This window comes from Lissotriton helveticus, chromosome 3_1, assembly GCF_964261635.1.
Source record: "Lissotriton helveticus chromosome 3_1, aLisHel1.1, whole genome shotgun sequence".
In the NCBI taxonomy this organism is placed as follows: Eukaryota; Metazoa; Chordata; class Amphibia; order Caudata; family Salamandridae; genus Lissotriton; species Lissotriton helveticus.
In genome coordinates, this window is record NC_136061.1 from 1,951,687,260 (window position 1) to 1,951,975,617 (window position 288,358).

Sequence of the window (288,358 nt, forward strand, 5' to 3'; positions counted from 1 at the left end):
AACGAGGTTCTTGACTTCGGCAAGCCGCAAAATATGCGAAGCTTTGCTTCATCAACAGGACAGGAGAGTGTGGTGTTCACCCAGGCAAGCAGCTCACCTGATGAGCGCCCAAATGGAGACCTAGTAGCAGGGACGCAGAAACTCTTAAAACCACTTCTGAATACATGCCCAATTACCCATGTTTCGTACTCACACCAAGCCTCGCTTCGGAGGGGGTCAGGGGCCAAGGGACATGTGAGGGTCGATGGAAGGCGTTGGCCGTTTTGGGCGAGTGCTGTGTGCAGCAGTGGGGCCGGGTGGGAGGGGTTGCAACAACCGACGACAGGAAAATTAAATAAATAATTAATTTTCCCTCGTCTGCCGAAATCCCACCCCACTCTGCCCCACCGCTCTTACCTGCACGGGCTGTGGCTGGCTGTGTCCTAGTGGTGCTACGGAATTTTTCATGGGGACAACAGTTCCAGTTGTTTTAGAGCTTGGAATTATCGGGTCCAGTTTCTGACTCGGGATTTCCGAATAGGGAATTTGCAGATCCGTTCATTCATTACTCAGAGATGCCAGGCTACTCCTTATGGCGAATGTTGGGATTCCACCCAGATTTACCAGTCTGGGTGCAATTCTGATAATTATGACCCAAGGAGTCTATTTCCTGAAAGATATGCTCCAATAGTTTATAATATTGGTGACATTTCGCCATAAAGTAAAAATGAACATTGTAGTTCAGAGCAGCAAAATGTAACCTTTCAGGAGTTGTACTAAATGCTGGCATGTTTTATGTGCAACCATATTTTAGCAGCTAACAGAGGAAGTTTTACAGGAATAGTGGAGCTGTATAAAACGTGGGTCTCCTGGGTCCCCACTTGACAATTTACCCCTCCACTATACCTCTTGTCCTCATCCTGGACTTCGGCTCACTTTACAAGCACAGTTTTCTCAAGATCGACCACGGTACCGCAGTGGTGTACACTGACCAACAAAGCAGGTCCGCACGTCATTCCCCTAACAGAACAATGGCATATTGGGCTTCTGTGATACTGTGATCATTCAAAACAAAGTCTTAATCAATAAACTGAACAAGAAAATGACTCTCTCTCTCTCTACCTTTGTATTGTCATTGCATAAAGGTCATAGAGACCCAGCGAATTCAGCTAAACAAATGGGAGTTGTTTCACTGTAAGGAAGCTCATTAATGATTTGTGCTCCAGCTTCTGGCATCTACAAATGCCTTCCAGACTTCGGCTTTGTGTAGACCTAGACGGGTGTCCCAGCAGTCTGCCACGTCCAAGAGCAGCCACCATATCAGGACTATTGAGCTATCACTAGCCACAGTACATCCTCTGGTGCGTTGGATTGATTGTAGGCTGAACAGTAGGCGCCATTTATTTTTACTCTACGTGGTGCACATTTCTATTTTACTCAAACTCCTATAGCGAGAGTTGGTTTCAGTAAGTCAAAAAAGCAGTGGCCCTGATATGCTGGAACATTTGCCCTTATTCAGCAGGTTCTCTTGATCCTTCAATGGTCGCCTGCCCTAAATATAGCTCGGCACCTGTCAATGTAACATGGTGACCCAGTGTGAACAAGCCTTCGGTCAAGGGTTTCTAATTGCAGAGCCGCTTGAGGTTCTAAATGGGGCGAGGGAACCGCATAGCAAGTTTGTGCTCTAAGTGGGGTGGGAGAACCACGCAAATGCCCCTTGTTGGGCAACCAGTAACTAAATCTCTTAGGGACAGATGTAGGACGGCAAATACCGGTCGGTAACGGCCGATTTCGGCCTTTACCGACCGGTATTTGGATTTTCAGATGTAGGGGGCTTAAAGATTACAGATTCGGTAAATTTACAGAATCGGTATTTACCGATTCTGTAAATTTACCGAATCGGTAATTCGAAATGTAGGTGGCACTGAAAACAGTGCCACAGGGCCTTAGAAATTCGTTATTTACCATCAAATACTATTTGATGGTAAATAACGAATTCCTGTATACATGCACATCTGTGCATGTACACCTGTGCCATGTGACACACATACAGGGCATGTATGTGTGTCACATGGCACAGGTGTACATGCCCTCAGGGCATGTATGTGTGTCATATGGCACACAAGCCTGAATCAGGGGTGCAACAGGGTGTCAAAGTGACACCCTGTCCCCCTTGTAAATTCGGTAAATTTCCCGAATCGGTATTTACCTATTCGGTAATTGACATTGGTTCCTATGAGCCTCAAGGCCCATAAGAATCAATGGCAATTACCGAATGTTACAGATTCGGTAATAAAATCGGAAAAAATACCTACATAGCATTTACCGATTTTTAAATACCGAATCGGTAAAATTCGGTATTTACGAATCGGTAAATGCCTTTTACCTACATCGGGCCCTTAGAGCCTTATTTATAGTGTGGTGGTTGCGTACCATGCCACTAATGTTACAGCATCTCATTGGCCTTATTACAAATGTATTAGGATTTAATACACATGCAGTAAGGTGGAAGGGATATCCTTCACGTTAACAATGGAGTACATATCTGGCAGGCTCTTAATCAGACACCTAGTGTGGCCTGCCAATCTATTTATTTTCCACAGATTAAATTCAATATTCAATCTACCTTTGGGCCATCTATTGTGAATTGTAAAACACCTCAATCTTACCTTCATATTACTCTATCACAAAGATTCAAAGATTCTTTGAATCTTTGAATCTTTGAATCTTGAATTGAATCTTTGAATCTACTCTATCACTTTTTCACTGGAATTATTCAATCTATCAATCAATCAGGGAGTTTAGAGTGCACTACTCACGCCTGAGGGTCTCCTTAATACCCCTGGAGAGTACTTCTTACAGAATAATTCAGACTATCTCCAGAATACTCCGGGGTTCTTAGAAATAGAATAAATATTATGCAACAAGTAAATTTACAGAAAACGTGAAAAAACTCTTTAGTGTACATACTCAATAACTCAAGTAGGTATGAAGGATACTTGAAACACACATAAATATTTAAAAAAAATACAGATACAATTATGTTGCTGCTCTACTAATGTATACTGTTACCAATAACAGCTATATATATAAACACACAGTTACATTTAGGTTTTGTACACAGTACTTACAGAGCAATTTTGATGCAGTAAAACAAGCCTTCCTCCTATGTATAAGAAATTTATAGAAAAAATTCAAGCACCACCACAAGAACAGCCCCAACCTACTCTGCAGAGCTTTGCCGGGACTACTAACATTATTTTTTATTTATTTATCTAAACTTGTATTGCGCACAGCTACCCTCAATGGGTTTCCCGGCGCCAGGGACAGACAAGAGAAGAAACTACGCAAAAAGCCCAAACAGAACAAACAGTGCAGAAGGATCAATTAAACAAAAGAGTCTTTAATTTTTTCCAAAATGAGAGGAGATCAGTCTCGGCTTTCAGAGCCGGCGGAAGAGCATTCCACATCCTTGGACCAAGATAGGAAAACGAGCGGCCGCCCATTTTTGCCAATTTAATTCTAGGGACCAAGAGATTGCCACTGGTGGAGGATCTTAAGTACGACCAGGCTCATAGACTTGAACCAGGTTCTGCAGATATTTAGGAGCAGAACCCTGCCGAATTTTGAAAAGAAGACATAAGGTTTTAAATTGTACGCGGTTCGGGACCTTAAGCCAATGAAGGTCACACAAAGCCTTGGCTGCAGAAGATCTCCGGGGTACATTACACAACAAACGAGCTGATGAGCTTTGCACCACCTGGAGTTTGTTTATTGTGGCCTTATCGGCCCCAAGATAAAGGACATTCCCATAGTCGATGCGGGAGATCACAAGAGCCTGGACGACAGTTCTCTGAGTAGAGCAAGGTAACATCCATAAGATCTTCTGCAACCATCTTAAGATGGAGAAACAGATTGCAGCGACCTTTGTTACCTGCTGTCTCATTGAGAGCTTATCGTCAATAAGAAAGCCGAGGTTGCGGGCTACGGGGGTTGGATTCGGCAGAGGACCCATGTCGCAGGGCCAATGTCGAGGGCCCCACAGATCTTTATTTTTGCCCAAAATAACAACCTCGGTCTTAACACCGTTGAGCTTGAGCAGATTGTAGTGTAGTTCCTATTATCCCAATAGGCTCTGCGCATTGGAATAATATCTTCAATAATATAGACGTAGGACTGTGGTTAACTAGGTCTTCTACTGACGATATTAGACTTATTTTATGTGTGCCAGCTAGCTCAGAGTTCACTAGAAACTTTCTTGAATAGGCAAGGAGGAGTTTAACCTCCCTGGATAGACAAGAAGGGATTTAGTTTCTGACAACCATAGAACATGACAACTTTGCTCTCCCCTAATCAAGAGTATATCTCTAGAGTCATGTGAAAACAAAAGACAACTATTTTACTCAGTCAATACGTGCATTCTTAGTTTCACCAGGTTGTAGAGAAATAAGAGATGGGCGTGTTTCAATAAAAAGATGTTATTTATTGATCAGTCTCTTTTCTCATACAAGAGAAATGAATCGCTATTATTGCAATACTTATAGTTAAGTAAAGTGCATACAGTAAAAACAGAATTATAAAATAATACTGTCAAAGCATTTATATGGTTTCTTAGCCATATGATACTTAAAATGGATAAAAGATATACATACATATATACATTGACTAATCGTACTCAACTGGTGCTTCTAACTACGCCTACCCCGGTGTACCTGACCTAAGCCTAATACTTGGGAGGGAGTAAGTAAGTAGCAGTTTAAGTTAAGTTTGTTTTGCCAAGAATCTGACTCAAGAATTCTCTGTAAGGGGTTAGTCAGTTCAGTACCTGGGATTAAGAAGGCTGGAGGGTTGGTATCTATGTCTCAGGACTCGATATCCCAGTTACCCGCGAGGGCGGCTGGAAACGCCGGAGGCTGGATTTCTCGGCAGGAGAAAAGGCAGCGTCTCTCTCAGCGCGTCAAAAGGGAGGGGCAGCGTCCGTGGGCATTCTGCATCAGCTGGTCTCTCCGGCAAGTAGCGCTGCTCCAAGCTCGTCACCACCGTGTCTTAGCTTAGGGCAGCGTCGGTATATTTATACCTGAAAGGTGCCGTGTTTGACGTAAGGATGGACATAAGACGTCAGCAAGAATGTCATAAGGACTGGTCGTTCTTACATTCTTTGCAGGAGTTCTCGAGCGAAATCAAAACAATAGCTGCGGGGGATTTCCCAGGTCTGTTGGAGGTTTGATTTGTTTTGAGAACTCGGTGTGCTTCTCTAGGGGGCTGAAGGGATAGTGCTTGCTTAATGTGACAGCATGCGCTATTACCTAATCTGAAAACGGGTTTCTGTGCCGGTGTATGGACACTAATGAATTAATAACCGGACAAGGGTCAGAAATAGGAGTATCAATATAGGTACCTAGATAAACACACTACACCCACTCCACGAATTTATGTACATATTTACTAACCTAAGCAATAGTAAACATAACTAACAGTGCATGTGTATACCGAACCACCCCAAAAACATTTTTGTATTTGAAAAATGGTGGATGCGAAATGCACGAGATGAGTATAGGTACTGTATGCATTCAAGCAGTATAATCATTCAAAAAGGAGATGCACATTTTATATCAGCATGAATGATTTGCGAAATTACACATGAAATGGCTCTTGATACAGAAGAAAAATTGCGAGACCATCTCATCACATATAAACACAATTAATTGCATATAAACTGCATATAACTGCATGTAACTGCATATAACTGCATATAACTGCATATAAACTAGAGGTTGAGGTAATGTAATGTCTCTAGTATTCCTAAGAATAGAAGTTCTGTTCTCTAAGAATAGTTTTACTTTAAGCAGAAGATAAGTGCCAAAAAAGGTAAATATTTTGGAATTGGAAAAAAGTTTTCGCTATTCAGGGGAGAAGAGAAAAAATAGTTCACAGTCACTTTGTTTTCAAAAGACTGAAGGCCAAATTCAGAGTTCAGGGAACGCCGTGTGCAAGTTTGTTTTAAAATCATTCTCTCTGTTCCGGTGAAAACATCATTTCAGACAGATTCTCGAAAAAACAGTCTACAGCTTCTGGTGAAAGTTCGACTAGGTTCGAAAATGTCGCTACCATGCAGTCATGCGCATGATTGCTTTCACTGATGGTTTGATCAGAACTGTTTACAGAAGGTCGTACCTGGTCGATGCTGCCTTCATCTTGTACTTCACTACCCTTCAATCGTAGTGGTGAAGTCTCCACGAATGCCGTCATCAGGATAGGTAGCCGCTGGGGACAGCACAATGCATGAGTCTTTACTGGACCCAACAAAGTATCTGCATCCAATGGTACATCTGATTGTAGTGTAAGACAGGTGTCCAACACGCATTCTTCGCCGCATAGCATGCATCTTAATACAGGCATAACACAATTCTGCCAGATGGGTCTGAATGAAAGAAACCAGGTCATATTTAGATCTCGTAGCCGGGCTAAGCCAAGGACTTTAGTTATGCGGTCCCGGTAGCGGATAGCTAGGATCGTTTCTTCCATTGTTGCTGGAGTCTTGTCTGTGACATGGTTTGCCATAACGAAGCAATAGTAGCAAGAATAAAATGGCTGCTACGAGTCCCAACAGGAGTGGAAGTCCGCCAAAGATGGAATGGACAAAATTTGGAAAAATACCCAGGATCGCTTTGAATGGGGTTAAAGCGCCTGAAAAAACTCGCGATACCACTTGTATCAGAAATATTTAAGATTTCGTTCAGCATTTCTGCGAAGTGTAGGGGGCAATTTGTTGATAATGAATCTCTGCCGTTGTCCTTGCACCTTGGAGATCATACGTTTCTTTTGATGACGTCAACTGGGTTGGCGTCTGTAGGAGCACAGTCTTCATTCTGCTTAAAGTATCAATTCGAATAGAAGAGATTTTTAAACTGGGCCATAACCTTCCCTCCCTGTCTGGAGCATCATTCAGGAACAATACTCTTTCACAGCACATGACCCTGGAAGTCACGCTTACGAGATAAGGTTTTCCTGGCAGCAAGCCACAACATCTGTGATCTACAATTAGAATGTAACTCCCGTTCGAAAGTCTTCTAAAGAATGGTTCTATTTGTGTTGCAGGTGTGCCTAACTGGTGACATGAAAGGTTATTTGAAGTCCCTTCACAGGCCCCATGCAAACTAATACCCTGACACAGAAGTATGCCACTCAGTGATTTTTCACAATTATTATCACTAAGAAATACACTCTGTCCGTTATTACTGACACATGTGTGTGTATAGGGCAAGTTCCATGTGGACTTAATGTATCCTTTACCCAACCTTTCATACTGGCCTGCCTGTATATATTTTTGGCAGTATTGAAACTGGAAAGTTGTTATCGGAATATTTATTATCCCATGTATTATCCATTCAATGACAGGTCGTTCTGACATTGTCAATGGTAATCTCTCAAGTTTTTCAATGCTCAGAATTGTATAGTCAGCACCCTTTTGTGCCAAACTGATTTGTTTATCAGTAAGGTTAAAGATATTAAATAGTGACGTTGTGTTGATTAAACGCCAAGGCACATAGCCTGAACGCAGATTTTGTAACGTCCAGCCAAGCTGTACAATAGAACGTAATTGAGACTGACCGTGTTGCAACACCAGTAAGTCTTGTTCTATTATATCGATTGCAGAAGATACAATACTGTCCAGTGAATATATTCTGGAAGACAGAGTCATTAACCCATTGTCCACAACAGAAAGTGATTTTTCCAAATTAACACGGTCAATTTCCCGTATTTTTTCTGCTGTCTCAATTTGAGTTACTTTCCAAGCTTCGTTGTAAGCTGCATATATAGAGGCCGCTATGAAACGTTTTAGACGCTGTTTGCGTGGTCCCATGATGAAATCACGCAAGTCAGCACCTTCTTTAAGTAAAGTTAAGTGTTGCTTAATTTCTGACAGTGTGGATGTTTATAGCCATTGAAGGCAGAGTTTCCCTACACTGTAAGTAGTTACAATCCCTGGATGTTGTCTCTGGGAGTATCTTGGGTCTGGCCTGGTCAATGTGAACCCCTGTATTTTGTTCAGGAATCTGTCTTGACAGTTATTTGTGTCTGTTGGCCAGATCAACCATTGTTTCCAATCAGCATGTGTTCTGTTTTGGTTTAAAATATGGGATACGTCTATCTCAACATCTGTAGTGCTATTACTGTCAGGTGTTGGTTTTGGAATAGATGGTTTGTTTAAGTCTTTAATCTTGGCTAGGCCAAGACAGGATGTCTGTTGAATTGTATCATTCAAAAATATAATTTGTTCTGGGATCATGCAGGCTCTAAATAATGATTCTATACCTTGCACTTGCCAATCTTTTGTGCCCCAGATCGTTTTCGTTTCAATGTTATTGTTCCAGAAATCAAAACCGAATGTATTCATTTTTTCAAAAAATGAGTCTCAATATATCAATTTTGTGTTCGTAAGCATGGTTTTCACTCCAGTCTTATTTAACAATTTGAAATAAAATGATTCTGCATTACTTGTGTTGAACCCTGAAAAGTATGAATATATCTTTGAACTGCCTTTTGGTGGAGTTGCACAATGTTCCCATTGGTTAAATTTTAAAACATTTCTAGGTTGAGTAGATTTATGCAGGTAATGGTTACCATAATGGTTGTAACAAAACATTTGATCGTAATTAGATGAACCTTGCAAATAATCATGTTCTGTAAATTTAGCTGACATTACTAAATCAGACATCATATCATTAATACTTTCAAAGTCCCAATCATCAGCAAATGTGCTTGGTTTTACAAAGTCACTTAATGAAATCTTGAATTGATGAGGATACTTCAGGAGCTCAACCGGACCATATATTTCGTAATCAGTTTTGTCCCATGCTACCCCACCGGGTATAGGATTGGCTGTGAAGTTTACTGGAGAAAGATCTCTTTTCTCGATGTGTGAAGACTTGTGTGGTTTCAGGACCAAGTTGATGTTCTGACTTGCTGTGTCCATTATAACATATTTTCCCTCAATGAAATGTCCCAAGCATAGTACCATGATGAGCCAAAGTATGAGGATGAATACTCCTAGTGCCACCCAAAGTTCAATCCATGGAGAAATCAGATAGGTTTCTTTTAGTTGATGAAAGAGTTCCTTTGCTTTATCTTTTAAAGTTTTTGTTGTCCGCTGTTCCTCTGGTTCACTCAGATCTTCAGCAAAATCATTGAAGTTGATGAAGTAGCCTGATGCTGTTCTGTCAATTGTTTCAATTGCTTCTGGATTCCTTTTCGTTCTTGGAATTTTCTTTGTTTCATTAGCATAGTCTGTGGTTACATCATTATAGACTGGTGTTTCTTGATTTAATATTTTAATTTGGGTTTCAAGAGGTTTAAGTTCCATGGCTTTGTTGCATAGTCCTTGTTGTTTTACTGTAGGTTTATCAATTGTGATTAGTCTTTCAGTTTGAACCTCTGTGTTTGTAGCAAACTTTGGTGTTCTGCTACTTCTTGGGAGTCCACTTGGCCTACTACTTGTTATCGGCCACATGATTGTGGTTTAACCAGGTCGATGGATACAACTCGGTTCTCCTTTTTACCAGCAAGGGGCGGTAGTACTACTGATCTTGTCCCGTTGACAGACAAGACAGGAACTGCTTTTCTGTAAGAAGGCCCAAATTCCTTCTTCACCGCGATCTTTTCTCTGACCAGATCCCCGATTTTTGGAATCCAGACAGGCCTTGCTGGGACAGGTGGTTTCTCTTCAGTGGTTATTGGCTGCTGTTTCAACTTTATGTTGCTCAGGTCTTTTCTTGTTTCGTTTAAGTCCTATAAAATAGCCAAACGATCTTTGATATCAAAGCATTTTTCTTTAACCACTGAAGTTTGACTATCAAGGTCCTGGATTAACATTCTAGTCCCAAACAATAGTTCGTACGGACTGAGACCTCTCAGAGAATTTCTTGGCAGATTATTAAGACTACGTTGGACACTTATTAAATGTTTGACCCACCCAGCTCCTGAACCTAATACATTTGCTGTTATAGATTGCTTAATGTCACGGTTTTTTCTTTCCACAATTCCGTTTCCCTCAGGATGAAAGGGACAAGAGTACCGCAATGCAATGCCCATGCTGGTCATGGCCTCCTTGTAAGCCCGAGAGCTGAACGCAGGACCCTGGTCAGAATGTAGCATGCCAATTGCGTATGTGCCGATAAAGACTCGTAAATCTTTTATAACAGTTCTGGCGTCAGCCGATCGCTGGGGCCACATCCATATAAATCTCGTGCATGAATCCACTGCGACCATGATATATTTATAGTTACCATCCCTTTGTAAGGGACCGCAGTGGTCCAGGTAAACACAGGCTAATGGTTTATCTGAGATTAGAAGGGGCGTCTGGGCTGGTCGTTTCACTGTTGATACCTTCATTCTTTGACATATTTCACATTCTAGAACATAGTTCCTAGTTTGTCTCCTCATTCGTGGCCACCAGTATCTCTGTTTTAATAACGATACTGTGGCTGAAACGCCAGCATGTACAGAAGCAAGCCCTTCGTGTGCCGCTATAATGAGTCCTAACCTATGTTCCATGTTCGGATTTGCCCTATCCCCCACTCCAGGGATTCGAGCAAATGGAACGTTATTAGCATCAGTTATGTATGAGTACTTTACTGGAAAGCCTTTCGGGAGTGTTTCTATCGCATCTTTTACCGTAGCGCAGACAGCCTGTAATATTTCGCTGTCTATTTTTGTTTTTGACCGGGTGATGGCAGCTACGGAAGCCGTTTGCACAGCTGCCTTCGCGGCCTCGTCAGCCAATGAATTCCCTGCAACGTGAACGCCATCACGTTGATGACTCAGTGTATGTATCACGTGAGTCTTTTGTAGTTCTTTTTGTAAAAGGACTATTTGTTCCCAAAGCATTTTATGCTTGATTGTGCCACCTTTTGCATCTTTAAAACCGTTCTGAACCCAGATCTGTAAGTATTCATTGTAAGACTGAACGCAATAATATGAATCGCACACTATGAGTGTGGGGAATTCTCGATTGGTATTTTCAAGCGCCATCTTAAATGCTAGTAATTCAGCTCTCTGAGCTGTACAATCTCCTAGAGATTGCGTTTTTGTGACCAGTGGTCTAAATTTTCCTTCGTGCCAGCGACCTTTAACAATCGCGCACGCAGCACTGTAAGCATGTTTACCCCCAACTGCGGGTTGTGCTGATCCGTCTGTATATATTATACAGGCGTAATGTTCTAGAGGCAGAATTTCAGTAGGCAGAGGACATTCGAATTCATATTGGAGAAATTCTTGTGTTTTTAAATTAGGGTCAAATTCGTATACCACGTCTGTTGCAGCAAGGGAATTAGCCCACTGTATCCATCTAGGATGTAGTGCTTTAGCATTCGGAATGCTTGCCTTTGTTACCGCCTCCAGGGCTGGTATTGGTGTCACGATGATTATTCGTTTACCTTGTGCCAGGGCTCTTTCTTTCGCTACAGCAGTCTGTACCGCGGTTAGAATTTTTTCCGTTGGGCTGAATTTCATTTCAGCTTTTGTGTACAAATGCGATTTGTATGCTATTGGTACTGTTTCTCCCTCATTTGAGGTTAGGTATGTGAATCCGCAACTTCCTGGGATGACTCGAATCACAAGGTTGCGTGTGTTATCGCGTGTTTGCAGTTTTGTTTTAACTAACATGTCTGTTTGTAAAGATCTCAAAATTTCTGTGTGTTTTTGAGTCCAGTTGATTCTTTTAAAATCTGGTTTATTAGATCATAGAGAGGTTTAACCCTCTCTGCATAATTTATAATGTAAGTTCTTCCGAAATTTAGGAAACCTAGAATTGATTGTAAGTTTTTCAGCGTTCTAGGTGCTTGGATTACAGCACATTTCTCTAGGAAATCTTTAGCCAGGCTTTTGCCTTCACTTGATAATTCATATCCTAAAAATAGGACAGTCAGATGGGCAATTCTTGACTTTTTGAAGTTGAATTTATAATCCTCTGCTGCGAACCCAAGTATTATGGTGTTCACTCTTTTCAAGTGAGTATCCAAGTCATCGTCTGTTAGATAGATGTCGTCGACATAAGATAATGCCTCATCATCATATATTTGTAGTAACTCTGTTACCCTTGCTGAGAATAATCCTGGGCTGTTCTTGAACCCTTGGGGCAAACGACAGAAATTTTCTGCGAGCCATTTATTGAGAAAGCGGTCAAATATCTGCTTTCTGGTGCTATATTTTGACAAAAGAATCCATTAGAGATGTCTAATGTTGTTTTGTATTTTTTGCACACTATGCTATTCATTAGTGCTGCACTGTGTGAGTTTTGTACTGCAAATGTTTTGCAGCATGAGTTAAGGTGTCTGTAGTCCAAAACTAGACGATATGAATCATCTGTTTGGAGACAGGAAACAAAGGATTGTTCATTTGTGAGGTGCATGTTTCAATCACCCCCTGGTATTCAAGTTGATCTAAGATCTTCCTGACCTGTTTTTTAGCTTCTTGCTTAATTGGGTACTGCCTTTGTGCAGTCGGTTGAGATTTTAACTGGATTTTGTGAGGAGGAGAGTCCTCATCCCATCCCACATGATTTTTACATAGTGCAGGAGCCCGGGCTACTGCCCACTTTCTTGCAAGTGTATATTTTTTATGAATTGGAATGTGATTTGAGAAGGCAGGCATAATCATTTCTTCGCCATGAGGGCACTCCCTGACAAACTCTGGTGGCCAGTCTTTTTCAGCTAGAAGGATGTCATAGCCCTTGGAGAGATTATCCCAAAATAGACCCCTTATTTTCCTAGTCTTATCTCCCTCTATACATAAAGTTATTTCATATATTTTATGAGGTTTGCTAACTCTGGTATCTGCAGTTTCCACCTGAATGTACTCATTCGTGTCCACTGTCTCCAGATGATTCATCAGGATCTTGCGAGCTATGCTCACTTCTGCTGCGCTGTCTAGCATTGTCTGAGCCCACTCTCCATTTTTCAGCTGAGTCCTCAGGATCCTCGGCATGTTTGATTATTTTAATGCTGGCTACCTTCTTCTTTGGAAATTGTAACTTTTTACTTTGATGAGCAGGTTCTTTGTCTTTGGACTTGACGTGCTCTTCCCTGTGTTCTGACCGTCCTCTTCTTTCCGATTTCTGCGAGGAAGTCTGAAAGGATCGAGAGGGACGTGTATCAATATCTTGATATCTATCAGGTTTCTTCAAATTATCCCTATTTCTAAGGTTGTATTTTTTCTCAGAGGGCTCCCTCTGGGGAGACTTGTGTCCTTGGTCCGGAGATCTTTCTCTCCGCCGAGGAGACCTTCCTCTGGACTGGAATCTTTTTTCTTTGGGAGTGGATTGTTTATTTCCATCCCAGTTCTTTTTTGAAGTGTTTAGATTATTTTTAATAAATACCTTTTCAGGATTTTCTATTAGTTGGGGTTTCACTGGTTTCCCACCCAAACTATCTCTTCCTAGTTCTTCATAGGATTTTTCTATGATTCTGGCAAGTTCAAATGGTTGGTCTGCTATATCTGTTTCCTTCATTCTTTGGCGGATCGCCACATTTGCTGCTTCCCCTTTTATGTTTGCTAGTAATATTGCCGAGACCTGCTTGAAGTCTTTCAGTAATTTCATACCCAGAGTTAAAGCAGGTTCTGGACCGTATTCATTTTGAATCTGTTTTAGCACCTCTGGTATTACCGCCATGGACGGAACACCATGTGTTTTTGTGTAAATGGAAGCAAAGACTGTACCCCAAGTGTCACAGTCCTCCACATGTGGTGCGATCCCCATTGGGAGACAGATAGTCAGAATTCTGTGGTGGTATCTGGAAATACCGCCTCTATTTGAGTGATTTTTTGTGCTAACCAGAATGGAATTTGTTCCCGTTTAATGGGTACTTTACCTAGACAGGACTGTATGTTCTGTGGTGTGATTTTATTTGTGTTCCCCTGATGAGGGGTCATCTGTGGAATTTTAATAGCTGGTTGGACTGTTGAAGTCCGCATTACATATTGGACTAGTTGTCTGTGTATTTTAATCAGTTGTTTTAACTGTGTTAAAAGTTCTGATATTGACATTTTTTCAATGTCTGGATGTGGTGTGTATCCGGCTAGAACCGGCCACGTTGCTCCTGGTCTACCTAGTGGACCGAGCCTGGTGATGTGATTATTATGTTTTAGGGCGCCTTTAAACCAGAGCAGGTGCTCTTGGTATTTGAGTGTTATTTCCACCTCCTCGAAAGGGGTGTACTCATCCGGAGGTTCCTCTATCTTGTAATAATGGAACTCCTTTGTTACAGCGTTTGCTGCTGGAAAATTTATCCATGAATAGAATACCTCTGTCTGCCGATATTCGTGTGCCTCAATTACGAATATGACTGTACCACCTCTCGGTGTTAGTCCATTTTCTATAAGTTTTAAAGTTATAGTTTTCTTATGCTGACCGGGATGAGTATTGCACCCGGGTCTTGCTGTAGGAGACTTGTGTCTTCCTCCAGGAGTTGAGCTGCTATTCTAGCTGCCTCCCTATCTTCTTCAGTTTCTGACATTTTACTGTCAAGAGCAGATCAGGTTTCCACGGAAACAAAGATTAGATGCACAATATTTTGGAACACTGTATCCTTCAACGTTGAATAAACCAAAAACCATACATAGGAGTCTCCTCCTACTAAGTTTGGCGGATTTAACCTTTCACCCACTCCAGACGTCTTTGGAGTTTTATGGAAAAAAGGGCCTGTGTGAAAAAGCACGACTGAGTTACTCTAATGTCTTGCGTTAGATTTATCGCCTATCCAAACCGTTGGGCGCCATGTAGTGTAGTTTCTATTATCCCAATAGGCTCTGCGCATTGGAATAATATCTTCAATAGTATAGACGTAGGACTGTGGTTAACTAGGTCTTCTACTGACGATATTAGACTTATTTTATGTGTGCCAGCTAGCTCAGAGTTCACTAGAAACGTTCTTGAATAGGCAAGGAGGAGTTTAACCTCCCTGGATAGACAAGAAGGGATTTAGTTTCTGACAACCATAGAACATGACAACTTTGCTCTCCCCTAATCAAGAGTATATCTCTAGAGTCATGTGAAAACAAAAGATAACTATTTTACTCAGTCAATACGTGCATTCTTAGTTTCACCAGGTTGTAGAGAAATAAGAGATGGGCGTGTTTCAATAAAAAGATGTTATTTATTGGTCAGTCTCTTTTCTCATACAAGAGAAATGAATCGCTATTATTGCAATACTTATAGTTAAGTAAAGTGCATACAGTAAAAACAGAATTATAAAATAATACTGTCAAAGCATTTATATGGTTTCTTAGCCATATGATACTTAAAATGGATAAAAGATATACATACATATATACATTGACTAATCGTACTCAACTGGTGCTTCTAACTACGCCTACCCCGGTGTACCTGACCTAAGCCTAATACTTGGGAGGGAGTAAGTAAGTAGCAGTTTAAGTTAAGTTTGTTTTGCCAAGAATCTGACTCAAGAATTCTCTGTAAGGGGTTAGTCAGTTCAGTACCTGGGATTTAGAAGGCTGGAGGGTTGGTATCTCTGTCTCAGGACTCGATATCCCAGTTACCCGCGAGGGCGGCTGGAAACGCCGGAGGCTGGATTTCTCGGCAGGAGAAAAGGCAGCGTCTCTCTCAGCGTGTCAAAAGGGAGGGGCAGCGTCCGTGGGCTTTCTGCATCAGCTGGGCTCTCCGGCAAGTAGCGCTGCTCCAAGCTCGTCACCACCGTGTCTTAGCTTAGGGCAGCGTCGGTATATTTATACCTGAAAGGTGCCGTGTTTGACGTAAGGATGGACATAAGACGTCAGCAAGAATGTCATAAGGACTGGTCGTTCTTACATTCTTTGCAGGAGTTCTCGAGCGAAATCAAAACAATAGCTGCGGGGGATTTCCCAGGTCTGTTGGAGGTTTGATTTGTTTTGAGAACTCGGTGTGCTTCTCTAGGGGGCTGAAGGGATAGTGCTTGCTTAATGTGACAGCATGCGCTATTACCTAATCTGAAAACGGGTTTCTGTGCCGGTGTATGGACACTAATGAATTAATAACCGGACAAGGGTCAGAAATAGGAGTATCAATATAGGTACCTAGATAAACACACTACAAGATGGTCGTGCATCCAGGCAGCAACGTGTGATAGACCAGACTTCAGGGCAAAGACCTCGTGGCCCTCACTGCTAGAGAGAGAGAACACTATCTGCGTGTCGTCAGCATACGAATAGATTGTTAGGCTGGCGTCCTCCACGATGGTGGCAAGGGGTTTGATGTAGATATTAAACAGCAGAGGGCTGAGAATCGACCCCTGGGGGACGCCGTATGCTGATGAGTAGACAGCAGATTCAGCTTCTGTCGAAAATACCTGAAAGGTGCGTCCGCTTAAAAAGGAGGCAATCCAGGCCAGCGCAGATCCAGCAACACCAAGGGAGCGGAGAGAATCAAGAAGGATGGAATGAGACACGGCATCGAACGCTGCACTCAAATCCAAAAGGATGAGTGCAAAGGTCTCCCCGCGATCGATACAGTGCCGAAGCCTCTCCGTCACCCCAAGGAGTGCGGATTCAGTGGAATAATGTGCGCGAAACCCAGATTGGGACGGATGGAGATATCCCACATTTTCGACAAACGAATTAAGCTGGGTGTTCACATGTCGTTCTAAAATTTTAGAACATGCAGGCAGCAGGGATATGGGCCTAAAATTTGCTAGGTTCGTGATGTCAGCGCCGGTCTTCTTCAACAAGGGAACGACCATGGCATGTTTCCACTCCTGTGCCATCGTAGACTTTATAAGAGAGGTATTCAAAAGTCTCATTAGGACCCTCCGTGGCTCGAGGTCCAACAGTTTTAAAATTTTCATGGGGACAGGGTCCCGAGGGGAGCCTGACCTGATACTATTTAGGCACGATAAAAAGGTATTGTCATCAAACAAAGACCAGTCGTTGATGATCGTTGAAGGGAGGGAAGGACTCCCAGAAGTAACCACCAGTGAGGACTCAGCAGATGGGGGGGAGGTAGACAAAAATTCATGAATACACTCCACCTTAGAAATAAAGAAATCAGCAATGGCATCACACTGTGGTTTGTCCAAAGCCGGAGGAGAAGGTACCGTGTCTGCTCCTGTTAGCTTCTTTATCATTGTAAAAAGAGTCCGCAGACAATTCTGGGCTTGAGTGATCGTAGATGCCGTAAAAGTGGCCTTGGCCAGTTTACAGTTAACATGATATCTCTTTAGTGCCTCTTTAGAAGCTGCCTTACTGGGGATTGAATAGAAACGCCTCCATTTTCTTTCTAATGCCTTGCACTTGGCTCGTTGTGATTTTAGCTCCTCTGAGAACCAAGGTGCGGGAGGATAAAGAGATCTGTGATTCTTAGATATGGGAGGGAGAAGTGCAGTTACAGCATCCCTTAGCCACTGGGACACTGCAGCATTAGATTCTAATCCAGATTTTTCCAAAGTCGGGATAGATTCAGAAAGGTGTTGATTGAATGCCACCATATTAAGCTTGTCCCACCGATAAGAAAGCTTGCTCTTACCAGCACAAGGCTTAGCATTAGATGAACAAAGAGGTAACACAAAATGTACCGCAAAATGGTCAGTCCATTCTAGTGGGCGGGCCCTTTGGGAGCAGTCATTGGGTAAGTTAAAAATGATTGGGTCTAACAGGTGACCTGCTGAATGGGTAGCCCCAGAGTTTCGAAGTGAAAGATTGAAAACTTCGAGATCTGACAGTAACGACTAACTGAGGGTTCCTTCAGCGTCCTCAAGATGGATGCTGAGGTCACCAAGAATGGTGAAATTAGCCGATTTAACTAATATAGGGGATATAATATCGGCCAAAGACGATATCCAAGGGCCAGCATTGCCCGGAGGGCGATATATTATAAGACCAGTAAGCGTTAGTTGAGGGCCAATCGTTAATTTGAATAGAGCGGCCTCACATCCAGGGAGGGAAAACGACTCCAACTTACATTGGTAGATGGATTTAAAAATAATAGCGATCCCCCCACCCTTCCCGGAAGCCCTGTCCTGACGTACCATCACATAGCCGTTAGGAACGGCTAAAGCAATGTCAGGTCCAGAGCTTTCGTGAAGCCAGGTCCCAGTTAAAAACAAAGCGTCTGGTGACTCTTCGTTTATGAAATCAAACAAATTTAATTTGTTTTTGGGGAGCGATCTGCAGTTAATACTCCAAAATTGGAGAGGAAGGAAAGGCTGAAGAATCTTAGTGGCCTTCCATTTACCCCGGTGATGTGCCTTAGCAGTTTGCGTCTTAGAAAGCGACATTTTACCGGTAGAGAAGCCACAACCTGCACAAGTAAAATAATGGATAGGTAGAGTACAAATAGTACAAGAGACGGGAGTACGGGGTCGCAAGGATATTAAAATAAATGCGGAGTATGTCAGACGATTGGGAACAAGATCATGATTTAACCGACCTGAGTTGGAAAGCAAAATGTCGATGGGCAGCCCGTCCTCAGCGCGGACGGGCGCAGACGGGCTGGACTCTGGCGTGACTCCGGCAGTGATCCGGCATTCCTGCTGCGCGTGACCGCTGCGCGTCAGCATGATCTCCTTTATGAGGGGGTCGAGCTACCCTCACCAAAGATGGCCGCCAAACAATTCAACTGCCGAGGGGCAGAAAGAAAGGGATCAGGGACCCGCAAAGCGCGGTGCAAAACCAATTATTATGCAAGTATAGGGGAGCAGCCCTTAAAAATAGGGGAAAAATAAATTAAAAAGCGAAATTAAATAAAAAACGAGGAATTATTAAAAACGCTTGTAATTCAAGCACAATACTTCTCTTTTAGCGCGCAGGGCGGTATGACCGCTCTGCACAGGTTAGAATCTTCGTTTGAGGTATTTCCAGCAAGGCAGAGCTCTGAGTTTACTCTCCTTATGAGGGGGTCGAGCTACCCTCTCCAAAGATGGCCGCCAAACAATTCAACTGCCGAGGGGCAGAAAGAAAGGGATCAGGGACTCGCAAAGCGCGGTGCAAAACCAATTATTATGCAAGTATAGGGGAGCAGCCCTTAAAAACAGGGGAAAAATAAATTAAAAAGCGAAATTAAATAAAAAACGAAGAATTATTAAAAATGCTTGTATGCAGCTCGGCTATCTAAATTATGCTACAAAAAATGCAATATATGTGGCACACTCTCTGAGAGTAATGTTTCCATATATTTTAGGTCGATACAACATTTTTTGTAAAATCTGCAAATGATGTGGCAAATGTAGCATGTCTAGGAGTCTAAAAGAAGTGAAATCTAATCACAAACCAACATTGACATGAAAAAATAAGAGACAGGTGGAAACTAAATTCATCAATTGCATCACGTGACAAGATGACAACACATTCACGTGAGGCACATATTCTAGGTGGAAATTTTCCCATCAGTTGTCTAACTGTGCCGCCACTATCACATCATTTGGGTTCTCCTTACCCAGGAGTGTGTACCTTCACAATCACACCAAACACAATGGAGGATTATGAAAATAAAGAGACCCTCCAGACATTATCTGTTAGGCGAACACAGTAGCAAAAAGCAGTGCAAAATAAGTGACTAGTGATAATATAAAATTAGGTAAAACTGAGTAGAAAATTATTTTTAATAGTTTCTCTCAGCTTCCTAACTCTAAAAAAGGGTGTACAAGGCAGATTTAACAGAATGTCAATGTTGGTTTGTGATTAGATTTCACTTCTTTTAGACTCCTAGATACCCTTTGTTGTACACTTATGATCCTGATAGGGGCATGTATCTAGTCTGAGTCGGTAAACCAGCCCTTTGACCCCCCCTAAGTAGTTTGTTGTATAAATGTAGCATGTCAACAATGTCCTCCTTAGAGCTGGCACGAACATCTGGGTCCACCTACCAGCACCACCAAATCTGTTTGCTATTACAGTACAGACGATTGAAGTTGGCGAGGGTCAGTCCCTCTGCAGCAATCTAAGGAGGCTGGTCAGATTGGACTCCTCTTGAGCGCATACTAATAAAAAACTTTGTTTTGATTTCTCTACTGTCTGACAGACTCTTCATTTGTATGGAAGGCTGAGAGGTGGTTGTGAGTGACCCAGGTGGCCCTAATCAGTTCACTTCCTTCAGCTGGCGCCCAAGCAGGGGCCGCATCGGGTGTGGCCCTTCTTCGCCCGCGGACAGGTGAGGAGGTCGGGCAAAGTCGGGTCGGATTGGCGGACCAGGGATCTCTGCATTAGAGAGTCTGGTACCCGCAGCTGCCCTGTCTGTCTGACGGGGCAGTGCCTCGGCCAATGGTCATCCTGGCAGGGGTCCTGAACAGTGAAACCCTTGGATCTGACCGTTTGGTCCGAAGAGTCGGCAGTGGAGAATAAATTGGTGCGACCTGTGTGCACCAGGTGAGTTTGCTTTGGTTTGTGGAAGCGAAAGACCTGATTGAAAGAGCTGAAACCTGTCTGGAGATTAGACAGAATATGATTTTCATTGGTCCAATACAAAAGTCTCTCTAGGACATGTTTGCAAAAGACCTTTTGCAAGTTGTTCAAGAGGGTAATTGGGTAGTAGCTGGATGGGACTCTTGGGCTTCCCTTTTTATAGATTGGGACAATCTCTGCCTCTTTCCAAGTAATGGGCATCGCTGCCCCTGCAGCTATTGCATTGGAGACAGTATTAATATAAGGAACCCATGTATTGGGGTCAGATCTAAAAAGGTCAGTTGGGATTTGATCTAAACTAGGAGCCTTCAGTTTCTTTAATGACACTATCACTGAAGCAGTCTCTGCTATAGTAAAAACTACAGGAGAGGAGGTGAGTGATGTAAATACAATGCATCCCACTGTGCTGGTAATGGCCAAATCAATTTCACGTGACCAGGAGTGAAGATTCCCAAAATTGGTCACCCAGTCACAGGGCAGAATAGATGTCTCTGCTGCTTTCCTTAGATTCTCGCCGCTTTGGCTTACTGGACACCAGCATTGCTTCAGATCGTTGTTGAAAGAGGCATGTAGGTCAGCCCATTTTCTACTCTCTCAGGTAACTTTAGCTTGTCTTACTTCAAGCCAATGCTGGGCCCTGCATGCCTTATTTCCTGACGTTCTCCTTTTTGGATTGCTCTAAGAAAATTCCTCTTTGCCACTCTGCTGTGTAAACCATAGATTCGTAGTGGCATTTGCCTGGACGCTTATAAACCCTTTCTGAAAGAAACTTTTCTCATAGCAAATAATTGAATATGCTCAGCTAAAATCATTTCATTGTTCCCTGAGTTGTCGAAAATGACCGCCATATGGGAGGCGACAACTGAGTACATATCGGAAAGTACCTTGGATGAAGAATACATCGCTTTTCCACTTCACATTCCTGTGATTATTTGTAACCTCCAGTTGTTGGGCACCCATATGAGTGGGAGGGAGAGCAATATGAGAGACCAAGTCGTTCATGATTAAAATTACAGGTTTGTGGTCCCTCTCATCCCTCACTAATACCTTCATATCTTCCATCAATCTCCACAGTGTAACATCCAAAAGGATGTAGTCAATAAAACGTACATACGACCCTCCAACTAAAGGTGGGTAAAGAAATAACATCGATATTGAATGACCATTAAACGCTTGCAACACATGGGCTAAGGTGAGATCTACCACTTGAAGAGCAGCCTTGCAAGGTTTCTCTTCACTGGCGAGGTTAATTCAGGGATTGCCCCACACTAGGTCTTCCTCATGGAACAAATCCTGTGATATGCCATTAGGTTTGTAAATTAGGTTCAATTCACCTACAACAATGACAAGATGAGTCATAGATTGCTGAGACAAAATCTCAGCCAACAGTTAGGGAGAAGGAAATTCTTGTTGATCACCAAAACTCTGATTTTATATGTTGGCCAGTTAGAGTGAAATAGCTTTTGAAAGGGAAAAAACTAACCCTTTGGAGTTCAATTACAGGACAGGAGAGTGTGGTATTCACCCAGGCAAGCAGCTCACCTGATGAGCGCCCAAATAGAGACCTAGTAGCAGGGACGCAGAAACTCTTGAAACCACTTCTGAATACATGCCCAATTACCCATGTTTCGTACTCACACCCAGCCTCGCTTGGGAGGGGGTCAGGGGCCAAGGGACATATGAGGGTCCATGGAAGGCGTTGGCCGTTTTGGGCGAGTGCTGTGTGCAGCAGTGAGGCCTGGTGGGGGGGATTGCAACAACCGACGACAGGAAAATTAAATAAATATTTAATTTTCCCTCGTCTGTCGAAATCCCACTCCACTCTGCCCCACCGCTCTTACCTGCACGGGCTGTGGCTGGCTGTGTCCTAGTGGTGCTACAGAATTTTTCATGGGGACAACAGTTCCAGTTGTTTTAGAGCTTGGAATTATCGGGTCCAGTTTCTGACTCGGGATTTCCGAAAAGGGAATTTGCAGATCCGGTAATTCATTACTCAGAAATTCCAGGCTACTCCTTATGGCGAGTGTTGGGATTCCATCCAGATTTACCAGTCTGGGTGCAATTCTGATAATTATGACCCAAGGAGCCTATTTCCTGAAAGATATGCTGCAATAGTTTATAATATTGGTGACATTTCGCCATAAAGTAAAAATGAACATTGTAGTTCAGAGCAGCAAAATGTAACCTTTCAGGAGTTGTACTAAATGCTGGCATGTTTTATGTGCAACCATATTTTAGCAGCTAACGGAGCAAGTTTTACAGGAATAGTGGAGCTGTATAAAACGTGGGTTTCCTGGGTCCCCACTTGAAAATTGACCCCTCCCCCTCTATACCTCTTGTCCTCATCCTGGACTTCGGCTCACTTTGCAAGCGCTGTTTTCTCAAGATCGACCACGGTCCCGCAGTGGTGTACACTGACCAACAAAGCAGGTCCGCACGTCATTCCCCTAACAGAACAATGGCATATTGGGCTTCTGTGATACTGTGATCATTCAAAACAAAGTCTTAATCAATAAACTGAACAAGAAAATGACTCTCTCTCTCTACCTCTGTATTGTCATTGCATAAAGGTCATAGAGACCCAGCGAATTCAGCTGAACAAATGGGAGTTGTTTCACTGTAAGGAAGCTCATTAATGATTTGTGCTCTAGCTTCTGGCATCTACAAATGCCTTCCAGACTTGGGCTTTGTGTAGACCTAGACGGGTGTCAAAGCATTCTGCCACGTCCAAGAGAAGCCACCATATCAGGACTAGTGAGCTATCACTAGCCACAGTACATCCTCTGGTGCGTTGGATGCATTGTAGGCTGAACAGTAGGCGCCATTTATTTTTACCCTACGTGGTGCACATTTCTATTTTACTCAAACTCATATAGCGAGAGTTGGTTTCAGTAAGTCAAAAAGCAGTGGCCCTGATATGCTGGAACATTTGCCCTTATTCGGCAGGTTCTCTTGATCCTTCAATGGTCACCTGCCCTAAATATAGCTCGGCAACTGTCAATGTAACATGGTGGCGCAGTGTGAACAGCCCCTCAGTCAAGAGTTTCTAATTGCAGAGCCGCTTGAGGCTCCAAATGGGGCGAGGGAACCACAGAGCAAGTCCGTACCCTAAGTGGGGTGGGAGAACCACACAAATGCCCCATGTTGGGCAACCACTAAATAAGGCTCCTAGAGCCTTATTTATAGTGTGGTGTATTCGTACCATGCCACAAATGTTACAGACATCCCATCGGTCTTATTACAAATGTATTAGGATTTAATGCACATGCAGTAAGGTGGAAGGTGGATAGCCATCACAATAACAATGGAGTACCCATCCGCCAGACCCTAGTGTGGACTGACAATCTATTTATTTTCCACAGAATAAATCCAATCTGGGCCATCTATAGTGAATTGTAAAACACCTCAATCTTACCTTCATATTACTGAATCACTCTTGCACTGGAATGATTCAATCAATCAGGGATTTTAGAGTGCACTACTCATGCGCGAGGGTCTCCTAATACCCCTGGAGAGTACTTCTTACAGAATAATTCAGACTATCTCCAGAATACTCCAGGGTTCTTAGAAATAGAATAAAATATTATGCGAGAAGTGAATTTACAGAAAACATGAAAAAACTCTTTAGTGTACATACTCAATAACTTAAGTAGGTCTGAAGGATACTTGAAACACACATAAATATTTCAATAATACCGATATAATTATGTTGCTGCTCTTCTAATGTATACTGTTACCAATAACAGCTATATAAATAAACACACAGTTACATTTAGATTTTGTACACAGTACTTACAGAGCAATTTTGATGCAGCAAAACAAGCCTTCCTCCTATGTAGAAGAAACTTACAGAAAAAAATCAATTACCACCACAAGAACAGCCCCAACCTACTCTGCAGAGCTTTGCCGGGACTATTAGCATTATGCAGCATGAAGGGCCAAATGATGCAGCTTGGCTATCTAAATTATACTACAAAAAATGCAATATTTGTGGCACACTCTCTGAGAGTAATTTTTCCTTATATTTTAGGTCGAAACAACTTTTTTTGTAAAATCAGAAAATGATGGGGCAAATGTAGCATGTCAACAATGTACTCCTTAGAGCTGGTACAAACATCTTCTGGGTCCACCTACCAGCACCACCAAATCTGTTTACTTTTACAGTACAGATTATTGAAGTGGCCAGACGAGGGAAAGGGAACTGAAGGGAGGTAGATTTAAAAAAGAAAACAAGAGTCCTTAGGCCACCCTTCTTAAGAAATCCCTAATCTCCCTTTCCACCAAAATGATTATATTAACCTGGAAGAAGGGTCGGTGCGACACTCCTTACTTGAAAAGGGTTCTTTCAGGATTGATGCTATAACAATGTTAAGATAAACATTATTTAAAACTGTTTGTTCTGACTATATCATGAAAGCTTAGTACATACATTTACAATTGAATTTCCAGCTTTGAGAACTCTTAGACATACCACAGTAATTGTTTGAGTTCCTCTTGTCTTTCTCTTCACAGGGGCAGTGGTTCACCTAACCAACCTTGCCCACAAGAGACAATATCCTACGGCACAGCAAGGTATCACCTCTCACAGACTGTTTTCTGTCTTTACAACATGGCTATGACCCTTCATATATGTGTCCCGCAGTGAAGTATGAGTCGCTACTTTACTTGTGATTTCCTTTATTTATCTTTTAAACACACCCCTGCTTCTCCTGCATGGTCTCTCAGCTGTCTTTGGCACAGTGAGCTATTACATTCTCACATGCACCCTCAAGTCATGAATGGAATGTACTTCACTGGTTCTCCTCCTACCTTTCCAACCAAAGCAAGTTTGCTTTCATGGGCACCTCCAGGTCACAAACATATCTATCACGTATGGACTACCGCAGGGTTTCATACTGTCTCATTTCATCTTCAACCTTTAAATGCAGCCACTCTGTGCTCTATTCACATAACAGCATCAAGATTCACCAATGTGCAGATGATACACAACTCTGCATGAAAGTCTCCTCCCCTTCAGAATTTCAAGGCCTCAAACACTACTCACCACATCATTCTGACCTGGATATCCAGCTCCTACCTGAAGCACAACCCAACCACCGCAGAATTCCAGCTATTTGCCAAGGACAACAGATGAGATTTAGTACACACCTAGCTCTTGGACATGAATCTTGATGGCTTCGAACGCCACCTCTCATCGAATGACAATTCACTTGGATTAACCCTACACACCAACCTTTCCCTCAAAGAATACATTGCTAAAAAGATGGCCTTCTAAAGAAAGTCAAAACTTGCCTTCCAGAAAGTGACTTTACAACTGCTGTTTGTGACCTTATATTGTCGCATTTGGACGGTGGTACACCATGGTCTCCCAGACCATACACTGCAACCCTTCAGGCTCATCCTACTGTTGGAAAGGAAAATGTTTATGGTCGACTTTACTTTGCATTGTACGATGTAAGTTAGCATTCGTGGCACCATTTTGCATTCAGCCACCATTTTGTACCATGATCAAAACTAAGCTTCTGTCTCATACTGCCTGCCTCAGCAGAAAACAGACTTGATTGTTTTTTCATTTCTTCAAGGCTGAGCTTCGCTGCACTAATGAATAGACTGTTATATTAACACATTCCTTTCCCAGTAGATAGGCCAGATCCCACTCTCAGAGAGACAGCACGGGCAGAGTAACCTTGAAACTAAGATAGCATGTTCCCGGTCTCAGGATGGTAGCTCATCCCTCTATGTATCCTCTGTCCATTAGCTACAAACTAGAAAATTCCAGTCTGGGTGTGCTTTGGGGGTATTGGAAATGTCTGTTGGTGAGGGTCAGTCCCTCTGCAGCAATCTAAGAAAGCTGGTCAGATCAGACTCAGCTCGAGCGCATACTAATAAATAACTTTGTTTTGTATTCTCTACTGTCTGACAGACTCTTCATTTGTATGGAAGGCGGAGAGGTGGTTGTGAGTGACCCGGGTGGCCCTAATCGGTTCACTTCCTTCAGTTGGCGCCCAAACAGGGACCGCATCGGGTGGGGCCCTTCTTCACCCGCGGACAGGTGAGGAGGTCGGGCCAGGTCGGATAAGACAGGTGGACAGGGGATCCCTGCATGAGAGAGTCTGGTACTTGCAGCTGCCCTGTCTGTCTGACCGGGGCGGTGCCTCGGCCAGTGGTCATCCTGGCTGGGGTCCTGAACAGCGAAACCCTTGGATCTCACCATTTGGTCCGAAGAGTCGGCAGTGGAGAATAAATTGGTTCAACCTGTGTGCACCTGGTGAGTTTGCTTTTTTTAATGGTGGCTACGGCGCGATTTTGGTTTATGTTTCTTGCTGTCTGAGGACCGCCTTTGGACAAGCGCTAGAATTTGTTTGAGTTTTTTGTGAACATGCTACCACTTTGGGTTGTATTTGGTGAGGTCTGAGGACCAACTTCGGTAAGATATTTGCAAATACCTGCTCGAAATAACTAGTGAACTGACAAATTGGTTTTTTGGGGCTGTCGTTGTTCTACTGATGTTCGTTTGGAAGAAAGTCAGCCTGCACCTCCGGAAGGCACTGCCAACTTCGACATGGAAGTGAAAGACGGCCTTGGTGCTATTATGTTTAGTACATTATGGCACAAATATATGAGGGACAATGGCGAGTTGCAGTGGCCGTTGACGGGCACTTTCGATGAACAAAAACATAACTTTCTGCTGGATAAATAGTTTGCAAAAATAAGTAGGCAGTCGATGTTTGATTCCCTTAGAACATGGCAAAAGGAAGCTAAACAGAGACAAATGAAAGCAGAGAAGGAGCACGGAAGGGAAAGATGCAGGCAGGGACTCAGACAGCTGTAGTGTATTATAGAGAGAAAACAGAGAAGGGGATAGAGTGTGCCGATATGAAGTTTCAATTGCAATGTGAAAAGTCCTATGTTGCTCGAGATGAAAATTATACATTTGTGGAGTAATTGTTAGATACTGGACCTCCACCCCCATACACTCCACAGGAAATATATCCTGCCATTCCCCAGCCTCAACAGCCCATTTCCTCTGCTTCTGTTGTTTCTGAAGTTATTGATCCAGCTGTTTTGGCCACCGTGCCTTCTGTCGTGGCTTTACCTTCTGCCCCGCCGATGACTGCTAGACTCCCTGCTATGCCTATTGTGTCTACGTTTCTCTCTCCAGCCCTTACACCCACAACACAGTCACTGCTTATTCTGCTATTACTCCTTCCCTGTTCCTCCATTCCCTGACAGTACTGAGTACCGGAATGCCTGTACGTGGATCAGGGGACAGGGACTGGGCAACTGCTAGCCAGCGAATGGGATGGATAATGATACTATCTGATGTGGGAGATGAAGAGAAAAAAGTGGTAGCTAATCAGGCCGCTCAGTGGGCTCGTCACCCCATTTACAGTATGGAGAATGTGTGGAGTGTGACTAAAGATTATGAGATGTTTGTGCAGCAGTAAGCAGTAAGCAGTAAGCATATGTTGGCTACACTGATCGAAATGTGGGAACAGTGTTTCATTGATGTAGTCCCTCAGATTATTTATGATATTAAGGACAATGTAGATGCTGCTGGTATGGCTACTTGTGAGGTTTTTGGTAATGTTGCAACGCTGGTAGCTTACCGAAGGAGGCTGCTTGAGAAGAGCCCGAAGACAGTATCCCAGTTTATGATGAGGGAAGTCCACCCTATATATCATCCTGAGATACCGGAGCTCCGAGATCAGCATAATGCTGTTGTTAGACCGAGGGTAGAGGCCCGTTTGCAAGAACAGTGGGTTTATACCCCATGGAAGAGGAGTGAGGTATTGTCCCTTAAGACTCAGTTACCCAACCCTAGGAAAAATCCTACTGCATATTAAGGGTGGGCGTAGTTCGCAAAGTAGCGCTACGCGAAGCTACGTGAAGTGCACTTCGCACTACGCAAACTTCACGTAGCACTACGCGAGCTGCGTACTAGCATGTTTGCACTGTGCAAGATGCATTTTCAATGATTGCACAGTGCGAACAAGCATCCGGCACTGTGCAATCATTGAAAACGGCATCTTGCACAGTGCGAGCTGTAGTTTTCTGCAGCTCGAGTAGATTTTTACTCGAGCAGCAGCTTTCTCAACGCGAACTGGTAGTTTCTCATCGCGAGCAGTCGCGAGCATGCACGACCACTCGCAATGAGAAACCTGACCTCCCCGCGTTGAGAGTCTCGCCGGGATGTCATTTTGCTTACTTGCGGTCGCGAACATGACGTTCAGGACCGCGAATAAGCAAAAAATGACCGCTGCACTACGCTACCCTGCGCTACGCGTGTTTGCACTGTGCTACGTGCAGCTCGCGTAGTGCGAAGTTGCGCAAACTTCGCAAACTACACGAGCGTAGCGTAGTGCTTTGCCCAGGAAAGGAATTGACAGAGGCCGCTTCATCGACAGTGATGACGATCACAGATATTGAAATGTTCTTTGGTTTACTGGTACCCGTTGATATTTGGAGGCAGGTACACACACAGGACCACGGTGTCGAATTGGGTGCTACCTGGGACCAGATTAAAGCATGGGATCAGGAGAGGGAGCCTGGTGAGAAACCTAGGGCGAGATACTACCCTTGCCTGGCCGAATTATCTCTTATATGCATTCTCTTATTCCACCAAGAAGAGTACATTGGGACAAGTTAACGGTATGTCGTCAGAAGAAAGATAAAAGTGTATCTAATTTTTTCACTCGGTTCTAGGGTGTGTTTCTGGAATTTAGCGGACAGTATTTGTCGGTGGGAGGAAGTGTCCAATTGTTCATTAACAGATTTGTTACAAACCTGCTCCCAAAGATCGCGACTCGGTTGCAGGCTTCAGAGAACACTTGGACGACCTCTTCCCCTTGTGTAATATTGAGTATGGCACCGTATTATGAACACAGGGAAAATGATGAAAAGGAGAAGGTGGAGAAAAAGCATAAGGAATTGAAGACAAAGGTATTGTTACAGCAGACTTCTCTGGGGAATGGTAGAGGATGTGGTGGTACCACCTGCCAGCTGCCTCGGACCAGCTGGAAAACAATGCATGTAGGGCCAAATCAGTGTGCATATTGTAAGGAGGAGGGACACTGGCGTGGCGTGTGTCCCGTGTTGTTGTAGAAAGTCGCTGCCCCTAGAGGACGAGGTTCTAGTAGATTGGGTCGAGGAACTGGTGGACAGGACAGAGCCCATCATTCTGCCACAACGCAGGATTGTTCAGATAGTAATTACTTTCATGGCAATAGGGGTGGCCAGTAATAGCACAATGACTATGTTCTGGACGTGGTGACAGGGGTGTTTTACAGCTAGGATAGCCAGGGACAGAGTGAGGGACCAGTCGATCAGTGCGGTCCATATGTTACTGCAGATGTGCATGGCTCAGTTAAAGAATTCTTGGTGGATACAGGTGCAATGAATAGCTCTGTTTCTCGTTCACTGGTCCCTAGGGCAGCTCTGTCTGTCCATAATAACGTTTCGGTAGGATTTTCTGGTGTACCAGTTGTAAGCCCCATTTCCAAACCTCTTACATTGATTATAGGTCCTTTTACTGTGGATTCACCGTTCCTGTTAATATAAAACTGTGGCGAAAATGTAATGGGCCTAGATTTATTAAAGAAGTTGCATGCAAACATTTATTGCTCCCATGAAGGTCTTTACAAGACAATGGGTCCGAATGTGGTCAGCTCTAAGCAGTGTCTGTCCAAAGAAACGCCCCTTCCTGCTGAGTTTAAGGATGTGCCGCCCAAGTTGTGAGCAACAGGTGACACATATGTAGGACCATTGCAAATTCCCTGGTTTCCATTAAAGTTAAAGACAATGCCATTTTGCCTTGTATTCCCCAGTAAACAATACCACAAGCAGGGGAGCGATATTTTCTGCCGATTATACAGGACCTGAATGAGACGAGAGTGGTTGAAGAGACCACAATAGTCCTATTCTTCCCATTCTTAAAAAGGCATCTTCAGACTACCCTGATGTTCACCCAGATGTTTATCTTTTTGTGATTTATTTGCACACAGTTAATAAAATAGTGGTTCCTCATTTCCCATTGGTCCCTGATATTACTGCTCTTTTGGTGATGATTCCTTCCTCTGCTGAATTCTTTTCTGTCATTGACTTGAAAAATGCGTTCTTTAGCATGTACATCCATCTCGACAGTAAACACTTGTTTGGCTTTACTCTAGCTGGCAGAAGCTTTTGATTCTGTCGAGCTCCTCAGGGCTATACTGAGAGCCCTAGTATATATAGCCAAGCCTTGAAAACCCAATTGCACTCCCTCACGCTTCCCTCATGTAATGTATTGCTTCAATATGTTGATGATATACTAATAGCTTATGACACTGAGCAGGAATGCAAGGACAGTACGGTTAAGTTGTTGCTTCATTTGGCTCACCATGGACATAAAGTATCCCTTTCTAAATTTCAATACTGTCGACGAGAGGTCACCTATTTAGGTCACCTACTATCGAAGGAGGCTAGAAGATTGAACCCTGAGCACATCAGCACCACTGCGAAAATGCCTATCCCTAAAACGCAGAGGGAGGTGCGCACTTTTATTGGCATTACTTCCTACTGTTGACAGTTGATCCCTAACTATTCATTACTAACAAAACCCAAGCTTGAGCTCACCACTAAAGATGTGCATGAACCCCTGCCTTGGACGCCTGACTGTCAGCAATCTTTTGAGAATTTAAAGTTGCGCTTTTCTCTGCACCTGTGCTTGGTACACCAGGTTATGTGAAGACATTCGTGCTGTACATACACGAGTCAGCCGGTTGTGTGCTTTCTGTCTTAAAACAGGCCTTTGAAGGTAAGCAACAGCTGTATGGTTATTGTTCTGCTCTTCTTGACCCTGTCGCAAGAGCCCTCCCGAGCTGTCTAAGAGTGGTCGCTGCAGTGGCCATTTCTATGAGGCAATCGGCTGGGCTCGTACTTGATACACTCACAGTCATGGTACCTCATGCTGTGGACACACATTTGAATAAAACAAAGACACAGCACATCACCAGTGCATGTCTGACCGGTTATGAATTGACCCTCTTTGCACCACATGTCACGATTAAAAGATGTGCCACGTTGCTACCCCTCCCTTCCGAGAGTGAGAAAATTGATATACATGATTGTATTTTTCGGGCGGAGGAGGAGACAAAGGGATGGGTAGACCAGACTGATGTTCTCTGAGGCGAACTTTATGTCGATGGCTCTTGTTTTAAGCTACCAGATGGCATTACAACAGCTGCATGCACTATCACAACACTGCACATGGTAGTTGAGACATCACTAGTTCCCTATCAGTCGGCCCAAGCTGCAGACCTCGTTGCCCTTTTACGAGCTTGTGAGTTGAATGAGGGACTTGCAGTCAATATCTATAATGACAGCCAGTATTCTTTTGGAGTCGCCCATAATTTTGGACGGATCTGGGCAGAGAGAGGGTTTCTCACTTCCCCTGGGATGAAGATCAAGCATGGCCCTTTGATACATAGGCTTTTGTCAGCTTTGACACTCCCCAAGAAAGTAGCAATAGTGAAGTTCAGTGCCCACAAGGCAATTACTGACAACTTGGGTAAGGTGAATGCATTTGTAGATCAGACAGCTAAGGAGACAGCTCGAACGAAGATGAAAAAGATGTTTGTAGCAGGTCCCGCTAGGTGGGTGCCTGAGGTTACTATGTTTGATGATAAGCTGGACAATGTGAAGGAGATTCAAAGTGAAGCAATGATTGAAGAGTTATCAGTATGGCAGGAAAGCACAGCATGTTTGGATGAGGACGCGTGTTCGACGGATAAGTCAGGGAAAAAGAGATGGGTGTTACCAGATGCATATCTCCTCCCTGTAGTCACTATGGTGCACGGGCCATCCCATATCAGTGCAAAAGGCATTTGTAAATTGTTAGACCCTGTATGGCAGAATGACAATATCACAAAGACGACTGCCCAGATTGGTCAAATATTGTATGGTATGCATGATGCATAATCCTGAGAAAGGTACCTGTAAAGATCCTCCAGACACCAAAGGTTTTGTAGAACAGGTTCTTTATTTAAGAAGGAATTCTCCACCCCAGCCTGCTAGTCTCAGCTACAGCGCTGGCTCCAGAGTAACTGTTCTCTCAATCAAAAGAATACATTCCACAGTGATGCTTGATGAATTCAAGATTCCATAACTCTGTCACAGCTGCAAAGTTGGACTCGCAGGAAATAAATTACAATGGCTAAAGTAAGGTGTTAAACATAGGATACAGAATACCACACACCCCCTACACCACCTGGTAATTTCGCACCTTCCACTTTTCCTTTTGAGGTCCTCAAGATGAGCTTCATTGAAATGGAACAAGTCAACAATTTGAAATATATGTTACTGGCTGTTTGTGCATTCAGTAAATGGGTTGAGGCTTACCCCACTAAAGAAAACACAGCCGTGGAGACTGCGAAAACACTCCTAAAGGAGTTCTTCTCTAGTTTCTATTTTCCTCATTTGATTTGGAGTGATAACGGCAGCCATTTTAATTAGAAGGTCATCCAGTTAGTGTGTGAAGGTCTACATATCAAACAGAAATGTCATGCCACACATCACCCCCAGTCAGCCGGCTTAGTTGAGAAGTACAATTTTTTTTTTTTTTTGTAAATAATTTTTATTGTAGTCATGCATGTGCAGGTCATTACATATAAAAGTAGCACCATAAAATTTAGCAGATACACAATATGCTTCGGCAATCAGTACACAGCCGTCATGCCCACAACCCGGGGGTTGGGCGGCGTTGTTATCTCTGCTCATCCTTGCCTGACGTTCAATATTGAGGAGCGGATAGTGTCCGGATTATGTGCATGACTACTTTTATATCCCTACCAACCTACGCGCTAATCCCCAACTCCCATTCCCTGCGCAAAACTAAAAACTCCCCCCCTATCCCGTCCCTCACACCACCCCCCGTCTAAGGCCACGTTGCGATTATGTCTGGATTGCTGGCATCAACCCCCCTGCATACCTGCTGCTCCTAGGGCCTCAGCTTGCCTCAGCTTGCCTCCTCCGCCCCTTCCGCCCCGGGGGCCCCCTCCTCGTCTTCAGCCTCGCTGTCCCTAAGTGCCTGCACCATTACTTCCCATGAGGTCGCAGTGTCAGCTGCTGTTTGGCTGGGGGACCTGCGCGCAAGCTGGTACCTATGCGTGCTGTCAGCCGTAGCCCATTTTAGAAATTCCTGCCGCCACCTCCGCGGAGTTGGCCCCACTCTCGCCTTCCAGTTTCTAGTGATCTCCCTCTTAGCCACCATCAGTCCCATGTCGATAAACTTACTCGTGAGTTTATTTTTGGGGGTATGGGGAAACCAGTGCAAAAGACATACCCCTGGCCCATATTCTATTGATCTTTCAGTCACCTCATTCAGCACCTCCCCAACGTCCTGCCAATAGTCCCGCAGGGCCGGGCATGCCCACAACATGTGCACTAGCTCGGCCCCCTCTTCCGGACATCGGGGACAGGTCACTGTCCCATCTCCAAAATACCGCCTGATTCTACCCGGGGTCATGTACGCCCTATGCAACACATAGTAGTGGATCAGTTGAAACCTAGCGTTTCTCGTGCTGTTGCGAGCCCTACGGACCAGCTGTGCCCACGTCGTGTCAGGTACGTCCCTACCCAGGTCCGCCTCCCACTTGGCTTTCAGGGCCGTGAGAGGAGGGATATTCTCCCTAATCATTCGATTATAGAGGCACGTCACCGCCTTGATCGTGCCCGCCGCCATCATGGTGTACTGGCACGCCGCTGCCGTCCCAGGTTCCTCAAGTCCCGTACCCCAGTGGGCTTGCATTGCCCTGGTTACCGCTGCATGAAGTAGAAATCCCCCTCTCGGTATGCCAAAGCGTTCTATTAACTCCTGGAATGGGAGCAGTGCGCCGTTCTCAAAGAGGTCTCCAACCACCTGTATTCCTGCTTCCTCCCACTCCTGTAAGCGCGACCAGTCGCCGCCATGTGGCAAGGCCGTTAGCATGCCCAGGGGAATCTCAGGCGCATATGGGCGCTGGATACCCGCCCTCTTCTGGGCCCGATTCCAACATTGACGATACGTGCCCTGCTCCAACGACAGATCCCGACTGTCCAGCCGTTGCCGGAGGACTATATATGCCAGGACGTGTCTGGGCGTCCCTCGCAAGCTGTCGTTCTCAGGGCCCCGAAACACCCTCGCTACCTCCTGCGTGAAGACTTGCAGTTGGGCCGCAAGGTAATAAAGCTCAAAGTCCGGCACCGCCAGACCCCCCTCATCTTTCGGGCGAGAAAGCGTGGCTAGCGCTACTCTGCATCGTCCCGTTCCCCAAATGAACGTCGTAATTTGAGATTTAAAGAGTCTGAAGAAGGAGCTAGGTAGCCAGATTGGGAGCGTCCGGAAATAATACAATAATCTCGGTAGGGCGACCATCTTCAGCAGGGAAATCCGGCCCGCTACCGATAGTGGCAGCGTGGCCCAGAAGGCCATGCAGCCCATCAGTCCGCGTATGCATCGCCCCAGGTTGCCCTCAAGCAGGTCCTCCGGCTTATGGTAAATATGGACCCCCAGGTATTTAATACAGGTAGGGTTCCAGGCCACCTCCGACCGGTGGTGCGGCTGGGCAGCGCCCTCCAACAGTGGGAACAAACTCGTCTTGGGCCAGTTAACCCTTAGGCCCGACATCTCTCCGAAGCTCTCCAGTAGGGCCTCCGCTCCCCGTAAGTCCTCACCCCCGTCGCAGAGGAACAGTAGTAGGTCATCGGCATATAGCGAGATGAAATGTTGCCCGTCTCGGGCCCGCACTCCGCGGACGTGCCGCCCCGTTCTGGCCGCAGCCGCCAGCGGCTCAATAGCCAGCGCAAATAGAAGCGGCGATAGGGGACAGCCCTGTCGAGTGCCCCGCTCCACTGGGTAGCGGTGGGACACCGCCGGTCCCACCCTCACCCTCGCTAACGCCCCCGCATAAAGGACCTTCGTCCAACTAATATAACCAGCTCCCAGCCCAAAGCGCTCCATGACAACGTATAGATAGTCCCACTCGAGACTGTCGAAGGCCTTTTCAATATCGACCGAGAGAACCAGTTCCGTCCCTGCCCCGCCGTCCAGCCCGTTCATGAGACGGACAAGCCTTCTGATATTTATTGTGGTGTTGCGCTGTGGTATAAAACCGTTCTGGTCGTCGTGCACAAGCCCCGTCATGTGAGGCAGAAGCCTCGCCGCTAGTATGGAGCTCAGGATCTTATAGTCCGCGGTGAGCATAGATAGTGGTCGATAGGACGCTGGGTCATTACCCTCTCTGCCCGGCTTCAGTAGCGGGACCACCAATGCTTCCCGCATCGACTGCGGTAGTCGGCCCGTCGCCTTGGCCTCCTTATATACGGTCAGGAGTCGTGGTGCCAGTACGTCTAAATATTTGCTATAGAATTCTATGGGGAGCCCATCTATTCCCGGCGCTTTGTTCCTTGCCATGCGCCGCACCGCCGATCGTATCTCTCCCGCGCCAATGTCCGACCCTAAGTCTTTCGCCTGCTCTGCTTCCAGCCGGTGCAGGGGTAGATCAGCCAGGAAGGGTTCTACTAGCCCCCTCCTATCTCCCGGGGTACTCTTGTACAGACCCTCGTAATATTCCTGGAAGCCGGCGACTATGCCCAGCTGAGTGTGGTGTACCACGCCCGCCTTATCCTTCAGTTGAAGTATGGGAGCGCATCGTCTTGTGGGGTTCGAGAGCCATGCCAGGAGGGTGCCCGCCTTGTCGCCCTCAACATGGGAGCGCAGCACATATCGCTTGTAGTCAAAGGCTCGTAGCCTCTCCACTTCAACGGCTACCGCCTCCCTGGCCGAACAAAGTGTCTCCTGGAGTTCTGGGTGTCCAGGCCGCCCCCTCTCCGCCTCCCTCAGCTTAGCATCCGCCTTAGCCAAGTCGCCCAGCAACACTTTCCGCACGCCTACATAATCCTTGATACAGATACCCCTCACCACTACCTTAAAGGCGTCCCATTCCGTCGCTCTAGAGTCCACCGTCCCTTCATTTTCCGTGAAATATAAGGCCACTCCTTCCGCAAGGGCCTCCCCGAAGAGGGGGTCCTCCAGGGTCTCAGGCCGCAGTCGCCAGAGCGGAACCCTGGGCTTCTCTGCTATCCACGCTAGCCGAACCAGGAGTGGGTTATGGTCCGAGATTGTCCTTGACAGGTACTCCGATCCAGTGACGCATGGTAGCACCCCCCGGGAGCAGAGTATCGTGTCCAACCGGACATGCAGATCATGCAGTCCAGAGAAAAATGAGTAATCCCTGTCAGTCGGATGCTGCCCTCTCCAGACATCTACTAGTTCCCAGCGCTCCTGCCATTCCCTCCTACCCCTGGATAGCCTGTGAACTGGGGAGTCACGCAGAGGGGGGTGGGACCTATCCAGCAAGGGGTCGGCAATGGAATTAAAGTCGCCCCCCAGCAGGACCGGGCCCGCCAGGGAGTGGGCCAGCGTCCCTGAAAGCGTCGCGAGGAAAGCCAACTGGTCTGTGTTTGGGGCATATATACTAGCTAACACTATATCTCTACCTTCTAGCTTCCCCTCTGCCACCACATACCTCCCATCCTGGTCTACCCATTGGCGCGTGAGTTGGAAAGGCGTGCCTGCTCTAACCCATATAAGTACTCCCCGCGCATAGGCCGAGTAGCTGGTGTGAAAAACCTGTCCCCGCCATCGCCTCTGTAGCGCTGCCCCCTCTTGTCGTGTAAGATGCGTCTCCTGTAGCATCGCGATGTGTACTCCCCTGCGCACCAAATAGGCATGTACTTTGTGTCTGCGCTGCATAGTGTGTAGGCCCCGGACATTCCAAGTAATACAGGTCAATCCATTCACATTAGCCATTGTCCCAGTAATCCGGACGAAACACTCCCTCTAGCTCCAGCCCTTCGACGGTGGTGGTGCCCCCCCAGAACAAAACAAAACTTCTCAACAGCCCATCCCTTGGTACACCCAGGGTCAACAACTTCAAAACAGGTAAACAATCCCCAACCGTGGAGCCCCCCCCCTCCCCCAGAACAGGCCCCAATATCGAGATATCAGTCCCCATCCAAACTCCCACACCTGATGACCCAGGTCTCAACTACACAGCCGTAGCTGTGGGTGCCTTAAGGGCCTACGGAGCGCGGCTTCGTCCAGTGGGGGGCTGCGCCGCCCAGCTCCTCGCCTCCTCCCCAAATCCCCACAACCACCTCGCCCCGAACCCCTTGGTGTGCCCCGACCCCCGCTATGTGCATAGGCAATGGTTCCCCACCCAGCCCCTCAAACATTACCCACTGAGCAAGGCCAGCAGTTCAAACATTCAGGATCTCGTCCGCCGTCTGCGGTGTCACTAGCGGTCCCTCAGTGCGGTGGATCTCCGACAGATCCGACTCCGAGCCAGAGGCCGATACATGAGTGTCCGAGTCCATGGCCCCTGTAGATCCGGTGCCTTCCGCCCGTCCGAGCCTCTCTACTTCTAGCAGCGCGGCCTGCCGTTCCGCTTCAGTCTGGGAGGCCGTCGGTCCCAGTTTCCCCCGCCCTCGTTTCCATAGTCTCCTCGATTTCCGCAGCCGTTTGGGCGAGCGTTCCCGCACCTTCTCCCGCTCTTCTCTTGCCTTGGCGCCGTCAGTCCCGGCCTTATATGTCTCCCACCAGTCCCAGGCTTCCGCTGACGTTGCAAAAAAGATCGCCTTGTCGTCCACTACTACTCTCAGCCGGGCTGGGAAAAGCAAGGAGTAGGCAATTCCTTCATTTCGGAGCTCCTTCTTGATTGTGAGGAAGGAGGCCCGTTGCTTCTGCGTCTCGAAAGTAAAGTCTGGGAAAAGTGTGACTCTGCTGTTCGCTATTTGGTAAGGGCCATCCTCTCGAGCTTTCTGCAGGAGTAGATCTCTGTCCTTGTGGTGGAGTAACTTGGCTATGATCGGTCTGGGTGGGAGCCCGGGTTTGGGAGGTCCCGAGGGGACTCTATGAGCGCGCTCCAGGGTGAAGAATGGCGAAAGCCCTTCCGGCGCCACCACGGTCTTCAGCCATTCCTCCATGTAGGCAATCATGTCCCCCGTCCCCTCCGTCTCTGGCACGCCTACGACCCGCACATTACTGCGTCGGCTCCTATTTTCTGCATCCTCCGCTCGCCGTTCCAGGGTGCGGATGCGGTCCAGGGCCTCCGTTAGCTTACCCTCCATCACCTTGTGAGCCGGCGCCAGGTCATTGAGCACCGCTTCAGCATCCTTGACCCTGTCCTTTAGTTTGTCGTGGTCCGCCCGGAGCAAGCCCAGCCCCGACGCCACCTGCGCTATATCGTTATGTAGCGTGTCTCTAGTGGCCGTTATGGCGTCCAATATTCGATCCTGCAATCGCTGTAGGTCCGTCGGTTCAGCAGGGCCCCCCTCTGCCACATCCGACGTCGCCGCCTCCTCCGCCTTAGCTCTTGGCTTCCCCATAGTAGCTGGCCTCGCCGTCCTCGCCTTATTCGGCTGTCTGATGTCTCCGGGCCTCCGCTACGTGGCCAGCTCCTGCGCGCTATGGGGCCTCGCTGTTCGAACACTGCGCATCAGAGGTGGCGTCCGCCGTGTCGTACAATCCCCGGGTGCTGTGGAGGATTGTTCTCACTCCCCCTGAGCGGCGCGGTAGGTTGGACGCTCTACCGGAAGCCTGATGCCGCCAAAGACCCGCCACTGGCCCCTGGGCGCCTTCGTTTTGCCCCCTTGTGCTTCTTAGGTCTTAGGGGGGGGGGGGGGGGGGGCAAGCCCCCCAGCGCCGCGCACCGTCCCCCGTGAACCCCCTCTCCAGGCGGCCCCCGTCCACCAGTTGGCTCGTGTGGCGCACCGGCCAGGGTCGAAGCTCCGGACCCAACCCTCGCGGCAATGGAGTCCGGCCGTGAGGCTCTCCCGCAGCGGCGCACCCGGGTGGCCTTTACCTCACGCCTCCGAGGCCGCTGCTCACCGCCGCCGGGTCCAAGGATCGTCCTCCGCTGTGCGGGGTTCGACGCTGGCGGAGACCGCGCCTCCTCTGTGCCCGCCGGCAGTGTGTCCGGCGGCACAGCCCTCCGTCCTTCAGTGCTCCGCCGCGGCAGCCATCTTGCGCGGCGCCGTCCTCCCCTCCTCTCCAGCGGCCACAACGATCGGCTGCCGTTCTCGGCGATGCGGTGCCGCCGGCCGCCCAAACCTCGTCCAGGTGGTCTCCGCCGGTCAAGCTATCGGCGCCGGGGCACACACGGGCTCTCCGGCCCTTAATTCAGGATTCTGGTGGGGAAGAGGCACGGAGCTCCGAGCTCACGCCGCCATCTCCCTCGGCGCTCAAGCCACGCCCTTAGTTGAGAAGTACAATGGTACTCTCAAACTGAAATTGGCAAAGATTCAGGAGAGCACAGGGTTGCAGTGGCCAGATGCTTTACCATTAGCCCTTTTGTCTACGAGAGTCACAGCACACTCTAGGACAGGACTGTCACCTTATGAGGTCGTGTTTGGATGCCTAGAAATGTTTGGGGCATCCTGTGGCCTCGTAAATTCGCAGAAATTGAATATCCTCTGCTAGTAGGCTACCTATATGAGTTAACTAGAAGTCTGCATTCTATTCACCAACAGATTCAAGACACACTTCCGCCAGCACCTGAGGAGCCAGGACACGATATTCAGCCCTGTGATTTTGTTTTGGTCTGCCATTCCCAGAGGAAAGGAAGTTCAGAGCTGAGGTGGAAGGGGCCGGTGCAGGTGCTCCTTGTCACCCGCACCGCCGTGAAGGTCAGCGGCCGAAAGAACTGGATTCACACCCAATACTGCCACAGAGTGTCTCAGCCCCTGCCCTATGATCAATGGGTCCTTGATGACAATTTGCGTCCCAGACAGAGGAACCAAAGAAGTCAGATTAGCAGGGATGGACTCGATAAGTCAGGCAACAGTAGAATAGGTGCATTGTTCAGACATTGGACAGGATAACTCGAACATGCTCCCCTGGAGGGGGGGTACCTTATCCTGAGTGACATGGGATTCCTTCAAAGAGCTGCGATCGCTTAACACCACTGCCGGTGCTCAACAGCGCCAACGTTGCTGAACAATAGGAGTCTACCAGTGAGGCTCAGAAGGACACTGGGAACATTTGCCACCTTCTTGTTTTCTTGTAATAAGATCCATTGCATTTCCTTTCCTCTGATTACAATGTATCTACTTGGTCGCCCAATTATTGAGGAGGAACTGCCATTTGCAGCACAGTGTTTAGGGCGGGATGAGTCTGGTTGGTCCACAAACAGTAAAATAGTGTTCATGGTGATTGTTCTGATTTTCCTGATAGCGGCACTTGGAATAGTATGGTTCCTTGAGGAGAAATATCCTGTGCACTCTCTCATTGGTACAACGTCTGTACCCCCTGAACACATTTTTGTTACTTTGACCCCTCATAAAAGTGAACACAGAAATACATATGTAGATCATGTATTTTTACAAATGCTCCACCAAACCCATGATCGTTTAATGTTACTATTTGTTGGATATGCGGGTTGCTCCCTTCAGTTACACATAAGAGTGATAGTCTGTTATCGTTGCCATTGTCCTATCTGGGAAGCTGCCAGGGGTGGTTTGAATTGTTCACTGTGGTATACATTCATTATCATTATTATACTATGAATATGACATCTGCTGATCATCACACAGTGTTAGAATGTATACGTATCCACCAAGGGTTTACCCCAGGAGAACAAGGGACCCCGGATACATTTTCCCCGATAGCTTGTATGAACTTATATGAGAGAGAAAAATGTAACATGGCTTCAAAATGAAATGTTAGATTTCCAGGGGTTCAATGTAGCTGAATATTTTCACTCCTTTCAAATCCGCAATATTACTCAGGATGAGGCAATGCCGGTGTCAGTAGTCAACACAACAGCTGGTTTCTGTGTTCGAGGACTTGGGAAGGTAAAAGTGGGAGAGAGTAATTGCAAATGTACATATACGTACATATACATAATGATCTCAAGTTTTTGTTTGGCTCCCTAGGGAATGGTCAGGCATATGTTACCTCTTTTTCCTCCTTCCCCCAATGGTCGTAGCACAGCCCAATTACCAAAAGGACCATCAATTGCAGCATAGGAGTGCCCATCTGTCCCGAATTAAAAGGGTTATTAATACAGAAGACATAGATAAGACAGGCACCACTCTGCAGCAGTTCACAGATGCTATGAAGATTACTTTACCCTTTTGAGGCCCTATGTCCAATAGCCTTAACATTCGTCAGCTCACCAGAGTTGTAGAAGGGGTCATTAATACCACAGCAGGGATTTTGACCAATATTACAGCTGAGCTCCAGGCTTCGAGGCTTGTTGCTTTACAGAACTGGATGGTGTTAGACGTCCTCCTTGCTGACCGGGGAGGGGCCTGTCACGTCATTGGCAGCAGCTAATGATTGTACATCCCAGATCACGTCCCTAATGTATATGCTGCTGTACAGAAGTTGCATAGACTTGCATCTGAATTCCACCAAGAGAATGGTACCTGGACACTTTCTGGTTGGTTCTGGGGTCTACTCGCATCCTGGGGTTGGGAGATCCTTATCTTCCTAGTAGCAATTGCTGGTATAATTTTCACCTGTTGCCTGTACATACATTGCCTTCCCACTTAATGTGCTTATCGTGTAAAAATATTGACACTCACACCGAAGATCCCAGCACATGTCACTAAGCCAACGGCTATCCGAGACTTAATGTCAATAGATGAAGGTATTTTTGAATATTGATAATGTGTGTATTAGCATGTAACAGTAGTTTTTATGATGTGCAGGAGTTATTTGTTTTTTAGACAGTATCAAAAGTTGTTAGCGAATGCTAAAAGGAGGGTCTGTTAGAATAGGAAATGTTTATGGTCGACTTCCCGTTGCATTGTACGATTTAAGTTAGCATTTAAGGCACCATTTTGCATTCAGCTGCCATTTTCTACCATGAACGAAACTAAGCTTCTGTCTCATACTGCCTGCTTCAGCAGAAAACAGCCTCAATTGTTTTTTTCATTTCTCCAAAGCTAAGCTTCGCTGCACTAATGAATAGACTGTTATATTAACGCATTCCTGTCCCAGTAGATAGGCCTGATCCCACTCTTAGAGAGACGGACACGGGCAGAGTAACCTTGAAACTGAGATAGCATGTACCCGGTGTCAGGATGGTAGCTAATCCCTCTATGTCTCCTTTATTCATTAGCTACTAACTGGAAAATTCCAGTCTGGGCGTGCCCATGTGGGTATTGGAAATGTATATCTGGTATTATCATGTTGGCGAGGGTCAGTCCATATCAAAAGGTAATTTGTTCAGCAACTAAAATCGACAAAAGCAAACATGTTAAAAAAGAGATACAATTCATCAACATAGATTCAATTTATAACACCTTTGTCACATAAAGAGATAAAATAGGAGCATCCTTTATATCAATAAAAAGTACAGGATTCAGGTTTTGAAGATACACAGGATACATTATGTAAAGTGCAAAGTGCTAAAAATCAAATACAATGGACAGTATATAAAAGAAGCACATGCTGACATAAAATGGGCCCTGGGCCCAAGGCAAGAAAAAACAGGCTGGCTACTGTAGAAACAACTTTTTCCTATGCCTGGAAGCCTCTGTTAAAAAAAACTTGCAACCTCTAAACAAACCATAGAGGATAACATTTGAAGATACAGTGAAGCGGCCTAACTTGGGTAAAATGGTGGCTATTTCTGAGTAGTGGAAATATAAACCTCAGAAAAAGATCAAATGTAAGGTATCTTGCTCTGAGAAGTTGTCACAGAGATAAGGTTTTAGAGTACCTGGTTTCGTGAATCCTTGGGGAACAGCCAGAAGCCAAGGGAACAAATGCAGTTGGAATCTAGTCAGCACGAAGCAATGAAAGGCATTGCTAACAACAAGTAAATACGGTTGAATTGGTTGCTCAAGGACAATGTGACATACCTTCTCACAGTGGGCTTTGCTAACTCCTTCTCCTCCCTGAACACCTGGCATTTATCCAGGAACTGTTATTTGATAATTCTGACTGCTGGTTTACCAAAAGGTTTAGGGCTCAGGTACAGGTCGGGGCAGCTGAGAGGCCAGGGGATGTGCAAAGCCCCCTTCAGCACTGCACAGTCAGTGATTATGAGTTGATGTAAATTAGTGGTGGGACAGGCCCAAACTCTCAGCCAACACTACAGGGGGGCTACCGCTATCAGATCCGAGATATACCTCACCCCTAGTTCTTCATGTAATATAAATGCTGGGGTAGAGGTCGGGACTACCAGAAGCATGAACTTATTCTCAGCCCCCTATATATCCTTAACATCCTTGTAACCCCAGACATCACATCCATAAGTTGCCATGGGGATGCACTTTTCTTTGTGGATCTTCGGCAGGGAAGGGTTTTGTCCCTAATCTTTTGGTAAAATTAAGAGTGGCCCCCGCCGCTCTAGTTAGGGTGTTCTTTTTTTGTGTGATTTGTGCGCACCAAGACCCATGCTCATCAAAGAGTACCCCTAAATAGGGGAAGGTTGGGACTTTGGTTAGTTCAGCTCCCCTACAGTGAAATTTGGCCTTTGTGGCCTTTCTGGGGGCCTATTGACATGGTGTGTGATTTTGTGAAGTTTGTAGTCAGGTCTAAAGAATCCATAAAAGCTATAAAACAATCTAAAAGTGATTGGAGGCCCATGGCGGTTCTAGCAAGCGGGACCACATCGTCTGCATATAGGAGTTCAGGGATCACCTTGGCACCAGCCCTGAGGATGTCTTTGCAGCTTGAAATTAAAAAATCCTCAAACTTATTAATGTAAAGCGTAAACAGCAGGGGGCCAAGATGCAACCCTGTCCAACCCCTCTCTTTCCAGCCCCGGTATCCGTCAGACCGCCATACCTATTTATATCTGGCTGCCCATGAAAACTGGTGTTTTCGTCTGCAGTATGTGAAAAAGCCACCAGCTCTACACTAAGGCCCATATTACTTAAAATACACCATCATTTAGACCTGTTTACACAATCAAAAGCTTGAGTCAAATCCATAAAAGTCAGATGTAAAATTCCCCTCTTGGCAACGGTATACTTCCCGATCACTAAGTGTAAGTTAAGACATTGATCCAACATCCCTTTGGTCTGCCTAAAACCGTACTGTAAATCAGAAATAACATTAAAATGATCAAGCCATGGGGTTAGACGATCCAGTATCACCATATCCATATTTTTAGCAGTGGAATCTAAAAGCGAAATCGGTCTGTAACATGGGGGTCATCCCTTGCACCCTTTTTAACAATGGGGATAGTAACTTCCACTGCCCATGACAACCACATGAACACGCTGTGTTAAAAACGTGAGCTAAAATCTTGGCACAAGCCCTTGGGGTAAGCTAAAATCTTGTCCCAAACCTTGGGGTCTGTCGGTACCCCATCTGGGCCGGGAGCCTTACCTGCAGATGTAGAGATGATTGCATTATGGACCTCATGTATGCTAAAGTAGAGGAGTACACTGAATGACCTACCGCCCATATGGGCCTCAGATTCACCTAGGTTAGTCCTACTAAAAATATGGCCAAAGTGCTGTACCCATTGGTCAGCCAGAATTTTTCAATCTTCATTGGAGTTTGGCATATCAGAAAAAAAGGGACTATTAACCACCGACCAAAATTTTGATCTATCTGCCAAGACACTTGCTTGTCCTAGGGCCTCTCAGGCCTGCTCTCTTATCAGCTTCTTCCTCTCATGCACTGCAAATTTGTATGCCTCTCTTCTGCTTCTGACCACCGCCTCATCCCTGGGGTTATACTTAAGAGCCTGCAATATCTCCCTGTGAGTCACGGAGTGGGTGTCGTCAAACCGCATCTTGGCCTTGGGGTATCTTACTCTGCTCACAGTGGTTAGGTTGGATGATATCTGCTTAGTAATTTTGTCAAATGCCTCTAAGGTGACTCTGCCATGCGTAGTGGGGTCCAAGCATACTTGGACCTCTGTGGCACAGACGGCATACAGATTGTCTTGGAAACTTTCTTTGACAATCCTTTCCCACTTCAGTCTGCTAGCTTGATCTTTGGTGCTGATATTTTTATTTGTGATGCAGGTGATCACCTCCCCTATTAGAATGGCAGAAAGGGTTAGCACGAGTGTGATGGGATTATGATCACTGAGACCAGACAAGGAGACACTCATTTGCTCTACAACCAAGACTATTGGCACAGACAGCAATATATAATCGATAGTACCGGGCCTTCTGTTTCCTGCATAAGTAGGAAACAAAGCCAACATGTCTGTTTGCTGTAGGCAGTGTAGATTGTGGCTGAAAAAGGACCTTCTAAGAATGTAACTGGTGGTGTGAGCTCAAAGTGATTAGCTGGTGGAAAAAAATGCCCCTGCTGCGACGTTAAAATACAATTGGAGTAGCACTGGTGAATGTTAAAAACCCCTAAGATTATCAGATCATAGTGAACAAGGTTAACATTCTTATAATGTTCAAAGAGTTCCTCTAGAACTAAGAGGCATTCTAACTCATGGCTTCTGGAAAAGGAGTTGTACTAATGGACCACTAGCAAGGTGGGATGATTCTTAAAAGACAACTCTACTGCTAGAACATGGGGTGATCGGCATTCAATCATTCTGACCTTACAGGAAAGTTAGAGTGAAAACATTAAAAGCAAACTTCCTCTAGCACTTCCCATATTCAAAGGAGTAGCTGTCTAAGTAAAAAGAGTTGTTAGCCTCCCACGTTTCTTGTAGGGCCATAATGTGGTGCCTTGAAAGTAAACAAGATATATTGTCCCTTTTTGTCCTAAGACCTGCTATGTTCCACGAAAAAACCTTCGCATATAGGGCAACAGAAAAGGTTGATGTGGGTATGGTGCTGGGAGATTTATCACGCATTAAGTCAGGCATAGAGGCTGGTGAAATTAAGGTGTTGGGGACCATATGGGGTGATTTGTTACCCTCGGTCTCTTCTTCCTACACCTTTAGTCAGTCGTTTTCATCCTGGCCCTAAAGACTGGCTCCAGGTTGAAAGCGGTTACTCATGGATAGGATTGTATCGATATTACTTATATGGCCAGACCTTGCTGGATTTGGGGTTAACTGCCATTGAGGAATGACCAGCGGCTGCTTGGGGGTCTTAAAGTATTGTAGAAGGACAGTTCAGATTGTGGAAGAAGAGCTGTTTTTATAAATACAACCCACTAGCAACTTAGCCTGCACAGAGTGCTTAAAGTTGACAACTATGCAGTCCCCCAATATATATTTTTTGTCCGATGGCCAATCCATCCCACTCTTCTGGCCATAATGATATCAGAAGATATGTTCTGGTCATTCACCACATTCTTACTACACCAGTTAATAACCTTGTGCATAAGGTCCAGGAAGGTTTCCTTAGATCCTTGAGATGGTGAAGGAACCCCTAGTAGTACAGCAACTAGCGGAGCGGATGCTATGGGCAGGTCGAGAATGCGTTGGTTTTCATCCTTAAACATTACAAGTTGGAGTAGGGTACATATAGGTAATGGGCCTTCCTTGGAAGTTAGGGACCTGCCCTTCTGAGCTACCTGTGCAGCCTGGACTCCTGGAATCAGCTCTCCGGGCATGCTGTTGTGTCTGGGGCTACAACACGCTTCCTTTTCTCTAAAACATAATGCGTGAAGAATTTGATTTCTGTTGTCAGACACAGAACAGGAAATCCCCCCCACCCACTGGATTTGACCTTATGAGACATGTCTTGCACGTAGGGATAGAAGCATTAACTCTCCTCTCAATCCCTTCCAACTTTAACATTATCGGTGCTAAGAGGGCTTTGGTCATTGTCTCCAGTCTTACAAAAAGAGTGTCCTACAGGTGTTCAAGATTGGGGCCGGCTGGTGATGGAGATTTGGACCGTGGAGACTTCCTTGTGGCCTTGTTATTACCTGTCCTCTTGGTTGGAGGGAAGTCCAAAACTAAATCATCGCCCACTGTTGGTTTGGCTGTCAAAGTGTTTGAGGGTGTTGCTACCTCCTCAGGGGGGCCACAAAAGGTATTGGAACAGATGCGATAAAGCTGAAAAGTCCCTCTGACATCCCCACGATATCCCCTATCATTGCCAGCGCCTCACCATTCAAGTCTACAGCAGACTCCTGGACAAGTTTCTCTGCCTCCAGCGAAAGCCTTCTCTCCGTCAGGGCTATCTCCTGCGTTATCACATGTGCTGCCCTGGTTAAAAATTAGTCAATGGTGGCTACTGTGCTGCCTCCCAAGGACCCCCCTTGCGCAGCAGTCATTTTCCTTTTGCCCATCTTGCAAGTACTGAATTAACCAGCCTTGTGTGAAGCAAAGTGTAATCTGATTGGGCAACCAGGGGGAATGTCTAACACACTCTTTAATAGGAATTGCTTTAAAAAAATTACCTTATTGATGAATAGGGAACCACATCCTGGGCCCCGGAAGTCAGCAAGCCAGCAAGTTCCAGAAGAGACGACCAAGGGACCTGGCCCAGCCCTGCCTCTTCCGGCTGCTGACGGGCGCAGACGGGCCGGCCCGTGGCCTGGGCTTCACCCAGGCATGGCCCAAGCACGCCTGCGCGCCTCCCGCAACACAGGAGCCCTGGACTGGTTTCGGGGTAACACCCCTCATCACCCAGGCTAGCTTGAATACAGTGGCAAATTGAGCAAGGGGCCCTCATCTGGGCATACCCTGTCAACTTAGTGCGAACAAAGCAAACACATTTCTGGTCCACGAAAGACCTGGCATGCGAGATTTCACCCTCTCAGTTTTTGAAAGTCCTGAAATGTTTTTTTATTTGTACAAAATATTATGTTTTCTATCACTTAGTACTCTTTCCAATCCACCCTCCTCTCCCTTTCTACTGGCCCGAAGGACCCTCTCATGCTCCCTGCTTGTTAAGTTGATTTTAACATTATATGCCAGCATGTTTGTTGATAGAGTCCCCTGGTGTGCACCCTCGAAGCCTGGACCGTACCAGTTGTGTTGGCGAGGGTCAGTCCCTCTGCAGCAATCTAAGGAGGCTGGTCAGACCGGACTCCGCTAGAACGCATACTAATAAATAACTTTGGTTTGTATTCTCCACTGTCTGACCTAATCTTCATTTGTATGGAAGGCTGAGAGGTGGTCGTGAGTGACCCGGGTGGCCCTAATCGGGTCACTTCCTTCACTGAACACTGCAGCACGTCTCATCCAGGGCCTGAAGAGATATGATCACATCACCCCTGTCCCGATAGAAAAACATTGGCTCCCCTTGCGGGCCCACACCATCTTCACAACAAGCTGCATCAGTTGTAAAGCAATTACAACCAGCACTCCTGCTTATCATGCAGACAAGCTCCCCATCTCTGGTGGTTCTCGGCCGCACCACAGCCAGGACAACATCAGACTTTAGACTAAGAAGTTTAAAAAAAAAATAAAACACAACAGGTTATTTCCATCTATGCAGCTAGGATCTGGGAAAACATTCTGGTATCCATCAGGATTGCCCCAATGCACCTCCACTTTAGGAAAGAGTTGAAGACTCACCTCTTTACAGAGTGCATCACAATGCATTAATGTCCACAACTCAGCTTCCTTTTATATTATTATTAATCGACCATGCACTCCGCTCCGCTGGCTGTTGGCTAGGTTCATGTTAAAGAAATCAAACACAAGGAGAAGACGGGTGGAACGCTGAAACTTTTCAGACACTCACCCCCAGTCACTATTGGATCTGGATTGAATCCATCATTGTTCTTTAGCTCACTTTGCCACACCAGTTTAGACCCAGCCATATGTAAATAAGTCTTGACCCTCTTCCTCATGGGAACAGTCCAGGCCGAACAGCCAAGCCAGGTCTTCCCTGGACTGGAAACAAGCAAGACCCCTCATCACCCAGGCTAGCTTGAATCCAGTGGCAAAGTGAGCAAGGGACCCACGTCTGGGCATACCCTGCCAAGGAAACACATTTCTGGTCCAGGGAAGACCTGGCTTGCCAGATTTCACCAGGATGTTTTGCATGTGCACCTACAGAAACCCACACACCCTCTCTCAGTTTTTGAAAGTCCTAAAATGTTTTTTTATTTTTTACAAAATATTATGTTTTCTATCACTTAGTACTCCTTCCAATCCACCCTCCTCTCCCTTTCTACTGCCTCGAAGGACCCTCTCATGCACCCTGCTTGTTGTATAATGGATTTTAACATTATATTCCAGCGTATTTGTTGGAATAGCTGAAGCTCACACCCCCAATTTTACTGACCAAACTTCACCCCTGCTAATCTGATCTGTGTAGACGAGGGTAAGGAGTAATCTTGAATGAGTGTCCCCCTGTGGATATGTAGCTTCAGAATGGTGAGCTGCTATTGCAGAGAGTAGTAACTTCCTCCCTTTGTTTTCCCACTCAATGTATTTACAATGCTTATCTTTGCAATGCTTATTCGTAACCTTCATCAATGCATAGGCCATTCAATCTAAATCGAATGTGGATCCCCTATGGTTCGAAAAATTGTACAGTGAAAAGTGAGAATTAGCCCACCGGTTGACACAATATGGAAGATGTCAACAAAAGACTGAAAAAAACAAGACTACAAAAAAGCCATATACTCTCACCTGTGTCAACAGGATGTGGCCCATGCTTTTGTTCCACATGCTGTATTCCAGTCTGGCAATGTGCTGCTCGCACACCTGGGCTGTTTTTCTGCTCCGTGACATCATGCCACGAAAGGTGGGACAGCCTGCCATTGAGAAGAAGCTCCAAGTGCAATGGCAGGTAGAGACCGTTAAATGAGTCTTGGAGGCATTTGGAGTCCTAATGCTGTTTCACTTGTGGATGCAGACATTGGGAATGGGTGGGACTTGCCAGGGAGGAATTCGTGGCTGATCTGACAGTGAGAAAAGGGGACAGGAAGTGAACATGCCGAGAGTCGGGGGGCTCTCATGTTACATGGCCAGTCCACCCAGGGCCCCCTGTGGGTCACTGCAGCAGCATAAATGGTTTACAGCTGCCCTAACAGCAGATGAGGTTGCCCGCTTTTATTATTTTTTTTTAACAACTTTGTGACCTTTACCCAATGAGCAGCTTGCTGAGTTTCGTAAACATGAACCAAGTTTTGACCACTCAGCTTCGCAACTTAGCACATCCCTATCAAGAACTGGGGGCCCTCAGCTATTTCAAGAACTATCAGGATGTCCTGAGAAGAGGCGCTGGCCAAGGCTGGAGTGATGTCATGACCCTGGGCTTACACAGACATGAGCTGAAACTCTGCTCCTGGGGCTCATGATGGCTAAACAGCATGTTGCACGAGAATAGGGAAACCAAGTCTGGTAAATATGGAATACTTATTAGGGGATTGAGGATGAGATTTGGACCATTTCATCGATCTAGTACCAGAGATGATGGACCGAGAAGACACTAGGTAAATATCTGGAGATTGTGGTGCGTGGACCTTATTAAGAATGGTTCGTACGTTCGCAGGTTGATATGAAAGATGCATCTTCAAGGTCGTCACGCATGCCTACAAAGCCCTCCACAAATCCGGACCCACCTACATCAACAACCGCCTGACATTCCACCAACTGACCTGAGAGCTCCAATCCTTCACTCTCGCCCTGGCCCACATTACCTGCATCCGTTGTAGCAGCTGCGGAGGACGCTCCTTCTCCTGCCTCGCCGCCAAGTCCTGGAACAACCTCCCCCTCCACCTGTGCACCTCCCCATCTTCAGGAAGCAGCTCAAGACATGGTTGTTTGACCACCATTCACCCTCTGACTGAGGCTCGCATATCCCTCCAGTGCCTGGAGATCCCCCAGGGTGACATCCCGTGTTTTAGAAGTCCCCAAAAAAAGAAATGGGAACCAACCTAGAGCTCTAGTACTAGTGCCGTAGGAGTTTTACAGAAACATGAATTAGACAAGCATTCAGGGTTGGCTCCTCTGCTAAGGCGCAGGAGCGTCGCCCCACTGCTCTTTGAGCAGGAAAAATAAAATGATAATAACACAGTTATTAGCATTTTATTTTTTGCAGGTCCTGGGCTGGGTTAGGGCGGGGCTGAATGCACAGGGAGAGGAGTGGTTTGCACACTCCAAGCGGGCATGACTGCTTGGACGGCCGTCTTGATATTTTGCATGTTCCCCACCAGGCCGCATTATACAGCCTGGTGGGGAACATGGCCATGCCCCAAGTCCCCATCTGAGCTTAAATCCATGGCGCTCTGACCAATCACAATACTGCATTGCAGCATTGTGATTGGCTTAGGGGAGCCAATCATAATGGTGCATTGTAGCGTTGTGATTGGCTATGGGGAACCTTGGTGCTTCCTGGTTCCGGGACTCGGACAAGATACGTGGATGGCGGAAAAGGTAAGTAGTATTTTTTTATATTGTCCCCCACCCCCAACTCCCCCTGCTGCTCCACCCTCATTCCCTGCCAGCCGCTAATGCAATCATTAAATATTTAACGTAGGAATATATTGCTCTTGTAAGACTGGTTTGTCCCTGTTAATATAGTGCCACTGCAATTTAGTGATTCTGCTGCTTTACCGCACTTGCCACATAATCCACTAACTGCTGTATAGTCTGAGGATTTCAACAAAACATATTTCTATCCCAAATAGATTCAAAGTTATTTAAGAAAGCGCTTTTTGAGGTGCCACAAAGTGGTAGATCCTTTTCAAAAGTTAAATTGTTACTGTTCAGATAATTATTACTGTATTCAGGTATTAAACCCCTACCAACGAAGTTAACCATGTGCTTAGTCATTAAAAAGTGGTGTTAATATTGAAAACAGTGAAATAGCACTTCCATCAAATATGCTGCAGAATTCCACGCAATGTTCTTCTTTTTGCCATATAATTTACTTAGCCCTGCCACATTAACTGTCTTATTACTCACATGTTTGGCTTTGTAGCCACCTATTTGTACTATTTTGTACACATGTTTGGCTTTGTAGCCACCTATTTGTACTATTTGACCTATTGATTTATCTGTTTGACTATGCTCCCTCATGTACTTCTCTTTGTAAAGCGCTCTGATATCTGCAAGGATCTTGTCCGCGCTATATAAAACTTTCAAAATAAATAAATAAATAATGTTATCCTCCATTGCTGCATATTTCCCGTGGCCCTGGTTTAATTACAGGTTTTTGTGATGGCCGTCCTTCTTTGAAAGAGACCCTGCTCTGGCTTTGATTGACATTGATGAAATGCGTTCTTTAATAATTTGTTGAGTATGAACTAGTTTGGTTCCTTTTTTGATACCTGCCGGGGAAGGTGAAGAGCCTGAAATACTCAGGCTCCTGATTGGGCCAGGGCTACAGGAAACTCATGCAACTGTAGTTAGTGCTCTAGGTAGGATGAAAGGAACCTTTATAAGAGAAGTGATCTTGTAACTAAGACGGAAGGCAGGCACAAGCAGACTTCTGTCTTGTGCTTGATAAATTCCTAAATAGAACCTTCTTTTACAGAGAGGAGAGGCGAGAGTGGCAGGACACATCCTATTTAACAGTTTATATACCAGGAATGCCCAACATACCGTCCAATATCGAGTTAGCTGATTATCCACTCCCCTAGTTTTAGAATTGAAAAACATAATATTGTGGATAATAAAGTAGGCCAGTTTCAGCCACCCGATGTTATTCCATTGGAACGCACTTGAGTGAATTTATTTAGTGGAGTGTTTAGGTGTGTGCAGAATAAAACATGCTGTGCATGAAAAGAGAGGATGGCCATGGTGCTTTCTGCATAATTATGGATTTGCCGCTTTTGCCACATAAGCTATCATCTGCAGCATACTTTGCATATTTTACCCAACAAATTCATACATTTGTTTCTTGCTCAAACGGTTCAAAAGTACCTAAAATTGCCACAACAGGTGTTGCTGTGCAGTGGAAGCCCCTTCACAAAAGTCGACCTTTCAATTGCCTATTGCTGTATTTAAGTATTAACATGTTGCTAATGAGGGGAACCTATTCCCAGACAGTGTTAACATGTATTAAAAAGACAACATAATGATATAATAGTGCCACAAAATGTGCTGCATTACGCCTCATAATTTGCCCTTTCTTGCTGCATAATTTAGCCAAACCTGCTGCATAATTTGTCCTTCCCCTGCTGCATAAACCAAGTGGCCTTGGCTATAATCAGGCATTTCAGATCACCTGGTTAATGGAATACGTTGTACTGCATATATGATTGCTGCAATTATTGTAGTGTATGTGTATATGAAATTGTAATGATACTACGGGGTCTGTTACCCGTCCCTTGTTTTACAGTCTTCAATGCAGTGTTATATAGGGGCTATTCCTGACCTAATGGGAGCCAGGTTCATCAAATCATTGTGGTGCCATGGCTCGCATGGCCCAATTTTTAAATATAGATTGGAAAGAATTTCAAATATGCTGATTGTGTGGACTTATCCACTTGTGAAAACTAAACAACTGTATTAATTTTGAGAACGGCCAATATTGTTAATTTCATTGGTGCATCTCTGCTCCAGCCCCCTCTTCACAGGCACTGTCCCCTGTGCTCATACTTTTGACTTTCTGCTCCCCACCACCAGTGGTGGTTAGTGACCTTTGAAAGTGTAGGGACATCAGACTATCCTGAATTCCACCGTGCAAAAGAGATAAGATTTCGTTTTTGAGAATTTGGGTTCTCCCCAAGGACATTTTGGGGAAAAACAGGGGGTCATCCTGTGCATTTTAAAGCGCAACATCGACTTAAAGTTTCTTAAAAGCCATAGGCTCAGAAAAGGTACTCATGTGATATTCCAGTACTTTCAAAGTTTTAAAGTGCACCAAGAAGCCTGACCCCCAGAGAAACTGACCCTTTTTTAGGTCTGGCGTAAAGCAGCCTCACCTGCCTCATGTTTTGTTAACACCTCTTGCACTGCTGCTGCCCCTGATATACCTCTCTTGCCTCCTAGTGAAGCTTGGTAAAAACATTGTGTAGGCGCACTGTTCAAAAGTCTTTAAGAATCCGCATATCCACTGGCAGTAAGCTACAATGTGGTAATACTGGCTGGAACAGTTCAACAGCCAAGTATTCCAGTCTCACATTCAGTGTGAATAAGTATTAGAATAAGTTAATGGCATATGGTGTAAAATACTTAAGTTTAACTCAGCCATCTCAAAGAAATTGCTGTCTCCCCAAATAAGCTAGGCTTAAATCATTCAAATTATTTACTTGAATTGATACGTGTAAAAATGTCAACATATGTACAATATCTTATTTTAGTTAATTATTTCACTAATGACCCTAACACGATTTAGACTCAGCATTGAGACTCACACGTGAGGCCACTGTTTGTTAATAATTAACGTATAAGATGGGTAATGTTTTCCATCACAACGTCTCTTTGAAATGACAGTAAAATTGTTTACAACAAACAAGAGCACACTACAATTATGCTGTGATTTGAAACCATACACAAAATACTATAGATTATAAGGTTTATATGGTAACCTCATAAATCATAATAGCTGTAAGTAGCCAGACCTACCGTAAGTGAGCAATTACTAGTGTACTTTGTAACAGTATTTAGTTCGGCTTAGAACTTTAATTCAACAGTTTTCTCAATACCTACAACTTCTTTGACCCATCCAGGCTACAATTTCTGCTCAAGGGACATTTGATCCGTAGCAGAAATGGTAATAACCAATCCAAAAATCTAAGATTTGTTTTTTGAATTTTCTTTCTGTGAAGAGGAAACTCAGAAGTTAAATCGCTAGCTTTGTTTAATAAAAGAACAAGGCCCATCCTACAACACACCTACTCTATGGATACACTGGGAAATGGCGGGTGGACTAAGCTAGGTCACTTTCTAATAGCATTCTTTCTCTCTTTCAGACTTCCCTCCCTGCTGGCATAGCTGTCAAGGCCTATGTTGAAAAGTGATTAAACTATCCAGTAGTGTAGCTTAAAACAAGGTTCTCGTTGGCTAACCCCAATCCCATGATTATGGAGCCACCTCTCACCTTACAGTCCACCATTGTTGTAAGGACTGGTGGACTAGATCTCGAGCCAGCATTCCAGACACTTTGGGGCCTAATTATGAGCCCTTTGCACATTCATTGTGTCACTTTTTGTGATGCACCGGTGGCGTAAACAATGCACCATGTTGCGCCCAATTTACAAAGTGACGCATCTAAGTAGATGTGTACTTTGTAAAGCCTCAGCTACATTATAGCTGCGTCAGGTATGATGTATTCAGGGTGGGCGTTCCCCCGCAAAAAGCCTTGTAGAAGTGGCGCAGTGAAATTTATCAGATTTCACTGCGCCACTTCCAGGATGCCACTGCGTCAAAATCTTACACCTGCCTCACAGCAGGCTTAAGACCGACGCAGGTGCATTTAACATGGGACTTGCCCATGTGTAATAACCCATTGCTGGAGTCAAGTCACTTTTGCGACAGATTCCAGCTATGCGTCATTACTGCGCCTACAGATACGTCAGAAATAATGACGTATCTGTAACTCCTTGTGACATGGAGTGCCATACAGTACATACGGCACATCCATGGTGTCGCAAGGAGCGTGCACTGAAAAGTGTTGCATCTCTGTTTTAACGCAGCGAGGTGACACTTTTCATAAATGAGGCCCCTTGGATCTACTGGAGGGGAAGATGGTGGACAAGGTTAGTTCAATAAAGCGCTACCCTCTACCCTGTAAAAGTTCATTTAGGGAAAAACTAGTCACCGCAGCTTTCAGCCTCAGGCCCAGTTCCCCTGCTCACTCATAGCTCATTCACTAGCAGAGACGAGCTTCAAATCTCTAATTGACTAGTCCTTTCAGTTAACTTAAACATCCTCCAACTTTCTATCTCTGACATCAGTACACACATTGAACCTAAACTGATTCCTGAACTTGTGTTCACATAGAGCTGTACCCATCCACAATCACCTGGATGAGACATACAGCACAGTGCACAGAATGAGTGTTAATACAGGTAAATACTTAGGCTAAGAAAACAGTAAATTATAGACCAGCTGCATCTAATTCCTCCCCTGCCAAGAACAGCTCCGTACACGAACAAACAAATTCTAGTGCTTTATAGGTGTTACACTCTTTGCAGCACAACTCTCCTTGCCTATTCTCCTGACCTGTGAATGCTTCCCTCTTGAGGGCTCCTGTAAGCTCCAGTCCTGAGAACTCCAATATTGTCAAACCCAGGTCTGAAACCACCAGAATTGTTGTTAGGTATCTGCAGGTCCCAGTTTTGTTTGCTGCATCCTGCGGGCTGTATACCTGTATTGTCCAATACAGGGACTCAAATTTCAGATCTCCAGTCCGACAGACAAGGGCATAGCTTCAGGGGGTGGATGGGGGTGTTACACCCCCTAATAAATGTATTTTGTGATAAATAGTTGGGTACAGGTGCTTTCAGTCGGGTATGGTGATACCCGACAAAATACCTGACCTCAAGCCCCATCAGAACAAAAGCACCTATGTCAGACAACGAAGCAGCCTTACTAGCCTCCGCATACGACACTCCCTCCTCAGACTTTCCTAAATCCAAAATCCAAGTGATCACAGGCCACCGGAAAGACCTTCCCTGCACTAAACTCCTGAGACGCCCTGTCCTCACCGCCATACCTAGGGCGACCAAAGTAAGAACTGCCAGCAATCAGGAGCTTTCCACCAACTGCTTACTAATCAACTGCAGATCAGCCTCACTTCACGCAACGGAACTAGCTGAGGCTATCCTCACACATGACATTGCGTTCCTCACGGAGACCTGGCAGAATAAGATATCTCCTCCTTGCCTAGACATGCTGGTACCACCTGATTTCTCCTTTATCACCAAAGACAGGATAGATCAGCGAGGAGGAGGGGTTGCTATCATCCACAAGGATAGTTTGGTCATCTCGGAAACCACCTCTTTTGACTACGACTCATTTGAATGTCTATCCTACATCATCAAGACCAAAGACAGCGGTTCTTTACTGTGTCACCTGCTCAATCACCCCCCAGGTAGAAACGCCGCATTTGGAGAACAACTATCCGACCTGATAGCGCAAGGTGCACTCGGTGATACCAATAATTTAACTCTTGGTGATCTGAATCTACGTGGAACGAGACAAACGATCCTCTAATCCAATCGTTATCCAGTCTCCTCTGCGATAACAACCTTATACAATACTGTACAGAGGAGACACAATACAAAGGAGCCACATTGGATGCCATCATTGCGCAAAAGAACTCAATCACGGTCAACCACATGCTTTCCGTCGACTGGTCAGACCATCACATGATCCTATTTCATATCAATCACCCCACTATCTCCCAGCAACCTCCACAAGACCCCCCCCAAATGGATGAGAAACCTCTCCCAAGTACCCTGGATATCCTGGAAGATCAGATAAGCTCACTTCTCCCGGACAACAAAGCCCACCTTTCCACCAATGACCTCACTGACCGGTACAATTCCGAGCTAGTGTCCTTACTCGATAAACTAGCTCCACTAAAGCTCAAAAGGAGCAGAGCCATTCCATCCAGAACATGGTTCAACTCTGACCTCAACTCAGAAAGTAGAAACTTAAGAGCCAAAGAAAGAAAGTGGAGAAACAACCCCACCGCCATCCTTGGCGATCAACTGAAATGAGTCCGTAGGAAGTACAACAACCACATCAAAAACAAGAAATCCTGCTTCTTTCGCGAGGCACTGGACAGTGCCAAAAACAGACCGAAGGAGCTCTATAGCATCATTAGACAACAAACCTCCAAGCCAGTGTCCTCATCTGTACAGGCGTCCAAAGAATTATATGCCAACTTCGCCCACTTCTTCAACGACAAGATTGCAAGAATCGAACTATCATTAGACATCAACAAATCACACCCCAAGAAGAGCACCACGGCTGTACCTCATGCTCTTTCTCCTGGCTCTTCTCTCACCCCCTGGCTTAGCTTTCGCCACGTTCAAGAAATAGAGATAATCTCGTTGATCTCCACCTCCAAACCATCAGTACATATATCAGACCCCATTCCTTCCCTACTAATCAAGAAAATGAAACATGCTTTTGCACTGCTATGGGGCAAAATCATAAATAGCTCCTTAAAAAATGGAGTGGTTCCTGATTGCCTTAAAATGGGGCAAGTCACCCCCCTGCTGAAAAAACCCGGTCTAGATTCGACAGATCTGAACAATTTCAGACCTATATCAAACCTCCCCTTGCTCTCAAAAACACTTGAACGATGCGTACTTCATCAACTAACACAGCATCTGGACAACATCAACCTATTAGACCCCCACCAGTCTGGCTTCAGAAAAGGCTGCAGCACAGAAACAGCAATTCTGAACGTCATAGATGATATCCATGGATCACTAGACTCTGACAAATGCTGCCTCCTCATTCTCCTTGACCTCTCGGTAGCATTTGATACGGTGGACCACAAACTCCTCATCAGGGCTCTTCAAGAAAGAGCTGGTCTCGGTGAGGTAGTTCTCAAGTGGTTTACCTCCTTTATACACAATCGCACGAAAAAAATAAAAATCAAGAACTTCACCTCCGAAACCCAGCAAGTCAACAAGGGTGTCCCCCAAGGATCGGTGCTCTCTCCAAAACTCTTTAACATCTATATGGAACCGCTCTCCAAACTACTCAGAAAAGCCAACATCCGCTTCCACCTCTACGCGGATGATACACAGATCTATCTGGAAACTTCCTCTCTCAATGACATCCAAAGACTAAATGTTGTCCTGAAAGATGTTCAAGAATGGCTGACAAACAACCACCTGAAACTAAATCCAGACAAGACTGAGACACTCCTCATCTCGAACAAGGAGGATAACCCACAAATCACCGAATGGCTAAAGGCTATCGATGCGCTCAAAGGGAATCTTACTCTAGCAGACTCTGTTAAATCTCTAGGCATCACCTTGGACCCAAAACTAAACATGATGAAACACATTAAGAACTCGGCCAAAAGTGCATTCCTTAACCTTAGACTTCTGAACAAAATCAAACCCTACATTCCAAACAAGGATCTCAAACTGGCCACACAATCTCTGGTACTGTCAAGACTGGACTATGGTAACGCAGTCCTAACAGGAATTCCTAAATCGCACCTGGCATCGATCAAAACAACATTATATGCGGCAGCCAGAATGATCACCGGCATCAAAAAATCTGATCATATCTCCCCTGCACTCAAAGAACTCAAATGGCTCCCAGTAGAAACGCGAAGTAACTTCAGAATGGCCTGCCTAACCCACAAAGCCCTCCGTACAGGCAAACTCGAATACCTGGCAAAAAACCTCAAAAAAGCAGGCCAATCCAGGAATCTGAGAAGCTCTAACTCCCTCCTACTCATCCCACCTAAAACTAGAAAGAAAAGAACAGCGGATTGTTTTTTCACGGGAAACGCACCCAAAATTTGGAATTCCATCCCCCCGCACATCAGAACCATACCGTCCTTTGTGGAATTCAAAAGTCAACTCAAATCCCTATTCCTCAACCGTTCCCTTGGTTGTGGATAACACGGAACAGACAGCAACCACAGAGCTATGCGACCCCAAAGATTCTTGAAGCCAAAGAAGTTCTGCATTACAATTACGCAGCTCTTACTCTGTCACTCGTTGATTGTTATACCGCTCATATGTCATGTTTCTGTTGATTATATGCTATTCTCCTACTGTAAAGCGCTCTGATACCTTTGGGTCTTGACAGCGCTATAGAAAACTTCTTAAATAAAAAAAAAAATGTCACCAGGAATTTTTACACACACAGACAAAAACACACACACACACACACACACACACACCCTCTTTTTGCCTGGAGAGGCCTAAAACATTTTGGTTATTTCACAAAATAATGTGTTTCTCTCACTTAGTACCTCTACCAATCCGAATTTCTTTCCCTTTCCACTGCCCCTTAAGACCCTCTTGTGCGCCCGGCTGGTCGTATAATGCATTTTAAAATGATGTTCCTTCGTGATTGCTGGAAAATTTGTAGGTCACATCACCCCCAATCTTATTGACCAAGCTACGCTCCTGCCTGCAGACCCAGCTGCAGGTACTGTGCCTGCAGGCAGGATTTAGCATCTGGAATGATTTCATGCCTTGATCATTTCCCTTTGTATGTTACTGATATTATTATTCCAGAAGGCATTTTTGTGTTCATATTGTGAGATGAAGTGTGGAAGTTGCCACCCTTACCTCAAAACGTCTTGGAAAGAGATTGGAAATCCAAGTTTAAGTCTGGCTTCTGACACTTCAAAGCCACATGGTAGTGGTTTTATCATGCACCATTTATTTGAGTGATGCTTGTGCAAGTGACAGTGTTCAACCATACACGGGGTAGTTGGATCACCCAGCTTTACTATGTTTACCTCTATGCTGCTGCCCTAGTAATAGGTGCCACCTGCTCTTGTTTGCAAACGACAATGGACTACCCCAGTTTGACTTCTGTTGACCCCTACTTAATTATTACTGGAACGCTGGGACCTCACTGAATCATTTTTGGAATCTGGAGACACCCACTGAGTCATTACTGGATGCCTGGGACCCCTGCCATGATGCCTGGGACCCCGCCATAGACATCTTCAATGTTTTGAGCCGCAAACAATACACAAAAATACAGAAAAGAGCATTCAATGCTGTTGTCAAAGAGTCAGGAATATATTTTCTGTGATAATATCTGGTTGTATGAAACTTTGATTTTATTTTTTCCATATTGCTATCATCCTGTACTATTTTTGAAGCTATCAGTCATCCAATTAAGGACACAGTGAGAGAGAAACTTGATGGTTTTACCAGCCCCACTAACAGGGTCTAAGAGATACATATTTAACATGTTTAATGTACTGCTCCAGCTTTGGGCTTGGATTATATATCAGCGGGTCATGTTCTTCTGTAGGCACCATAACTAGGGGTGGGCAATAAATTCTGCTCTGTTGGCGGAGTTCATGGAGTTTTGCCTGCTCTGCATTACGCTTGTAACGTGAAGTTTCAGCAAAACTCCACCAACCGCTGTGTGGTGGAGTTTTTTCTCACCCGCGGCTTGCCAACAGTAACTCCGTGAAATCTCACAGAGTTTTTAAGTAACAACGCATAATTCCACAGAGTGAAACTCTGCAAGCTCCGCCTATCACTAACCAGAACTGAGCATCTTTTACATATTCAGTGTGTGAAATACACTGAAAAACTGTAGGTCAGGGTCTACGCTTTTTTTGTTTATATAAATCAAAAATATTCTGTAGATCGAGTTCTCCTGCAAGGATGAGACCTTGCCCTCTATTTCTGAGATTGAGACGACCAAGCATAACCTGCTTGCCTCGGCCTGAAGAGAATTCAGCTGTTTAACTTAACAGTTTGGATCTTCTATGGGAAAAATGCGAACATTTTCTGCCGCACTACAAATTCAGGTCTGTTTCTATCCCCAGTCAAAATCTACAGTATTCGCCGGAATGTCTGACGTCAGTTGTGGGATACGAGCCTTTTAATGAAAGCAACGTTTTCCCTTTGGGAATAAAACAGAAAAAAAACCTGAGCATTTCATACAATAATACACAGCAATCTGGCAAATACCGCTACTGCATGGGCTGCAGAATCGTCCTTTGTGTGGAATCTGCTGCAGCTTGCCACGGTGATTTGACAGGGATTTCAGGGTCGGACTGGGACAGAAAATACCACCCCCTCCCCGGCACCAAAATAAAAGTGGTCTTCATTAATGATAGCGAATCACACAGCTCAAAAAGCGGCTCACATTCTGAAAATCCGGGTGGTTTTGAACTTGTAAAGTCATGCTATATTGGTGTTCTGAAGAGTATGCGTAACTGCGCGAATTTGTGCTTCCTGATGGCATTGTTTGTGGTAATCTCAGGGAAATCCACAGGAAACAAGCATTGGCAAAGTCAATAGGTCTCTCTCGCTCATGGGTATTTACTTTGCCAATTGGTTGTGGGTGGGGGGGGAGAATGGGAGGGGACAACAGGAGGGTGGGTGGTGGTGAAGAACAGGAGGGCGGGTGCTAGTCAACGGATTGGGTATTAGTAAATGGCACCAAAAAAAGTGAAATAACCTTTTCCATGTTTTTTCTACAGTCTTGGCTCTAAATTCTCAGACTCAATACAGCCAGATCATGGCCCCTGCCAACCCTACATCTGCTCTCTTAAACCTCATGCAAATACGAACCACTGTGGGTTCACATTTGCTGTCGCTACTGCCTCTGGTGCGGAAAGATGATGAGAGAAGGGAAAGTGAGTTGGTCAATGGCAAATTAATCCTATTGTACTCACAGCTGCAACCCTAAAATATTCGCATTCAGTCATAGAGATTGCAGCGTGATGGCTGGGGGCAATGCAGATTCTAACTCGCACAAACGTATGGCCGCATTAGGGTGAACTCTGACATTAACAGCAAAAAAAAGTAGCAATAGCGTGTAGAATATGAAAGTATCTGAAATGGGGGGGGGGGGCAGTATGTGCCCTCAGATATCAGACATACACAACACCATACTCCTGATGGAGCTGTGACTTCCCATACAATCTCGGATACCTCACTGCAGCCTTTTGCAGTATAGAACACCCAGAGACCACCTTCACAAGTGAATACAACTACACATCAGTGATCACATTTACCCTCAAGCCTCAAGGAGGCACGTGTTAGGCCCCTGTTAAAAAAGCCTGGAGTCGACCCGGCCATTTAAAAAAACTATAGGCCGATATCCCAACTGCCCTTCCTGTCCAAGATCCTAGAGCAACATGTGCTGAGGTCCCTTTCCTCATTCCTGGAATTACACCATCTTCTCCAGGAGCGTCAGGCGGGATTTCGCGCACACCACAGCACCGAGTTGGTGATGCTCTCGGTGCTGGACGAGCTGAGAGGTATGGCTGACAGTAAGAAACCGAGCGCCCTGATACTTTTAGATCTATCGGCGGCGTTCGATACTGTCAGTCATTCCATGTTACTGGACAGATTGGCTGCATTTGGGATAAGGGGTCAGGTCCATCAATGGCTCCATTCTTTCTTGACGGGTAGGACCCAGAGGATCCAACTGGGGGATGCCATTTCTAAAGTGGGTATTCTGGAGTGCGGAGTCCCTCAGGGTTCCGCACTATCCCCTCTGCTTTTCAACCTGTACCTCCAGCCGCTGATAGACTCTCTAGCTAACATGGGTTGTCGTGTATTCAATTACGCTGACGACACCCAGTTGTTGCTGAGTATTGATAATACGACCTCGGCACAAACTAGCGCCCAGAACATTCTCAGACACACGGTTAGCTGGATGACGGCCAATTTGTTAAAAATAAATCCGGAAAAAACGGAGGTATTGGTGGTCTCCACCTCAGCCTCGCCCTGGAGTGATCTCTATTTGCCCCAGGAACTAGGGCCCTCACCGATACCGAGTGACAAAGTAAAAAGTCTCGGAATCAAGATTGACAATGAGCTGTCAATGGCCAGTCAGATCTCCTCAGTAGCAGGGATGTGTACTGGCTTGATCAGACAGTTACGAAAGCTGGCCCCCCTCCTTTCCTTTTCCGCACTCCGTATGGTAGTCTCTGCCACCATCGTCTCGAGGCTAGATTATGGAAACGCCCTTTATCTAGGCCTACCTAAAATCTTGATCAACAGATTGCAGGTGGTCCTGAATGACGCGGCGCTTCTGATCTTCAAGTTACCTAGAAGATCCCATGCCTCTCCTTTACTACTCAAGCTACATTGGCTTCCCATTAAACAGAGGGTGGAGTTTAAGAGCCTCTGTACAGCCCACAAGGCCATCTATGGGCAAGCACATGCGTACATCAAAGAGCGCTTGGAGTTGTACATCCCCAAGCGAGTCCTGCGGTCTGCCGAATCCCAGCTTTTGGTCTGCCCTCGGTATAAGTTAAAAACCAAAGGGGGTAGGTCTTTCTCGGTTCTGGTTCCGCAGATCTGGAACAATCTACCAGAATCACTTCGGAAAGAAGCGAATCTCTTGCGTTTTAGGAAGTTGTTAAAAACCTTTTTATTTAGGGAGGTACTTGATCCAGCTAAATAACTCTTATTATATGCTCCTGCCTCTCTTCTGTCTTCATGCACGGTTGTTTGCTGTCTGGTTTGAGTGCCTAGAGACCTGTAGGTGAGTTGGCGCTATAAAAGACTAAGTTAACAATAACAATAACACAAGTGCCTAGAAGCAATTCAGCTCTCAAGGTTGGGCTCTAAAAAACTTCAAACGATTAGCAAAACAGAGATCTTGGCTGGGGCTGGAACACAGAGTCTTTCCTGAAAGCCCACAGCACTGACCGTGTTTGTAGGACACTTCTGAGGAATATTAGCCTTTTGGCTCACAAGTCTTGCTTTTAAAGGGTCTCTGAATTACGGTATTAATCTGAGTTTTCACTCTGAGTCATTTAAGCTAAAGACATGGATGTTCCACAATAAAGGCTTGCACACTAAAAACTTCCAGCCGTAGGTTTTTTTGTGGTGATATCCCTCTGTATAGTGATTGACAGAGTGTTACATGGTTTACAAAAGATCACGAGGAATAAGCATGCATATAATGCTGGGTACATTTTTAGATTAGATTTCCACTCTATATTCAATATATGGTGCAAATATTACCAACGTCGTATGTATATATTTTTACCTTTAATTTGAATCATGCATATTTAAAGTATGTTTAGTTTGACCGTGGGTGTGCCTTGAAACTAGGCTTGCTCTGGGTTTGTTGCACGTTTATAAATACACTTTAAATTTTAATTTGGACAGCTAAGCGCCTATTGGCACTTAGATGTAGGGTGGTAGAATTTTCACACAGTGAACCAGACACCTCTTATTGAAGCCTTTTATAAATGCCAAATAGATTAACAAATAACGCTTCTTCCATCGACCTTTGATGAATAAAAGGCGGAGTCGGAAACATTAGGGTTTAGTGTGATCTGAAAGTTACTCAATATGCTGCAGGCTCTGAGGTCACAAAGCTATTTTAGCCACTGAAGGAATGAAAACTAAGGGACAATTGGAGGGGTCTGGTTTTGGATTGAGGTCGTTTGCCCACTGAAAGACACCAGAAGGCTGTGACAAATGTATCTGATGTCTTTTGGGTGGGAAGAGAGGGAGAAAGAAAGACGTGATTTTATAACCTCTCTTTCTCTGGGCTGCTTTGGTGTTATTTCAATTGCAATAAAATAATTAATGACCGTGCTATCTTCCCACCGGCCAGCGCATCCCCTGGCAAGACACAAACACAAAGATGGCTGCCGCTTCTCTCTCACACAGACCTTTGGAAAATATGGCTGTGTGTTAGGGTAAACTCTGCTATAACACGGGGGAAAAACGGTACCTTAATCACATTGGGAGCAGCGGATGGGTAATGATTATGTTAAATCATTCTTTGCTTGGTCCATGCTCCATGGCAAGCATCAGAAGTGACTTTCGGCTGAACTAGCCAATTAGGGACACTGCAAAGAAGAGTGACACTGCAGCGCACAAACTGTAAGCAATGGGCGGGCTCCAAGCCGCTTTTTGTAAACAATAGTGCATTGCAAGCGAGATGCATGTGCTAGCGCATGCTCTTGCACACTTGACCCTAAAAATGACCTTCAAGACCATAAAACAGGCCCACACAAGCTAAAAAGATGGCCCAAATCCTAGCCTGTCACCCCAGTCCTTCAGTCACTGCCAGTTTGCCCTTTAACCAGGGCCAGTGGAACTATGTGGTAGGGGAGCACCAAATTTACCCCTGGGTTGATTAAATCATATGCTAAGAAAAGGAAAATGATGGTACTTAATGAGGCATATTTTTTATACTATAACTACTTACTTCTTTATTTTGTATTTTTTACACATGGTAATACTGTCTGGCAAAGATTTCACCCCATCAGTCACAGTTTAACATGCAAATCCAGAAATAAACAACTGAAATATGATAAATTGACCTTTTGCGATAGACATTCCAGTGTGCGCAAACACGCCACAACTTTTTTAATAAGAAATAAAGTTTTTGTTACTATCTGCAGATTATTCAGCGTATAATGGATTATGAGTCAAAAGTGGAAAATCCATAATTATGCGAAAAAAGCCACGGTGGCAGAATCAGATAATCCCAGGGCCCTGCCTAGAGGCAAGTCCAGCACTGGGGATTACTCACACAGCTTTCAGAAGGTGCCAGGAATGCTCTGCTTTTAGAACAGTTCAGATATATTTCAGTGAGCAGTGGAGGAACCCCCAAAACGTTCTGCATTCACAACAACATATTTTGTAAAGTTTAGTTTCTCAAAGTTTAATTTACAGCTTCCCTTTCTTTACTTGCAGCAAGGGAGTGGATGTCATGTGACTGCTGTTTGTTTCTTTTGTGTTTACTTTTCATTTCTTTGTACGATTCTGCGACGTTGTGCCAGCAAGGTAAATAACCAGAGTGGTATATTTAGTGCATTACTGTTGGCAGGACGTCTCTTTTCGCTTGCAATCCTCTACACGGTCAGTGAAGCAGCCATTTGGCGTGATATGGTGGCATTTGATTTCCTTCTTGCAACTAATGCGGTGCCATTTGGGCGGCTTGGGCGGCAGCCGAACGTAGTGAGGTCTGACCCCCGGGCAGTCTGGGCTGGCCGGATCGGCCATTTTGTGGTTTTGAGCTTTTTCGGGGTGTAGCCCAATTATAGCCCAATTGTAGCCCAATTACAGCCCAAGTAGCCCTATGATTATATAATTCTATGTCAGGATCGGAGGCTCCGATTATGCTTCTCATTTTATTTGCTTTATTACAGCAGCCAATAAAAAACAATCTTTTTAATTCAACATATAACATGTGGTATATAAATAAATAATACCGGATCTAGGTTTGACTAGGCATAGCAATAACAGATAGCTCAATAAATAAGAGTCAAGATTCGAGGTAGTAGGAGTTTTTGCAGGTTTATTACAGCATAAAGGACAGGAACAGGACAACCTGCATAGGAATAGGATGGCAGAGCCCGGCAGCTGCCGGGGCTGGATCTGGGATGAGCGCGCGCTAACATTTAATAACAATACACGATCATATATACTAAAACAGTTGCATTACAATACATACGATAGGCGGAGCAGTGGGTGTGGTCAATAGCAGTCGCGAAAGATAAGGGTGAAAGTAGGTGTAACAGAGGCGTATACATAGACATGTGATGCAAACGTAACAGAATATGTCATGAATGGGGCGGAAACATGGAGGGGGCTACCTAAGGAGCCGGGACCTCTGACCTAATGGTGCGCGCAAACTGGCAATGACGTGTTACTAGAAGAAGCTGGGGGCTACGAACTCTGTGCTAGGAGCAGAGACTGAAGTCTGGAGAGTCAGGGCGACATGTACCTAAGCAGTATCTAGTATCTGATGTTTAGAGAACATGTTGATAGAATCCAAAAGTTATCGGGGTAAAGGCGAACAGACTCTAAGACTGGAGCATGCATTATTCTACATGTAGTGCGTGATGAAGAATATTAAATGATCATTAATACAGTATTTCTCTAACATGGAGACGTAAAGGCTAGACTATGATGGTAACTATTGATGCAGTTCAGTAGCTTTAGGAATGCAGAGAAGGAGGACTGAACTGATAACTGGAATCATAACATACTCTTGGCAGACTCAGAGGCAGAGCCAGGCTGAACCGGGCACTGCAAGGCAGGAAGTAAGTGAAGGGTCAGGAACACAGGTGGGGGCTGTATCGCTCCTCAGCGAGGCTCAGGAGACAGAAGCTGAATCTGGTGTCCAGGCCCTTTTGAGGCCTAGAAACGGGGACTTTACAATGAAATAACGTGCTCACTGAGAAACGTGGCAACGTAGCTTTACATAGGCCTGATATTCGTAGTATTCACGAGAACTGGAAACTGACATACTAGAGGTGGGCACAAATATAATTGCGTCTTTAATCGAACATGGGGAATACATATGCATATTAATCATGCACACATAACATATGATGGAGGACGCGTAGGGACACAGAACATAGCAAAATTTACTTTTCCACATTCCCTCCTTGTCACTACGTTTCCATCAGGAAACATCAATATTCATGATACCATCTATCATTTCATACAGTATCATTTGCTCGTCTCGAATTTTCTTGGAACGGGATTTAGAACGGGACTTGGGACTAGGAATACAAGAGGTAGCACAAATGCCGCAAATCGCAGGGCCACATTGTATACAGAGGCAGCAGCTGAATATGATCGCTACTGCAATACCTAGAAAGGACAAGACTTTCCATCCCCAAGCGGAAATTATATTCCAGAACCAACCGGACCATGTCCAGGTGCCTGGATCTTGGTGTAACAGATGGGCAATTTTATGGAGTCTGGTTATAGCTGAATAAACAGACGGTGCATTATTTGGAATGAAAATGCAGCAACTAGATCCGATGACTCTACAGGCCCCGCCCCTATCGGCCAATATGACGTCAAGGACGAGACGATTCTGTAAAACGACAAATCTCATAGCAGATTGCTCTTCAGTTAAGTTACCTAGGGCAGAGGCAGTCTCATTAACTACTGCTTCAAGGGTTCTGGTTAACCTACGAATTAGCTTACTATTCTGGATAGGTCCTATAAAGAAGAAGAAACCTCTATTGAAATCTGTATACTGTTCTAGAGCAGTTTCAGTATAATCGACAATGGGGGACTCCCTTCTATGTCTAATGTGTACTAGATGTGTGTTTCTATGATAATCAGATGGAGCTAGGAAAACAGGTGGCAGTAGGAAGGCAATGTAACAGGTTCCCTCCCAATCGAGGGGCAGACGAACATATGCGGTCTGACCACAAATAAAATAAGAATGACGTGAAGCTTTGAAAATAGATTTCCCACTGTCACTATATTTGACAATAGTAGTACAATCGCTATGTCCTACATGTACGGAACCATTATTTCTAACACATAATTCGCCTTTGACTGGTAGTACTGAAATAGCAGGTAAGTCTGGAGTGGAATCAGACTGAACATTCAGGACCATGAAATTCGAAGAATAATTACCTAAATTGTAAACTTCGTTTTCTAGATCTAACCCTGTTCTGTGGGGAAGACCTTGCTTGTCTGGGAAACATGTACTGTTAAGAAAAGACATATCTGTTGAGGATGACGTTAACGTGGACCATGCTCCACACGAACCATTATGTGAAAATGGATAAGGAAAGAGTGGCAGAACTCCCTTCGGGGTCTGGAAAGGGGGGAGTCGACCACACACCCAACAATTAGTGGCATTGCTGGTCTGGTGTGAATAATGTAACATGCGGATAAAAGAATTGTTACGCATAGCGAGGCGGTAAGAGAGTTCATGAGGAGGCAGATCACTAAACGTGTGCTCTACTGTAACATTAGAAGACTTATTTACATGAGGAACTGAAAAATACAGATAAAACGCATAACTGGTGCAGGAAATCATAATACTGAGAAATAATATGAAACATAGAAAAACGATACATCGGATTGAGTTTTGACTAACTCTCTCACTATGGGGGTCTATTTTATACATGTCAGAAACCGGTCTAACCGTTTCACCTAGGGGAGGACTTAGACAATCAAACTGGCTGACTTATTTTACTAGACCTTAACTTTTTCTTATACTCCTGTTGCGGAGTTGTCTCTAACAGGGAGGGTGCAGTATCATTGTCTTTTGCGGGACAGTCCTTAAGAATAGTACTTTGGCAGTCCTTTAAATCCTCGGAAATGTTCTTTGAGACTGGTTTCAATCCATAAAACCTTTTGATATGCGAAAGATGCACCCAGCCTTTGCGTCCCTCCAACTTCACGGCTGTGCGGGTGGCCAGGAGGACCTGTCGGGGCTCCTTCCAGCGAGGCTCCAGCGGACTTGAACGATCGAAATTTCGCACTAGGACCATGGATCCGGGAACGATTTCATGCGGTGCCACCTCGGTATTGTCTGGAAATGCGGCGGCAACCTGTGAACGACAAGAGTTGAGGGCAGACATCAAGGAAGCTAGGTAATCTGTCAGCATATTACTTGAAACATCGGTAATACTTCGGGGTCTAGGAGTACCCCACATGTTAGGGGGGCGGCCGAAAACGACCTCATACGGGGACAGACCTGATCTGGAATGTGCGACCATGCGCATATAGAACAGGGCGACCGGCAGAGCTATTAGCCAGTCCACACCTTTCTCTTTACAGACTTTGGCAATGCGGATTTTCAGGGTCTGGTTATGTCTCTCTACGAGACCGGCTGCTTCAGGATGGCGTACACAATGGAACTTCCACTGGTACCCTAACAAAAGGGAAACGTGTTTCATGAGTTCAGATGAGAATGGCTGGCCGTTGTCAGAATATACGACCCTAGGGAGTCCGTAACGGGGGAAGAACTCACGAACCAACTGCTTGGCAGTGGTCGCGGCTGTGTAGTCTGGAACTGGATATGCCTCCGTCCACCTGGACAAAGCGCATACAACTACAAGGACATACTTGAAACCTCGACATCGCTCCATCTGAATGTAATCCATCTGGAGGACTTCAAAAGGGTGGTCAGGGGGCTGGAATCCACCTTGTTCCACCGGGACACTTTTACCTGGATTAAACTGACAACATATCATACAGGTACGGACTTTCTGCTTGGCTGCAGCTCGTAAATGCTTGTTGAACCAAATATTCTGGATACTGTCTAACATAGCTTTTTCTCCTAAATGTGCTGGACTATGTGCGGTATTGATAATGACTTGAACCATGGAGTCGGGGAGAAACCATGTGGCTTTACCCTTTGTTACCCATCCCTGATCTGTCTGGACCCCTCCTTGTTCGGACCATTTCTTGATTTCATCGGGAGTAGCATGTAACTGGATATCTATGACATCTTGTGTAGGGTCTTTAACTGTCATACATGTAGTCGGATCTGGAGTGTGTGTCGGTGTCTTATTAACTGGAATGTCTGGTGTCTGAGCTGTAAGCTTGGCTGTGCGATCTGCTAGATCATTACCTTGAGAAATAGTGTCAGTAACTTTCGTATGTGCTTTGCACTTCATGATAGCAATGGATGTCGGTAAATGTATTGCATCTAACAGAGCTTGAATAAGGAGACCATGCTGAATCTTGGTTCCATGAGAAGTCATGAAACCTCTCTCCTGCCAGAGCACTCCGAAGTCGTGTACAACTCCAAATGCGTAACGTGAATCTGTATAAACATTAACTTTCAGGTTCTTGGCGTGTATGCAGGCTTGTGTCAGAGCAACTAGCTCTGCTGCTTGAGCAGACAGGGTGTCAATACGGTGTGTTTCAATAACTTCAGTGTCAGTAGTCACTGCATACGCGGCTACTAGTTCTCCTGTACTTGTTCTCATACATGAACCATCCACATAAAGTGTCAGGTCGGGATCTGGTAATGGAATATCTGTCAGATCTTGTCTTGGCTTTGTCATGATGTTAACTACTTCCACACAGTCGTGTGTGGCAGAATTCGAAGTAACTGATGGTAACAATGTAGCAGGATTTAAAACGTTGCAGCGTCTGATTTCTATGTGTGGCTGGAACAGTGTCAGTTCATAACCTGTCAATCGTGCAATAGTCAAGTGCTGAGTCTGTGTTCGGTTTAAAAGAACTTCCACGGAGTGTGGAACTTGTACTGTCAGGGAGTGTCCTAATACTATGGAATCACTTTGTCTGATAGCAAGTGCTGTGGCTGCAACTGACTTAAGGCACGCAGGCAGAGCCTGGGCTACAGGATCTAATGTGCTCGAAAAATAAGCACAAGGCTTGTATTGTCCTGCTTGATCTTGTGTGAGGACAGATAATGCTGTACCTTCGCGTTCTGTGACGAAAAGTGTAAAAGACTTACTGTAGTTCGGTGTTGCTAGAACTGGAGCTTGACATAGGGCTTTCTTTAACTCATTGAAACTAAGTGCATGTTCAGATGTCCAAGGGAGGACAGTCGATACGGCTGCCTCCTGTGTCGTTAACTGTATCAGTGGTTTAGCTAGGAATGCATACTGAGGAATCCATTGTCTGCAATAAGAAGTAAGGCCAATAAAAGCACGTACCTCCTTCTGGGTCTTGGGCTGAGGAAGACTCGCTATTAACTGGATACGGTCTGGTGTCAACTGCCTACCCCTCTTGGACAGTAAGTGTCCTAAGTAGACCACTTGCTGGACACAGAATTGAAGCTTCGAAGGGGACACTTTGTGTCCCATCTCGGCTAGGAAATACAAGACTGTAAGTGAGGCTCGCTCGCAAGCACGTTCAGAACGGGCTGTGATCAGTAGATCATCGACATACTGGAGCAGGGCAGTGTCAGTTGGCATGTGAATGTTGTCTAGTTGTCTCTTGAGTGCTTGACTGTAAATACTAGGACTTTCTGTGAAACCTTGAGGAGCTCGTGTGAACATATAGCTCCTTCCATTTAAACAAAATCCGAAAAGAAACTGGCTGTCCGGATGAATGGGGACACTGAAAAACGCATTCTTGAGGTCTATGACAGTGAAAAATGAAGCTTCGGAATCAATGACTGTCAATAGGGAAGAGATATCTGGGACAACTGGGTACTGGGGAATAATACATTTATTAAGTTCTCGAAGGTCAATCACTAAACGATATACTGGAGGTGCATTTGGATCAGTACGTTTCATAACAGGAATGATCGGAGAATTGCATACATTGGAGTCAGTTTCTACAACTACTCCTTGAGCCATGAGCTCGTCAATAATTTTGGATAAGGCTGCTACAGCCTCAGATGGCAATCTGTACTGTCTTATTCGTGGCAGGACTACACCTGGCTTGAGAGTCACACGATGGGGTGTGATTTGCATAAAGCCAACATCAGTTGGACCTTGCGCCCATAGATGCTGCGGAACATTAGACAATCTGGGATCAAAATCTCGTAATACATAGTGACCCTTGAAGTCACGTAGGAACAATCGTATTCCCTCTGGGGAACAGCATATAACTGCACCTAACTCTTTCAGTGTCTTAATGCCTAATAGATTTTCTGGACATGACTTAGTAAGTAACAGGTCAGTAGTGCGGGACAATGGACCTACTTCTAGAGGAACTGGCTTTGATACTTCATTTACAATAGGTTTTCCTGAAAATCCAAGGGAAACATTTCTAGAGCCTGAGAGCGGAGCCCCTGGAACTTCGGCGTGACTTATAGTGGTCCTACTTGCCCCTGTATCAATCAGAAACTTTCTGTCTTTCCCTAATACTTGACTGTGAACATAGGGACCTTCTTGATCTACAGGTATCTCGATGAGAGGCAAGCCTACCTCCCTCTCTAGGCTGTTTCATGAATATGGCTGATACTCTGGATACTCAGACTGTGCATACTGACACATCTGCTGTGTAACATGTTGTGTTGCAGCGATAGGCTGCGGTGCTGTAACTGTCTGTGGTGCATTCTGTGACTGAGGAGTCTGGGTAACTTGTTCTTGTCTAGGCGGACGTGGTCTTTCTTTAGTCTTACCGGTAGCTATGTTGTGTTTCAGAACTGCACACTCGTTTATAAAATGACCTGGCTGTTTACAATAATTGCAGTTCCCTTTAACGGGAGCTGCAGGATGACTGGCTTGATTCAGACCCCTTTTCTGACTGTCTTGAGGAACGGATTGTGCAACTAGTACTTTCATTTTCGTGTCTTTCATACGTTTCCTTTCATGTTCTTGTTCTTCTCTGATTCTATTCTGGTGATATTGAAGCATCTGTAACATTTGGGACGGGGTATTAGCTTGCCAGGTACTTTCGACTTTCAAAACTCGGTTTTTAATTTGTGGACTTGAATTCTCGACTAATTTAGTAACAAAAAGATGAGGGTATGATTCGCTACTTGTCTTGAGGCCACTGTTTATGGTAAAACATTTCTCAAACTGGAATAATAATCACTAATATCTTCATCTTGTTTCTGTTTACAGGCTGAGATTGCATCCCAGTCTTCTTTTCTAGTTGTCAATAACCTAGGCAAAACTTGTATTAATAATTCTGGCAATTCTTTACATTTATCTCCAAGACCGGTACCTGGTACTCGTGCCTTGTCTTCAGCTTCTAGGACTGTCCAATCGATCTTTTTCTCTCCCACCTCCCATTCTTTTTCTTTGAGTTTCTCATATACCCCTGCGGGCAACAAGACTTTTAACATTTTAATGATATCTGGATACGTGTATTCTCCCATACGGAGCATGTCTTTTAATTCTCGGTGGAACCCTGCTGGATCTTTATCATGACAGGGAATTAACTTTTTCATCTCTAAGAGTTCCATCTTTGTGATCGGGGTGTAAACAAACACTCGTTGCATTTCACCACCGTCTGTCTTAATTGGATGTACTTCTCGTAACGGATTCTGTCTGTCTATGTAAAAGGGTTTACTTTCTGGGGGTGAGACATGAACAAAATGTGGGTTCAGAAACGTTCTGTATTTGTGGCGCTGTTCTAGAATGACACTAATTAAATCAGTACCTAAACCTTTCCATTTATACTGGAGTAACTCGTTCAGGACATCATGTAACGGACCTGGATCAGAATGTTGACCCTCATACAATGTAATGAGGTGCTGGATCATATACATACCCACCAGTCGTTGCTCGGCTGGGGGCAATTTCAGAAACATTTGTGCCACTATTTCGTCTGGAAAAGTGGTAGAATCAGTAATCCATCGGACTGCTGATCGGACTAGTTCTTGTTCATGCATGGTACTTAACTCGCTATAACCGATTCGTGATTTCAGAATGTGATCGGTAGCTTGAAATACTTGTTCTAGAGAACCTTGTTCTGATGCTGGATGGTGAAAAACTGGCTTGTATTCTAGACGTAAATGGCGATCTGGAAATCTAGATTTTCCTACATACGCTATTCTGTCGGGATTCTCGTCCTCTACCTCTTCAGTATCAGAGTTACTTTCTTTCTCGCTTACTCGTGTTTCTTTGCGTTGTTCGTGTATCCTTATTATTTCTTTACGAATCTTCTTGTACATACTCTCTATACTACTGATGGTCTTATGCTTACCCTCGGCTATATTATCACTCCACCTTGTCAGGACTTTCATTTCGGCTCGATCTTTGGTCGGATAATCTTGTTCTCGTATTAAACAATTAATCAGAAACTTTAATAGCATGAGCTGGACTTCAACTTTTCTTTGGCACATGACGTCACTAATACTTTCTGGATCATTCCCTGTACGGATGAAACGATATATTCTGTCTAGATCTTCTTTCATATCTGGTAGGGTGACTAGATACTCGGTCACCTTTCTCACGCGTAATGAATATAAAACCATATTATCCTCGCCTGGGACTGGATCATAGCCACATTCGGTAAGGGCTTTTCTTATTTCTGCAACAGACTGATATCTGGGCGTACGCTGTGACGCTTGTGCATGTAATTCGGCTAACGTTAAACGCTTGTGTGGCGGCGGGGTTCCTGGAGGACCTCCCCCTGCGGCCCCTAAACTAGAGTCGTCTACTGATGCTCTTCGTCCTGGCAGAGTGGGAAATGGAAATGCAGGCTGGACTTGTATGGCGGGCTGGACCGGGGGTACCGTAACAGGTACTCCGGTGTCTGGAGGAGCGGGAAGTGCCTGATTTACAGGGACTGGCGGAGCAGGAACAGGATTTGCATATTCTGGGACTGTGTCGTCCAAATAGGACGAAATGAAAATATCAGCTGCGGTCGGTTTGTGACGTAGCTTGGTCGGAACTAGTGGTGGCGGGAAATTACTGGATGCCTCTGGGGTCGCTTTTGGCAAGCCCTCGGCAAGAAGAGGATACATACCCTTAATAAGAGCATGCCTCTGTCTGTCTGACTGTTCGGTTTTAACTCGTTCACCAATCTCGATTAATTCCCTTTCTTGGGCTCGTTCCAAGGATTCTCTACTTAGTTCTGACTTTCTGATTTCTTTTTCGGTTCTTTTATGAGATTCTTTGCGCCATAACTCGATGGCATCTTTCTGTGACTGTCTGGCTTTCTTTTTCCATAATGCTTCTTCTACTCTCATGATGCACTCGGCATCCCACGTACCTGATACGGGCCATCTATACTTTTCTTCCAAACCTTTGGTATACTCTACCCATAAATCTAGATACAATATGGCGCTTATGCCATGCTTCTGATACATAAAATGACCTGGACTGTCCCTAGGCGGAACAGGAACTGCTGCTTCTAGCAGACCTTTTCTGGTTTTTAACTGACGCAGTTTTGAAAAGAGCGGCATGACTGAACTATAATCTGGACACAACACAATACACAATAAACACGATAATTACTTCACACTCATACCACGACATTAAAATACATGAATAACATTCAGAATAACAGTTCGAACAGAATACTACCTGGAATACGGAAAACAGAATACATGAATTTTCTCGAGAACAGAACTGACTAGAACAGAAACTAGATGCACTGCTGAAACAGTACGAAACTTACCGGTCTCATACAGAGACACGTCAGGACCCGCATCCACCGAAGTGGACACTTCGTTTTGTGGGTCTGTGTACCACCAACCCACGGACCAGAGTCAATTAGATTGACCCTGTCTAGATACTACCCCAGCAACGGTACTCACCGGGCAGCAAGAACGGAAGGCCTCGGACTGGACTGGACTGCTTCGACGCCGGACGGACGAACTTCGAACTTCTGTTACGGGTGGGCCTCCGGATACCTCGGACCTTGGACTCTCGGCTTGGGCTCTGGTCGGGACTCGCCGCGTTCCTCCACCGTCTCGTCTGGATGCTGGACCGCCTCCTCCGTCTCCTCCGTGGGCCTGAGGGATACTTGAAGCAGAAATATCTGCCGGTGCGCAGAAGAGTTCCGTCACGACTGCAGAGGGTCAGGGGGTCGGCGTGGCTTCACCGACGCGTGGGGAAAGGGCAAGTCCCTATTCGGGCGCCATTATGTGGTATATAAATAAATAATACCGGATCTAGGTTTGACTAGGCATAGCAATAACAGATAGCTCAATAAATAAGAGTCAAGATTCGAGGTAGTAGGAGTTTGCAGGTTTATTACAGCATAAAGGACAGGAACAGGACAACCTGCATAGGAATAGGATGGCAGAGCCCGGCAGCTGCCGGGGCTGGATCTGGGATGAGCGCGCGCTAACATTTAATAACAATACACGATCATATATACTAAAACAGTTGCATTACAATACATACGATAGGCGGAGCAGTGGGTGTGGTCAATAGCAGTCGCGAAAGATAAGGGTGAAAGTAGGTGTAACAGAGGCGTATACATAGACATGTGATGCAAACGTAACAGAATATGTCATGAATGGGGCGGAAACATGGAGGGGGCTACCTAAGGAGCCGGGACCTCTGACCTAATGGTGCGCGCAAACTGGCAATGACGTGTTACTAGAAGAAGCTGGGGGCTACGAACTCTGTGCTAGGAGCAGAGACTGAAGTCTGGAGAGTCAGGGCGACATGTACCTAAGCAGTATCTAGTATCTGATGTTTAGAGAACATGTTGATAGAATCCAAAAGTTATCGGGGTAAAGGCGAACAGACTCTAAGACTGGAGCATGCATTATTCTACATGTAGTGCGTGATGAAGAATATTAAATGATCATTAATACAGTATTTCTCTAACATGGAGACGTAAAGGCTAGACTATGATGGTAACTATTGATGCAGTTCAGTAGCTTTAGGAATGCAGAGAAGGAGGACTGAACTGATAACTGGAATCATAACATACTCTTGGCAGACTCAGAGGCAGAGCCAGGCTGAACCGGGCACTGCAAGGCAGGAAGTAAGTGAAGGGTCAGGAACACAGGTGGGGGCTGTATCGCTCCTCAGCGAGGCTCAGGAGACAGAAGCTGAATCTGGTGTCCAGGCCCTTTTGAGGCCTAGAAACGGGGACTTTACAATGAAATAACGTGCGCACTGAGAAACGTGGCAACGTAGCTTTACATAGGCCTGATATTCGTAGTATTCACGAGAACTGGAAACTGACATACTAGAGGTGGGCACAAATATAATTGCATCTTTAATCGAACATGGGGAATACATATGCATATTAATCATGCACACATAACATATGATGGAGGACGCGTAGGGACACAGAACATAGCAAAATTTACTTTTCCACAAACAAACCACAAATCCTATGAGCCTCTGTACTCCATAACCATAGAGACTGTGCCTATATAATGTCCAACAGAGGCACACACGTCCTCTTTCTTTGCTGCTCAGCAGCCAGTGCCTCTCTGTGGTGTGCTGGTCCCACATATTGAGCTGATATAAACAGACGCTGTAGACCAGACCAGGTACAAGTAGATGATGTTTATTTGTTCTTCAGATGTAGGTATCAATAGCCCCATCAGGAGCAGCCTCCTAGCTGCTCAGCCCATCCTTAACTGACTACTCTCATGCATCCAACATTCCACTCACAGACCAACACTCTAACCGGAACACTCACACTGGCTGAGCAGCTAGGTGCAAATGAGTAAAGGGACATAAATACAACATGAGGATAGTACATTATCCTCTTCTCTCAAAAATGGAAAACAAAAGATAAAGAGTAAGATGAGAAAAACTATGCACAGTAAAAATATACAAACGTTGCAAGAAATCTGTAAACCCAGGGATGAATATGAAATAGCATCGCAAGAGGGAAAACAGACATCCACTTAAAGAAAGAAGGAAGAAAGCGAATAGATAGAAATATACTATCCTCCTCCTTTAATAATAAACAAAAAAAATGAGTAAGTAGTAAATGTAGAGCTCACATATACAAGTAAGCTAGACAAACATGACCGAAGTGAGGGGAAAACCAAAACCCCAGACAAGACTACAATGGGTGGAAACAACTCCCAAGGAAGTACTTCTCACGAGAAGACTGTGGCAAAACCAAATACATCACCCCTCTTGCAAGGGACACAATGGGGCTAAAACCCACGTGCAAAACTGTTTGGGACTAAAACCCCAAATCCTCTAACAAAGGTGGGACTGAAACCCCCTTAAAACAAAGGTGGGACTAAAACCCCCTTACTAAAATGAGAAATGGGGCTAAAAAAAACATCTCAAGGCAGAAAAAAAAACTAGCGTAAGCTGGGGTCATGGGACTTAAACCCCACTCTCTTAAGTAGCATGAACAGGGGGTCATGGGACTTAGAACCCACTCCCATCCCAAGGCAGGGATAAAATACTGTATGATGAGGTCATGGGACTGAAAACCCACTCCAAAATGTAGCGTGTGAACAAAGGATCATGGGACTTAGAACCCACTCCTATCCCAAGGCAGGGATAAAGTAACAGTAAAAATGGGGTAACGGGACTTAAAAGCCCACTCCCATGCCAACAATCATCTATAGAGAACACATTATGCCAACTGGCATACTGGGGTGATGGGACTTAAAACCCACCCCAACACTAAGAAAAGGAAAACATGTTAAAGGAAATGGGACTAAAAACCCACCCCTATTCTAACCACACCTAAAAAGTACACATTTTAAGGAAATTTTGCATATTGTAAAAATACACAAAAAGCATATAATTCTCATATACCTGTTAAATAAAACATTTTACTATGAAAAATTTCATATGACCGTGAAGCAAAAACATTCTCTTTACCCCCTTTTCTTTGTTAAAGCTTGTAATAACACAATGTCGATGGTGTGCCTGTCACCGGAATGAGGTAGACAAGCAAATTTTATTAACCACAAAACACTTTTTTTTTTTATGTCATTGTTGTGCCTGTCACCGTGTAATAGTGGAGGCAATCCACGATGTGTGAGCAGGACATAACAGCGCTTCATAAGCTTGGCCAGAAAAGTAAATTTAAACACTTGAAATTCCCCACAACTCAAGTGTCATCAGAAATCCACAACCGAGATATGAGAACAAGTCACCAATGTACTCACTCGAAGAATTACGAATCGCAGATGAAGGCACAGACAGTCATGCTTGAGATATTCCAAAATGCCGAGGAAAACTTTTTTTTTTATGTTGACGGCCACCATATACACTAAACACAGAGGCTGAGGCTTCAGAGCAGAAAATGGCGGCACGTTTTTTTTTACGCCGAGCCGGAAGGCTCTCGGCGCGTCGCTGCATGCGGGCGTGACTAAGCAGCAGAACTGAACGATTGAGAACGACGTCATCCAGCAACACAGTGGAAAAAGCGTCATCAGGGAACAGTTTGTCACCGCGCGACCAAAAGAAACGGTGAGCAGCGCATGCATGTTTCTTTTGAATTAACATGAAGTAATGGCAATGTTGTTAACATTTTGATCAAATAAAAGTAAATTGCCCCCACTCACCAAAAACACAAGACAGCAGACTTAAAACGTCGTCGTGACCTTACTGTCAGTCAACTCGGACTCGAAAAAAATCTTTTGAAAAACGGTTCTTTTGAAAAATGGTTCTGTAACCGTTAGAGATCAAATAAAAATTCTTCTCACTCGCCTTAAGTCGGCTCCTCATGAACTGGCAATGTCAGACCACGTGAATTTGGAGAAAAATTTCATTAATCTCGCCACAGTGAACACTGGGTCTTTAGAAAATAACAGTTGATAACTGATCCAGTTGCCGCTAATTGTAGACTCTGCCTCGTCGAGCATGCCCTCCTCTTTTAAACAGTTGAATTTTGGTTATGTTTTCTTAAAATCACTAGCCTTTCGCTAATAAGTGCACTTTAGCCACTCTCTGTTGGGTAATCTTGAAATACAGTCACAGAAAGTTAAACCTACGTTTCTTCCAACTTGCCATTTAAATCTCGTTAGATCAAGCAAATAGCCTCTCACCAAGCAAGTAGCTTCACGCTTTAAGTCACTTACGGTGGGCAATGTCTCATAAAACCACAGATTACTTCTCATCTTATGGAGGGTAAACATTTCTTCTTTAAAAATAGGCTTAGTTGAATGAAATGCCAGAGACCGCTCACCTGAACTTGGGCTGTCCGATGTGGGGGATACTGATGGGGCAAGCATGTAGTTTTTGGTCTGGTTACTCTGGTTACTTGACAAGAATCTTTTACTTTAAGTTGTATGCTTCTTAATGAGCTTCATCATCATTTCTTTTCCTTTAGTTACTTTTCTTCATGTTACTTTTCCTCAAAAAGGTAGGTTCTTCGTCCTCGTCGCCATAAATGTGGTGTGCTGGTCCCACATATTGAGCTGATATAAACAGACGCTGTAGACCAGACCAGGTACAAGTAGATGATGTTTATTTGTTCTTCAGATATAGGTATCAATAGCCCCATCAGGAGCAGCCTTCTAGCTGCTCAGCCCATCCTTAACTGACTACTCTCATGCATCCACTGACTACTCTCATGCATCCAACATTCCACTCACAGACCAACACTCTAACCGGAACACTCACACTGGCTGAGCAGCTAGATGCAAATGAGTAAAGGGACATAAATACAACATGAGGATACTACACTCTCCCTTACTACTTTTCTTGCATTAGTCGTGTATGGGTTTGGGGGCACACATTGTATTCTGCGCATTTATGCTCAGGTGTATTTTCTTATTGTATTTATTAGCGTTATCTCGCTGTGTTTGACATTACTAGCGCGCGCTCGCGCTCTGGCGTGCTCGCTGCTGGCGCGTACCTGAATCGGTGGTACCTGCATTGCTGAGCCCGCTCGCCCGCTTTAGCCCCTTATTCCGCCTCCGTTTGTGTGTGCGGCGAAAGGGAGAGCGTCAGCCTCCCCAGCCGGGTGCGAGTCGCCCGAGTCCGTCTACAGTGGAGCGGGAGTTTGGGGGGGTTGAGGATCGCTCGTCAAGCTCGCCCTAGGTCCTCTTTCTGTCTCGACGGGCGGCCGATACTGCACCTGCGTGGCGGCCATTTTGTTATGTCAGATTTCACCGCTACCGCTACGGAGCAGATCGGAGCGGGAAAGCTGCAATTTTTGAAAGTTGAAGCCCGTTGTAAGTTTATGCTCCCGCTGATGCCCAAAGCTTAATTGTGCTGCGGGCTGCATAATTCAGCATAGGCACTATCTAGAGAGGTTTTTGTTGTAGGCAGGCCCTTCCTCCACTCCTGAAGTTTGTTTGGCTGTCTGGCCTGGCTTGCCTTGGGTTGTGCCTCTCCCCCTTACTCCTCTGTTCTGTCACACCAGTATAGTTGATAGCGTCCCCCCTACCATGGCTGATTGCAGTTATGAGGATGACAACAATGGTGCAGAGCTGTCAGGCTCCCTAGAGCAGGACCTCATGGAGGCCCTGGATGCTGGTGTGCAGCATTCTGTGAACTCTGCCCTGGTGCGGGCTATTGCACCTCTTAAGCGCCATTTGAATAAATATGCCATACAGCAGGGATGGATCCCGGCTGCGGCCGGTCGTCAAAAGGCTAAAGACCCCAAAGCTACCAACCCTCATGCTGAGGACTTTGCACGACTCTCCAAAGCTTTGGCCAATGACCACGAGTATGTCGCCAGAGCAGATCAGAAGGAGTCTACCCAAGGCAATCAGGGAGACACCTTCTCCTCCCCCAACACCGATACGGATTCGGATGAGGAAGAGAGTCTTCAACCGGCAAAAAAGCTCAGGAAAGAACATCACACCGAGCCTCCGCAACCCAAGGTGTTAACCTTTGACCCAGCGGACATTGTCCACCCTAACTCTACGGCATGGCTCCCGCCGCAAGAGGTGGCGGATTACGTTCAACCCCACCTCTGCCGACCCTTTGATAAGGACGTCAGAGCCCGGCTTCAGTCGGAATGTCCCAGACCTGATCTGGTGGCTCGGGTCACGGAAACACCTGAGGTGGACTCGACAATGCTCATTTACTTTAAAAAGTATGCCAAGGATCCAAAAAAAAGCATAGAACGCACCTGGTGGTCATGCCAGGATAAACTGCTGGATCTTTCAGGCCTCCTAACAAAAATCCTGGAGATGGGATTCCATGCTAAGGAATCTGGATCACCGATAAATCCTGACGCCCTGATTGGATGGGCGCAATGGGCGGTGTGCCAATTAGGCAACGCCAATTGCACCATGTCAAGCGAGAGGAGGAGGTCTATACTCCTCAAGCTAGACCCGAAATTGGCTGAATTATCGCCGTCAGAGGCAGGTCCTGTTGTCCAAGGTCTCCTCTTCGGCCAACCATTCTTAAAAGAGTTGACCAAATTCGTGGCCACTTTTCAGTGGCCTGGACAAGGCGCAGGAATCACTTCACCGCGCCTTCAAACCGGTTTTCACTAGGGCCGGACGAAGTCAAGGGCGGTCGTTCGGCTGAGGAAACAACCAAGGCACCTCACGTGGCCAACAACATCACAGAGGTGGTTATCAAGACAACTCCTCAGGCAACCCAAACTTCTATCCTTCCCGAAGAGGAACCGGTTCCGCTGGGGAAGGTTCAGTGGCAACCACGGAAACCACCAAGACGCCGGATCTACAGGTGAGACTAATCCCATGTTCAAAGGTGATCCTGGGGGGACGTATTCAGTTATTTCAACAACACTGGCGCACCATCTCGCAAGATCCTTGGATTATGGAGACGGTGCAAGGGTATAAGCTGGAGATGTACGCGACACCCTCCAAAACTCTCCGCTCCATTCTGCTAATTTTTTCCCAACAAGATCAGATTATTATCTCAGAAGAGATAAATTCCCTCCTGACGAAAGGGGCGATTGTGATCACTCAATGTCACCCTCAGGGTTTTCTCAGCAATGTACTCCTTGTCAAGAAGAAAGGGGGCGGGTCCAGGCTGGTCCTGACGCTCAAGGAGTTCAATGGGTGGATCATCTACCGCCACTTCGAAATGGAAGGCATCCATCTGCTACGCGACCTTCTACAAGAAGGAGATTGGATGGTTCGGTTGGACCTGAAGGACGCGTATTTGTCCGTCCCCATATACGCGCCGCATCGGCGTTTCCTTCAGTTTTTCTGGCAAGGCGTTTATTACGGATACACGGTCCTTTCCTTCGGACTTTTGTCGGCACCCTGGTGCTTCACGAAACTCCCAATCCTGACCCCTATGCAATCCATAGAGTTTCTGGGGTTTCAAGTGGATTCCCGCAGCTGCCAGCTTCTCCTTCCCTCATACAAGATCAGAACGATCAAGAAAGAATTGAAATTGATTGTGAGCACGCAGATTGTGTCCTTGAGGTCTATTGCCCGAGTGGTGGGGTTACTGGCCTCGTCGATCCAGGCAATCTTCCCGGGCCCCCTTCACTACCCCACACTCCAACGCTTGAAGATCCAGCATCTCCGCAAATGCCTCAGTTATGCCGAACAGATTCCTCTTTCAGAGGACGCGAGATTGGAGATGTTGTGGTGGTTAGATCACATGGAGTCGTGGAATGGCAGAGCCATTTTTGGCTCGAAGCCCGAAGTGGTGATCGAATCGGACGCCAGCCGTGTCGAGATCCTCCATCCAATTCCTTGGGGTCGTGCTGATGCTCAAAGGGGACCCACCTCTGAACTACCTCAGGTCTGGAATAGAGATATGTACACAGACTGTTGAGGTAATTGAACGGGGGAAGGAAAGGGTAGGAACTGCAGGGAGGGAGATCTGTGAAGGACACAAGACAAGAAAGTAAGACTTCCTTCATTATTTCTTTCCTACAATCATTAATATACAGCCTGTTCCTCTACACAACAGCCCCTACCTGAAATAAAGAGAAAAGGAGTCATAACATCAGAAGAGAGCAGAGGGTGATGGCATATTCAGAACACCTTCTAGGGTAGGAAAAAGACGACAGAGATACAATGTGAGGGAAGGTTTTTTTTGTTTCACTCCCCCTCTCCTCCTTGTGCCTTCACCCTTATATCTTTGTATTAAGTACCAGGAAAAACACCTACAGAGGCTGTCTGTCCTAGGTGCTATATAGCCAGGTTCTACCCTCTCCAAACGATCTCTCTCCTGACACGACACTAAAGAAAGAACAACCACAAGAAACTAAATCAGAGGGTTCTCTGGACCCTATATTTAAAGTATGTGAATCCTTAACCTATTGTGCAAAGCGCTCAGGAATGGTAGTTAAGGAAGTCCAAGCAGCAAGCTTTCACAACATGAATTAATCCCGTACAAAGTCTTGAAAGTGTGATATAAAAGACTATACAAATCAAAGTGTCACTACTCCCAAGCTCTTAGGTCATAGTGGGGATATCGTGGGTGCATAAATTTCCCTGCAGGAAACCGGAGGAACTTCACGGTTTCTCCAACAGGGACAAAGCAACCCAAGTGCCGGTCTAGGCACCTAAACTCCCCTGCACGAGACTTCTATGCACGCGAGTATCATCCAACAGGGGAGTCTAAGAAAAGCACGGTGTACTCACCACCGTGAAACTGCTGTGATGGGCCGCAATACTGGAGTGAGTGAGAGGACTCACTTAAGCTCCCCTGCAAGAGACTGCAAGTCCTGCGCGTCTCAACCAACAGGGGAGTCAATAGAGGAAAGCACGGTGTACTCACCTCCATGCTAAAGCATTAACAGGCAGCCGACGAGAAGTGTGCGAGCACTTTTAGTGCCCAGTAATCCGAGGAGTATCCAGAGGAGTCCGATTCTGTGAATACCAGAAGAATAATCAGCAGCGTTTCCAGGTAGCTGCCATCCTTATTCTTTCCCGGCGCGATGTCCGAGTCCCGAGATACGTGACTCGCGTTGCATGCCGGTAAATGTAGTTTTGTTTCTGTATGCGGGTTTCTGTACATGAAGGGCAAATAGTGTATACCCGCAATGATTCTGACAAGCCGCTGGGGCTTGGGTGCCCGCTGCGGTCCGGTCTACACGGGGGGCCGTTGGCCTCCGGAGGAGCTCTCTCTCCATATCAACTGCCTGGAGTTGCTAGCAGGTTTGCTCGCCATCCTCAGCCTTTCCCCACAGAAGACAGACTGTTGCATCCTATTGCGGATGGACAACGTATCGGCGGTTCGATACGTGAACAAGCTGGGAGGTACGAGGTCCCGGATGCGGAACATTTTATGGGGTCCTTGTCAGTTGGATCTATTTGTGTCACGTCTGAATCAATCAATCAATCAACAAGATTAGTAAAGTGCGCTACTCACCCGCAAGGGTCTCAAGGCGCTGAGGTGGGGGGTCATTACTGCTTGAACAGCCAAGTCCTGAGTTGTTTCCTGAAGAAGAGATGGTCCTGGGTCAGCCAAAGGTGAGTGGGGAGGGAGTTCCATGTCTTGGCCGCCAGGTAGGAAAAGGATCTTCCTCCGACGGTGGATTTGCGAGTACGTGGGACGGAGGCGAGTGCGAGGCTGGCGGATCGGAGCTGGCGGGTGGGTGTGTAGAATGTGAGGCGCCTGTTGAGGTACTTCGGGCCCGTGTCGTGGAGAGCCTTGTGTGCGTGGGTGAGGAGTCTGAACGTGATCCTCTTGCTGACGGGGAGCCAGTGCAGGTCTTTGAGGTGGGCAGAGATGTGGCTGCGGTGAGGGATGTCCAGGATGAGTCGTGCTGAGGCGTTCTGTATGCGGTGGACTCTTTTCTGGATTTTGGCAGTGGTGCCAGCGTAGAGGGTGTTCCCATAGTCCACATGGCTGGTGACGAGGGCCTGGGTGACCGTCTTCCTGGTTTCGGTGGAGATCCATCGGAAGATCTTCCGGAGCATGTGCAGGGTGTTGAAGCAGGAGGACGAGACGGCGTTGACTTGCTTGGTTATCGTGAGGGAGGAGTCCAGGATGAAGCCCAGGTTGCGTGCGTGGTCCGTTGGCTTGGGTGCGGTGCCCAGGGCAGGGGGCCACCAGGAGTCGTCCCAGGCAGAAGGGGATGGTCCGAGGATGAGGACTTCCGTCTTGTCTGAGTTCAGTTTCAGACGGCTGATCTTCATCCATTCCGAGACATCTTTCATTCCTTCCTGGAGGCTGGCTTTGGCGGTGGCGGGGTCGTTGGTGAGGGAGAGGATCAACTGGGTGTCGTCGGCGTAGGAGATGATGTTGAGGTTGTGTTGGTGAGCGATGGCTGCGAGAGGGCTCATGTAGACGTTGAAGAGGGTGGTGCTGAGTGAGGATCCTTGCGGAACGCCGCAGATGACTTCGGTGGCCGTGGATCGGAACGGGGGGAGGCGGACTCTCTGGGTTCTTCCGGCGAGGAACGAAATGATCCACTCCAGTGCTGCTCCTTGGATTCCGGTGTTGCTGAGGCGCTGTATCAGGGTGCGGTGGCATACGGTGTCGAAGGCTGCTGAGAGGTCCAGGAGGATGAGGGCAGCAGTTTCCCCATTGTCGAGCAGGGACTTGATGTCATCGGTGGCTGCGATGAGGGCAGTCTCGGTGCTGTGGTTTGCTCGGAAGCCAGACTGTGAGGGGTCAAGGGATCCGTTGGTCTCGAGGAAGGCGGAGAGTTGTCTGTTGACGGTCTTCTCGATGACTTTGGCTGGAAAGGGGAGGAGCGAGATGGGGCGGAAGTTCTTGAGGTCCGTGGGGTCCGCGGTGGGTTTCTTCAGGAGGGCGCTCAGCTCGGCATGATTCCAGCTCTCCGGGAAGGTGCCGGATGTGAAGGAGCTGTTGATGATGTTCCGAGGGTGGGGTGCAATGATGGAGTCGGCTTTGTTGAAGATGTGGTGTGGGCAGGGGTCGGTAGGGGAGCCGGAGTGGATGGTGTTCATCAGGCGGGTTGTGTCTTCGGTGCTGACAGGGGTCCAGGTGCAGAGGGTGGTGGTGGGGGGCGCTGGTTCAGTGGTTGGGTGTGTGGTCGGCGCACCAAAGCTGTTTTGTATGTCGGCGATCTTGCGGTGAAAGAACGAGGCGAGTGAGTCGCAGAGGTCTTGCGAGGGTGTGATATCATTGTTGCAGGCGCTGGGGTTGGAGAGCTCTTTGACGATGCTGAAGAGTTCCTTGCTGTTGTGGGTGTTGTTGTCCAGTCGTTCTTGGAATGTTGTTTTCTTGGTGGTGCGGATCAGCTGATGGTGTTTGCAGGTGGCGTTCTTGAAGGCTGTCATGTTTTCTGCTGTCTGGTCATGGCGCCAGGCTTTCTCGAGGATGCGGCAGGTTTTCTTGGAGTTTTTGAGGTCGTTGGTAAACCACAAGGCTTCCCTGCTGCCGGGTCTCCTGGGAGGATTCTTCAGTGGTGCGAGTTCGTCTGTGCAGTAGGTGAGCCACTGTGTGAGGTTGCGGGCTGCTTCGTTGGGGTCTGTCGTGTTGGTGGGCGGGTTCTGGCTGAGGGTGGTGGTGAGCTGGTCGGCGGTGATCTTGCTCCAGCTTCTGTGGGGAACCTGTTGCGGGTGGTGGTGGGTCATGGTTCTCCTGAAGTTGAAGTGGACGCAGCTGTGTTCTGTCCAGTGTAGTCCGGTAGAGTAGCTGAAGGAGATGTGCTTGCTGGAGGAGAAGACGGGGTCAAGTGTGTGGCCGGCGTAGGGGGTGGGGGTGTTCACCAGTTGCTTGAGTTCGAGGTTGGAGAGGTTGTCCAGCAGGGCGGTGGTGTTGCAGTCCTTGTTGTTCTCTAGGTGGAAGTTGAGATCTCCTAGGAGGATGTAGTCTGAGGAGGTGAGGGCATGTGGACTGACGAAGTCTGCGATGGCTTCGCTGAATTGTGTGCTTGGTCCCAGGGGTCTGTAGATGAGGGTGCCTCTGAGGGTGGTCTTGGGGTCGGTGTGAATCTGGAAGTGAAGGTGCTCGGCGGCGGTGAGGGTGTCGTCGGAGTTGGTCGTGATTCGGATGGTGTTTCTGTGGACGATGGCGATGCCTCCTCCGGTTTGATTGACGCGGTCCCTCCGGGTGATCTTGTAGCCCTCCGGGATGGCTATGGCAATGTCGGGGGCTGAGGAGGCGTTCATCAATGTTTCTGTGAGGAAGGCGACGTCTGGTGATGTTGTGTTCTGAACAAACAACTTCCGGAGTTCTACAGCTTGCGCCCAGATCCGGAGGCTCTGGCCTCAGATGCGTTTCTTCAGATGTGGCCCCAAGCCCTTTGTTATGCCTTCCTGCCCTTTGTCATGATCACCAGGGTCCTGGCCTAAGCCAGGCGTCAACGGGCGGAACTGGTGTTATTAACCCCTTTGTGGAGAGCACAGGCATGGTTCCCGATGGTGTAAGAAATGTCTTGTGCTTTACCAGTCCTCCTCCCTCAGAGATGGAATCTGTTGCTGGACCCTCACAAGACCCCTTATCCACTAATAGACGCGGGTCAAATGCCCCTAGTGGCGTGGCGAGTTTCCGGGACAGATGGCACGTCCCAGGCCTTTCGGCGGATGCTTCTGAATTCATCAAACAGGCATGGTCAGCTAATACCCACAAGCGGTATTCATCAGCATAGTGGCTTAGCTGGTGTGTTCGACGGGACATTGATCCCACTACAGCTAATGTCTCCATGGTCATGAATTTCCTAGCTTCTTTGGCTTCCTCTGGCTCTGCGTATAGGACAGTCAATAACTTTCGGTCGGCGAATGCGGCAGGGCACACTCAACTTGAGGGCAAACCGGTGGGAGAACATCCCTTGGTTTGTAAACTACTTAGAGGCATTAGGAAGGTCAAACCGCTGTGCCCAAAATATTAATTCCGGTGGGACGTGTCAGTAGTCCTCCGATTCCTAGAGGCTTGGCCGGCGAACAAGTATCAATCACGAAAGCAACTTTCAGCCAAATTGGCTATGCTCCTATGTCTAGTCCCTTGTAAAAGAGTTTCCGACATCAGGGCTTTAGACCTGGCTGGTCGTCCATTCTCCCCGGACGGGGTCACTTTTACTATTTCTAGATGCACCAAATGTAATTCTACCTCAGTGTCTTATCCAATGTTTCCAGACAACTCCAAATGATCTGTGGTGCAATGCCTAAAAGCGTACGAGGTAAGTACCTCTGGATTTCGTTCTGATATGCAAGGTCAACCGTTTATTGCATTGCAAAAGTCTTTCAAGCCAGTGGCTCCAGGTACCTTAGCAAGATGGGTACGTTGGCTCATGAATGAAGCAGCCCACTCTGTTTGAGGACAATGGCGTCTAAATCTTTTTCATTGCAGTAAGCCTCACTGACAACATGAATACAGCTGATTGGTCAACAGAATCTACTTTTAAATCTTTCTATTACAAACCTATTGTGGATGTTGCATCAGTGGTGGTGGCTCAGCTTTGAACAAGCATAATTGGAGCCTCCGGTCCTGACATAGAATTAACAATTTGCGAACATTCGTGACAAGAATTTTCAATTCTATTAAGGACAACGGAGGTGAGGATTATCCCATCCGGCAGTTATGTCTTTATCTATGTGATTCATAAAATGTGAAAGTTTGATTGCTGTCTGTATAGCGCTCTAATGACATTATGTTGGATATTCTTTTTCCCCCCACTGTTATAAGATTTGCTGTTGGCACATAACTCGGGATGATTGTTATTACGTAATTTCTTCTTTATTTCAGATTCGAATGGCAAGTGAGAATCGCACGTGTTGGCTTCAGGTTACCATGAAGAGCAATCTCCTTCTACGAAGTTGGTATTTCTTCATCAGGATTATTAAGCAGGAGCTGGTCCGTCAAACCCGAAGTTTCCATGTTGGTCTTCGGGACACCTGGTTCTTCGAAAGTTTCTCCTCACGGACTGAGTGCAAGAAAGTGCTAAGTTGACAATGTTGGACTTACCTGTTGCAGTTTTTCTCAAATAAAGAGGACATGTGTGCCTCGGTTGGACATTATAAAGGCACAGTCTCTATGGTTATGAAGTACAGAGGCTCATGGGATTTGTGTTTTGTTATGATATGTGAATAAAAAAATATAGTTTTTTATTGGCTGCTGTAATAAAGCAAAGAAAATGAGAAGCATAATCCTCACCTCTGTTGTCCTTAATAAAATTGAAAATTCTTGTCACAAATGTTCGCAAATTTTTAATCCTATGAGGGGATTTGCCAGCCACCATTTTAGGTTTTGGTGACCTGGTGGCTAGCAGAAGTGTAGCTATTAATAGTTTTCTTGGCCCCACTCTCCCATCCCACTTTTTAAGAATTTTAGCTGGGAGGAGTCTTTGGGGTTTATTCTTTGGTTTAGGCCAGGTTTGTAGAGACAGGTGCATAAGGGACCTTATGGAGGTTGTCGCTTGGAACAGGTGCTTGCAGGGTTTTGAAAAGTTGGGCAGGGTTGGCACAGGTTTTTCGTTAAGTATTGGAAGTTTGTGAGCAGGGGCAGGAAAAGGGTAGCCAGGTAGTCTAAGTTTCAGGATAGAGGTTTGTTAGTTACAATTACAGGAAGGCAGGTAGGAAACAGGGTGTCATTGGGGGAAAAAGTTTCAACTGCAATACTGTGTAATGTTTTTCTTATGTTAATGCCAGGGTGGAGGAAATTTTGTGGGGATCGTATGGGCGGGGGGGGGATCGTGGGTCAGCTATTTGATGTATCGCGAGGCTTTAGTTTTGTAAGGCAGTTGCTAGATTGTTATTTTGTAATATGCACCTGTTTCAATAAAGCGGCCTTTTTCACATACAAAATGGGTCTCGGTTTGGATTGCCCCCCTCCCTTCCATTGGAAGGGTGGAGATTAATTGCCAAATGCAACCAGCGCAACAGCTGTGGCAATTATACTTCCGTATTGAGGACTGTAGCCGGAAGTAAGCCGGGAGAAGCCTGAACATTGAGCAGATGGGTGATAGGTCTTCCCTCACCTGCCCCAGTGCTCCAAGTGGTGCCAGGCCTACCATGATTGAGCCCTGCGCTGCAAACAAGAGACATTAAACCAGGGCACTTTCAAGCCCTCTATTCTGAGCTTAACGAGCTGAAGAAAAAAAATACCAGTCCGTGCATGTCACGCGCCGAGCTGACTAGAAGTCCCTTTTGTGACAGGACGACGCGACAGGATGGATGCTGTGTTTTAACATTACTTCCCCCGGGCCTAACATACTATTTCACTCCAACAGAATAACCAAGTTATTCCCTGTGTACACCAGACTCTCCAAGAGTCACAATACCAAGCAGTCAAGATGATGTATACTTTAACTTTACCTTTGGCAGTGTTTTATTGTTTATGGTAAAGGATGAAGGTGTTTTATAAAATTAAGAAGCAGTAGAGGCCTCAGCTAAGCTGCAGGTGGTCTAAATTATGGGGTAATAAGTTGCTAATTCATTATGCGGCATAAAGCTGCACAGTCTGTGGCAGTATTATTTTGCTATGTTATCATTTGAACACACATTATTACAGTTTGTGCACTGAGCAGTTAGAGTAGAAGGAACTAGACCCTTGGAGAAACGTCCTGAAGAAAGTTTAGATTTAGAAAAAGATCACAAGATCTGGGTTTCAGAGACCCTCTTTCTTTACACCAGACCTCAAAGTGATTCCATTGCTGGACATAACAGGCAATAGTTAACAGAACGTCTAGATTCCAGAATATCGAAGGCACCCCTATTAAACACAAACCTAACATCTCATCCTCCATGCCGAAAGATGAGGGTGGGCCAGAGACTGGAGGGATAGTGTCAGAAACTGACGTTATGGTGGTTTGACAGGATGATGAAAAGGAGGTGCACATTTGCTTTGCATTCAAAAACAGAGGTCAAACGGCAGGCTCTGTCTTCCTGTACTTTTCTTTCTCTAACTTCGAAGTGAGAGGATTTATGTGATAACCACGCTGGCTACTGGAAGTGTTCTGCACAATGTTATTATTTTTTCTAGCACAAAACAAAATTAAAATGTCTGTAAATGAAAATGTGCAGATTTTTCCGAATATGAAAAGTACAAATGAAGCACATTTTTTGGTAATTATGAAGGATGGCAGAAACAAATATTTCAATACGATCAAAACAAATCAATATACTAGGTGATGACATTACCACACATTATCGTTTGTGTGCTGTATACTTTTGTCAGTAAAACTGTATGTCTGCACAAAATGTAATGGTTGTTTCAATTGAAGATGTGTAGTCTGTAATGGCAGTACACTACCACACCATGCCTACTCCACTTTACCTCAATCCACTCTACTCTGCATCACTCCATACCACTATGCCACTACGTACTGCGTCACTACACTCTACTCTGCGCCACTCCGCTCTACGCCACTTCACTCGATGCCTCTCTACTCAACACCACTCTACGTCAATGCACTCTACCGAACACTACTCTACTATGCACCACTGCACTCCACTCCAATCCAATCTAAGCCATTCTAATCTATTCTGCACCACTGCACTCTACGACACTGCACTCTACGTCACTCTACACTATACCACTGCACTCTACACCACTTCACTCTACTCTGAAACAATCTACTTTACGCCACCGCACTCTATTCAACTCTGCACCATTCCATTCTACTCTACAACACTGCAATCTACTCTGCGCCATGCCACTCCACTCTACTCCTCTGCACTCAGCACCACTTTACTCAAAACCAATACACTCTACGCCACTCACTCTACACCAATCTACTCTGCACCACTGCACTGTATGCTACTATACTCCATTCTACAACCCTCTACTCTATGCCACGACACCCTATGCAACTCTACTCTGCACCATTGCTTTCTACATCACTTTACTCTGCACCACTGTAAGCCACGTGCTCTACCAATGCACTCTACGCCACTCTACTCTACATCACTGTACTCTACTACACTCTATTCTGCAACCCTGCACCCACTGCCACTGAACTCTATATCACTCTACTCTGTCCCACAACAATCTAGGCCACTGCAATCTACTCTATGCCACTCTACTCCACTCTGTGCCAATCCACTCTACGCCCCTGAATACAAACAGTTCTCATATGATAAAACATACAACACATACATATAAAATATATACTAAAATACATAACATTAATAAACAAACAATATTTTTAACAACTATATTTTTGCAAATGATTTTAAACACTTTGATACTCTGCACCACTCTGCTCTACTCCACTCTACTGTACTCTATGCCAATACACTCTATGGCAGTGCACTCTATGTCACTACACTCTATGCCAATCCACTCTATGCCACTCTAATCTACTATTCACCATTGCACTTTTCGCCACTGCACCACTCTACTCTATGCCAATGCCCTCTATGACACTCTGCTCTGCGAGACTGCACTCTCTGCCACTGAACTCAAGGCTACCTTACTTTGCGCTCTATGCCATGTATTCAACTCAACACCACTCTACTGAACTCAGCGCCAATGCATTCTATGCCACTACACTCTACACCACTCTACTCTACATCAACCCACTTTATACCACGCAAATCTAATCTGCAGCTCTGCACTCAACGTCACTGCATTCTGCACCATTCTACTTTATGCCACTACACTCTATGCTACTCTGCACCACACCTCTGCAATCTCTACCCTGCACGACACTACTACACACCGCTTCTCTGTAGTCTGAAACAATCTACTCTATACCACTCTACTCCACTCTGTGCCACTCCACTCTACGCCCCTGAATCTACTCTGCACCACTCTACTATATGTCAATGCACTCTACGCTAATGGACTCTACACCACTTTACTGAAAACCAATGCACTCTACGCCAATCTACTATGCACTACTGTACTTTATGCCTTTCCACTCTAGTCCACTCTATGACACTCCACAATACTCCACTCTATGGCAATACCCCATTAAACTCTACTCCACTCTATGCCACTCTACAACACTACTCCAGTCTATGACATTCTATGCAACTCCCTCTATGTCTCTTCATGCCACTTTACTCCACTCTGGTTCACTGATAGAATATCGATGACAAAATCAGCAATGTTAAAAATATTGAGAAAAAAATATAGAATACAAAAATATCAACCCCCATACTTACACAGGTAAGTACACATATATTGAATCAAAAATATGGATGTAAACACTATAGATGTTAAAAATGTTGATTTCAATATATCCATTTAATAATATATTATATATATTAAATATTAATATTAATTTTATCAACATAAATTAAATGTAATATAAATTTTAACAAAATATAACAAATAAACTTACTTTTAAAAAAATAAACGCACAAACATAATAATTTATACATATATATATTTATTTACTTTAACATAATTAATAAACTATGATCTTTAATTTATTTTAAAATTTTAAAATGATATAACCATAGTATATACATATATCAATAATAAAAAATAAAAAAACATTCTATAATAATTTAAAACATTCAACTTTTAAAAATACATAAACTTACATTTCCCAATACAAACAGTGCAACAGTAGGGAAAGTGTTGGATAGAAAAATAATTAAATTTACTATTCCAACTCCAGTGAGTTCAACAGTAGGGAAAGTGTTGGATAGCGGAGGGGTAAAAATTACTATTCCCACTCCAGTGAGAGTATCAGTAGGAAAAGTGTTGGAAAGCGGAGGGGAAAAAATTACTCCTCCCACTTCAACGAATGCAACAGTAGGGAAAGTGTTGGATAGCGGAGGAGTAAAAATTACTATTCCCGCTCCACTGAATGCAACAGTAGAATAACTGTTGGATAGCAGACGGGTAAACATTTGTATTCCCACTCCAGTGAGTGCAACAGTATGGAAAGTGTTGGATAGCGGAGGGGTAAAAATTACTATTCTCACTCCAGTGAGTACAACAGTAGAGAAAATGTTGGATAGCGGAGGTGTAAAAATTACTATTCCAATAGCGGAGGGGAAACAATTACTGTTCCCACTCCAAAGAATGCAACAATAAGGAAAGTGTTGGATAGCGGAGGAGTAAAAATTGCTATTCCCACTCCAAAGAGTGCAACAGTAGGGAAAGTGCTGTATATCAGAGGGGTCAAAATTACATATCCTACTCCAATCAATGCAACAGTAGGGAAAGTGTTGGATAGCAAAGAGACAAAAATTACTATTCACACTCAAACTGTTAGAAGAAAAATGAAAAACATTAAAAGTTATTTAAAAAATCATAAAAATAAATAAACAATATTTAGAAATGAAAAATCTAATATATTAAAAATATATAAAAATTAAAAAATATTATATTAATTACATATAAAAAAGACAAATAGATCATATAAAATAATAAATACATATAGAAAATGAAATTCTTTTAAACTAGAAAATATTTACAAATGCATTAATTAATCAATAAATGTATTTATTGCATTATCTACCCTATAACACTACACCAATAACAAAACACTTCAACATTCTTAATTACATTCCCCCCAAAGTTAGCATAATTAATTAGCAATTTAAATAATATTATGATAAACATTAATTGACTACACACACTTTAACACTATGATATCCACAATAGACACCTAAATTGAACCCTAAAATAATAAATCACAATTCAAACTTATTTATAAATTAAAATCTATTACTATTAACAAATAATAATAAAGTAACTAAAATGTATTTAATACCCAACCTTTACCCCTTTAAAAGTAAAAACAAGACAAACAATTAAATATATACCCAATATACATATCAAATAATTAACATTAATTAACAACTATTTATTAATTAATTAAGTACAAATTACTTCCCACCCTTTACTCCTATAAACCCCAAAACACACACCTAAAATAAATTACACAATTACCATAAGTAATTACCAATTAATTAATTTAAATTAACAACCAATTATGAATTAATGATTAATAAATTACTTTACACATTTAACACTATAACATCTCAATTAAACAAATATTAACACATAAAAACTAATCAATACATTTAATATAATTACATTTCTTCCCATCCTATTCTCCTATAAACCCACAACCCGGTACGGAACTAAAAAACGCAAAATTCAAATTAAAAAACTGTAATAACTACAAAAAACATATATATTAAAAATACAAACAGTTCTTATATGATAAAACATACAACACATACATATAAAATATATACTAAAATACATAACATTAATAAACAAACAATATTTTTAACAACTATTTTTTTGTAAATGATATTAAACACTTTGATATTTTTAACAGATATTACTTACCTAAAATCGATATTCTTGACCACTAGAATCTGTATGTCAATGTTTCTGACACACTTTATTTGCAACTCGATATTTGTGCAACTCAATATTTTTAAACCAATATTTTGTCTCTGCGCCCTCCACTCTACAACACTGTACTCCACTCAACTCTGCTCCACTCTACTCCACTCTACTCCCTCCACAACACTCAACACCACTCCCCTCCATACCACTCCATGGCACTCCACTTCACTTCACTACACGCCACTCAACTCTAGACCACTCTACGCCACTCCAGACCACTTAATGACTGTACGCCACTCCATAACACTCCACCTACTCCTCTTTTTGACATTCCACTCACTCTACTTCACCTCATTAACTTTTAACCATGCTGAACAGCAGTCACACTGGTGTACAACATGTCTAAATATATTGGCAAAGCCAATAGCTCTCGCATAGTCAATAACTATTGACCTTGCCAATGCTTGTTGTGGTATTTTCTTGCCCTGTCCTTCCTAAAGCAACAGTTCAATACAGGGCTGTAAAACCATGCTCTTCACTTGGCGTGTCTCTAAAAATTAAGAGCAACTCACCAGAAAGTGACAAACCGTCCTTAGAGTAACATTTTCACAGATCAGACTATGATTAAGTAGTAATTGTAATGGGGTGTGTTAGATTGCTCTCGGCACACAGTCCTCATACGCCCATTGTTCATTCATCCTACTTGCCACCAGTCACCAGTCTGCAATAGGGGGCCCTTATGCTACTGGCAGCAGTGAATGCTTTCACACACCCTGCCAAAACACTTATAGGGGAATTTAATTGAAAGTTGGAGACAATTGTCATTGTAGCTGCACTTCTTTCAATGTTCTTCCTCCCTTCTGTCTACTTCAGGCGCAAGGTGAGTAGAACTCTACTAGATGAACTTGTGGACATTACAGGAGAGCAGACAGATGAATATTGCTGATGAAGGAGAAAAATTGTGTTACCTCTGTTAGATAGACAAAATAATATTACCTCTCATTCATATCACAGGAAGAAGAATTGCAGTCCTTTGGAATTTATGCAATATTGAGATACATCAGCACAAGATGTTTTAACACGTATGTAGCCATAAACATTTGTTCCATTCGGAGGAAAGCCTAAAGTGATACGGCCAAAACTATGGACACCTTGTAGATGTACAATTTGAAATATAGGCTATAAGAAAAGAGTCTGAAAGCTATAATCTTCTATGTGGTCAGGACATCCTTAAACAGATACCCCACATACCACAAATGACTTGCTCTTCCAATTTTTTTATGTTTAAGAATGAATGTTGGGTCTGCTTGGTTAGTTTTTTTTGTTTTATTGATTTTCTTAGTACAAATCAATAACAAGTCACAGCAATACATCCTGTCAATTCGCACAGTTCACGACATGTACAATAATCACATTAACCTCAATGGACTTGTAAACGAGCAGCACGACTCTCAGATAACATCACCTTGCATTAAAAAAACTCGCAGGTAAGGACAATGACAATGGGTGTACATGTGCCCCGAGGCGAACAGCCACCCAACCATCATATTGAACATAATTTAAACGTCGGGCTGACATGTGCAGATCCTTCGGAGGAGCCAAGGCTACCCCGGTCCGGGGACTCGTTGACAGCAGTTGTAGAAGTATGCATGTAAGTAGTGAATAACCCCCAGAAATTCTTGGGTCTGTTACGTGGAGGAAGTAGCTCACTATAGAGCTCAGTTTGCGTGCTACAGTATGTCATATCCTCTTTCCACCTCAAAACTGTTGGCAAAGGGCCTTGAAACCAATTAATCGCTACCTTGCGTTTAGCAATCAACAACCCCATGTATATCAGACACCTCACCCCCTTAGGTAGGGGCTTAGAATATCCCAGTAATGCTAGCGCTGGATCTGGCTCGAGAGCTAATTTTGTAATATGGTTCAACTCCTTAAACACCTCTGCCTAGAATGCCGAAATGCCTGGGCACCCCCAACCCAAATGAAGAAAGTCAGCTACCTGCGCCCTACAGTGGTCACGTTCCCTGTTGTGCCGCAGCCCATATCTGTGCAGCCTCTCCGGGGTGTGGTACACTCTGTTCAGGTATTTAAAATGCACCAGCCGATGACGACCGTTAAGGGAAATGCGTTTCGTGCTCGTACAACAATAGGCCCACATGTCATCGTCTATAGCTGTATCTAAGTCGCGCTGCCACGCCAAGCGAGCCTTTGTATACTGGTGCGCTCTATGTGCCATAGGTATGCTATATATTCTGGCCACCATGCGCTTCGGGGACGAGGCGCTAATAATGTAAGTGAACGCAGATACCTCCGAAGGCTCCAAATATTCCTCCCTTAACAATTCTCTGAGCCCCGCCTAGTTCTGTGGAATTGGAATCTAGTCAAGGCTTTGGGATGGTGATCTTCAGTACTAAGGTCTTCCCATACCTTGCAGGCACCCCCTGTAAACAAATCTCCGACTGTTCGGACTCCTAACGTGCTTAGTGCGTTTATGACTCCCTTTTCTTTACAAAGGGCAATCCAGGTGCACCAATCCAGAGGGGCTTTTGGTGAATACAATATAGCACCCGCTTGCATCTGTAGAAGCTGATACCAGGCATGAGTGGTGGAATTAATTGAGTCCAGGATACAGGCTCTGCGATCAGCACTCTGATACAGCATGGCAGGGAGTGGCAACGGCGCAGCCATCTCCTTTTCTATTCTAAGATACGGAATGGCAGGTGATCCATGCATCCATGAGTGGGCATGTGCGCATTATGCAGTTCTATAATACAGTTCAAAATCCGGGGCTCCTATACAATGTGGCAAAACAAGGATTTGCCATCTAACCCGGGGCTGCTTACCAGCCCAAGCCATGCGGATCATCAACGTCGTAAGGCGACAAAAAAAGGCCTTCGGGAGAACAATGGGGGTATTCGTGAATAAGAATAGCAATCTCGGTAGTACCACCATTTTCATTATAGATATTCTGCCCAACACCGACAGGGGTAGTTTAATCCATCTCTCCACATCGTCCTCCAGCCGACTAAAGGCCATCCCGTAATTCTGTCGGAATACTGTCTCTGAATCTGTGTGAATTCTAATTCCTAAGTAACGCACCGCGTCCGATGTCCAAACGAGGGGCTAATCAGGGACGAAAGGAGAAGTATTTGGCGTAAGTGGGAAAATTAGTGACTTGGACCAGTTGGCCTGGAGTCCCGACAGACCGCCAAAGGCATCACCTCACAGAGTACAGCAGAGAGGTTAGTTTCGGGGTGCATAACATACAGCAGCATGTAGTCCACATAAGGGGAGCCTATGATTTTATAGTGCGGAAAACATATCTGGTGGTACTCCCGTAAAGCACACGCGAGAGGTTCCGCCACCAAGGCATACAATAGCGGTGACAGGGGGCAGCCCTGTCTCGTGCCGCTAGTAATGTGTATCGGGTCAGTGACTACATTGCCAATTTTTATGCGGGCCGTAGGCTTACTGTACAAAGCGGCAACAACTGCAGAAAGACAGGACCTACACCCATCCTTGATAAAACCTGTGTCATAAAAGGCCACTTGACGGAGTCAAATGCCTTTTCTATGTCTGCTGCTGGTGTGTCCGGCTTAATATGTTGCAGTGCACCGAACACAGTGCGCAGGTTATATGTAAGGTTCCTGCCTGGGACGAAACCCACCTGCTCTGGAGCAACCAAAAGAGGGACCAGTGGAACCAACCTGTTAGCCAGAATTTTTGCTAACAGCTTTTTGTCCACATTGAGCAGTGACAGTGGTCGATAGGAGGCGCAGTCAGCCGGGTCCTTGCCAGACTCGAGCAGCGTAATTATTACTGTCTCCGACATGGTAGGTGGCATCGTCCAAGTTACGCAAATATCGTCGAACAGAAGAGCGAGCTGCGGAAGCAGCAGGTCAATAAAAGTTCTATAAAACTTGGCAGTGAGGCCATCGGAGCCAGGAGCGCTGCCTGCACGCATAGAAGATAAAACCAGCAAAATGTCATCCTTCTCTATAGGCCGCATGAGAAATTTCCTGTGCAAGTCTGTCAGCCAGGGTAGTTTGATATGAGCTAAGTAATCAATTATATCCTCATCCGTGGTGGGAGATCGGGAGGTATACCGTGATGTGTAATACTGACGAAATCTATCTGCAACTTTTTTGGCAACCCGAAAGCACCAAGGCCTCCGATGTCTTGATCTCCACAACCTGCGACGCCTCCCATCGATTCCTTAGTATCCGAGCCAAGACCCCACCTGGTCTATCCCTCTCATCGTATGACCGGGCCAAGGCATATTTGCCCAGATGTTTAACCTCATCATCCGCCACTTGATTATATTCCCCTAGCGCCTCTGCCAGCGCCCCCTGCATCGGATCCCTGCAGCAGCCTGCACTCCAGATCCCTTATCTTTCCCTCCAGTGCACGCAGCCGGCTGCGTATGAACCAGAGAACCCCAGAGTGCTTGGCAATGGTGATCCCGCGGCATGGCAAACAAGTGGGGCCCGCGCCCCCCCCCCCCCCCGAATGCACCCTTGCCGCACCCAAATAGGAACTGTTGAGCCGGGCCTGCTCGGTCCCTCCATAGCATCCCCCCCTTCAGAACCCCCAGTGGGTACTCCCCACTCCCTGGCACAGGCTTTCTCCCTGCACAAACCCCCTGCACAGACCTCCTGCACAGACCACCCCCCTGCACAGACTCCCCCCCTGCACAGACCCCTCCTGCCCTCACAGCGCCTCGAAGCGCACTCACCTAGCTCCTGCATGCGATACTCCTGTCCAGGGTGTGGCAAAGGCTCCTCTCTGCTGCTCTGTCCCTCGGGTGTGAGGTGGGACCTTCCCAGCCTTTTAAAGCCGTCCCTTGTGCGGGCCCGAGTGAGCCACGGAGGAGGAGGGGGCAGGGTGAGATGGGTGTGGTGGGGTGGGGCGGGGCTGGGGAAGGAGGGGCCGGGGGAGGAGGGGCCGGGGCTGAGTAAACCTGCCCGGATTCAGCGGCCTTTCATGTCATCCCCTCAGCCTATGTCTGGATGAAGCACCTCAGGCCTCCAGAATGTCAGCGCCTCAAACCCGGCCTCTGTGCGCTGCGACATGTCTGTGAGGCTGTGACGTACTTGTTGTCTCTCTGTGACCTGTGATTTATCTTACATGTTACATCCTTTTGTGGCAGCCTTTCTTATACTCAGGACCACTCGGCGCTGAGACCCTATTGCTATTTATGCGCTTTATACGTTGTTTTAACTTTACTGTAACTTTGCAATTTTGCTGCTGAAGTATTTTCCACATAATTATGGACTTTCTGCAGTTGCCACATAAACCACCCCCTGCTGCTTATGCTACAGATTTGAACAAAAGAATAGTGTTTCTAGCTCGAAGGGGTCAAAAGTTACTCCAAATGCACCAAGACGTCTCTCCTCCGTGGGTGCCCACCAAAGGCTGACAGATGCTTATTGCTGAATGTGGGTCTTACATTGGCACTGATGAGGGGAAACCTTGGCCCACACACTTAGCATGTGCAAAGCTGATAAAATAATGAAGTGACACTATCACAAGAAGTGCTGCACGACTCCACATATTTTTGTTTTTTGTTGCCGCACAATTTTGTCAACTCTGCCTCATAATGTCATCCCCTGCTGCATAATTCCAGCATCCTTACTTAGCTCGCGCACATACGATCCTTAATGGCAGTTGAAGTTTTTTCAAAGAGCACTTCAGAAAATGTCCTGCTTGAACAGCACTACTTACTTTAATGTTCCAAGATGAGAGCGGTTGATCCCTTCTTTCTCCCTCTTCAAACATGTGATGCCAAGTTCGCAATGCATTTTGGGTGTACAAATATTGTCGGAGCCTCTACATAACCAGGGATTCGAGCCACAAAGCCAACAGCCAACTACACACCTACCTTTGAATCAGATGCACAAATGACTTGGCTTACAAGTTCAAATTCGTGGTTTGTATTCACAAGACATGAATGCAGACTCGGAAACCAATTTTCACCCATCATGAGAGAAAAATGGCAATTTACTCCTGTCAAAGGCAGGGAGGGGTAAGCGCTCGTACAAGGTGGATAATGAGAGCGGGTTTACATTTTTCATTATAGATATATATATAATATGTACTAGGGTTTGAGAATATTGCTTTCTCAACACTAAATATTAATTTCAACGTAATCTCATTTGATAAACTCTGCATCCGATTTGAATGTCTGTGTCTGGTACCATAAATGTGCTATATCAGACGTCATGTTTCAAGTCACATAATCTATACAAGCTGCAAAAAAAAGCAGTGGCCGTGGAATGTACGGGTTCTTGAAGAGGAGGGAGGGAAAGTGAAAGTGCGTGATGTGCGCCCCCTGTCCAAGCCCAGGAAGGCAGCAGAGCGTTGGTGGGCGGGGGAAGAGGAGGGGCATCTCATTTTGCAGTGGAAGCGGAGGGCTTTTTCAGGTCACGGTGGACGACAACAGCCTGTTCGCTTTCATGAACTTCATGCAGTTAGTAATGTCCCGTCGCCCCACACGCTGCGCACTTTCAGAAAAGCACGACGGATCATCGGGACGGTCTCCTTGGTGATACTGCGAGTTCTTAGAAAAAACAATGAGGGAAGCCCCGTGTGTGCCCGGTGAGTGGGATGGGGAGCGGGGTGTGTGTGTGTGTGTGTGTGTGGGTGTGCGCATCTGTGTGTGTGTGCACGCGTGTGTGTGTGTGCGTGCGCTTGTGTTTGTCTCTGTGTGTGTGCGCGCTCGTGTGTGAGCGTGTGCGTGCCTGTGTGTAACGCGAAGCGAAAGCGAGTGGGAGGGGGAGAGAGGCTGTGTGTATTGTCCATTACTGCATGCAAGTGCGAGAATTGCATGAGGCTTGCAAGGCTCACCGGCCCGGCTTCCCAGGAAACAGGAGATGGGTAGAGCGAGCGCGTGTCCAAGCGCGTGACCTAATCCGATTCAGGCATGCTGCGCGTGCCCATCTCTTGTCTCCCTCTTGGCTCCTTGTAAGCAGAGCCGACAGCAATAGGTCTCGCGCTGCGACAGGGCTTTCGCCCTGTATCGCAGGTGCGAGACCTAAAAATGGCATCATCTTTTTTGGTGCTGTGGTGGGTGGAGGACGAGCATTCACGGGGGCCCAGAAAAACACTTACAGCTAGATTCATCAAGCCGAAAACGGCTCGCAAAGGGCCAGATTCTGAGAATCTGGCCCTTTGCGAGTGCAATTTTTGCATTTGGGATTCATCACCCAAATGCAAAAATCGCTAATTGCGAAATCGCATATTTGCGAGGAATTGCATTTAAGGAATCTCTATTTGAGATTCCTTAAATGCAATTCATTAACCATTTTTAATTTGCGAATTCGCAATTTTTGGCCGCTATTTACCACGAATTGTAACTTCGTGGTAAATAGCGAAAACTTAGAAAAATGCACTGAAAAATGCACTTCAGTGCATTTTTCTAAGTTGCATGTTACACACACACACATGTCCTTTGGATGTGTGTGCGCAACACATGTGTACATTTGCTTTTCAGGGGTGCTACAGGGAATGGAAATTTTTTCTTTAACATTTTTTCTTAAATTTTTTCTTTATTTCCATATCTGATTATTATGACTGGATTACACACGGGGTAACTACATTCGCGCTATCTGGCCCGCTTTATTGTAAGGATAATAATCACAATCAGCTCCTAAATACTAATCAACCATTAGACGACTCTGTCTGTCGTGTTTCGCATCTACCTAATGCGGAATCACACGCCTTATCGCATTTTATTGCTTGACAACTAAGCAATCATTTGACGGAAATGCGACTTTGCCGTGTAAGATATCGCTAACATGATGCATATCATTACAAAGGGTGACTATACCGGCTTTTTGGAAATTTAGTACGTCTTTACGGCGTGGTCCACATATTTTACCCAATACGATATCTGAATATTCAACGGATAATGACTCCTTTTCCGCTGATAAGTTTTTGCATTTATAATGCATGAAGAAGCGAGAGTGATTTTTCACAAGTCCTAACGAATCGACAATGAACGTGTAAATATCCTGTGTCCGGCCGCCCAGGATAGGACATGCGGAGTATTTCCGGAATTCAACAGAACCAATGGCTGAGAAGAAACGGCATTTTGCAGCCCTCTTCCTCCATGGTCCGCAACCCCGGTTCCCGCATGTTCTGAGACAGACGCAAAGCCATCTGTTTAGTTCATTTCCGGCCAGATCATTTTTGACAAATCAGCACACGCAAAATGTAAAACCAATTGGTACATCTATACAAGTAACAGAGAGCTCCCTTCACAGTCCGCTCTCGACTTTTAAAACTCACGAGATGATTAGTCTCGTCACCTTCCCCTGGGCTCAGATGAAAGCCGGAGGCAACGACGGAGAGGTGAGTGTAGGCTTGGTCATCTCGTGTATTTTTCTCCCTTGTTACTTGTAATGCTCTGGTTCTTGTTTGGGATTTTTGATTCCTGATCTGAACAAGTGTCTGCCTTGTGTTGTCTGCACCATCTATGGTCATTCCTCTTAAATTTTAATTAAGTAACCGATTTTGATTTTAGTCAAAATAGATATATATTACAATGACAACTACTTTTGTTATAATTTTTTGCCTTTGTACTCCAATACAGAGCGTGGCCTCTACTACCCTGAGCGAGCGCCAGGTGAGGTGAGGTACTATCCCCTTCAAGTCAAGGGTGAGTTACACACGAAAAACAGAGTTTTTTTCACTAGAATACACTAGAGGTTGTGTCAATAATTCTGATACTCGCTGTGTTGGTTGTGTATTTGAATAAACTTCTTCTTTTCCTCAGGAGGATTTTGAGACATTATGATATAAGACTGCCTGGAAGTTAACATTACTGGTAGGTCGAAATAATCATGTCACGACATTTATTGTTTTGTTGCAGTAGTGTATATCGTAGGTCCTGATGAAAGCCTGTGAAGGCTGAAACATGTCGACCATTGTAATCTATGATTGATAGTAATTTTTTACATACTATCCCCACTCTGTGTTTTAATCTTGCCGTTTTGCTGTTCAAACCCAATAAAGTTCTTCTTAGGCATCAGAACAGGCAATTTTAACAATGTGCTTTCTTTTTTCACATCACTCTTTGTGCACTGCAAGTTGCTCCTTCAGCCCACTACTTCTTCCTGTTGGTCTATACATATACTGGAGGTTCCAGTTCTAGCAACCCTCATAAAATGAGATGAGGTGGCTAGTGGATACCAGTTATCATTTCACAAAGACCCAGATGACGAACTTCCGCCATTGGGTGGGCTGATGGGCATTTTTCTCTATTTTCTGTCTGTCTCTACTTTTCTCCTGAGGGACTGTTTGTCTGTAGGTAATATGTTCGGTTCAGCTTTTTACAAACACTACTATTGAGTGTTTAGTATAGCTTTTGAGAGACCGCGGTATCCTCCGTGTGTGTGGCATTAGTTCAGTTGGGGGACAGGATACGAGCTGGTCTTTAAAAAAAATTTCCCCTTAGACCCTCCTTAAGTCTTGTGGTTCGAGTGTCCTTTGGACACCCCTGCACCCTTGAAATCGCATCCTTATTTGCGATTAGAAAATTGCTAATCGCAAATAAGGAATAACTCCCCATTCATTCCTATGGGCCTTTAGACCCATCTAGCTGTAAGAGAAAACGGGAGATGTCATTACCAAGCAAGTAGGACAGGATAAATGAGGTAGAAGTCAGAACCATTACACTGGGTGATAGCAATACCTGTTGAAACAGCAAACTGCTTGATATAAAATACTATATAATGACAAAGGGAATAGCTCTAGGTTTAATATGCTAACACACAGCGTTAGCATATTCGAGTTAGACACAGAGTAGGGAGCCAGCCGCAGAAGACAGAAAGGGCTATAATTATGAAGTAGTCCCTCGTATTCGAGTGGAGGTGAAAGCTTACACCGGACAGCCAATAGCGTTAAGTGAAAGGTAAATACTGAAATGGAATAAGCGAAGATATGATCTGTGTATTATAAGCAATAGGCCTGTTTCACAGATACGTTGTCAATACCCAAACCTAACGGTGATTCCTGCTAATATTAGCTATGGTGTTCTTTTTATTTATGTTAGCAGGTGGTATTACTAAAGGTGACTATCTTGGAAGGAAACTGTGGAGTTGCTTGACAGCCTGGCAGCGTTATAGAGTCAGTCACTGTGTGCAGGGCATAGGTATGCCCGGTATGAGAGCAACAAACAAGCATGGCCTCTGTTCATGCGCCCTCGGCAGCTCCTGATCGTGCCCTCTAAGACTGAGTCACAAGTGCTGAACACAGCATCAGCTGGTGGTTGATGGGTGATGGCCCTGCCGACAACATCCCGAGGCGCGCGAGGGCCGCGTGAGCTCTGGACAGCCAGTGGGTGACCTCACTTGATATTGAGGAAGTGGTCCCCGCCCGCCCTCCGCCCCGTGCCGCCCCCAGGAAGATAACATCTTTGCAGCGAGGTTCACCACAAACCTCCAACATATCCAGTGTCCGTGCCACCGGTATGCGTTCGTAGGTCAGGCTTGAGTCACGGGCGACCATGCACTGGGATAACCCGGGCCTCCGGGCAGCATGTGACGCCGCCCCCGCGGAGGATTCGGGGGCTCGGGTTCACCGTGGTGTGTGGTCTGCACAGACCGCAGCCTTGGCTTTGTGACGGCCTGTTCAGTGTCTGGAGACAGCTGAGAGGCTGGAGTCTTGCAAGACCGAAGGCCCTGAGAAACCCAACTCACTGATAGACAACCATGATGGACGGTAGCCAGACCTCGGAGGCTCGGGGCTACAAAAGACTTCAAAGCTGCAAACACAGCTGCCAGTGAGTTTCATTGTAGCAATGGCCGGGCCGCCTGTGGTGCAAGATCACAAGAGATTCCCTGGCAGCAATGCTGAGCTGCATAATATGTACGGACGTAAGGTGCCGGTTACCGAATGGCGCCACCTTTTTACTTCTGTTGAAAGACAGAGTGGAGTAGGCGCACGCCAAACTACGGGTTGTTGCTATGTTTTTGGCTTTGAGCTCTATATAAACTTCTTAAGTGTTTAAGCTCCTAACCTCCTGCTCGTCTATGCCCTTTCACTGGCTGTGGGAGACGACTGTAGAGTGGTCACAGCCGGGCAGCGTGAACAACCTGCTAGTGCCTTGAAAGCCTTCATCAGGTCACAGTGCTCTCGATCCAGCACGATTTATAGGAACCCAATCCACACCCTAAGACAGCCTACCACCGGCATCGATTCAGTGTACCGTGTGCAGAGATCTTCATTTGTCCCAGGTGACGTGAGACAGGTTCAACGACTTCAGCCACTCCTACCATTAACTCCCATTAGTTTGCGTTCAGGTCCTTGTGTTAGCTTATTTCTCTCAGAAAACAAGCACTGGCAAAGCCAATAGGGCTGGTCTGTGTGGCCTATTAGTTTTGCCAATGCTTCTTAGCCCTGCTGTACAGCATCTTCGATGATATGCAGTGTGACTTAAGATACAAAAAACAAAAGAAACAAAACCTTTTGACGCAGCTGCATGCATAATTTTGTAGGAGCGTGCACCACGTCTGCACGTGGCTACAAAACTATGCAGGCTCTTTTTTTTAGGTCAAGCCTGGGCAGTGCATGCGCTGCTCTGCGAGGCATACTGTATTAGAGTATTCTCTTGAAGCTCCGCCCACTGTACACCCATATTTTTCATTGGCTTGTGTTTTTGTCCTTTGTAAATGCTAGCTTCTGATTGGGGAATCGGCTTGTTAGTCCCTCCTTATTACCGCCTTGTCTTCATTTGTAACCTCCCATGAGGACTGTCCCTTTTACTTCTGTTGTTACACCGCCTGTGTTATTTAGTCTGTAAGCACTATTTCTTTAGTGAGTTTTGTCTTATTGCAGGCACAGCGTGCTTTGCAGCAACATGCGCGCTTTCACTTTTTAAGCAGTCGGGACAACGCCAGCTGCTTCTGTGGAATGCCATAGGTCTCGTATTTAGGAGAGTGTGAGCTATTGAAATTGTAAATGACAATAGCTTAAACTCTTGCAAATGCAACACCTACTGATTTACAATTTTTTTTGTGAGTTGTTTCCAAGCACCCCTATGCTGTGATGGAGCAAGGTTTCGTACATAAAGAATCTTGCTTGGACTCAATCCTCTCGAAATAACATGGAATAAGTTAACTAACATGTTTTGTGATTACTAAATATTGCATCACAATACATTTCTGTATCTACGGGAAGCTTTTAAATGTGCTTTACTAACGAATAATTTGTGTGTATTAAAATGGCTGCTCAAAACCCGGGAACTCATCTGCGCATGCGTCAACTGCATCTACATAGTTTGACGACTTTTGCTTTTGGTGTGAGTTCTTTGCAGCTGCGCAATAGATTCCAAAATGGCTACTTTGGACCTCACATGCTCATGCATATGGCTCTGTTTAAACTAAAGCTTGTGTGTTTTGCTTAACTGCCAAAATGCAATAGATAAAATAAATAAATGGTAATAGAGTAGAAATAAGTGGTATACAGTGCATTCATTTATTTTCGTATTCTAATATGTCTTTCTTTAATGTTACTATTAGCTCGTATTTGGGCCTGAAAGGTGACTTGTATCGCCATCTTGAAAATCCGAATGCACATGTGCTGAAATACTGCAAGACCTCGAACGGTGTCATTGAAAACGTGCCAAGTTTCATCTGACCAGCGATGCGCCTGAGAACTTTACCTTTTGACCCGGAGAGGGGAAGAAAAGGACTCGATGAAATTTATACATTGTATATGAAATGTTGCTGGGTGGATTAAAAGCATGGGAAATAAAATTATGGGTGGGAACATGGAACAATTAAGTCAAGGAAAGTGACTTCATACTGGTATGGTGTGATGACCTCTCCCTGTCCCACTGACCAATCAAATGAGGGTAATACACGAAAATTGAAACATTGGGGGGTGGTACATGCCCTGAAAATTGGTATAACTAATGTAGGCACAGTCAGTTAGATTGCCCGACTTGTCACAGAACTGTCCCTGACCCAACGTATGTTGAAGAAGATCGTGGATGTTATCGAGAGCAGAGAGCTGGTCGAGCACTCTGACAGATGAATCGGGAGATTGCTGAAGGACATGAATCTATCCATCTAGAGGTGTCCGAGAGTAGCACCAGAGAGGGGTGTAATGTAAATGTAATGTAATTTTATTTTTGTAAATCGCAACTTACACTCCACGGAGCATCTTGGCGCTGACCGTTGTGTCTAGAAGGTGTATGGCCAGGGAACTAGTCGGACGCCAGTGTAACAGAATGGCGATTCTGGGGAGATAATTTAGATAAGGCCCAGACATGCTGAGTCAGTAAGTTTAAAAATCCATGTTTTTAGAGCCTTTCTAAAAAGGTTCTCTATCGGGATCTGGCGTAGTTGCAGAGGTAGTTTGTTCCAGGCCTTGGCGCCCAGCACTCCAAGGGTTTTGCCTCCTTTCGTAGCTAGTCTAAATTTGGGAATAACCAGCAAGTTAAGGTTGGAGTATCTGAGTGAGCGGGAGGGCACATATCTTCCAAACCTTTTTGACAGGTAGGTGGGGCCCAGTTGGTAGTAGGCTCTAAAGGTGATTACCAAGATTTTGAATAGTATCCTTTTGTGGATGGGCAGCCAGTGTAAGGTCTTAAGAGCTGCTGATGCAGACGACTTCCTCGGCCATCTCAGCACAAGGCGGGCGGTGGCATTCTGGACCATCTGCAGTCTATGCAGTACTACTTTGCTGAAGCCTGCATAGAGACTATTACAGTAGTCCAGGCGAGATGTAATTAGAGCCACCGCCACGGTCTTTCTTGCTGTCAGCGGGAGAAGGTCGAAAAATCTTCTGAGGCCTTTGATTATGTTAAAGCAGGACCCTGCCACAGCACCTGCTTGGTGCCTAAATGACAAGGCCTCATCGAACCTAATCCCGAGATTGCGGGCCGTAGTGATGGTGTTGGGGGGAACTTCTGCATCTTGTGGCCACCATGATTTGGGGCAAAAAAGGTTTTGTTGACCGAATGGTAGAATTTCGGTCTTGCCCGAATTACATTTAAGGTGGTGTTTTCTCATCCAGTCGAATGTTGCCGCCAGACAATCTCTCAGATTTTCCTCTGCCTTGGTTGTGTTGCTATCTAACACAAGGATGAGCTGAGTATCATCAGCGTAAGATATAGTGCTGATGTGGAACGAGGTGATGAGTTCTATCAGGGGGGTCATATACAGGTTAAATAGTACTGGGCTTAGGCTAGAGCCCTGAGGTACTCCTGTATTTAATGCTTTCTCATCTGAGTGGTATTTCCCTAGTACCGTAACTTGTTTCCTGTGGCTAAGAAAGTTTTTTAGCCATTCAAGAACAACTCCTGATATTCCTGATTCTGCTAGGCGGCCAATTAATACGGAGTGTGAGACCGTATCAAAGGCCGCCGATAGATCGAGCAGAACCAGGACTGCCTTTTTTCCTTGGTCCATAGCTGTCTTCAGTGTTTCTACCGTATGTAGTAATGCTGACTCCGTGGAGTGTTTAGCCCTGAAACCCGCCTGGTTAGGATGCATGATATCATTTTCCTCCAAATATCTCGTTAGCTGCTTATTCACTGCTGCTTCCGTGAGTTTAAAGAGAATAGGGAGCAGTGAAATAGGACGAAGGTTTGAAAGTGTGGTGGGGTCTGCTAGGGGTTTCTTCTGCAGAGGTTTAAAAGCGGCCAATTTCCATTCTGATGGAATGGCCACGGTAGACAAGGAAGAATTTATGATAGCATTTATGCTAGGGTTTACTGTGTCCACTAGAGCATGTAACAGTAAAGGGGGGCAGGGATCAAATGGGGAACCAGATTTGCTGGATAGAATAGCCTGACGGGTTTCTTCCAGGCCAATATGGGTGAATATGTTAAACTGGATCTTGTCATTAAGAGGTGTTAAGGTTTCTGCGAGGGGGTATGATGGTGGGTCTGGGAAATCCTTAGTGAGGTCAGATATTTTCTGTTCGAAGTAGATGGCGATTGAATTACATAGTGGGAGCGAAGGAGGGATCTCCTGTCTAAGAATCCTAGGATTCATGAAGTCATCGACTATTTTGAAGATTTCTTTTTGTTTGTTATTTGACGAATTTATGGCATCAAAAAAATAGGTTTTTTTTGCACTTTTAATCATTGCATGGTAGTGTTTTCTAGATGTTTTCTAGATGGCTAATTCTTCTATTCCATATGTACGATGCAATATTCTTTCCAAGGTTCTGACTTCTTTTTGTTTTTCCTTTAAAGGGAGGGAGAACCAGGGGGCGGACTTTTTATTCCGCTTTTTACTCACTTTACTGGAGTCCTCAGTACCGCAGAATCCAGTGATCCAGGTACAGAAGTTGGTGTAATCTATTTCCGTATTTCCAGTTAAGGGGGGTTTACTATCCTTGGCAATTTGGTGCAGGTTAGGAGTGTCCCGGTTCTTATTCCAGTCTTTCTTTGTGTGGACTTCAATTTTCTGATCGTCCGTTTTGATCCCTTTCCTTTCTATGGTTAGGTTAAAAGGGACCAGCAAGTGGTCGGTCCAGGTCAGAATACGAGGGGAGTCCACTTTCATGGATTTAGTATTGGTGCAGATACAATCTAAGGTATGGCCCGCTTTTTGTGTGGGCTCATTTGTCAGTATTGTGAGTCCTAGGACACTGACTAGATCCTTCAGCCATAACGCGTTAGGGTCCTCAGCCTCGTCAAGATAGATGTTTAAATCACCCAGCAGAGTAAAATTAGCAAACTTGAGAGTGAGATTGCTGAGTGCTTCCCCAAGATTTTCTAGGAAGTTATTCTGTGATCCCGGAGGGCGATAGATTAGGGCTCCTGAAAAGGTAGTTTCCTCGTTTATCTGGATACAGAAGCCCATGCTTTCAGCCCCCTTGATGTCCGAGAGTTCAAACATGGTGCATTTGATAGAATCGCGGTAAATGATGGCCAGACCACCCCCTCTCTGTTCCTGTCTGTCCACTCTTTGAATGCAGTAGCCTTGAGGAACTGTTAGGGCTATTACCGGGTTACACAAGGCTTTGAGCCATGTTTCTGTCACGAAAAGCAGATCAAGTTCAGTCTCCGTGATTAAATCATGAATATGCGTCCCATTTTTGCACATGGATCTCGCAGTGATCAGTCCTCCTAGAAGGCGGGTATCATGTCCTGTTATGGATGACAGTGGCTCTGGGGTAAGATGAGTTCTACAATTGAAACAGCAGATTGGTCCTAGCCAGTTATCAACGTTTATGGATTTATGGCAATATTCAGACTGGGAGTTTAAGGCAAGGATCTCTTCCCTAGTAAAGGGTGGAGTATTAGCTCTAATGGACGTGGGTTGAACAGAGTGACTAGCCCTAGTCCCGGCCGCGGCACGAACGGGCACAGACGGGCTTGCCTTAGGCGCGCCTTCGGCGCGCAAGCGGCGCGCCCGCTGCGCGTTCTGAAGAGGCACATATTTAAGAGGCTCGGAAATCCTCTAAATTGGGCGTGGCCTCAGAAAAGGGGCGTGGCCTTGTTTCGCGCCGGTAATGGCGGGGAAAGACTTTTGTTGTTTGTCCTTACCGTGACAGCGCTATGATCCGCTGCACGGTGGTGCGAGGAGCGTGGAAATGCGGGTAAGAGAAGACTCTTCTAGTTTTAAAAACACAAGTGAAAATGGTGACAATTAATTTTAAAACAACAGACAAGCTCCCGGCTTCCGCCTCAGGAGACACACACAATCCTAAAGGTCGCTCGTATTCAGCGGCGCTTTAGTAAGAAGAGCGGTGGGCGTGGCCTCAGAAAAGGGGCGTGGCCGTGGTTCGCGCCAGTAATGGCGGGGAAAGACTTTTGTTGTTTGTCGTTACCGTGACAGCGCTAAGATCCGCTGCACGGTGGTGCGAGGTGCGTGGAAATGCGGGTAAGAGAAGACTCTTCTAGTTTTAAAAACACAAGTGAAAATGGTGACAATTAATTTTAAAACAACAGACAAGCTCCCGGCTTCCGCCTCAGGAGACACACACAATCCTAAAGGTCGCTCGTATTCAGCGGCGCTTTAGTAAGAAGAGCGGTGGGCGTGGCCTCAGAAAAGGGGCGTGGCCGTGGTTCGCGCCAGTAATGGCGGGGAAAGACTTTTGTTGTTTGTCGTTACCGTGACAGCGCTAAGATCCGCTGCACGGTGGTGCGAGGTGCGTGGAAATGCGGGTAAGAGAAGACTCTTCTAGTTTTAAAAACACAAGTGAAAATGGTGACAATTAATTTTAAAACAACAGACAAGCTCCCGGCTTCCGCCTCAGGAGACACACACAATCCTAAAGGTCGCTCGCATTTAGCGGCGCTTTAGTAAGAAGAGCGGTGGGCGTGGCCTCAGAAAAGGGGCGTGGCCGTAGTTCGCGCCAGTAATGGTGTAATGCTGGTGTTGCACTTAGAAGAGGTTACCTGTCCTGTCCTGCACCTGTTGACTCCTGTCTAGTCGGGAGCCCTTTCTTTTCAGCCCTTGGCCGGTATTGGTCCTCGCACCATTCTAGGTAAATATAAAGCTGTGTGATATGTCCTGTACTGTTTCCCTTTTTCACCCTTCCCAGGTACCAATGTCTAGAAATTTAACTAAGTCTCTAAAGATTTTTGCTTTGATCATTATTTTTAATCTTGAGAAACTGTTGATTAGTATGTATTGGCCTTTGACTCACAAAATATTGCATAGATAAAGGTTTTTAAACTTTACAGAGTCTGTGGTCATTCCATGAAATAAAAGTAAATTGTTTATTTATGCCTATTATTCTAACTACTTGATCCATTGAAAAGAATCAAAGTGACAAGGAATTGGTAAGCTATGGTGTAAGTCATTATAATGTAAATAATTCCTGATCGGCACCAAATAGGTTACTGGCTTATCGTGTGTATGTTTATGGGCCCTGGTGAGTATGGTGTGAAATGAGTAACCCAAGCTGGTAATATCGCACCATCGGTAAGTTGTTGGTAGCAGAATGATGGTTAGGTTTTAGTTAAGATAGGTAGTTAGTAGTAATTTGTATATATTAGTGATTTTATGTAATTAAACAAACCCGTTTGTATTGTTATTCGTTGTCTAGAATTCCCCGGGGATATTGAATAGCGAGTGATAAATGGAAGCCACACTGCAGTGAGGTTACTTGCCTTGATGAAGTTAGTGTGGAAAGTAAAACTTGAAGCACTAGTTAGGGATTAATTCCTTATGTAAATGTGAGAGTGATTGATAGCAAAGGAGCTCGCTGGTGAAATTGTGGTCTTATATCACCTAGAAAGGGTAAGCCTAAAAGAGTAGCGGGTTCTTCGATGCTTGAGTGAAGGGTAGACCAGATGGAAGATTTATAGGTTTTGCCCACAAGCGTACATTAGAGCAAAACCAAGAACCATGTACGGAGAGAAAAGAAAGATGTCATTTATGCAGAACATTAAGAGTTATTTTAAAAAGGATAAACCCATTAAAACACTAGAGAAGGAATTATTATTCCTCCCCCGAATACACCAGCATTGTATATGATGGTAGAAAGAGGCTACCACACTTGTGTATGGTTAGAAAATTGGATAGAATACACAAAAGATAATGGAATATTAGCATCTCCAGAGTATGGAACATTTAATGGTAGAAAATTGCACAATTTACAAACTCACATGAATGAATTAGAACCACGGCCTAGATTAACTCAGTACGAAGCTTTAGAAGAATGGGAGACTGAGACTTTTGAACGAGACAGACCTCGATGTGACTGGAACTTGAGTACATTTTATCCTAAATTCCCCCGAGAAACTAGAGGTAAGCTGATGAAGCAATGGAGACAGGCCATGGTAGTAGATGGGTTATATCCTATACTGACCACAGAAGAAATGACAGGAAGTGGCAGGAAGTAAATGTGCAGAGAATTCAAAGCACTTAATGACTGGTAGTGGAGATTCTAAGGATGATTATCTTGTGGACCTTTTAATGAAAAATCCTCCACCTTACCAGGAAAAAACAAATAGAATTACCCCTCGTGCCCCGTTTCTAAAAACTCCCTAGGTTCCGCATCTTGTGCATAAGACTACATTAGAAAGGGTACTTCAAGAGAAAGAAAGAGAAGCAATAAATAAAAACAGAAGTGAGTTAATTCAGAAAATAACTCAATTGAATATAAGCCCTGAAGCATTACGATCCCAGTGACTAGAGGTCCTGTAGTTCCCTTATATGGGGATAAGCAAATTGGTCCTAAAACTCCTGTTCTGACTACTCCAATCATGCAACCTAGAAAAGAAAATATATTAGTTGCTGACCAGGCAAGTGAGCCGTGAGTCAGTAATTTCCCTGAATGATTCATTCAGAATAGTTTCTTATTCTTTTAAATTTTATTTACTAGCATTTTGAAGAAAAAGACATATAATGTCCAACTAGTATTTAACTCACAGACCGTTGCACTACAACATCCGTCATCCAACAAATACATCATGACATTATTGGCCATTATTGCATAATCATAGTACAGTTATACATCATATTTTAGTCAATTTGGTGTTGGTCTAGATATGCACCCAAATATTAACCAATAGTCTTTAGGTTTTGACCCGTTGCAGTTCTTCTTCATACGTTTGTAACGATTCTTTACAATAGGTTAGATCATTAATCCATTGTTTAATTTCCGGAATCTTTCTACTCCCCCAACATAGTGATACTTTTCGTTTTGCCATGAGTAATGCAACCACACAAAATTTGCGCTTAGTGGCCCTTAACTCAGGTACAAGTCCCAACAAGCAAGTTCGGATTGAGCAGGTCACAGTAACGCCCAGCATAGCACACACCATCTCTGCGACTTCTTTCCAATATTTTGCCACCGCTTCACAGTACCATGCAAGGTGCAAAAAATCCGCCACTTCTACCCCACACCTCTTGCACCTAGCATCTGTACGCAACCCGTACCTACACATCCTTTCCGAGGTATATTAGGTTTGATGTAAATATTTGTAGTGCAACATAGGCAAATTACCATTCGGTGTTAATAACTCTGCTAATGAACAGGTAGTAGCCCATTCCTTCTCCGTCAGTGGCACATCCAGTCCATCATTCCATTTACCCCATGCTCCCTGTGCCGCGTCTCCTATGTCTTATTGCAATGTAGCATAAAGCCTAGATACCATGTGTGCAGCTGTAGGTGCGGGAGCCCGCGCATTTGGCTGGAAGAAATTCGGCGCGTCATCAGAAGAGGGAGCCCTGGGACACCGCATATAAGGTAAGTGCTTTTAATTTACTTCAACTGTATTTTAAATTAAATAAGGCATGTAGAAGAGGGCGGGAGGGAGGCGGGTGGCGGGCAACTTCGCTCCGGTCACGGAGTGTGCGTAGTGTTGCCTACTACGCCTACTTTGCAAAGTGCGAAGTAGGCAACACTACGTACACTCCGTGGACGAAGCATAGCATTGCGCCCAGGGTTAATCTTCAGTAGTGGGTTTGTTTAAAGCAAATTAATCTGTGATTGCATGATGGATAGTGTCCCCATACACTGTATCTAATAATACTTTTGCATTAAACCTCCAGCTATACGGTGGCGGTGTATAATGTGGCATTGTTAGGGACATGAATACAGGGTTATGATCGGATAGTGTCCTGGGCATATGCTTCACTGAACTTGTCCAGGGTAGTATATCATCTGACCCAACCAGTAATCTATGCGAGACCAGCTTTGGTTCGCTGCTGAAACATGTGTTTCCTCTAGTTGGTCCGGATGTCGTGCCATCCAAATGTCAGTAAGAGGCATGTCCATCATAATATAGTGTAATTTACCCCTTGCACGCTTGTATTGTTCAGTGGATGCTCCAGATCTGTCCAAGTCATCTTTTAGTGCAATGTTAAAATCTCCCCCTCCCCCATAATAAGGGAATGTCTGGTAGATCATGAAGTTTGCACCATATTGTGTGGTAAAAATCAGGGTCATCCACATTTGGTCCATACATATTTATTAAGGCCAGTTTTTGCCCCCTTAGTGTGCCTGTCAGTAGAACATAGCGCCCTAGTTCAAACCTTTCCTTATTAATATCATAACACCCCGAGAGTATGATGAGTAAGACGAGTGATGTATGGATTCCGCCCAACGTTTTCCAATGTGCATGGGCGAGTGTGGTGCAATGTGTGTCTCTTGTAGAAGAGTGACATCTACTGCAATCTGTGCAAATAAGCAAAAACCTGCCTTATCTTTTTCGGGTTGTTCAACCCTCTTACATTACAAGTTAAGAGATTTAATTGTGCAGATTGTAATTTCTCATTTGACATTACCATCTCTCTAATTCCCAATCAGAGTCCTGTATAACTTGCAACATATAGCCATGTCATTTTGCAAAAATATCTTCTACATGTAATACGCTTCAGTATTTTCTGGATTTCAGTGATGTCTCTTAAGTGCATTGGTCTGTTAACTGGCTCATAACTCCCCTCCCCCGCCCACTTCAGCATCCCAATTATGCCAAAGACAAACCCTTATGGCAACAAGCAACATAACCCAACTTTTACGTGGGGAACACCCGCCTAAGGGGTACACCAGTTGCATACAACTCCATCCAACATAATGGATGTGGTCAGGTATACTTTAGTATTGCAGACGCTACATTGACCATTATATACATTTTGCATAATAACCATTAGGCATGTAGTCCTGTTACAGGGACGATGTCCGATATTCTTGTTGGCCCCCCATTTTCCACACTGCATACCATGGTGAGAACCTCAGTTGAAACATTTTTTTACGAAAAAAAAGGCATCGACACAGAGAGTTACTCGTTAGAAAATATGTCATGCTCACAGTGTTACTTCTCATGTATAGTTCTTCTAAGTCCACAGTTGTAGTACGATATGGTGCATGACTCCCTTAACCATCATAATATTCTTAACAAAGGAGGTACACGGCAATCATCACATATTACATCCACCTATTTCAAAGGAAAGACAGTACCTTTAGGTTGCAGCAAAATACCTCTTATATAAACTGTCTGTTCCATTCAGGGTTAAAGGTACGGCAGGCATTTACTGGCAACTGTAATCATGAGGATGCCCTATCTAGTTTTAACTCAGCCGACCCTCAAAGTTATCCTCCTTTTCTTGCCATTAACCACGCAGTATGTTCACGTTCAAGTTTCTCACTACCCCACTGTACACGTGGCATTACTGTCTTTCACCATAATACAAACTTATACTTTATCATCTTCCACCATGTTCGATCAGCGAAAGTTAATTCGTCTGTATCTAATTAGTCCGAGTCTTGATTCCGCTCTGTTCTCTGCTGCTCCTTTCGCCTTCGAGTGAGCTACTTCAGATAATCTTGTGCTGCTGCCGGTGTCTGGAGGACTGTAGCTCGGCCCTTGTGCGTAACCCTTAGCCAAGCCGGGTATAACATTGCGTAGTCAATCCCCAATTCACAAAGCTTCTTCTTCGTTCGAGTGAATTATTTTCGTGCAAGCTGGACCGACATTGTGAAAACCGATATAATTCCAACTCATTCCCCTGATAATTGATCTTTTTCTTTTCTCGAGTCATTGTTAGAATCACATCCAGATCTCTATAATTGAGGAGTTTGGCTATTATGATACGGGAAGTGGCTCCTGGTTTCGGTCGCAGAGCTATAGAGCGATGTGCCCTCTCCACCAAAAACACCGTGGCCAGATGTTCCGCACCTAAGACATTTCGAAACATGTCCTCTACATATGTTTCCATCTTCCCTGTATTTGTCGACTCCGGAACTCCCGCGATTCTAATATTATTGAGGCGAGATCCCGCTTCCAAATCTTCCACTTTATTTCTGATGGTGTCCAATAGCTTGTCCATCTCAGCACATTTTCGCTTTGTATCATGCGATTCATCTTCCGCCGCCGATAGTCGTGTTTCCGCCTCGACTAATCTCTCTCCAGGTTTATCTAGCTTAGCCGCCATATTATCAACCCTCAAAGTGATGGTATCCAATTTCCCATTGATATCTTGTCGGCTCAGCTGGATGGCTTGCAATACTCCTTCCATGTTCGCATTAGGGGTCTGTGCAGTGTCCAATTCAGTATCCGAGTTTACCGTTGCCCCTTTACTGCTCTTTTTGGCTTCAAATGGTAATTTGGATTGTTGCTTATCGGATTTTCCCATTTTCGTTGAGGTCATGCTTCTTATTATGGAGTTTGCAACGCTGTAGGTTCTCCCTTTGCGCGTGTAATGCATCACTCCTCTTGCCCCTTGCCAGACAGTCAGTATACCAGTATGCCTCTGTTTGTGATCGACAATTTTCCCATGTGGAAATATTCATCAACAGCAATGCACCAGCGCTACAATCCCTGAGGGTCACAGCGCCATCCTTAATTTGTCTTCCTCTGTTCAACGTCACAACCAGTCGCACCTAGGTGGTGTGTGCAACTTCCTCGCGATTTGCTCTGAATCCACATTCTGCTCTATGTCTAAGCGATTTCTTGTCTTCCATGCTGCTGGGTCGGAATGTCTGCCATCTCCCTCCACAGTCCGTCCCTTTCAGCCGCATCAGCTATTTTGGGGGCTCCTTGTACAGGGATTTCAGCAAATGCGCCCAATGCATAACACCAGCAGCCAGCATACACATACAATTGGTAGGTCACACGGCCTCCTAGTCTATAACAAGACTATAGGAAGTGTACTTGATGAAGCCAATCGCTATATATTTTGTAAGCCCTGTGGTGCCTCATATGATCCTGCTCTTGGCTTCCCCTGCTGCTTCGTGGCCCGTTTTAGCAGCCGATCATTTCGCCGCCTTCCGCCATGTTGCGAGTGCACTCCGCCGCCATACCCCTTCCTTTCCCCGCAATAGCACCCGTGACTCTGCTCCACCGCTCAGCAACTCAGCAGTCTCTCCCGCAGGTCAGTGCTAATATTTCCGTACTAGCATGCGCAGCTCTTTTTAATTCTGTTGCGCTGCGCTTCTTCGTCCTCCGTGTGTGAGAGTTTTAAAACGGCTCGCAGTCACACACTATGTGCACGCGTCCTATTTAATGGCGGCGCTATGTGGAGTATACTGCCTGGAGACAATCGTTACAACTTTTATAATCTTTGTGGCGTATTATAAACTTCCTCTCACTCCTTCCCCATCTCGTTTGCGGCTCTTCTTAGCCGCCGATCGCTTTGGCACCGGCCGCCTTTTACGTTAGGAGATCGTGTATTTCGCCGCCTTAACCTATTGTCTCCTCGCGATCGCGCCCATACCTCTGTTTGCTGTTCGTTAGTTCAGATACCCCACAGTCATGCCAGTTGTGTTGCCTCCTTACTGGTATGCGCCGTTCTTTTGTTGTTATGCCACCGCTCTCCGCCCGCTTTTCAATCACTGTTGGGCGCCGCCATATTAGCGAGCCCGGAGCTCCTTACTGAGACAGCGTTCGTCACTAATTTCCGGCTGATCGCTCCAACTCCACACCCTGTTTTTCACTTATTACCTCTCCAGGTACTTTCCAATGGACAGTCCCGACATTTGTGGTCCATGAATCATCCGCTTGTCGCTGGAAATCTGCCGATCTTTTCCCCGCCCGGCGGAGCTGCCTCACATTGCAGCCATTCCGCTGTGCGCCCTCTAGCGCTCACCATTCATTCAGAATAGTTACCCCTGGGTGCTCAAGAGAGGTACAGATTGGAACATCCACAGGAACGAGGAGTGCCACTGTAGTAACCCCTAAAGAAATAGAAAGATGGACACGAAACATAGAAAAGCCGAAAACACAGCAGAAGGTATTAGATATCTTTAAATTAAGAGTAGATTTGGAAGAAATGATAGCAGGCAATGTAGGGCTGGAGATATTAAATTCTTTTAGCGAAGAGGAATTGCTATTCATATGCCAAAGTATCACACGAAATAAAAAAATATTTCATGAAAAATTAATGAATTTGGCATCAGAAATGGGAATTGACATAAGTAAATCTAAAGTATTGCAGAAACCATATAGAGCAGAATTTTCTGACAAAGATTTAGAAAACATGAATGTGTCAGGAAGAAAATTACAAATAAAAGAATTATTGACATTGTTACAAAAATGGGGAGACTTAGATAGGTGGAAAGCCAGATAGACAAAGAAAAAGAAAGAAGCACAGGCAAATGGAACGACATCTGAGTACGTAATGAAAGAAACAGAAAAGGTTGAAAGGTTGTGCCCAATAAGAGAAGTTCCTGGAGGTGGTTATGTTCATGTCCCATGGTCCCAACAGGATATTTTGTCGTCATTAACAAATGATTTCCCAAAACTTAGAGAAAAACCAGTAGAATGGTACAGGCAAGTTGAAAGGTTTGTGAAGGTATCGAAAGTGCTACTAAAAGATTTAGATGGTTTGTTTGACATAGTTGTTCCTGCTGACTTATGGACAGAATTTAAAATTTCAGTAGATTGGCCTAATGATGAGTACCCAAGAGACGCAAAAACAGGAGCCCCATCAGATGATGTAATGAAAAAATATCACCAAGTAATAACTTATTTGAAGGGAAAGATCCCCCTAAAAGAAACCAATTGGATAAAAATAGATAGAACAACCCAAGAGAAGGATGAATCTGTACATGCATATTATGAACCCCTTTTAGTGAGTGATTTGTCTTGTCTTGTGTTGGATATCCTTTGGATTTGAATTTGGAACTTGGAATTTGGTGACTTCTAGTCACGGAGAACTCAAAAGGAGGGTCTGACGGGGCAGTAGTGAGACTGCACGGGCGGACGCCTCTGTTTTGAATTTTGGAATAACTAGAGATTGGAACCAGATGCCTCGGTGTAACCTGTGGGACAGGTTTACACCCGGCCGGACAGCTCTCGGAAATGCTGGCAGCTGAGATTGGGTAGCACTCGGACAGATCTGGAGCGGTGCTTGAAAAAGCGGGCTCAGCCAGAATAGTCCGGGAGGTGAACCATGAATGTTGCCAGATGGTCTGTAGGTAGGTCTGTGGTTTGAAGAAACCTGTGTGGCCATCTCTAGGCAGTCTAAGGACAAGACTGTTTGATTTTGTTGCTTGGGTCCTCCTAGGTTTGGAGGTTTTGGAAAAGAGTTCTCCATAGGTGGGAGTCGACGGGCTCCACCTTTTGTTTGGAATCAGTTTGTTCGTCCTTTATGTTAATGAAATTTGTGATCAATTTGTTTGTGTAGGAATGAATACGATTGAAAGCATGGCCATATGTATGAGAGTATTGTACATAACTTTCTTTTTCCTTTCCAGCTGGAAGTCGTTAAAATTTAGAGAAAGAGCAATGCTGTGTTTTAGTAAGTTATGCTTCGGCTGTATTGGCCACGGAGCTACAAGACTGGATGAGAGTCAGCCAGCCCCTTCCGAGGGAACCCCTAGCCATGATATGTACTGTAAACATGGTATTGGCCCACTCTTATTTAATTCTCTATGGAATAAGTACACTAAAGATAACGTGGAATTACAATGGCCAAAGACAGGATCTTTTGATGAAAAGAAGATCCAGTATTTGCAGGAGCGTCTATTTGCGAAACGCAGCAGACAGTCTATGTTTGATACTCTTAATAAATGGCAGAAAGAGGCAAAGCGGAGACGCATATGGGCCGAGAAATTAATAAAGATACAGCAAGGACAGACTATAACTCAGAAAGCCATTGCTCATGATAAAAGCCAGACTGAGCAAAACATCGAGTGCGCACATAGGAAGTTTAGGTTACAAGTAGACAAGAGTTATGTGATCCGAAATGAAGCGGAAGATGAGATAGAAGAGTTAGTGAATGTATGGCCACCCCCACCGTATGCACCTCAACGCATATATCCTGCGGTACCACTTCAACCAGCTACCGCCTCCTTGGCCCCTGCCCCGGAGGCAGACGTGTCTCTCGCTCCCTTAGGTACATCTCGTACCACCCCTACCTCATCGAGAGACACAGCTATCCTTATCCCGGACCCACGGCCACCCCCGGGAACCTCCCGTATGGTTTTGACAGTCCCGAGTTCCATATGGACCTCCCAATCAGCTAGTACGACCCCCCGACGATAGGGAGCGCACACCATTGGGAGCACCCGGTGGTATGAATACGAGACGGTTGTTTACCAGAGCGTCTTTGGAATACAGTGAGAAAGAGGCTATAACAGATCAGGCAGGTAGATGGATGCGGAAAGATGTTTATACGATAGATGACTTATGGAGTACTATCAAGGATCTAGAACCGGTTATGCAACAGCATGCATTGCACCAAAAGTCCCGCTATCTTATTGAGGCCTGGGAAGGGTGCTTTCAGGACGGAATCGCACCCCAGATACTGTATGATATTCGGGATCGAGCCCACAAGTTCGATCTTAGCCCAGTGGAGGTGTACAAGAACGTAGAAACCTTAGTACGATATCGAGGCAGGATGTTTGTAAAAAGTCCCAATTGGGATTCTCAGCATCCCATGAGGGAAGTGCACCCTATTTTTCATCCCGAAGTTCCTGAAACATGTGATGATAGTAATCAGATTATAGGAGCTCGAGAAGAGGCCCGGTTTCAGGAACAATGGGTGTATACTCCATGGAAGCGAAGTGAGGTCCTTGCTTTAAAATCGCAATTACCTGACCCCCGCAAGAACCCCACCGCTTACTATAAAGAGCTAACTGAAGCTGCAACCTCGGCTGTAATGACGTTAGCAGATGTAGAACTGTTTTTCGGGTTGCTGGTCCCGGTTGATATATGGCGACAGGTTCATGACACTGATCACGCAGCAGAACTAGGGGGAACTTGGAATGAGCTGAAAGATTGGGACCGGGATCGCAAACCTGGAGATAAGTCTAGAAATGAGATTACTACTTTGCCAGCTAAAATAATAGCTTACATGCACACCCTGATTCCCCTCCGGAAGGTTGACTGGGATAAATTGACTGGGATGGTGCAATGAGCTAAAAAACGGTGTTGGATCTAGCCCTGATCTCTTGACTGGGTGAGAGTACTCTGCTTAATTCAGAGATTCTGTCCATCACCACCCCTTGTTGTAAATAATTTTGTCCACCCTAAGCGTGGAAGGGTATACTCAGATGTGAGTCCCTTGCTCATTGCACCATCAGGATTCAAGCAAGCCGGGCCGAAGACGGCTGAAATGCCAGAAACCGGTCCCCGGAAGCTTGTATCCTTCCCAGTGTAAGAATTGGCTTTTGTAGTCTGGTCTGCCCTGTTCCCATGATGCACTGGGCCAGGGACAGACTAATTTGCATACAGCCAGGTTCTGAAACTGGGATGGTGCAATGAGCTAAAAAACGGTGTTGGATCTAGCCCTGATCTCTTGACTGGGTGAGAGTACTCTGCTTAATTCAGAGATTCTGTCCATCACCACCCCTTGTTGTAAATAATTTTGGGATAAATTGACAGCTTGTAGGCAGAAAAAAGACGAAAGTGTTTCCGATTTCTGCACCCGATTCAAAGGAGTTTTTATTGATTTTAGTGGACAGGACCTAGCCACAGAAGGCGGGGTCTGGTTGTTCGTGAATAGGTTTATAACCAATTTGACACCTGAAATGTCGACGCGATTGCAAGCTGCCGAGAGTACCTGGACTACTTCCACTCCCTCTGTGATATTAAGCATGGCCCAATACTACGAGCATAGGGAGAATGAGAGCAAGGACAAAGTAGAGAAGAAAGCTAAGGATCTCAAGACCCGAGTATTGTTATAGCAAGTCGTTCGAGGACAAGGAGGAGGGAGGGGAGTCCGAGGGCCAGTATCTAGAGAGGTGGGGACAGGCAAAGGGGCAGGCGCGGTCCAGCCGTTAGGACCGAATCAGTGTACTTATTGTGAACAGGAAGGACATTGGAAAGCTCAGTGTCCGTTACTGCTTGCCCAGAACGGAGCGGTTCGGGGACGAGGACGTGGGAGAGGTGGGCCAGACCGGAGTGATATGCGTAGAGAAGAGACAGCTCAAGGCAAGTCCGAACGAAACCATTTTGATAACCCTCAGGGTAGACAATACTATAATGAGGATTACGCATTTGGAGATCAGGATGGGTATGTCCACCCATAGGGCAGCCAGGGACAGAGTAGGGGACAAGTGTCGATCCCAGTCAATCAACAAGGACCCTATGTGAAAGGGGAATTGATGGGGACTTCTGAGAATTTTCTGATTGACACGGGAGCAATGAACAGTTCGGTTGCTCGATCGTTGGTTCCAGGGGCGGCTCTGTCCGGGCAAAATAATGTATCTGTGGGATTTTCAGGAGTTCCAGTGGTAAGCCCCATCTCTAAGCCCCTCCCCTTCACTATTGGTCCTGCTACTATTGATTCACCTTTTCTATTGACTTCGCATTGTGGTGAGAATTTATTGGGTTTGGATATGTTGAAAAAGCTGAATGCAAAAATCTATTGCTCCCCAGACGGTGTCTACTTAACAATACAGCCTTATGCTGACAGTATGAAACAATGTTTTGCTAAAAATGAGCCCCTTCCACCTGAATTTGGTACTGTTCCTGCCACACTATGGGTCACCGGGGATGCGGATGTCGGTAAATTAGACATCCCACCCATCCATATTACGTTGAAAACTGGTGTGAAATTGCCCCGTATACCTCAGTATAAGATTTCGCCAGCTGGCGAGTGAGCCTTGCTCTCAATCATTCAAGATTTAATTGAAAAAGGGGTGGTTGAGGAAACAGCTGCCAATGTTTGTAACAGTCCCATTCTCCCTAGTTTGAAGAAATCCCCCGAGTCAGGATCTCAAGGAAATATTGATGCGTATCGTTTTGTCATTGACCCGCGGGAAGTTAATAAGATTGTAGTACCACAGTACCCTGTAGTGACTGATATCACCACTATACTTACGATGATCCCACCTACGGCCCAATATTTTTCAGTCATCGATCTGAACAACGCCTTCTTCAGTATCACAATCCATCCCGATAGAAGGCAGATCTTCGGCTTCTCGTTATCTGGCCAAAGCTTTAGATTCTGTTGTGCACCTCAAGGCTATACTGAGAGTCCGAGTATCGATAGTCAGGCCCTTAAGGCTCTATTGGATGATTTCGTTTTGCCCGCAGGCAATGTGCTTTTGCAATATGTGGACGACTTTTTAATAGCGTCCGACACTGCAGCAGGCTGCAAAGATGCCACTGTTAAATTACTGCACCATCTGGCGGCGAAAGGTAATAAGGTGTCCCTGTCCAAATTTCAATATTGTCGACAGGAGGTGACCTACTTAGGTCATCTACTATCGAAGGAGGGTAGGCGTTTGACTCCTGAACGTATTACTACTATCTCTAACATGTCTGTTTCTTGCACCCAACGTGAAGTTCGTGCTTTTCTTGGCATCACTTCTTACGGTCGCCAATGGATACCTAATTTTTCTCTTCTTGCTAAACCTTTGTTGCATTTAACCACTAAAGATGTGCATGAACCCCTCCCTTGGACAGACGAATGTCAGCATTCTTTTGACTCTTTGAAATCTGCTCTTTGTTCTGCACCCATCTTGGGTACTCCTGACTACCGTAAACCCTTTGTACTATATGTGCACCAGGTCGACGGTTGTTCACTTTCAGTGTTAACGCAAGGATTTGGCAGCAAGCAAAGACCTTGCGCTTATTTGTCGGCCACATTGGATAATGTTGCCAGAGCACTTCCTAGCTGTCTGAGGGCCGCAGCAGCTGTCGCGGTGGCTATCCGACAGTCGGAGGGACTCGTTCTAAATTCCAGTTTAACAGTGATGGTGCAGCATGCTGTGGACGCATTGCTAAATAACACCAAGACACAGCATCTTACAAGTGCACGCCTCACTGGTTACGAATTGACACTATTTGCCCCACATATTACGATTACTCGATGTGCCACGTTAAATCCTGCCACATTTTTTGCCACTCCCTTCTGCTGAAATTACAAATGATGTACACAATTGCATATTCCGAACTGAAGAAGAAACGAAGGGTAGGATTGACCTGACAGACATTCCTCTATCTGACCCTCAGGGAGAGCTATATGTGGATGGGTCTTGTTTCAAGTTAGCAGATGGAACAACAACAGCTGCATATGCAATCACCACCTTGAAAATGGTGGTTGAAACATCTCGAGTTCCCCACCGGTCAGCCCAAGCTGCTGAACTGGTGGCATTATTACGAGCCTGTGAATTAAGTGAGGGACTTGAGGTTAACATCTTTACAGACAGCCAATACGCCTTTGGCGCGGCTCATAGCTTTGGGCGGCTGTGGAGGGAGCGGGGTTTCCTCACCTCTCACGGTCACAAAATACAGAATGGTCCTTTGGTGTTGCGATTACTTGATGCCCTAACCTTGCCCAAGAAACTAGCTATAATCAAATGCAGTGCCCATAAGGCAGTGGTGGACGAGGTGGGCGAGGGGAATGCGTTTGCTGACCAGGTAGCTAAGCAAACGGCTCAGTCCACAATATCGACTATGTTTGTGATGACTTCTGCAAGATGGGTGGAGGAATCTGATTTGTTTGATAATACCATAGAGAGCGTTAAGGAAATACAGAAAGAAGCCACTCCAGTAGAATTGGAACGATGGGAGCAGGAAGTGGGGAGATTAGATGAACATAATTGTTGGATTGATTTGACAAAAAAAAAGAGATGTTTAGTACCCAATGCATTGGTACAAGCCGTTGTAACTATGGCTCATCGTCCTGCCCATATCGGAGCTAAAGGAATTTGTGCTGTGTTGGATCCGGTATGGAATAACCCCAACATACAAAGGACGACTGTCCGTTTAGTTCAATACTGTATGGTATGTTTGCAACACAATCCAGGGAAGGCAGAAAATGTTTTGAGTGGAAGTTTTGCACCCCCAACCTTACCGTTTGAAGTACTCCAGATGGATTATATTCATATGGAGCGCGTCAACAACTTAAAGTATGTTTTGGTGGTAGTTTGTGCCTTTAGTAAATGGGTTGAGGCCTACCCAACTAAAGAAAACACCGCCTTGGCTACAGCAAAGGCTCTTATCAAAGAATTTATACCAAGATATGGTTTGCCCCATTTGATTTGGTCGGACAACGAGGGGCACTTTCATGGGGCCCTCGTTAAACATATCTGTGATGGGCTACAAATACGACAGAAATTCCATGCAGCCCAACACCCCCAGTCAGCAGGACTAATAGAAACATATAATGGTATACTAAAGCTAAAAATGGCAAAAATCCAAGAAAGCACTGGTTTAAAATGGCCTGATACCCTACCCTTGGCTCTCATGTCATTACGAGTTACTCCTCATTCACGTTCTGGTCTCTCTCCCTATGAGGTCATTTTCGGGCGGCCAGCTAACATATGGGGGGTACCCAAACCACGGTCTTTTACTGATGTTGAATACCCTATGCTGATTGATTACTTGAATACCGTGACTAAAGACCTTCGTTCTATTCATCAACAGGTAGCATCTGTACTGCAGCCTCCGCCAGAGGGCCCCGGACATCTATTGGAACCCGGCCAGTGGGTACTGGTCAAGAAGTACGAGCGAGACACCAGCCTGGCCCAGAGATGGTCTGAACCTCACCAACTCCTGCTTGCAACGCGGACGGTCGTAAAAGTGGATGGGAAGAAGCACTGGATCCATGTTTCCCATCTTAAACGACTGCCACTGTTAAAAGTTAGGCTGAAAACCGTCAACATTATCGGCGCCCTCTTGCTCTCCTTAAACCTTTTGTGCGCGTAAAACAGCCGCCATTTTTGGACACCATGGCTTCCCGGCTCTCGCCGAGAGCCAGCGCGTCTCTCTCTCTCTCTCCCTCCAAACTTCGCTAGCAACCCCCTGCTTGCACCTGCCTTGGGTCATAAACCCCTCTTCGGCGCTGCTCTGCCCCAGGCCCTCATCCTGTTCCCAGCGCGACACCTCCCTGTTTCCCCGTCATGATCTCCGGCCCTTTTGATGCAAACCCCTTTTCCCCGTGTGCCCGTTTGTCTTCCCCGTTCCCAGACCGACACCTAGCTCTGCCGATACCAACCTCTTGCCCCTCCCCATACAATAGGAAGCTTCCCTCCTCAAAGGATCCCCGAGGTGATCAAAGCCCCCCCACCCCACGAGATCCGATCGAAACCCGCACACTCCGTGAATCGGCGGAATACCCAGCTGCGCAATGATCACCACCTGTTGTGAACGGGGCGGGGACTTCCACTATAGCCTTGCATGGGAACAGGCTGGGAAGGGGGGATTCTGAGGATGTCTTTCCGTACATCAAAGTATCAACGAGAATGTGTTACATGTAATAAAGAGATAAACTCATGTATAAGAGGCCAGGCCTCCGGGATGCAGTTAGAGCACCTCAGAACGATACCTTCTGTCCGTTTCGTTGTGTTCTCCTCCGGAGAGAATAAAAACCCTTGTTTCCCGCCTTCCAGTCTCCAGCGCCTGCCTCTTCAATAGTTTAACTTCTGTGTGGGTTCAAGAGGCGACATCGCCGGGCAATAATTAAGGATCTTATATTCTGGTTGGTAGTGCCCCCCAGTTTGTATTTTTCCACAATTGGCGTCCCAAGCGTGGGGCCCATCAGCGACCCATGGATCCAGTGGGAGAGGTCCTGACGACAAAGTGAACGACTGCAACGATCGGGAACGCGTCTGTCCGATAGACCCTCGTCTGACAGCCGATCATCCGAACTTCACTGGTTCCGAACAGACCTCTCTCGAGTGATCTACGGTCCTGACTGGGAACCATCAGGAGTGCCGCGAGGATAACGAAGAAGAGAGGACGATCGGGCGCTGGATTCGGAAGTCAGGAAACTGTCCATGCGGTCCGGGTAAGGTCGTGTTACCACGACAAATTGCGGAAAATTTGCTTGATTGTTAAATACTAGTATTGCTCTTTTTTTTGTTTAATTGGAGATTCACTGTCTGCAAACGGAGAGACAACAGGCTCTCCCTTTGCGAGCAGTGGAGGATAGGTAGGGCAGACAACCGTGCTTATTTTTCTCCCCCACTCAATAGTCACCTGAAACTGAGCTGTTGTTCGCAAACTATTGTTTCCTGGAGATTCCCTGTCTGCAAACAGGGAAGAGACCACCCTTTTTGCAGATAGTGAAAAAGGTAGGTAACGCAAATCTTTGCGGACCTACTCACTCTCCCCATTGTTATTTGTCGGTCTTTTGTTATCTTGATCCACGAGGGATTCACTGTCTGCAAACGGAGAAACAAAGGTCTCTCTCTTTGCAAGCAGTGGAGGATAGGTAGGGTAGCAGCCGTGCTTATTTTTTTCTCCCTCACCCTATAATTGCTTGAAACTGAACTGTTGTTCGCAAAATTATTGTTTCCTGGAGATTCCCTGTCTGCAAACAGGGAAGAGACCACCCTTTTTGCAGATAGCGAAAAAGGTAGGTAACGCAGATCTTTGCGGACCTACTCATTCTCCCCATTGTTATTTGTTGGTCTTTGGTTATTGTGATCCATGAGGTATTCACTGCCTGCAAACAACGTAGAATAGAAATATTCTGTCCAGTCTTTGCACCTAGTGATAAGATAGGCAGTGCTGACTTTTTAGTCCCTCGTTACGAGCCGTCATGTCTGTCTTCTCCCCACTGATTGGTAGCCTGTTTAGCCCGGACCGCTTATTAGAGATGGACCATCCAGCCCCACTGGAAGGCACCCCTAATAAGGACATGTTCATGAAGCATGGATTGACCGCTATTGCCTATAGTAAACTATGGCATAAATATACAAAACAGGGTCAAGAAAGTCAATGGCCCCTGACAGGATCCTTCGATGATGATAAAATAAAAATGCTAGAAACTGCCCTAGGTAAAAACAAGACAACACCCACTATGCTTGATAGCTTCGGCATGTGGCGAAAAGAAACTGAACAGCGTAAAAAGAAAACTGAGAGTAGGTTGGAAAAAGAGCTGCAAAAAGCAGCCCACCTAGCTGCTCAGAAGCTAAAAAAGGAGATAGAGGAAAGAGAGAAAGCTAAACAGAAACTAGAAAGGGAAACGCCAAGCCAGTGTCCGGTTAGAACCCCCTCCATGCTCTACCCTGATTTACCCTCAAAACGACAAGCCAATGAGGACCTGCTGTTAGGTCCCCCTATCATCTACATGCCCCCTCCATATGCCCCTTCTCGGCCCCTGGCGCAGCACGCGCCACCCCCAGGTACAAACGAAGGTACCGCCGCAGCGTCGGCCCCAATGGCCTCTGTGCCAGCCGAACCCCTTGTATTAAAACCCACATCAACGACAACGTTAGACGAGCATGAGACTCGAGGGGCTGGCCTTGCAAGAACAAACAGGCTAGACAAAGATGAGCGAGCGGGGATCGACAAAATAGCAAGGACACTGGTAGAAAGGAAGGATGATGAAGAGTACATCACAGATATGTTCAGCTCGTATACAGGGAGTCACAGACGACATTTTACCGTACGACTGTGTTATCATGTCTTGAATGCATACGAGGACCGATATCGAGACAAAGGTCCCGAGAGCCTAAGGACCCTGTACCGGAAGGTCGATATCGGGGATGAGGGCGAGTGTGATGTGTCGGACCTCTTTACGCGTACGCTTGAGGTTTTCCGCCACCTCACTGAACGAAAGCCGGGAGCTAAATCCGCGGCCCCCGTAGTGACCGAACCGCCAACCGAGCAATCTAACACCATGATGCCGATACGTGAGGCTGCCCCTTACTGGGTTCCTCCACGGGGTACGGGGACTCACGATGATGCAAACAACCAAGATGCGAAGGGAAGGGTAGTATACAACTGGGTCTACCAGCCATGGGACCGGCAAGAGATACTGACATTCCGGAAATCTCTACCCGACCTACGAAAAAACCCCACTGCCTTCTATACTGAATTAGGTACAGCCCTGGGTTCGACTATCATGACCCTGGCTGACATCGACTTGTTCTTCGGGTTATGTCTACCAGCTGATGTGTGGAAGCAAATCCGGAAAGTCGACCACCTTGAGCTGTTCGGACATACCTGGCCACAACTCGATGACTTGGACAAACAACGGGGACCAGGACAAAAGCCGTTGAAATCCATTCTAGACCTCCCAGATAAAATTGTAGAGAAATTAAAAACCCTAATCCCAGAAAAGAAAGTGGACTGGTCGATAGTAACAGCCTGTCGCCAAAAACCCCAGGAGGATGTATCGGAATACTTCTCCCGGTTTGAAACGGTGTTCTCTGATTACAGCGGCCAGGACATGACCACTGCAACCGGACACCATCTGTTTGTCCAGAATTATGTTAAGGGCCTATCATTGGACATCTCCCAGAAACTACAGGCCAGCGAGAGTAGTTGGGCAGCCTCCAAACCTACAGCGATTCTTCAGATGGCCCAATATTATGAGCATCAGAAAAATGAAAACGATAGGGCGACAGAGAAAAAGAAGAAAGACTTAAAGGAGAGGGTGATGATTGCCAAACTGCAAGGGGTGACTATAGGACGAGACCAATACCGGGGAAACTACCAGACAAACGTCCCTAAGACTGCATTACCCCAGGACCGCACTCTGACTCCCTACAGTGGACGCACAGACCTTAGAGATGACCAGTGCGCTTTCTGCAAAGGGACTGGCCATTGGAAATCCCAGTGCCCAGTTCTCCTGGAAATGATCAGGAACAGAGACCCCAGGGAGGTAGCAAACGGACCGAGACCTAGGGGAACACAACGAGGGCCCCCAAATGACGCGACTAATGACAGATCAAGCAGACCGAATACGTTCGATCGACCCAGACAGAACCAATATCAACAATCTGACTATGACGACACTCACACCTTTGCATAGGACAGCCAAGGGCGAGGGAGGGATCCAGTCGAGCTCTATGTTGACCAGCAGGGCCCTTATGTCACTGCTAAGGTCCTGGGTACCAAGTCTCCATTTCTGGTAGACACTGGCGCAACACGTAGTGCGTTATCTAAACGACTGATTCCAAGGGCACCCTTGTCTGGCTCACTCATAACATCGACAGGTTTCGATGGAACGCCCTCCACCAACCCTTTGTCTGCCCCGATTCTCTTTGACGTAGAAAACAACACCACCGACACCACGTTCTTGCTCTCCTCCAATAGCCCTGACGCCATTATGGGACTTGACTTACTGAAACACTTCCGAGCGACGATTAGGTGTTCTCAAGATGGAGTTCGAGTGTTTCTTTACGACAACCCCGTTCTGCTTAAACATTGTTCCCCCCGACACATGTTTTCCATCACCGACGTCGACGCGTCCCTACTTGACACCCTGCCTCCGTATCTGTGGGCCAAAGCGGATTCGGACGTAGGGCGTATGTTAATTGACCCAGTGCACATTACTGTCCGACCAGATGCAACACTCCCAAAACTCCCACAATATCGGATATCGCCAGAGGGCGAGAAGGCATTGGTAATGATTATCCAGTCACTGATAGACGCAGGAGTGGTAGAGGAAGTGGTTAGCAACGTTTGCAACAGCCCTATCTTGCCCATTATCAAGAAGCAGGGAGAGGGAGATGAGAAAGCATACCGTTTCATCATCGACCTCCGAGAGATCAACAAAGTGGTAGTACCCCAGTACCCTGTGGTCTCAGACATCACCACCATCCTGACCTTGATTCCATCCACTGCAACCACCTTTTCCGTCATCGACCTCAAGAACGCATTCTTCTCCATCCCCATCCACCCCGACAGCCGATATCTCTTCGGCTTTACCCTAAAATCCCGCTCATATAGATTTTGCCGAGCCCCTCAAGGCTACACGGAGAGCCCTAGCATCTACAGCCAGGCCCTCAAAAGGCAACTAGACCAAGTCCGGTTACCCGACGGGGTGGTGTTGGTACAATATGTCGATGACATCCTTTTGGCAGCCGACACCACCCCTCTAGCGGTTACCGCCACCATTCAACTCTTGCACTTCCTTGCGGAAAATGGCCACAAGGTCTCCAAGAAGAAGTTGCAATTCTGCCTACCCCAGGTCACTTACCTAGGCCACCTTCTGTCCAAAGATGGAAGGAAACTCACCCCTGATCGAATCCAGACCATTCTAGACACCCCTGTCCCTAAAACCCAGAAGCAGGTTCGCTCCCTATTAGGCCTCACCTCCTTCGGCCGACAATGGTTGCCAAACTTCAGCCTCGTTGTAAAACCACTGCTCTCTCTCTTGAACAAAGACGTCCCTTTCCCACTCCCTTGGACTCCTGAGTGTCAAACCTCCTTCACAGAACTACGAGATGCCCTTTGCTCAGCCCCTGTCCTGGGTACCCCTGATTACAGAAAGCCCTTCTCCCTTTACACTCACGAAAGGGAGGGGTGCGCTTTATCTGTCCTGACCCAGGCCATCGGTCCTAAGCAACGACCGTGCGCTTACTTCTCTGCCACTCTTGACCCTGTCGCCAGAGCCTTGCCTGCCTGCCTTCGAGCTGTAGCTGCTGCTGCAGTCTCTATCCGACAGAGTGAGGGGATTGTACTCTCGAATTCCATCACGGTACTGGTACCCCATGCAGTCGACACCCTCCTGAACCAAACCAAGACGCAACATCTGACGAGTGCACGACTGACTGGATACGAACTAACCTTGCTTGCCCCCCATATCACCCTGAAAAGATGCACCACACTGAACCCAGCAACTCTGTTACCCCTGCCAGAGAACGACCCCAATGTGCACCCCGTACATGACTGCGTGACTCTTACGGACGAACAGACCAGGAGTAGGGTCGATCTCAGAGACACAGCTTTCCCTGACCCCGACGGGGAGTTGTGGGTGGACGGTTCTTGCATCAAGCTCTCCGATGGTACCACTTCCGCTGCCTATGCAGTCACCACAGCTCGAACTGTAGTAGAAACAGCCCGCATCACCCAGCGATCTGCCCAGGCAGCGGAACTGATTGCTTTGACGAGAGCCTGCATCCTGGCAACAGGAACCACGGCGAACATTTACACCGACAGCCAGTATGCCTTCGGGGTGGTTCACCATTTTGGGCTCCTCTGGAGGGAGAGAGGATACTTGACCTCACACGGCACACCCATCCTGCACGGGGATTTAGTCTCCGCCTTAATCGAAGCTGTCCTCCTCCCCAACAAACTTGCCGTTATCAAATGCCAGGCACACAAGAAGGTGACAGACATTATTGGACAGGGAAATGCACTAGCCGACATCACCGCCCGAACGACAGCAGAAAATAGAACGACAACACGTATGTACGTGACCAGGTCACAAGCAGAAAACTGGACTGACGCCAAGGACACAATTAGAGACATACAAATGGCTAGCACACAACACGAATTGACTGAATGGGCACGGGTGGGATTGAAAGACGATGAAGGCTGCTGGCGGACAAAAGACACGAACAGGTGGTTACTACCTGATTCATACTTGATTCCCATATTATCCATGGCACACTCCCCAGCCCACATAGGATCAGCCCCCATGATCGAACTTGTCTCCAGGGTTTGGCACAATGACAAGATCCCAGATTCCGCCAAACGCCTGGTCCAACAATGCTTAATATGCCTGCAACACAACCCCGGGAAGGGAACTGTAGTACCCCGGGGGGGATTTGGGGTCCCAAACCACCCATTTGAAGTCCTGCAGATGGACTACATCCAGCTAGACAGATGCCAAGGCCTGAAATATGTACTTGTTGTGGTGTGCGCATTTAGCAAATGGGTGGAAGCATATCCGACCCGTGACAACACCGCTATGGCCACTGCAAAGGTCCTGTTAAAAGAGTTTTTCCCCCGTTATGGCCTCTGTCGTGTTTTATGGAGTGATAATGGCCCCCACTTTGTAGCCAACGTTATCCAGCTCATCCTAAATGGGCTGGGTATCAAACAGAAATTCCACGCAGTCTTCCACCCTCAATCTGCTGGGCTGGTCGAACGACACAACGCCACACTAAAGCTTAAACTGGCCAAAATAGTGGCTACGACGGGCCTGAAATGGCCAGACGCCCTCCCATTGGCATTGCTATCGATGCGCTCTACCCCCACCCGACATCACTTAACCCCTTATGAAGTTGTCTTCGGCCGACCCATGAGCGTCTGGTCTGCCCCGAAACCAACGTCCATTCATGACGTTCCGGATGTCCTAATGTCTGATTATCTGTACAAATTGACTGAAACTTTGTCTGTCCTTCATCAGCAGGTGCGGCAGGCCATCCCCGATGCTTCCAGGGGTCCGGGTCACGCCATCCAGCCGGGGGACTTCGTGCTGATCCGAAACTTTCAGCGATCAAAGAGTTTGGAACCCCGGTGGACGGGCCCCTGGCAAGTGCTGATCACCACTCGGACCGCACTTCGAGTGGAGGGGAAGAAACACTGGCTGCACGCCCATCACTGCAAAAGGGTCTCTCCAGCCCTGGCCACGACAGACACCGTCAACACCCAAGAAGAGCTCCTGAACCGGGACCGACCATCGTTGAACTGCTACCCTGATACAGAGACACTTGAACTTTCAAAACATCCTGACCCCACTGTGCCATCTCGAGAAGGGTATTTCCTGCGTCGAAAGGAGGGAGCTTCGGCTAAGTAGGCCACGGACTAGGTTAGAGAATCTCAGAACGGTGACCCAAACTACCAAGGGTTACCTGGAGAGAAGCTAAAACTGAGTCTGTGGTCCTGCCCACTACCGAGCACCTTGAAGACGAAGATGATGGAAGCGCCAGATAAGAAGATGATGGAAGCGCCAAACAAGAAGCCGACTGAGACAACAGGAAATACCCACTACAGAAATCCGAGAACAGACAGACTCCATAGCTCAAAGACAATTGCACTCTTCATCGTAATCCTCCTCTGTTTTCTCCTCATGACTACGCTCTGGATTATGGAAGAACACACACCTGCTCACGAAACATTCCTAACCACTGCTCAGCCTACCACCATGAAGGAACATTATCTAATTTCGCTCTCTCCTCAACTAAGAGAGAGGCGAAAGGAGTTCTGGAACAACTCCTTCGTACAGCTACTTCACCAGCACAATCTTGCCACCAACGCCACCAACTGCTGGATCTGTGGGTTGCTACCCCATGCCACTGGACATTCAATACCATTCATCCCTTCACCCTTCTCCGTCCACGGCTCCTGCCTTGCCTGGCTGATCCTCCTGCAAGAGAGCTATACGGAAAATGCCACCTCCAGCAGAGCTGCAGCACATTCTTCTCATGGGGCCGGGCGAAACAAGACAAAGACACACTTCTGCCCGCTGAACCCCAGCGACTCAATCCAAATGGACATTCCGGCCAAAGAACGAATCGAAATGCAGGTATTCAACAATCCAACCAGACCCACCTTCTCCTATCTGCGGAAACGAACGGCTGCCACTCTGACTGTAGCCCTGACGGTCATCAACGTCACAGGCCACATGTGTGTAGAAGGACTTGGGACACAGCTGGTGGGTCACAGCGCTTGCCGCTTTACCAGAACTTTGGACTCCACGGATCCACCTTCCTTTGTGTCCTCCCCAAACATGTATTTCATCTGTGGCACGAAGGCCTACACCTGGCTCCCCAAAGGCTGGGGGGGCACTTGCTACATCTCCTTCGTCCTTCCTCCAACTTATGTGGCCCCAGCGAATCACCACAGGCAAAAACGAGCAAAAGACGTTGAGCAAGCCGACTCAACAGGAGCACAGTTCCTCGATGCTATGAAAGGACTCGTCCCCCTCTGGGGCCCGATGGCAAACAGCCGTGCCATCCGACATTTGACTCAGGCAGTCGAGACAACCATGAACATCACAGCGGGCATCTTTGCCAACAACACTGCCGAGCTCCAAGCGGTCCGTTTGGTGGCCCTTCAGAACCGCCTCGTTTTAGATGTAGTTCTGGCGGACCGTGGAGGAGCATGCCGCATTATTGGGGCCAGCTGTTGTACATACATACCGGACAACTCACCCTCAGTGTACAAAGCCATCGAACATCTTCACAGACTCTCTTCGGAAGTCCACCAAGAGCAAGAAGAATGGTCGCTTGGTGGTTGGTTCTGGGACACCGTCAAAAGCTGGGGCTGGAGACTGCTCACCATTATCCTGATTCCCGTAGTTATAATATGTGGCCTATGCTTAGGAATTCAATGTTTGCCACCTATGTGTTCTTTATGTGCGAGTTGTATTTTTCCCAAAACTGTGGACATTGGAAGCGAACATATGAGGGCATTATATGATACCGAAGTTAGGAATTTGATGAAAATCGACATTGAATAAGCAAGTTGGCTAGATATGTTGAAAAGGGAGGACTGTTAAAAGTTAGGCTGAAAACCGTCAACATTATCGGCGCCCTCTTGCTCTCCTTAAACCTTTTGTGCGCGTAAAACAGCCGCCATTTTTGGACACCATGGCTTCCCGGCTCTCGCCGAGAGCCAGCGCGTCTCTCTCTCTCTCTCCCTCCAAACTTCGCTAGCAACCCCCTGCTTGCACCTGCCTTGGGTCATAAACCCCTCTTCGGCGCTGCTCTGCCCCAGGCCCTCATCCTGTTCCCAGCGCGACACCTCCCTGTTTCCCCGTCATGATCTCCGGCCCTTTTGATGCAAACCCCTTTTCCCCGTGTGCCCGTTTGTCTTCCCCGTTCCCAGACCGACACCTAGCTCTGCCGATACCAACCTCTTGCCCCTCCCCATACAATAGGAAGCTTCCCTCCTCAAAGGATCCCCGAGGTGATCAAAGCCCCCCCACCCCACGAGATCCGATCGAAACCCGCACACTCCGTGAATCGGCGGAATACCCAGCTGCGCAATGATCACCACCTGTTGTGAACGGGGCGGGGACTTCCACTATAGCCTTGCATGGGAACAGGCTGGGAAGGGGGGATTCTGAGGATGTCTTTCCGTACATCAAAGTATCAACGAGAATGTGTTACATGTAATAAAGAGATAAACTCATGTATAAGAGGCCAGGCCTCCGGGATGCAGTTAGAGCACCTCAGAACGATACCTTCTGTCCGTTTCGTTGTGTTCTCCTCCGGAGAGAATAAAAACCCTTGTTTCCCGCCTTCCAGTCTCCAGCGCCTGCCTCTTCAATAGTTTAACTTCTGTGTGGGTTCAAGAGGCGACATCGCCGGGCAATAATTAAGGATCTTATATTCTGGTTGGTAGTGCCCCCCAGTTTGTATTTTTCCACACCGCTCCCGCTTCCTTATGATCAGCAGCATTCTGGTGGAATTTTGAGTCAGGAAACTGAGAGAGCCACTACAACTGTTCCCTTTTCCGACGCCTGCGAAACAGAGCAAAGGCAAGAGGAGGGATTGACGGGATCGGGTGAACAGGTCTCAGCTGAATCTACGATTTCCCTTAACCCTGTTATTGATACCCCGGCGAGCGGAAGCTCCGATGAAGGGAAAGTACTTTCCTTGCTGTTTTCTGATCAGGAAGTTCCGGGTCATGTGCGATACAACCTACGGCCAAGAAAACATCACAGGGCCTCAGTCACCACTGTTAGGAGATAAGGAAAGACTTGAATAGAAAGGGGTTGCTAGATTCCAGGTCTGAGGTACTGAGCGAGACACTGGACTGAACCCGTAGAGAGCTGGAACTTTTGTTGTTGTGCTCTGTTCAGAAAGAAAGACTGACACTTGTAACTGGCCAGGTTGTACATCGCATTCCCTTGGGAACAACGTTTTGTTTTCTTGAGATGAACTATAGGAGTCTGCCTGTGAGACTCTGACGGACACAGTGAGAAGAACCCTCTGGCAGGACGGACTGCTACGCCCGAGTTTAGTTTTGGACTTTTAGTTAGGAATGTACCCTTTTGGTCGTTTTGAACTCGAAGAAGAGCGTCCTATTGCACCCCGATATTTGCCATTTTATGAGCCAATGTTTTCTGCTGGACCATGCGTGTAAAAGTAGCCTTTGTGTTAGTAATAGCAGTTATTTTAGCCATTTTTATGAGCATATTCGTGTATTTAGAATATAAGTATCCTATGCAAGCTATGATGCCTTCTACGATTGCCCCACCTGAGCACTAGATGTTCACCTTAGCACCACATAAAGAAAGACACCGTCAGACTTATGCAAAGAACCTATTTGTAGAAATGCTCCACCAAACTCATAGTACTACTAATCTAACCGATTGTTGGGTTTGTGGCCTTTTGTCATCAGTTATGCATAAGAACGATCTATTCCTCTCCTTACCTTTATCCTACCTAGGTAGCTGTGAAGCGTGGTTTCAAATGTTCTCTGCTATGTATAACCATTATGTGGAAAACCCCAAACAGTATTCAGAAAAGGATTACAGTATGATTCTAGCATATACTGAAACACACCAAGGTTTTGACCCAGCTGGGAATGGGCTGGAGGGATCCCTGGACCCAGATGCATGTATGAATTTGTATACTACCAATGAAAACAGTACTTGGTTGCAGGACGAGCTTTATGACTTTACTAATTTTAATCATTCTCAGTACTTTCAGCATTTCGTTGCCAGAAATGTCACCAGTGAGCGCATTAGGCACGTCCCTATTTTGAATACTTCCTCCGATTTCTGTGTGCAGGGCATGGGACATGTTCAAGTTGGAAATAGCGTCTGCAGTTATACTTATAGAATGAAAATTTTCAGCAGCCCTCCGCTGTTAACACCACCAAATGTCTATTTCGTTTGTGGGGAAAATGCTTATACTTGGTTACCACGGGGATGGGCGGGTCAGTGCTATCTGTCTTTCCTATACCCCCCTGTATACATAGTGCCATCAGATTACCATAAAACGCACCAACTTCACAGCCCGAAAGTAGTCTCGAATAGGCAACGAAGACAGCTCGGGATGACCGAGGTAGACCAGACTGACACCTCCTTGCAGCAGTTCACGGATTTTAGTAAAGGATTGGTCCGCTTCTGGGGGCCGATATTCAATAGTAGGGAAATTAGACGCTTATCCAGAATAGTAGAGAATGTCATTAATATCACCACCGAGATGATGACTAATATTACTGTAGATTCAGAAAAGGGGGTGGTGATAATATTACTGTAGAGCTTCAGGCCACGAGACTTGTTTCGCTCCAGAACCGGATGGTTCTTGACGTCATCCTAGCTGATCGAGGAGGAGCATGCAGAGTGATCGTCAGCTCCTGTTGTGTATACATTCCAGACTCCGCCCCCACGGTTCATTTAGCGATCCAAAAATTGCATCGCATTGCGGCAGAAATGCACACTGAGAATGGGTCTTGGTCACTCTCTGGTTGGTTCTGGGGACTTCTTTCGACTTGGGGTTGAAAGCTATTGATGATTGTAGCTGGAGCAGCCGGTATCATTTTTACTTGCTGCCTTTGTATGCAATGTGGCCCGGCTTGTTCCTCCTATTGCGCCACTAAAGTGTCCGCAATGCTCATCCCATCTTCAATTCCTTCTAAGGCTCAGATGCTCCAACAGGAGATTCGTGAATTAAGGGCCATCAATGATGAGATTTTCCAGGATTAGTATCTACTTTAGTTAGCTACATCACGCTAAAAGGAGGGTTTGAGGAACCAGAACTTGATTTGGGCCTAATACAATATGTAGATTTCATTAGTTATTAGCGTGATGCAACTATTATGTCAGTCTAGGGATCCACATCTGAATAAGCACGCAATACGTGGTAACCTAGGGATTAGTATACGCTTGTCACACACTCTAACAACTAATCATAGCATATGTAGCTTGACCGTACTGGACGCCATTTTGTGGCCTAGCTTGCTCATCGCATTAGTAAAGCCTCACCATTACAGTTAGACGAAACTGTTCCTCTGAGAAATAGTATAATTGTAGCCAACTGCTGCTTTTGCACGTTAGGCCTGTCAAGGTTGTAGGTGGGGGCATGCTGAATGAGCACATTCCAGGAGGCACTGTCCGGACTCCCTCAGAGCTAGCAGAAGGGAGTCACCCTCTCAACCTTGCTATAACGAGCTGAACGAAACTGAGCAGGCTTTGTGTTCCATATATGGTCTTTCCCTTGCACCAACCTGTTCCAACTTGTTTTTTTCCTTCTTGGGTAACGGTTTCAAAATGTAACAGTATATATGTGATCGGCTGACAATGTGCCAGCAGTCTTCTTGGCGGACCTCGTGGGGTTAAGTCGCAAGGAGCTCCTCTGGCAGAGTTTATGTTTGTTGTAATAAACGATTGGACCTTCTACACTGCCAACTGACTGATTATTGGTAATTGGTATCAGGGCTATTTGTAAGTATAGCTCATTTATTGGGTAATTATTTTTTCGGAACTTCAGTATGGTGTTGCAATTCAAACTCCTGATGAAGACAGAGCACATAAAATCATGTTGCCAGACAGGGAACTGCAGTAAATGACACAGTTAAAAGGATGACCCCCAATGGCTTACCAGAAGAGATCAAAAATACTGTAAATCCTGATGTATGGGATTTTACTGGAAAAGAAGTAGGATTAATGGCAAATGTAGATCCAGTAAAAGTAGCTGTAAAAGAAGGTGCAGTCTACCCAAATACTCGACAATACAAGATGAGCCCAGAAACAAAAGCACGTGTTGCAGCAGAAATTGAATGACTGGTCGAACAGGGCATATTAAAAGAAATCATGAGTAGCCCTTGTAATTCACCTGTAATTGGCATAAAGAAACCAAACGGAAAATATAGGGTGGTCCAAGATTTGCGCAAAACAGATAAAATAGTTGTACCATGTTGCCCAATACTACCAAATCCAGCAGTGATCCTATATCATATACCATGGCGTGCAGGACGGTTCACTGTAATTAATTTATGTCATGTCTTTTTCTCAATTCCATTGCATCCAGACAGTCAGTTTTTATTTTCGATCAAATTTGACAAGCATGTTTATGGTTGGAATCATGTTCAACAGGGGTACACAGAAAGTCCATCGATCTTCAATCAGATTTTGAAAAAGTGTCTTGAATCTTTGGTGTTGCCCAGACAATCTATGTTGGTGCAGTACATTGACGACTTATTAGTCGCCTCCAAGACCCGAGATGATTGTGTCATTGATTCAATTGCATTGTTGAATCACCTGTCTGAAGGTTGACATAAAGTGTCACCTGAGAAACTGCAATTCTGTACCACATCAGTCAAATATTTGGGACACCAAATAGAAAGGGGGATCAGAAGAGTGAATTCAGAAAGAATCAAAATAATCAGAAATATGAAATTACCTCAGACTCAGAAAGACATCAGGATGTTTCTTGGAGTTGTAGGATATTGCAGGCAGTTGATTGTGGGATTTGCAGTACTTGCTAAACAATTGATACGAATGACAAAGAAAAGAGCAAGAAATCCAGTAGAATGGGATGATGAAAGTATGACAGCCTTTGTGAAATTATGCAACTGTTTGTGCGAAGCACCTGCATTGGGTATGCCAGATTATTCTAAAGAATTCGCATTATTCTGTGATGCAAGAGACAAATGTGCGCTCTCAGTCCTAATGCAGAGACATGGCCTGATGCAACGTCCTGTGGCATACTTTTCTGCCACTTTGGACCCAGTGGCATTGGCATTACCAGTGCGCCTAAAATCTGTAGTTGCAATTTGCATGAATTTGGAACAAAGTGAATCCATTGTAATGGGACATCCTGTAACAAAATATGTCCCACATGCAGTTGTGATTCTGCTAACGCGAACTCATACCCAATATCTTACTCCTACTCCTTTCTGTGCCAATTACTATCTGGAAGCGCTACCTGCTAAGGGCTACCAAATATTGTTGTTCTTGCTAGCTGTATGAGGCTTTTTTAATTATAAAAATCGTCATTTTTTAAAAATGGTCTTTTTCACCCTGTGATGCAGACAGCACACCCCTAGGCCTTCTGCACGCATTTTCGCCATCATTACACGGCTCTAGCGGCCATTTTTTGGCTTTATTGGGCTTTATTTGGGGGTTGTGAAATCTTTACACGGCGGCCATCTTGAGTGTGGCCCAGAGCGGTGAGAGCGCTCTAGTGGACCACATAAAAGGAGCCCTGTGTCAGCGCTCGCGAGATTCTGTGCCAAATACTATCTGGAAGCGCTACCTGCTAAGGGCTACCAAATATTGTTGTTCTTGCTAGCTGTTTGAGGCTTTTTTAATGAGCCTGGTGGGTCCCACTGAGCACTTGGTTAGATGTACACAAGAGTGGAACTTTTGTCTCATAATGTACACACTGCTCTATGTCAGCGAGCTATCCCCCACTCTGCAGGGGTTATTACCACGTGCCTCACGTGTGGATGGGTGCCTGTCCCTATCAATTCCTCTCCGGGCAAGATTCCCCCTTTAGGTAGTAAATGCGCTTTGTTAAACACCAGGTCCCTTCCTCAGCACGCTCTTGACATTCATAATCTTCTAACACACGATGATTTGGACTGTCTCTTTCTCACGGAAACATGGCTTGGTGAGGGCTCGGAACCTGATCTGGCTATTGCCATCCCTCCTTCTTATGCTATTTTCCGCCGAGATAGATGCAAGGGAAGAGGAGGTGGAGTAGCACTTATTATCAAGAGGCACATTCCCTGTACCATCCTGTCGATGGATGATTTACCAGGCCCTGAGACTCTTGCCTTCTCCCTGGCCCTCTCCCCCCATCAATCTTGTTTGGGGCTCCTGCTTTATAGACCGCCTGGCCCCCTAGGCTCCTTTATTGAGGATTTGCTATCGATCATCTCCACTCTAAGTCTTAGGACAAACCACTGCCTGATCCTCGGGGACTTTAACATCCACATGGACATGGGTGAGGATCCAGAAGTGCAAACATTTTTGGACATGACATCTTCGGTGGGACTTCATATGTACCTGCGGTCTCCTACACATGAGAAAGGGCATATTCTAGACCAAATTTTTTCAACTGTTCTGGTGGCCCTCTCCTCTCTTGCCCCAGTTCTCTGGTCAGATCATTTCCTAGCGGCTTTCACGATAGTACATCAGCCAGTAGCCGCGCGTACTTCGCAGCGGCAAACAGCTCGTAACTCTAGAGCCTTCCACAAAGTCACCCCGGCCATGCTCACCCAGGCTTTAGAGACTCATCCTTGTGTTCTCACGGGGAGACTGGAGGACGATGTTAGTTGTTTTCAGCACTGGCTCACGACACGCTTGGAAGTCTTGGCACCACCCCGCCTAGCTAGATCAGAACTGGCAAGAGCATCAGCCCCGTGGTTTTCCGCTACCCTGGCCACTAAGAGAAGGCACTGTAAGCAGCTGGAGAGAATTTGGAGGAGGCAATATGATACATCTGCTAAGCAGTCCTATAGAGAAGCAGTGAAAGAATATCACAGGGAGATCACTGCAGCGAAAAAATCTTTCTTAGCTAAAAGGATTGAGGAAGCAGATAGCTCTTGTAAAGAGATCTTTAAGATTGTTAAAGAATTCATCTCTCCTTCCTGTTGCACTCCTACGTCTGCTTTCTCGGAACCTTGGATCAAGGAGCTGGCAGTATTTTTTACGAATAAAATACGTACCATCCAGGTAGCCTTGCAAGGAACCCATAACATCTCGACTGAGGGCTCCATGGGCGATGGCTCTTCTTTCCCTTGGGTACATCCATTGGCCTCGCATATGGACTCTTTGGGTCCTACCCTGCACTGTTTCCCCCCCATAGAGCTTCAGGCCTCGCTCGACCTTTTGTCTAGCCTGAAATCTGGCTCTCCACTGGACCCTTGTCCCGCCAAGTGCCTTGCGACCCTGGCACCAGCCCTTAACCCGATTATTAATCCTATCATCAATGCTTCTCTGAATTCGGGCAAAGTCCCCTTGTCGTGGAAACAGGCTCTAGTTCTGCCCCTCATAAAAAAAACGAAGGCAGATGCTAAACTGCATTCCAATTACAGGTCAATTTCGTTGCTTCCGGCCCTGGCCAAGATCACGGAAAAGCATGTTCATACGACCCTGACCAACTTTTTAGAGGGAAACTCCTTATTACATCAGTCACAGTCCGGGTTTAGATCTAACCTGAGCACTGAAACCTCTCTACTTGAGGTAACCGAGGCTGTGAAGGAGACTCTCGACAGGGGTGGAAAGGCCCTGCTTATCATGCTGGATCTGTCAGCGGCCTTTGACACCGTTCCCCATGACCTTCTCCTAACAAGACTCTGGGAGATTGGCCTGCGGGGAACGGTGTTCGCATGGTTTCAATCTTTCTTGGCCAACCGGAGACAAACGATCTGGGCCCCCCCTTTCTCCGCCCTGATGCCGCAGCTTGATGTTGGGGTCCCGCAGGGCTCCATTCTCAGTCCCTCCCTTTTTAATATCTTCCTCACTCCTTTGGCGGCACGGGTGGAGGAGCTAGGGGTCCAGATCATATCCTATGCGGATGATACACAGCTCCTGTTCACCTGTGACATGGGCTGTGACTTTGACGGAGCAGTTATCGGGAAGTGTCTGGAGTTTGTGTTTGATTGGTTCGGGAAAAGTGGCCTCAAATGCAACTCCGACAAATCCGAGATATTGTTCTTTGGTTGTCCTGCAGACCTGAGATGGAAGCAATGGTGGCCTTTGGCCATGTTTCCCCCAGCCAGCGATTCAGTTACAGCAAAGAATCTGGGTATAATGGTTGATAACACCCTTTCCTTTAAAACCCAGGTGGCTGGCCTGACTGGGAAGTGCTTTGCCATCTTAAGGATGTTGCGTAAGTTTTTGCCATATCTATCTTTGGAGCACAAGAAGATCACGGTGCAAGCACTAATAGGCTCTCGCCTAGACTACGCTAACATCCTTTATTTAGGTCTTCCTGAATATCTGTTGACCCGTCTGCAGATAGTTCAAAATTCAGCAGCCAGGGCAATCTTTGGTCTAACTAGAAAAGCCAGGGCTAGCAACCTCCTTATCTCCCTGCATTGGCTGCATATTCGGAAGCGCATTTTTTTCAAGACTCTAACTACAGCTTTTAAGGCGCTTCACAATGTCGGCGCTGGATATCTGCAGAGAAGGGTCAACTTTTATTTTCCATCAAGACCTTTGAGGTCTGCTGCCCAGGCAAATGCCATCGTCCCAACAGTGAAACGTGCTCGCTGTGGAGGTCGCTCCTTCAGTTACCTTGCACCCCGTCTCTGGAACGCGCTGCCCCTGGCGCTGCGATCATGTTCCAATCTTTCGGCCTTTAGAAAGGGACTTAAGACCCACCTTTTTGGCCTGTAATGCCATTATGGTTATTGTTGGTGCCGTTACGGAGGTATGTTAGTTGCTGGTATTTGGTGTGATGATCTTTAGCGCCGGGACGCTCTTCGGAGCAGCTAAGCGCTCTATAAAACAAACAGTAACATAACATAACATAACTAGTCAGCTGACTAAGTATGAGCGAGTTATACTAGGTGCAGAAAATGTAACGATAGTCAGATGTACTGTCTTAAACCCAGCAACTCTGTTGCCGGATTCCCCTTTCAGGGAGTTAAAAGATGAGGTTGAATATGATTGCCTTGACGTTACTGAGAGGAGTACCAAAACCACGCCCAGATATACAGGAAGAACCTTTAAAGGATGCAGAACATGAGCTGTTTGTAGATGGCTCGTGCATGCGTCATGAGGATGGAGGATTGAGTGCTCCTTACGCTGTGTGTACATTGGCTGGAATAGTCGAAGAATCCTACTTACTAGGAGTCAAGTCTGCACAAGTAGTCAAATTGATAGCTTTAATCAAAGCTTGCAAAGTTGGGAAAAATTGGAGAGTAACCATTTACACCGACAGTCAGTATGGTTACAGGGTTGTTCATGACTTTGGCCAACTCTGAATGCAAAGGGATTTCATGACTTCTTCAGAAACCCCTATTAAAAATGGACATTTTGTAAAATAATTAATTGAAGCAATTTAATTGCCAAAAGAAGTGGCCGTGGTCAAGTGTGCTGCTCACCATTCTGGAACTGATAAAGTGACTGCTGGTAATCGTTATGCTGACCAAGTGGCCCAACGTAGTGCTCAATATAAAATAGCAGTAAGCAAGAAAATTGATGCATGTGGAATCATTTGCCAACTTATGCTACTTGGGGGCATAGGAACCTGGGAGGAAGTAAGAGATTTGCAAAATGAAGCAGAACCAAAAGAAAAAGAGGAATGGGAGAAAATAGGTTGTCAGAAAAGAAATGATGATGGTGTAATAATTTATTTAGATGGGAGACCTGTGTTACCAGACTGTATGCATGCACCCATGACTAGAATGTATCATGGAGACACACACATAGGCAGAGATGCAATGATTCGACTTTTCCGACAAGATTGGTTTAACGCAAGGTTCAGGACTGTCGCAGAGAGTCTTTGCCAGAGATGCTTAATTTGTCAACAAATGAACTCAGGCAGAAAAACTGTAGTTTGTCCGGGAAAAAATGGGAAACTGAAGGTCCATTCATAAGATTCCAGATTGATTTCATTCAGTTACCTGCTTGTCGTGGGTTGAAATATGTACTTGTCATTGTTTGTTTATTTTCCAAGTGGGTGGAGGCATTCCCGACCAGAAGAAATGACAGTTTGACTGTGGCCAACTCCTTTTGAGAGAGCTCATTCCTAGATTCCGTTTTCCAGTAACGATCGAGTCAGACCGAGGGTCTCATTTTAATAATGAAATAATTCGATTAATTTATGAAGAATTTAAAATTGAGCAAAGGCTACACTGTGCATACTGCCCAGAGTCTTATAAAGTGGTAGAACAATTGAATGGCACAATCAAGTCAAGACTGGGAAAGGTGTGTGCATCCACACCATTGGAGTGGCCTGATGCTTTATCTCTTGTCCTGATGGGACTCAGAAGCATTCCAGACAAGAATACAGGCCTGAGTCCCCATGAGATACTCATGGGAAGGGCAATGAGGCAAGCATGTATACCAGGACACAAGCTGTTGAATATATCTGATGATTTGGTACTAGAATATTGCAAAGAGTTGGCTGACCAAGTGCGTTCTATCTCTCACCAGGTTGGGAAAGATGCTGTTGCCAGGCAGCTGAACTATACACATGACCTGAATCCTGGTGATTGGGTAGTAGTGAAAGAGAACACTCGAGAATCTTGCCTAGCACCAAGGTGGGGAATGCCACATCAGGTCATATTGATTATGACAACAGCTGTAAAATGTGCAGTGTTTGCAGTTACCGCTCTAAGTGTACTGGGGATGCTCAGACGTGAGTCCCAGACACTCCACACCACTGGAATCAAGCTAGCCGGGCTGATGAGAGGTGTTACCTCGAAACCGGGCCGGTCCTCGGATGCTTGTTTCCGTTCTGGGAAGGACATGGCTTTTGTAGTTCGGACTGGACTGTTCCCATGGGGCAACAGGGTCAGCGCTGATTTGCATATCGCCATTGTCTAACCCAGGGTGGTGTGGAGTGGAAAAACGATGGATTTGGGCCCAGATCTTTTGACTGGGGTGAATGTGTGACATTGATCCACATTCTGTCCATCATTGTTGTGTTTGCAGTTACTGCTCTAAGTGTACTGGGGATGCTCAGACGTGAGTCCCAGACACTCCACACCACTGGAATCAAGCTAGCCGGGCTGATGAGAGGTGTTACCTCGAAACCGGGCCGGTCCTCGGATGCTTGTTTCCGTTCTGGGAAGGACATGGCTTTTGTAGTTCGGACTGGACTGTTCCCATGGGGCAACAGGGTCAGCGCTGATTTGCATATCACCATTGTCTAACCCAGGGTGGTGTGGAGTGGAAAAACGATGGATTTGGGCCCAGATCTTTTGACTGGGGTGAATGTGTGACATTGATCCACATTCTGTCCATCATTGTTGTGTTTGCAGTTACCGCTCTAAGTGTACTGGGGATGCTCAGACGTGAGTCCCAGACACTCCACACCACTGGAATCAAGCTAGCCGGGCTGATGAGAGGTGTTACCTCGAAACCGGGCCGGTCCTCGGATGCTTGTTTCCGTTCTGGGAAGGACATGGCTTTTGTAGTTCGGACTGGACTGTTCCCATGGGGCAACAGGGTCAGCGCTGATTTGCATATCGCCATTGTCTAACCCAGGGTGGTGTGGAGTGGAAAAACGATGGATTTGGGCCCGAGATCTTTTGACTGGGGTGAATGTGTGACATTGATCCACATTCTGTCCATCATTGTTGTGTTTGCAGTTACCGCTCTAAGTGTACTGGGGATGCTCAGACGTGAGTCCCAGACACTCCACACCACTGGAATCAAGCTAGCCGGGCTGATGAGAGGTGTTACCTCGAAACCGGGCCGGTCCTCGGATGCTTGTTTCCGTTCTGGGAAGGACATGGCTTTTGTAGTTCGGACTGGACTGTTCCCATGGGGCAACAGGGTCAGCGCTGATTTGCATATCGCCATTGTCTAACCCAGGGTGGTGTGGAGTGGAAAAACGATGGATTTGGGCCCAGATCTTTTGACTGGGGTGAATGTGTGACATTGATCCACATTCTGTCCATCATTGTTGTGTTTGCAGTTACCGCTCTAAGTGTACTGGGGATGCTCAGACGTGAGTCCCAGACACTCCACACCACTGGAATCAAGCTAGCCGGGCTGATGAGAGGTGTTACCTCGAAACCGGGCCGGTCCTCGGATGCTTGTTTCCGTTCTGGGAAGGACATGGCTTTTGTAGTTCGGACTGGACTGTTCCCATGGGGCAACAGGGTCAGCGCTGATTTGCATATCGCCATTGTCTAACCCAGGGTGGTGTGGAGTGGAAAAACGATGGATTTGGGCCCAGATCTTTTGACTGGGGTGAATGTGTGACATTGATCCACATTCTGTCCATCATTGTTGTGTTTGCAGTTACCGCTCTAAGTGTACTGGGGATGCTCAGACGTGAGTCCCAGACACTCCACACCACTGGAATCAAGCTAGCCGGGCTGATGAGAGGTGTTACCTCGAAACCGGGCCGGTCCTCGGATGCTTGTTTCCGTTCTGGGAAGGACATGGCTTTTGTAGTTCGGACTGGACTGTTCCCATGGGGCAACAGGGTCAGCGCTGATTTGCATATCGCCATTGTCTAACCCAGGGTGGTGTGGAGAGGAAAAACGATGGATTTGGGCCCAGATCTTTTGACTGGGGTGAATGTGTGACATTGATCCACATTCTGTCCATCATTGTTGTGTTTGCAGTTACCGCTCTAAGTGTACTGGGGATGCTCAGACGTGAGTCCCAGACACTCCACACCACTGGAATCAAGCTAGCCGGGCTGATGAGAGGTGTTACCTCGAAACCGGGCCGGTCCTCGGATGCTTGTTTCCGTTCTGGGAAGGACATGGCTTTTGTAGTTCGGACTGGACTGTTCCCATGGGGCAACAGGGTCAGCGCTGATTTGCATATCGCCATTGTCTAACCCAGGGTGGTGTGGAGTGGAAAAACGATGGATTTGGGCCCAGATCTTTTGACTGGGGTGAATGTGTGACATTGATCCACATTCTGTCCATCATTGTTGTGTTTGCAGTTACCGCTCTAAGTGTACTGGGGATGCTCAGACGTGAGTCCCAGACACTCCACACCACTGGAATCAAGCTAGCCGGGCTGATGAGAGGTGTTACCTCGAAACCGGGCCGGTCCTCGGATGCTTGTTTCCGTTCTGGGAAGGACATGGCTTTTGTAGTTCGGACTGGACTGTTCCCATGGGGCAACAGGGTCAGCGCTGATTTGCATATCGCCATTGTCTAACCCAGGGTGGTGTGGAGTGGAAAAACGATGGATTTGGGCCCAGATCTTTTGACTGGGGTGAATGTGTGACATTGATCCACATTCTGTCCATCATTGTTGTGTTTGCAGTTACCGCTCTAAGTGTACTGGGGATGCTCAGACGTGAGTCCCAGACACTCCACACCACTGGAATCAAGCTAGCCGGGCTGATGAGAGGTGTTACCTCGAAACCGGGCCGGTCCTCGGATGCTTGTTTCCGTTCTGGGAAGGACATGGCTTTTGTAGTTCGGACTGGACTGTTCCCATGGGGCAACAGGGTCAGCGCTGATTTGCATATCGCCATTGTCTAACCCAGGGTGGTGTGGAGTGGAAAAACGATGGATTTGGGCCCAGATCTTTTGACTGGGGTGAATGTGTGACATTGATCCACATTCTGTCCATCATTGTTGTGTTTGCAGTTACCGCTCTAAGTGTACTGGGGATGCTCAGACGTGAGTCCCAGACACTCCACACCACTGGAATCAAGCTAGCCGGGCTGATGAGAGGTGTTACCTCGAAACCGGGCCGGTCCTCGGATGCTTGTTTCCGTTCTGGGAAGGACATGGCTTTTGTAGTTCGGACTGGACTGTTCCCATGGGGCAACAGGGTCAGCGCTGATTTGCATATCGCCATTGTCTAACCCAGGGTGGTGTGGAGTGGAAAAACGATGGATTTGGGCCCAGATCTTTTGACTGGGGTGAATGTGTGACATTGATCCACATTCTGTCCATCATTGTTGTGTTTGCAGTTACCGCTCTAAGTGTACTGGGGATGCTCAGACGTGAGTCCCAGACACTCCACACCACTGGAATCAAGCTGGCCGGGCTGATGAGAGGTGTTACCTCGAAACCGGGCCGGTCCTCGGATGCTTGTTTCCGTTCTGGGAAGGACATGGCTTTTGTAGTTCGGACTGGACTGTTCCCATGGGGCAACAGGGTCAGCGCTGATTTGCATATCGCCATTGTCTAACCCAGGGTGGTGTGGAGTGGAAAAACGATGGATTTGGGCCCAGATCTTTTGACTGGGGTGAATGTGTGACATTGATCCACATTCTGTCCATCATTGTTGTGTTTGCAGTTACCGCTCTAAGTGTACTGGGGATGCTCAGACGTGAGTCCCAGACACTCCACACCACTGGAATCAAGCTAGCCGGGCTGATGAGAGGTGTTACCTCGAAACCGGGCCGGTCCTCGGATGCTTGTTTCCGTTCTGGGAAGGACATGGCTTTTGTAGTTCGGACTGGACTGTTCCCATGGGGCAACAGGGTCAGCGCTGATTTGCATATCGCCATTGTCTAACCCAGGGTGGTGTGGAGTGGAAAAACGATGGATTTGGGCCCAGATCTTTTGACTGGGGTGAATGTGTGACATTGATCCACATTCTGTCCATCATTGTTGTGTTTGCAGTTACCGCTCTAAGTGTACTGGGGATGCTCAGACGTGAGTCCCAGACACTCCACACCACTGGAATCAAGCTAGCCGGGCTGATGAGAGGTGTTACCTCGAAACCGGGCCGGTCCTCGGATGCTTGTTTCCGTTCTGGGAAGGACACGGCTTTTGTAGTTCGGACTGGACTGTTCCCATGGGGCAACAGGGTCAGCGCTGATTTGCATATCGCCATTGTCTAACCCAGGGTGGTGTGGAGTGGAAAAACGATGGATTTGGGCCCAGATCTTTTGACTGGGGTGAATGTGTGACATTGATCCACATTCTGTCCATCATTGTTGTGTTTGCAGTTACCGCTCTAAGTGTACTGGGGATGCTCAGACGTGAGTCCCAGACACTCCACACCACTGGAATCAAGCTAGCCGGGCTGATGAGAGGTGTTACCTCGAAACCGGGCCGGTCCTCGGATGCTTGTTTCCGTTCTGGGAAGGACATGGCTTTTGTAGTTCGGACTGGACTGTTCCCATGGGGCAACAGGGTCAGCGCTGATTTGCATATCGCCATTGTCTAACCCAGGGTGGTGTGGAGTGGAAAAACGATGGATTTGGGCCCAGATCTTTTGACTTGGGTGAATGTGTGACATTGATCCACATTCTGTCCATCATTGTTGTGTTTGCAGTTACCGCTCTAAGTGTACTGGGGATGCTCAGACGTGAGTCCCAGACACTCCACACCACTGGAATCAAGCTAGCCGGGCTGATGAGAGGTGTTACCTCGAAACCGGGCCGGTCCTCGGATGCTTGTTTCCGTTCTGGGAAGGACATGGCTTTTGTAGTTCGGACTGGACTGTTCCCATGGGGCAACAGGGTCAGCGCTGATTTGCATATCGCCATTGTCTAACCCAGGGTGGTGTGGAGTGGAAAAACGATGGATTTGGGCCCAGATCTTTTGACTAGGGTGAATGTGTGACATTGATCCACATTCTGTCCATCATTGTTGTGTTTGCCTAATTGGATACATGTCAGCCACACAAAGCGGATACCAGCCCCTGATGAAACTGAATCACAACAAGCTGAAGTGATTGAAAGGGCAGATGGTTGTACAGTTGAGGAATCACAAGTAAAAGATTTTGAAGTAGCTGTCCAAGAACAACTCAGCACTAGTCAGGATGCCTGGATCCCAATAGTGGACATACCTGAAAACCCTGTGAGAACAAGAAGCCAAACATATTTAGACAGACAGAGTGATAGTGAGGATGAGACAGGAATAGAAGAACGTACTCAGATTACAGAAATCAAAGCTAACATCATATCTGAGGAGGACCAGATAAGGAAAGAGCAATACACTCAGACAGACGAAAATAGAAGCAACACTCACGAGTCTAAGGAGGGACAGATAGGCACTAGAGAATATGCCCAGGCAGAAGACAATCAAGAATTAGTAGGACCTGAGCAGGACCAGTTAGGACAAGAAAAATGAGTTCTGGAAGAAGAAGGAGAACAAAGTCAAAGTAAACAAACTCCTGAACAGGGTAAGAATAGAGTAGAAGAACACACCCAGGCAGAAACAGCAAAGGTAATAAGCCATGGACAAGGTCGGATAGAGAGGAATTCTGAAGATGAAAGTAAACAGATTATGCCACAAATCAGTGAAAACAAAAGAACATTTGAGGAAAGTGAAAACACAGTGCCAGCTAAAAGACTCATAAAAGGTGATACATGGCCTAGTATTATTAAAAGACTGAAATATCGCCTTAGAACAATAAATGAAGAACCAGATCAAGTAGATGAAGTAATAAGTCAAACTGGACCATTAACAGAAAAACCTAAAAGGAGAAGTCCACGTTTGAAAAGACTGAACAATAAATTCAAGGGTTCTGAATGAACATATGTGATTCTTGAGGACTTTGAGAATCTAGCGATAAGTGGAGACAGTGATGAACAATTAAGTGCTGATCGAATTGACGAAGAAGTGAGAACAACTTGAAATAATTAAAATGTATAATTTGTATTCTATACAAGTTACAAAGAGGGGAATAAGTCTCCTTAGTCAGAAATGGTTGATAATAGAGGTGCTGGAAAACCGAAAAGAAATTGTATAAAGACATGTTGTAGAATATGCAAAGGCTAGTATATCCATAGTGCTCATAGCATGGTTAGGACTGACAATAGCCATACCTTATCTAATGACTGCAATTAAACAGAATGACACTAATACACATGGAAAGTAGATAACCTTAAACACGACAGAGTAGAATTAGAAGCACCAGATGAGACAGAATTACACCACAGTATAAATAGTAATGAGACGGATTTAAATGTTTTCGCTAATCTGTTAGTACATTATGTAGAAACAATGGAAGTTAGTGATTGTTATGTTTGTATGAAATTACCGAAATCAGTAGCAGAAGGAGTGACATATCATCATTTACCACTGACATATGGATTTCATGTAGTATTCTAGCTAGTTTATTCTATAAAACTGGAAAATTACAATATTATTCTAACCTAGATGTGATTTTTTCTGAAATTTCCATGCGCAGGAACATGAACCCTGTCCTTAGCAGTAGAGATTCACAATTCATGGGTGAATATTTTCTAACAATGGAAACTATAGATATAGCTAAAGCACATGCAAGTTATATGAACAAGAAAATATATTTTTAAATTTAGTAGAGAAGAGGAGACAAGAGTTCCATAGAAGGGCTTCTGAACTGAAACCTCAAATACCTAAATGGGCTGAGAGGGAGGATTTTATTGCAACTGGCAAGACCCATGCTGCTATGTCCCTTGACCTTGAAAAGAAGGGGAAATCTGTCTCCATAGGTTAAATACAGAATATAACAATCTATTCATTGGTTCCAGTGAATGTGAATACGACTTCCTAATAATCGGGGGTTGGGGACTAAAAGGGGGAACTAATCCAGTATTTCCTGGAATCTATTACATTTGTTAAAATAAAGCTTACTTTAAGCTGCCTGATCATTGGTATCGGAGTTGCTATTTTGGAATAGTATTCCCAAAGGTGTACCATGTGAAAAGAATCACTGGAAGCAATGAAGAAAATAATGGACTAACATGAAAGAAAAGGGCAAGTTTTTCAGAAATTGTAGGAGATATATTCAGTGCATTGATACCTTCAGTGGGAGTAATTCTAAATACACTAAGAATTTATAAATTATATACAGTCGTTGATCGCTTATCGACTGACACTGCTGGAGGATTTTTATTGATCAATACCGAACTAGTTGCGGTAAGATCTATGGTTTTGCAAAATCGACTTGCTCTTGACATATTATTGGCAAAAGAGGGCAGAGTCTGTAAAATGCTGAAGGCGCAACATTATTGCACTTACATTCCTGACAAAAGTTTAAAAAATTGGGAGCTATGTCAGGAATATTACGAATTTGGAAGAAGAATTTAAACCACTGGAGGTTGATAGTGCCTGGAAGAGGCTAACTGATTGTCTCGCTTCTGTAGGTAGTTGGTTTTCTAGCGTTGGAAAAAATATTTTAGGTCGAATACTGATGCCAATAATGGGAATAACACTATTAGTATTAATGATAATGTTTTGGTGCAAATGCTGCAGACACAGAAAATGGTATATAGTAAATGAAAAGGGAAGGAAAAGAAAATTTGATGAAATACAACTTGAGGAACTGAAAGGAGATATTTACAAAAGAATGAAAGGTTTAAAAACAAAAATGGGAAAAGGCAAATACAAAAGTGATAGAAGAAATTGAAATGGGAAACTGCTTAAGTTGGCATCTGGTTCAGTAATTAGTGATGGCATAAAATGCCGTCAAACAGGGGATTGATGGAGCAAGGTTTTGTACGCAAAGAAACTTGCTTGGACTCAATCCTCTCGAAATAACATGTAATGAGTTAACTAACATGTTTGTGATTTCTTAATATTGCACCACCCAACATTTCTGTATCTAGGGGAAGCTTTTAAATGTGCTTTTCTATGAATAATTAGTGTGTATTAAAATGGCTGCTGAACACGCTGGAACTCTTCTGCGCATGCGTCAACTGCACCTACGTAGTATGACGTCTTTTGGTTTTGGTGGGAATTCTTTGCAGCTGCGCAGTAGATTCTAAAATGGCCGCTTTGAACCTCACATGCTAATGCATATGGCTCTGCTTAAACCAAACCTTGTGTGTTTTCCTTAACTGCTAATGCAATAGCTAAAATAAATACATGGGAATAGAGTAGAAATAAGTTGTATACAGTGCATTAATTTATTTGAGTATTCTAATATGTCTTTCTATAATTTTATTATTAGCTCATATTTGGGCCTGAAGGGTGACTTGTATTGCCATCTTGAAAATCCGAATGCGAATGCAAAGTGCCAAGTTTCATCTCACCAGCGATGCGCCTGAGAACTTTACCTATTGACCCGAAGAGGGGAAGAAAAAGACTCAATGAAATTTATACATTGTATATGAAATGATGTGAATGTTGCTGGGTGCATTAAAAGCATGGGAAATAAAATTATGGGTGGGAACATAGAACAATTAAGTCAAGGAAAGTGACTGCATACTGGTATGGTGTGATGACCTCGCCCCGTCCCACTGACCAATCAAATGAAGGGAACACACAAAAATTGAAACATTGGGGGGTGGTACATGCCATGGAAATTGGTATAACTAAGGTAGGCATAGTCAGCTAGATTGTCCGACTTGTCACAGACCGGTCACTGACCCAACGTATGCTGAAGAAGATTGTGGATGTTAGCGAGAGCAGAGGGCTGGTCGAGGACTCTGACAGAACAATCGTGAGATTGTTGAAGGAAAAGAATCGATCCATCTAGAGGGTCCGAGAGTAGCACCAGTGAGGGGTGTAACACTGGCATTGCACTTAGAAGAGGTTACCTGTCCTGTCCTCCATCTGTCCTGACCTGTTGGCTCCTGTCTAGTCGGGAGCCCTTTCTTTTCCGCCCTCGGCCGGGGTTGGTCCTCTCACCATTGTAGGTAAATATAAATCTGTGTGGTATGCCCTTGTACTGTTTCCCTTTTTCACCCTTCCTAGGTACCAATGTCTAGAAATGTAACTAAGTCTCTAAAGATTTCTGCTTTGATCATTATTTTTATTCTTGAGAAACTGTTGATTAGTATATATTGGCATTTGACTCACAAAATATTGCATAGATAAAGGATTTAAAACTTTCCAGAGTCAGTGGTCATTCCATGAAATAAAAGTAAAATGTTTATGTATGCCTGTTATTCTAACTACTTGATCCATTGACCTGAATAACTTAAGAATCAAAGTGACAAGGAATTGGTAAGTTTTGTTGTACAGGTATAAGTCATTATAAGGTAAATAATTCCTGATTGGCATCAAATAGATTACTGGCTTATTGTGTGTATGTTTATGGGCCCAGGTGAGTATGGTGTGTAATGAGTAACCCAAGTCGGTAATATCGCGCCATCAGCAGCGCTTGCATGTAATAGAGGCCACTCCCCTTTCTAGACGAGGCTCGTCTACAGAAAGGGTTATGGCCTCTATTAAGTGCAGGCGCGGCATGGGGAGATTGGAAACAAACAATATTTGTAATTCAATAGGTCTTGCATTTGCGAGAACTTAAGCTATTGACATTGAGAGTCCCAATATCTCAAAGTCTCATAAATGCAAGACCTATTGCATTGCAAATACTTGTTCTTTTTAATTATCGATCCAGGTTGGCTCGGTAACACAAACAGAAAATAAAACACACAAAGGCATTTTTTTTTTAAAACAGGCCAGCAAGGGAGTGGGAAAAACACAGGGAAGGTGAGGGAAACAGTGAAGTCACACAGGGGAGGGTCAGGGGCGAACGGAGAAGCAACAAGGAGGTTTGGGGGTATATGCCAAAGCACCACAAGAGGGGGCGCTTAAGCAACAGAGGAAGAGGGCAGCAAAAGCAACACAGAGGGCGTGGTAGGGGAACCAATAGAGAGAAGCACACAGGCGAGCTCAGGAGGGAACAGAAAGGGGAAGGGAAAAAAGAACATACATCAAGCAGAAGCCTAGGATAGGTGTATCCATATATGCATGCTATACATGTGAGGTTCTGCATGCAGTGGTAATTCCTTATAGGGACCAGCGAGTGCTAAAAAGCCCATGATTCAGCAAACTATGAGGTAGAGAATTAAAAGGTTAAACATTTGTTTGAGGGAAGTCACGTTGCAGTATCTCAAATGTGACCCAACATAATGCTACAACCAAATTATTGCATTCATTGTAAGGACAAACCAGTGGCAACAGCCTCAACATAAAAAATCTTACAGCGAAGGAGATGTACTAAGCCCCCATAGTCGGTAACAGGGACCTGCTCAATGGTGACGGACCATCAATTGCAAAGGAACACAAAAACACTCTGGTACCTCAGAGTCCTTAAGCACGAAGCTGGACTATGGGCACCAGAAGGTAACGAAAGGTGTACGTGCAGCTGGCTGGCACACTGTTGATCTGCGACCTACACTTGACTCTGCTACCGCTGGTGTGGCTGGTAAGCGCAGCAGGATGTTTAAAGGAAATGACGTGTCTCACATATTAGGCATCCCCAGAACTTCTGGGATCGCTACGCTCAACCAGTGGTAGGCTGCCGAGGTGGCAAAAATGGGCACCATGTTGGATGAGGTTCGGAGACATTAACAACCCCAAAAAACGTAGTGGCTAGGACCATTGATAAGCCACCAGGTGTCAAGGACAGGGACTTGAATAAGTTAATAAAGAATGATGAAAAACGGACTTGTTATATTAAGGGGAGAATGGAGTATAATGTAGCAGGAGATTACCATGGGATATTGTCCAATAAAAGAAGAGGATCAGTGGGGAAGTACAGGTCCTCACACTGCTTAAGAGTGACCCAAAATGCCGCCTGTACCCAATCCAGATGTAGTTAGTTTATAAGGGCTCTTGGTAGAAGGTAGCTGTCTAGCATAGTGCTGATAGAGGGTGTATTTGGGCAATGTTTCTGGTGGTGTTACTAGCTAGAGGTCTCGCCCCAGGGTAGATCATCGTTGAACCCTGTCAGGTGTGTTTTTTGCTCTCTACGGAACAGGTTATTCGTGGTCATGTTGGGTTGTGCTTGAAGCGCCATTCAACGTAGGTCATCAGTGGAATGTCGGGCATCTAGGTAGTGTGTCTTCATCTTAGTGGTGGTCTTTTTGCACCGTATGCCACTGCAGTGTTCCTACAGCTCATGTTCACAGTACGAGTGGTCATGCCTAGGTACCGTTCGTTACAAGGACATGTGATCACTTGGATACAGTTTCATGTGTTGCAGTTCATATGGGACTTTTGCACCCAGACCTGGGTCTGGTCCAAGTACATACCCCACAGTATCCACAGGGGAAATGTCATGTCACAGGAGGTAACTCTTAAAGATGATGTTGTGTGGGTTTCGTTGTGGCCCTGGCTTTGGTATGGACAATGGTGGCCTTTATGTTGTGGGTGCACTTGAAAGCAAACCTTGGGGTAGGGAAGCTCAGAATCCCAGTTTGTAAAATGTCCCAATGTTTTATGAGATTTGCTTGATTTTGTTGGCTTGTGGGGTGAAAGATGTTTCTCATGTGAGGGTGTCATCTGGGGTCCGTTGCAGCGGTTCAAGTAATGAGGCACTGTTGTGGTTTCTGGCTCTTATCCAAGTCATTTTCACCACATGAGTTGGGCAGTTGTGTGCTTGCAGTTTGGCAGATAAAGAGAGTGCTTGGGAATCATAGTAATTTGAGGAACTACAATATTGGTGCAACCTCAAGAATTGCTCAGATGGTAAATTGTACCTAGGGTGTTTGGGAAGGTGACTGTCATGCCTTAAAAGGCTGTTACAGTCCGTTGGTTTCTTGCATGTGTTGGTGTGCAGGCGGTCCCCATATCGAGAGACAGTAGGTCCAGAAAGGGAACTGCCAGTGGACAAGTTTCTGGTAAATCGTAAGAAGGGTTTAAGAGTATTTACCCAGTCACAAAATGAATTGCAGGTGCCAATGTCCCCTTGCCAGAAAACAATTATGTAATCAAAATAACGGCGCCATATTGTAATGTATGTGGAGTAGGAGTTGCCCTCGCATTGGATACATTCTTGTTCAAAATTGCCACGTGAAACAGACCAGACTAGGGGCGAAGGTACTGTCCATTGAAGTGCCCTGTATTTGGTGGCACAGCTGGTCTTGGAACTGGAAGAAGTTTTCTTGATGTGCCAAGGTGGCACCCTCAAGAATGAAACTCACAGGGGTCATAGATGTCCTGTTGTCCGAAAGAAGAGTCTGCTCTATGACTTTCAAGGTGGGAATATTAGTGTACAGAGCCATCATGGATGAATACTCCAGCAAACCAGACCCGCCTCGGCCCCCCCCCAAAAAAGACAAGACATATTAACAGATAGCCTAGAATATTAGTCACTCGGCTCTAATGAAGCAGTGGTGATGAGTCTCACTCCATCATCTTCTTTCTTCCCTCAGGAGCCCCTTATGTGACCCTATATATGTATATATATATATATATATATATATATATATATATATATATATATATATATATATATATATATATATATATATATATATTCACTGAAAAAACCATAGGTTATAGACCATATATAGTTAGGAATTAGCATTTACAAAACCTTATTTTACTCACACAAAACCATTGAAATTCCATATATAGTTAGTTGCACTAACTATATATCGCGCACCCGCAATCCACTGCTGATGATGTCACATATTACATCATTCATGACATGGTCAGTGACATCACTGATGACATCACTGATGACATCTCAAATGACATCACTGATGACATGACTGATAACAACATCCAGTGATTTTTTGTTTCTGTAAAGTTTAAATATGTCTTACATATTGAAGATTGAGTGGATGTGTAAGTGTCTGGACGAAGGATTTAGTAGGTGCATGACTAACTGTATGAGTGAGTGATTAAATGTGTCTCACTGAGTGCATGGGTTAGTGACTAAACTGTCTTAATTTGTGCATCATTATGTCTGTTGTTCTGTAAACTGCTGCATGTGTTGATCAGTAGCTGTATGAGTAACTATATGGGTTATTGATTGATTGCCCAAGTATTTGTATGGGAGACTGAGTGTGTGTGTGGCTGGCTGGGAGGTGTGTGACTCTGTGCAGATCAATGTGTACTTGTATCAATGATTGTATAAGAAGGTAAGTATGTGTTAGTATATGTTTGAAAATGTAAGGTGCTCTATGTTTAACTGTATAGACAAGAAAATGGAAGTGTCATTGATTCTTTACATGACTGACTAGGTGAGTGAGTAACTCCATGGATGAGTGGCAGACTGTGACTGTCTGTATAGGTGTATGAGTGCATATGATAGTGTTGTAAAGATGAGTGATTGTATGTATGAATGATTGTATGGGTGAATGAGTGAAGGTGTGTGTAGACGTAGGAATCAGTGAGTGCGTATGTAGTAACTAGTATTGGTGTGTCAATGGTTTCAAAAATTATACTCTGTATTTAACACTGGGTGAAACAGAGGTTATATTAAAATGTGAGGAGATGCATTGTATTGTCACATGAATGATATCATCAGTGATGTGGTCATTGATGTCAAATGAGATGTCATCAGTGATGTCATCAGTGATGTCATTTGAGATGTCATCAGTGATGTCATCAGTGATGTCACTGACCATGTCATGAATGATGTAATATGTGACATCATCAGCAGTGGATTGCGGGTGCGCGATATATAGTTAGTGCAACTAACTATATATGGAATTTCAATGGTTTTGTGTGAGTAAAATAAGGTTTTGTAAATGCTAATTCCTAACTATATATGGTCTATAACCTATGGTTTTTTCAGTGAATTTTCAAGGTTTTGTAAATGCTAATTCCTAACTATATATGGTCTATAACCTATGGTTTTTTCAGTGAATTTCATTGGTTTTTTAACAGCTAATATCTGTAGCTGTAAAATGTATTCTTCTTTAAATCCAAAAATATATTTTATATGTTTATGAATAATTTTTTTTTTAAATATTTTTTTTTCTTCGTTCCCGCTTCGCGAATCGGGAAGCTTCCCGTTAGCTGACCTTGATGCCGCGAAATAGACCGCGAGCCGGTAAACGTTTCTTTACCGCAACTGCCGCGTTAGAAAACAACATCGTGACGCCTCCCGTCCGCATGACGTTTCGCGTTGTCGCGTGATACGTCATATGACGTGCTACGTTAGCGAACTGGTACGCGAAGCGAGTCGCAAAGCGCAGGTTTCTGGAAGCAAACCGGGAGGCCCTGCAAAGCGCTTAACGTAAACACAGCAGGTCATGTGACTTGGTAATAACACTTTTCATTGGTTCATTTCACTTTTGGTTTCCTAATGATGTAAGACTAGGTCATATAATCTAAAATGAACACTTTTCATTGGTTGAGAACTCTTGTTTTTCCCAAATGATGAAAATCCCTCCTTCTTTCCTCACTCTGACTTTCATCATTGTGAGAGAAAGACCCTTTGTGATCACTGAGCAATGGCTTCTTTAGTAGCTTCAGCTGGTGCTTCCCCACCACCTCCACCACATCCAAGGAAGAGTGGACCACCTGCTCAAGTTATAATTCAACAAGAAGAGGAAGAAGAGGAACAGGACAACGAGCACGAAGAGAGGCAGTTTTTGCCTGAGCAGCCCAGGACGTCTCACCGGAAAGAAAACTTCATTTGGCAATTTTTTTAAATTCCCAAAGGTCAGAAAAAAGTAAATGCAAGATACGTAACTTGCCTTATATGTCAAGATAGACTGTCCAGAGGAACCGAGAAAAAATACAGTTTCGGAAACTACACAATGCATCGCCATATGACTAGGTGGCATCCTAACAACTACAGTGCTGCACAGTTTCGGAACGACCTAGATAATCTCCCTATTATGGCCAGAAGATCTGTTGTACCGGAAGTAACGGGACCAGAGGGCAGGGAGATGGTGCCAAATATACAAATGAAATTTGGTGAAGTAAAACACATCTGCGTATTTTGCGATGGATTCATTTCCTACGGAGAAAGAAGCATCACTCTGATCAACAGAGCTATTGACTATCATATGCAAGTTTGTACGAAACGCCCAAAATAATAAATACTTCTTTTTTTGTTTTGTTGCTCCTGTTGAGCCCTTTACAATGAATCGTTTTCATTGCCCCCTCCAAGAAAAACCCAAAAAAATATAAAACTGTTCAGAAAAATTCAAAAAAAGTAAAAAAATGTTCCGAAAAATAATAAAAAAAATATAAAACAACAAAAACAATTAAAAAAAAAGTTCTTTTCAGAACTACCTCCCCGTTATTAAAAAATTGGTACAATATTTGGAACTGTGCCAACCTCTATTTCTCTTAGTTCGCTTCCCAGTTCGCTCGCCGGTACGCAAACCGGAAGCGAACCAAAAACAGTAAGTATAAGGGAAGGAAACCGACACTTATGTTAAAAGAAAGACAGCTATAGGGGAGTAAACTAGAGATACTATTACCCGTAATCCACTGCTGATGATGTCACATATTACATCATTCATGACATGCTCAGTGACATCATCAGCAGAGGATTGCGGGTTTTTTGGCAACGTGCCTTATCCACGGTTTAATAACGCTGCCTTTTGCTTTATATAAGTTTTCAAATTGTATGAAAGATATACCAATAGGTCGTTATGAACCTTTAGGTAGTGCTTTTCTTCATGAGGTCTGGTCGCTTCCATACACATACAGATGTTTCAAAGATGATCAAGAAGTTTATCTGAATGGAGAGGAATGCACTGAGACGCCAGATCATTCACTAATGTGTAGGCACATACAGTTACACGGTTCATGCAACAAACACCGACCAAATATGGCTTGCGTGTTGCAAGGCACGCCAGTTCCTGCTATCATCCCCACGTTCAAGTTGTTGGAAAATGGTAGTTATTTGATGCTCAATAATGAAGATTGTTCTGGGTTAATTAAAAGTATTCCTTTTATCGTAACAGTAAGTGAACGGGTTATTTGCTGCAGAAATGTTCTATTTCCTCCCACACATGAACATAGGGAGTTTTCAATCTCGCCACAAATACCAACCTTGGGAGCAGATTTCAACGGCATGGCAAGAATAAGAGCTCTTTTGTCTCAGAGAGAGGTGGCCTTGAGTTCGGCCCGTGAAACTTTCGTGCTTCACATAGCGAACACCCGTACAGAGGTGCAGACCCTTTTCAATTCAGATTTGCCTTTCCATTTCAGCAAGATGGTTCGGACTATCTCTAATGCATCCTCCACAAAGGCCCTGGCGCACTTTTTTAAAGTTGTTACCAGTGGTCTCGTGACTTCATTTGAGAAAATCTTTGGAGTCATCCCTGCTTTCTTTCATTGTATTTTTTCCACTCTGCTTCGTGGATTGCCATTTTTACTTGCATTACCAGCGGACGCTCTTGTGCTTTTTTACATTTTTAAATATGGATGTCCCTCCTATGCAACCTCCCGCCCTGCAGCTGCTTACACTGTTCCGCAATCGCATGCTAGAATATTATGGCACAATGCCGTTGGCGATATTAAGCACGGCATATGGATTATCTTTTCGATTCTCCTACTTCACCTGTGTCCAGCCTGTATTTCACTGCCTGACCTGTGATTTCGATTGGGCCATTGATTTGTGTCTCTGCGGACCGGTTTCTCCTGACGTCGACTTTAATCAGCTGATGACTCCTATCATTACTCACGAGTTGGTTTGTCCTGGCGAAAGGATTATGGCTGTGGCATTGATGCATGGACTAATTGGTCCCTGGAATTTACTGGCGGCAACACAGTCTTTCTTGGAACAGAGCTTTCTTGAAAACCCACCGAGCTGTCCTCTGATGGTGATAGAGGATCCGGTGCTGGGAGAGCACGTATGTTCTTTTCCGCTTTTAAATTGGATGGCTGAACTCTTTTCGGATGAAGACGGTGACTTCCTATTGGAGGCTGTTGCAGCTTATTTTGCATACACAGTTATGTCATAGACCTTTTTCATGTTTGATATGCTGAGTACTAGCATTTCATTGACAATTCATTGACTTATTTGTCAAGTTTTTATTATTTACCTTGCCTATTGGCTTAAGACTCGATAAAGTACTTGGCTGTTTTATTTTTCTTTAGCATTAAATTTTCCTAGTTTTTAATGCTTTACCTTGCGGACCGTCCACATATAAACTTGTAATCTGCTCTCATGAGATGGCACTTCTATTATCTTATTCAGTTCGTTTCCGGATCATGGGGAGGTGTCATCTACGTCCTGGATATCTTTACACCGTGTTAAGTTAGCATGGGCTCATTACCGGTTTAAACGCCATTTTTCCTTTTTTGCAACTTCTGCACACGACACTTAGTTGTTGCTTTAGCTTTCAACCTAGTAGTTCATCGTGGTTTACATGAGAATAATATGTTATTGCTCTACTATCTGCTTTGCTTGTTAAACTATATCTGTACAGCGAGTGCTAAAGTTTCAAGGACAACACGATACAGAATTGTTATGAGGTCTGATCTCCACGACTTCATACTCATAACATAAGTGCAACTTCTGCCAATTCTGGGCATGAGGCGGGTTTTATATTGCTTTGCCGAACACACATACACAACACTTGATGCGGTTCACATGAAGAGAGAGCTGGTGTATGCTGATGTGATTCCTTCAAATCTAAGACACTAAAGTATGGGCACGCCCTAAACCAACACAAAGAGACCTTCTTAGCAAATAATATAATATGTGTATTAGGGAGGGTGAGATATAAGCAGCCGCGGGCCGTGGAGGGAGTTACGGTGAGGCAGGGAGGCGGGGAGGGGGAGAAGCAGGGTGGAGCCCTCTCCACCCTGCCCCTCCCCGCCTCCCTGCCCCACCGTAACTCCCTCCACGGCCCGCGGCTGCTTATAAGTGTTGCTAACTCTTATTCATTTACAGCATGTTAACATACTGTCACCATTCGCTTTTTATGTACTAGTAACTATGCTGGTAATTTTGCTACTGATAATATGTGTACTTGTATTATCTAAGATACTACGCCTGAGAAGACGGCATTAGTAAATAAACATTTCAAATACACATGTGTTCTTCTTAACTCCATGTTCTGGTTTCTAAGAAATATATAACGACCGACTGTTCATGAGTTCCACGTATCCTGAGGTACTATAAGTTCATATTCTGGATTGTCTAAACATTGAGAGTTTGTTATATCCAATGTGACACTGTACCTAGCTTGCTAAGGGGTTTTTGATTACTAAGGTGAGTTTTGGGACACCCTAATTCGCCGAGGTTCCAATCCTCTGTCCACAGTTCTGTGTGAGAACAGAAACCCTGCGACAGGGGCACCCCCGACCCTTGCTGGAGCTTTATCACACTTGCGATACAACTCCAGCAATGCGCCACCTTTACGGCACAGATACATCACGCATCTGTGCTGTTTTTGCCCCATGATGCGCCGCATTGTAAATGCAGCACACCATAGGTGACGGAACAGCGGCACAGAATGACTAACACATCCCTGGTGATGCGCCAGTCATCATAAATCTATCCCTATGCTTCTTATCTTGTTAGAGATGAACCGCCATATGTATCATCAAAGTTTTTTGCATTTCCTAAATAGCGAACTTTAAGGAATAAATAGCGATTCTTTACCATTCCTAGTTTGCGATGAGCTATTTGCTAATTACAAATTACCCATTCATTTCCTTCATTTCCATAGGGCGGTTGGACTCACTTTTAGCTCGAACGGCTGAATGGATTTGCACGAAACTTGGCAAAATTGTGGGGACTGGTAGCCCGATGTGCCTTTGCTATGTCTCAAGATATATGCTCCAGTGGTTTTTACGAAAATTAACTTTGAAAAATATATATTGGGCTACATTGGCCTATATATATGTTGGAACCCAAATGTAGCCCAATGTAGCCCAATGAAGCCCAATGTAGCCCAATGTAGCCCAATGTAGCCCAAAGATGGCCGCCAGAGACGAAAAAAAACAAATGTAGCCCAAATATCAGCCAGATGTAGCCCAACTATAGCCCAGTGACAGAATGACCAATCAGCGTCGCAAACCTCCGTTACGCGAAGCGGAGCGCTGTTACAGATATATATCTTTTTTTGAACGTTAATTTCTCAAAATCCACTGGAGCACATATATTGAGACCTAGCAAAGGCACATCGGGCTACCAGTCCCTAATATTTTACCAAGTTTCGTGCAAATCCATTCAGCCGTTCGATTATTATTATTTTTTTTTTTTTTGCCCCGCGGGGCCCTTTTAAAACCTCCACATCAAACCTAGGGGGTCAGCGAGGATCTACTATTCCCCCTTATGGTCATTTGCCCCTTCGCTTTCGCCTCCTCTTGTCTCTCGATCCTACCGAGAGACAAGATGGTGGCCGCTACGGACTGTTTGGAATGTTGACAGACGCCGGAGAACCAATCAGCTTCGCTTCACAAAGCTCCGTTGCGCGAAAAGTACGCGTCCTGGAGCGCTGCCCGGTCCGCTGTTACAGATATATATCTTTTTTTAAACGTTAATTTCTCAAAATCCACTGTAGCACATATATTGAGACCTACAAAAGGCACATCGGGCTACCAGTCCCTACAATTTTGCCAAGTTTCATGCAAATCCATTCAGCCGTTCGGGCTAAAAGTGAGGCCAACCGCCCTATGGAAAACTCAATGTTAAAAACACGTTTTGGGACCCCCCTTTTTTCTCGGCCCCCCCTTGACGAACCCCCCCCAAATTTTCAAGGGCTGCTCAGAAACAAAATGTGCCATTTTCCTGAAAATTTCAGCCAATTCCGTCCACAAACGCCAAAGTTATTAGACATAGAATTTTCAAAAATCCCATAGAGAAAAAATCCTAACTATATATACCTACTGGCGACCGCCAGTAGGTAATATATATATATATATATATATATATATATATATATATATATATACTGGCCTTCACAATCCCTAACAGTCTTTGAAGGAGGGCTCTTTCAAGGAAATTGCCAAGTTTTGTTTTCGGAAGAAGCCTAAGACGATGAAAAGCCCAACCAAAGGTACACTGGGACCCCTCCTCCTACTGATGACCCACAATTAGGGCAAAGAATGAAAGACAGGAAAAGACCGAGTTGTAAAGTTGAGTGATAAGATACCTATATAGAATCAGGTTTTCAACACAGGAATGAGGTCTGTCACTGCGAGCAAGAGTTACAATTTTACCACAGGAAAATAACTTTAGGAAGATTCGCCTGAGACTTTGCTTTAACTCTTTGGAAGAAACAAGGTGTTATCAACAAGAAATAGTGGATTTTGAATACAGTAATTTAGGAACTGGAGAAATATTTGCTCTCTTTCAAGAGAAGTAAGAATATTAAGCATATTTTTACACACAAGACCCCTTCCAATAAAAGAAAAGACCAATTAGAGCTCCTCTAGGGACTTACCACCTGTCAAATTGCACACACCATGTGGCAACTTCGGGGTGTGTAGTTCCAATTAGATCTCACTTTGTGTGCCCAATGGAAATGTAGGGGTTATTTCAAATTATACCAGATATATATATATATATATATATATATATATTCACTGAAAAAACCATAGGTTATAGACCATATATAGTTAGGAATTAGCATTTACAAAACCTTGAAAATTCACTGAAAAAACCATAGGTTATAGACCATATATAGTTAGGAATTAGCATTTAAAAAACCTTATTTTACTCACACAAAACCATTGAAATTCCATATATAGTTAGTTGCACTAACTATATATCGCGCACCCGCAATCCACTGCTGATCATGTCACATATTACATCATTCATGACATGGTCAGTGACACCACTGATGACATCACTGATGACATCTCAAATGACATCACTGATGAGATCACTGATGACATCTCATTTGACATCAATGACCACATCACTGATGATATCATTCATGTGACAATACAATGCATCTCCTCACATTTTAATATAACCTCTGTTTCACCCAGTGTTAAATACAGAGTATAATTTTTGAAACCAATACTAGTTACTACATACGTACTCACTGATTCCTACGTCTACACACACATTCACTCATTCACCCATACAATCATTCATACATACAATCACTCATCTTTACAACACTATCATATGCACTCATACACCTATACAGACACTCACACTCTGCCACTCATCCATGGAGTTACTCACACACCTAGTCAGTCCTGTAAAGAATCAATCACACTTCCATTTTCTTGTCTATACAGTTAAACATAGAGCACCTTACATTTTCAAACATATACTAACACATACTTACTTTCTTATACAATCATTGATACAAGTACACATTGATCTGCACAGAGTCACACACCTCCCAGCCAGCCACACACACACTCAGTCTCCCATACAAATACTTGGACAATCAATCAATAACCCATATAGTTAATCATATAGCTACTGATCAACACATGCAGCAGTTTACAGAACAACAGACATAATGATGCACAAATTAAGACAGTTTAGTCACTAACCCATGCACTCAGTGAGACACATTTAATCATTCACTCATACATTCAGTCATGCACCTACTAAATCCTTCGTCCAGACACTTATACATCTACTCATTCTTCAATATGTAAAACATATTTAAACTTTACAGAAACACACAGTCACTGGATGATGTCATCAGTGATCTCATCAGTGATGTCATTTGAGATGTCATCAGTGATGTCATCAGTGATGTCACTGACCATGTCATGAATGATGTAATATGTGACATGATCAGCAGTGGATTGCGGGTGCGCGATATATAGTTAGTGCAACTAACTATATATGGAATTTCAATGGTTTTGTGTGAGTAAAATAAGGTTTTTTAAATGCTAATTCCTAACTATATATGGTCTATAACCTATGGTTTTTTCAGTGAATTTTCAAGGTTTTGTAAATGCTAATTCCTAACTATATATGGTCTATAACCTATGTTTTTTTCAGTGAATTTCAATGGTTTTTTAATAGCAAATATCATAAGCTGTCGAATGTCAAGTACGTGGTAAGTGAAAACATTTTCGTGTTTATGCACACTGATCTGCTTTGAATGGTGCCCCCCCCCTCATTTCTATTAGGAGTACTCTCTCTTTGCACATAGTGAAGGGTAGTTAACGCAGGCCTTTGCCCCCGTTGTAATACGTCGTGCCTGCTTCTCTCTCCATTTGATTGATTGTTATCCAAGTATTTACTGTTTTAGAATTGGTTCTCTTTGGTTCATTCTCTATTTAAAAACAAACACAGAGTCGCAATACTCTGTTTAGTCTTCGCAGATAACGAAAAATCGTGTAAAAAAAAAAGAAAAGGAATCGAGCAAAATCAGTAGGCCACTAATGGGATCTCTTTTTGACCTCGCTAAAATAGAAACATTAGGAACAACCCCTCATGACAAATACAAAACTAGTGAGATGAACTGAACTCCACACAATGATGGCTGCAAAACAGCTTGGCTCCGCCACCCACCCCGCCCAAAATAACGATAAAGAGCGGCTGCCATGATTGGTTGCGGAATGGCCACGACGGAGCTACGAAATGGTGCTGCTCTCATGCTAACCCCAGCTTCAGTCTGAATATCCAGAAACACTGTAGACTACCAATTCGATCAGTTCCGGTAGCGCCCCAATGTAACCCGGTAGAGAAGAACTAGCCCTCCCCTCTTTGACTGATGGTTCTTGTTGCCTGTCCCTTCTGTTGTCATTTAACAGAACTATTTAGCCTGCTGAAAGGGGTTGTGTTCCAACCGCTGGTTGGTGGAGACATTTTGACTATATTCTGGACCTGCGTCATAGTCATCCGGGGCGCGCAGCGCGTAACGTAAGCATAACAAGTCATGTGACTTGTTAATAAAACTTTTCATTGGTTCATTTTACTTTTCTTATTCTAATGATGAAAGGCTTGGTCATATGACCTAAAAATTACGCTTTTTATTACTTCCGAACATTATTTTTTCTTAAATATATGTTATAATGTTCCAGGCTAATGTACTTTCCCGGAAAATTTACAACTGTCCTGCAAGTAAAATATATTCTTTTTTCGAGAAAAAGAGCGTTTCTTCGTCCCATGACGGAGCCGTTGAGCAAAAGAGGGTCGACCTGCTGTCTTAGTCGCCGATACGCCTGAATATGAGATTCTTATCGATCACTTTATGTTGCAGGAGTAGAAAACACAACAGCCCTTGACCATTTATCTTTACTGCGTTCCTTCGAATTATACCTTTTACCTTTCATGTAATTGGTCTGCTTTATTTCACTTGCCTTTTACTGATTCTAAAACAGTGACTATTATTAAAAACTTTACCAATGTATATACTACTACCATGTTTTCTTTTAAAAACCTTTATTGTGAAAATTTCATTATACAAATACGAGCCTATAACCACGTGGGCCGGCCACGGAGCAAACTGTAATTGTATATGATGAGTAGACATTTACACTGTAGAGGAACGTAACGGGCGGGCCATTAGGTTGCAAGAACTAAGGTGTCTAACAGTTACGGAATCGGTGGACGTACATTTTATAATTAAAATACGACAGGGCCAGTTACAATAAAATTATCTAGATATACATTTGCGGGCAAGTACCATGGGTGACGTTAATTCGAACTTTCAATAGTACAGTAATCAATAACACATCAGAACTTAATATCAATAGGGATGTCGAAATATTCAATCAATTCTCGTCCCCGCCCGCCATGTGCTTCAAAACTGCATACGTATCTCGTGATTTCAAGGTTCTGCAACCAGTACACAACAAGGAGTTACGAGTCCCATTTATTCCGGCGCCATTTTGGGCGAGGACGGGCAGGTCCAGGATATAGTCAAAATGTCTCTACCAACCATCGACTATGATGATGTTCATATGCTGTATTTATTAGAGTAACACTCATCTGTCCACATGAAATTAATTTGCCACAATCTAAACATGTCATTTTAATCTTTCCAAAGTTCTTCTAAATATTTGGGACCGTTTCCCTTGCCTCTGATGCTGTCAGTGCCACTTCTTTGATGAATGTACTAGCAGGTCAGGGGTTCTCCTCCAAATCTCTCTTTTATGCAGCACTATAATTAATTGGTGCCACCTCTCCATATGACGATGCATGGTATAGTTACCATAACTATATTTTTTTTCGGTTCCTCTGGAGAGTTCATCGTGGCAGATGAAGCGTGTAACGTACCGGGCATTTACCTTTTTTTGCATGTGCAGGAAAGGAAAAAAAAATCGAGCGTCCGAGTTCTAAGGTGTCCCAGGGCCATTTTAGTGGACCAGGCCCAAATCCAAAGAACAGGCCGCCATTTTGAGAGTCCTGTTGCAGCCGCCTGTCGCTGTAGCATCAAGAGCAGCCGAAACTCAGCTGAATGGCAACTGAAACGGTAAAGGGGCGCCCCACTACAGCAGACGAGCCTCCACCTAGGAAGGCCCGTTCACGCCGCCTCCCCCCCCCCCTTCGGGCACCCCACACCGTTATTCGGAGCAGTATTGTAGGATGGCCACACCAGTGCGGCAACTTGCTAGACATCACCTCGGTGGTAACCGAATCTCAGCCCCTTGTGGTGTCTCCTCTTCAGAAAATATTCTTGCGCTACCTTTGCCCCATTCACACATCGGTCCGCTACTGACGCCATCTCACAGGCTAATGGGGCGCCCCACGCCGAGTTTCAGCATTGTAGGATGACCACACCAGTACAGCAACTTGCTAGACATCACCTCGGTGCCATCCGGATCTCGGCGCCCCACTGCAGATGAAGTACCTCTCAACTATGAAACCACCACGGTGACATCCGGATCTTGGCGCCTTGTGCTGGTTCCGGCCTATTCACACATCGGTCCGCTACTGACGCCATCTCACAGGCTAATGGGGCGCCCCACGCCGAGTTTCAGCATTGTAGGATGACCACACCAGTACAGCAACTTGCTAGACATCACCTCGGTGCCATCCGGATCTTGGCATCTCAGCGCCTTGTGGTGTCAGTCAGAAAATATTGTTGCGCTGCCTTTGGCCCCATTCGCACATCGGTCCGCTACTGACACCATCTCACAGGCCAACAGGGCGCCCCACGCCGACTTTTACCATTGTAGGATGGCCACACCAGTGCCACAACTTGCTAGACACCACCTCGGTGCCATCCGGATCTTGGCATCTCAGCGCCTTGTGGTGTCTTCTATTCCGAAAATATTGTTGCGCTGCCTTTGGCCCCATTCGCACATCGGTCCGCTACTGATGCCATCTCACAGGCCAACGGGGCGCCCCACGCCGACTTTTACCATTGTAGGATTGCCACACCAGTGCGGCAACTTACTAGACACCACCTCGGTGCCATCCGGATCTTGGCATCTCAGCGCCTTGTGGTGTCTTCTATTCAGGAAATATTGTTGCGCTGCCTTCGGCCTATTCGCACATCGGTCCGCTACTGACGCCGCCTCACGTGCCAACGTATTTTCTCTGCATTTTATACCCTATGCCGCATAACAGGTCATGTGATTTGTTTATAAAACTTTTCATTGGTTCATTTTACTTTTGGTTTCCTAATGATGGAAGGCTTGATCATATGACCTAAAAACAACACTTTTCATTGAAAGCCCCACCTTGTTTCTGGATGTTTCAGACTGAAGCTGGCGTCAGCATGAGAGCACCACCATCTCGTAGCTCCGTCGTGGTCATTCCGCAAGCAATCATGGCAGCCGCTCCCCACCAGAAGCCTACAGGAGTCGGGGGCCCCCAAAACTTTTGATGAATCCTCAAGGCGGAGGGGACGCTTTCGAGAATGGGGTGCAAGACCTAGCAGACAAGCGTCCGATTTCCAAGGTGTCCCAGGGCCATTTCAGTGGACCAGGCCCAAAAAGGAAACAGCCTGCCGCCATTTTGAGAGTCCTGTGACAGCCGCCTATCGCTGCACCGCAAGAGTGGGCGCAACTCAGCTGAATTGCGGCTTTTGACACAGTGGACCAAAAGCGGACGGAATGGCAACTGAAACGGTAAAGGGGCGCCCCACTACAACAGATGAGACTCCACCTGGAGAGGCCCGTTCACGCCGCCTCCCCCGGGGCGCCCCACGCCGTTATTCGGAGCAGCATTGTAGGATACCAAAACCAGTGCGGCAACTTACTGGACATCACCTTGGTGCCATCGTTCTGCTGCCTTGGAACTATTCGCACAACAGTTTGCTACTGATGACCCACCCCCCGCGACGCCCCACGCCAGAAATCTGGACGTTGTGCTGCGTTGGGACTATTCGCACAGCCGACCGCTACTTCGTTGTTTTTCCCTAAAAATGTTTATATGTTATTACTGTTTTTGTTTTCTTGTATATATTTATAAGTTATTAAAGTTTTATAATCTTACTACTTTGTTGGAGTGCTATATATTTTTAATGTGACACATAATTGTAAAAACTTTGATGTACAAAGAGTCATCCCTGGAATCTTCCGCTTCAGGCTCGGTCCCCTCCCCAATCACAATACAGGATGGTTTTCAGATAATAGGAACGCGTCTGCTGTGACGGATCTCATCGAGTGTGGGCCATGATCTACTATAACTCCTTTGAAGAGGGGTGATTCTTTACAGCTGGGGCCATAAACTACATCTGCAGGGCTAGCTGATACCCTAGGACCGGCCTGGACAATCGGACACAGAGGAAAAGGAGTGTCAGAGGGTGCGGTAGTGAATAGGGCGAAAGGGAGGTGTCGGGCGGGCACAGGGTGTGATTCTCAGGGAAGAGCAGCGCAGATGGGGGTGGTTTATTACCCATGCATAAGACAGAGAGCGGGGGTGACCACTGCCTGGGGGAGATGCTTGAGAGGGTGGGGAGTCATGCTAAGGATCGACAGCGTGCACAGAGTGGGTCTGGTCAAGGCATCTAAAATGACTGCCGTGCACGACAAAAGTGTGGCATTTGAAAAAAGGCAAGATGGCGCAGACAATGTTTTTCAACACTTCCTGATTTCCTTCGAATCGAACGTTAACAGACGTTGGGGCATATTACCAAAGTTAAGCGATATTTATCCCTAACGATGCTTAGCAACGATTTTTTTACCGCTAAGCATCGTCAGAAATTATCGCAGATAAACCTTGCTATTATCAAGGTTTATCGCAAATACGATAAAAAACGACCGCAATGCATTAATATCGCTGAAAACTCAGCGATATTCATGCGTTACCGAGCTAATGCTCTTAGCCATGTTATCCACCTCCCATTGGATAACATGCCTTAGAACTGCTCAGGGCAGGTGCTAGCTTTTGGAGATATTCACGCTTATCGCGAATATTTCCAAAAGTTGATAATAGGAGATAGCGATGTTAGCGACTGTTTCCAGTCGCTAACATCTTGGCATGCCCACTTTGCATGTCATTAGTGATAAATATCACTCACATGCAAAGTGGGGCCCAAGATGGTCGCTATCTCCTACTAGCCGTCGCTAACTGGTGTTAGCAACAGCTAGGTAATACAGATATAATTTTATCTCCGCGAAGCGGAGCGCTGTTACAGATATATATCTTTTTTTGAACGTTAATTTCTCAAAATCCACTGGAGCACATATATTGAGACCTAGCAAAGGCACATCGGACTACCAGTCCCTACAATTTTGCCAAGTTTCGTGCAAATCCATTCAGCCGTTCGATTATTATTATTATTTTTTTTTTTTGCCTCGCGGGGCCCTTTTAAAACCTCCACATCAAACCTAAGAGGTCAAGGAGGATCTACTATGCCCCCTTATGGTCATTTGCCCCTTCGCTTTGGCCTCCTCTTGTCTCTCGATCCTACCGAGAGACAAGATGGCGGCCGCTACGGACTGTTTGCAATGTTTACAGACGCCGGAGAACCAATCAGCTTCGCAAACCTCCGTTACGCGAAGCGGAGCGCTGTTACAGATATATATCTTTTTTTGAACGTTAATTTCTCAAAATCCACTGGAGCACATATATTGAGACCTAGCAAAGGCACATCGGGCTACCAGTCCCTAATATTTTACCAAGTTTCGTGCAAATCCATTCAGCCGTTCGATTATTATTATTATTTTATTTTTTTGCCCCGCGGGGCCCTTTTAAAACCTCCACATCAAACCTAGGGGGTCAGCGAGGATCTACTATGCCCCCTTATGGTCATTTGCCCCTTCGCTTTGGCCTCCTCTTGTCTCTCGATCCTACCGAGAGACAAGATGGCGGCCGCTACGGACTGTTTGGAATGTTTACAGACGCCGGAGAACCAATCAGCTTCGCTTCACAAAGCTCCGTTGCGCGAAAAGTACGCGAACTGGAGCGCTGCCCGGTCCGCTGTTACAGATATATATCTTTTTTTGAACGTTAATTTCTCAAAATCCACTGAAGCACATATATTGAGACCTACAAAAGGCACATCGGGCTACCAGTCCCTACAATTTTGCCAAGTTTCGTGCAAATCCATTCAGCCGTTCGGGCTAAAAGTCAGGCCAACCGCCCTATGGAAAACTCAATGTTAAAAACACGTTTTGGGACCCCCCTTTTTTCTCGGCCCCCCCTTGACGAACCCCCCCCAAATTTTCAAGGGCTGCTCAGAAACAAAATGTGCCATTTTCCTGAAAATTTCAGCCAATTCCGTCCACAAACGCCAAAGTTATTAGACATAGAATTTTCAAAAATCCCATAGGGAAAAAATCCTAACTATATATACCTACTGGCGACCGCCAGTAGGTAATATATATATATATATATATATATATACATAAACATATATATATGTGTATATGTGTGTGTGTATATATATATATATATATATATATATTCACTGAAAAAAACATAGGTTTCACACATATCATAGTTAGCTGGACCTTTCACTCATACAAAACCATTGAAATTCCCCCGTTATAGTCAGTTCAGCTAACTATAACTCGCGTGCCCGCAATGCACTGCTGATGACGCCACATATTACATCACTCATGACATGGTCAGTGACATCACTCATGACATCACTGATGACATCTCAAGTGACATCACTCATGACATAACTGATGACATCATCCAGTTAATGTTTGTCTTTCGGAAAAATAAATATTTTTTATATATGTATATCTAAAGGTCAATGGAAGAATAAATGGGTAAATAAGTGTCTAAATGGATGTGTGGTTTTGTAAAATTGATTGTATAACTGACTTATTAAGTGTATCTTAGTGAATACATATATTAGCAAGCAATTTTTTAATATTTAGGTATCCGTATCAGTGTCTCATTTTGTGTATAGGTAGCTGCATGGGTTGGTGAGTAGCTACACGAGTGTGTATATAGGTTATTAGTTGGTTTTTTGAGTATCATTATGAGTGTCTCTATGGTTTGGTGCGGAATATTACTTAACGCAAAGATGCATGAATGTGTTTTGAAGACAGCATGTGTGCAGGACTATCTGAGTGGATGAATGCGTGTATGGGTGTGTTAGTGAGTGAATGACTGTCTCAATAGTATTTTTATGGGTAACTACATATGTTTTAAACTAGTATATGTGAGTATTGATGTATATAAGTAAGTATATGTGAGAGTGTGAGAGATTGGAAGAGTTTCTGTATAAATAAGTATGTGTTTCTATAAGTGATTGTTTAAGAGAGTAAGGGCTCTATTAGGATGACGGGTGGACTTTGTCCACCCGTCATCCTACCAGGGTTTGGGACCACCCGCCATAAGGGCGGGGGTCCCGTGGGGGGTATTAGGATGTGCCCGCCACAGTGGCGGGCACATCCTGCACTTTTAGCATTGTGGCAGGCGGTGCTCTCTGCACCACCCGCCACAATGCTAAAAATGCATTCATGCATTTGCATAGACAAAGCGGCAGGCACCGCGCAGTGCCTGTCGCTTTGTTTATGCAAATGAAGTGGGGTACCACAGGGGGAAATCGGCCCGCCATCCTAATGGGCCCCTAAGTATGTGTACATTTCTGTAAAAGTAAGTGTAGTGCTGTGTATATAGCTGTATATGCAAGTAAATGGATGTTTGATAGTTTATTTGCATGTGTGAGTATGTGTGTGAGTAACTCTATGGATGAGTATCGGTGTGTAACAGGATGTATAGGTGTATGAGTACATATGATGAGTGAGTGCATGTATGAGTGACTATATAGAACTGTTGGTGAATGAGTGGATGTGTATGTAGATTTTGTAATTACTGAATATGTTGTTGTAACTGGTATTGGTTTCTCCATTGTTTTGAAAATTTTAGTTTATATTTTTCAATGTGTTTATCAAAGGTTATATTACGGTGAGAGGAGGTCTGCCACTCTTTCACAAGGATGATGTCATCAGTGATGTCATCAGTGATGTCATCAGTGAGGTCATTTGAGATGTCATCAGTGATGTCATCAGTGATGTCACTGACCATGTCATGAGTGATGTAATATGTGACGTCATCAGCAGTGCATTGCGGGTGTGCGAGTTATAGTTAGCTGAACTAACTATAACGGGGAATTTCAATGCTTTTGCTTGAGTGAAATGTCCAGCTAACTATAACATGTGTGAAACCTATGGTTTATTCAGTGAATTTCTAAGGTTTTTTAAATGCTAATTCCTAACTAAAACGTGGCTGAAACCTATGTTTTTGTCAGTGAATTTGCAAGGTTTTTAAAATGCTAATTCCTATCTATAACGTGTGTAAAACCTATGTTTTTTTCAGTGAATTTCAAAGGTTTTCTAAATGATAATTTTTAATTGTACTAATTATTATATTTCTTTCTTTTTATACTAATTTCCTACATTTTTATTATAAATATTTATATTTATTTTATTTTTAAGTTATATTTCATTTTTTTATGTAAAATAATAACAAAACTAAATTCAGAAATATTTTTTTTATTAATTCATTTCCTCCCCAAAATATTAAAATTAAATTATATATAATTCCTTTTTCATTGGTTTTCGTTTTTGATAATCGTACCATACGCGTACGGTGATCGCACCATACTTTGTACGGGAAATCGTACTCTGCGCGTACCCGCGCATACGCTACGAATGCGCTTTGACGTTACGTGTCGCATCAACGCTTCCATGTGACGTCATATACGGCACCCCGTACGCGTACGGCGCGAAAGTTTCTAAACATATATTTAGGTATTTAATGTACATATTAAGGGAAGACATTATCTGGGATAATCATAAAAATAGTTTTTTTAACTTTTAATAAGCATATATTACTTTGAAAAGCAATTACGCAAATCGCAGCGGTATGTCGTACGTACTAACAGCGTAAGAGCACTGTAAGCGCACTGTAAGCGTACGCAAAGCCATGTGACTTTAAAAGAAGAGATTTGATTGGTTCATAACACTTCCTATTCCAATTGTTGAAAGACCCCTCCCATTTTGATTATTCTACTTGGACTTTCACAGAAGAAGCATCTATTCTGTGGAGCTGTAGTCCTTTAGAACCAAACTCTACAATGGCTGCTCTTTTTCAGACTTCATCAGAACATTCCTCTGAGGAAGAATTTATGGGACATGTTCAAGTTGGAAATAGCGTCTGCAATTATACTTATAGAATGAAGATTTTCAGCAGCCCTCCGCTGTTAACACCACCAAATGTCTATTTCGTTTGTGGGAAAATGGTTATACTTGGTTACCACGGGGATGGGCGGGTCAGTGATATCTGTCTTTCCTGTACCCCCCTGTATACATAGCGCCATCAGATTACCATAAAACGCACCAACTTCACAGCCCGAAAGTAGTCTCGAATAGGCAACGAAGACAGCTCGGGATGACCGAGGTAGACCAGACTGACACCTCCTTGCAGCAGTTCACGGATTTTAGTAAAGGATTGGTCCCCTTCTGGGGACCAATATTCAATAGTAGGGAAATTAGATGCTTATCCAGAATAGTAGAGAATTTCATTAATATCACCACCGAGATTATGACTAATATTACTGTAGAGCTTCAGGCCAGGAGACTTGTTTCGCTCCAGAACCGGATGGATCTTGACGTCATCCTAGCTGATCGAGGAGGAGCATGCAGAGTGATCGGCAGCTCCTGTTGTGTATACATTCCAGACTCCGCCCCCACAGTTCATTTAGCGATCCAAAAATTGCATCGCATTGCGGCAGAAATGCACACTGAGAATGGGTCCTGGTCACTCTCTGGTTGGTTCTGGGGACTTCTTTCGACTTGGGGTTGGAAGCTATTGATGATTGTAGCTGGAGCAGCCGGTATCATTTTTACTTGCTGCCTTTGTATGCAATGTGGCCCGGCTTGTTGCTCCTATTGCGCCTCTAAAGTGTCCGCAATGCTCATCCCATCCTCTGTTCCTTCTAAGGCTCAGATGCTCCAACAGGAGATTCGTGAATTAAGGGCCATCAATGATGAGATTTTCCAGGATTAGTATCTACTTTAGTTAGCTACATCACGCTAAAAGGAGGGTTTGAGGAACCAGAACTTGATTTGGGCCTAATACAATATGTAGATTTCATTAGTTATTAGCGTGATGCACCTATTATGCCAGTCTAGGGATCCACATCTGAATAAGCACGCAATACGTGGTAACCTAAGAATTAGTATACGCTTGTCACACACTCTAACACCTAATCATAGCATATGTAGCTTGACCGTACTGGACGCCATTTTGTGGCCTAGCTTGCTCATCGCATTAGTGAAGCCTCACGATTACAGTTAGACGAAACTGTTCCCCTGAGAAATAGTATAATTGTAGCCAACTGCTGCTTCTGCACGTTCGGCCTGTCAAAGTTGTAGGTGGGGGCATGCTGAATGAGCACATTCCAGGAGGCACTGTCCGGACTCCCTCAGAGCTAGCAGAAGGGAGTCACACTCTCGACCTTGCTATAACGAGCTGAACGAAACTGAGCAGGCTTTGTGTTCCATATATGGTCTTTCCCTTGCACCAACCTGTACCAACTTGTATTTTTCCTTCTTGGGTAACGGTTTTGAAATGTATCAGTATATATGTGATCGGCTGACAATGTGCCAGCAGTCTTCTTGGCAGACCTCGTGGGGTTAGGTCGCAAGGAGCTCCTCTGGCAGAGTTTATGTTTGTTGTAATAAACGATTGGACCTTCTACACTGCCAACTGACTGATTATTGGTAATTGGTATCAGGGCTATTTGTAAGTATAGCTCATTTATTGGGTAATTATTTTTTCGGAACTTCAGTATGGTGTTGCAATTCAAACTCCTGATGAAGATAGAGCACATAAAATCATGTTGCCAGACAGGGAACTGCAGTAAATGACACAGTTAAAAGGATGACCCCCAATGGCTTACCAGAAGAGATCAAAAATACTGTAAATCCTGATGTATGGGATTTTACTGGAAAAGAAGTAGGATTAATGGCAAATGTAGATCCAGTAAAAGTAGCTGTAAAAGAAGGTGCAGTCTACCCAAATACTCGACAATACAAGATGAGCCCAGAAACAAAAGCACGTGTTGCAGCAGAAATTGAATGACTGGTCGAACAGGGCATATTAAAAGAAATCATGAGTAGCCCTTGTAATTCACCTGTAATTGGCATAAAGAAACCAAACGGAAAATATAGGGTGGTCCAAGATTTGCGCAAAACAGATAAAATAGTTGTACCATGTTGCCCAATAGTACCAAATCCAGCAGTGATCCTATATCATATACCATGGAGTGCAGGATGGTTCACTGTAATTAATTTATGTCATGTCTTTTTCTCAATTCCATTGCATCCAGACAGTCAGTTTTTATTTTCGTTCAAATTTGACAAGCATGTTTATGTTTGGAATCATGTTCCACAGGGGTACACAGAAAGTCCATCGATCTTCAATCAGATTTTGAAAAAGTGTCTTGAATCTTTGGTGTTGCCCAGACAATCTATGTTGGTGCAGTACATTGACGACTTATTAGTCGCTTCCAAGACCCGAGATGATTGTGTCATTGATTCAATTGCATTGTTGAATCACCTGACTGAAGGTTGACATAAAGTGTCACCTGATAAACTCCAATTCTGTACCACATCAGTCAAATATTTGGGGCACCAAATAGAAAGGGGGATCAGAAGAGTGAATTCAGAAAGAATCAAAATAATCAGAAATATGAAATTACCTCAGACTCAGAAAGACATCAGGATGTTTCTTGAGGTTGTAGGATATTGCAGGCAATGATTGTGGGATTTGCAGTACTTGCTAAACAATTGATACAAATGACAAAGAAAAGAGCAAGAGATCCAGTAGAATGGGATGATGAAAGTATGACAGCCTTTGTGAAATTATGCAACTGTTTGTGCGAAGCACCTGCATTGGGTATGCCAGATTATTCTAAAGAATTCGCATTATTCTGTGATACAAGAGACAATTGTGCGCTCTCAATCCTAATGCAGAGACATGGCCTGATGCGACGTCCTGTGGCATACTTTTCTGCCACTTTGGACCCAGTGGCATTGGCATTACCAGGGCGCCTAAAATCTGTAGCTGCAATTTGCATGAATTTGGAACAAAGTGAATCCATTGTAATGGGACATCCTGTAACAGAATATGTCCCACATGCAGTTGTGATTCTGCTAACACGAACTCATACCCAATATCTTACTCCTAGTCAGCTGACTAAGTATGAGCGAGTTATACTAGGTGCAGAAAATGTAACGATAGTCAGATGTACTGTCTTAAACCCAGCAACTCTGTTGCCTGATTCACCTTTCAGGGAGTTAAAAGATGAGGTTGAATATGATTGCCTTGATGTTACTGAGAGGAGTACCAAAACCACGCCCAGATATACAAGAAGAACCTTTAAAGGATGCAGAACATGAGCTGTTTGTAGATGGCTCGTGCATGCGTCATGAGGATGAAGGATTGAGTGCTACCTACGCTGTGTGTACATTGGCTGGAATAGTCGAAGAATCCTACTTACTAGGAGTCAAGTCTGCACAAGTAGTCAAATTGATAGCTTTAATCAAAGCTTGCAAAGTTGGGAAAAATTGGAGAGTAACCATTTACACCGACAGTCAGTATGGTTACAGGGTTGTTCATGACTTTGTCCAACTCTGAATGCAAAGGGATTTCATGACTTCTTCAGGAACCCCTATTTAAAATGGACATTTTGTAAAATAATTAATTGAAGCAATTTAATTGCCAAAAGAAGTGGCCGTGGTCAAGTATGCTGCTCACCAATCTGGAACTGATAAAGTGACAGCTGGTAATAGTTATGCTGACCAAGTGGCCCAACGTAGCGCTCAATATAAAATAGCAGTAAGTAAGAAAATTGATGCATGTGGAATCAGTTGCCAACTTATGCTACTTGGGGGCATATGAACGTGGGAGGAAGTAAGAGATTTGCAAAATGAAGCAGAACCAAAAGAAAAAGAGGAATGGGAGAAAATAGGTTGTCAGAAAAGAAATGATGATGGTATAATAATTTATATAGATGGGAGACCTGTGTTACCAGACTGTATGCATGCACCCATGGCTAGAATGTATCATGGAGGCACACACATAGGCAGAGATGCAATGATTCGACTTCTCTGACAAGATTGGTTTAACTCAAGGTTCAGGACTGTCGCAGAGAGTCTTTGCCAGAGATGCTTAATTTGTCAACAAATGAACTCAGGCAGAAAAACTGTAGTTTGTCCGGGGAAAATTGGGAAACTGAAGGTCCATTCATAAGACTCCAGATTGAGTTCATTCAGTTACCTGCTTGTCGTGTGTTGAAATATGTACTTGTCATTGTTTGGTTTTTTTCCAAGTGGGTGGAGGCATTCCCGACCAGAAGAAATGACAGTTTGACTGTGGCCAACTCCTTTTGAGAGAGCTCATTCCTCGATTCCGTTTTCCAGTAACGATCGAGTCAGACCGAGGGTCTCATTTTAATAATGAAATAATTTGATTAATTTATGAAGAATTTAAAATGGAGCAAGGCTACACTGTGCATACTGCCCAGAGTCTTCTAGAGTGGTAGAACAATTTAATGGCACAATCAAGTCAAGACTGGGAAAGGTGTGTGCATCCACACCATTGGAGTGGCCTGATGCTTTATCTCTTGTCCTGATGGGACTCAGAAGCATTCCAGACAAGAATACAGGCTTGAGTCCCCATGAGATACTCATGGGATGGGCAATGAGGTAAGCATGTATACCAGGACACAAGCTGTTGAATATATCTGATGATTTGGTCCTAGAATATTGCAAAGAGTTGGCTGACCAAGTGCGTTCTATCTCTCACCAGGTTGGGAAAGATTCTGTTGCCAGGCAGCTGAACTATGCACATGACCTGAATCCTGGTGATTGGGTAGTAGTGAAAGAGAACACTTGAGAATCTTGCCTACCACCAAGGTGGGGAATGCCACATCAGGTTATATTGATTACGACAACAGCTGTAAAATGTGCAGGATTTCCTAATTGGATACATGCCAGCCACACAAAGCGGATACCAGCACCTGATGAAACTGAATCACAACAAGCTGAAGTGATTGAAAGGGCAGATGGTTGAACAGTTGAGGAATCACAAGTAAAAGATTTTGAAGTAGCTGTCCAAGAACAACCCAGCACTAGTCAGGATGCCTGGATCCCCATAGTGGACATACCTGAAATCCCTGTGAGAACAAGAAGCCAAACATATTTAGACAGACAGAGTGATAGTGAGGATGAGACAGGAATAGAAGAACGTACTCAGATTACAGAAATCAAAGCTAACATCAAATCTGAGGAAGACCAGATAAGGAAAGAGCAATACACTCAGACAGACGAAAATAGAAGCAACACTCACGAGTCTAAGGAGGGACAGATAGGCACTAGAGAATACGCCCAGGCAGAAGACAATCAAGAATTAGTAAGACCTGAGCAGGACCAGTTAGGACAAGAAAAATAAGTTCTGGAAGAAGGAGAACAAAGTCAAAGTAAACAAACTCCTGAACAGGGTAAGAATAGAGTAGAAGAACACACCCAGGCAGAAACAGCAAAGGTAATAAGCCATGGACAAGGTCAGATAGAGAGGACTTCTGAAGATGAAAGTAAACAAATTATGTCACAAATCAGTGAAAACAAAAGAACATTTGAAGAAAGTGAAAGCACAGTACCAGCTAAAAGACTCAGAAAAGGTGATACATGGCCTAGTATTATTAAAAGACTGAAATATCGCCTTAGAACAATAAATGAAGAACCAGATCAAGTAGATAAAGTAACAAGTCAAACTGGACCACTAACAGAAAAACCTAAAAGGAGAAGGAGAAGTCCACGTTTGAAACGACTGAACAATAAATTCAAGGGTTCTGAATGAACATATGTGATTCTTGAGGACTTTGAGAATCTAGAGATAAGTGGAGACAGTGATGAATAATTAAGTGTTGATCGAATTGACGAAGAAGTGAGAACAACTTGAAATAATTAAAATGTATAATTTGTATTCTATACAAGTTACAAAGAGGGGAATATGTCTCCTTAGTCAGAAATGGCTGATAATAGAGGTGCTAGAAAACCGAAAAGAAATTGTATAAAGACATGTTGTAGAATATGCATATGTAGTATATCCATAGTGCTCATAGCATGGTTAGGACTGACAATAGCCATACCTTATCTAAAGACTGCAATTAAACAGAATGACACTAATACACATGGAAAGTAGCTAACCTTAAACAGGACAGAGTAGAATTAGAAGCACCAGATGAGACAGAATTACACCACAGTATTAATAGTAATGAGACGGATTTAAATGTTTTCGCTAATCTGTTAGTACATTATATAGAAACAATGGAAGTTAGTGATTGTTATGTTTGTATGAAATTACCGAAATCAGTAGCAGAAGGAGTGACATATCATCATTTACCACTGACATATGGTTTTCATGTAGTATTCTAGCTAGTTTATTCTATAAAACTGGAAAATTTCAATATTATTATTCTAACCTAGATGTGATTTTTTTCTGAAATATCCATGCGCAGGAACATGAACCCTGTCCTTAGCAGTAGAGATTCACAATTCATGGGTGAACATTTTCTAACAATGGAAACTATAGATATAGCTAAAGCACATGCAAGTTACATGAACAAGAAAATATATTTTTTAATTTAGTAGAGAAGAGGAGACAAGAGTTCCATAGAAGGGCTACTGAACCGAAACCTCAAATACCTAAATGGGCTGAGAGGGAGGATTTTATTGCAACTGGCAAGACCCATGCTGCTATGTCCCTGGACCTTGAAAAGAAGGGGAAATCTGTCTCCATAGGTTAAATACAAAATATAACAATCTATTCATTGGTTCCATTGAATGTGTGAACACGACTTCCTAATAATCGGGGGTTGGGGACTAAAAGGGGGAACTGATCCTGTATTTCCTGGAATCTATTACATTTGTTGAAATAAAGCTTACTTTAAGCTGCCTGATCATTGGTATCGGAGTTGCTATTTTGGAATAGTATTCCCAAAGGTGTACCATGTGAAAAGAATCACTGGAAGCAATGCTGAAAATAATGGACTAACATGAAAGAAAAGGGCTAGTTTTTGCAGAATTTGTAGGAGATATATTCAGTGCATTGATACCCTCAGTGGGAGTAATTCTGAATACAAAAAGAATTTATAAATTATCTACAGTGGTTGATCGCTTATCGACTGACACTGCTGGAGGATTTTTATTGATCAATACCGAACTAGTTGCGGTAAGATCTATGGTTTTGCAAAATCGACTTGCTCTTGACATATTATTGGCAAAAGAGGGCAGAGTCTGTAAAATGCTGAAGGCGCAACATTATTGCACTTACATTCCTGACAAAAGTTTTGAAATTGGGAGATATGTCAGGAATATTACGAATTTGGAAGAAGAATTTAAACCACTGGAAGTTGATAGTGCCTGGAAGAGGCTAACTGATTATCTCGCTTCTGTAGGTAGTTGGTTTTCTAGCGTTGGAAGAAATATTTTAGGTCAAATACTGATGCCAATAATAGGAATAACACTATTAGTATTAATGATAATGTTTTGGTGCAAATGCTGCAGACACAGAAAATGGTATATAGTAAATGAAAAGGGAAGGAAAAGAAAATTTGATGAAATACAACTTGAAGAACTGAAAGGAGATATTTACAAAAGAATGAAAGGTTTTAATAAAAAAAGAGAAAAGGCAAATACAAAAGTGATAGAAGAAATTGAAATGGGAAACTGCTTAAGTTGGCATCTGGTTCAGTAATTAGTGATGGCATAAAATGCCATCAAACAGGAGATTGATGGAGCAAGGTTTTGTACGCAAAGAAACTTGCTAGGACTCAATCCTCTCGAAATAACATGTAATGAGTTAACTAACATGTTTGTGATTACTAAATATTGCACCACACGACATTTCTGTATCTAGGGGAAGCTTTTAAATGTGCTTTTCTAATGAATAATTAGTGTGTATTAAAATGGCTGCTGAACACGCGGGAACTCTTCTGCGCATGCGTCAACTGCACCTACGTAGTATGACGTCTTTTGGTTTTGGTGGGAATTCTTTGCAGCTGCGCAGTAGATTCTAAAATGGCCGCTTTGAACCTCACATGCTAATGCATATGGCTCTGCATAAACCAAGCCTTCTGTGTTTTGCTTAACTGCTAATCCAATAGATAAAATAAATAAATGGGAATAGAGTAGAAATAAGTGGTATATAGTGCATTAATTTATTTGCATATTCTAATATGTCTTTCTTTAATTTTACTGAAGGGGGACTTGTATTGCCATCTTGAAAATCCGAATGCGAATGCAAAGTGCCAAGTTTCATCTCACCAGCGATGCGCCTGAGAACTTTACCTTTTGACCCGGAGAGGGGAAGAAAAAGACTCAATGAAATGTATACATTGTATATGAAATGATGTGAATGTTGCTGGGTGGATTAAAAGCATGGGAAATAAAATTATGGGTGGGAACATAGAACAATTAAGTCAAGGAAAGTGACTGCATACTAGTATGGTGTGATGACCTCTCCCCGTCCCACTGACCAATCAAATGAAGGGAACACACAAAAATTGAAATATTGGGGGGAGGTACATGCCATGGAAATTGGTATAACTAAGGTAGGCATAGTCAGCTAGATTGTCCGACTTGTCACAGACCTGTCACTGACCCACCGTATGCTGAAGAAGATTGTGGATGTTATCGAGAGCAGAGGGCTGGCCGAGCACTCTGACAGAACAATCGTGAGATTGTTGAAGGAAAAGAATCGATCCATCTAGAGGGGTCTGAGAGTAGCACCAGTGAGGGGTGTAACACTGGCGTTGCACTTAGAAGAGGTTACCTGTCCTGTCCTCCACCTGTCCTGACCTGTTGACTCCTGTCTAGTCGGGAGCCCTTTCTTTTCCGCCCTCGTCCGGGGTTGGTCCTCTCACCATTCTAGGTAAATATAAATCTGTGTGGTATGTCCTTGTACTGTTTCCCTTTTTCACCCTTCCTAGGTACCAATGTCTAGAAATTTAACTAAGTCTCTAAAGATTTCTGCTTTGATCATTATTTTTATTCTTGAGAAACTGTTGATTAGTATATATTGGCATTTGACTCACAAAATATTGCATAGATAAAGGTTTTAAATCTTTCCAGAGTAAGTGGTCATTCCATGAAATAAAAGTAAAATGTTTATTTATGCCTGTTATTCTAACTACTTGATCCACTGACCTTAATAACTTAAGAATCAAAGTGACAAGGAATTGGTAAGTTTTGGTGTACAGGTATAAGTCATTATAAGGTAAATAATTCCTGATTGGCAGCAAATAGATTACTGGCTTATCGTGTGTATGTTTATGGGCCCAGGTGAGTATGGTGTGAAATGAGTAACCCAAGTCGCTAATATCGCGCCATCATCAGCGCTTGCATGTAATAGAGGCCACTCCCCTTTCATTAGACGCGGCTCATCTACAGAAAGGGTTATGGCCTCTATTAAGTGCAGGCGCGGCATGGGGAGATTGGAAACAAACAATATTTGTAATTCAATAGGTCTTGCATTTGCGGGAACTTAAGCTATTGACATTGAGAGTCCCAATATCTCAAAGTCTCATAAATGCAAGACCTATTGCATTGCAAATACTTGTTCTTTTTAATTATCGATCCAGGTTGGCTTGGTAACCAAAACAGAAAATTAAACACACAAAGGCATTTTTTTTAAAAACAGGCCAGCAAGGGAGTGGGAAAAACACAGGGAAGGTGAGGGAAACAGCGAAGTCACATAGGGGAGGGTCAGGGGCGAATGGAGAAGCAACAAGGAGGTTTGGGGGTATATGCCAAAGCAACACAAGAGGGGACGCTTAAGCAACAGAGGAAGAGGGCAGCAAAAGAAACACAGAGGGCGTGGTAGGGGAACCAAGAGAGAGAAGCACACAGGCGAGCTCAGGAGGGAACAGAAAGGGGAAGGGAAAAAGAACATACATCAAGCAGAAGCCTAGGATAGGTGTATCCATATATGCATGCTATACATGTGAGGTTCTGCATGCAGTGGTAATTCCTTATAGGGACCAGCGAGTGCTAAAAAGCTCATGATTCAGCAAACTATGAGGTAGAGAGTTAAAAGGTTAACATTTTTTTTGAGGGAAGTCACGTTGCAGTATCTCAAATGTGGCCCAACATAATGCTACAACCAAATTATTGCATTCATTGTAAGGACAAACCAGTGGCAACAGCCTCAACATAAAAAATCCTACAGTGAAGGAGATGTACTAAGCCCCCATAGTCGGTAACAGGGACCTGCTCAATGGTGACGGACCACCAATTGGCAAAGGAACACAAAAACACTCTGGTACCTCAGAGTCCCTAAGCACGAAGCTGGACTACGGGCACCAGAAGGTAACGAAAGGTGTACTTGCAGCTGGCTGGCACACTGTTGATCTGCGACCTACACTTGACTCTGCTACCGCTGGTGTGGCTGGTAAGCGGAGCAGGATGTTTAAAGGAAAAGACGTGTCTCACATATGCAGCATCCCCAGAACTTCTGGGATCGCTACGCTCAACCAGTGGTAGGCTGCCGAGGTGGCAAAAATGGGCACCATGTTGGATGAGGTGCGGAGACATTAACAACCCCAAAAAACGTAGTGGCTAGGACCAGTGATAAGCCACCAGGTGTCAAAGACAGGGACTTGAATAAGTTAATAAAGATTGATGAAAAACGGACTTGTTATTTTAAGGGGAGAATGGAGTATAATGTAGCAGGAGATTATCGTGGGATATTGTCCAATAAAAGAAGAGGATCAGTTGGGAAGTACAGGTCCTCACACTGCTTAAGAGTGACCCAAAATGCCACCTGTACCCTATCCCTATGTAGTTAGTTTATAAGGGCTCTAGGTAGAAGGTAGCTGTCTAGCATAGTGCTGATATAGGGTGTATTTGGGCAATGTTTCTGGTAGTGTTACTAGCTAGAGGTCTCGCCCCAGGGTAGATCATCGCTGAACCCTGTCAGGTGTGTGGCCTGATGAAAAATCAATTTTTGCTCTCTATGGAACAGGTTATTCGTGGTCATGTTGGGTTGTGCTTGAAGCGCCATTCAACGTAGGTAATCAGTGGAATGTTGGGCATCTAGGTAGTGTGTGCTCATCTTACTGATGGTCTTTTTGTACCGTATGCCACTGCAGTGTTCCTAGAGCTCATGTTCACTGTACGAGTGATCATGCCTAGGTACCGTTCGTTACAAGGACATGTGATCACTTAGATACAGTTTCATGTGTTGCAGTTCATATGGGACTTTTGCACCCAGACCTGGGTCTGGTCCAAGTACATACCCCACAGGATCCACAGGGGAAATGTCATGTCACAGGAGGTAACTCCTAAAGATCCTGTTGTGTGGGTTTTGTTGTGGCCCTGGGTTTGGTATGGACAATGGTGGCCTTTATGTTGTGGGTGCACTTGAAAGCAAACCTGGGGGTAGGGAAGCTCAGAATCCCAGTTTGTAAAATGTCCCAATGTTTTATGAGATTTTCTTGATTTTGTTGGCTTGTGGGGTGAAAGATGTTTCTCATGTGAGGTTGTCATCTGGGGTCCGTTGCAGCGGTTCAAGTAATGAGGCACTGTTGGTTTTTCTGGCTCTTATCCAAGTCATTTTCACCACATGAGTTGGGCAGTTGCGTGCTTGCAGTTTGGCAGATAAAGAGAGTGCTTGGGAATCATAGTAATTTGAGGAACTACAATATTGGTGCAACCTCAAGAATTGCTCAGATGGTAAATTGTCCCTAGGGTGTTTGGGAAGGTGACTGTCATGCCTTAAAAGGCTGTTACAGTCCGTTGGTTTGTTGCATGTGGTGGTGTGCAGGCGGCCCCCATATCGAGAGACAGTAGGTCCAGAAAGGGAACTGCCAGTGGAGATGTTTCTGGTAAATCGTAAGAAGGGTTTAAGAGTATTTACCCAGTCACAAAAGGAATTGCAGGTGTCAATGTCCCCTTGCCAGAAAACAATTATGTAATCAAAATAACGCGCCATATTGTAATGTATGTGGAGTAGGAGTTGCCCTCGCATTGGATACATTCTTGTTCAAAATTGACATGTGAATACAGACCAGACATGGGGCGAAGGTACTGTCCATTGAAGTGCCCTGTATTTGGTGGTACAGCTTGTCTTGGAACTGGAAGAAGTTTTCTTGATGTGCCAAGATGGCACCCTCAAGAATGAAACTCACAAGGGTCATAGATGTCCTGTTGTCCGAAAGAAGATTCTGCTCTATGACTTTCAAGGTGGGAATATTAGTGTACAGAGCCATCATGGATGAATACTCCAGCAAACCAGACCCCCTCGGCCCCCCCCCCCAAAAAGACAAGACATATTAACAGATAGCCTAGAATTAGTCATTCGGCTCTAATGAAGCAGTGGTGATGAGTCTCATTCCATCATCCTCTTTCTTCCCTCAGGAGCCCCTTATGTGACCATATATATATATATATATATATATATATATATATATATATATATATATATATATATGCCACACACGTGCAGGAACCCTTTTGGAATCAGCCACACACGAATTCAATATTGAAACTCCTTTATTTCCAAACCTTGCCAGCAGGGTTTCAAAGGTGACGCCTTTCAACAAAGTAAACTGCCACATGCATTTCAAGAGCAGGAAGCTCTCTTCGTCAGTGGCCAAATGTCATCAGGTGCTGGAGCACTCACCATATATACTCAGTCCCCGCCCTTTTGGGCGTCTGCCATCACTAGCGTTTCTGGGATCTGAAGTCCTCATTTAACAGGTAGGTGCGCTCCCAGCGAAATGGATGCAAATATAAACCCTCGTGGGTGAGAAGGCAAATCTCCATCGGCTGCCTGCCTTGCTTTGTAGATTTCAGGAAGGAGTGTTAAGGGGTTATCCCTGCAGAGCCCCCTAACGTTCGTGTCCACATTGTCCTCCTAAATTAAGAGGGCTGGCTCCGCCTCAGCAGCGAGCTGATTCCACGACCGGGACGGCCGTCGTAAATGCCACACACGTGCAGGAACCCTTTTGGAATCAGCCACACACGAATTCAATATTGAAACTCCTTTATTTCCAAACCTTGCCAGCAGGGTTTCAAAGGTGACGCCTTTCAACAAAGTAAACTGCCATATGCATTTCAAGAGCAGGAAGCTCTCTTCGTCAGTGGCCAAATGTCATCAGGTGCTGGAGCACTCACCATATATACTCAGTCCCCGCCCTTTTGGGCGTCTGCCATCACTAGCGTTTCTGGGATCTGAAGTCCTCATTTAACAGGTAGGTGCGCTCCCAGCGAAATGGATGCAAATATAAACCCTCGTGGGTGAGAAGGCAAATCTCCATCGGCTGCCTGCCTTGCTTTGTAGATTTCAGGAAGGAGTGTTAAGGGGTTATCCCTGCAGAGCCCCCTAACGTTCGTGTCCACATTGTCCTCCTAAATTAAGAGGGCTGGCTCCGCCTCAGCAGCGAGCTGATTCCACGACCGGGACGGCCGTCGTAAATGCCACACACGTGCAGGAACCCTTTTGGAATCAGCCACACACGAATTCAATATTGAAACTCCTTTATTTCCAAACCTTGCCAGCAGGGTTTCAAAGGTGACGCCTTTCAACAAAGTAAACTGCCATATGCATTTCAAGAGCAGGAAGCTCTCTTCGTCAGTGGCCAAATGTCATCAGGTGCTGGAGCACTCACCATATATACTCAGTCCCCGCCCTTTTGGGCGTCTGCCATCACTAGTGTTTCTGGGATCTGAAGTCCTCATTTAACAGGTAGGTGCGCTCCCAGCGAAATGGATGCAAATATAAACCCGCGTGGGTGAGAAGGCAAATCTCCATCGGCTGCCTGCCTTGCTTTGTAGATTTCAGGAAGGAGTGTTAAGGGGTTATCCCTGCAGAGCCCCCTAACGTTCGTGTCCACATTGTCCTCCTAAATTAAGAGGGCTGGCTCCGCCTCAGCAGCGAGCTGATTCCACGACCGGGACGGCCGTCGTAAATGCCACACACGTGCAGGAACCCTTTTGGAATCAGCCACACACGAATTCAATATTGAAACTCCTTTATTTCCAAACCTTGCCAGCAGGGTTTCAAAGGTGACGCCTTTCAACAAAGTAAACTGCCATATGCATTTCAAGAGCAGGAAGCTCTCTTCGTCAGTGGCCAAATGTCATCAGGTGCTGGAGCACGCACCATATATACTCAGTCCCCGCCCTTTTGGGCGTCTGCCATCACTAGCTTTTCTGGGATCTGAAGTCCTCATTTAACAGGTAGGTGCGCTCCCAGCGAAATGGATGCAAATATAAACCCTCGTGGGTGAGAAGGCAAATCTCCATCGGCTGCCTGCCTTGCTTTGTAGATTTCAGGAAGGAGTGTTAAGGGGTTATCCCTGCGGAGCCCCCTAATGTTCGTGTCCACATTGTCCTCCTAAATTAAGAGGGCTGGCTCCGCCTCAGCAGCGAGCTGATTCCACGACCGGGACGGCCGTCGTAAATGCCACACACGTGCAGGAACCCTTTTGGAATCAGCCACACACGAATTCAATATTGAAACTCCTTTATTTCCAAACCTTGCCAGCAGGGTTTCAAAGGTGACGCCCTTCAACAAAGTAAACTGCCATATGCATTTCAAGAGCAGGAAGCTCTCTTCGTCAGTGGCCAAATGTCATCAGGTGCTGGAGCACTCACCATATATACTCAGTCCCCGCCCTTTTGGGCGTCTGCCATCACTAGCGTTTCTGGGATCTGAAGTCCTCATTTAACAGGTAGGTGCGCTCCCAGCGAAATGGATGCAAATATAAACCCTCGTGGGTGAGAAGGCAAATCTCCATCGGCTGCCTGCCTTGCTTTGTAGATTTCAGGAAGGAGTGTTAAGGGGTTATCCCTGCAGAGCCCCCTAACGTTCGTGTCCACATTGTCCTCCTAAATTAAGAGGGCTGGCTCCGCCTCAGCAGTGAGCTGATTCCACGACCGGGACGGCCGTCGTAAATGCCACACACGTGCAGGAACCCTTTTGGAATCAGCCACACACAAATTCAATATTGAAACTCCTTTATTTCCAAACCTTGCCAGCAGGGTTTCAAAGGTGACGCCTTTCAACAAAGTAAACTGCCATATGCATTTCAAGAGCAGGAAGCTCTCTTCGTCAGTGGCCAAATGTCATCAGGTGCTGGAGCACTCACCATATATACTCAGTCCCCGCCCTTTTGGGCGTCTGCCATCACTAGCGTTTCTGGGATCTGAAGTCCTCATTTAACAGGTAGGTGCGCTCCCAGCGAAATGGATGCAAATATAAACCCTCGTGGGTGAGAAGGCAAATCTCCATCGGCTGCCTGCCTTGCTTTGTAGATTTCAGGAAGGAGTGTTAAGGGGTTATCCCTGCAGAGCCCCCTAACGTTCGTGTCCACATTGTCCTCCTAAATTAAGAGGGCTGGCTCCGCCTCAGCAGTGAGCTGATTCCACGACCGGGACGGCCGTCGTAAATGCCACACACGTGCAGGAACCCTTTTGGAATCAGCCACACACGAATTCAATATTGAAACTCCTTTATTTCCAAACCTTGCCAGCAGGGTTTCAAAGGTGACGCCTTTCAACAAAGTAAACTGCCATATGCATTTCAAGAGCAGGAAGCTCTCTTCGTCAGTGGCCAAATGTCATCAGGTGCTGGAGCACTCACCATATATACTCAGTCCCCGCCCTTTTGGGCGTCTGCCATCACTAGCGTTTCTGGGATCTGAAGTCCTCATTTAACAGGTAGGTGCGCTCCCAGCGAAATGGATGCAAATATAAACCCTCGTGGGTGAGAAGGCAAATCTCCATCGGCTGCCTGCCTTGCTTTGTAGATTTCAGGAAGGAGTGTTAAGGGGTTATCCCTGCAGAGCCCCCTAACGTTCGTGTCCACATTGTCCTCCTAAATTAAGAGGGCTGGCTCCGCCTCAGCAGCGAGCTGATTCCACGACCGGGACGGCCGTCGTAAATGCCACACACGTGCAGGAACCCTTTTGGAATCAGCCACACACGAATTCAATATTGAAACTCCTTTATTTCCAAACCTTGCCAGCAGGGTTTCAAAGGTGACGCCTTTCAACAAAGTACCTACCTGTTAAATGAGGACTTCAGATCCCAGAAACGCTAGTGATGGCAGACGCCCAAAAGGGCGGGGACTGAGTATATATGGTGAGTGCTCCAGCACCTGATGACATTTGGCCACTGACGAAGAGAGCTTCCTGCTCTTGAAATGCATATGGCAGTTTACTTTGTTGAAAGGCGTCACCTTTGAAACCCTGCTGGCAAGGTTTGGAAATAAAGGAGCTTCAATATTGAATTCGTGTGTGGCTGATTCCAAAAGGGTTCCTGCACGTGTGTGGCATTTACGACGGCCGTCCCGGTCGTGGAATCAGCTCGCTGCTGAGGCAGAGCCAGCCCTCTTAATTTAGGAGGACAATGTGGACACGAACGTTAGGGGGCTCTGCAGGGATAACCCCTTAACACTCCTTCCTGAAATCTACAAAGCAAGGCAGGCAGCCGATGGAGATTTGCCTTCTCACCCACGAGGGTTTATATTTGCATCCATTTCGCTGGGAGCGCACCTACCTGTTAAATGAGGACTTCAGATCCCAGAAACGCTAGTGATGGCAGACGCCCAAAAGGGCGGGGACTGAGTATATATGGTGAGTGCTCCAGCACCTGATGACATTTGGCCACTGACGAAGAGAGCTTCCTGCTCTTGAAATGCATATGGCAGTTTACTTTGTTGAAAGGCGTCACCTTTGAAACACTGCTGGCAAGGTTTGGAAATAAAGGAGTTTCAATATTGAATTCGTGTGTGGCTGATTCCAAAAGGGTTCCTGCACGTGTGTGGCATTTACGACGGCCGTCCCGGTCGTGGAATTAGCTCGCTACTGAGGCGGAGCCAGCCCTCTTAATTTAGGAGGACAATGTGAACACGAACGTTAGGGGGCTCTGCAGGGATAACCCCTTAACACTCCTTCCTGAAATCTACAAAGCAAGGCAGGCAGCCGATGCAGATTTGCCTTCTCGCCCACGAGGGTTTATATTTGCATCCATTTCGCTGGGAGCGCACCTACCTGTTAAATGAGGACTTCAGATCCCAGAAACGCTAGTGATGGCAGACGCCCAAAAGGGCGGGGACTGAGCATATATGGTGAGTGCTCCAGCACCTGATGACATTTGGCCACTGACGAAGAGAGCTTCCTGCTCTTGAAATGCATATGGCAGTTTACTTTGTTGAAAGGCGTCACCTTTGAAACCCTGCTGGCAAGGTTTGGAAATAAAGGAGTTTCAATATTGAATTTGTGTGTGGCTGATTCCAAAAGGGTTCCTGCACGTGTGTGGCATTTACGACGGCCGTCCCGGTCGTGGAATCAGCTCGCTGCTGAGGCGGAGCCAGCCCTCTTAATTTAGGAGGACAATGTGGACACGAACGTTAGGGGGCTCTGCAGGGATAACCCCTTAACACTCCTTCCTGAAATCTACAAAGCAAGGCAGGCAGCCGATGGAGATTTGCCTTCTCGCCCACGAGGGTTTATATTTGCATCCATTCCGCTGGGAGCGCACCTACCTGTTAAATGAGGACTTCAGATCCCAGAAACGCTAGTGATGGCAGACGCCCAAAAGGGCGGGGACTGAGCATATATGGTGAGTGCTCCAGCACCTGATGACATTTGGCCACTGACGAAGAGAGCTTCCTGCTCTTGAAATGCATATGGCAGTGTACTTTGTTGAAAGGCGTCACCTTTGAAACCCTGCTGGCAAGGTTTGGAAATAAAGGAGTTTCAATATTGAATTCGTGTGTGGCTGATTCCAAAAGGGTTCCTGCACGTGTGTGGCATATATATATATATATATATATATATATATATATATATATATATATATATATATATATATATATATATATATATATATATATATTTGATATATATATATATATGTATGTATGTATGTATGTATGTAATATATATATATTACCTACTGGCGGTCGCCAGTAGTTATATATAGTTAGGATTGATTTCCATAGGGAAATCGCAACATTCTATTGGGAATAACTTTGGCGCCGGTTGAGGAATCTGCCTGAATTTGTCAGCAACTTTGCCTCGCGGCGCTCCGGTCCTTCCCTGAAAGTTTGGGGGGGATTCGTCAAGCGGGGGCCGAGATAAAAGGGGGGTGCCAAAATGTGTTTTCCCCATGTTAATTTCCATAGGGCGGTCTGTCGCACTTTTAGCTCGAACGGCTGAATGGATTTTCACCAAACTTGGCAAAATTGTAGGGACTGGTAGCCCGATGTGCCTTTGCTATGTCTCAAGATATGTGCTCCAGAGGAGTTTGAGTAATTTAGTTTCAAAAAAATTTATATATCTATGGCCGCGCCCCAGTACGCGCACCGGGGAGCGCTCCGGGCGTGCCACGCGACTTGCGCACGGGAAACTGATTGGTTCTCGGGTGTCTGTAAACATTCGAAACAGTCCGCAGCGGCCGCCATCTTGTGTCTCGGTAGGATTGAGACACAAGAGGTGGCAAAAATCAAAGGGGGAAATGACCAAAAGGGGGCAGGGTAGACCCCCCCTGATCCCCTAGGTTTGATGTGGGGGCCATTAAAGGGTCCCGCGGGGCAAAAAACAACATTTTTTGTTTTTTCGTTTTTCGCGGGGGGAGAGCCCGGTACGCGCACCGGGGAGCGTACCTGGGAGCGTACCATGGGGAAAAATAGTGAAAAAAATTATATAATCATAATAATAAATAATAAAATAATCATTTGAGTGATTACAGGTAGGGTAGCTCTGAAAAGAGCTTTTGGTTCTGTGGCTGTTTTAGGTACCTACAAATACGTCCCACACACACCCACACGCACACAACCCCACACCTCCACACCCACACACTCCCCACACACACCTCACACACGCACACCTCCACCCACACCCAAACACCCCACACCCCCACACCGACACCTTACACATCCACACCCACACCCATACATCCCACACACACTCACTCACACACACACCTCACCCCCCAACACACACACACACGCACACACAGATCCCTCACAGACACACCTCACATATCCCACACACCTCCCCCCCCACACACACACACACACGCACACCTCACAGACACACCCACACATCCCACACATACACACACATCCTACACACATACCCCCCACACCCACACACACCCCACACACACCTCACACCCCCACACCCCCACCTACACCCAAACACCCCACACACCCACACCCAAACACACACCTTACACATCCACATCCCCACCCACACCCACATACCCCACACACCTACACACACCTATACACCTCATCCCCCCTCAGACACACACACCTCACAGACACACCCCACACATCCCCCACACACACCTCACCCCTTCTCCACACACACACACCTCTGACACACACCTCACACACACACACACACACACACACCACACACACCTCACACACACACACACACACACACACCCACACACACACTCCTCTCACACACACACACACACACACACACCCACACACACACCCACACACACCCACACATCCTACACACACACACCCCACACACATACCCCCCCACACACCCCACACACACCCCCCCACACACTCACCACACACACACTCATTATTTTTTTTATTTTTTTGAGGGGGTGCCCCACACACATACCCCGACACACACACACCCCATACCCACCCCCCCACACACACCCCCACCATACCTCATACACCCACACCTCCACCCACACCCAAACACCCCACACACCCACACACACACCACACACCCCCACACCCCAACCTACACCCACACACCCCACACACCCCCACCCACCTCACCCCCCCACACACATACACCTCACAGACACACCCCACACATCCGCCACACACACCTCACCCCACACACACACACCTCTGACACACCCCCCCCACACACACACACACACACACACACCTCACACACACACCTCACACACACCCACACCCACACCCACACACACATTCCTCACCCCCACACACACCCACACCCACCCACACACACCCCACACACACACCCACACATCCTACACACACACCCCACACACATACCCCCCACACACACACCCCACAACCCCCCTCCACACGCACACCACTCACACACACACTCATTATATTTTTTTATTTTTTTGAGGGGGTGCGCGCCCCGGTACACGTATCGGTACACGTACCGGTACGCGTACCCTGGAGAAAAAAAGAAAGAGTTTTTAAAAAATGTAGCATTTTTATATAAATTGGAGGTAGTTCTGAAAAGAACTGTTTTTTTATTCTTATTGTTGTTTTATATTTTTTTATTGTTTTTTTGTACCACCGACTTTAACAAAAAAAAAAAAAAAAAAAATGTTTGCCTTGGGGATCCTTGTGGGACCCCCTGAGCAGGCCTAGGGGGTCAGGGTGTTTCTACTCTGGCCCCTTTGCGAGTTTCACACCTTTGTTTCACTGCTTTCTTGTGCCTTGGTTCGAACAAGGCACAATATGGCTGCCAGGGACACCCAGTATGCAAGGGGAATTAGTTCCCCCTCTTCAAACATGCACGGGGGCTGCGTTGCAGAGAGGTGTAAAAAAGGGTGTGGCCTCATTACACCTCTATGCAATGCAGCCATCTGGCGCATACTGGAGGCTCCTGGTGGGCTAGTTGGCCCCCAGGGACCCCCATTATGCAAGGGGAATTAGTTCCCCCTCTGCAAACGCGCCAGGCGGCTGCATTGCAGAGAGGTGTAACAAGGGGCATAGCCTCATTACACCTCTGCAATGCAGCCCCCTGGCGCATACTGGAGGTTCCAGGTGGGCTAGTTGGCCCCCAGGGGCCCCCAGTATGCAGGGGGAATGAGTTCTCCCTCTTCAAACATGCACGGGGGCTGCGTTGCAGAGAGGTGTAAAAAGGGCCATGGCTTAATTACACCTCTCTGCAATGCAGTCCCCTGGTGCATACTGGAGATTCCTGGTGGGCTTTCAGGTCTTATATAGTTAGGAATTAGCATTAAAAAAAACTATGAAATTCACTGAAAAAAACATAGGTTTCAGCCCTTATATAGTTAGGAATTAGCATTTAAAAAACCTTTGAAATTCACTGAAAAAAATCATAGGTTTCAGGCCTTATATAGTTAGGAATTAGCATTTAAAAAACCTTTGAAATTCACTGAAAAAACCATAGGTTTCAGGCCTTATATAGTTAGGAATTAGCATTTAAAAAAACCTTTGAAATTCACTGAAAAAACCATAGGTTTCAGGGCTTATATAGTTAGGAATTAGCATTTAAAAAAACCTTGCAAATTCACTGAAAAAACCATAGGTTTCAGGCCTTATATAGTTAGGAATTAGCATTTAAAAAACCTTGCAAATTCAATGAAAAAAACATAGGTTTCAGACCTTATATAGTTAGGAATTAGCATTTAAAAAAACCTTTGAAATTCACTGAAAAAACCATAGGTTTCAGGCCTTATATAGTTAGGAATTAGCATTTAAAAAAAACCTTTGAAATTCACTGAAAAAACCATAGGTTTCAGGAGTTATATAGTTAGGAATTAGCTTTTACAAAACCTTTGAAATTCACTCAAAAAACTATAAGTTTTAGTGGTGCTATAGTTAGCTGGACATTTTACTCATACAAAACCATTGAAATTGCTCCTATATAGTTAGTTGTACTAAGTATATATTGCGCACCCGCAATCCACTGCTGATGAGTGATGATGTCACATATTACATCATTCATGACATGGTCAGTGACATCACTGATGACATCTCAAATGACATCACTGATGACATCACTGATGACATCATCCAGTGAATGTGGTTTGCTTTGTTATTTAAATATGCCTCTCGATTTGTAGCTCTGCGAAAGTCCAACAAATCTATGGCGTAGTGTGTGCGCATCGCAGCGCCCCCCCCCAGCGCGGGTCTCAACATGCCCGGCAGGGGAGAGAGCGGCGGATCGTCTGCCGTACGACGAGTCTCAGGTGAGCCTAATCACCATCTCAGCGCAGCAGGAAGATGAGCGCGACCAGTTTGACTGACGATGTCAGGGCATAAGGTTATGCCTGTTACACAGTCACTGTACTGTGTTCACGAACTTGGACGAGCGCTCTTTGACCTGCTGAACTGTAAAAGGTTTAATGATCTCTACTGACATTGTTTGGGGGCTTTAAAAGCTGCGAGCTGAAAGGGACTCATTGTACCAGCATGCAGCGAGGAGCACTGAGCCGAGTCTGCAGTCCACTTTCCATGGCCGCAAAGAACCATCCAATAGGAGTCAACCACTGACTGTTTTAAACCCCCTCCCCCAACTAGCGTGTTCTGCCACCACAGACTGGCATTGAGAAAGGCATACCAGCCGAAACGCGTCTGCCAGGAACTACAGCGATGGCGTTATTTTGCAAGCAGTAGATTACCCTGATGGTGAAAATAAAGCTTACCTGGTCAACTTGTCAAGCATGTGTCAGCCCGTTTTTAACGAAGGCGGGATTGGAGGAGTATGTAGTCAAGCAGTTGGAGCTTGACAACTGGCACGCCTCTCGATTTGGAGCTCTGCGAAAGTCCAACAAATCTTTGGTATGGCGTAGTGTGTGCGCATCGCAGCGCCCCCCCAGCGCGGGTCTCAACATGCCCGGCAGGGGCGAGAGCGGCGGATCGTCTGCCATACGACGAGTTTCAGGTGAGCCTAATCACCATCTCAGCGCAGCAGGAAGATGAGCGCGACCAGTTTGACTGACGATGTCAGGGCATAAGGTTATGCCTGTTACACAGTCACTGTACTGTGTTCACGAACTTGGACGAGCGCTCTTTGACCTGCTGAACTGTAAAAGGTTTAATGATCTCTACTGACATTGTTTGGGGGCTTTAAAAGCTGCGAGCTGAAAGGGACTCATTGTACCAGCATGCAGCGAGGAGCACTGAGCCGAGTCTGCAGTCCACTTTCCATGGCCGCAAAGAACCATCCAATAGGAGTCAACCACTGACTGTTTTAAACCCCCTTCCCCCAACTAGCGTGTTCTGCCACCACAGACTGGCATTGAGAAAGGCATACCAGCCGAAACGCGTCTGCTAGGAACTACAGCGATGGCGTTATTTTGCAAGCAGTAGATTACCCTGATGGTGAAAATAAAGCTTACCTGGTCAACTTGTCAAGCATGTGTCAGCCCGTTTTTAATGAAGGCGGGATTGGAGGAATATATATATATATATATATATATATATATATATATATATATTACCTACTGGCGGTCGCCAGTAGGTATATATAGTTAGGATTTTTTCTCTATGGGTTTTTTGAAAATTCTATGTCTAATAACTTTGGCGTTTGTGGACGGAATTGGCTGAAATTTTCAGGAAAATGGCACATTTTGTTTCTGAGCAGCCCCTGAAAATTGGGGGGGGTTCATCCAGGGGGGGTCGAGAAAAAAGGGGGGTCCCAAAACGTGTTTTTAACATTGAGTTTTCCATAGGGCGGTTGGCCTCACTTTTAGCCCGAATGGCTGAATGGATTTGCACAAAACTTGGCAAAATTGTAGGGACTGGTAGCCCGATGTGCCTTTTGTAGGTCTCAATATATGTGCTACAGTGGATTTTGAGAAATTAACGTTTAAAAAAAGATATATATCTGTAACAGCGGACCGGGCAGCGCTCCAGGACGCGTACTTTTCGCGCAACGGAGCTTTGTGAAGCGAAGCTGATTGGTTCTCCGGCGTCTGTCAACATTCCAAACAGTCCGTAGCGGCCGCCATCTTGTCTCTCGGTAGGATCGAGAGACAAGAGGAGGCCAAAGCGAAGGGGCAAATGACCATAAGGGGGAATGGTAGATCCTCGCTGACCCCCTAGGTTTGATGTGGAGGTTTTAAAAGGGCCCCGCGGGGCAAAAAAAAAAAATAATAATAATAATCGAACGGCTGAATGGATTTGCACGAAACTTGGCAAAATTGTAGGGACTGGTAGCCTGATGTGCCTTTGCTAGGTCTCAATATATGTGCTTCAGTGGATTTTGAGAAATTAACGTTCAAAAAAAGATATATATCTGTAACAGCGCACCGCTTCGCGTACTTTTCGCGTTACGGAGCTTTGCGAAGCGAAGCTGATTGGCTCTCCGGTGTCTGTAAACATTCCAAACAGTACGTAGCGGCCGCCATCTTGTCTCTCGGTAGGATCGAGAGACAAGAGGAGGCCAAAGCGAAGGGGCAAATGACCATAAGGGGGCATAGTAGATCCTCGCTGACCCCCTAGGTTTGATGTGGAGGTTTTAAAAGGGCCCCGCGGGGCAAAAAAAAATAATAATAATAATAATCGAACGGCTGAATGGATTTGCACGAAACTTGGTAAAATATTAGGGACTGGTAGCCCGATGTGCCTTTGCTAGGTCTCAATATATGTGCTTCAGTGCATTTTGAGAAATTAACGTTCAAAAACAAGATATATATCTGAAACAGCGCTCCGCTTCGCGGAGATAAAATTATATCTGTATTACCTAGCTGTTGCTAACACCAGTTAGCGACGGCTAGTAGGAGATAGCGACCATCTTGGGCCCCACTTTGCATGTGAGTGATATTTATCACTAATGACATGCAAAGTGGGCATGCCAAGATGTTAGCGACTGGAAACAGTCGCTAACATCGCTATCTCCTATTATCAACTTTTGGAAATATTCGAGATAAGCGCGAATATCTCCAAAAAGTAACAGCTGCCCTGAGCAGTTCTTAGCCATGTTATCCAATGGGAGGTGGATAACATGGCTAAGAGCATTAGCTCGGTAATGCATGAATATCGCTGAGTTTTCAGCGATATTAATGCATTGCGGTCGTTTTTTATCGTATTTGCGATAAACCTTGATAATAGCAAGGTTTATCTGCGATAATTTCTGACGGTAAAAAAATCTTTGCAATGCATCGTTAGGGATAAATATCGCTTAACTTTGGTAATATGCCCCAACGTCTGTTAACGTTCGATTCGAAGGAAATCTGGAAGTGTTGAAAAACATTGTCTGCGCCATCTTGTCTTTTTTCAAATGCCACACTTTTGTCGTGCACGGCAGCCATTTTAGATGCCTTGACCAGACCCACTCTGTGCACGCTGTCGATCCTTAGCATGGCTCCCCACCCTCGCAAGCATCTCACCCAGGCAGTGGTCACCCCCGCTCTCTGTCTTATGCATGGGTAATAAACCTCCCCCCATCTGCGCTGCTCTTCCCTGAGAATCACACCCTGTGCCCGCCCGACACCTCCCTTTCGCCCTATTCACTACCGCACCCTCTGACACTCCTTTTCCTCTGTGTCCGATTGTCCAGGCCGGTCCTAGGCTATCAGCTAGCCCTGCAGATGTAGTTTATGGCCACAGCTGTAAAGAATCACCCCTCTTCAAAGGAGTTATAGTAGATCAAGGCCCACACTCGATGAGATCCGTCACAGCAGAAGCGTTGCTATTATCTGAAAACCATCCTGTATTGTGATTGGGGAGGGGACCGAGCGTGAAGCGGAAGATTCCAGGGATGACTCTTTGTACATCAAAGTTTTTACAATTATGTGTCACATTAAAAATATATAGCACTCCGACAAAGTAGTAAGATTATAAAACTTTAATAATTTATAAATATATACAAGAAAACAAAAATAGTAATAACATATAAACATTTTTAGGGAAAAACAACGAAGTAGCGGTCGGCTGTGCGAATAGTCCCAACGCAGCACAACGTCCAGATTTCCGGCGTGGGGCGTCGCGGGGGGTGGGTCATCAGTAGCAAACTGTTGTGCGAATAGTTCCAAGGCAGCAGAACGCGCCGAAATCTAGATGACACGAAAGTGATGTCTAGTAAGTTGCCACCCTGCAAATAACGGCGTGGGGCGTCGCGGGGGGTGGGTCATCAGTAGCAAACTGTTGTGCGAATAGTTCCAAGGCAGCAGAACGATGGCACCAAGGTGATGTCCAGTAAGTTGCCGCACTGGTTTTGGTATCCTACATGCTGCTCCGAATAACGGCGTGGGGCGCCCCGGGGGAGGCGGCGTGAACGGGCCTCTCCAGGTGGAGTGTCATCTGTTGTAGTGGGGCGCCCCTTTACCGTTTCAGTTGCCATTCCGTCCGTTTTTGGTCCACTGTGTCAAAAGCCGCAATTCAGCTGAGTTGCGCCCACTCTTGCGGTGCAGCGATAGGCGGCTGTCACAGGACTCTCAAAATGGCGGCAGGCTCTTTCCTTTTTGGGCCTGGTCCACTGAAATGGCCCTGGGACACCTTGGAAATCGGACGCTTGTCTGCTAGGTCTTGGACCCCATTCTCGAAAGCGTCCCCTCCGCCTTGAGAATTCATCAAAAGTTTTGGGGGCCCCGACTCCTGCAGGCTTCTGGTGGGGAGCGGCTGCCATGATTGCTCGCGGAATGACCACGACGGAGCTACGAGATGGTGGTGCTCTCATGCTGACGCCAGTTTAGTCTGAAACATCCAGAAACAAGGTGGGGCTTTCATCGTTTGGGAAAAAAAAAAAGTTTTCATCCAATGAAAAGTGTTGTTTTTAGGTCATATGATCAAGCCTTCCATCATTAGGAAACCAAAAGTAAAATGAACCAATGAAAAGTTTTATAAACAAGTCACATGACCTGTTATGCGGCATAGGGTATAAAATGCGGAGAAAATACGTTGGCACGTGAGGCGGCGTCAGTAGCGGACCGATGTGCGAATAGGCCGAAGGCAATACAACGCGCCAAGATCCGGATGGCACCGAGGTGGTGTCCAGCAAGTTGCAGCACTGGTGTGGCCATCCTACAATGCTGAAAGTCGGCGTGGGGCGCCCCCTTGGCCTGTGAGTTTGCGTCAGTAGCGGACCGATGTGCGAATAGGCCGAAGGCAGCACAACGCGCCAAGATCCGGATGGCACCGAGGTGGTGTCTAGTAAGTTGCCGCACTGGTGTGGCCATCCAACAATACTGAAAGTCGGCGTGGGGCGCCCCGTTGGCCTGTGAGATGGCGTCAGTAGCGGACCGGTGTGCGAATAGGCCGAAGGCAGCACAACGCGCCAAGATCCGGATGGCACCGAGGTGGTGTCTAGTACGTTGTCGCACTTCTGTGGCCATCCTACAATGTTGAAAGTCGGCGTGGGGCGCCCCGTTGGCCTGTGAGATGGCGTCAGTAGCGGACCGATGTGCGAATGGGGCCAAAGGCAGCGCAACAATATTTTCTGACTGACACCACAAGGCGCTGAGATGCCAAGATCCGGATGGCACCGAGGTGATGTCTAAGTTGCGGACTGATGTGCGAATGGGGCCAAAGGCAGCGTAACAATATTTTTTGTATGGAAGATACCACTAGGCGTTGAGATGCCAAGATTCGGATGGCACCGAGGTGATGTCTAGCATGTTGCTGTACTGGTGTGGTCATCCTACAATGCTGAAACTCGGCGTGGGTCGCCCCATTAGCCTGTGAGATGGCGTCAGTAGCGGACCGATGTGCGAATAGGCCGAAGGCAGCACAACGCGCCAAGATCCGGATGTCACCGTGGTGGTTTCATAGTTGAGAGGCACTTCATCTGCAGTGGGGCGCCGAGATCCGGATGGCACCGAGGTGATGTCTAGCAAGTTGCTGTACTGGTGTGGTCATTCTACAATGCTGAAAGTCGGCGTGGGGCGCCCCATTAGCCTGTGAGATGGCGTCAGTAGCGGACTGGTGTGCGAATGGGGCCAAAGGCAGCGCAACAATATTTTCTGAAGAGAAGACACCAAAAGGTGCTGACATTCCAAGATCCGGATGGCACCGAGGTGGTGTCTAGCAAGCTATGCAGTTGAGTTGTGTGCGCACTTGCGGCGAATAGGTCGAAGGCAGCATAACAATGTTTTTTGAATAGAAGACACCACAAGGCGTTGAGATTCGGTTACCACCGAGGTGATGTCTAGCAAGTTGCCGCACTGGTGTGGCCATCCTACAATACTGCTCCGAATAACGGCGTGGGGTGCCCGAAGGGGGGGGGAGCCGGCGTGAATGGGCCTTCCTAGGTGGAGGCTCGTCTGCTGTAGTGGGGCGCCCCTTTACCGTTTCAGTTGCCATTCAGCTGAGTTTCGGCTGCTTTTGATGCTACAGCGACAGGCGGCTGCAAGAGGACTCTCAAAATGGCGGCCTGTTCTTTGGATTTGGGCCTGGTCCACTAAAATGGCCCTGGGACACCTTAGAACTCGGACGCTCGATTTTTTTTTCCTTTCCTGTACATGCAAAAAAAGGTAAATGCCCGGTACGTTACACGCTTCATCTGCCACGATGAACTCTCCAGAGGAACCGAAAAAAAATATAGTTGTGGTAACTATACCATGCATCGTCATATGGAGAGGTGGCACCAATTAATTATAGTGCTGCATAAAAGAGAGATTTGGAGGAGAACCCCTGACCTGCTAGTACATTCATCAAAGAAGTGGCACTGAGAGCTTCAGAGGCAAGGGAAACGTCCCAAATATTTAGAAGAACTTTGGAAAGATTAAAATGACATGTTTAGATTGTGGCAAATTAATTTCATGTGGACAGATGAGTGTTACTCTAATAAATACAGCATATGAACATCATCATAGTCGATGGTTGGTAGAGACATTTTGACTATATCCTGGACCTGCCCGTCCTCGCCCAAAATGGCGCCGGAATAAATGGGACTCGTAACTCCTTGTTGTGTACTGGTTGCAGAACCTTGAAATCACGAGATACGTATGCAGTTTTGAAGCACATGGCGGGCGGGGACGAGAATTGATTGACTATTTCGACATCCCTATTGATATTAAGTTCTGATGTGTTATTGATTACTGTACTGTTGAAAGTTCGAATTAACGTCACCCATGGTACTTGCCCGCAAATGTATATCTAGATAATTTTATTGTAACTGGCCCTGTCGTATTTTAATTATAAAATGTACGTCCACCGATTCCGTAACTGTTAGACACCTTAGTTCTTGCAACCTAATGGCCCGCCCGTTACGTTCCTCTACAGTGTAAATGTCTATTCATCATATACGATTACAGTTTGCTCTGTGGCAGGCCCACGTGGTTATAGGCTCGTATTTGTATGATGAAATTTTCACAATAAAGGTTTTTAAAAGAAAACATGGTAGTAGTATATACATTGGTAAAGTTTTTAATAATAGTGACTGTTTTAGAATCATTAAAAGGCAAGTGAAATAAAGCAGACCAATTACATGAAGGGTAAAAGGTATAATACGAAGGAACGCAGTAAAGATAAATGGTCAAGGGCTGTTGTGTTTTCTATTCCTGCAACATAAAGTGATCGATAAGAATCTCATATTCAGGCGTATCGGCGACTAAGACAGCAGGTCGACCCTCTTTTGCTCAACGGCTCCGTCATGGGACGAGGAAACGCTCTTTTTCTCGAAAAAAGAATATATTTTACTTGCAGGACAGTTGTAAAATTTCCGGGAAAGTACATTAGCCTGGAACATTATAACATATATTTAAGAAAAAATAATGTTCGGAAGTAATGAAAAGCGTAATTTTTAGGTCATATGACCAAGCCTTTCATCATTACAATAAGAAAAGTAAAATGAACCAATGAAAAGTTTTATTAACAAGTCACATGACTTGTTATGCTTACGTTACGCGCTGCGCGCCCCGGATGACTTCCGGATGCGCTAACGCGGCGCGTCATATGACGCATTACGCGACAACGCAGGTACAGAATATAGTCAAAATGTCTCCACCAACCAGCGGTCGGAACACAACCCCTTTCAGCAGGCTAAATAGTTCTGTTAAATGACAACAGAAGGGACAGGCAACAAGAACCATCAGTCAAAGAGGGGAGGGCTAGTTCTTCTCTACCGGGTTACATTGGGGCGCTACCGGAACTGATCGAATTGGTAGTCTACAGTGTTTCTGGATGTTTCAGACTGAAGCTGGGGTTAGCATGAGAGCAGCACCATTTCGTAGCTCCGTCGTGGTCATTCCGCAACCAATCATGGCAGCCGTTCTTTATCGTTATTTTGGGCGGGGTGGGTGGCGGAGCCGAGCTGTTTTGCAGCCATCATTGTGTGGAGTTCAGTTCATCTCACTAGTTTTGTATTTGTCATGAGGGGTTGTTCCTAATGTTTCTATTTTAGCGAGGTCAAAAAGAGATCCCATTAGTGGCCTACTGATTATGCTCGATTCCTTTTCTTTTTTTTTACACGATTTTTCGTTATCTGCAAAGACTAAACAGAGTATTGCGACTCTGTGTTTGTTTGTAAATAGAGAATGAACCAAAGAGAACTAATTCTAAAACAGTAAATACTTGGATAACAATCAATCAAATGGAGAGAGAAGCAGGCACGACGGATTACAACGGGGGCAAAGGCCTGCGTTAACTACCTTTCACTATCTGTAAAGAGAGAGTACTCCTAATAGAAATGAGGGGGGGGGCACCATTCAAAGCAGATCAGTGTGCATAAACACGAAAATGTTTTCACTTACCACGTACTTGACATTCGACAGCTTATGATATTTGCTATTAAAAAACCATTGAAATTCACTGAAAAAACCATAGGTTATAGACCATATATAGTTAGGAATTAGCATTTACAAAACCTTGAAAATTCACTGAAAAAACCATAGGTTATAGACCATATATAGTTAGGAATTAGCATTTAAAAAACCTTATTTTACTCACACAAAACCATTGAAATTCCATATATAGTTAGTTGCACTAACTATATATCGCGCACCCGCAATCCACTGCTGATCATGTCACATATTACATCATTCATGACATGGTCAGTGACATCACTGATGACATCACTGATGACATCTCAAATGACATCACTGATGACATCACTGATGACATCTCATTTGACATCATTCTTGTGCTAATACGATAAACCTCTTCAGACTCTAATATAACCTTAGATACACTCAGTGTATACAGACACTCACACACTGCCACTCATCCATGGAGTTACTCACACACCCAGTCAGTCATGCAAAGAAACAATCTCACCTCCATTTCTTCAACTATACAGTTAAACACACCTTACTTATTGAAACATATACTAACACATATTTACTCTCTTATACAATCCCTGATACAAGTTCACAATGATCGATACAACCACTCACTCATTCAGTGGCTCTCATGCACAGTTATTTATATATGCCAACTCTCACATGTACTGTGTTTTACATATGTACTTACTATGACATGTAGCATTGAGATATCCATTCACTCATCAATACACTCATGCACACAGTCAACTGCCCATGTAGCTGTTTCCACATGCACTCTTGAACTCATACACCTAGTGAATAAACTGCTCACACATCTATGCATAGAGTCACACACCTTCCAGCCACCCCCACACAAACTCAATCTCCCATAGAAATACTTGGGCAACCAATTAATAACACATATAGCCTCTCGTATAGCTAATGATCAACACATGCAGCAGTTTACAGAACAACAGACATAATGATGCACAAATTAAGACAGTTTAGTCACTAACCCATGCATTCAGTGAGACACATTTAATCACTCACTCATACAGTCAGTCACGCACCTACTAAATCCTTCATCCAGACACTTATACATCCACTCATTCTTCAATATGTAAGACATATTTTAACTTTACAGAAACATACAGTCACTGGATGTTGTCATCAGTGATGTCATCAGTGATGTCATTTGAGATGTCATCAGTGATGTCATCAGTGATGTCACTGACCATGTCATGAATGATGTAATATGTGACATGATCAGCAGTGGATTGCGGGTGCGCGATATATAGTTAGTGCAACTAACTATATATGGAATTTCAATGGTTTTGTGTGAGTAAAATAAGGTTTTTTAAATGCTAATTCCTAACTATATATGGTCTATAACCTATGGTTTTTTCAGTGAATATATATATATATATATACACATATTACCTACTGGCGGTCGCCAGTAGGTATATATAGTTAGGATTTTTTCTCTATGGGATTTTTTAAAATTCTATGTCTAATAACTTTGGCGTTTGTGGACGGAATTGGCTGACATTTTCAGGAAAATGGAACATTTTGCTTCTGAGCAGCCCCTGAAAATTTGGGGGGGTTTCGTCAAGGGGGGGCCGAGAAAAAAGGGGGGTCCCAAAACGTGTTTTTAACATTGAGTTTTCCATAGGGCGGTTGGCCTCACTTTTAGCCCGAACGGCTGAATGGATGTGCACGAAACTTGGCAAAATTGTAGGGACTAGTAGCCCGATGTGCCTTTGCTAGGTCTCAATATATGTGCTCCAGTGGATTTTGAGAAATTAACGTTCAAAAAAAGATATATATCTGTAACAGCGGACCGGGCAGCGCTCCAGTTCGCGTACTTTTCGCGTTATGGAGCTTTGTGAAGCGAAGCTGATTGGTTCTCCGGCGTCTGTAAACATTCCAAACAGTCCGTAGCGGCCGCCATCTTGTCTCTCGGTAGGATCGAGAGACAAGAGGAGGCCAAAGCGAAGGGGAAAATGACCATAAGGGGGCATAGTAGATCCTCCCTGACCCCCTAGGTTTGATGTGGAGGTTTTAAAAGGGCCCCGCGGGGCAAAAAAATAAATAAATAATAATAATCGAACGGCTGAATGGATTTGCACGAAACTTGGCAAAATTGTAGGGACTGGTAGCCCGATGTGCCTTTGCTAGGTCTCAATATATGCGCTCCAGTGGATTTTGAGAAATTAACGTTCAAAAAAAGATATATATCTGTAACAGCGGAACGGGCAGCGCTCCAGTTCGCGTACTTTTCGCGTTACGGAGCTTTGTGAAGCGAAGCTGATTGGTTCTCCGGCGTCTGTAAACATTCCAAACAGTCCGTAGCGGCCGCCATCTTGTCTCTCTGTAGGATCGAGAGACAAGAGGAGGCCAAAGCGAAGGGGCAAATGACCATAAGGGGGCATAGTAGATCCTCCCTGACCCCATAGGTTTGATGTGGAGGCTTTAAAAGGGCTCCGCGGGGCAAAAAAAAATCGTTTTTTTGGTGGGGTGCGCCCGGTTAGCGTAACGGGAAGCGGACTGGGGAGCGTACTACAAGGAATGAAGAATGATTGACTTTTAACTTATTGTATGTTTATAGACTTTTTTTTAACTTTTTTTTCTGCTGAGTGACGTCTCGGCCTATCGTCACGGGATGCAGTCCCTACCATCTCGGCGTTTAAGCCCAGGGGGACCGGTAGTGTGGGAGAGATAACGGGGCATATTATCAAGGGGGTTTATCTCCGCTTTTTTCACTTTAAAAGCCAAGAAAGCGGAGATAAAATTATCTCCGTATTACCTAGCTGTCGCTAACACCAGTTAGAGACCGCTAGTAGGAGATAGCGACCATCTTGGGCCCCACTTTGCATGTCAGTGATATTTATCACTAATGACATGCAAAGTGGGCATGCCAAGATGTTAGCGACTGGAAACAGTCGCTAACATCGCTATCTCCTATTACCAACTTTTGGAGATATTCGCGCTAAGCGCGAATATCTCCAAAAAGTAACACCTGCCCTGAGCAGTTCTTAGCCATGTTATCCAATGGGAGGTGGATAACATGGCTAAGAGCATTAGCTCGGTAATGCATGAATATCGCTGACTTTTCAGCGATATTAATGTATTGCGGCCGTTTTTTATCGCATTTGCGATAAACCTTGATAATAGCAAGGTTTATCTGCGATAATTTCTGACGATGCTTAGCGGTAAAAAATTCGTTGCTAAGCATCGTTAGGGATAAATATCGCTTAACTTTGGTAATATGCCCCAACGTCTGTTAACGTTCGATTCGAAGGAAATCAGGAAGTGTTGAAAAACATTGTCTGCGCCATCTTGCCTTTTTTCAAATGCCACACTTTTGTCGTGCACGGCAGCCATTTTAGATGACTTGACCAGACCCACTCTCTGCACGCTGTCGATCCTTAGCATGGCTCCCCACCCTCGCAAGCATCTCCCCCAGGCACTGGTCACCCCCGCTCTCTGTCTTATGCATGGGCAATAAACCTCCCCCCATCTGCGCTGCTCTTCCCTGAGAATCACACCCTGTGCCCGCCCGACACCTCCCTTTCGCCCTATTCACTACCGCAACCTCTGACACTCCTCTTCCTCTGTGTCCGATTGTCCAGGCCGGTCCCAGGCTATCAGCTAGCCCTGCAGATGTAGTTTATGGCCCCAGCTGTAAAGAATTACCCCTCTTCAAAGGAGTTATAGTAGATCAAGGCCCACACCCGATGAGATCCGTCACACCACACGCGTTCCTACTATCGGAAAACCATCCTGTATTGTGATTGGGGAGGGGACCGAGCCTGAAGCGGAAGATTCCAGGGATGACTCTTTGTACATCAAAGTTTTTACAATTATGTATCACATTAAAAATATATAGCACTCCAACAAAGTAGTAGGATTATAAAACTTTAATAACTTATAAATATATACAACAAAACAAAAACAGTAAAAACATTTAAACATTTTTAGGGAAAAAGAAAGAAGTAGCGGTCGGGTGTGCGAATAGTCCCAAGGCAGCACAACGTCCAGATTTCTGGACGGCACCCAGGTGATGTTGCCTGGGTGCCGCACTGATTTCGGTATCCGGCGTGGGGCGTCGCGGGGGGTGGGTCATCAGTAGCGGTCTGTTGTGCGAATAGTTCCAAGGCAGCAGAACGATGGCACCAAGGTGATGTCCAGTAAGTTGCCGCCCTCCGAATAACGGCGTGGGGCGCCCCGGGGGGGGGGGAGGCGGCGTGAACGGGCCTCCCCAGGTGGAGCCTCGTCTGCTGTAGTGGGGCGCCCCTTTGCCGTTTCAGTTGCCATTCCGTCCGCTTTTGGTCCACTGTGTCAAAATCCGCAATTCAGCTGAGTTGGCGCCCTCCGAATAACGGCGTGGGGCGCCCCGGGGGGGGGGGGAGGCGGCGTGAACGGGCCTCCCCAGGTGGAGCCTCGTCTGCTGTAGTGGGGCGCCCCTTTACCGTTTCAGTTGCCATTCCGTCCGCTTTTGGTCCACTGTGTCAAAATCCGCAATTCAGCTGAGTTGCGCCCACTCTTGCGGTGCAGCGATAGGCGGCTGTCACAGGACTCATAAAAATGGCGGCAGGCTCTTTCCTTTTTGGGCCTGGTCCACTGAAATGGCCCTGGGACACCTTGGAAATCGGACGCTTGTCTGCTAGGTCTTGGACCCCATTCTCGAAAGCGTCCCCTCCGCCTTGAGGATTCTACAAAAGTCTTGGGGGCCCCCGACTCCTGCAGGCTTCCGGTGGGGAGCGGCTGCCATGATTGCTCGCGGAATGACCACGACGGAGCCACGAGATGGTGGTGCTTTCATGCTGACGCCAGCTTCAGTCTGAAACATCCAGAAACAAGGTGGGGCTTTCATCGTTTGGGAAAAAAAAATAGTTTTCATCCAATGAAAAGTGTTATTTTTAGGTCATATGATCAAGCCTTCCATCATTAGGAAACCAAAAGTAAAATGAACCAATGAAAAGTTTTATAAACAAGTCACATGACCTGTTATGCGGCATAGGGTATAAAAAGCGTAGAAAATCCGTTGGCACGTGAGGCGGCGTCAGTAGCGGACCGATGTGCGAATAGGCCGAAGGCAGCACAACGCGCCAAGATCTTTATGGCACCGAGGTGGTGTCCAGCAAGTTGTCGCACTGGTGTGGCCATCCTACAATGCTGAAAGTCGGCGTGGGGCGCCCCGTTGGCCTGTGAGATGGCGGCAGTAGCGGACCGATGTGCGAATGGGGCCAAAGGCAGCGCAACAATATTTTCTGAATGGAAGACACCACAAGGCGCTGAGATGCCAAGATCCGGATGGCACCGAGGTGGTGTCCAGCAAGTTGTCGCACTGGTGTGGCCATCCTACAATGCTAAAAGTCGGCGTGGGGCGCCCCGTTGGCCTGTGAGATGGCGGCAGTAGCGGACCGATGTGCGAATGGGGCCAAAGGCAGCGCAACAATATTTTCTGAATAGAAGACACCACAAGGCGCTGAGATGCCAAGATCCGGATGGCACCGAGGTGGTGTCTAGTAAGTTGCCGCACTGGTGTGGCCATCCTACAATGCTGAAAGTCGGCGTGGGGCGCCCCGTTGGCCTGTGAGATGGCGTCAGTAGCGGACCGATGTGCGAATGGGGCCAAAGGCAGCGCAACAATATTTTCGGAATAGAAGACACCAAAAGGCGCTGAGATTCGGTTAGCACCGAGGTGGTGTCTAGCAAGCTATGCAGCTGAGTTGCGTGCGCACTTGCGGCGAATAGGTCGAAGGCAGCACAACAATGTTTTCGAATAGAAGACACCACAAGGCGCTGAGATTCGGTAGGCACCGAGGTGGTGTCTAGCAAGTTGCCGTACTGGTGTGGCCATCCTACAATCCTGCTCCGAATAACGGCGTGGGGTGCCCGAAGGGGGGGGGGGGAGGCGGCGTGAACGGGCCTTCCTAGGTGGAGGCTCGTCTGCTGTAGTGGGGCGCCCCTTTACCGTTTCAGTTGCCATTCAGCTGAGTTTCGGCCGCTCTTGATGCTACAGCGACAGGCGGCTGCAAGAGGACTCTCAAAATGGTGGCCTGTTCTTTGGATTTGGGCCTGGTCCACTAAAATGGCCCTGGGACACCTTAGAACTCGGACGCTCGAATTTTTTTTCCTTTCCTCTACATGCAAAAAAAGGTAAATGCCCGGTACGTTACACGCTTCATCTGCCACGATGTACTCTCCAGAGGAACCGAAAAAAAATATAGTTATGGTAACTATACCATGCATCGTCATATGGAGAGGTGGCACCAATTAATTATAGTGCTGCATAAAAGAGAGATTTGGAGGAGAACCCCCGACCTGCCAGTACATTCATCAAAGAAGTGGCACTGACGGCATCAGAGGCAAGGGAAACGGTTCCAAATATTTAGAAGAACTTTGGAAAGATTAAAATGACATGTTTAGATTGTGGCAAATTAATTTCATGTGGACAGATGAGTGTTACTCTAATAAATACAGCATATGAACATCATCATAGTCGATGGTTGGTAGAGACATTTTGACTATATCCTGGACCTGCCCGTCCTCGCCCAAAATGGCGCCGGAATAAATGGGACTCGTAACTCCTTGTTGTGTACTGGTTGCACAACCTTGATATCACGAGATACGTATGCAGTTTTGAAGCACATGGCGGGCGGGGACGAGAATAGATTGAATATTTCGATATCCCTATTGATATTAAGTTCTGATGTGTTATTGATTACTGTACTATTGAAAGTTTGAATTAACGTCACCCATGGTACTTGCCCGCAAATGTATATCTAGATAATTTTATTGTAAGTGGCCCTGTCGTATTTTAATTATAAAATGTACGTCCACCGATTCCGCAACTGTTAGACACTTTAGTTCTTGCAACCTAATGGCCCGCCCGTTACGTTCCTCTACAGTGTAAATGTCTACTCATCATATACGATTACAGTTTGCTCCGTGGCCGGCCCACGTGGTTATAGGCCCGTATTTGTATAATGACATTTTCACAATAAAGGTTTTTAAAAGAAAACATGGTAGTAGTATATACATTGGTAAAGTTTTTAATAATAGTCACTGTTTTAGAATCAGTAAAAGGCAAGTGAAATAAAGCAGACCAATTACATGAAGGGTAAAAGGTATAATACGCAGGAACGCAGTAAAGATAAATGGTCAAGGGCTGTTGTGTTTTCTACTCCTGCAACATAAAGTGATCGATAAGAATCTCATATTCAGGCGTATCGGCGACTAAGACAGCAGGCCGACCCTCTTTTGCTCAACGGCTCCGTCATGGGACGAAGAAACGCCCTTTTTCTCGAAAAAGGAATATATTTTACTTGCAGGACAGTTGTAAATTTTCCGGGAAAGTACATTAGCCTGGAACATTATAACATATATTTAAGAAAAAATAATGTTCGAAAGCATCATTAGAATAAGAAAAGTAAAATGAACCAATGAAAAGTTTTATTAACAAGTTACATGACCTGTTATGCTTACGTTACGCGCTGCGCGTCGCGCCCCGGATCACTTCCGGATGCGCTAACGCGGCGCGTCATATGACGCATTACGCGACAACGCAGGTCTAGAATATAGTCAAAATGTCTCCACCAACCAGCGGTCGGAACACAACCCCTTTCAGCAGGCTAAATAGTTCTGTTAAATGACAACAGAAGGGACAGGCAACAAGAACCATCAGTGAAAGAGGGGAGGGCTAGTTCTTCTCTACCGGGTCACGTTGGGGCGCTACCGGAACTGATCGAATTGGTAGTCTACAGTGTTTCTGGATGTTTCAGACTGAAGCTGGCGTTAGCATGAGAGCACCACCATTTCGTAGCTCCGTCGTGGCCATTCGACGAGCAATAATGCTAGCCGCTCTCCACCAGAAGCCTGCGGGAGTCGGGGGCCCCCAAGACTTTTGTAGAATCTTCAAGGCTGAGGGGACGCTTTCGAGAATGGAGCCCAATCTCTAGCAGACAAGCGTCCGAGTTCCAAGGTGTCGCAGGGCAATTTTAGTGGACCACGCCCAAATCTGAAGAGCCGGCCGCCATTTTGAGAGTACTGTGGCAGCCGGCTATCGCTGCACCGCAAGAGCGGGAGCAACTCAACTACATGGTGAGCGAGACGCTGTAGTCGAAAGAGCGGGCGGTAAACAGCTGAATAGCGGAAGAGGCACAGTGTAGCAAAAGCGGGCGGAATGGCAACTGAAATGGTAAAGGGGCGACCCACTACAGCGTGTCTTTAGGTGAAACGGATTGTGGGACAAGGTCAAGAATGGAAGAGTTACCAAAAGGCAAAAAGTTCCGCTTGATCCCGGGAGCCGGCCACCTATGTCGGGGGCGATCTCAGGCTACACCAGGAGAACACGACTTGGGGAGGGAGCCGGAGCCAAGCGCCCCCTCCGAGTCCGCGCCATCACACCGTCCCTCGGGGGCCTCCGTCAAGCGGTTCAGGGTGGCACCGCATTACATTGTTCACAAATGCAGTCACGTCCTCAAACAGTCCCCACTTTACTTTGAGAATAGTGAAGCTGAAGCAAGTGCAAATAGGCTTCAGACAGTGTTACAAGCACTCCTCAAAACTTTGAACCATCAGAGTGCATGAGTTTCATGCTCGATCGATTGAGCTAGCCGGATCGGGCAACAAAAAGTATAAAATAGTTATGTAAATAGTTGTTTAATAAAATGTTTTACCCTGTTACTTTGCTGGTGTGTTGTATATATTTGTAATATTTGCATAGAGTTTATTGTTATTTTGGGCGGGGTGGGTGGCGGAGCCGAGCTGTATTGCAGCCATCATGGTGTGGAGTTCAGTTCATCTCAATAGTTTTGTGTTTGTCATGAGGGGTTGTTCCTAATGTTTCTATTTTAGCGAGGTCAAAAAGAGATCCCATTAGTGGCCTACTGATTTTGCTCGATTCCTTTTGTGTTTTTACACGATTTTTCGCTATCTGCAAACACTAAACAGAGTATTGCGACTCTGTGCTTGTTTGTAAATAGAGAATGAACCAAAGAGAACCAATTCTAAAACAGTAAATGCTTGGATAACAATCAATCAAATGGAAAGAGAAGCAGGCACGACGGATTACAACGGGGGCAAAGGCCTGCGTTAACTACCCTTCACTATCTGCAAAGAGAGAGTACTCCTAATAGAAATGAGGGGGAGGGGGGGGCAGCATTCAAAGCAGATCAGTGTGCATAAACACGAAAATGTTTTTACTTACCACGTACTTGACATTCGACAGCTTATGATATTTGCTATTAAAAAACCATTGAAATTCACTGAAAAAACCATAGGTTAGAGACCATATATAGTTAGGAATTAGCATTTAAAAAACCTTGAAAATTCACTGAAAAAACCATAGGTTATAGACCATATATAGTTAGGGATTAGCATTTAAAAAACCTTATTTTACTCACACAAAACCATTGAAATTCCATATATAGTTAGTTGCACTAACTATATATCGCGCACCCGCAATCCACTGCTGATGATGTCACATATTACATCATTCATGACATGGTCAGTGACATCACTGATGACATCACTGATGACATCTCAAATGACATCACTGATGACATCTCAAATGACATCACTGATGACATCACTGATGACATCTCATTTGACATCAATGACCACATCACTGATGATATCATTCATGTGACAATACAATGCATCTCCTCACACTTTAATATAATCTCTGTTACACCCAGTGTTAAATACAGAGTATAATTTTTGAAACCATTGACACACCAATACTAGTTACTACATACGCACTCAGTGATTCCTATGTTTACACACACATTCACTCATTTACCCATACAATCATTCATACATACAATCACTCATCTTTACAACACTATCATATGCACTCATACACCTATACAGACTCTCACACTCTGTCACTCATCCATGGAGTTACTCACACACCTAGTCAGTCCTGTAAATAATCAATCACACTTGCATTTTCTAATCTATACAGTTAAACATAGAGCACCTTACATTTTGAAACATATACTAACACATACTTACTCTCTTATACAATCATTGATACAAGTACACATTGATCTGCACAGAGTCACACACCTCCCAGCCAGCCACACACACTCAGTCTCCCATACAAATACTTGGGCAATCAATCAATAACCCATATAGTTACTCATATAGCTACTGACCAACACATGCAGCAGTTTACAGAACAACAGACATAATGATGCACAAATTAAGACAGTTTAGTCACTAACCCATGCACTCAGTGAGACACATTTAATCACTCACTCATACAGTCAGTCACGCACCTACTAAATCCTTCATCCAGACACTTCTACATCTACTCATTCTTCAATATGTAAAACATATTTAAACTTTACAGAAACACACAGTCACTGGATGATGTCATCAGTGATGTCATTTGAGATGTCATCAGTGATGTCATCAGTGATGTCACTGACCATGTCATGAATGATGTAATATGTGACATCATCAGCAGTGGATTGCGGGTGCGCGATATATAGTTAGTGCAACTAACTATATATGGAATTTCAATGGTTTTGTGTGAGTAAAATAAGGTTTTTTAAATGCTAATCCCTAACTATATATGGTCTATAACCTATGGTTTTTTCAGTGAATTTTCAAGGTTTTTTAAATGCTAATTCCTAACTATATATGGTCTCTAACCTATGGTTTTTTCAGTGAATATATATATATTCACTGAAAAACCATGCACTGCTGATGACGTCACATATTACATCACTCATGACATGGTCAGTGACATCACTCATGACATCACTCATGACATCACTGATGACATCTCAAGTGACATCACTCATGACATCACTGATGACATCATCCAGTTAATGTGTGTCTTTCGGAAAAATACATATTTTTTATATATGTATATCTAAAGGTCAATGGAAGAATAAATGGGTAAATAAGTGTCTAAATGGTTGTGTTGTTTTGTAAAATTGATTGTATAAATGACTTATTAAGTGTATCTTAGTGAATACATATATTAGCAAGCACTTTTTTAATATTTAAATATCTGTATCAGTGTCTCACTTTGTGTATAGGTGGCTGCATGGGTTGGTGAGTAGCTACATGAGTGTGTATATAGGTTATTAGTTGTTTTTTTGAGTATCAGTATGAGTGTCTATATGGTTTGGTGTGGAATATTACTTAACGCAAAGATGCATGAATGAGTGACTCACTGTTTGTATGTGTTTTGAAGACAGCATGTGTGCAGGACTATATGAGTGGATGAATGTGTGTATGGGTGTGTTAGTGAGTGAATGACTGTCTCAATAGTATCTTTATGAGTAACTACATATGTTGTAAACTAGTATATGTGAGTATTGATGTATATAAGTGAGTATATGTGAGAGTGTGAGAGATTGGAAGAGTTCCTGTATAAATAAGTATGTGTTTCTATAAGTGATTGTTTAAGAGAGTAAGGGGTCTATTAGGATGACGGGCGGTCCTACCGGGGTTTGGGACTGCCCGCCATAAGGGTGGGGGTCCCGTGGGGGGTATTAGGATGTGCCTGCCACAGTGACGGGCACATCCTGTATTTTTTGCATTGTGGCGGGCGGTGCTCTCTGCACCGCCCGCCACAATGCTAAAAATGCATTCATGCATTTGCATAGACAAAGCGGCAGGCACAGCGCGGTGCCTGCCGCTTGTTTATGCAAATAAAGGGGGGTACCACAGGTACCCCCCCGTGTGCACCCCCCACCTCTCCTTCACTCTGGGGGCCCCCCAGAGTGAAGACCGCATGCCTTTCCGTGGCGGCATCGCCGCCACGGAAAGGCATCTACACAAGCCCATCATAATATGGCTGGCGGTGTCTAATAGACACCGCCACCATATTAAACCTTTTCCGCCCCGGTCGCAAGGCGACCGGGGCGGAAAAGCGGAGGACGGTCTTTCCGTCCGCCGCGGTCCCCCCACCATCCTAATATGGCGGGGGATTTCAGGTGCGGATGGCGGGCGGATTGCCCCCGTGCCCCCGCCATCCTAATGGGCCCCTAAGTATGTGTACGTTTCTGTAAAAGCAAGTGTAGTGCTGTGTATATAGCTGTATATGCAAGTAAATGGATGTTTATTTGCATGTGTGAGTATGTGGGTGAGTAACTCCATGGATGAGTATCGGTGTGTAACAGGATGTATAGGTGTATGAGTACATATGATGAGTGAATGCATGTATGAGTAACTATATAGAACTGTTGGTGAATGAGTGGATGTGTATGTAGATTTTGTAATTACTGAATATGTTGTTGTAACTGGTATTGGTATCTCCATTGTTTTGAAAATTTTAGTTTATATTTTTCAATGTGTTTATCAAAGGTTATATTATGGTGAGAGGAGGTCTGCCACTCTTTCACAAGGATGATGTCATCAGTGATGTCATCAGTGAGGTCATTTGAGATGTCATCAGTGATGCCATGAGTGATGTCACTGACCATGTCATGAGGGATGTAATATGTGACGTCATCAGCAGTGTATTGCGGGTGCGCGAGTTATAGTTAGCTGAACTAACTATAACGGGGGAATTTCAATGGTTTTGCTTGAGTGAAATGTCCAGCTAACTATAACATGTGTGAAACCTATGGTTTATTCAGTGAATTTCTAAGGTTTTTTAAATGCTAATTCCTAACTAAAACGTGGCTGAAACCTATGTTTTTTGCAGTGAATTTGCAAGGTTTTTAAAATGCTAATTCCTAACTATAACGTGTGTAAAACCTATGTTTTTTTCAGTGAATTTCAAAGGTTTTCTAAATGATAATTTTTAAATGTATTAATTATTTTATTTCTTTCCTTTTATACTAATTTCCTACATTTTTATTATAAATATTTATATTTATTTTATTTTTAGGTTATATTTCATATTTTTTATGTAAAATAATAACAAAACTAAATTAAAAAAAAAATTTTATTAATTAATTTCCCCTCCAAAATATTAAAATTAAATTATATATAATTCCTTTTTCATTGGTTTTTGTTTTTGATAATCGTACCATACGCGTACGGTGATCGCACCATACTTTGTACGGGAAATCGTACTCTGCGCGTACCCGAGCATACGTTACGAATGCGCTTTGACGTTACGCGTCGCATCAACTCTTCCATGTGACGTCATATACAGCGCCCCGTACGCGTACGGCGCGAACGTTTCTAAACATATATTTAGGTATTTAATGTACATATTAAGGGAAGACATTATCTGGAATAATCACAAAAATAGTTTTTTTAACTTTTAATAAGCGTATATTACTTTGAAAAGCAATTACGCAAATCGCGGCGGTAAGAGCACCGTAAGCGCACTGTAAGCGTACGCAAAGCCATGTGACTTTAAAAGAAGAGATTTGATTGGTTCATAACACTTCCTATTCCAACTGTTGAAATACCCCTCCCATTTTGATCATTCTACTTGGACTTTCACAGAAGAAGCATCTATTCTGTGGAGCTGTGGTCCTTTAGAACCAAACTCTACAATGGCTGCTCTTTTTCAGACTTCATCAGAACATTCCTCTGAGGAAGAATTTATTGCTGAACCCCATCAGAAAAAGAGAAAAGAAGCTTTCATTTGGACGTTTTTTACCTAACCTAAAGGACAGAAAAAAGTCAACACACCGAAAGAAACTTGCAAGATCTGCGAGGTTACCCTTTCCAGGGGTGACCCACTAAAAAGTACTCTTTCTGGACAGCCAGCATGGTTCGCCATTTCAAAAATTTGCGTCCATATAACTTTGCAAGGATGGCAACACAAAGCTTGCAGGAGAATCCTGAACCTGCAGTCCCTAGTACCTCAACTGCACCACCACCTCATCCGAGCAGTCCGCATCCTATTATTGTGCCACAGTTTGCGGATCTCACAATTCATTGTAAATATTGCGAAGAACTACTTTGTTACGGTGCGCAGTCTATTGACCTCATTGTGAAGAGGAAAGAAGAGCACCGTTGTCCAAAACATTATTTTTTTAAAAACGTTTTTGTTCCTGTTCCACAGTTTTTTTGTTTCCAGTTCAATTTTTTTGGTTTAAAAAAAAAATAACTTGTTGAAAAAATACAAAAAAATTGAAAACTAAAAACACAAAAAAAATGTTCTTTTTAGAACTACCTTCACTGGTCAAAGAAAGAACTATATTTCTATGTTAGTATGTAAACGTTTGTCAGAATGAATGTGTAGTTCATAAATGAATGAATGAATACATTACTAGTGTATGGTGAATGTGAAAGTGCAGAACTATAAATAAGTGATACAGCATAAATCTATAAGGTGTTTACCTATAGTATACTGTAGTACCTCCGAAGCACTTGAATGTAACATATGCACATAAATATGTTACAAGTCTATGCTTCAATTTGCACTGCTGGTGAGACTGCCTGGGTGAATTTGTATGTGTTAGGAGCGGATTTACAACCCCCTTGTACCTCTTTTACACATCTGTTGCATCACTTTTGTGACGCAGCGGTGGTGCAAAAGATGTGCCATGGTGTGTGGTATTTATAATGTGACGTATATGGAAGGTGCATCACATTGTAAAGCCCTGCGCCAGAAGGAGGCTTTCCTGAGCGGGGGGGGGGGGGTTTCTGGCGCAGGAATGCCTCCTAAAAGTGACTGAGTGAAATCTATAAGATTTCATTCAGTCACTTTTGGGCTTATGCTGCATCAAAACCCTGCACCTGTATGAAACAGGTGTAAGGATTGACACAGCATTGTGAGAATAGGGCCCAAAGAGCATTGCTGGAGCTGCGTTGCGATTGCAACGCAAGTCAAGCAATGCGCCGCCTTCACAACACAAATACATCACATATTTGTGCAGTTTTTGCCCCATAATACACCACATTGTAAATACGGTGCATCCATGGTGGTGATGTCACAGTGCACAATAACTGGCATATCTCTGGGGATGTACAACTTATTGTACATCTGCTGATTAGTGTTTGAATGTAGTGAATGGATTACAACACACTGATCAATGAGTCACTACAAAACTATAACAGGGGAAGTGTTTGGTGGAAGTGTAAGGATAGAGACTGGGGAATTGAACATATAAAAGGTAAATATGCAGGTGCATAGAACAGTGCATGCATAGTCTATAGGTGTTTGAAGCAGTCCATGCCCTAAGACCCACTTTGCACCATGAGTACTTGGGTACTGGCTGAATGATTACAATTCTGCAAGGAGATTGTGTGGCTGAATGTATAGCAGCTATACTTTTACAACAGTGTATAGATAAGCACATACTGCTGTATGGTTATCTACAATACTGAAACAGTAGTGTGAGAGTGTTTGGTGAAAGTTTAACGATACAGACTGGGCAATTGAAGGTATAAAAGGCAAGTTTGCTGGTGTATAGAACAGTGAATGCAAGGTCTATAGGGATTTGAAGCAGTCCATGCCCTAAGACCTACTTTGGTGCATGCCTACTTGGAAACCGACTGAATGCTTACACTTCTACAAAGAGATTGTCTAGCTGAATATATAGCACCTTCACTTTTAGAACAGTGCATACATAAGAACATACTGATGTATAACTCACTACAATACTAAAATAGCTGTAGCAAAATGTTTGGAGAAAGTGTCAGGCTACAGACTGGGCACTTCAAAGTTTAAAAGCCAAGTTTGCAGATGTTTAGAAAAGTTCATTTATTATCTATAGGTGTTTGAAGCAGTCCATGCCCTTAGGCCTACTTTGCAGCATGACTACTTGGGTAGTGGCAGAATGATTACACTTCTCCAAGGAGAGTGTAGAGCTGAATGTATAACTGCTACACTTTTTGTACAGTGTATAGATGAGCATATATTGCTATATGGCTCACTACAATATTGAAACAGTACTGGCAAAGTGTTTGGAGGGAGTATAAGGATAGAGACTGGGTAATTAAAAGTTTAAAGACAAGTTTTCAGGTGCATAGAAGAGTACATGCATAGTAAATAGGAGTTTGAAGCAGCCCATATACTAAGGCCTACTTTACTACATGAATATTTGGGTACTGACTGGATGATACGAGTTCTGCAAGCAGTGTCAAGCTGAATGTGTAACTGCTTCACTTTTGGAACAGTGTATAGATAAGCACATACTGCTGTATGGTTCACTACAATACTGAAACAGTAGTGTGAGAGTGTTTGGTGAAAGTGTAACAATACAGATTGGGAAATTGAAGGTATAAAAGGCAAGTTTGCAGGTGCATAGAAGACTGCAAGCATAGTTTATAGAGGTTTAAAGAAGTCCATGTCCTAAAGCCTACTTTGCTCCATGAGTAGTTGGGTACTGACTGGATGATTACAGTTCTGCAAGGAGAGTGACTAACTAAATTTATAAGAGCTTCAGTTTTAGCACACTGCATAGATAAGGACATTCTGCTGAATAGCTCAGTACAATACTGAATCAGCAATGACAGAGTGTTTGCTCAAAGTATAAGGATACAGACTGGGGAACAGAAGATATAAAAGGCAAGTTTGCAGGTGCAAAGAAGACTGCAAGCATAGTCTATAGGGGTTTAAAGCAGTCCATGGCCTAAGGCCTAATTTGCTCCATAATTACTTGGGTACTGACTGCATGATTACAGTTCTACAAAGAGAGTGCATGACTGAATTTATAAGAGCTTCATTTTTTGCACAGTGCATAGATAAGGACATTCTGCGGAATACCTCAGTACAATACTGAATCAGCAATCACAGAGTGTTTGCTGGAAGTGTAAGGATAGAGACTGGGGAATTGAAGGTATAAAACACAAGTTTGCCGGTGCATAGAACAGTGCATGCATAGTCTATAGGGGTTTTAAGCAGTCCATGCCTAGGGTCCACTTTGCCCCATGAGTACTTGGGTACTCGCTGAATGATTACAATTCTGCAAGGAGACTGTCTGGCTGAATGTATAGCAGCTTCACTTTTAGAACAGTGTATACATAAGCACATAGTGCTGTATGGCTCAATATAATACTGAAACAGCAGTTTGATTGTGTTTGCTGGAAGTGTAAGGATACAGACTGGGGAATTGAAGGTATAAAAGACTAGTTTGCCGGTGCATAAAAGACTGCATGCAAAGTCTATAGGAGTTTGAAGCAGTCTATGACCTAAGGCCTATTTTAATGCATGAGTACTTAGGTACTGAGTGGATGATTACAGTTCTGTAAAGAAAGTGCCTGACTGAATTTATAACAGCTTCAGTTTTACCACAGTACATATATAAGGAAATGCTGCTGAATGGGTCACTACAATATTGAAACAGTATAGTGAGAGTGATTGGTGAAAGTCTAATGATACAGACTGGGGAATTGAAGGTATAAAAACAAGTTTGCAGGTACATAGAAGACTCAATGCATAGTCTTTGGGGTTTAAACTAGTCCATGGCCTAAGGCCTACTTTGCTCCATGATTACTTGGGTACTGACTGGATAATTACAGTTCTGCAAGGAGAGTGTCTGACTGAATTTAAAAAAGCTTCATTTTTTGCACAGTGCATAGATAAGGACATTCTGCTGAATAGCTCAGTACAATACTGAATCAGCAATCAAAGAGAGTTTGCTGGACGTGTAAGGATATAGACTGGGAAATAGAAGCTATAAAAGACAAGTTTGCCGGTGCATAGAAGAGTGGATGCATCATCTATAGGGGTTTGAAGCAGTCCATGCCCTAAGGCCCACTTTGCACCATGAGTACTTGGGTACTAGCTGAATGATTACAATTCTGCAAGAAGAGTGTCTCAAAACATTATTATTATATAATAATACATTTATTCTTGTAACATCTCATAATTTAATAGAGCTTCTAAATTAATTTCAACAGGTATTTCATTTTCCTGGTTATCAATTTGAAAGTCATATGATCAAACTCGATGTCATCTAATGCTTCCACAAAATCAGCATCCAAGGTTTCGTCTAGGAAATCACAGCTGATATATGCAGCACAAATTTTTTCCTCTTTATTCTCGCTGTCCATGAAAGGTATGTTTAGCTCTTCTATGAGAGTGTTACTAATTTCGAAACCGTCTTAAATATTGTTCTGTTGTTTTTCCATAGTGAATTTCTTATGTTGTAGGTCCTTGTACAAAAACATAAACACTTCATTTTATCATTTTTTATATTACATAACACAAAACTAGCTTTATCAACTATTTTGCCCTTAAAAAAATTATACAAATACCATTCTCAACTACTTTATAAGATTATATAAATATAATTATTTATATGAATGTTCAGTTTTAAAATGTTCTTACATTTTCAAACCAGTCACTCCTTATCACTATAGGAAAAAACTAAGGCTGTTATAATAAAATGCAGTACTAAAAAAAGTACAATATGTCTATTCACCTTACCTGTTCCAAACTAGTGGATGTGTTGTAGTAAAATGCAAAGAATACTGGTACACTCAGTATATATATTTTAACTTTTTCAAATGTTTTTAATAGATACAAACCATCTTTACACACTTATGTACTCCATCCATGTTTGGTTACTTCAGCTCTGTAGAAGCACATCCCATTGACCATTTTTAACAGTTACTTATACTTACCTTCAAAATAATAAATAATAAAAAAATGATATATTATAAAATTTGGATCTGTGGAAGACAAATAAAAAAATACAGTAACAATATATCTTTTACAACACAAAATAATTTGTAAATCATTTCATTTGCCTTTTTTGCTGTTCTCAGAATATATCGAATTTCACTAGTTCAATAGTTCAATAGTACTCATCACATAACAGCGGGCAAAAAATAGACAATCAATAAGATTATCTTAAAAAAAAACATTCATCATTCTCAATAACAATCTAAAAAATAGAAATAAAACATATATTAAATGTTTTTTTCTAACAGCAATTTCTTACATAACTATGAGATATCTCAAACAATATTAACATAACAATACACTCTCATTAATTTTCATACACTGCAAATAAAGTTACTTACAAATATATACTGACAGAATATACAACAAATAGTCCTTAATGGTTTTATATACTTTTCCTCATGGCCAAATAGTATATCTCAAATTCTTAGTTCAGAAGTTCTTCAATACGAATCCTCAGCATCCGTCTCCCACCTTTCTGATCCAAAACCACCGACATCATTTCCAACGTCCCCCAGGGCTCATCCCTCAACTTGAGGCTATTCAACATCTACATGGCACCCTCACACAAGTGGCCCACCATCACAACCTGAACATTATCTGCTTAGACAACGACACCCAACTCATCTTCTCCCTCACCAAAGAGCCACATACCACCGAAAGACGTTACGAACTGCATAATGATCAACTCTCTAAATCTCAACTTGGACAAACACCAACAACGACTACAACGAGTCCAAAACACTTCCGCCCGACTGATCATCAATGTCCCCTGCCGCAGCCACATCACCCACCACCTGACAGATCTACATTGGCTTCATGTCAACAAGAGGATCACCTTCAAGCTCCTCACCCTCACTTACAAACTACTCTACAACACCAGACCAACCTACCTTAACAGCAGTAATCTTGAAAGGCCAAATTTGTTACTAAAAGTTTGGCTTTAAAAATATAAGGTAAGAATTTGGTAACTCTTTAGGCAAACGTTGTTTAAAAACCAATTGACTATCATTACAATGTATCCAACCTTTCAGACATTTTAAATAAACAGTGTAATGTCCAGATGTTGTAGAAGGTCCATCATGAAAAATAATTGCTACAGCTACAAAAGTTCTTCCTGATATTGATAGTTGAGTAGCTACAAATGTTTTAATTAAAGTTTCCAATTTCCTTCCATCAGCTCTAGAACGTTGCAGCATTAAAATTACATAATGTCCATATCTTTGTATAAATAATGTTGATGACATTTCGGATTTACATTGGCTACACTCCATGTTTTGACTTGCTCCTCTAACTAGATTGTTAAAAGACACTGATTCACAGTCTGGTAAGGTCAAATATATAAATCTTTCAGTGTCTATGTTAGTGCTACATGTAAACAAACAATTTTCACAGTCATGTTGCCATTTATAAGAAAGGCCAAAAAGGTTTTCAATATCTATACCTTCATCTTCTAATACAACAAGCATATACATTAGAAATTCCTGACAATCTTGCTGAATATTTTGCATAAATTGAGTACAACCAGAACATATGTCCAAAACATTTCGAATATCAGAAACACTTTGTGTTTTACTTTTATCACTACTACATTTCTCATAAACAGAATACAACAATGAACAGAATCTTTCTTCCGATTTTCAGCAATTTGCTGCTGCAAACTTTCAAGAAAAAAAACAACATTAACAACTACATTAGCATAGCAGTTGACACCAGAACTATTTTCAAACTGATAACCAACATTCTCTTCAACACTGTCCTTTTTCTTTTTGCTTGCAATCACAACTTCATCTTGTTTTTTTCTTTCTCTACAACTTCACTACAGATATTCTCAAATCTTCTTTTTCTACCTACCACACGCTTTTCAAATACTGGATATTGACCTAAATTGGGTGCATATTCTCTTCTTAATCTATTATACTCTTTCACACAATTCGCATCTGCACTAATTTCTGTCTCATCATAATCAATCAAGTACAATCCAGATAGAGTTATCACTCGAGACAAAGCAACATATGCCATGCCTTCTTTAAACACGGTACTTCCAATATTCACTAAAGCACTAGCTACACTTAAACCTTGAGATTTATGAATGGTCACCGAATACGCCAAAGAAATAGGAAACTGTTTTCTGCGAACATACAAATCTTTTACAAGCAAAAACCGAGCTGAACAACGACTAAACTGTAGCACTTCTTCAATTTCATCAAATTTGATTTTTAAAAATTCAATACCATCTATATTTACATAATTAACGAAATCAACAATTATACCCATTTCTCCATTTACTAAACCTTTTTCCACATTCAAATTACATCTTAAAATTACCCTACAGTTTACACATGCATATAAATTCTTTTCTAAACCAGCAGTTATACTTATCGATTTCTCTAAAGAATCCAATTTCCTCTTCAACTTTTCGCTCAAAATAATAGTGATTCTTTCATGTTCTATTTTATCAATGGCTTCCAATTTAATAACTTCTTCATTTTCCAATTTGCAATTTCTTCATTGAATATAGAACATACACGCAGTGTTGGCATTAAGCAGATAACAGATTTGTTTTCTTCAATTCTCATATATATTTTCTCAGGAACAATATTTTCATTTGGAAACAAATTGGAAAGTAATCGTCTCTGTAAAGCTTCTTTGCCATGTTCAGTCACTTTTCCAATTCTCATATATTGAAGAATACTTTCATAATCTGCATCATTTGCCTGTCGCATATTTGTAATAAGTTCCTTATATTCAAAAAATGACCTAATGTTAACATTTCCAATCCAAGACTTTCTGGTATCTTCATGCGCCAGTGTTTTAAACACTGGTTGTCCTTTTACAGGAGTAAGTTGTAGTAGACCTCCAAAAACTATGACGTGCTTTCCTCAAAATAATACGTCATACTCCGTTTTAAGAATTTGCTGCATTCTTAAATGCACAAAGGCAAGCATTAAGTTTGATACCATGCTTACCTCATCAATAATGAGAGGTTTTATTTTCTTCAAGACTCTTGAAACTTCACAACAACATTCACCAGATAGCTTGTGGTATTCCAATTTGTTTTAATGCTCTACTGGTAGCATTAATAAACGATGTAAAGTAATTCCTTTAATATTGTGTGCAGCCAACCCAGTTGGAGCAGTGACAACACAAGACAAATGCGACTCAGTTCTTTCTGTAGATAAGTTGTAATTACTTTAATTAAAAAAAATTCCTGTTCCAGCTTGTCCACTGACGTACATTCGGATAGGTTGAAATGATGAGCAAGAGCACTCTTTTTTTTCATAAAGTAATCCATGGTCAATCTTTTTTCTCACTTGCTCATATATTTGTTTTTGCTCAACATTTAGTTGTTCTTCCAAGTTTCCTAAGTTTGTTACATCTTCTTGAGCTTGATACATTGCTGTTTCCACCTCTTCCATAGCAGTTGCTGCTTCATTTTGAACAATTGGTTCTCCTAGTGGATCCTGACTCAACGGAGCAGAAGTTTGACTGTCTTGAGAACTGCCTCTAGCAATCTCAGCTGCAATTGTAGCTTCTTGCTCAATTTCGTCGTTCAACATTTTCACATAAATAGCAAAAACAGGACATTCTATAGTATCTTTACTTGCGTTGAAAGAATCTTCATAGCTCTCAAAATCTCCAATTAATTCCAAATCTGAATGCCACGGCTTGAAAAGTTGCAAAAGAGCTAAATAGAACAATTCCTTTTTGTCAGGAGTTTCGCAACTCAGCTTACAGTGATTAATCAAATGTCCTTTTCTTTGTTTTACCAAACATCCTTCAGAACCAATCACGGAATATAACCATTAATGATGTTTTCTGTAATATTCCGTTTAAAAATATAGTTTTGCAGCACTTCATAGAGACAAATGTTCTCAAGATGATGACTTCTATTTGGATAATATGTTAGTTTTCACAATATCTGTACATTCTGGCTCTTTTTCAGCTAAATATTCAATTTCTTGTACAGATTTAAGTACTCGATTTCGTGTTGCAGCAAGACCTAGACTCACCCAAATGATTCTTCTAGATTTGGAGTATAGACTTGCAGATGATAAGTGATCCGAGCATTCATATGCTACAATTTCTCGATGAGATAACATCTTCAAACTGTAAGTATATAATGTCTTACTTAGACTCTTCTCGTGGGAAATCTCTTCCCACATTTCCTTCAATTCCTTCTTTTCTGATTTTGTTATGTAGGATGTTACATATCGAGCAACAGCAATGGAATTGTCCGCAACGTATTGAATATCCATGTTAGCATTCCACATGGACAAAATGACTTGGTTGTAGTCATTTATGTATTTTGAGTCTTCATTTCTTCTTAAGTTGTAGGTATTTTTTGGAGACTTTCTTGTAATAGTATGTCGCAAAGATGACATAAAGCTGTTCACTCTTCCTTTCGACATTAAAGGACGTGGAAATCTGTTATATTCTTCCTTCATAGGGGTCGATTCCGATCCGGGAAAAACACAGTCCGTACGATTTGTATGCAGAGCCCTCTCCGTACGAATCGTACCCGTCCGTCCGAGTCGCGAAGTACGATCCGTATTCTGTGAATCCGTCTGAATCGTCGCGATCCGTACGTATTGCAAGGCTGAAACCGTGAACCGTACGACTCGTACACATACCGTAGGACTCGTACACATGCCATACGACCCGACAAGTACGATCCGGACCGGGGTATGAGGACGCGATTCGTACGGTCCACGTCAGGTAAGGCCGAGTCGTACGGAAAAGCACACAAACACATACACACCGTACAGTCCGTACACCCCATGATCGCAGGGGTACGCACCGCACCCCTGCGTTCATGGGGTGTACGAGCCATACCCCCATTGTACGATCGGTGTATGAGCCGTACCCCATGTATGATCGGTGTATGAGCCGTACCCCCATTGTACGATCAGTGTACGAGCTGTACCCCCATTGTACGATCGGTGTACGAGCCGTACCCCATGTACGATCGGTGTACGAGCCGTACCCGATGTACGATCGGTGTACGAGCCGGACCCCATTGTACGATCAGTGTACGAGCCGTACCCCATGTACGATCGGTGTACGAGCCGTACCCCATGTACGATCGGTGTATGAGCCGGACCCCATGTACGATCGGTGTACGAGCCGTACCCCCATTGTACGATCGGTGTACGAGCTGTACCCCATGTACGATCGGTGTACGAGCCGTACCCCATGTACGATCGGTGTACGAGCCGTACCCCATGTACGATCGGTGTACGAGCCGTACCCCCATTGTATGATCGGTGTACGAGCCGTACCCCCATTGTACGATCGGTGTACGAGCCGTACCCCATGTACGATCGGTGTACGAGCCGTACCCCCATCGTACATGGGGTACGGCTCATACACCGATCGTACAATGGAGGTATGGCTCGTACACCGATCGTACATGGGGTATGGCTTGTACACCGATTGTACAATGGGGGTACGGCTCGTACATCCCATGATCGCAGGGGTATGGTGCGTACCGCTGCGATCATGGGGGGTACGCACTGTACCCAGGGGGCCGTTCCGTACCTGTTAAGGCACAAACTCTGCTTTTACGGCTGTTTTCAGCTCCCGTAGAAAAAGGGTCGTACGGTGCGTACCCGACACGTATCGTACTTGCTGGGTCGTAAAAACCAGCTGCGAACCGTACAGATGTCGCGTACAGTGGGTTCCGAGGGAGAATCGTACGGAGATTAGAGTCGTGCGGTGTCTTGTACGACTCGTACGGAGTTCAGCTCCTGGTATGAATCGTACTTCGTCGTACGTACGGGGGACGTTGCAGGGTACGATTCGTATGGGAAAAACGCTCCGAACGGCTATTCGGAGCGGTTTTTCCCGAATCGGAATCGACCCCATAGTGTTTGTTTTATTGTTACACAGGATAATTATTCATGTAAATAATGATGCAGACTTTGTCATTCCACTGCATCTTAGCAAATGTTATGATGTAAGAGGATTCTATGGTAAAGATGAAGCAGACCAAGCTGTGGTTAGCAGCTGTTGAGGGTTGCTGCATTATATCTTAAATAAATACTTCTTCAACCATTTTTATGAGTCTTCATCTTCCCAAAAATGGCGACGAGGATGGGATGAACTTTTAAAGAAGAAGAGGATGCCAAATATTTATTTTGGAAGATTTATGCAGCTGGATGTTTTGACAAGAAAAACATCGGAGACCCTCAACGGAGTATCTTCAGTGTCCTTTTCCTTAATTATTTTGGTGTGTTCCTGTGAAGACTGTCTGATTTCTTTTGTTAAAATTAATCAGACGAAGACAAGGAAAACTTCAACCAAAATAACGTGAGGGACACGTCTGAGGGTACCTTTGACAATATTTACGTGCTTGCATTATGTGTAAATATTGCAGCGTGATTTAAAGTGGTTGCTCTCTGAAGTTAAAGAGAGTGCAACAACGTGGTTAATGGAAATTGTTGTTTGAAGCAAAGGAGAGTACAAGGAGTGGAAATTGCCATTATTGAACTTTTAAACAATATTTTGTTAACTTTTCATCAGAATTTTCTGAAGCTCGAGTGCACTGTGAATGGTATTTGCTTTTCCTTTCCTTAATATGTGTTTTTCGTTTTGGCTCCCTGCACAAAAAGGCTTATGTACTTTCAAAAATACATATCTCACGTTAACAATTTCTTGTGCATCTGCGCGCCGCTTTTCAAATCATCACTGGAGCACAGGTAGACGTTTCCATTCTTCTTTGTGTTCGTCGCTCTGACATTCCCAGAAGCCTCTGCGCGCTAACGTGACCTGCGTCAGTCCCAAAGCTCACGTTGTGCACTTAGTATTTTAAAAAAATATGGTCTTTCTACAGCAGGAAAAAAATACCTTTAAGTGTGTTGAAGCAACCTAATTTATATAACATTAGTTTATATATTGTTGTGCATTTAATATTTTCAAGCAACCTAATTTTGTATAGCATTAGTATATATTTTGTTGTGCATTTAGTATTTTCAACGGTGATTCCTAATTTCAAACCTCATTACAGCTTGTTTCTTCAATTTTATAAAAAATGTCTAATCAAACCATCAGTCCACCTCCCACATTTTTACAAGAACCTGGAACACCCTGGATGACGTGGCAGGATTGGAAAGAGTCATTTGTTATGTATTTAGAAGCAATAGGTGCAGAAGTTTATGTCGCTAGCAGGAAATTTGAAATTTTAAAACACCATTTAGTTGTAGCAGGCAAGAATGTTTTAAACCTATATCTGCTGTGAGAAGCGGTGAGAATAATATTTCTAATTCAGAGGATGAAGAGGAAGATGTATACGAGAATGCTATGCTAATGCTAGAGGAGAACTATGGAAAAAAACTGAGCATTTTGTGGAAAGACATACATTTTTTTCTAGGAAACAAGCTCAAGGTGAAAAAATTGAACAATATGTTGCGGCTTTAAGGAAATTAGCCACCACCTGTAAATTTAAAGACCTACGAGATGAGATAAGAGACCAATTAATTAATGCCACTAATAAAAAAAGTTCAAGAGAAATTACTAAATTTAATGGACTCGACTTTGGATAAAGCAATTCAAATTGCCAAACGCATTGAGAATACTACTCAATATGTCAAGGAATTAACTGGTGTGGAACTCAGTGTGAACCAAATGTTTCCAAGGTCTGTGAAGTGAGTAGCAATGACAAATCCAGTATCAAAAGGTCTGACAATAAAACTGAAAAGAAAAAACAATATAATGTTACAGTCATTAAGGTATGTTATAGGTGTGGAAGCAATAGACATTCCTCTGATGCCGTTCATTGTCCTGCTGCCAAGAGCAGGTGTTATAAATGCAAGAAAATCGGACACTTTTCAAGAGTTTGCAAAGCAACCAGTACTTTTCAGTCCAGATCGAATGTGAATGTAATATGCGCTAATCCTACAGTTGAATCTGATGACAGTGATGTTGAGATATATGTAATTGAGGATGTTAATGATGTAGGTGTAAAATCTGATGTTGAGTACAAGCCCCCAGAATGTGATATTTATATAGATGACATAATAATTCCCATGTGGGCAGGTTCGTGTTCTCCATTTACAATTGCTGATAAGCAAGTTTGAACAAAATTGGGTTCTTCATCTTTGCAAACTACTGATTTCAATCCAGTAGGGTATTGTGGGCAGAAATTACCTGTGGTGGGGTATTTTTCAAACAAGATCAAATTTCAGCAAAGAGAAAATGTATGTGGTTGAAAAAGGAAAGTCACTTCTGGGATGGAGGGAGCAGAAAAAATTAGACTTTATTCTTAATCCAAACCATCCTTCCCAAGTACTGCTAACAGAGACACAAGATAGTGATGTTTGGACAACAACATTTCCAACTTTATTTAAGAAAGATTTGGGTTGTCTTAAAAAATGTAGACATCAAATCATTTTAAAGGAAGTAACCATTCCCAAGGTACACAAAGTAAGGAATGTCCCACTGGCATTAAGAGGTCCACTTAAAGAATAGCTAAATAGAATGTGTAAAGAAGGCATAAAAGAGCCAATAGAAGCGTCAGACTGGTTAAGTCCCATAGTTATCGCACGCAAACCTAACGGAAATATCTGCATGTGTGTGGATTTGAGAGATTTGAACCAAAGCATATGGGTAGATCGCTTTCCGTTACCTCATATCAAAGAGATGCTATCGAGCATTGACAATGGTACATTTTTCTCCACGTTGTACTTGTCAAGTGCTTACCATCAGATATTGTTACAACCTGAGTCAAAGCATTTGACATCTTTTATTACACCAGAGGGTGCATTTCAATTTATCCGAATGCCCTTCGGTCTTGCTTCTGCTTCGGCAGTTTTTCAGAGGGTTATGCAGAGCATTGTGAAGAATATACCTAACATTCTTGTTTTCCAAGATGACGTATTGGTATGGGGAAAGGACACAGTTGAGCATGATAGCTTATTAGAAATAACATTGAGCAAGTTAGAACAAGCTGGTCTGACCATAAGTTTAGAGAAATGCAAATTCTGTTAAACAGAAGTAGAATATTTAGGTCATTCCTTACCATCTGAAGGAGTCAAACCAAAGTTCAAACTTGTGGAAGATTTAGAGAAAGCTCCCGTGCCACAGGACAAGGATCAGTTAAGATCATTCCTTGGATTAGCTGAGTACTACTCAAGGTTCATATCTAATTGTTCTACTTGTGTTTTTCCCCTAAGGGAACTTATGAAGATAAATGTAACTTTCACATGGTCTAGGAATTGTCAAAATGCTTTTGAAAATGTTAAAAAAGCAGTGGTGAATGCAATTTCATTGAAACCATTCAATCCTAATGACAAGAGTATTATTGTAATGGATGCAAGTGGATATGGTCTGGGTGCGGTTTTGATGCAAATACATGAAGGCAAAGAACGTGTAATAGCCTTTGCTTCACGAACACTCAAAGGTGCTGAGTGTACGTACTCTACAACCGAGAAAGAGGCTTTAGCATGTTGGTGGGGTGTGAAACATTTTAGAAATTTTGTATGGGGAACAAGTTTCGATTTACACACGGACCACAAACCCTTAATTGATATATTTTCCACTTCTGGTGCAGGTAGGGCCACACCGCGAATAGCAAAGTGGGTTTATCGACTACAAGTATATAATTTCCGTTTGAAGTATGTTCCTGGTGTGAGAAATATCAATGCTGATTGTTTGTCTCATCTTCCAGTTCCAAAGAATGAGAGTATAGAAATCAGTTCTAAAGGGGATGATTGGATTGTTGCTGAGCTTTCACACGTATGTCAAGCAATTGAAGAAAATGAATGGAAGCAGGCCATTGTAGACGATGTGAGCATGAAAAAGGTAATTGAGAATTTGTCATCTATGGATTGATGGAAACTTCAAGAAGACACTATGCAATACAAGGAAGTGTAGGAGGAGTTATCTGTAGTGAAGGGTATATTAAGAAGGTGTGACAGTTTGGTGGTTCCTATTTCTTTGAGATCTACATTAATGGAACATCTACATGAAGGCCATGGAGGCATGACTGCCATGAAAAGGAAGGCTAGGGAAGATTTCTGGTGGCCAGGAATGGATAGACAGATTGAGAGATTTGTGAGAGATTGCTTAGCGTGTTCTCGCAGCGATAAGTCTCATAATATCCAAGAAAGTTCTATTCACCACATAAAATTCCCCGTATGCAATTGTCTTAATGGATTATATTTCCAAAAGGCCGGAATTAACATTTGTTCGTGAAGTTAAATCCAGCAATGTAATAGAGTTTTGTGAAGAAATTTTTCGCAGAGAGGGATGTCCAGCTGAAATTTTGACTGACAATGGTTCTCAATTTTTTTCTAAGGAATTTGTTGATTTTCTCAAGAAGTGGGGCATTAAACATTGCAAAACTCCTGCATAACATCCCAGGGACAATGGTTTAATTGAACGCTTTAATCGTGTGACTGGTGAGTGTATTCAGATGGTTTTACATAATAATGGTTGTTGGAAGAGCGAAGTGAAAAACATGTTATGGAATTACAGAACAACACCACATTCTGTTACGGGTGTAACTCATTTTTGTTTATTGAAAGGCAGGGTACCATGTTCTGTTACTGTGCCTGCTTGGATGGGTAGCAGTGGAAGGAAAGTGGTAGATGAAAGTGCGATTAGGATGAAGGTAGAAAAATATCAAGATGTGTATGAACAGAGGCACAATAACAAGTTAGTCAAAAGACCCAGACATTTTGAGGTCGGTATGTATGTGAGAGTTAAAACCGATTTTATTCATTGTAAGGGAAGTTCTAAGTTGTCTGATCCCAAGGAGATAATTATCATCAATGGAGATTTATTGAAACTGTCTGATGGAAAATGGTGGAACACCAACCGTATAACCAAATGTAATGAGATAGAAATACAAGAATGGTTAAAATCCAATTCCTCCGAAGAGTGTAAACAGTCAGTAACCTCTAATAGAGTTTTAACTTCCAACAAAGAGTATTCTATCTGTGTACAGAGAATGAGTAATTGTGTATCCAATCCTCCATGTAAATTACAAGATTATATTTGTGATTGATTCTTGAAATTATTTAAGGTAAGAGGATATGTTGTATTCTTCCTTCATAGTGTTTGTTTTATTGTTACACAGGATATTTATGCATGTAAATAATGATGCAGACTTTGTCATTCCACTGCATCTTAGCAACTGTTATGATGTCAGAGGTTTATATGGTAGAGATGAAGCAGACCTAGCTGTGGTTAGCAGCTGTTGAGGGTTGCTGCACTATATCTTAAATAAATACTTCTTCAACCATTTTTATGAGTCTTCATCTTCCCAAAAATATCCAAAACGACATTTGGTGTAGAATTTGTCCTTAGATTTGTACTTTCTACGACAGTATTTCCCACAACAATGGCTTTGGCATCTTAAGACTTGTTGTCTTAAGTCCTTATCTTCTGTACTTTTGTGTATATCACCTATAGCATATTCTTCAATAAAAGACAACACAGTATCATCTGAGTCTGTTCCAAACTTGGGAGCATCTTTGATCCATATTAGCATATGTATGTGAGGAGCACCTCTCGCTTGATACTTCTTTCTCCAAAAGAAATCCAGAACCTCTCCAAGAGGAGGATTTTTTTATTGGTGATAAAAGACATCATAGCTTCAAATCTATGATTGAAATACCTGCATACATAAACTGGATCCAAAGAGCACAATTCTCCAGGTGTCTTGTATTGAATATTTAGTATATTTGGATTTGCCTCTCGAAGAAATTGAAGTAAATCATCCCAAGCATATTCAGCACAGCTTAGAGTAAAGAACCATGTAGGAGTTCCTAAGTTCCTTAGCATACCTTTAAGTTCTCCATGACGGCAGGACCAATACTCGTTAGTACCATGCTGACATGCCATGAGATTAATTAGCTGAGATTCCAAAACATTATCTTTCTGCTCTACTTTATCCATAAATTCCTTTGCCGAAACATTTTGCAGATGTACACCTGTTTTCAATATATGGTTCACTGCATAAGAAAGTCCAGACAAGTCACTCTCAAACAAAAGATGAAACAAATACGGAATACATTGTCAAAATCTTGGATCTTCTGCATATAATCGTGTTGTCCGATATTCAGGTGCAGGAATCTGCACTGGTCGATCATCATATCGTCCTCCTTTTCCTGTTGGAAACAACTGAGGGAAACAACAAGCTTCCAAGCTTTTTTCCCATACACTAATGGTACTTCCCTTTGCTTCTTTAATTTGAAGTAACTCTATAGTATTCCCCATCACTTCTTTGGAATGAAGTGGATGAACACTGTAATGTTCGTAGATTTCTTCAGTTTTGGACACATCCACTTTTTCAATTTGTCCAGATACCGAGTCACTATCTTCTTCTACAGTTATTTCATCTTCTCCCACATACACATTTTTATAGTATTGATTATTTTTTACCAGATACAATGTTGCCTTTTTCACTTTCCTAACATTCACTAATTCTTGCCAGATTTTCTTACTCTTAGTAGGAATGCCATTAACAAGAATAACTAAAGGTTCATCTTCTACATTTTCTACACCAATTGTTTCAATATTTTTCTTTAAATCTAGAGGCAAATATACAACTCTTCCCTTTAATCCTCTCTGTAAATCTGAAGGAGGCAATTTTCCTGTCTTAGGCTCCATACGAACAATAGCTTGAAATGGATGCACACATTGAATAAGAATAGACTCATAGGTATTTAAATCCATCAGTTCAGAAGGAATATTTACCAACTCAAGATTATTATGCACAGCTCTAGCAGGCATTTTGTTCTCATCTAATTTGTTATAACAATATTTACAAATACGCTGAGCAGAACCCAAATCAAAACAATTCTCTACCAACAAATAAGTTGTAAATTCCATCCACTCTTTATTATTTTCCTTTTCACTTTTTAAATACAGATGAACAGTGCTGGTCTTATTTTTATAATGAGTTTGTCGACAACAAATACAAGAATAATTTGGCCTTTCACCTGAAATCACCTTAAACTTTGCAATTTCTTGCTCAAAATTTTCTGTTCTACAATGTTGTACATTCTCTTCCACATTTCCTTCAATTAATGTATCAATTTCTGCACTGTCTTCCTCAGGACCAAAATAACTAACCTGAATTTCATCACAAATAAGTATGGGCGAAATTTGCGAATTCGCGGTCCGCGAATTCGTGCGAAACTGCAAAAAAAGTTCGCGAGTTTGCGAATTTTCCCACAAACTCGCGGATTTTTGTGCAAATATGTGACCACGTGTGCCTGCAACTTTGCCAGCGCGCCAAAAGGCGCCGAGGTCCCTTGAGTGAGCTGGCCATTATAGTGGGGACGGGCGAGAAGACGTTTCATACCGCTAGTGTGTGGTGGATGGGGCCAAACGGGCAGGGCTTTTATGCGAGTTCACATGCATCTTGTTTATAAAGGGTCAGAGACCGAGCAGAGCAGCAGATGAGGAGAAAGCAGCCTCCTGGTCACAGGAGCTACATGGGGATGGCGTTCGGGAAACTCATGGATGCAAAAATACGTTTGGCACAGGACCCCAGAATCCTTCAGATGTCCAAGATAGCTCTGCTGCGCGTGTTGGTACAAAGCCATTCTGATTCTGCTCAGTGGGTTCAGGCGCATGCAGCTGCTGCTGCTGGACAATGTCCCATCTCATACTAAACTGCCCCGTACATGCATATGCTGGCACTGGGCAGTAGTGTGCAGTGGCATGCGGGTGCTCCACGCCTGGTACATGCGCCAGGGGGGACACGTGTTTATTGGTGCTGTGTAGCAAGTTATGACTTTAAATTTTTACTGCACCAGACGGTGGTACCACCTACACGGATCAGGAGCATCCAGGCACCAGACTTCATGGTGCAAGAGCATAATGGTGCTATGCGGTACGGGTATATGTACTGGGGGCAGGGGGACACTTAGCACAATGTGTGCTCACACCCAGAGTGCTCCCAGGCAATTGAGCACAAATGATTTTCACACTGAGAGGGCTCCGGGGCAGTTCAGCAGCACGGGGGCTCACACCCACTGGGCCCCGGGGCAGTTCAGTAGCACGTGGGCTCACAACCCCTGGGCAGCTCAGCAGCGCAGGGGCTCACACCCACAGGGCTCCCGGGCAGTTTAGCAGCGCCACCCTCTGGTTCATCACTGCCACCCTCTGGTTCACCACTGCCACCCTCTGGTTCACCACTGCCACCCTCTGGTTCATCACTGCCACCCTCTGGTTCACCACTACCACGCTCAGGTTCACCACTGCCACCCTCTGGTTCACCACTGCCACCCTCTGGTTCACCACTGTCACCCTCTGGTTCATCACTGTCACCCTCTGGTTCATCACTGCCACCCTCTGGTTCATCACAGCACCCTCTGGTTCACCACTCCCACCCTCTGGTTCATCACTGTCACACGCTGGTTCATCACTGTCACCCTCTGGTTCATCACTGCCACCCTCTGGTTCACCACTGCCAACCTCTGGTTAATCACTGCCACCCTCTGGTTCATCACTGTCACCCTCTGGGTCATCACTGCCACCCTCTGGTTCACCACTGCCACCCTCTGGTTCATCACTGTTACCCTCTGGTACATCACTGCCACCCTCTGGTTCACCACTGCCATCCTCTGGTTCATCACTGCCACCCTCTGGTTCACCACTGCCACCCTCTGGTTCACCATTGTCACCCTCTGGTTCATCACTGCCGCCCTCTGGTTCACCACTGCCACCCTCTGGTTCACCACTGCCACCCTCTGGTTCATCACAGCACCCTCTGGTTCACCACTGCCACCCTCTGTTTCATCACTGCCACCTTCTGGTTCATTACTGCCACCCTCTGGTTCATCACAGCATCCTCTGGTTCACCACTGCCACCCTCCGTTTCATCACTGCCACCCTCTGGTTTATTACTGCCACCATCTGGTTCGCCACTGCCACCCTCTGGATCATCACTGCCATTTTCTGGTTCGTCAAAGCACCCTCTGGTTCACCACGGCCACCCTCTAGTTCATCACTGTCACCCTCTGGTTCATCACAGCACCATCTGGTTCACCACTGCCACCCTCTGGTTCATCACTGCCACCCTTGGTTCATCACAGCACCCTCTGGCTCACCACTGCCACCCTCTGGTTCATCACTGCCACCCTCTAGTTCATCACTGCCACTCTCTGGTTCACCACTGCCACCCTCTGGTTCATCACTGTCACCGTCTGGTTCATCACTGCCACCCTCTGGTTCATCACTGCCACCCTCTGGTTCACCACTGCCACCCTCTGGTTCATCACTGCCACCCTCTGGTTCATCACAGCACCCTCTGGTTCACCACTGCCACCCTCTGGTTCAACACAGACACACTCTGGTTCACCAGTGCCACCCTCTGGTTCATCACTGCCACCCTCTGGATCACCACTGCCACCCTCTGGTTCATCACTGTCACCCTCTGGATCATCACTGTCAGCCTCTGGTTCATCACTGCCACCCTCTGGTTCATCACAGCACCCTCTGGTTCATCACTTCCACCCTCTGGGTCATCACTACCACCCTCTGGTTCATCCCTGCCACCCTCTGGTTCACCACTGCCACCCTCTGGTTCATCACTGTTACCCTCTGGTTCATCACTGCCACCCTCTGGTTCATCACTGCCACCCTCTGGTTCACCACTGCCACCCTCTGGTTCATTACAGCACCCTCTGGTTCACAACTGCACCTTCTGGTTCATCACAGCACCCTCTGGTTCACCACTGTAGATTATGGGGAGAAAGCACACCTGCCCAGCCTCAACAGGGGGCTGGTTAATGTGTTACTGAATTTGAGCTTCACGTCCGGCACCTGCTTCCTTATCTATAAGTGCTTCCTGTTGTGGTTTAATTTTTGTGACAGCCTGGAGCATTGTGCCATACTTGTAACTATTCTCTGACCCTGCTGCGAGGGTCAGAGCAGGGTCAGAGAATTGTTGCAAGTAGGCAACGAGGCGCCTCAGGAAGCACTTACAGGGTTACAGCAGGTGCCCAAGTTGAAGTTAATTTTTTTGTAACCATTTTGTTAATGGTTACAAAGAAATTAGCTTCAACTTGGGCACCTGCTTTAACCTTGTAAGTGCTTCATTTACTTCAGTTTTTGAAAATCCGTCCCGAACGCGATTTCGCGGATTTTTCTGCAATTTCGCGAGATTCACAGACCGCGAAATTGCAGAAAATCCGCAAATTCTGCAAACGGAACGGAGTTTACGCACATGCTTAATCACAAACGTTCATTACATCTGATACAGATCCACGCAAAAGAGCACTGTTCAATTTTTTTGACATTAATGCTGGACTTTTTACGTAATACAATGTTCTGACTAATTTCCTCATTTGAGTATGATATACTGCTAACATCCTGAAATGGTGAAAAACACTTCAACATACTTTTTTAGAAAGACAAGCCAGAGAATGACCTTGCAAACCAGTATTTTCTCTCACTCTGCAAGGGTCTAGTCCTTGCAACATCTTAATCTTTTGTTTAACACTTTTCTTAGTGTTGTTACCTAAGAAAGTGCGTAGAAAATCAATAGATTCCTGCCGTACACTACAAATACTACTGCAATTCCAAGTGTACACTGGAGCTTTAGGACCTCTCCCTAAAACTTCATCAGCTAACACCTCTTCTGCATTTCTAGGAACAATTTTCTCTTTCTCAATCGGACAACCATTTCTAACCTCATAAGCACGACCACTAGTGTCAACTGCATGAAACAAATCATTACTCTGAAGATAACTCTCTTCATTAAAAAAAGGCTCAGAACTTGAACTATGTTTCCATTCACCCAAAAAAAACTCAGAAAAATTACTTCTGTTAATTACTCTTCTCCACTTACTTTTGGCCTTCATTAAATGGATTGGCTTATCTAGTGATCGAATTCTATTGATTACTAAAATAAACAATTTTCTTTTTCAATTCGAAATCTTTCTCAACTATATTTTCTATACGTTTCTTCTTCTTATAAAATGCTGTTTTTTTTTTACATTTCTTCACTTCTTTGATCAAATTCGACAAAACTCTATTATAAAACATTCTTTTTCTAATTTCCTGAAATTGATTCTTCCTCCTTTTACTATACACTGTTTTTTTACAAGATGAATTCCCATGGTTATTCTCTTTTTTCTTGCTTTTCTCTTTATTTGCAGAAACACAATTTGTATTTTTCACATTGTGCATACTACTCTTAGTGTTTGATAATTTCCTCAAAAAAAATCTTCGTTCTCTTACCAGGACTTTCTTTTTGTTCACACATTGTTCTTCAGGTAAATCTTGTGGATGACTTCTCTTTCTTTTGTTGTTTCCTCTTTTCACTTGTTGAAGGCATGATGAATTTTTTTCAGTGTTGATGAATAGAATCTATTATAAAATATATATATAACATTATAAAAATAAATATATGAAATATACTATTCTATTACTTATAAGAAGAAACGGGGGATTATGAGGACAAAGGTGGAAGTATGAGAATAGAAGGAGTTACAACAAGAGAAGGAGAAGTATGAGAGAAGGGAAAATATGAGTGGTGGGGGGAGTATAAGCAGACACTGCAGTATAAGGGGATAAAGGGAGTATGAAGAGAATGGAAAGTATGAAGAGAGAGAGAGAGAGTGTGAGGAGAGAGGGGGGCAGTATAAGAAGAGAGAGAAGGAGTATGAAGAGAAAAGAAGGAATATGTGGCAAGAGGCGCAAGTATGAGGACAAAAAAGGAGTATAAGGAAAGAGGGGTGTGTATAAGGAGAGAGAGGAGAGTACCAGAAGAGAGGAGGGAGAATGTGGGGAAAAGGGGAAAAGGGGAGCATAAGGAGAAAAGAGGTATACAAGAACAGAGAGTACAGTATGAGGTGAAAGGGAGGAGTATAAACAGATAGGGAATTATGAAGAGTGAAAGGGGTATGAGGAAAGAGGGAGGAGTATGACGGGAGGAGCAAATATAAAGAGAGAGGTCAGTATGAAAAGACAGGGAGTATGAGGAAAGTGCTGCAGAGTGTATGCAGGGAGTCAGGGAGGAGTAAGAGAAGAGAGCAGGGAGTAGGAAGAGAAATGGGAAGTATAAAGAGAGAGGAGAGAAAATGAGAAGAGAAGAGGAATATGAAGAGAGACAGGAGAATATGAACACAGAGAGAAGGAGTATGGGACAAAAGGGAATATAAGAAAAAGGGGGTAGTATGAAGAGACAGGGAGAAGTAAGAGGAGAGAGGGGAGAATATGAAGAGAGGGGAAATATCAGGAGAGAGTGGGGAGTATAAGAAAATAGAGAAGTGTGAGGAGAGAGGGGGAGTATGAGAAGAGAGAGAGAAGTATGAGAAAATAATAGGGAGTATGTGCAAAGAAGAGCGAGTACAAGAAGAAAGGGAGAATATAAGGAGAGAAGAGTATGTATGAGGAGAGAGGAAGGAATATAAAGAGAGAGAGACAAAAATGTGGAGAAAAGACATACTTAAGGGAAGAGTGAGTGTATTAGGAGAAAGGGGGTACTATGAGGAGACAGTAAAAACTTTGAGGACAAGGGTGAATATGAAGACAGGAGGGAATATGAAGAGTAGGGGAAGTATGGAAAAAAGGGGCAAGTATGAGGAAAAAAGAGAAGATAAGGAGATAGGAATGCGTATGAGGAGAGAAGGGAGAGTATGAGAAGAGAGGGGAAAGAATGTGGAGAAAATGGGAGTATAAGAAAACTGAGGGTGTATTAGGAGACAAAGGGTACTATGAAGACAGAAAAAATTATGAACAGATGGAAGAGTATGAGAGTAAAGGAGGTATGAGGAGAGAGGTGGGAGTATGAGGAGAGAAAAAAGAGTATTGAGGAAAGTCAGGAAAATGGTCAGGCGATTTAGTCGATGTTTTCTTAAGTAAGTTTGCCCGGCGTTAAACGCCTCTAATACCATACGAAGGTTATCAAATAAAGAGGCAGGTGCTGGAGACAGGAAGACAGGAAACAGGTTTTATTCCGACGGAGCAGAACACATCAGATCGGACAACAAGGTATCGTCTCGAGGTGCTCTCTAGCAGCCTCTCTGAGGCCTGGCCTTTTATACACTGGTTTGCGACATGTGACCGCTCTTTATTACAATAAAGACATTGTGAAGTAATGAAAGAAAAAGACATCCCCGGTACCCCCCCAATTCCGGCTCATTCCAACACGTGGCTACAGTAGAGGTCCTCACCCCCCATACAATTGGAGGGGGCTATCACGCAGCTGAGTGTTCCGCCGATTCCTTTGGAATGTGTACGCCTGATCGAATCTCAGGGGGTGGGGAGGTCATGATCAATAGTAGCTCCTTTGAAGAGGGGCGAGTGCATACAGTAGTGGGCAATAAACTGTATCCTCGGGCCAGGGGATGACCAGCGGTCCGTGCAGACAATCGGGCTCAGAGGAAGGGGTCATCAAAGGAGAGATATTCATGAAAGAAAGGATCGGTGTGGACAATCGAGCATAGAGGAAGGGTTTATCAATAGAGGGGTATTCATGGAAGGAAAGGAGGTGTTGGTCAGGCACGGGGTGTGATTCCCAGAGACAGAGTCATGCGGAAGAGGGGGGTTCATGACTTGTGCATGTGAGCGCGGGGGCAGCCAGGGTGCATGGGGGATGCTTGCAGGGTCAGGGAAGTGCGCTGATGATCGATCATGAACAGGGAGACCATGATACCTTAAATGGCTGTCATGTATGTTCATACGTGAGTCTGAGGAATGGGCAAGATGGCGCAGATGATGTTCAGTTCACGAACTAAAATTCCACAGTCCTCCCTTTTAACATGTCTCGCCAGCTTGTCAATTCGGATCTATCCCCATAAGACCACGTATTTCTATCTCATAGAGGGGACTCATGTGCTCAGTTCTAAAGTCCAAAGTCTTAGGGCACATACAGTTAGGAATGAGTGAACACAAAGGTGGCAAACATTGAATACCTAAGCAACACCCACACAGTACCACGACTGGTATCAGTATAAATGTAAACAACCTCCATCCCCAGTCCTTCAAAGTGTCCCAAAACCAGCTTCCAAGCGACCATCCTTCTTGCTCCTGGTGAACCTCTGAGGATAGTCTGTGGAGGTGTTCGATTGCTTTGTAGACTGAAGGCGAGTTATCTGGCACGTAGGTGCAGCAGCTGGAGCCGATGATGCGGCATGCTCCTCCACGGTCGGCCAGAACCACATCTAGAACCAGGCGGTTTTGAAGAGCCACCAGGCGGACTGCCTGAAGCTCGGCCGTGTTGTTGGCGAGGATGCCAGCCGTGATGTTAATGGTCGTTTCCACTGCCTGAGTCAGGTGTCGGATAGCGCGGCTGTTTGCCATTGGGCCCCACAGAGGAACAAGTCCCTTCACCGCATCCAGGAACTGTGCTCCGGTGGAGTCGGCTTGTCCAATGTCTCCGGCGCGCCTTTGCCGGTGATGGTAGGCTGGGGCCACATACGTGGGGGGGAGAATGAAGGCGATGTAGCACGTACCCCTCCAACCTTTCGGAAGCCAAGTGTAAGCTTTGGTGCCACAAACAAAGTACATATTCGGAGAAGCAACAAAGGAGGGGGGATCAACTGAGACCAATGTTCTGGTGATGTGGCAGGAACTGTGACCCACCGGCTGTGTTCCTTGGCCTTCGAGGCACACGAGACCTGTGACATTGATGACAGACAAGGCCACAGTCAGAGTGGCAGCCGTGCGCTTCCGCAGGTGGGAAAAGGTGGGTCTAGCTGGATTGTGGAGCACTTGCATTTCGACTCGTTCTTTGGCAGGGATGTTCATATGGAAGGCGGAACCTGAGGTCACAGGACAAAAGGGGGCAGACGTCCTTCCTGTTTTGTTCAGCCAGAACCCATAGTAGAAGTGTGACACTGTTTGACCAGAAGCGGTGTTGTCCTTGTGGCTTTCCTGCAGGAGGATCAACCAGGCGAGGCAGGAGCCATGAACTGAGAAAGGAGAAGGGATGAAGGGGATGGAGTGTCCAGTGGCATGCGGGAGCAACCCGCAGATCCAGCAGTTCGTGGCATTTGCAGCAAGGTTGTGCTGGTGCAATAATTGCACGAAGGAATTGTTCCAGAACTCCTTACGCCTTTCTCGGAGCTGAGGGGAAAGGGTGATCAGGTGATGCTCTTTCATGGTGGTTGGCTGTGCAGTGGTCGGCAACATCTGATGAGCGGGAGTGCTGTCCTCCAAGATCCAGAAGGAAGTCATGAGGAGGAGGCACAGGAGGAAGAGAATGAAGAAGGCAATTGTCTTTGATTTGTGCAAATTGTCAGTCTTTGGGTTCCTGTAGTGGGTATTTCCTGTTGCTTTCATCATCTTCTTGTCTGGCGCTTCCATCATCTTCTTATCTGGCGCTTCCATCATCTTCAAGGTGCTCGGTAGTGGGCAGAACCACAGACTTTGTTTAGCTTCTCTCCGGGTAACCCTTGGTTGTTTTAGGTCACCGTTCTGAGATTTTAACTTAGTCCGTGGTCTACTTAGCCGAAGCTCCCTCCTTTCGACGCAGGAAATACCCTTCCCGGGATGGCACAGTGGGATCAGGGAATTTTGCAAGTTCAAGTGCCTCGGTATCAGGATAGCAGTTCAGTGAAGGCCGGTCTTTGTTCAGGAGCTCTTCTTGGGTGTCGACGTTTTCTGTCGTGGCCAGGGTCGAGGAGACCTTCTTGCAGTGGTGGGCGTGCAGCCAGTGCCTCTTCCCCTCTACTCGAAGAGCCGTCCGAGTGGTGATCAGTACTTGCCAGGGGCCCGTCCACCGGGGTTCCAGACTTTTTGCCCGCTGAAAATTCCGGACTAAAACATAATCTCCCGGTTGGATATCGTGACCGGGACCCCTGGAAGCATCGGGGATGGCCTGCTGCACCTGTTGATGAATGACAGACAACGTTTTAGTTAATTTGCACAAATAATCTGACAGCAGGACGTTGGGGACGTCGTGAATGGAGGTCGGTTTGGGGGCAGTCCAGAGGTTCATTGGTCGCCCAAATACAACCTCGTAGGGGGTCAAGTGGTGCTTAGTGGGAGTGGAGCGCATCGATAGCAATGCCAGTGGGAGGGCATCCGGCCACTTAAGTCCTGTGGTGGCCACTATTTTTGACAGTTTCAGTTTTAGTGTAGCATTGTGTCGCTCAACTAGGCCAGCGGATTGGGGGTGGAAGACCGCATGGAACCTCTGCCTTACCCCCAGCCCCTTCAAGATTAGTTGGATAACTTCAGCTATGAAGTGGGGGCCATTGTCGCTCCATAAAATTCGACAAAGGCCGTAGCGAGGGAAAAACTCTTTCAGTAGTACTTTGGCAGTAGTCATGGCAGTGTTATCACGGGTTGGATAGGCTTCCACCCATTTGCTGAAGGCGCATACAATGACTAATACGTACTTCAGGCCTTGGCATCTCTCCAGCTGGATGTAATCCATCTGGAGGACCTCAAAGGGGTGGTATGGGATCCCAAACCCTCCCCGGGGTACCACAGTTCCTTTCCCGGGGTTGTGTTGTAGGCAGATAAGGCACTGCTGGACCAGGCGTTTGGCTGAGTCGGGGATTTTGTTGTTGTGCCAGACTTTGGAAATGAGTTCAATCATGGGGGCAGAACCTATGTGTGCAGGGGAGTGTGCCATAGTCAGTATGGGAATCAAGTATGAGTCAGGCAGCAACCATTTGTTTGTGTCTTTTGTCCGCCAGCAGCCTTCATCGTCCTTTAGACCCACCCGTGCCCACTCAGTCAGTTCGTGAGGTGTGCTGGCCGACTGGATGTCCCTAATCGTTTCCCTAGCGTCAGTCCATTTTTCTGCTTGTGACCTGGTCACATATATGTGCGTCGTCGTCCTATTCTCAGCTGTGGTTCGGGCAGTGATGTCGGCCAGTGCGTTTCCCTGTCCAACTAAGTCTGTCACCTTCTTGTGTGCCTGGCATTTGATCACTGCTAATCGTTTGGGGAGGAGAACTGCTTCAATCAGGGCGGAGACTAGATCTCCGTGAAGGATGGGCGTGCTGTGGGACATCAGGAATCCCCTTTCCCTCCACAAGAGCCCAAAATGATGAACCACCCCAAAGGCGTACTGGCTGTCCGTGTAAATGTTCGCCGTGGTTCCTGCTGCTATGATACATGCTTGTGTAAGGGCAATTAGCTCTGCCGCCTGTGCGGATCGTTGCGTGATGCGGGCTGTTTCAACTACTGTTCGGGCTGTCGTCACCGCATAGGCAGCGGAGGTGGTGCAATCGGGGAGTTTGATACAAGAGCCGTCTACCCATAGCTCTCCATCAGGGTCTGTAAAAGCGATGTCTCGGAGGTCAATTCTACTCCTGGTCTGTTCGTCCGTGAGGGTCACACAGTCGTGTATAGGGGGCAAATCGGGGTCATTTTCAGGCAAGGGCAACAGTGTAGCAGGATTCAAAGTTGTACATCTCTTCAGCGTGATGTGGGGTGCAAGTAGAGTCAATTCGTACCCTGTCAGTCGTGCACTAGTCAGGTGTTGAGTCTTGGTCTGGTTCAAAAGGGTGTCAACTGCGTGGGGTACTAACACCGTGAGAGAGTTCGAAAGTACAATTCCCTCACTCTGACGGATAGAGACAGCAGCGGCGGCTACTGCTCGAAGGCAGGCAGGTAAAGCTCTGGCGACTGGGTCAAGAGTGGCAGAGAAGTAGGCACAAGGGCGTTGTTTGGAGCCGATGGGCTGAGTTAGAACAGACAATGCGCATCCCTCCCTTTCGTGAGTGAAGAGGGAGAAGGGCTTGGAGTAATCTGGTGTTCCTAGGACGGGTGCCGAGCAAAGGGCATCCCGCAACTCCTTAAAGGACGCTTGGCATTCGGGGGTCCAAGGGAGTGGGAAAGGAACATCTTTGGCCAACAGGGAAAGTAAGGTCTTTATAATGAGACTGAAATTTGGTAACCATTGTCGGCAAAAAGAGGTAAGGCCCACCAATGAACGGACTTGCTTCTGCGTTTTTGGGATGGGGGTGTCTAGGATGGTTTGGATTCGGTCGGGCGTAAGTTTCCTCCCTTCTTTGGACAGGAGATGGCCTAGGTATGTCACTTGAGGCTGGCAGAACTGCAGTTTCTTTTTGGAGACTTTGTGGCCATTCTCCGCAAGAAAGTGCAAGAGTTGGATAGTGGCCGTGATTGCAAGTGGAGTGGTGTCGGCCGCCAGAAGGATATCATCGACATATTGGATCAACAGCACTCCATCTGGTAGCTGGACGGCGTCCAGCTGTCTTTTGAGGGCCTGACTGTAAATGCTGGGACTTTCAGTGTAGCCCTGGGGAGCTCTACAACATCGGTACGAATCGTTTTTTAAGGTGAAGACGAAGAGATAACGGCTGTCTGGATGGATGGGGATAGAGAAAAATGCATTCTTGAGATCAATAACGGTGAAGGTGGTGGCAGTGGACGGGATGAGGGTCAGAATGGTGGTGATGTCTGAGACTACGGGGTACTGTGGCACCACCACTTTGTTGACTTCTCGCAGGTCGATGATGAAGCGGTACGCTTTCTCATCTCCCTCACCTTGCTTCTTAACAATGGGTAGGATAGGGCTGTTGCAGACATTACTAACCACTTCCTCTACCACTCCTGCATCTACCAGGGACTGAATAATCGCTACCAATGCCTTCTCACCTTCGGGCGATATCCGGTACTGTGGGAGTTTCGGGAGTATTGCGTCTGGTCGAACAGTTATGTGCACAGGGTCGATCATCATTCGTCCTACATCCGAGTCATTTCTGGCCCATAGGTACAGGGGTAGGGTGTCAAGCAAGGATAGGTCAGCATCAGTTATAGAGTACATATGTCGTGCGGGGCGGGATCTGGACATGTTCGGGTTGTCGTACAGGATGACTCGGACTCCATCTGGGGAACACCTAATAGTAGCTCGGAAATGTTTTAATAAATCAATACCCATAATGGCGTCAGGGGAGTTGGAGGAGAGCAGAAATGTTGTGTCAGTGGGGTTGTTTCCTAGGTCAAAGGAGATAGGTACAGACAGGGGATTTGTGGAGGGCGTTCCATCGAAACCTATCGATGTAATGTGTGAGCCAGACAAGGGTGGTCTTGTAATCAGTCGCTTTGATAATACACTACGTGTCACTCCAGTGTCTACCAAGAATGGAGATTTTGTACCCAGGACCTTAGCGGTGACGTAAGGACCTTGCTGGTCAACACAGAGCTCGACTGGATCCCTCCCTTGCCCCTGGCAGTCCTATGCGAAGTCGGGAATGTTCTCACTGTCAGATAGTTGGTACTGGTTCTGTCGGGGACGGTCAAATGTGTTCGATTTTCCTGGTCTATCGTAGTTGGTGTCATTTGTGTACCCCCGCCCCTGCCCTCTAGTCCTGGGGCCATTCGTCATGTCCCTCATTTCTTTATTTTTAATTAGTTCCTGAAGAGCCGGACATTGAGACTTCCAATGCCTGATTATCTTCTATATCCCTACGTCCAGAGTAGGGAGTGGGTGTGCGGTCCTTTGGGGGTGGATTTCTAGGGGCGATTGATTGGTAGCTCCCCTGTGTAGTTCTTTCCCGACTGCCACCCCTTGTATCTGGGCTATCATCACCCTTTCTTTCAAATCCTTCTTTTTTCTCTCGATTGCCCTATCATTCTCATTCTTTTGGTGTTCGTAGTACTGAGCCATTTGGAGAATAGCGGCGGGTTTGGAGGCCCCCCAACTACTCTCGCTCGTTTGTAACTTTTCGGAAACCTCTCGTGACAGACCCTTTACGTAGTTTTGCACAAATAGGTGTTGTCCGGTTGCGGTGGTCATGTCTTGGCCACTGTAGTCGGAGAACACTGTTTCAAATCGGGAGAAGTATTCTGATACGTCTTCCTGGGGTTTTTGACGGCAAGCCGTGACTATTGACCAATCTACCTTTTTCTCTGGGATCAAGGTTTTCAGCTTCTGAACTATTTTTTCCGGGAGTTCCAGTATGTCTTTCATCGGTTTCCTTCCGGGCTCTCGTTGTCTATCTAGCTCACTGAGTTGATTCCAGGTATGTCCGAACAGATCTGTGTGTTCGGCTTTCTGGATTTGCTTCCACACGTCAGCCGGCAGACATAACCCGAAAAACAAATCAATGTCAGCTAGAGTCATTATCGTCGAGCCCAAGGCTGTGCCTAATTCGGTGTAAAATGCTGTCGGGTTCTTCCTTAAATCAGGCAGGGTTTGCCTAAAGGTTAAAATATCTTGTCGGTCCCATGGTTGGTAAACCCAATTGTACACAACCCTCCCTTTTGCATCTGCGTGGTTGATATCGTCGTTTGTTCCCTGACCTCTTGGGGGAACCCAGTAGGGGGCGGCTTCTCTGATAGGCATCATAGTGTTGGCTACTTCTAATGGGGACTCAGCCGTTTCAGGGACTGTGATCTTAACCTCTGGTTTCTGTTCCGTGAGGTGGCGGAAGACTTCAAGCGTTTGCATGAAGATGTCCGTCACATCGCGTTCAGTCCCATCCCCAACATCGATCTTTCTATATAGAGCCGTCAGCTTAGCAGGACCCTTATTTTGATACCTATCCTCATATGCGTTCAGGGTGTGGTAGCTGAACCGTAAAATGAAATGCCGTCTGTGGCTACCGGCATGTGAATTGTGCATATCCATCGTGTATTCTTCGCTCTCCTTCCGTTCTACCAGTGTCTTTGCTATCTTGTCAATCCCATCCCGCTCGTCTTTGCTCAACCTATTTGGTCTGGCCGTTAGCTGCTTGCTAGTCTCGAGTTCATCTGATGTTGTTACCAATGTGGCTGGTGCGAAGGCCGCAAGAGCCGGGGCACTAGCGCTAGAGTCACCCTCGCCCGCACTCAGAACTGGTAGGTGCTGTGCCAGAGGCTGGCAGGGGGCATAAGGAGGGGGCATGTAGATAATCGGAGGACCTAGCAGTAACTCGTTGTTTGCCCGTTGTTTGGAGGGCATCTCCGGGTGGAGCGTAGAGGGGGTCCTAACAGGGCATTGGCCTGCCGACCCTGATTCTTGCGTTTGTCTAACTTCCTCTCTCCTTCTTATTTCTTCATCTAGTTCCTTCGCTGCCAGGTGGGCTGCCTTTCGTAACTCTTTCCCTATTCTTGCTTCTTCTCTTTTCCTTCGTTGCTCTGCTTCTTTGCGCCACATGCCGATACTATCGAGCATGGTGGGTGTTGCCTTATTTATTTTAACAGCTGCTTCTAGCGCTTTTATTTTATGATCATCAAAGGAACCTATCAGTGGCCACTGACTTTCGGGATCCTTTTTTGTATATTTATGCCATAACTTACTATAAGCTATAGCGACTAGTCCTTGTTTAGCGAACATGTCCTTATTAGGGGTGCCTTCCAATGGAGCTGGATGGTTCATCTCTAATAAGCGGTCCGGGTTGTACCAACTACCAATCAGTGGGGAGATGACAGGCATGACAGATTACAACGGGGACAAAGGTCCGCACTACCTATCTTTCACTATTTGCAAAGACTAGACAGAATATTGCTATTCTACGTTATTTGCAAGCAGAGAACCTCAAAAGAACTATATTCCAAACAATCTATGTTCGGACAATCAATCAGTGGGGAGAAAAATAGGCACGGCAGATTACAATGGGGGACAAAAGTCCGCGTTACCTACCCTTCACTTTCCGCAAAGGGAGATAGAATATTCCTATTCCTCCCCGTTTACAGGCAGCGAATATCTCAAAGAGCGACAATGCAAATACTAGTATTTCAATCAATCAAACAATCAATCAATTCGCAATTCGTCGTGTGTCACGACCTTACCCGGACCGCATGGACAGTTTCTTGTCTTCCGCTTCCAGTGCCCGATCGTCCTCTACTCTCTGCTGCTACCGTGGCACTCCTGATGGTTCCCAGTCAGGACCGTAGATCACTCGGGAGAGGTCTGCTTGGAACCAGTGAAGTTCAGATGATCGGCTGTCAGATGAGGGTCTATCGGACAGGAGCTCTCCCGATCGTTGCAGTCGTTCACTCTGTCATCTGGACCTCTCCCACTGGATCCACGTGTCGCTGATGGGCCCCACACTTGGGACGCCAATTGAGGAAAGTCAGGAAAATGGTCAGGCGATTTAGTCGATGTTTTCTTAAGTAAGTTTGCCCGGCGTTAAACGCCTCTAATACTATACGAAGGTTATCAAATAAAGAGGCAGGCGCTGGAGACAGGAAGACAGGAAACAGGTTTTATTCCGACGGAGCAGAACACATCAGATCGGACAACAAGGTATCGTCTCGAGGTGCTCTCTAGCAGCCTCTCTGAGGCCTGGCCTTTTATACACTGGTTTGCGACATGTGACCGCTCTTTATTACAATAAAGACATTGTGAAGTAATGAAAGAAAAAGACATCCCCGGTACCCCCCCAATTCCGGCTCATTCCAACACGTGGCTACAGTAGAGGTCCTCACCCCCCATACAATTGGAGGGGGCTATCACGCAGCTGAGTGTTCCGCCGATTCCTTTGGAATGTGTACGCCTGATCGAATCTCAGGGGGTGGGGAGGTCATGATCAATAGTAGCTCCTTTGAAGAGGGGCGAGTGCATACAGTAGGGGGCAATAAACTGTATCCTCGGGCCAGGGGATGACCAGCGGTCCGTGCAGACAATCGGGCTCAGAGGAAGGGGTCATCAAAGGAGAGATATTCTCCTCAGCCCAAACCAGTGGCCTGTCCAACCCCTAGACGGCGGTGGAATAAACTAAAGTTGGACGAGTTTTACCATCTTTTATCGTCCAACCCATTAGACATAACTGGTACGATAGATCAAGGATATGACGGCTTCTGTAATTGGGTGATTAGGGCATTGGATTCCCTTATCCCCACAGTTTGGTGTAAATTTGGGGCCAGGAATACTAGCCCGTGGTACGACGATGCGCTGCGGGTACTTAAGACCTCCTGTAGGCGTGCAGAGCGGGCATGGCGTAAAACCTACAACAACCAGGAGAAGGCCATGTACCAAGCCACTGTTAAACTCTACCATCGAGCAGTGTGTAGAACCCGCGCTGCTTTTTACGCCTCACAATTTCGGACTAGCACCAATCCCTCAAAAACTATCTTCAAGGTGTTGAAAGATCTTACCACTAAAAAGGTGACTGCCATTTTCCAGAGCTCTGTGGAGCACTGTGAAATTCTGGCTGATTTTTTCGTGGAGAAGGTGAACGCTATCTATCGGGCTTTTCCGCCGGCCAGTTCACCGGCAGATTCACCTCTTAAACCCTTGACTGTAGAGGAATTGCACTCTTTTCCGACTTTAACAACTGAAAGCCTTGGTAAACTGGCTTGCCAAGTGAGGTCAGGGTCCCCAGCAGATCCGCTCCGCCCGGATGTGTTCAAGGATCTGGCGGTGCATGACATCTCACCGTTATGTTCCTTGATAAATGCATCGCTAACATCTGGTGTAGTTCCACTCAAGTGGAAACAGGCCATGGTGCGGCCCATTCTCAAGAAACCAAGCCTGGACGGGAGTAAGCCCGAAAACTATCGGCCAATTTCTCTTCTGCCGTGGCCTGCCAAGGTGACTGAGGCGCATGTCAACGCGGTCCTCTCGCAACATCTTCTCCAAGCCGATATCTTCGATACGACGCAGAATGGATTTCGAGCAGGCCATAGCACGGAGACGGCTCTGCTGTATATGGTAGAGCATTTGCGCTCCGTGCTTGATGCGGGTCAAACGGCGGCGCTGGTGCTATTAGATCTGAGCGCCGCCTTCGACACCGTATCACACCCCATCCTTCTGCGTCGATTAGAGGAGGCTGGTGTCACGGGTACCGCTCTCCAATGGTTCCGGTCTTTCCTAGCTAATCGGACCTTTAGCGTGACCGTCCCTCCACATCAGTCCAAACCCCATATGCTGGATCTGGGGGTCCCCCAAGGCTCCTCGCTGAGTCCTACGTTGTTCAATCTATACGTAAGGCCGCTGGCTGAGGTTGTTCGTCAATGGGGTATGACAATGGTGTCATACGCCGATGACACCCAGCTAGCGGTCACGATCAGCGGGGATGCCGATGTTGATGCACCTAGATTCCAACAAGGACTGAGGGCGGTCGCTGGCTGGATGACGTCCAACTGTCTCCAGCTGAACGCCAGTAAGACCGAGGTCATGATTTTTGGGAAGCAACCGGAACTTTGGGGTAGCAGATGGTGGCCAGGGGACTTGGGTCCTACACCTATCCCAGTCTCCGAGCTTAAAAACCTCGGAGTATGGTTGGATCCCTCCCTTACGTTTGCATGTCACACTAAACGTACGGCGGCCTGTTGCTTCGGCATCCTACGAGGCCTTCGCCCAGTGCTTAAGTTTTTTGATGCCGCCACCCGGCAACTCGTGATCCAAGCCACTGTCATCTCTAGGCTGGATTACGCGAGTTCTTTATTCGCTGGCTTAAACCAAGCAGAAATTGGTCGTTTGCAGCGGATTCAGAATGCCGCTGCGAGAGCGGTAGTAGGACTACCTAGATCTTGTCCTACCTCTAGCACCCTGCGATCGTTGCATTGGCTACCGGTGGCTCAGCGGATCCAATTTAAGGTCCTCTGTGTCGCCTACAAAATACTTAAGGGATCCCCGGCCAGGATCCTATCCAAGCTTCTGGTTCATTACACCCCTGCTCGATCTTTAAGATCCGCTGATTTGGAACTCGCGGTTGTCCCCCGTGTTAAGCGCAGCAGAGCCGGCGGACGTTCTTTTCAAGTCCGCACTGCTATGTTGTGGAACTCTCTCCCCCGGCGATTCGTGCCTCTAGGGACTTGCTCTCCTTCCGCCGAGCTGTGAAAACTTTCCTGTTCCCTTAGTCCACTTCCACTACTGTTTTTATTTGTTGTGTTGTGCTGCTACCTTGTCGCGGCGCCAGGACGCTCCTTCGCTGGAGCAGCTGTGCGCCTAATAAAAGTGCATAACATAACATAACATAACATAACAAAGAAAGGATCGGTGTGGACAATCGAGCATAGAGGAAGGGTTTATCAATAGAGGGGTATTCATGGAAGGAAAGGAGGTGTTGGTCAGGTGCGGGGTGTGATTCCCAGAGACAGAGTCATGCGGAAGAGGGGGGTTCATGACTTGTGCATGTGAGCGCGGGGGAAGCCAGGGTGCATGGGGGATGCTTGCAGGGTCAGGGAAGTGCGCTGATGATCGATCGTGAACAGGGAGACCATGATACCTAAAATGGCTGTCGTGTATGTTCATACGTGAGTCTGAGGAATGGGCAAGATGGCGCAGATGATGTTCAGTTCACAAACTAAAATTCCACAGTATGAGAAGAGAGAGACGGAGTGTGAGAAGAGAGGGGGAAATATGAAGACAGGGGGGAGTATAAGAACAGGGGTAGTATGAGAAGACAAAGGTGAGAATGAAGAAAGAGGGGAAATATCAGGAGAGAGTAGGGACTATAAGGAAAGAGAGAGGGGTGTGAGGAGAGAGGGGGGAATATGAGAAGAGAGAGAAGAGTATGAGAAGAGAACAGAGAGTATGTGCAAAGAGGGGCGAGTATGAGAAGAAAGGGGGAGTATAAGGAGAGAAAAGTATGTATAAGGAGAGAGTAGGGAATATGAAGAGAGACAGAGAGAAGAATGTGGAGAAAAGAGAAATATAAGTGAAGACTGAGTGTATAAGGAGAGAGGGGGTACTATGAGAAGACAGTAAGAAGTATTAAGACATGGGTAAATATGAAGACAGGAGGGAGTATGAAGAGTAGGCGAAGTATACAAAAAGTGGGGCAAGTATGAGGAAAAAGAGAAGTATAAGGAGAGAGGAGTGTGTATGAGGAGAGAAGGGAGACTATGAGAACAGAGGGGGAAAAATGTGAATAAAGGGTAGTATAAGAAAAGAGCGGGTGTATTAGGAGACAAAAGGTACAATGAGGAGACAGCAAGAAGAATGAGGAGATGGAGGAGTATGAGTAGTGAAGAAGGTATGAGGAGAGAGGTGCAAGTATGAGGAGAGAAGAAAGAGTATGAGGAGAGAGAGAGGTAGTATGAGGACAGAGGGGAAGTATAAAGAGAAAGGGGCCTGTATGAGGAGAGAGGCGGGGTAAAGACAAGAAAGGGGAGAGAATATGGAAAAAGAGGCAAATATAATTCCTTAATGTACACAGACGCACAGTGTGATATTAGACAAAAAAATATGAGACCATGCATTTTACCAAAACACATTTACTACTGTAAAACGGTTAAGTGACTGTACACATCCCATGTATATAACTACTACATTTCAAAGAACAACACTGACTAATTTTGCAAATACATATGCAATTTACTACATTATTTTTGCCAACATTACAATAAAAAAAGTGACACAATAGAACAACAAAGACGCGCAAGGGGCTTGTAAATCTCCCCAGAGTGTATGCAGAGAGAGAGGGAGGAGTAAGAGGAGAGAACAGGTAGTATGAAGAGAAAGATGAAGTATGAAGAGAGAGGGGGAAAATGAGGAGACAGGAGGAATATGAGGAAAGACAGGGAAATATGAACACAAAGAAGGGGAGTATGAGGACAGAGGCGAATATAAGAAAAAGGGGGTACTATGAAGAGAGAGGGAGGAGTAAGAGGAGAGAGGGGGGAGTATGACAAGAGAGAGTGGAAAATATGGAAAAAGGGGCGAATATAATTCCTTAATGTACACAGACGCACAGTGTGATATTAGACAAAAAAATATGAGACCATGCATTTTACCAAAACACATTTACTACTGTAAAAGGGCTAAGTGACTGCACACATCCCATGTATATAACTACTAAATTTCAGTGGACAACCCTGACTCATTGTGCAAATACATATGCAATTTACTACATTATATTTGCCAAAATTACATAAAAAAGGTGACACAATACAACAACAAAGACGCGCAAGGGTCTTGTAAATCTGCCCCATAGTGTATGAAGGGAGAGAGGGAGGAGTAAGAGGAGAGAACAGGGCGTATGAAGAGAAAAATGAAGTATGAAGAGAGAGGGGGGAAAATGAGGAGACAGGAGGAATATGAGGAGAGACAGGGAAATATGAACACAAACAAGGGGAGTACGAGGACAGAGGAGAATATCACAAAAAGGGGGTAGTATGAGGAGGAGAGGGGCGCACAAAGGGCTTGACACAATACAACAACAAAGACGCGCAAGGGGCTTGTAAATCTGCCCCATAGTGTATGAAGCGAGAGTGGGAGGAGTAAGAGAAGAGAACAGGGCGTATGAAGAAAAAAATGAAGTATGAAGAGAGAGGGGGAAAATGAGGAGACAGGAGGAATTTGAGGAGAGACATGGAAATATGAACACAATCAAGGGGAGAACGAGGACAGAGGAGAATATAAGAAAAAGGGGGTAGTATGAGGAGACAGGAAGGAGTAAGAGGAGAAAGGGGGAGTATGACAAGAGAGGGAGGAAAATATGGAAAAAGGGGCGAATATAATTCCTTAATGTACACAGACGCACATATTAGACAAAAAAAATTAGACCAGTACCAAAACACATTTACTACTGTAAAACGATTAAGTGACTTCACACATTCCATGTATATAACTACTACATTTCAGTGGACAATCCTGACTAATTTTGCAAAAACATATACAATTTACTACATGATTTTTGCCAACATTACAACAAAAAAAGTGACTCAATAGAACAACAAAGACGCAAAAGGGGCTTGTAAATCTGCCCCAGAGTGTATGAAGGGAGAGATGGAGGAGTAAGAGGAGAGAACAGGAAGTATGAAGATAAACATGAAGTATGAAGAGAGAGGGGGGAAAATAAGGAGAGAGGAGGAATATGAAGAGAGACAGGGGAATATGAACACAAAGAAGGGAAGTATGAGGACAGAGGAGAATATAAGAAAAAAGGGGTAGTATGAGGAGCGAGGAAGGTGTAAGAGGACAGAGGAGGGAGTATAAAAAGAAGGGGGAATATTAGGAGACAGAGGAGACAATGAGGACAGAGAGGAAATATGAGGACAGGGAGGACTATAAGGACAAAGAGCACTATGAGAAGAGAAAAGTGAGAATAAGGAATAAGAGGGAATATCAGAAGAGAGAGGACACTATAAGTAGAGAGAGATAGACTGTAAGGGGAGAGGGGGGAGATTATAGAAAAAGGGGCAAGTATAATTCCTTAATGCACACAGACGCTCAGTGTGATTCTAGGCAAAAAATATGAGACCATACATTTTACCAAAATACATTTACGACACTAAAATGTTTAAGTGACAGCACACATTCCATATATATAACTACTACTTTTCAGTGGACAACCCGGACTCATTTTGCAAATACATTTCAAATATGCTGCTTTATTTTTGCCAACATTACATCCAAAAAGTGACACAATAGAACAACAAAGAGGCACAAGGGGCTTGTAAATCTTGCCAAGAGTGTATGAAGCAGTGTATGTATACTGATTGGGAAATTGTAAAGAGGCAGGTATGATGAGAGAGAGAGGAGTAAGAGGACAGAGGAGGAAGAATAAAAAGAAGGGGCAGTATTAGGAGACAAAGGAGACAATGAGGACAGAGGGTAAATATGAGGACAAGGTGGACTATGAGGACAAGGAGCACTATGAGGAGAGGTAAGTGAGAATAAGGAAAGAGGGGGAATATCAGAAGATAGGGGACAGTATAAGCAGAGAGAGGTAGACTGTGAAGAGAGAGGGGGGAGATTATGGAAAAAAGAGCACGTATATTTCATTAATGTAAACAGACGCTCAGTGTGATACTAGGCATAAACTATGAGACCATACATTTTACCAAAACACATTTACTGCACTAAAACGTGACTGCACACATTCTATGTATATAACTACTACATTTCAGTGGACAACCCTGACTCATTTTGAAAATACATTTCCAATCTGCTGCATTATTTACGCCAACATTACATCTAAAAAGTGACAGAATAGAACAACAAAAAGGCACAAGAGGCTTGTAAATCTGCCCAAGACTGTATGCAGCAGTGTATGTATACTGACTGGGAAATAGTCAAGAGGGAGGTAGGATGACAGAGGGGGGAGTAAGAGGACAGAGGAGGGAATATAAAAAGAAGGGAGAGTACTAGGAGACAGAGGAGACAATGAGGACAAAGGGGGAATGTGAGGACAGGAGGGACTTTGAGGACAAGGAGCACTATGAGGAGAGAGAAGTGAGTAAGATTTAGAACACAAGTCTAATTGTAAGCAAGCAACACTATTAACTGCTCTACAACTAAAAAAGGGACTGCACACATTCTACATTTTGTAGTACTGCACTTTATTTAACAAAGAACACACTAAACACATTAACTTACCAAATGATTTTATCACAATAGTTATCCAAATGCAGACAAACTCACAATATGATTCTACAAAATTTAGAAGGATAAACACATTACTCTTACTAAAAATATAATGCACCACATACATTCCCTTACAAGTTATCAACTCACCTCTTAAACTGATTGGTAGATTAAGAAGAATGCCACTCACACAGCAGATAGTCTTATACAGAATCTCTCTACTTCAGTGCTTGCAGCAGAGCCAAAGAATGGCACATTTTCCCTCTCAATTGACACATATATACACATTAATAACAAATCAAATTCCTTCACACATTAATTCAAAACCAAACACACATTTCTATTGGTTCAACATTTCAAACCTTTTAAACTGACATAACTTTCCACCCTACCCCCAACAGATCATGCAAAAGTCAACTGTCAACAGAGGTCAAAAGTTCAGCACTCTATAAAACACTGCTCCTCAACAAGTTTAGACTATGCATAAGTACTTACTTATAAGTACCAATAAAGAGAAAAGGTCTCATTAGAACCAGCCAACATATAAACACAAAAACTTGATAGATATCTGTAAAATATACTTTTTTAATAGATTTTTTCTTGCTTAGGTATGCTTACGGGACGACTTATAGACTTTGCACCGTACGTCGCACGTACGTGCATGGTACGCGCACGGTAAATCTACCGTAAAAAAAATAGCCTTTATCACTAATTTTTTATAATCCCCGGGAACCCCATCCCCCGGGGCTGAAAAACAATGTTGGGGACCGTGGGGGGAGCCCCAATGCCCCCACGGTCCCAGCAGGCTCCCCGCGTCCTTTGGGAGCCGGCATTGCTTTTGTCAGAGAGAGCAGCTTACATGCTGCTCTCTCTGATGAAAAGCAATCTGCTTTCCTACTTCAAAGAGAGAGCAGGTTTCCTGCTCTCTCTTTCAAATAGGAAAGCAGTTTGCTATGGTAGGGTGGGAGCCCCGAGGGTCCCGCCCTACCATAGCAAACAGCAGTGTCCCGGGGGTAGGCACCCCGGGACACTGCAGGAGCTGGCCCTGGGAGGTGGCAGTCCCCAGGGCCATCAAAGGCTCCAGGCGCGGCCCCCCTCCCAACATTCAAAAGCCCCGGGCGGTCGTGGTCCCTGGGGCTGGGGGGTCCGTCATGGACCCCCCTATTTTCTATATTAGAGCCCCGGGGAGGTGGCGGTCCCCGGAGCGTGTGGGGGGACTTAAGCCCCGGGGATGGGGGTCCCCGGGGATTATAAAAATTAGTGATAGAGGCTATTTTTTTTACGGTAGATTTACCGTGCGCGTACCATGCACGTACGTGCGACGTACGCTGCGAAGTCTGCAAGTCGTCCCGTAAGCTTACCTAAGCAAGAACAAATAAAAGATTTTGACCTTGGGGATCATTGTAAAAACCCCTAAGCAGCCCTAGGGAGTCAGGAAGTCCTACAGCAAATAGCAAACTTTTCCTGTCAATCTACACACTCAATCTACACACATATACAAATAAATAACAAATCACATTTATTCCCACATTAAATCAAAACGAAACACACTTTTCTATTGCTTGAACTTTTGAACCCTTTCCAACTGTCAAAACTTTCAACCCTTCCCCCATTCCACATTCTGCCAGTTGCCATAGAAACTCTTCAGGGAACACCTAACTGAGCACACAGGTCAAAGGTTCATCATACATTGTTGCAAATAAAAACAGCAAGTGTACTTGACTTGTCAATATTCCAGCTTCTCTTAAGGAATTTTCTTTTCTATCACTTTTTCTTAACCAATAAATAACAGGCTTTTAAAAAACAGAAATTTGCACCCTAGTTTTCTATCTAAAAGGTTTTCAAACAACCAATCACTTCTTTGCTTTTTTCAAAACTCTACTAATCCACCATTTTAGAAAAACAAACTGCCCTTTCATTTACAGAGGCCATCTGAGTGCATCCAGACTTCTCATCAAGATGCTTAGAGTGTGGATTGTGGGACACAGCTATATTTTCTGGAGCCAAAGGTACGCAGAACAGAAAGAAATTCACAAATGTTGTATACTTGTAAAGCGCACAGCTGCCCCAGCAAAGGGGCGTCCCGGCGCTGTATACCGCTGGGGAACCCATCCTGGCTTTCCTTTTGAGATGGTCCCTCCTGGGCATCTCCAAGGTGAAGACAAGCATCCCCGGCGCTGATGGGGCCGTTAGTAGAGATTAAGCAAGCTATTGCCCAGAGTTGCTGAGTGGGACCCATGGTTGGATTAGGCACCGAGGCGAGAATTATCGAGTCCGCTGACCATGGCCCAAGACCCTGCCGTGTCGGGAATCGAACCCTGGTCCCGGGCCGACCTCTGCTTCCGGGTCTGCTGCCTCTAACCAGTGAGCCACACCACTCCACATAGACCTAGGATTGGCACCCGGGACACTGCAGGAGCCGGCCCTAGGGGGTGGCGGTCCCCACGGCCATCAAAGGCTCCAGGAGGGGGGCCGCGTGGCCCCCCTCCCAACATTCAAAAGCCCCGTGGGATGCTGGTCCCTGGGGCTGGGGGGTCCATCACGGACACCCCTATTATCTATATTAGAGCCCCGGGGAGGTGGCGGTCCCCGGGGCATGTGGGGGGGCCATGAGCCCCCCTTATACATATAGTTAAAGCCCTCTGGGCCCCCCGTTATAAAAAAAAAATTGCCCCCAGGATTTGGCCCCCCGGGGGCTAATTAACAATAATGCGGGCTTCATTTTTTTTTTCTTTTTCACCGCGTACGCGTACCATATGCATACCCCGCGATTTAAAAAATAAATATATATATTTTTTTGGGGCCTAAGGTCCCCATGTGGGACCCCCTGAGCAGGCCTAGGGAGTCAGGATGTTTCTACCCTGCCCCCTTTGCATGCTTTTTGCGGTTCTTTCACTGCTTTCTACCGAGGCACAAGATGGCTGCCAACACTTCCTGGTTTCGAGTGTTGACAGACAGTTGACAGCCAATCAGCATGCCGCTCGTGCTCATAATTGTACTTTTACGGTACGCTTACCGTACGCGTACGATACTTCGTCCATAGATATATCTTTTGATTTTCTCAGGAACTACTGAACAGATATAAACCAAACAAAAAGCGTAATCTGCGAACCGAACTCGTTCTTTTTGCCAAATTTGGTGTAATTCCGTTCAGCAGTTCAGGCTGTAGCCGTGTCTAAAGGTCCCTATGGAAAATTGCATGGGGAAAACACGTTTTGGGACCCCCCTTTTTTCTTGGCCCCCGCTTCACGAATCACCCCCAAACTATCAGTGAAGGAGCAGAGCGGAGCAGGCCATGTTCTTGGAGAATTTTGTGAAGATTCGTCGTCCGGCGCCAAAGTTATTCCAAATAGAATGTTGCGGATTTCCAATGGAAACTAGGTACTACCTATAACTACCAACCGCCAGTAGGTAATATATATGTATATATATATATATATATATATATATATATATATATATATATATCCCAAGCGCCGCTTGAAAGACTCGGATGCCGATAGTAGTTCCTCAGCATACCACGAAAGCAGACACGAACCCAGAGTAAGTGCAAAAGTAGCGTTTATTCCTCGCTAGTCAGCCATAACGCGTTTCACCACAAACGTGGCTTGATCACATGACAACGTTCAAACCTTGAACGGACCATTAAGACAGCTAGCACCCAAAGCACGTGACTGTGATTACAATAGACATAAAAGAAAAACGTGAAATACATTTTGAAAGTTCTCCTTCGAGTAAAGATAAGTATATGAAATATATACATGAATTCACAAAAGTTCAAGAATAATACTGGGAAAGAAAAGTACATTTACTGTCTAATACATGCACATTTTTTTGCAATTTTTTAGGAAAAAACTCAGCACAACAATTTATATGTAATTAATTGCTGCTTTTGACCAACGTAGATCTTAGTAAATGTGTGCATGGGCAAATTGAATTAAAAATGCGCACATCACATTTGTGTGCAATGTTAATAGTTATTGTATTTTGGAAAAAGTGCAAAGTGCTTAAAAACATGTATCCATATGTTTAAGAATACATCAGTATATTTAAGAAAAGCTTTTTCAATCATACAAAAAATAGTCCCGTATAAAAAAACTTAATCATTTCATATATATACACAAATATACAAATATACTGCCCTAAGTAACATCGAGTTGGTCATGACATGATTTAAAGCATAATGCTTGAATGATAATTTGTCTGAGTGTGCCCATAATTGCGGAGGAAGCCCTCCTTTTCCCCTTAACGGAGATTTGATTCAGAACCCATAGATAATATTACTCGAAGGATAGTATCCAAAAAAGAACCCTCACTAAGTGCATAAAATGATTGTGTGCTTGATGATTAAAAAACCTCAGTATGAGGATTTTGGTAATGAACAGGGAGAAGAAATGCAGCCGATAGGGACAGAGTCCAAAAAAGCCTATGTGTGGTTTACAAAAAACTATGTTGTTAAACCACTTAAAGTGACGATATGACTAAAAAGGGTTTCAGGGTTTAGTCAATAAACAATAGGTTACAATGAAAACAAGAAGGGGAAGGACACAAGGGACAGTTTCTCTATACAGTTTGGGGCTGGGACAACGAAGTCAAAAAATGGCCAAAGGTTCAGTTGCATTCAAGAAAGTAAATCCAAAACATCACTTTTGGGGTTTGCTGACAATTTTTATACTTATAGACATGTATGTAAGTCTTCAGTATTGTTTAGCCCTCCCGGGCTCTTACTATTGAAGTTCAAAATGTACCTCGTCTCCAACTTACGCATAAGATGTTCACGGTCACCCCCTTGTTTAGTTTTCGGAATGGTGTCAATGACATAATATTTGAGATCCACTAGATTGTTATTGTGGATCTCGCGAAAATGTCTTGCCACAGGGTAGGTGGGGTCAGAGTTAGTAATGGCCCTAATGTGCTGTAATATCCTAACGTTAGCTGGTAACTTGGTACTTCCCACGTACCGTAAGGGACATGTACACTCTAAGATGTAGATAGCGTACTCAGTTTTGCAGTGAAGGGACTTAGTAATTTTGAACTCTTTACTACTGAAGGCTGTGCGGTAACTAGTTTTATTGATACCGTAAGTGCATGCCTTGCATGAATGGCATTTGGTAAAACCTCTAGAATTTTTTAACCAATCCTTGGAAGGGGTCACCTCGGGACAATTGGATACAAGACTATTGTGAAGGGAGATAGCCCTTTTATAAGTAATACTAGGCTTAATCGGCATGACTTGACCTATAATCGGGTCTGAACGAATTAAGGCCCAATTTTGGTTGATGATTTTGTTTATGGCACCTTTTTGTGCACTGTAGGGCACAATAAGTCTAACCGTACCAGTATTTGGTGTTACTCTGGATTCCGATGTAGGCAATTTGTTAGTCTTAGGGACTAGGAGAAGGTTTCTATCCAGTTCGGCAGTTTTGTTGATGGCTGTTTGAATGATATGAGTAGGATAACCTCTAGCGAGGAATCTGTCCCTACATTCATTTTGAGCCATCTTCAAATCAGTTGGATTACTGCAGATGCGTTTTATTCGCAGCATTTCCCCGTAAGGGATACTGCGAATAAGATGTTTAGGATGGAAGCTGGTGTAATGCAAAATGGAATTACCCGCTGTCTCCTTTCTATACAACTTAGTTTCCAGTATGTTATCATGAATGTATATCTCTATGTCTAGAAAGTGAATGTTGGTATTGCTCATGGTGCAGGTAAATTCCAAGTTGACATTGTTGATATTCAAAAGATTAACCCACTCCTGGGCCTCCTCCCTGGTACCTTTCCAAACAAAAATAAGGTCATCGATATACCTGTAATACATTTTGACATGTTTATGGTAAAGTTCACCTAAGGTGCCCTTTAGAACCAGCTCCTCCCACCAGCCCATAAAAATACAGGCGTAACTGGGGGAGAAGCTGGCTCCCATTGCCAACCACCTCATTTGTTGATAATAGACTTGGTTAAAGGTGAACATATTATGATGTAAACAGAAAGTCACCATGTCTAATAGCATTTGATTATGCTCGGGGGAGGTTGGTCTATTTTTGGAAAAAAAGTAACTTAAGGCTCTTAAACCGTCCTTGTGGTCTATACAAGTATAAAGAGATGAAACATCCAGAGTAAGCAGTAGATATTCAGGGTCCCAGAGAAAATCCTTGATTTTATCAAGAAAATCACTAGTGTCTCTTAAGTAGGAAGCTAATCCAATGACATAGTCCTGCAAAAAAAAGTCAATGTAATTCGAGGTATGTTCCAACAAACTGTTCCTACCAGAAATGATGGGCCTTCCGGGGGGGTGCACAGCGTCCTTGTGAACTTTAGGGATAAAGTAAATGTTCGGAATGATGGGATAGTCCTTCTTCATGTACAAATGTTCATCCTTTGTAATTAGGCCAGCACTCTTCCAGGCCAGAAGTTTTAAATGAAATGAATTGAAAGTCTCTTTTATTGCTAAGGCACTGCTGAGTTTGTAGCAATTACGGTCATTTAGTTGAGACATGGCCTTACTCATGTATTGATTTCTGTCCCATAATACCATGTTACCTCCCTTGTCTGAGTTTCTGATGACAATCTGATTGTTTTGTTGTATTTTGGCTACAAGATTGTCATACATTCTGTTTTGTCTGGACATTTTATTCTTCATTGCACACGTTTTGAAATTCAGTTTTTTCAGTTCATTGATCACATGTTCGTTATAAATATCGATTCCATCTCGCGGCATGATAGGATTAAATTTAGATTTGTTTTTGAAGGGAGTCGTGATTTTCTTTTCTGGAACTAGTTGGCTATCTAACGGCTGTTGAGAAAATTCAGTGCGATTTTCGATGTGAAGATCCGTTAATACAGTGAGTAAGGTTGACGGTAGCTCAGTACAAGAAGGAGTTCCCATAGGCATTCGGCTTTCCATTTGAGCAGCATTATCGGGATTAACTTGATTTGTTTGCTTGATGGTGTGAAATTTGCACAATTTAAGTTTTCTAATGAACTGATACACATCCATCCGAGTGGTGGCATAATCAAAGCTTGATTCTTTGCAGAAAGAGAGTCCCAAGGATAGAATTTGTGTCTCTGCTTGGGTTAACACCGTTTCCGTTAAATTAATGACAGTTTTTTCTAGAGAATTTTTGGTATTTTTTGTATTTTTTATATTTTTTGAGTTTTCATCTGACTTGCGGTCTGTGAAGGAAATCGAGTTGCCATTGTGGTCTGCCGTTGCTAGTTGTTCCAACGGCCCTTTCCTTTGCCCCTGTAGTTGCTGCTTGTTGGCGCGTTTCCTTGCTTTCCGCCTTTGACCGCGTTTGCGGTTTCTCCGTTTGCAGCTTGATTCTGTCGGTTCCTTGGTCGCAGGGTTGATAGCCGATCCATGGCTAAAAAAATGATTTCCTCCCCTGGTGACGGAATCGCTTTGGGGTCAGTGGGTACTTTACTGATTGCATTGCCTTCGTTTTCACTTTCAGCGGCCGAACTGAAATTGGATAAAGTGGATTCATTTGAAGCATTAGATGTGCTCGCTTGCATTCTGTTTTTGTTTCTTCCTGTATTTTTGCCGCTTTTCATAGAATCAAATTTACGCGCAAAAGTGAAAATGCGCCCGCTTTCATAGTCTATGAGATCACGCTGGAATTTGTAGGCTTTGCGGGCCTTGATTTTTTCTTCTTCTTTCTTAAGGCGTTTTGTCATTTCCGCATTAAGGCTATTTATTTCTTCAGGTGTTCCCATTTGCGCTATTTCATCAGTTAAAGCTACCACTTTTTTCTGTAGCTCAATGCGATCGATTTCCGCAAACTCCACAAGTAAGATTATCAGTTCCCTAGATGAATCAAGGTTTCTTTGTGCCCATCTTTTCATTAATTCTGGGTTAGGCTGTTCGTAAGTGGGTGCCAATAAAATCCGTAGTCCCCTCGGGACTCTTCCACATTCCAAATAGCTTGTCAAAGATTTGTGCTCCCACCATTTGGCCTGCTCTCCCCGCATCAACTTCTCCAAAGTTTTCATTTTATTTTTTAAAGTATCGTCGGGTTTGGTATGGTTGCTTCCCGATGGTTCTGGGCGATCCCGAACCTGGGCAGTGTTGACGAACACTCCCTGGGCTGCCGCTTCTCGATCCTTTAACGTGTCGGCCGACATGTTAGTTTTTGTTGAGAAAGGAAAACGCTTATTTTACTTGAAAACACCACTCGAACTAAAAGATGTAAGTCTCCTTTCGTTTGTCGAGGGATTTTCGCACACCAAACACCCCGCAATGTTCAAGAGGTCCTACCTTTCACGTCCTGCTTGTAGTCCCGTGCACCCTCCGGTACCGCGGGAAAAGCGAGCGTTCCAGGTGCCTTGCTGTTTCTTGCAGGGGGATAACGCTGGTATAATCCTCCCGGATTGAAAGAAAAAAGGCTCTGTGCCGTGGCTCGAAGTCGGGCTTCAGTTTACCAGCTACCACAAGTTGTTTGGGGGTTCGTGTGTAACTGGTCGAAGCTTCACCAGTTATATATCCCAAGCGCCGCTTGAAAGACTCGGATGCCGATAGTAGTTCCTCAGCATACCACGAAAGCAGACACGAACCCAGAGTAAGTGCAAAAGTAGCGTTTATTCCTCGCTAGTCAGCCATAACGCGTTTCACCACAAACGTGGCTTGATCACATGACAACGTTCAAACCTTGAACGGACCATTAAGACAGCTAGCACCCAAAGCACGTGACTGTGATTACAATAGACATAAAAGAAAAACGTGAAATACATTTTGAAAGTTCTCCTTCGAGTAAAGATAAGTATATGAAATATATACATGAATTCACAAAAGTTCAAGAATAATACTGGGAAAGAAAAGTACATTTACTGTCTAATACATGCACATTTTTTTGCAATTTTTTAGGAAAAAACTCAGCACAACAATTTATATGTAATTAATTTCTGCTTTTGACCAACGTAGATCTTAGTAAATGTGTGCATGGGCAAATTGAATTAAAAATGCGCACATCACATTTGTGTGCAATGTTAATAGTTATTGTATTTTGGAAAAAGTGCAAAGTGCTTAAAAACATGTATCCATATGTTTAAGAATACATCAGTATATTTAAGAAAAGCTTTTTCAATCATACAAAAAATAGTTCCGTATAAAAAAACGTAATCATTTCATATATATACACAAATATACAAATATACTGCCCTAAGTAACATCGAGTTGGTCATGACATGATTTAAAGCATAATGCTTGAATGATAATTTGTCTGAGTGTGCCCATAATTGCGGAGGAAGCCCTCCTTTTCCCCTTAACGGAGATTTGATTCAGAACCCATAGATAATATTACTCGAAGGATAGTATCCAAAAAAGAACCGTCACTAAGTGCATAAAATGATTGTGTGCTTGATGACTAAAAAACCTCAGTATGAGGATTTTGGTAATGAACAGGGAGAAGAAATGCAGCCGATAGGGACAGAGTCCAAAAAAGCCTATGTGTGGTTTACAAAAAACTATGTTGTTAAACCACATAAAAAAATGATATGACTAAAAAGGGTTTCAGGGTTTAGTCAATAAACAATAGGTTACAATGAAAACAAGAAGGGGAAGGACACAAGGGACAGTTTCTCTATACAGTTTGGGGCTGGGACAACGAAGTCAAAAAATGGCCAAAGGTATATATATATACTTCATTTCTTTACGGCTCATTTTCAAGGGGAACCGCCCGTGGTCTGGTGGCGCGTCGAAACTGGCAGAGCCCTGCCAGAAATTTCATTCAATGAAAACAGAAGTAATAACGCGCTCTCAGAAGCATGGATATTCACACAGTGTCGGTTTATTGCTGTTACGCGTTTCGGAAGTCCTTGCTCCCTTGCTCACACAACAATAACACAGCCTTCCACCAGTTACATACACAGAGTGTAATGGCCATCGAAACAGGACTGCACAATTCCATTTTGGCAGACATCTTAGAATGTGTTATTTTACACACTTTCTATACTCTTGATGCCATATTTTAAAGCAACTCTTGTTATTCAATATAAAGTACATTCTAGTCATTTTCAGTTATTACTTTCGCCACAGTGGCATAATGTGCTGTTCTGTTTAATTACCCTTACTTTCTTTCGCCAAGTGGCTATATAGGGGTCAATTGTCTCTGGAGGTTTGCTGTTAAAAACATTAAATGAAAAAAACGTGAACTATAGTGAATAAATTATAACGTTACAAAGTGACGTGATCTCTTATTCTATCTTGTTACTGAGTCTTCCAGGTGACAGGTCGTGAAGTGCACGTGATATCTACTCTGAGCTCCCTGATGTCACCTGTTAGAGTAAAACAAACATACAATTACAATAGAATTCCTCTTCATGGTTAAAAACATATATACAGTTTTAAGCATTGACCAAAAGAACATTTAGACATATTAACCATTAGTTACTGCAATAACTGATGAGATCATATTGTGACTAATGATTATGAAGTAATCTTTTCAGATTCAGGGATCATACAGATGTACTACTAGCTCCTCATGATCATTATGACCATTAGGCTGTCTCGTTTCTAATTCAAGGATCCACTTGGATTCCTTCTTTCGCAGTTGTAGCTCTCTGTTACCCCCCCTCGGGTTCTGGTTCACCTTTTCTATTGCAAAATACGTTAATAGATTGCAATTCGAATTGTGGTGTTGGGCAAAATGTCTCGCGACAGGGTATTGTGGGTCCCTGTTCGTGATAGCCCTTAGGTGCTGCATCACTCTATTCTTTACCATCACGGTTGTACTCCCCACATATCTTTTTTGGCATGGACACTCAAGTACATATACCACATGTGTTGAGCTACATGTCAAAAATTGTCCAATAGTTTTCTTTTTATTCGTTCCATGAGGGATCTTGAACTCTTTTCTCATCGAGCTATATCTACAGGCTTTACAATGCCCACACGGGAAGAATCCCTCTATGTTATGCTGATTTCTATCTCTGTATTCTGTGATATCTCCCCTCGTGATCAAGTCCCTCAAACTACGACTTTTTCTGTATGTTATTGCAGGTCTTACACTCAATCTGGGTCCAACAACAGGGTCGCATTTCAAAATATTCCAATTTTTAGTAATTATTTTCTTCACATATTGTGACCCCTTATTGTACGTGAGGATTACTCTAGTGGTTTCATTCTCATTCTCTTCCACTATCTTTGGTGTTAATGTCTTTTCTCTTGTGACGCTTTCCATTCTCGATAAGGCCCTATCCAGAACCCATTTGGGATAACCTCTTTCTCTGAATCTCTGTACCATGTTTTTACTTTCTTGCTTGTACTCATCAGTATTGGAGCAGTTTCTCCTTGCTCTTAACAATTCCCCGTAGGGGATACTCCATTTCAAGGTGTCTGGGTGACTACTAAAAGCATGGAGGACACTATTGCCCGCAGTTTCCTTCCGGAACAATTTTGTTGTCAGTCGGTCTCTTTCTGCTCTTACCTCAACGTCTAGATACTCAACCTTATGTCTGTCCTTACAGTGAGTCAACTTTATGTTATAATTGTTAATATTAAGTTGTTCTACAAATTCTTCAGCTTCTACATCATTGCCACTCCACACCACAAACAGGTCATCTATATATCTTAGCCAAACTTTGACTTTTTCAAACGCCTGCCTGTATCGGGGATCTGTTTTGATTTCTTCTTCCCATTTTCCAAGGAACAGATTCGCGAAACTCGGCGCAAAATTTGTACCCATACAAGTCCCTGTGGTCTGTTTGTATAATTCACCATTGAACATGAACACATTATTTTTTAGGCATATTCTTATCATGTCCCCTATCATTTTTGTGTGTTCCAGGTACATTATGTTACGCTCTTTTAAATAATACATGCATGCATCAATTCCCTGTTTATGGTCAATTATGGTATATAATGCATTCACATCCATTGTCATCAACAAGTATTCTGGTTTCCACTGTAAGTCATTAATTTTATTCAGGAAGTCCTGAGTGTCTTTTACATATGACGGGAGTTTTCCTACATATTCCTGCAGAAAATGTTCGACATATTTTGAGACATTTTCATAGACACTACCTATAGATGACACTATAGGTCTCCCTGGCGGTGCTAGTGGGTTCTTGTGGATTTTGGGCAGGAAATAGATTATCGGCAATTTTGGGTAGTCTTTCTTCAGAAACACATATTCCTCCCATGATAACAGGCCCTCCTCCTGCCATTTAGCTAAATTTGACCACATTGTCAGGATATTATCTCTGTACACTCCACCATTAGTCCTACAGTAGAATGTTTTGTTATCCAACTGTCTCCTACCCTCTTCAATATACATAGTTCTGTCTTGTACGACCACATTCCCCCCTTTATCTGCTGGGCGTATTATGATGGAGGAATCAGTCGCTAAGGATTCAATTGCTTTTCTTTGTTTGAAATTCAAATTAAAGCCACCTTCCTTTTCTCTAGGGTGATGTTTATATTTCAATAGTGACTTGGTTGTAACATCATGAAAGGTGTCAACATTGTCATGAGGGAGATTAGGAAAAAATACTGATTTGGGTTTAAAACTCGTCAAGGCAGCTCTACCTGTGGTTATATCCCATGTCTCTATTTCCTCATTGCTGTTAGATGCGTTCATACCATCTCCTTCCATAACTATGTGCTACTTGAATAGCATTGGCATCCCCTACAGTAAGAGAAGGCTGACTAGGGGCTATACATTCATGCACCGCAGAGGTTCTAGTATCTGATCTTAATGCATGCCACTTCGCCAGTTTCAGCTTTCTTATAAAGCGAAAAATGTCTATTCTGGTCTCGCTATAGTTGAATATCTCTGTTGGGCAGAACGAGAGTCCCAGGCTTAAAATATTCTTTTCTGTATTTGTTAGTTCTCTACTTGATAAATTTACTATTGTTTTATTTACCATATCTTTGTCTTCCATTATTGATTGCGTTTCTTGTAGCCCCCAAATCTGGTTCCCATTGGCTCGCGTTCCACTCCTTTTACTTTTACTTTGTTTCCTCCTTTGTCTCCGCTGCTTGCTTCGTCCGATCCTCTTCCTGCTCCTCTTGCTTTTCCCCGTGGTCTCCCCCTGGTACCTCTTCCTCTCTGTGCTGGAGGGGGTGAGAATCTTCCCGACTGCTGCCCCCTCTTCAGCGCTCGGAATTCGTCTAAATACGTCGGTCTGGATGTTATTATTTCCATTTCTGCAATTGTGCTGGTGCTCTGTATGGAACCATCTGTGTCCGATCCTTCTATTATTGCTATATCTGCTTCTTTATCTTGGATTTGAGGGGTTCGACTCACTGGGGTAGATTGTTTTAGATCATACATGTGATCATACTTTTTGCTGTACGTGAGGATACGACCGGAGTCGTAATCATTGCAATCTCTATGCAGTTTCCTTTGTTTCCTTATCTTTATATCCTCCTCATGCTGGCTCAGTCGTGTTTTCATATCTTCCTTATATTTCTTTATGCTTGTCTGATCAGTCTCATTCCTCAGTTCATCTTCAATATCCGTTATTTCTTTTAATATTCTATCTCTATCCTCCCAGGCATATTTCACCAGGATGCAGAGCATAGTTCTAGAGCTGTTTGTTGAGTTCTCAAACCACTCCTCAAGCATGCGTGGATTAGGAGATTCATGAGAGGGCGTGATATATATTCTCAGCCCTCTGGGAATCATGTTTTTATCCACATAGTCTTGTAGGGACACTGCCTCCCACCATTTGGATATTTCATTCTTCTTTAGTTTCTCATATTTTCTCAACTTTCCAATTAAGGTAGTTTCTACTTGCTTCTGGGTCCCAGGCTGAGGTCCTTTACCGGGTGCTCTTGCTAATAGTGACTGAGCAGCAAGTCTGCGTTGAGTGTCATCATCCATGTTTCTTTTTTTATCGAAAAATGTTTATGGATATGTCTTAAAGTTATTTGTCAAGCTTATAAAACGTTGTTAACCAGGTGCTGCAGTTAATGCACATTAGCACCTGAAATTGTGTGTTCACGTTTTAACAGTCAATACTTTGTTGTTGTTTTAACGTGCACTGTGTGCCTTCCAGCTTCCCTCCTAATAGTAGGAGTTCCAGATGCCCTCGTGAAAGGTGTTGTCTTTTCCGCTTAAGACGCGCGTTTAAATGTTTTCCAAAACGCGCTCCTCCTGGGCTTCACACTTAAGCTTTATCCCCCAGAGGTCCGATATTCATTTTTCAAGAGCCCAGGACAACTGTCGGCTCCCCCGCGATCTCTGCCTTCACTCCGACGGTTTCGGCGTCTCCACGCTTTGCCGTCGGAGTTCCGACTTTGAACTTGGGCTTACCTTCGGAAAGTCCTCCGTCGGGCTGCAAGGCTAGTTCGGCTCGTCTCTCAGCGGGCGCCGCTCGCGGTCCGTCTTCTCCTCGCGGCTATTCCAGGACATGGGCCGGTAGTTCCACCGTGATCAGCTACTTCATTTCTTTACGGCTCATTTTCAAGGGGAACCGCCCGTGGTCTGGTGGCGCGTCGAAACTGGCAGAGCCCTGCTGTTGGACCCAGATTGAGTGTAAGACCTGCAATAACATACAGAAAAAGTCGTAGTTTGAGGGACTTGATCACGAGGGGAGATATCACAGAATACAGAGATAGAAATCAGCATAACTTAGAGGGATTCTTCCCGTGTGGGCATTGTAAAGCCTGTAGATATAGCTCGATGAGAAAAGAGTTCAAGATCCCTCATGGAACGAATAAAAAGAAAACTATTGGACAATTTTTGACATGTAGCTCAACACATGTGGTATATGTACTTGAGTGTCCATGCCAAAAAAGATATGTGGGGAGTACAACCGTGATGGTAAAGAATAGAGTGATGCAGCACCTAAGGGCTATCACGAACAGGGACCCACAATACCCTGTCGCGAGACATTTTGCCCAACACCACAATTCGAATTGCAATCTATTAACGTATTTTGCAATAGAACAGGTGAACCAGAACCCGAGGGGGGGTAACAGAGAGCTACAACTGCGAAAGAAGGAATCCAAGTGGATCCTTGAATTAGAAACGAGACAGCCTAATGGTCATAATGATCATGAGGAGCTAGTAGTACATCTGTATGATCCCTGAATCTGAAAAGATTACTTCATAATCATTAGTCACAATATGATCTCATCAGTTATTGCAGTAACTAATGGTTAATATGTCTAAATGTTCTTTTGGTCAATGCTTAAAACTGTATATATGTTTTTAACCATGAAGAGGAATTCTATTGTAATTGTATGTTTGTTTTACTCTAACAGGTGACATCAGGGAGCTCAGAGTAGATATCACGTGCACTTCACGAGCAATTGAACCTGTCACCTGGAAGACTCAGTAACAAGATAGAATAAGAGATCACGTCACTTTGTAACGTTATAATTTATTCACTATAGTTCACGTTTTTTTCATTTAATGTTTTTAACAGCAAACCTCCAGAGACAATTGACCCCTATATAGCCACTTGGCGAAAGAAAGTAAGGGTAATTAAACAGAACAGCACATTATGCCACTGTGGCGAAAGTAATAACTGAAAATGACTAGAATGTACTTTATATTGAATAACAAGAGTTGCTTTAAAATATGGCATCAAGAGTATAGAAAGTGTGTAAAATAACACATTCTAAGATGTCTGCCAAAATGGAATTGTGCAGTCCTGTTTCGATGGCCATTACACTCTGTGTATGTAACTGGTGGAAGGCTGTGTTATTGTTGTGTGAGCAAGGGAGCAAGGACTTCCGTTTTCATTATATATATATATATATATATATATATATATATATATATATATATATATATATATATATATATATATATATACATATATATTACCTACTGGCGGTCGCCAGTAGGTATATATAGTTAGGATTTTTTCTCTATGGGATTTTTGAAAATTCTATGTCTAATAACTTTGGCGTTTGTGGACGGAATTGGCTGAAATTTTCTGGAAAATGGCACATTTTGTTTCTGAGCAGCCCCTGAAAATTGGGGGGGGTTCGTCCAGGGGGGGTCGAGAAAAAAGGGGGGTCCCAAAACGTGTTTTTAACATTGAGTTTTCCATAGGGCGGTTGGCCTCACTTTTAGCCCGAACGGCTGAATGGATTTGCACGAAACTTGGCAAAATTGTAGGGACTGGTAGCCCGATGTGCCTTTTGTAGGTCTCAATATATGTGCTCCAGTGGATTTTGAGAAATTAACGTTTAAAAAAAGATATATATCTGTAACAGCGGACCGGGCAGCGCTCCAGTTCGCGTACTTTTCGCGCAACGGAGCTTTGTGAAGCGAAGCTGATTGGTTCTCCGGCGTCTGTAAACATTCAAAACAGTCCGTAGCGGCTGCCATCTTGTCTCTCGGTAGGATCGAGAGACAAGAGGAGGCCAAAGCGAAGGGGCAAATGACCATAAGGGGGCATAGTAGATCCTCCCTGACCTCTTAGGTTTGATGTACCATTTTGCCAAGTTTGGTGTAATTCCGTTCAGCCATTCAGGCTGTAGACGTATCTAAATGTCAATAATCGAACGGCTGAATGGATTTGCACGAAACTTGGCAAAATATTAGGGACTGGTAGCCCGATGTGCCTTTGCTAGGTCTCAATATATGTGCTCCAGTGGATTTTGAGAAATTAACGTTCAAAAAAAGATATATATCTGTAACAGCGCTCCGCTTCGCGTACTTTTCGCGTTACGGAGCTTTGCGAAGCTGATTGGTTCTCCGGCGTCTGTCAACATTCCAAACAGTCCGTAGCGGCCGCCATCTTGTCTCTCGGTAGGATCGAGAGACAAGAGGAGGCCAAAGCGAAGGGGCAAATGACCATAAGGGGGCATAGTAGATCCTTCCTGACCTCTTAGGTTTGATGTACCATTTTGCCAAGTTTGGTGTAATTCCGTTCAGCCATTCAGGCTGTAGACGTATGTAAATGTCCTATGGAAAATTGCATGGGGAAAACACATTTGAAAGTGTTGAAATTTAGAACCAATTAAAATGTTACTTTGGTTTTGTATTTGTGTGTGATGAAAGTTAATTGGTTATGTATATATCTCAAATGAGAGGAAACCACAGCCATTTTGTGATACTACTGTCTGAGGTACATTTGTGAGGAATTTTTGGTGGTGAATTTCTGGTGTTTGATTTACACAGTACTAACACTTCTCCTACTTTTAAAAAGGTGAGTTGTTAATTTGTAAGGGGAACTATGTTGTACACTTGAAGATAATTTGAAAAATGTTTTCTGTTATTTATTTGCAGTCCTTCTGTTATACTAAATACTTGATAAAGTTAGTTTTATATTATGTATTACTAAAAACGATAAATGAAAGTGATTATTTTTTTCTGCAATTTACAGCAAGCAATTTCAAAATAAAATGGCTCACAATGAAGAGACCGTGGCAATTTCTTTTGAATTGTCCACTACATTGATTGAAATTGAGAGCACCAATAATGAAATATTGTCACAAGGAGGAGATGACTTGAATGATTCCACTACATTGATTGAAATTGACAGCACCAATAATGAAATATTGTCACAAGGAGGAGATGACTTGAATGATTCCACTACATTGATTGAAATTGAGAGCACCAATAATGAAATATTGTCACGAGGAGATGACTTGAATGATTCCACTACATTGATTGAAATTGACAGCACCAATAATGAAATATTGTCACAAGGAGGAGATGACTTGAATGATTCCACTACATTGATTGAAATTGACAGCACCAATAATGAAATATTGTCACAAGGAGGAGATGACTTGAATGATTTTTTTGATCAATCCGTTGATGGCGAATTTTTCGAATGTTTGGAGACCATAGAGTTACAATAATCATCATTGCAGACTTTTAATGAGGAGATTCCAGATGAGATGATTGAAGAGGAAATTGCTGATGAGGAAATGTTACTAGTTCTTTCAAATTTAGAAAATTCTGAAGAATAAATTTATATTTAGAAATCAAAAATTGTTTGAGACATTATTCATTTTTATTTTTAATTTATGAGGTTGTAGCGAAGTGATTGTAGTATAAAATGAGACTTATAGTATAGAGTGCAACATTTTTATGTTACATGGTAAGTTTACTCATATTTACTTCCCTTCTCCCACTATATTATCTCCAATGTGTATTTGACATCTCTTCTTCATCTCCGGCCTCCTTTCTCTCACTGTGTGTCTCTGATGCATCTTATCGCTGCTATTTTGTGTAATTACAGAAGAGAGTAAAATAAAATAGTTCGGAACGTGAAAAGGGGGCAAAGTAGAGTACCCCTCACCCCCTAGGCCTTCTCAGGCGGTCCCAAAAGGATCAGTTTCTGCTTTCCTGAGAGATTATGGTATGAGTTCCATATACCACAATAATTTGCATTACAACATGCAAGATATATATCTCCTATTACCAACTTTTGAAAATATTCGCGCTAAGCGCGAATATCTCCAAAAAGTAACACCTGCCCTGAGCAGTTCTTAGCCATGTTATCCAATGGGAGGTGGATAACATGGCTAAGAGCATTAGCTCGGTAATGCATGAATATCGCTGACTTTTTAGCGATATTCATGCATTGCGGCCGTTTTTTATCGCTTTTGCGATAAACCTTGATAATAGCAAGGTTTATCTTCGATAATTTCTGACGATGCTTAGCGGTAAAAAATTCGTTGGTAAGCATCGTTAGCGATAAATATCGCTTAACTTTGGTAATATGCACCAACGTCTGTTAACGTTCGATTCGAAGGAAATGAGGAAGTGTTGAAAAACATTGTTTGCGCCATCTTGCCTTTTTTGAAATGCCACACTTTTGTCGTGCACGGCAGCCATTTTAGATGCCTTGACCAGACCCACTCTCTGCACGCTGTCGATTCGTAGCATGGCTCCCCACCCTCGCAAGCATCTTCCCCAGGCACTGGTCACCCCCGCTCTCTGTCTTATGCATGGGCAATAAACCTCCCCCCATCTGCGCTGCTCTTCCCTGAGAATCACACTCTGTGCCCGCCCGACACCTCCCTTTCGCCCTATTCACTACCGCACCCTCTGACACTCCTCTTCCTCTGTGTCCGATTTTCCAGGCTATCAGCTAGCCCTGCAGATGTAGTTTATGGCTCCAGCTGTAAAGAATCACCCCTCTCAAAGGAGTTATAGTAGATCAAGGCCCACACCCGATGAGATCCGTCACACCACACGTGTTCCTACTATCTGAAAACCATCCTGTATTGTGATTGGGGAGGGGACCGAGCCTGAAGCGGAAGATTCCAGGAATGACTCTTTGTACATCAAAGTTTTTACAATTATGTGTCACATAAAAAATATATAGCACTCCAACAAAGTAGTAGGAATATAAAACTTTAATAACATATAAATATATACAACAAAACAAAAACAGTAAAAACATTTAAACAACGAAGAGACCGTGGCAATTTCTTTTGAATTCCTGATGAGGACATGTTACTAGTTCTTTCAAATTATGAAAATTCAGAAGATGTTGCCTGGGGGTGGGTCGTCAGTAGCAGTCTGTTGTGCGAATCGTTCCAAGGCAGCAGAACGCGCTGAAATCTAGATGGCACGAAAGTGATGTCTAGTAAGTTGCCGCCCAGCAAATAACGGCGTGGGGCGCCGCTGGGGTGAGTGAGTCCAGTAGGCACCACAGCTATTCTTACCGGCATTGCAGAATTACTGCTGGGGACAATGCCTGTGCTGTAGCAGGGTCACAGCAGAAACAAAAAGGATTCTGTTGAAGATGTTGTTGGTTTTCAAATTGAAAACAGTTCTGGTGTCAACTGCTATGGTAATGTAGTGGTTAATGTTTTGATTTCTCTAGAAAATGTAAAAGAGGGGGAGGCAGTCCAAAGTTCCGTTAAAAGGGCAAAGGAAAGGATCGGTGGTTTGAACTATCACTCAAAAAGGGGAGGGGGTGCAACAATTTTTCCTACCGGGTCACACTGTGCTTTCACCGGAACTGAGGTCTGCAGGATTCTAGTAATTCAAAGTGAGGCTGGCGCCAGCATGGGAGCGCCGACGTCCCGCGGATACAGTTTCGTCACTCCACGGGCGATCATGGCAGTCATTCCCCATCGGGGGTCGGAGACTCCCGCGGCTCCTCTAGAATCTTCAAGGTTGTGGAGGACTACGGTGGTGGAGTCAACCAGTGACCGGGCCATTTCTTCATGCTGGGCCCGCTCTTGCCAGGTCGATCGCCATTTTGAGAGTTCGGCAGCTACCGGCGATCGCGGGGTCACATGAGCGGACGGGCTCCACCCTGCCGGGCGAGACGTTGCAGCATCGCCACAGTGGACGAACCCTTTTCGGGGCGCCTGGAGCGCTGAGGGTGCAGCTGGGAAGCCTTCACCTGAGGAGGCGGGAGAGGCCTGTTCGCACCGTCTCTCCCTCCCAGTGCACCCCACGGCGCCCCGCTTGACATTTGTTATGGCCGGTGGCGATGAGGACGGGGGGGGGGGGTCGGAGGCATGTGCAAGACATCCCCCCCAGTGTTGTCAAAGCCATTTTTGAAGAAAGAAGTGGTGCCTGGCGTGTTGCCGCTGCTATTACGAAGGAGAAAAGAAAAAATGTCCCGTCCGTCTTTGGGCCGGGCTTCCGGTGGATGTCGGCCGGACGCCCCTGGCTCTGGCCCCATGAACGGGTTCCTTGGTTTATCGGCTGCAGCCGGATCCCGTCGGCCTCGGCCCCCCGACCGTTGGTGGCCGGACTGGAAGAGCATGTGGCGGGACTACCTGAAACTCTCAAGGGCCACCGCGGCCGGACTGGGAGAGAGAGGGGAGGGTCGAGGAGACATTCCCCCCCTGCAACTCTTCAGCGTTGTAAAGGCAATCCCCTGGCCGGGTCCCGCTGGCCTCGGCCTCTCCTCCGGCTACACCCTACGTTAGGATCTCCTGGCCGGGGCGTGGCAGCAGGACCCGCCTTATATGGGCTGCTCCCGGCTGGGCGTAGCCGCAACCCTGCCCCACCTTGGAAGTTTCCAGAGAGGGGGCGGATGTTCTACTGACTTGCATTTTCCCTAGTCTATCGATTTTTTTGGCGTGGCAGGCGGTGGGACAGCGAGGGGTGATTTGGTTTCTCTTACTGTTTTTCTGGTCTCTCACCACTGGCATATTTCTAACGTTTTCTTGTTTCTAGGACATTAATAGGTTTTATCATTACGTTATGTTATCGTTTCTTTGTTCGTTGTTTAATAAAAGTTCATGTTCATCAGTGGCCTACTGATTTTCGTTTTCCTATTCTTTTCTTTCCAGGTTGTTTCATGCTAAAGTTTCTGTTAACAGGATACAGTGATCACTTCGTTATTATTGCATATGTCCTTTTCACTAGGGGTGCTCTCTGGTCGGGCCAGATGACGTATCTCTAGTAAATGGTCCGGGTGAAACAGGTGCATCAATCAGTGGGGAGTAGATAGGCATGACAGATTACAACGGGGGAGAAAGCTCCGCATTACGTACCCTTTCACTATTTGCAAAGATTTTCCTACGTATATTTGCACACAGGGAATACCTCCAAAAAGAACCAATTCCCAAACAGTCAATGTTTGGGGAAACAATCAATCAATGAGGAACGAAATAGGCACGACGTGTTAAAGGTTTGCGTTACCTACCCTTCACTATCTGCAAAGGGAGAGAGAATATTCCTATTCTTCCTCGTTTGCAGGCAGAGAAGATTCTTAAGAGAACCAACTTCGAACAATTCAATGCTCGATTCAAACAATCAACAAGGGGTACTGTGAACACAAATGAACGCCGCTTATGTACATACACATTGGTATTATCAACAGGTTGTTCCTAATGTTTCTATTTTAGGGAGGTGTGGAAAATTAGTGCGTTTTGGTGAACATTATCTGCGCCATCTTGCCTCTTCCCCTGATGCCACACTTTGTCGTACGCGCCCGCCATTTTAAGATGTCCCGATCAGAACAAACCCTTTTGCATGCCGCTGGCCCCTGACATAGCCCTTTGCCTTCACTAAGCCTGCACGCTGACCACCCCCTGCTTGCACCTGCCTTGAGTCATAAACCCCTCTTCGGCGCTGCTCTGCCCCCGGCCCTCATCCTGTTCCCAGCGCGACACCTCCCTGCTTTCCTTTCATGATCTCCGGCCCTTAGATGCAAACCCCCTTTTTTCCCCGTGAGCCCGTTTTGTCCTCCCCGTTCCCAAGCCGACACCCAGCTCTGCCGATACCATCCTTGCCCCTCCCCGTGCAATAGAAAGCTTCCCCCATCAAAGAATCCCCGGGTTGATCAAAGCCCCCCCACCCCATGAGATCCGATCAGACTCCCCACATTCCGTGAATCGGCGGATTATCCAGCTGCGCGATGCTCATCACCTGTTGTGACTAGGGTGGGGACTTTAACTGTAAATGTGTGTGGGAACGGGCCCAAAGGGGAGTTCCGAGAATGTCTTTTCCGCACATCAAAGCTTTAAACATGTATGTGTAATCTGCAATAAAGTCATAAATGTGGATATAAGAGGCCAGGCCTCAGAAATACAGTTAGAGCACCTCAGAACGATACCTTCTGTCCGTTTCGTTGTGTTCTCCTCCGGAGAGAATAAAAAACCTTGTTTCCTGCTTTCCAGTCTCCAGCGCCTGCCTCTTCATTATTTTAAATAACTAGAGGGTCACAGAGGCAATACCGCCGGGCAAATATCGATTGTCCCCGACCCGATTGAAACTGTTTTTACAATTGGCGTCCCAAGCGTGGGGCCCATCAGCGACTCGTGGATCCAGTGGGAGAGGTCCCGACGACAGAGTGAACGACTGCAACGATCGGGAGAGCTCTTGCCCAATAGACCCTCGTCTGGCAGCCGATCATCCGAACTTCACTAGTTCCGAACAGACCTCTCTCGAGTGATCTACGGTCCTGACTGGGAACCATCAGGAGTGCCGTGAGAAATACGAGAAAAAGAGGACGATCGGGCGCTGGATTCGGAAGACAAGAAACTGTCCACATGGTCCGGGTAAGGTCGTGTTGCCACGACAAGTTGCGAAAGAATTTGTTTTGATTGCTTGATTGTTCAAAAATACTAGTATTGCCTTGTTTATTTTTATTTAGAGATTCACTGTCTGCAAACGGAGAAGCAACAGGCTCTCTCTCCCTTTGCAAGCAGTGGAGGATAAGTAGGGTAGCAGCCGTGCTTGTTCTTTTTCTCCCCCACTCAATAATTGCTTGAAACTGAACTGTTGTTCACAAACTATTGTTTCCTGGAGATTCTCTGTCTGCAAGCAGGGAAGAGACCATCCTTTTTGCAGATAGTGAAAAGGGTAGGTAACGCAGATCTTTGCGGTCCTACTCATTCTCCCCATTGTTATTTTGTTGGTCTATTGGTTTTTTTTGGATCCATGAGGTATTCACTGCCTGCAAACAACGTAGAATAGAAATATTCTGTCTAGTCTTTGCACCTAGTGATAAGATAGGCAGTGCTGACTTTTTAGTCCCTCGTTACGAG